Genomic DNA, 267,364 nt, shown 5'->3' with positions numbered 1-267,364 from the left:
AACTGACAAATAAGATAATATCAACATCTTTCGAGATTATTTGTTCCAAATTTTTAAGTAAAAATTTTAGATGTGTTGATATATTATTGACAATACATAGTTTGAAAAAGTGATTTTCTAGCACCCGCAATAAGTTTTTGGAGGGTCTCTCAATAATTAATTTACTCGTACTATGAAAGACTTGTTAAAGGGTCTCTCTATAACTATTCTATCCATCTGGTCTTGAGCTCATATTTTAAGTTTATTCTTTTTGGGTCCGGACCATTTCACTTGACACATTAACACTTTATATTAATATTTTTATTTTATATCATACTAATACGACATCAATATAAAATATCAAATATTTCTTCACGTTATGCTGGAGCCACTTGAATATTTAAATAACATTTTCAAAATATAAAATATTTCTTCACGTTATGCTGGAGCCACTTGACATGCCAGCACAAAGTGTTTAGCTAATAATATTTTATTGTACTATAAATATACGAAATGATAAAAGCGACTAGTCCCACCAAAAGTTATTTAGCTTTAGTTGAAAAGTACGAGAGAACTAATTTTGTTTAAACATGTTATTTCTTGAACTATTTTTTATGGAGTGGACTCTATTTAGTGGATCGGTTCAATCGCTTTTAAGTTCAGTAGACTCAAATCAAACTCGTAAGAGTAAGTTCACACATCGCTGAAACTTGAGCTTATATTAAGGAACCAAGCGAGTTTCTAGCAATGCTTCAAGCAAACTCTCATTGATATACTCAACGAGTTCCTAGCGATATTTCTAACTTGTTGACCTAACCATTCAGCTTGTATAACAACAAGATTGCAAAACAATCAAAGATAGAAACCGATCTACTTTATTTGAGACATCTCGAATATCTAATAATGCGGATCTCGCTCCCGATTTTATGGAAATAATAAAGACACATTGTCCCCCATAATATAATAGTTATATTTTTTTATTTTATGCAATTGTAAACACCGTTCATTATAAATAGAGGTCAAAAACACAATTGTAAGGGGAACAATAAAAATGACATATTGTTACTATGCTGAAATAACTAGAGAACAGTCGTGAAGTAGACATTGTTATGACCGAATCACGTAAAAATTTATTATGCTTGTTCTACTTCGTTTCCTCCTCTTTGTATTTGTACTCAATACCTCATTGCGGGTCTAAGAATCACGATCGACTAATTCTGAACGTCAACAAAACACAACTTAATTTGTGTTTTTTAACAAATAGTTAGTGTTTTAAAATCATAATATTACTATACTAAACGTTAGTTTTTAAAAAAATAAATAACACACTATTATATTTTAAAAACACAACAATACTAAACAGACTCTAAAATAAAGTAAGATCCGTCTCATTAACTCACACCAAAATTTATTCATTCACGATGCATTGGTTTATTGGGCCATTATTTATTTTATGCTCAACAAATCTACTACTTAAAAGTATATTGAAAAAATAGTAATAATAAGTTATTATCAATAATAACTAAGATAAAAAGTTAAAAATTATTCTTTTTTTTTTTCTAGATCGTGTCGACTAAAGAACAATTTGACAATTCTTAAATTGGAACGATCATTTTGTAGGTGTTTACCCCTAATCCAAGCGTTGGGATCAAATTGATTATAGAAACACACTTTAATTAGTTTATTAAAATATCATTGTTATTTTAATCTTTTATATAAAATTATATATAAACATTATGCTTTTTTTTGTTGTACAGTGTTCAAATATCTGACCGACTATTTTGACATTATCTCACAAAATAAAAATAAAAAAATGTTATTGGTATATCATTGTGTATATCTTAAGTTACACAATGATATATTAATGTTTAAAATGTCTCTCGCTCAAAGCAATGAGGTCAAAAGTCGTGAAGCAGTGAAAAATATGACTAAAATATCTCTAACTTAAAACGATAAGACATAAGAGATATTTACGTCATTTATATATACTAGTGCATCACCCGTGCGATGCACGGATATTGCAAGAAAAAAAATAATCTTTAAAACAAAAATTACATAATTTAGTAATTATAACAAATTAACATCATAATAAATAAGTATAAAATAAACAAAATAATCATATTACAATCATGAAAAATGAACAAACATACAACAAAATTAGTTATTCAATTATTGTTAAATATGTATGCCCTTTTTTGTTTGATTTTTTGACATTTTTTATGCTTTTATTATACTCTTTCTACTAACATATATGTGTGTCTTTAACAAAAGATTGTATCCTACGTCTATAGTATTCGTCACTTGTTAGAGTAAGATTAACGTCTATCATTTTTAACACATTATTTTCACTTTGATGCACGAAACACTAAAAATGTGGCATGTTTTATTCTGAACTCTCAGTAGCAAGGTAGTTGATTACTCAGTATAAATGGTGATTTCTTAATTTATTTTATTAATTATTTGATTGAAGATGTTTCTCGTTCGTTATGATTTCAATATTATGTATGTTAGTAAATTATAACTTAATTATGATAAATTCTTGTGCAATATGCTGGAAAAAATAATTTGTGTAGTGAAAAAAAAATAATAATAATGCAGGAAGAATGTAAGAACGTTAAACACCTACTATAAATTAGTGGACTAAAAAAAATATACAAATAAATAGAAATGAAATAATATAAAAAATGAGCAAATACATAAGTGTAAATCAGTAAAAAAAAAAGAAAAAATTAAATAATAAAAAAAAACAAAAAACATGTAAATTAAACAAATTGCCTAGATATAAATCCAACAACAATAAAAAATAAAAAAATAAAAAATTAGCAAACCAAGTTTACCTTGCATAAGAAATTATAACAAAAGCTAACAAATAAAATTTAGTAGCAATTAACAAAACAACTTGAAAAGTTTGATAGGAATAGGTAATAACCAAAAAAAATATATTTTAATTCGAAATCAATCAGATAAACTTTTTTCAATTATCCTCCTTCTTGATCATTGATTGAATCTTTTTAATTGCATTAGTCAACAAATCGTTAAGTATAACTCTTTTGGCAAAACACCCTTCGTAATTTTTCAATGTATGTATAACTCACAACCCGACTTTGACGACATAGTAACTTCATCATTAGATGAAGAAATATAGAGTATAATGTCATTAACTAGTACTTATGTCATACATATTAGGAACCCCCAAACTTATTTTATAAATATAAATATTAAATTCTAAAAATTGATGAAGTACATTTTCCTCCTCAATTTCGGTCTTTTCAATTTTTCAATAAAGAGTAGACTCTTGCTATTGAGAAATGCGGGTGTAACATGTTAGAACATGTTTTAGCACATAGTCATTCTTAACACACTGCAAACCTTAAAACCTTAAATACTATACTAACTTAACTTGCTTCTAGCATACACATGCATTTAGAGATCAAATTAGAGTTAATTACTAACTTCATCACACTAAAAACTTTACTATGTTTGCAAATAAAGTTAAAAAATAAAATTATAACATTTAAGCTATATATAAAATTATAACATTTAAAATTATAAAAAATAAATTTAAATTAATTAAGCTATATATAAAATAAAGATAATTTAAATAATCAATTAATTATATAAATGATAATAATCAAATTTTCAAAATTGATTATCCATATATGACTTCACATATTCTTCCTGTCAATCAATTATCACATTTAAGATAGGTCAAATTTGTAAGAAAGAAACAAAAAAAAAATAATGTTAAAAAATAAAATTATAACATTTAAAATTATAAAAAAAAAAATTAAATTAATTAAACTATATATAAAATAAAGATAATTTAAATAATTAATTAATTATATAAATGATAATAATCAAATTTTCAAAATTGATTTTCGATACACGACTTCACATATTCCTCCTAACAATCAATTATCACATTCAAAACTATCAATTTTTTTAAAAATCAACAAAAAAAAAGTTAAAAATAAAATTATAACATTTAAGTTATCTATAAAATTATAACATTTAAAATAAAAAAAAATAAATTTAAATTATATATAATAAATATAATTTAAATAATCAATTAATTATATAAATTATAATAATCAAAATTTCAAAATTAATTATCTATACATGATTTCACATCTTCCTGACAATTAATTACCACATTCAAGATAAGTCAAAACTTTTAGAAAGCAAAAAAAAAAAAAAACTATTAATTAAAAAACTTAACGTTATGATCACTTTTAAAAAATTAAGTTGTTACACAAAATCTGTTCACAGTAGCATAACTTTATATGTTCCTCCCTGCAATCAATCATCATATTCAAAATAAAAACTGAAAATGAGCGAGAAAAGAATTTGACGGCTGTTTTGTTATAATATATATATAAATATAGATTATGTAACTCAAAATATATATAAATAATATATAAATAATATGACCATAAAAATATGACTCGTTAACAAGTAATAACTGTCACAATTTGAATTTTTTAGGGCAATTTTCACTTGTCCAGGGAGTGATGATGTGATATCTGAACGGTGAAGACTTCTATATTTTAGATCATCTTTTTGTCTTCTACCATGTTCTAAATTATTTTTCCTCATTCTCATTTTATGCAAATTTAATTCCCATTAAAAAATTTAAGCTTTTATCTCTAAAATATAACTTTTTTTCTCTAACGTAGCTACTTTTGTGAACACAAGTGAGCATTCGATCGATTTAGTCTGAAGTGATCGAAATGCTGAAATTAAAATAATCGAACATGTGTTAAAAATAAAATTAAATTGACCAAATAAATACAAAAGCCAAATAAATGGAAAACTTAAAAAATTAAACAAATACAACAAAAAAATGAGTTCACAAAAAAAAAGAAAAAATGGGTCATCTTTTATATTTTGGTTGATTCGATTATTTTAATTTTTTTAATATTAAAATTGAATTCAATCGAAATGATCAAACTTGAAAATCAAACCAAACCAATTTGAACCGACAATTTTAATTGATTTTAGTTTGTTCATTAATTTGATTAAATCAAAATTTTGGTCACTATGTGGAAAACTTGGAGGGAAAGACTTGTTTAGCATAAAGGGGGAGTGCTAACTTAGGAGGAGAGTAATGGGAACAGGGCAGAGTCAGAGAACCGTTGAGCGCGGTGTGATAGAGAAGTTTCAGAGTCCCAAAGGGAATGCAAACCTGAGAAGCAAAGTAGCCAAGAAAGGATGGTTCGTTCGATGGCACACCGCCAAAAGATGCATCAAGTCAGTCAGCCGGAAGCCAGATGCCACTTTTGCCATAGTAAATGAATTGCTTTTAATTGTCTATTTTGTCCCCCACCGCACTTATAAATAATAATGTATTATTACAACCTCCAAGTTCCAATCTACTAATAAAATATAAATTAAAATATTATTTGTGTATTTAAATTTAATGTGTTAATTAATATTTTATTTATGTCTATTAATATGATACATTAATGTAAAGTATTAAGCAAATTTAAATATTTAAATAATATTTTTAAAATATAAAAAAATATATCTTTTTTTTTTTGCGAGCATCAATGATACATGGGAACATTTAGGGATGTCATTTCGATATTTTTAAAATATTTTTGTATCAAAATATTGAGAAATATTAAAAAATATTTTAAAATCTTTTTACAGATTTAAAAATATTTTAAGATCATTTTATAATATTAAAAAATATAAAAAATATATTTTTAATTTAAAAACTCGTTTCTGTCCATGAGGAGGTCAGAAAAGGAAAATTTGTAAGCCTAAATTGAATCTTTCCTTCTTCATTTTGTGTTATGCTTGATTTTTTTTAAAATTTATTATTTATTTTTAAAAAATAAGTCATGTTTATTTTTATATTGAGTAACTATTTCTTTATAAATTTTTATATTAAAAATTATATTTATAAAAAAAATCTTATATCTTTTATTTAAGCATTTTTCACATTTCTATTTTTTTACTTTTTAAAAAATATAATTTTCCTATGATATTCATTTTTATTTTCTTGTAGTTTAGACAAACATATAAGAACATATATTGTATAAATAAAAGAACTCTATATAGCTCTTAGGGCATGAAACAAGTGGTAAACCTCTTAAGTTTCTTTGGGAATGACAATGACTCAATTGTTGGTAGAGTAAAAAATATCTTATTTAGTAGATACTGATCACGTGTTTACTTGAAAATATATAAATTTGCTATCGTATTTGATTTATTCGGAGGCCGAATTAAAGGGAAGGCCAGTTTTCTCCAAAATTGGGTGGACGAAATACGGACACCTAAATCATTAAAAAAAAAATCTATATAATAAGGATACAAAATACATTTTTTATATATACAAAAGGCCTTATTTATTATAAATTACATTATCTTCTATACGTATATGAACAAACCCTCTTTTGACGGTTACGAAATGTTGTCAATAAACGCAATCGCATGTAAAACAATGGGGGGCTCTCTGCTATAAAAGAGAGACAGCAATCTCCATAACTGAGCATATTTGAAAAAGGGCATCTTCTCTGGTAAGCAGCCAAACTCGCTTTACAGTGCCATCATCATCTGGTATCAAAAGCCTCCAAATCCAAAGCATGGCAATCGTGCCCCCTCCTCCATGAATATTGCACCTTCCTTCCTCTTGCTTCTGTCTATCTCTGTATCAATGGCGGTATCTGAAGATTCATCGTCTTCGTCGCCGGAAACTTCTTCGTCTTCAACCTGCTGCCCGCCGGCGCCGCCAAACGTTCAAATGGTTTCGAAATCCTTGTCAGACAGGTTGCTGGGAAAGTACTTCGACGCTTCGGATTTCGACTTCGATTATGGGCAGAGTGGGCTGTGGTCGCCGCCGGTGCCCCGGCGGGTGTTCTTGGACTCGCCGGCCGGCAACCTATGCTCCGATGACGACATGCTGGCAAGGCTCAAGGATGTGAAGAGGGCTCACTGTCACTGGTTCAGAAGGCTGTTTTCATGTTTCAGTTTCTGAACTTACAATATATATATATATATATGTTGTTTAGGCGAATGGATATATGAAACTGAATTGATCTGTTATTGGGTTGTTTATTTGATACAGTTTCTTCCTCTTCTTCTGATGCTATTAATGAAAAAGATGGATCTTTCTTCTGTATCTATTCTATTCATCATCATGTTCTGGTAAGTTGTTTTCATTGTTTGAACAGTTGTACAGACATTCCTTGGCTTTGGATATGACAAAAAGGATTTCAGACTGTCTCGCTGCTAAAGCCAGAGACTTGCTTTTGATCTAAATATAGGGGGCGTTGCAGAACCATATATAAATATATATACACACACACACACACCCATAATACAGTAGAGGCCCAAGGAGTCAGCAACAGCTGCAAGACTTCGGTTTAAACTGAGATAATCGGATTGAGTCGATCGAGATTGACTGCTGGGGGTTAGGTTTTTAAGTTTAACAATTTTGATTATTTTGATTTAATTTAGTTTTTGTATTAAAAAAATAAAATAACTAAAACAAGTAAAATATCAAAAATAATTTGTGCACTTTTTTATTTCAGTTTTTTTATTTTGATGAATTTAATTTTTTTAACTTTTTTTGTTTTGATTTGTTCTTCTCGAGAATCTATAAGATCGATTCGGTTCTAATTTTAATACAAGTTCAATTTATTCAGTTTAAATAATTTCGAATCTATAAGATCGATTCGATTCTAATTTTAATACAAGTTCGATTTATTCAGTAATTTCAAACCATTCAAATGTAGTTCTCATTATCTTATTAACCTATAATAAAATTATTCATAAATTAGTTGTTATCTAGATATTATAAGTTTAAAATTTATTAATATAATTAATTTTATTTTAAAGCAAATAAAATAAAAAATATTAAAAATTTTTAATTAACATGAATTTCATAATAACAAAAGAAAATATTTGTTTTTAATTAATTGTTAATTTAATTATTTTTTAATTAGGTTATATTTTCAAAAAATATATACACTTAAAAGCTTATATTTTAATATTTTATGCTCATATTATTTAACGATATTACGGATTAATTCTCATTCTGTCTTAATTAACTTTATTTAAAACTAAAATAAGTACAAAATTGATATATATATATATATATATATAAGATTCAAACATTATTTTGAATTACTTGTAGCACAAAAAATAAGACAATTAACCCTTTGAGGTAGCACAGAGAACGATTTATGGTACATGTTTAAGAACTTGAAATACTATAAAATTATGAATTTGATTCTATTTTCGTACGATAATATATAATTAATTGTATCTATCTAAAAGGTCAAACTTTTAAGTTTTGACTTACGATAAATCTGTTCGTTTATTTAAGATTATAGAATATGCTGATTATAAATTTTAAAAATAATAAAATAAATTTAGGACAAAGACTCACTGTAATCAAGCATTCTTTAGTTCCCTATCTAACAATCATTCTTAATTTTATGCATTTTTCTTTTTGCCATAGCTATTAATGATAACCTGACCTAAATGTGACAAGGTGTACGTACCCAATAGCCATATTAATTAAGCCAGTCCAATTCTAGAAATGGCAATTTATAGGGTTTAAATTAAAGTAATTTTATTTTGTTACTCGCCTCAAGTAACTTTTATATTATTTAATGCGAACAAAAAAAAAAAAAAAGGTGTGAGACCCACATACCTAGTCCTCTACAAGCCATGTCAGGCAACATAAGAGTTGCGCGACACAGGCAGTAGAACATGGCCATAAACTAAAAATCTCTCGTCTTCTTTTCATATTTGTTAGAATTTTGATTAATTTTGTATTCTCGTTATACTTGTTATATACACTGTACTTGATAAATGTACTCAATGATAGATCGATTATATTAAATAATCATTTATACTCGTTGTACTTGATAGATATACACAAAAATATATAAAAAGTTTAAAATGGGTGATTACACGATAGACTTGTTATTTAAATACTTTTAACACTTATCCACTGCACCCTTGACTACCAACCATTTATTGTGGGCATGATAATTAGTACACCAAATGTACATTCCCTCGGTTTGTTTGTACTAGGAAAATGTCATCTCAATACTCTAATGCCTACGTTAAATGTGAACGAAAAATATCTTACAACATTCTAAACTTAGTTCATGTACCATTTAATGTGCGAACAACCCAACCCTTGAAACATATTACAGTCTTAGGTGACAAAAAGTCGACATTGAGGTGCCAAACCTTCTCGTATCGACAATCACTTTAAGTAGAATCTCAATTGTTTTCTTTTCAATATTGATGCAAAATAATTATAGATATTTATTTATATTTATGTTTTTTTTTTTAACTTTAACAAGGTTACTGTAACAATATAACAAGGTTAAAAAAAAAAAGTAAAACTTAAATTATGAATCCATTACAAATTCTAAATTCATCATTCATTTGAAACAATATTGTAAAATTCTAGGCATAAAACATAAAAGTGTCCATGAATTTTGTTATTTTAACTGTGTGGCACCTTCAAGTGAAACTTTGACCCATTCTATTATTTAATTATCTAATTTTACAATAATTAGGCATTATTTAAACTCGCTCGTACAATATGTGTAGTCAGTGGGACAGAGAGGTGTCTAATTGCCATAAAATTAGACAGTAAAAAGACACAATAGATCAAAGTCTGAATTAAAAATAATAAAATTTAGAGACATTTTTTTATACGTTAAGCCTAAAATTCTACATTGGACCATAGAACTTAGCTTTTGGTTTAGGCTGCTTGTCTTATTGCAAGTCAAGCTCTTGTAATCGGATACCCTTTCAAATTAACATTAGCCTCCGATATTTGTAACTTTACAGCGACGCCTCGGCGGCCCACCTGTGCAGGTTTCCAGCAAAAGGAATTTTGGTCTGCTTTTAGAGAGGCCCCCAAACCCAAACGAACTGCATTCTTATTCAAATTTCAAAAGCCTATCTCTGCCAACCAACTTGTCCTTTTGTCTCTTGTAGCTTCTTGGATTTAAGGACCTTAGCTTTTCTTTTTGTTTTTTCACCTTTCGGGATTGTCTAACTTGGTGGTATTTATCACGATTTTAAGGTTACTCAATATAATTTTAAATCTCGTTGTTAATATATAAAATGTATTTTTCAAATGAATTCTTAAAAGACCGCATTCACTACAGTACATGATAAAGTTTGTATGACTTTGTAGATCATATGTAGTTGATTATATTGCGTGATGGGTTTTGTATAGGCACTATGTGCCCTTTGTGGCTATTGTAGGACTTACTTTAGTGGATACTTGATAGGGCTCTACCTTATTCATGTGAATGTGACTATTTGTATAGATTCATGAATTAGTTAAATTAAATATTTGAATACTCTATATTACAAAAAAAAAAAAAAAAAAAAGCTTTGGATTCATTGACTATAAACGTTTTAAACTTTAATATTGTTTTGATTTAGGTTAAATTTCATTGAAATTTTCCACAGTTATTGTTTTTATTATTTTAGGGGACGTTTGTTAAAATGAGCAAGATAAGGTGATATCAAGATAAGATTGAGATATTTTCTGGACTAAGATATAGAATGATCAAGATAAGGCCGGGAAGCATTCCAAGATTTCTATCAGACTGTTTGTTAAATTTTTTAGAATTCATTGGTAACTGTATTTTTTCTTTCCACGTGTTTGTTAATACATATGATAAGCACCAAGATAAGGGTTTTTTTTTACCAAAATATCCCTATTACCAAATTTATGATTAAAATAGTATTTTATGATTAATATGAATTGTCAAAAAAATTAAGATTAAAATTAAAAATAATATTTTATTTTCTAAATTCAAGTTCAAAAATAAATTTAAAAAGAGTTGAAAAGTATAAATAATAATTGTTAGGATTACAATAATTCCACCTACATAATTAAAAATAGCCAAAACATATTTTCATAATAGATAATAAAATATAAAATTAAATAAAATAATTTAAAAATTGATGAAATGAATTATATTAGTTAATAAAATATATATAGAGAGAGAGAAATTTAAAATTTAAAAATTAATGAAATGAATAATGTCATTTAAATTTTAAAAATTGTCAAAACATATAATAATTTAAAAATATATTAAATAATATTAATTATAAGAGATAAATAAATAAACTTTTTTAATAAATTTAAATCTTTAAAATGCATTAAATAGCATTAACTATCTTACAAGGGGTAGATAAGTAATTGAGGCTTATCTTGAAAGAGCCAGATAAATTTATCCGATGGGGGAGGTCGGATAAATTTATCTTGAAAGGGAGAGATAAGAGGTCACGTGATGTCTTTTCCGAAAATGGCCAAATAAGCTTAACAAACACGTTGGAAAGACCAAACATTCGGAATACTTCCCATATCTGACATTTTCTCCCTCTTATCTTAGTTAACAAACACCCCCTTAAGAAATAAAAAATAAATCACTAGATATTTGTTTCTTGGGCCTTACGGGCTCATTGTAGTGAAGCCCAATTCTAAATTTAGTGGACTCTGTCTACAGGCCCAACCCAACAAAATCTCGGCCCAACATAGTGGCGGGGAGCCCATAACTGTTGGCATATTAACCATCGGTTTCCCACCTAAAATTTAAACCCCTCTTGGAAACGGTCGGAAATAGAGAATGGAGAAACTGAGGAAGCTGTCGCCTTTCAGACTCGACTCTCTTCTCCGTCTCCAAAAGGATCCCAAACTCGCCCTCCAAATCTTCCTAAACCCTAACGAGAGATCTGTTCCTAACCCTAAACCCTTCCGTTACTCTCTTCGCTCCTACGACATCATCATCACCAAGCTCGGCGGAGCCAAGATGTTCGACGAAATGGAACGAGTGGTCCAAAAGTTGAAGCAGGAGACCCGCTTTGTTCCCAAGGAAATCATCTTCTGTAACGTCATCACCTTTTACGGCCGTGCTCGCTTGCCCAACCTAGCTCTCCGGACGTTTGATCAAATGCCGTCTTTTGGGTGCCAGAGAACCGTGAAATCCGTGAATACCCTCTTGAATGCGCTCTTAGCTTGCCGGGAATTTGAGAAAATGGGAGAAGTTTTTGTGGGTATTGAGGAACATGCGGCCCCGGATGCTTGCACTTATAATATATTGATTAATGCTTGCTGCCGGTGTAATGATCTGGGCGGTGCTTGGAATGTGTTCGATGAAATGCTAAAGAAGAGAATTCGGCCAAATGTGGTGACATTTGGGACCTTGATTAATGGACTGTGTGTGAATTTCAAATTAAGTGAAGCTTTAAGGTTGAAAGAAGATATGGAGAGAGTTTTTAGAGTAAAGCCCAATGGTTTTGTTTATTCTTCATTGATTAAAGGGCTTTGTAAGGCGGATGAATTGAATTTGGCTTTTAAGGTTAAGGATGAAATGTTGAAACGTAGACTGGAGTTCGATTTGTCAGTTTATCCTTCCTTAATTAGTGCACTGTTTAAGGTTGGTCGCAAAGGAGATGTCAATGGACTTCTGGAGGAAATAAAACAAAATGGTTGCAAGCCTGATATCATGACTTATAATGCAATGATATATGGATTTTGCCAAGATGAAAATTTTGATGCTGCATTTGGTATTTTAAGCGAGATGGAAAACAAGGGATGTAAGCCTGATATTATTAGTTACAATGTCATTATTGGTGGGCTTTGCAGGGTGAGAAATTTGACAGAAGCAAATGATTTATTTGAAGATATGCCAAGGAGGAAATGTGCCCCTGATGTAGTAACGTATCGGATACTATTTGATGGGCTTCATGATGGGATGCAGCTCAAGGAAGCATCACTTATTTTGGATGAGATGATTTTCAAAGGTTATTCACCTCATGCTGCAAGTGTGATGCGTTTTGTTGATAGGGTTTGCCAGGGTGATAATTTAAAATTGATGCGGACAGTTCTGAACAGTTTGGGAAGTGGAAATTTAATTGATGCAGACACATGGAGAATGGTTGTTCCCGTGGTGTGCAAAATTGACAGGCTTTCAATTGCCTACAAGCTTGTAGATACCTTGGTGATTCAATAAAGTGATGCCTTGGTAATCAACTAATTTTAATTACTAACGTGTTTTTGCATTGTTTATTATTTCTTATGTGGCAACTGATTAGTTTAGATTTTGAATTTTTATAGCTATATATATTGCATTCTGCATACATGATAAATGGTGTTGATGTTGAAGGGAAAGACTTTCCAGCTTACCATACTTTTGAACTCGTAGGCAGTATGGCCCTCGTTCATGATATTGGGGGTGTTACAATGATTTCAACTATCAAATTCTTGCATGAAATTCTTTTGTGCAACACGACCATAAGTTATCCAAGAATTTGTGGAAACAAATCTATAGGAAAATTTACAAAATAATGTCTGACTACTACTAAAATCAGTATAGGTGATTCATTCAGTGCTTTGTGTTTTAACATTTTGTGCAAGACAGGCCTCTTCGTTCCAAGAGATTTAGACTGGGACCATCAAGCGATCCTGCTAGATTTGGATGGAACACACTCTTCCTGTGAGAAGTCAGATATTCATTTGTGTGGTGGAGATTGGACATTTAGGGGGAATAGACGTCTCCGACAGTCCAATTCAAATGTGTAGTATTTACAAGGTAGTTTTGCTAATTTGTTTACAATAGTCAAGCTAGAAGGAAAATCATTATGGCAGGCTCATCTCAATGCACATTCCAATTCCACTCATAATACAGCTTCATGTCAATCCTGGAATATTCTCCTAAATTGCAGTGTCAATGTTAAAATTTTCCCTTTCAGATTAATAAGCCAACTTTCATGTATGAATGGTACTGAAGGGGACTGCAATGTCTGTGGTTGATGAGTCAACTAGTGGCAGAATTTCTGTGAAGATGATTTAGTGCTTCAAGTTTGTCATTTTGGAAAACGGTTCTGAGCCAGAAGGATTGGGTCAGTCACTAGGTAACTGATCAACACAGTGAAGCTAAAGGCAGCAGAGAAATGAATTTTTTATCTACTTGAACATAATGAAGGTTGCCATGCCAGAAGAAAGAAGCTGTTGAGATACTAAGAATTACCATCTTATGTCTTCAGACAAATTTCTTGAGAAGGCTACCTGCATTAACGGAGGTAAGGGTATTTATTGATGATGGAGTTGGAACCCATCAATCCCCGTCGTTTCATGGTGTGTCCCACCCTGGTGAAGCCAATCCTTGTTTCGACTTGTGCTCTGAATAACTTTATGTAAGGTCCCAGATAATGGCATTAAGGCATATATGTATGGTGTATTTCTAATGCCTTTTGCCATTGAAGTTGTTGTGGGAGTGTTGAAGTGGACCTCTTTTGTGGTGGAGCCACAAAATTAGATTTGTTTATGCCTTGGGAATCATTTGCATATGTTTCAGATTTATATCTCAATTCTGTGAGCTGTGATAGGTTTTAATTGGATTGAAGTAATCTATTTAATCACTGCCCCAGAGTCTTCGGTGTGGATTTTGGTCATCCATGTTCTGAGCAGGATGATGAAAAATAATGTATGATGCAACTGGTTCATTACTAGAACATTCTGCTTCTTGCGTTTTGCTAACTTTTTGCATAATTGTGAAGAGAATACAGCATTCTGATAGGAAAATAGCTCCAGAAACTCATTGGTGTCTTGAATTAGTTGATGATGATTGAAAATTCTCCAGAAAACAGTGCACAGAAACAGCAGAGAAGAAAAACTTGTGGAAATTAAGACAAGGAGTTAGGTTCTAGCTGTTCTTTTCAAGTGCAACTGTAGAGCTTTTTAGTGTTTCAAGTGATAAGCAACAGGATACTAACTTAGGCCGAAAGTTTGGTAAGCCTTTTCTGTTTCATTTGTTAATTAAAACATTCAGCTATTTGTTGTTAAAAGCGGATAAATCCACTCGGGAATTTGTAATTTAATTTGTGATATGGTGGATGTCTACAGAGGGTCAATGGACGGCAACATATGCCGGCCGGCTGAACATAACTGGGTCAGCAGGTATGTTACTTTCTAACTCACTCAACTATCACTGTTGGAAGGAGCAATTCCCTATTTTAGATTTTGGATCAGTGGAACGAGAAGAAAAGAAATTGAAGAAGCTAGGGTATTTAAAGAAACTAAGTTGGATCAGCAGGTTTGTTATAGTTTTTGTATTTTTTTTTTCTTTAGATCCCCTGCTTGTTTCAAATAGAAAACCCAGGAAATTCAAAATTGAAAATTTAGGAAGCAGACTTTTACCTTTCTATTTTGGAACTCATTTGAACATGATTCTCTATTTTTGTTCTTTTCTTTTGAACTCATTTGCAACTCATTTGAACATGATTTTCTATTTTGAGTTCTTTTGTTCTCAAAAAGTCAAGACTTGTTCTTGTTTGGTTGTATCATGGAAGATGAGAAGAAAGTCTACAGGTATTTGTTGAAGAAAGTCAAAACATTTTGCTGGTTTCTCATAAAAGATTGAGTAGATGTAAGTAGTTTCATTTTTCTTTCTCTCCTTAATACATTATTAAATGGGATCCCAGTCTTCATCTACTAGTCCAATTTTTTCTATAGTTATAATGGGAAGATGCTCTTCCATAACCTATATCCAAAATTTTCACACACAAAGCCTCAGCTGCGACAAGCAGAATCTTTAGGTTTGCAATCCACATTAGGTTCTATTTCTTTTTTGAGTTAAACGGCAAAGACAATTATTGCAATAACTCTCTAAACATGATCATGAGGGTTTTTTTTCTATTAGAGAATGTCCAATTTGAGTTATAATTATTATCGGGAAAGCGACCAACATACACGGTGGCAGGCCCCACACCCTGCACCTCGATTAGGGTTTACTTATCGCAAACGGGTTTTGTGTTTAAGATTTTCGGTTCTATAACCCAGGAAAGCAAGAGAGACTTACTTGCTAACTAGGCTACCAATAGTATATCTTTTTGATGCACAACTAGGTTTGTTTTGCTGTTTTTATATTCAGTTTACTTGGTAATTTTACCAAATATAAAATGAAGATCCCTTACCTACTCTCCTATCAGTGTTACTTTCACTCTGCCATGCGTTTCTTTTTCTTGATAAATTTCCATTCTGCTACGGCTTATGTATTGGTTCATTGATTTCATCAACTCTTCTTTAATGGTTGACTTAATATATGCTGGTTTCTTCCCTTTTTCGTCTGTTTCTGTTGTCGTGTCTTCCTGGATCTTTTGAGCTTATAGAAGAGATTAATCTAATCTTAGATTACACTAAACTCATGTCAAATCTGAGATCTACTATTTTAGAACAATAACTTAATTACCAGTTTAAAATCATTTTAGTCAGTTTAAAGTCAATTTTAGTAATCTAATCTTAGATTACACTAAACCGTTCATATCCCCAAAACAAATAGCATAGCCACCAAGTGTGGGCCTGCAAGAAAAACTCTCTTCTTTAGTTGTCCTAAAAACTATTTCCTATTTTTTCAACTAGATAGAATTAAGAGAAAAAAGAAGAGCGTTTTCGATACACAATGTTCTATTTTGGAGGCTCATATTTGTATGCAACATTTCCCTTGTCTTTTTTTAAAAAGGGTCTGTTTGTGCAACTCAACTCTGACTTTTCTGTTCATCAAGTTGGAATTTGTAGAACTCATTTTGGGTTTTGAAAGTGGACAAATGACAGCCACAAAGGCATGGTTTCATGAATTGAAACCCTAAACCCTTACTAGTTAATATACATTTAATATGGTTATAAAGGACTATTTTTTAACTCTACAAGAATATTTTTAAGATAAAGCTATACAAACCCTGCTCATCTGTCTCTGATCAGAATGAATAATTAATATCTCACATGAGACGTATCTAAACTTTGATCTAATGAGCATTACCAAGTTATACCAACTAGCAAGGGTCCTTATCACAACCTTTTTCTCTAGTGGGTGGCTGGCATTGCCATGAACCTTTCTTCATGCCCTGGAATTTAGGCAACTTGGCATTAAGGAGAATGTATCTGTGGAGCATTTTGGCATGTGTTATGTACTGTGGCTGATAAAGGCCTCCTTCGTGCCATGAACATCTGAGTAGTCTAAGGCCAAGCCATGTTTGAGCCCCCATATGATTTGGGCTTCAACACAGTGTCATGAAAACCATAGGAGAGCTGCCAAGAAGCTCTGCCGGCGGCTAATTCTCTTGTACCTAACCAACTTCCCCCAAGGCTTGCCAAAATGTTCCTTCTCCAATTCAAACTCCTTGACTCAGCCAACTATTTAACTTCACCCTCACGCCTCTCTCTCTCTCCACTAATAGCTATATAAGAAGGTTTCAGCCCCACCTAAATACGGGCAAATTAAGTACAAAGCTTCATTCCTTCTATTGCTTGTCTTGTTGGGTCTTGCTTGCTTATTCTCTGCTTGAAACTAAACTTGACATGGCTGCACGCCTCAACACGCTCTCATTTGTCTTCATTCTGGTTTTAGTCTGGTCTGCGCCGTCGCTGGAAGCAAGGAAGCTCTTGGCAATGGAGAACTCGAAGAAGGTGCCCTCAATGGAGGACACTGCAGCTTTGATCTTCACTGCCCTTTCAACTGTCGAAGCTCAGAACTCAATGGCCGTTGATCCAGTTCAGAGGCTCTCTGCTCCGTCTACCGATCGCACCGACCGGGTTTTGCAGTCGGTTCCCAGCCCGGGAATCGGCCATTAGAGCCGCCGCCTTGCTCCTGGCGTTCGCTCATTCTCAGAGCGCTATATATTGGTCTATGTAGTTATATATAATATATATAATACTTGCTTAAAGCTGATGAATACGGAGTTGTATTGGTTAACTGAACAATATGAAGGCGCCTAGCCTTCATGCCACTTCAAACTTACGTTTGAGGTTCAGTTAAGTCATTCCTATAACACAAGTTGAAATTATATTGCAGTTATTCTATCAATATATTCATCAATGAAAACAATGAAAATGATCCATTTGTGGGCATTTTTTTATCGCAATGATTGATGAATCTTATCTTTATATTTTTCTTTTTTTAATAAGGTAAGATGTTCGGATTTTTTTACATGACTAATTTTTATAAGGTAATCTTATGTAAAATGACCTATACATGTAAGTTAAGTAAAACTCTATCACATGATAGTCGAGCTCAATAATAGCCATAAAAGGTATATAGTGTCTATACAAATCTACTTATAAATAAAGCACTACATCAATCACACATGACACGTAAAATCATACAGACTCTACCACACATCATGATTGGCGTGATACCTTAAGAATCTAAATAAAAAATGTCTTTTGTATGTTATTAACGAGACTTATTTTTATACTAGACAACCTTAAAATTGTGATAAAAATCAACTTGAACAACCCTAACAAGTTTAGTTACGTGTTTCTTAAGTTTTAGTTTGGGCTCCATGATCAATTGGGCTAAGTGAGAGGGGACACAACAACAAGCCTAGCCCAACTCTTACTTGCCAGTCCATAAAACTAAGTTTCATGACATTCATTTGATATTCTATAATTTTCATTGTATTAATCGGTCTAATTGTTAACAATAACTTTAATTGAAATATGAGTAATAATATTATTAATCTATTCAGTATTAAATTCATCTAAGCATAATGTACTTGCAATCTATGACGAATTGATCTTTTTGGAAGACCCACTAGATGGTGATATCTGCCCATTTGTACCAGCATGTGGTGATCTCTTCCAAACCCTAAAATAGTCTCAGCAACAATACTGTCAAATCTGTGGCCATGGGGTTAATTCAACTCCTCTATTTGGGAAATTTTTTATTTAAATATTCGATTATAACATCTTTAGTGACACTCATGCATTATTATGACATAAAGTATATATAATACATTAATATATAATATATGAATGTCAACCAAAATATCATAATTGAATGTTCAAATGAAATTTCTATTAAGTGTACTACGTGATAGGTCTTATGAAAAATTCTTTAAAAATATATTAAAAAATTTATAAAATAATTAAAAAAATACTTACATATAGTCAGTATGAGTTCACTTATATATCGAATGATTAAAATTATGATATATCAATAAATAATTCTAAATTTGATCAAATATAAAAATAAAATAAGAATTAGTCAAATTCAAAATTATTAGATGATGTGTTGCAATCCTAACCATTCAATATATGTATGGGATCATATGACTAGTGTATCTAATTATTTCCCCCACTCTTAGCTCGGTTGCATAGGATTCTACGTACGTATAGGATCATACGATCAATTTTTTTTTCTTTTTGCTCAGTTGTTACTTATTTTGTCACATTTTAGTAATTATTGCAATAAAATGACCCTTCTAACCTTTTTTTCTCCTCAAAATTTGTCTTGAAATATCCCGATTTCAATGATAACAAACCGTACTCATAGCCCAAAAGCATAGCTTATATTTTGAAGCATACTCCACATATGCTTCAATTTTTTTTTTTTTTTTATTTATACCCTAACAACTAGAGAGAGAGAGAGGTGTGTGGGCTTTTATGTGTGTTCACTTTTAGACACTTCTAATTCCCTTAACGTGAAATTTATATGTTAGAAGATAATATCTCCTACTAATTTATGTACCGAATAGGACATAAATAAAAAGAGAGATGGTTTATATATATAAAGAGTGAAATTGTTGAAAATTACAATTTATTTTTCATCCATCTCGATTAATTTAAGTTCCGAGAATGGTGGTATTAAATCATCCTATTGCAGTATGTTAGTCTATTTCTTAAATAATTCCTCATTTATTTTTATACTAAACGAGGTATTACGAATTCAAGTGGTATTATTATTAATTTATCTATTCACCAAGTACAGCGAAAAAGATTTAGTTACATTTCAAATATGTCACGATAGTATGTGCTCAATAAAAAAAAAGGGCTAATTACATAAATATACACTTAAGGTTTAAATCATCATAGAGAATAATTTTTCAAAAATAATCAATATAATTTTTAAAAATAAATAAAAGTGCTCGTAAATAAAGCTATATAAGTCCCAAAAAAATTATTTTGGGGTTTTCGATATCTAAAACTGCCAATCATAATTAATTTTTTGACATCTAAAAGCTTTTAAATATCGCATTTTCAATCTATATTCTTATCAATACTTTTACTAATCTTTAAAAAATATATCAACTATTCTCGTAAATAGAGAATTTATGTAGTCGATCCCACAAAATATATGTAGAGAGTTCGATTTCGAGTACTACCTGCTAATAGTCTTGCAGGAGAAGAATGTTTTTTTTGGGTTATTAGCAGAAGGAGAATTGGTACTAATGGATGAAGAAGGCATGCATGCAGCGTGCTTGATCAATTGCTCTAACCAGCAAAGCTCGGCCTGTGAAAGGTTAGAGGAGTGGCCTATTTAAAAAGGCCCAATCTGACCTATTTGACATCTCTCGAACAAACAAGTTTGACCAATTGCCCTAACCTGCAAACCTTGGGCTTGTGAAAGCTTCGGAGGAGGGATCATCTTTGCTTAGAGATGTAAAACGAGGTGGGTGGACTATTTAAAAGGCCCAATCTAACCCATTTGAGATCTCTGGAACAAGCAGATTTTGTGGGTTTTAAGTTCCATTTTTGAGATCTCTGGAACAAGCAGATTTTGTGGGTTTTAAGTTCCATTTGGGCTTACAAGAACAACCCTTCTATCACTATAAAAGCCTGCCCAAACCATGCAGACGTGCCCCTGCTGGGCCTGTAAATTGCCCATGGCTGGACTTGGGTTGAAAGCCTTTATTATAAGCGAATCAAAATAATATCTTTACATAATTGTATATAAAAAATGCCATTAAAATAATATTTTAGTTAAATTTTCATAAGTAAAGCCATTAATGTTTTGCTAATATGTGGTGATTAAAAAAGGTTGGGCCCTTTGTACCAAGAACTGGATGATGGCGCCAACAGCCATGAAGCAGATATAAGACCTTCCAGTCGTTGTAGACCCCAACACCTTTGCTAGAAAAGGAAAGGTGGTTGGAGCTTTAATACCCTAAACAGTTGGGTATATATATACCATCCTCCTCTTACTAATAAATGCTCAATTGCCAGATTAACAATCGGATGATGCAGACCCACCACACAATCGCATCCTCTTGCGTGTCCCTAACCATTTATTTCTGTCTTGCAATGTGCTTCACGCCACTTGGTTGTATAATTCATGGGCCCTGATCTCACATGACAACAACCCCCCCTCCCCCCCCCCCCCAAAAAAGGTTTTTTCCCCTCATATATATATATATATATGCACATCTTTTATCATATTTATTGCGACAGGGGAAGAATAGATATTATTATAAAGAATTTAGAGCAATGCTATAGTCATGTCTTGATGATAGCCATCCTCGTTGGAAGAGAGGTTATAGGTAGAAGAGACATCGATATATGATCACATCTCTTTCAATGAAGAGACATCACGTGTTATCAGTTATGACTTGTAACATTATTAAAAAAAAAAGTTAAAAATAAATACAAAATGACTTAAAAGCCATGACCAATGGTTGATAGAATGTTTAGAGAATAACTGCCACAGTCGGACCTTCATTACCCGAGTAACAGGCACCCAAGACTACTTGAGTGACGCGCACAAGCAGGCCTTTACTCGAGTAACCTGGGAGAATGGCATAACTGTCATTTATGCTTCTTTCCTTCCTCCTCATAGTCAGATACGTTCGTTTACTTGGTTGTTATGGTTTGTTATGGTTGTTAAAGTTAGCTATAGTTGTATAAATACCTGTAAGAGTTAATAGAGTTTAGTGAAGAGAATCATCTCTCAATACTTCTTCCTTTCTATACAATTACTTGAGTTTCATGGCAGTTTTCTGCTTCTTTGCAAAATGGCCCACAAGGACTTCCTAATACTCGATTGTGCGAAGGGAAAGATGATGACTCTCTGCGCCTTAATCATAGCATTTGTAAGTTCATGGTGTACAGGTTAGAAGAGAGGTAAGCCCAGATGGTGTCCACCCTTTTAGTAGCTGGCGATGCATTGAAACTAGCTATAGTAATTGTAATCCCTGCAGGGTGGGTAGGTGGCTACCAGGCAGGCAGGCAGGCAGTTGATCAGTCACCTATAAATTGTAATGGGACAGTGGGTGAAAGGAAATTCTTCTACAAACAATCTACAACCGAAATGGCACACAAACTTGAAAATATGGGGATTTTTGGTTGAAACAGCGACAGCGCTGACATTGAGCAAGTCCAGATTTTAGTTTTTCTATGGAAGCACTTCGAAATACAAGCATTTCTATAATATATATATATGGAGAGAGAGAGAGAGAGAGAGAGAGAGAGAGAGAGAGAGAGAGAGAGAGAGAGAGAGAGAGAGTAAAGCTAAGCGAAAAGAGTTTCCTCCCCCCACCACCAGCCTAATATTAACAAAATTAGGTGAGGCTTCGACAACTACAGGATAAAATCATCATCATCATCATCGTCGTCAACTTCCCACAGTAACAGTTCCAGGCGGTGGTGAAAATGGCCGCAAAACAAGAGAGACAAAAGGCCCAGTTGAACGTTGAAAACCCACAACACAAGCCGCAAAGCCATTTCTATGGATTCTCTGTGATTCTAAAGATAAATATAGTTTTTGACGATATTGATATTGATGTTGGTCTCCAGTTCAAACCATGGTGTTAAAGACACCCCCCCATATCGATGACAGTTCCTCCCTGATCGAATTGCAGATCATCGGTTCATCTGAGAGTTTCGAGATCAAGAGAGGTATACCTGACACTGGACAACGGTTCTGCCAATCTTGAAGCCTGGAATCACGGTGAACGCCACTGCTGGTTCCATGGTGCCGCCGGATGGCAAGAAGGGTTCCTCGCACACGCTTTCCATGTAGACTTCAGAGAAGCGACACTTGTTGGCCACTTGAAAGATTGAAGCTTGGGGCTCGAGTGAGAAGGCCAGGCAGTGCAGGAGCCAAACTCGCTTCGCCATTTCAGAAAATGTGGCGAAGAAGGTGGTCTCCGGGTGTTCACCAGACTTAACTACATTCCTCTGACTTAGGTTTCCAAACAGCGACGACTCCATCTTGGGATGAACAACGCTCAGATACTTGGAAGTGCAGAACTTTCCGAGTGATGATTTGGGCTTTCTAGCAAGATATTCCCTTGTTTTCATACACTTCAACTCTGTGAATCTGTTGAAGAAGAGCTGTTTCAGCTTCGGCTGCTCGGGCAAAGATCCCTTCCCAGGAGAGAAATATGGATAGTTGAAACCATCGAACATTTCACGGCAAACAAAGGACTCGAATGCGAAGCATCTATGGTTTGCATTCCAATACTTGACACCGGGCTCAATGGCGCTGGCTGCTGCATCCAAATCCCACCCTGCCAGTTCCATTTCATTGATCATCAACCTCACAAAAGTCCGAATATATTTGACCGTCTGACGAAGAACAGTAACGAAGTGGTTGGGACCCAAGCTTGACAGATGAAGAGTGTCGGGAACAGACAGCAACCCGCTTGAGTTCAGTCTCTTTTCGATGAGCTTATTTTCCCTGTTTGCGTCCGCCAATTTCTCCTGAAGAAATGTAATCTCAGAGTTCTTGAGCTTAAGCTGGGAATCCAGTTTCTTTCCCATAATCTCATAGGTTTTCAGAAGACTCTTCTGCTCCTGGAGTTCAGCCAACATCTGCGTTTTTCCAGGAGAAGAATCATCTAACTGATTCTTTAGGTAGCATTGCTTCAACTCGGATAAATTCTTCAACTCCGACACCACCATCTGATCAGCAGCTTGAATCCCATCAGCATCATAAGGAGACTGAGCAAACTGCAACTGGGCATATCCTGCTTTGACGGTCGACATGCTTGCAAACAATCTGGCCAAGAAAGCATCTGTAGCTGCCCTAAGCCGGAGCTTTTCATTGTCCTCATCAAATGACTCAGAATTGGTATAACTCACATCATCAACGACCTTGACCCTTTCATAAGACTTGGTTTTCTGATTTCCATCAACAGGGGCAACACCGGTCACAGCTCGAATGTGAAAAACCTTAGCAATTGTGCGTGCCAATCGGCTCTTGCTTGGCGTCACAGATGTCCGGTCAACGGAATCCATCTACCCAAAAAAGAGTTAAAACCAAAAAATGATTATCAAGAAGAAGATGGTAAAGAACGATTGACCAGGAGGTTTTGAGTGATTTTAGCTACCAAAAGAATATTTTTGAGCAATCTTAGCTACCAGAATAGACAACTAAAGAAGTAACAACGGGAATATTGTGGTTATAAGTAGTGATGACAATGATGAGTGTGCTCCAACAAAAGAGAAAAGCAGCTTGCTTTAACTCTTAGACCGAGGTCATGAAAAGCATATAGAATTTCTTTTTGTTTTGCCATTGATAGTTTCCAATTTGCTTTCCCCTTGCAGGTGTAAAGTGGATTTTAAATCCAAGGTAAAAGAAGGAACAGAAGATGATAAGAAGAGTTATAACTGTATGGAAACGCCATCAGCGCATTACTTTACAAGAACAATAACATACATATCAAGTCTTAATTCCACTAGATGGGGTTGCTACATAGATTCTACCTCACCAGTCCCTCCTAAAATTCCAATTTATTTCCTCGACTAATCTCACCAAAAAAATCAAACAGAACCCGTAATCAAAGTGACACTAGGATCCTGATTTTGAAACAAAATTTCCCCCAAAACTGAATTTTCCAAGCCTTCATGATATTATCATGAATGGTGTACTAGGCTCCCCGCTTTGCGAAGGCTGAATACAAGCAAGGTTTACCATTGCTATGGAAAGACGCATTTTCCACAACTTAAATCTATGACTTTTCAATAACAAACGATCCCAAAAAAGAAAAAAAAAACATTTAAGCAAGCGCCATACAAACAACAGTTACACCATTAAGTTTTTATAAACCCAATCTTAATATAAAAACATTAACTAAAAAACAATCTTATAAATGGCGAAAAACCAATGTTAAAACATACGTCCTTCCTAAGAAACTATATGCCAATGAAATTTAAATAGCCTTCAAGCCAATGGTTTAAAAGTACACATTATATGCTGTCACTAGCATCAATCCTCCACGAAACATTCAACTATTTAAACTTGGGGTGTTTAAATAGCATTTCCCAATCCCGAACCGCTACCTAAATATTCAACTGCCCGTGCCAAGATTTGACAGGACAATAATGAAAGCCCCAATTCACGTCCGTAATTACCAGACAAATTGCCCTAATTGACTCTATCCCAAAATGCCATTAATGCATGGACTATCTTCAGAAGTGGGAAAAAAACAAAAGCAGCAGCGAGGAGTCCAATTTGGTTTACAAATCAGCTGTTGGTAAAATATAAGGGGAGCCCAGGTGGGTTCACACATCATTGGATTCCATTTGGTCCATCCATTTACGCCGTCTAGAAAATCATACCGTGACCAACAATGACACGTGTCACCCAGTAAAAAGTAAGAACAGGGGCCCACTATTCCGTATAAAAAATATCATATAATAATAATAGTAATAATACCCCCCCGTACACATTTAACACGATTGTGTTTAAACGCGGCTAGCCAGTTCTTATCCGTTTGATTCTCCGGGGCAACGGCTCTGCCACAATCGGGCGGATATTAATCCTTAGGGGGGGGCCCCATGGACAATTTCACTTCGATTGCAGAGCCGATCACGTGCGGGACACGTGACTTGCCCAACGTAGCAAGGGATTCGTGGGGACTACCGCACCGAATCCCAGCTCGTCCTCTCGTGCTTACCAAACTGAAGCGAGTTACCATGACCGTCTCCTCTCTGCTCAATCAACGAGTCCGAAATCGGACGATCGCCGAGGCAGGAACGAGGCTGATAGGAGAATCAAACACCGGTAATTTCGATAACACGTGAGGAATTACCGTACCTCGAGGAATAATCCGATGTACTGTGACTCAGCTTCTCCTCATCATGCGTGAATCTCAATACAACAGAGTAAGCACGAACCACCTCTAATGGCGACTCCTCTGCGACCTAAAACAAGAACAAAGACGCTTCAAAAATCAGCGAAGCGGCTTAAAACAAAAGAACAATAACATATTTGTGGTCTGTTTGGGTTACCTCGCGAAGAGAGCGATTCTAACTCTGGACCGACGAACACGGCGGGAAAACCTGGAAAGCGAAAACGGCCAGGAAGTTGGAGCTTTAAGCTGAAGCTTCGGATCAGAATCTTCCCAGAAAAGAACGTCGAATCAGTCTCTGCTGGCAAGGAAAATCACTCGAAATGGGATCGGTTTTCGGTAAACGGAAAGAAAAATCTTAGGGTCTTATGAAGTTAGCAGAAATGGCTTTGACCTGGCTCGATCGAACTCTTCAATGGCCGTCCATATCGGGGAAAGCAAAAACACTTAGTTGCTGATTTTGAAGCGAATGAGATTGCGAGACTGAATGGTCTCCCAACTTGAAGCAGAGACTGAATGAGGCTGGCCGGCCGAGCTCGTAACGTACACAAGAGAGAGAGAGAGAGAGAGAGAGGGGCGAGAGCTGGAGAAGAAGACGAAACCAACCAGAATTGGGAAAATGTCCGAATGCAGAAGCATTGGGAATTAAAAAGCTCGCTCCAGGATTAGTCAATTTTCTTATTTGTAAATTCCTATTTTAGCCCCGTATGTGGGAGGTTTTACGGAAAGCGACGAGGACGGTGAGACCATGACGGATGGACTTTCGGGAGGGACAGTTGGGGGCAGTTTTGACTATTTGCGAATGAGAATTCGCAAATCCAACGCAGGTCTGAACGGGTGGATGTGTGCAGGACAAATGAGCGGTTCGCAATTCTCAATGTGGCGGTCTGCTAGCGTGTATGCCGTCACACCGTAGACGCTCCGTATCACCTGTCCGCGATTGACACGTAGCAACTCGACGCGCATTAAACTACCATTCTACGTCAAAGGGCTCACCTATCGCTTGTCGATTGGTTCGGATGATACCATTCCAGATGAGGATGAGATTGGCAGACTCGGAGCCGTTGGATTTTTATTTATTTTATTAATGTTTTTTTTTTTTTTTTTGGGGGAGGGGGGGGGGTGGCTACCACTCCTAATCTCTGAACGAAATGGTCCCGTTGGCTGTATCGTGTGACATAATATTTATCTGATATAGATAATACAAAAAGATACGAACCTCTCTACCCTTTCTTATATATTTACGTTAGATAAATTTGATGTGGACAAAAATTATTTTTGTCTCTTTAGATTAGCAATCCTTGGCTTTTATCTCATAACTTTGATGCATCCTTTCTTACTTTATTTAACAAAAGTTTTTAAAAAAAATTGTAAATATATAAAATGTCAAGAGTATTTATTAGAATTTAATTTAAATAATTCATCAATTTTAAAAAGATAAAAGCAATATATCACTTTTTCTACTCGTATAATAAACATATCGAATAATTTGTTCACGAAGAAACTCCTTAAATGAAGAAAAAGATCGATCCTATAAAATGGGGATCTCTTTGAACGGCTAGAAACTAAATTTTTAGAATTTCAAAAAAACGTTAATGATCATCACAATCATCTATACATAATCTACTTTTAGAAGTTCTAACGACTTTGATAACGTCAAGAGTATTTATTGTGATTTAATTTAAGTAATTCGTTCATTCTAAAAAGACAAAGGCGGTAGTTCACTTTGCTACTTGTATAACACACGTGTCGGATAATTTATGCAGGCAGAAACTCCATAAAATAAGGAAAATATTGATCCCGTAAAATCGTTATCGCATTAAAAGCTCATAAATAAAATTTTGATAATTTCAAAATCAATTTTACAATTTAACGAAATTCATAGTCAACTATACACAATCTCCTTTTAAAAATCCAAATGACTTTGATAACGGCAAGAGTATTTATTGTAATTTAATTTAAATCATTGATCTATTATAAAAAGACGAAAGCGGTTGATCACTTTTTTACTTGAATAACACACATGTCGGACAATTTATGCAGGAATAAACTCCATAAAAGAAGGAAATATCGATCCCAAAAAATCGAAATCGCATTAAAAGCACAAAAACAAAATTTCGAGAATTTCAAAACCAAATTTATACTTTAATGAAAATCACGGTCAACAACACAATCTCATTTTAGGTGTCCAAACGACTTTTAAAACGTCAAGAGTATTTATTGTGATTTGATTCAATTAATTTGTCCATTATAAAAAGACAAAAGCAGTACCATCACTTTTGTATAACACGCATGTTGGATAATTTATGCCAGAAAAAACTCCTTAAAAGAAAAAAAAAGTTCGATCTTATAAAATTAAAATCACCTTAAAAACTCAAAAATATAATTTCAAGAATTTCAAAACCAAGTTTACACTTTAAATGAAAACCACAGTTAATGATACACAATCCCCTTTTAGAAATCCAAATAACTTTAATAGTTAATAGTAAAATACTAAAATGGCGATAATAGATCCCCTAAAAGAGTAAAATTACTAAACTACCATTCAGAGTGACAAATCACATTTTGCCACATCATTCTCTCCCAACAAATACAATGTTGTCGGGTGCTCAACCCCGTAAATGCTCATATATATATCGTGACAAGTTTTGGTGATCGATCTTATCCATCATCAAATAGTTAGTTTGTATCTATAATTTATAGAATGATTAACCTAATATGTTATTTTCACAATTTATGTTAGTCAACATAGCATTGTTGACATGCCATAGTAATTGGATTACGTGGATCCTATGAGGAGAAGCTTCGTATGGTTCCTGAGATCCATCAATCAGTGATCCTTCTATTTTGACGCGGCATATTCTCATTTAAACAAACCACAAACAAACAAGCCCTATTAGTCTTGATTGCCCTTTTTTGAGTGAGACCTCTGATTTCTTGCCATATTTAAACCATGATAGTCACACTAAATAATTATTTGGTTAACCTTAACTTGGTTACCAAAATAGTAGAGAATACAGTGTTATTTTTGTTGTGATTAGAGTTTAGGGTTCTTTAAATATAATTTTTTAATATAAAAAATATGAAAAATTCTCGATTATACAATTTTGGTTAGTATTGTCTCACCCTTTCAAAAACATACGGATTGCCGCACCTTAGACTAGGTGAGTCTTAGGTCAGAACTTAAGCCTTGTCCCCACAGATATATGCAGATTATTGATAGTAACACATAAACAAATTCAATTCTATAACCTTGTGGTAACCCAAACTCCCAAACTAATGAGGTAGAATTCAATCCTACAACCTTGTGGTAACCCAAACTCCTAAACGTATGGGGTGGACTATCAGTGCAACCTCAAAAGGTTTATAAACTTATGTGTGTAATTATTTGATAGGTATGATTTGAGAATTATTTTTCATGATCGATAAATTTATTCAATTTCTAATTTATTTCGTATTAAACTCCTTTTGATACAAAGGAAATATACTTGTAAGTAGGGGTGAACAAATTGCTCAAATTGAATAGGTCAAACTTGTGTCAAAAAGTAAAGCGAATTGACTGAATAGATTCTCAAATCGAACAAATAAAAAAAAATTAAAAAAACTTAACTGACAAAAAAAAAGGGAAAAACCAAAAATAAAAAAAAAATTGAAGTAACAAAGTGCAAAAAATGACGTCATTTTTGACATTTCGATTGATTCGTTTATTTCATTTTTTTTTTTAATATAGAGATCGAACCGAACCGAACCAATCGATAAATTGATTCATTTATTTCAATCAACTCAGTTCAATATGTAAACATAGAGTAATCGCACAATCATGATAACCAAAAAGTCAATTTGTTCTTACATTGACTAAAAAAAAAATGCTCACAAGCCTATCGATAAATTATATTGATAGAGTAACTGAGAGACCAGAGATTAAGAGACTAGAGTGACAGTGACCTCAGACCGAGGGTCTGATTGACTTTACATTAAGAGACCTGAGTAACCTATTTTAGAAGTCTCTCTTGCTGTCATCAAGGGACCCTTTCAAGAGAGTTTCATAGGTTATTCAGTCATAAGAAATCCCTTGTTTATGAGACATTCGTGAGACACCCAAGTCTATAAGCCTTTCTCCAGACAATGCGAGAGACACTTATGGAAGATTTAAAAACCTTGAGAAACCTAATCTCTAGATATTATGAACACGAGACCGTGAAAAATGAGTCAAACTAACATCCCATGTGCTCGACTACAAATCCAAAAGGGCATTCGATACTCTTGTCGAAGAATGTGACTTTTCAAGTATCATTCTCTCTATAAATAAAAAAACTCTCATGTGATTGAAATATGCTCAAAACTCTGTACTGATTGCAATTTTACTTTCTCTACATTTTATAATCAAACCAAAATATTGACTTAAATATTAGAGGGGTCGTGCGGGAGGTCACCTGTGTCCTTCATCGATTTTCTTCTTTGTAGGTCATTTGTAGGCTCCGATCGAAATACTCTTCCACTAAAAATAAATTTATCATTATATTTTGACAATAACAAGTCATGATCAAAATAAATTGATAAAATATAAAAAAAAAGAGTGGTCCGCACAAACTAAATTCCAAAGATATGTATATTCGATCGCAATTGCGGTGAAGCAAAGACCATACGAAGGGGACGTGAGATGTGGCCGTGACATTATCTTTCACATCAATTGGGACCCTCTCCCTTGTATTTTAAGCCCAAAGATCCCACCACGTTTCTCCCTTTAACTTTCTGTCCGAAAAGTATTTAATGTAATTATATATGGCTTGGTAATGTGTGGTTATTAAGTCGGTTTGATAATCGATTGGGATCGCTCACAAAAGTCTATTTCAATGTAAATATTCATAAAAAATGATAGGATTAATTTTATAGTATAATATTTAACGTTTAAGTTAATATAAATCGAGTGATAGAGATATATATAATATTTATGAATCAAATAACTTACATGTAAGAGTTCCAGTTATAGCCAAAGGGAGTCAAAGTACTCAAAGTTATCTCTAAAATTCTCGAGCTAGCGACGAATTCTTCGGACCAAGAGTTAGTAGTGAATTTGTTGGGCCATATTGAGATAAACCTCAAGTTTTATCGACGGAAGTTAAATTTATCGATAATTGAATTTAGTTAACTTATCTTCTTAGATCTAAGTTGAATAAGAGAACATACATTATCTTTATATTAGTTGTGAATGAAAGAGACATTGCGATACGGGATTCGTCATTTTTTTAACAAATAACAAATATTCTTTCAAGACAAATCCTTTTGATGTTTTCAAAAATCCCCCGGAATTGACCTCCAGACCTACCAAAGAACAAGATGATACTTGTGGTTTTGTGTATATAATAAATAATATATATATATATATGCATTATATGCGTAGGCTATATATAGCTTTAAGGTTCCATGACCACACACAATGTTTGTGGGAAATCTTTCCACAATCGTCTTTTAAAGGGTTTTATCTTACCTAACATTCCACGTTTCCATTGACGACGACCAAATCTTCCATTCCATTTATTTATTCACATTTAATATTTAAGATTTAAAGTATGATAATAACATAATGGGGCAGAGTAAATAAGTAAGAAATGACTAAATATTTATCTGTCACTAAAGAATTGAGAACTTCTATATAGTTTGTATTTATGTTGCACGGAAATAGAAACGTGAAATCGGATATTTTTTTCTAAAAGAATAAGCATAAATATGGCTCAAAACGAGAATATGAAACGTTTTAGAAACATTTCGAAAACGGGAAAACGACTCCTATAAAGTGTTTGCGTGCAACGTAAGTTTATATAATGATAGGTCGAGTGTGATTTTCGCTGACAACCTCATTTGAGATGTGACCCTAGGCATGGTGCCGAATCCCCAAGTCATAGCAATTGAGTCTCATAACGATTGAGTCTTGTTTATTAATGATCGAGGCACCTGATCTTGTCATGTGGCAATTTTAGACACTTTGCAAGTGATTTTTAGATCAACTCATTAGGATTGAATCACGTGCCACTTCCTTACTAATTCACGAGTCGTATTTAGACTTTGTGTTTTGAGATTGATTAGTAGATGAATTAATTACCTTCATTAATTGTTAAAAGAACGGGTTGTATTGTGTGAGTAAAAAATAAAATAATTTAAATAAAGATTCACGTGATGGTAATTGATAGTTAGTTGAATTTTTAATTTTTAAATAAAATTTAGAGGAAGATATAATTTGGTGTAGACCTAAAATTGAGTTAATTCTACATTTGATTTGATGTTATGAACAATGTATTAATATCTTCTTAGCCTATTTGATAGTCCAAATAAATACCGTGTAGTTAACAAATAATATTATTGTATTTATTTTATAATTTTAATTTTAATTTTTAATTATAAAAAAATAATTTTATTATTTCTTTCTTGAGCGTTATGAACAAAAGCTCACTAAAAGGCAAAAAGTTCTAACAAAAAGTATGCTCAAATGCAATGCATAATTCGAGAGTAAAAGTTTAATTTACTTGAATTATTCGAACCAAACAGATCGAATTTGTCGGTTCAATTCTATCTTTTTCTTGTATCAATTTGGTTCGACTAATTTTTCTCAAAAGTTGAGTTTTTTAATTAAATGAAGTGAACTAATCAAACATGCTAAATTTTAAAATGATATTATTTTAATATTTATAAAATGATGTCATTTTTTTCGATTTTGTGTGTTTTTTATTGGTTACTTTTTCTTTTCTTTTTTTTTGCATTTCTTCAATTTGAATCAATTTTGAGGGTTAATTAGTCGGTTCATTTCGATTTTGCTCCTAACTTTGCTTCAATCGATTAGTGCATTTTGGTCAGCTTAATAATCGAGCCATTCATTTGCACACCCCCAATTTCTAGGAGATTAAAGTGTCTACCAAAAACATAGCTCACGTTTTTAATAAATAAATTTATTATTTTCTTTTAACGACAACACTAATAGTAGTTAAGAATTACAAAAATTTGAATTTTGGTTAATTATTCTCAATATATTTAGTCATTAGATCACATAAATTTGGTTTTCTTAAAAAATAAAACCATTAAAAAATATCGAGCCTATTTACAAATAAAATAATATTCATAACGCGATATCATTAGTAGCGAAAATTTTCATCCACTAATAAACTAATATTAATCTTTTGGTTGACATGAAATAATAATAATAATAATAAATAGTCATACCATATAATATAACAATTTTATAAAGAGAAGATGATATTTGCAGCACTACAAGTGAATTGAGTGACAATCCTTTCCTATTCCAAATGTCTAAGGGAGACCCTAAACAAGACTAATTACCTAAACCCTCTTAAGTCTAGCTTTTGTCTTATTTTTAGTTATAATAGTTTGAGGGGGTCCTATAATCTTCTTCTCCACATATTTTTTGTCCACTGGGACCCCAAAGGGTGGAAGGGCCCCATGGAATTGGAAATTTGAAATTTGGGTTCCCCCATGCTTTGGGCGGTAGGCACTCTCACAAAAATAGTCCACAAAAATAGTCCATGTTAACGTCTTAATAATTCAAAATGCCTTAAAGACTTTATTTGGTATCCTTTAGATAGTCTAAGTCCAATCCCAAGCATGAACATGGGATAATGGGTTTTTAGACTATTAAAAAATATGATTTTTTTTTTAATTTTTTAACTAAAATCTTTATATATTATTTCGTTCAATTTATCTAAATTTTTTTATTAATTAAAAGTTAATAGCTCGATTAATGGTGACAAGAAAGATTAAATCTTTTTAATAGGTCAAATTAATTTATGCATATCAGACTAAATTTTTATACATCATCCCTTATAATAACCACAAAAATACGAAAAACTAATTCCCCACATATTGGTGATTGCGATGGTGGTGGTGGTCAAAGTAGGATGGGCGGTGGTGGTGGTGGTCGTTGCACTGATTTTAGGGTTTGAATATTAAAGAGAGAGAAAGGAAAATGAGCTACTTGAAATTAAAAAAAAAAATTTATTGACTTCTTAATAATACTCAAAAGTTTTAGTCCTCGCGATGACGACAACTAAGAATAATTGATACCAACGAAAAAATCATGGAGGCCAGTGGAACAGAATCTGATAACAGACTTAAGGGGTGGAAAGCTAGCGGTGGGATAAACTCAAAAGTTTGAGAGTATAATTTTTTTGTTTTAATTTTCAACCGATATCGCCTTAATTTTCTTATGCATCTATCATTTTCACATGATTATAACTCGCATCTAATTCATACTTTAATACTAAGGAGTTAAAGGTAATGAAAAAAAATGACTGAATGAGGAAATAATTCAAAATTTTAGTTGATGGGTTAAAGAATATATTTTTTAATAATTTAAGAACCCCTAATTATATTAAGCTAAAGTTATAATTCTTTCTTTTAATTACTCAGGGTTAAAACTTTTTATTAAGAATTGTGGACTATTTCATCTGGCAAGTGAAGAGGAATGTGGGGACGAAAGGCAACAGTCTGCCATCTCAACTTTAGATGGTCTTTCACCTTTTCATGCGAACCCTACTCGCCAACTCTTTACTCAAGTTGGATGACAACACACACACACACACACAAAGACTGATGTGATAAGAGACCTACTTTTAGCAGAAGAACTCAGATCCTCTTGCCCTATGTTTGGCGTAGCTTAGACAGCTAAAAGTTCATCACGCGGTACTCGTCCAGCTAACCTCCACATCCATATACCCAGAGCCGGCCCATCGAAGTTGGGCTAGGCAAAAAAGATTTGTTGAGGCTTTAAGTATTATTTTTTTTATAAAAAAATAAATAATATATTTTTTTATACAAAATATTTCATCATTTTATTAAAAAAAATTAAAATTCAATAACTATAAAATATTTATAATGTTTTGTATTTAATTTTTAATAAAATATTTATTATTAAAAAATAAATAAATATTATAAATTTTAAAATTTTGAGACGATTTAATTTGAAAGGCCTTATGCCATGACATATATGACTTTATGGTTGGACCAATGCTACATATACCTTTGTATAGTTCTTTACAAGTTTTGAGAGGCATATCAACTATTGCTGCCATGCTAAATTCATAATTTAATTATTATATTTTTACTTTTTTATAAATTCGTTTAAATTTTTTATTATTTTAATTAATACTTTAATTTTTTTTATAATAAACTAAACTTCTCATTATCTTAATTACATATCTAAACCATGTATTTTCAAATCAATTACATACTTTATCAATACATGATCCAATTACATTTTTGTTATTTTAATTATATTTTTAAAATATATAATTAACTCAAAAATACATTATTCAAGGGTGAATCAAAACAACTAAAAATTCATATTATCGTGAAAAAAAGTTGAAAGTATTAAAATTAAATTATTCAAAAATATATTATCTAATAATATAACCAAAATAACCAAAAATCTAAATAACTACACAAAAAAATATATAAATTACATAAAAATATATAAATTACGACGTTTCTACCACGAGCAAGCATCAATATGCATGGTTTACCATTCCTTTCCGAATAGGATATAGACACAAGTAAAGATTACCCGAAGAGAAGATAAGAAACATACGTCTACAATTGGTTCAGAGTAGGAATTTAAAGTCAGCAATTCGTATTTCAACCAAAAATAAACATAAAAGAGAACAGAAAGCTCCTACGTTGTGGAGCACGTTTCACTTTCACTATCACACAGTATCATTCCTACGAGGCAGAGAGGTCAAGAAAGACTATCAGACACACTCGAATTTGAAAAATTAGTATTGAAGCGACAATCAATCTGAGGCTTCAGCAAATCTGAAGGGTAGGGTGGTCACGGAAGCTCGTCGAGGACACAGACTAAGCCGTTACTGGACAGCAGAACTATAGGAGCCTAGAAACCGAAGAAACCAAGTTCACTAGCTTTCTCCTTTTCAAATGTCTCAAAATACTGATATATGATTGTGACTGCAAGCAGAATCCCTGTTCCTGAACCAATGGCTCCCATGAAATCAGCCAAAACTGTCAGTGCTCCGATACACATTCCCCCGAAGGCTGCTGCCGTGGGTATGTAACGGTTCAGCTCCTTCTGTAGATTTGATTCCCGATGGCCCGGCATCACCATTTGTTGTTCCTGATAGTTTGATAGCGTCCGTATCAGAAAATGAAATGATAAAAATTCAAGCGTGACTACACATGAACATAGAGTAACACGATGTTTTCCTAGGAATCATATCTGAGAACTCAACATCAATACTTATTTACATGTATAATCATCTTTTCAGATAGGGTCTTATTCTATGTAATTAAATGCTAACAACTATAAAGAGTAGTTCAGATATGATGAAGCAAGAAAAAAAATTGTAGTTCAGATATCATACATGACTGCCACTGTACTGTAGCATATCATACAATACGCTACAGTGGAAATATCTGTAGGATATTGTAAATAGAACTTGAAAACCATTGTGGAGTTTCCTACTTATAACAGGGCATGCCCAATTGACTTGTACTTGTAACCGATCTCAAACATTGATGACTAACCAGAACATATGTGAGAGCTGTACAAAAAATTCTCAGGGGGAATAAACTATGATGGAACACAATGAAATGATGTGATAGGAAAACTGGTTATTATAATTTATCTTAAGGATAAGAGGATGCATTTGTGATTGGATTGCTCTATAATTTCTAGCATTTGTGGGCATGTTTGTTATTTTATGTTTGAACAAATATACGTGCGTACTTGAATGTGAAAGGCAGTTAATGTAATCAGTATTTCAGAAACTCCCTCTCTCTACTGCTCTCTTCTCTATCTTAATCTCCTCTCTGTTTTACACTTCTCTTCTCTCTTCTCTGTTTTCTCTTTTACTTGGGATTTCAGCCTATAAATAAGTTTATGATGAAATCAGAGACTAAATTTTGATGATTTGAATAAAGACTGATGGATGATTTGAATAAAGACTGATGAATCCCTACCGTCGAATTATTCTCTTCCTCTTCAATCTATCACAAAAGTCTGATTCAGCCACATCATGATGTGTGTCAGTGTGTGTGTGTATTGTGCTTTAATAAGCTAGATCAGTTTGTAATTGTATTAGTAACTGTTGAGGAGGAATTCACGATGGCAAGAGGAGAAGAAGATAGATTCCGATTACAGATAAAAATGACCAGTTTAAATAAGAGAAGATAAAGCCCCAGCTGTTCCTAAGAAATGGGAAGAGATGAAGCTCAAGTAGGAGAAAAATTCTCTCCTCATCTGTTGTTGTGTTTGATTTTTAATTCCCTAAAATTTAGATAGAAGATAAGTAGAATTAATGTATAGCATCTCGTAACCGAGAATTTAGTGAGGAGCAGTTGGTATTTTTTCAATCCTATTACTGAGGATATCAATCCCAAAGTTCTCTAAATTTGTTCAGTAACCACCCCAATATGGTTGCCGAAATATAGGAGAGGACCAAAGACCAAAATGGAAAGAACCCATCAAAATTTAGCATTTAGTTAGAAAATGTGTCCCTAGTGCACCAGATTATGCTTTGAAAGAGTCAGGGTCATCATTGTACGCAGACTTACCCCTTATTTTGCAAAAAGTTTGTTTCAACAACTCAAAGCATGACATCATATCAATTTAACTTAACACTGGAAAATTTGATATCTTTATGGCATCGCCTAAATTAATCTAATATTGATGTACTCACCTGAAGTGCAAAACTCTCAAGTATACCTAAAATAAATCTAAATTTCTATCACCTATGTGCCTAAGAAGTTGTAGAATTATAGCAGATATCATTTCTCACCTGCAGTGCAGAACTAAATATTCCAATGCGTATAAACTATCAGCAGCATATAGTTACAATGTTTACAGGTTTAATAGATCACGTATTTTTCAATCACAGCATAATCTCAATTCATAAAACTATACAATCTACTTCAGTCATTTGCTTCCTGCTCATGCCTTGGATCTTATTCCTTTTCTTTTATACGTTTATGTGTGAAATGCTATTTAAATAATTTGTCTATATGAGAAGACCACAAGGAAGCTGCGAATTACATGAAAGAATTATTCAGAACCCACTACAGTAAGATTTATCAAGTCACGTGCAATGATTCTGATAGGATCCCTGATAGAAATCCAAACAACAATCAAATATCAATAACTATCAAGCTTTCCAGCCAAGAACAAGAATACCCAGGGCATTCGAGAGGCCCTCTCTCTCCCAAATTCTCCCAGAAAACCAGCGTATCCCCTCTCTACCCCTCCCACCCCCCACCCCATACATATTCCTCACTCTACACCTTAACCGAATTCTGTTATGCAATAGCTGGGTTGTTACATAGCGATTCCCTACTCTACCCCTTATGCACATGACTGGCTGTTATGCCGGCCAGCTTATTACACTTCTGCCCCTAATCGCTGCCCCTTGGACCTTCTTTGATAAGTCAAGTGAACCGGGGGGGCCTAATATTACTCCCTCCCCCAACTTTCACCTTGTCCTCAAGGTGGAAAAAAAATGGAAATTGCTGCTGGATCAAAAGGTAAGGCTCCCAAGTAGCTTCCAATGGGGGTAGCCCCTTCCATTGCATGAGCACCTCTATTGCTTTCGAAGCAGTAGTTATAGCTGTAGTTTCGTCCATGAACCCAAACGTCTGGGAAAACCAGACATTATTTGAGTTGGGGTCTGCAAGCAGAAACCAGAAACTTTCTTCCTTGGGAATTGGATAGCAAGGGGCGTGAGGGAGGGCACCAATCAAGCCATTGGAACGTTTCAGCGTCACCCAAGCATGAATTGTGACAGTATCACCATCTTTTATGCCCTCCTCCCCTTCAATCTCGCAAGTAACTTCAAGTGTCAAGGCAGGCATCATTTCAAGAACCTTCTCCACAACCTGCACTTCAGCAACAGAGAAACCAGCTACTTGAATAAGCAGCTCAAACCATTCTTCAAGAGTCATCCTGTAGCTCTTGAAATGTCCACACCTTCTTACGGGCAAGCATTTTCATGATAGCCTCACTAAAATGAGGCGGCTGCAGAAAAGGTGCAATGTTCGCCAAATCCCCCAATTGTCTTCCTTGCACTGAGAGGAACAGCCTGGATAATAGCTTGCGAAAACTCAAGAACACCAATTGCAGGTCTTAGCCAACCATGCCCCTGAGCAGTGCGCGATATAATTGCCATCTTCAAGTTTCTTAGAGTAATAGCAGCCAATCCTTTGTAGACATCTTTCATGCCCAAATTCCCATCAATATTTAAGATCTTTGGGTCTATACCATTGGGCTCCACAAGAGAATGCAAATTGAGCCCTAGACTTCTAAAAACAAGCTGCCCTTCCACCATCATGACCTGCTTGGACGAGACACCCACCCCCTCATGATGGTGAGAATACATGGGGGGCCCTCCATTATCAACCAACCCCATGTAGAAATTTTGAGAAACCTGGCTAAGAGTCAAACCATCTTCCCAAACAACATGGTCTGTTGATGGCGCCCCATTCCTCGACAAGATGCTCTCCTTGGACGTTATCAGATCCGTCGTCCTTGACATTAGATTCCCGATCTTCTTCCTCGACTGCTTCAATGCCTTGGCTGCTTCCCGTCTCGTCTTGAACTGGACGAAGCTATAACCCTTGGTCTTGCCCATGACCCGGTCGAAGATGACGTTGCAATCCTCAATCTCGTTGTATGACTCGAAAGCAAAGACTAAGGTTTCTCGCGTCGTGTCCCATGTGAGGCCATAAACGACGAGCTTGCGACGAGATATGTCGCGATCCGTAGCATTGCGAAGGCGAGTGAAGAGGAATGAGGAAAGCGTCAGGCACGGCGGCGCCCACAAGGAAGTTAATCCGTTGGTACTTGGTGTAGGGCTTGAGAAGTTTCTGGATCTTCTCGGGCTTGGTCTCACCGGAGGAGGAATCATCGCCGGCGTCCGAATCGGACTGAATTGGCATCTCGGTGTCTTTGGTTGGGACTGGAGCTTGGTATTTCTGAAGCTTCTTCTTCTTCCTGCGTTTCTTCTTGACGCTTTTGCCGTCACCTTGTGGTTGTCTAGTCACCGGCTTTTTCTTCTTCGCCTTCCCTTTCTTCGCCATTGCTTGAGCAGAGACGCGATGGCGGCACCCTATGGCTTCGTCTTTCAGGTTTGCTTTCTTACCCACATGAATCTCTCTTTGTCTCCTTCGCTCCCACTGGGACCACAAAATGGCCTCTCCTTCGAAACCTAGAGTCGCAGACTCCCGTTTCTCAGCCTTTGTCAGCTGGGCCACAAGGAGGTATCGCTCAGCCTGAATAGCCCAACTATCCGAGTCATCTCCTTCAAACACGAGCATCTCCAGCCTCTGACTGCGGACCTCTTGTCGCCAGCTTCCACCCAATCCTCTATCAATTCCAGGCGTCACCCCTCGGCCCACTCCAACTCCAGGCGTCACCTCGGAATCCTGGGTGAATTTCATATGGCCAATCTCCGTCCTTCCCCTTGCTCTTGCTTGCCCGCTCCTGTTCTTCCCATCTCGCTCGCATCCTCACGAACTGCTCCAGCAGGTTCGTTAGGTGTCTCTCCATCGTTTGAAACGCACTCCTCATGGCATCATCTCCCAGTTGAATACCTTCCACCCTCATCTCCAAATCACCGACTGGATCAGTCAAGTTCACCATTAGGATCGAAATGCTCTGATACCAAATTGATAGGATCCCCGATGTAAATCCAAACAATCAAATATCAATGGCTATCAAACTTTCCAGCCAAGAACAAGAATACCGGGGGCATTCGAAAGGCCCTCTCTCTCCCAAATTCTCTCCCAGAAAACCAGCATATCCCCTCTCTACCCCCCACCCCATACATATTCCTCACTCTACACCTTAACCGAATTCTATTATGCAATAGCTGGGTTGTTACACAGCGATTCCCTACTCTACCCCTTATGCACATGACTGGCTATTATGCCGGCCAGCTTATTACACTTCTGCCCCTAATCACTGCCCCTTGGACCTTCTTTGATAAATCAAGTGAACCGGGGGGCCCTAACAAATTCTCATATTATCAGCAATTGAATAAACAATAAAACATAGATCACATATGAGCCATACCTTGAGCTGCTTGGCCACATCTCTAGCAGAGGACCCAGATACTTCGATCCAAGTCTTAGAAAACAAAGCACAAGCTGACAACATGAACACAATATAAAATAGCGCATGGAAAGGATTAGCTGCCACGTCTGCCAAGCTGCAAATTACGAATGAACATTAGTTTAGAGTAACAAAGGCGAGTGTAATTTCCCACTGACAGATAAGCAAGCCATGAGCAACAGAGATGTCACAAGGGGGAGGGGGGTATCAACCTTGATGGTGCAGTTATATAATATGCCAAACCGCCAACAGGAACTGACTGACCAGAATATTCAGATTCCTTCCACTTGCCCAACAAGTTCACAAGGAAATTCCCACTGTACTTCCTGTAAAGCAACTGCATGAAAACGAAGATCAAATCACATCAGGAAGTACTTCTTTGGCAGGAAAAATCATTCTGTATCCGAATTAGCAGACTAAGATTAAAGCTTGGAATTCCACAAATTAATACTGCACTAGACGATGGGTCTGATTCTTGCACTTGAAAACAATATCAATATCAGGGAAGAAAAAGACTCCCTACTTATGAAAACAATAGGGATAAAAAACAAAAGAAAATTTCACTACCTGGGAAATGAAGTAAAGATTGGAGACAAGGGCAGACTGCAGGATTATAGGCATATTAGAGGTGTAGAACAGCTTGATGGGATATGAACCCTGTTGTCCACGGGCATTCTTGGACCTCACAGGCAAAACCACACGGAACCCTTGGAAGTAGATGACAATGAGGAAGATCAAGACAGTAGCAAGTAAGTTTGTTACATTTGGAAGGTTCTGCCGGTAGAATGCCTCCCGGAGTGCACGAACCTTGTCTGTTCGAGTTATCAGTAGATGGAACAAAGCAATAACAGCACCTTCAAATTCAGCTCCACGCCCACTATTAATTGTGGTGGGACTGAATGCTTTCCAAATGATGTTCTCACTGCACCAGGAAAACAACATTCTTTAGCAATAAGTGTCTAATTATAGACCTGGAACAGAAATGGACCAAGGACCTCCATTCCCCATCCCCACCCCACATTCTTAAACACCATCGAAACTGCTATTCATAGTAAAAGGAAAAAGACATGGTACCCTACCAGATGTTGGTTGCTATAAATAGGGATATTCCTGAGCCTAGACCATATCCTTTCTGAAGAAGTTCGTCCAAACATATCACAATGATACCAGCAAAGCAAAGCTGGATAATGATAAGAATGGCGTTTCCAACTCCAAGTTGGCTAACACTACCGTACATTCCTGACAGAACATATGCAACTGCCTCCCCAACAGCAATGAGAATGCCCAATAACTTCTGTGCACCATTTCTGAGAGAAAAAAAGAATGCTTAGACAGAATAGAAATGATACAAGAAGCATAAATATGCTTCTCTTGCAGTTAAAAAAAAACATTAATTCACATTAAAACCCATAAGGCTTAGTGAACCATGACAATCAAACAACAATCGGCTTAATATTATTAAGTCAAGATCCAACCTGCCAAATAGAGTAATGTAGAATCCTTCTGAAAGGTACAGTGCTATGAATATCAAAAACAAGAGCAAAACCTAAAATAATCACCATTCTGATTTTAATTTTTATAGTCATTCAGAGGGAAATATATATTTTACTTAACAAGACGGGTAGAAGGAGAAGAATAGAGAAAAATAGAGCAAATTCACAATTTTAGTGCTTTCACCAAATCATTAATCATGCAAATAGATCAATCAAATCTAAAAATTATCTCACCATAGGTAAAATAAATACTAAGCATTCTTCTTAAATATCATTTATGGCTGTGTGTTTGCATTTCTTTCCTTTTTCCTTTTATTCTTTTTGATAAGTAAACATATTTCTTTTTTTTCTTTTTTCTTTTTTTTTTTTTTTTTTTGGGGGGGGGGGGGGGGGGGAGGGGGAACCCACAGCATGTTATCCATGCATATAAAATCTACATAATTTGTAGAATGTTCAAATTTAAGTCAAAGAGTCAGGATATGCGATGCAAAGATTGAATCAGAACATAAGAACCAAACCAATCGCAGACTACACACGAAGAAACTATAAGAAGAAATAGTCATTTCCAAGTAGGATAACAGAGAGAGATGAGGCAGATTATACTTACAAGAGGGCACGATCCTCACGTACATTGTTGTCCACTTCAATGATTTTGGATCCAGCCAAGAGTTGCATTACTAATCCAGATGTCACAATTGGGGTGATTCCAAGTTCCATGACAGTCCCACGATTAGATGCAAGAATGACACGCATCCAATAAAATGGATCTGCACCTGTCGTAGAGTGTATGCCATACAGAGGGAGTTGACTGCACACCAAAAAAATGAAGAGAGAAATTACGGTATATATGACCTTCTCTCTGAATGGAACTTTCCTGTCGGCACTCTGAACTTCAGGCAGAAATGAAAGAAATGGTCGAACAAGATGAAGCACCCTAAAACCACCTCCCATCTTGCTTTCCACGAACTAAACCAATCCAACCTACATCAAAAATTCAAAAACAACACTTGATATCAACATGTAAGTTGCATCAATTCATTTAAATCAATTCTTCAAATATTTGAAAAGACAAAATGTTAAACAATATCTTCTTTCAAAAATCGATGAGGAAAAAAACTGCATTTTTAAATTTTTCTAACAAGAGAAGTACAAAAGCATGCATCTCAATAGTCAAAAGTTATGACTGGATTCCAGATGAAGCAGCAAGAAACAAATGGTAAGGAATGATATTGCTCGAAAAGAATACAGTTATATGACCAGGAAGTTATAGCAATGGAATTTGACAATGTAATCAAAGAACAAAAAAGAGACAGTAAACCTTGCATTCATGTTCAAGATAATGTCTTTTTTGACTATTAAAGGAAACTTAAAATTCAGAGAGTATCAGCAGCAATAATGGTAGGAGCAAGGAATATTTCATCGTAAATGTAAGGTTCTACAGTCCGATATATGTCATTGTAAATCTTTTTAGTAGCAATAGCAATATCTTACTATCTGTCAACAAGCACAGTAAGTCATGCCATTCCTCCATCACCCACAACACGCCCCCAAAAAAACAAAAAACCTTGTACATATTATATTCTCTGACAGGCCAACCAGTAACCTATAAAATCTAGAAAAATAAATAATAAATAAAAAACTTAATTGATGTTAAAACTATTCACAAACGAGTAAAACTTATTCAACTCTTTGGGTTTAAGTTATCTGTTTTAAATCCTGACACTAAATGCCTGAAATCAAAATTCATCCAGGTTAATCTTGAAGTCAACCTTCAATCTCAGATAGGTGGCACCAAATTCCAAAGAATGTAGGAGGTTGCCAAAGAGGAGCCTAACAATGACTATGGCTGAAAAACACAATACAGTTAAATACCCTAACTTTTAACCAGTTAATACATCATATACACCTCCAAATACATGCGCAAACAAACGCACACTTTGATTTCCAATCGAACCAGACAATTCAGATTTCAAATTCATACCCTAGCTTCACGTACATATCTAAGTTTCCCAGGGTATAACGGCACAGGAACCAAGTTTGCGAAATCAAGTTCCTATGTTCAGAACTTGAGATTGTCGAATAAAAAAACTATGCTTCTATCAGATTAAACAAAAACCAATAAGTGAATTAATCAATAGATAAAACAACAGATTATCAACAATTTTACACACGGGTACAAAGTTACAGATCTGTACGGTTTCAATCGAATGTAAAGAGAGAATTTAATTAGGAACCAAACCTTTGATCAAACGAAGAGCGAGAAGATCCAAAACCCTAGAGAGCGTCCGACTTCTGAATAACTTCGACGGTTGCGTGTGAAACACCTTGAGATTGTCAAATCAAGTTCCTATCTTCAGAACTTAAGATTGTCGAATCAAAAAACTATGCTTCTATCAGATTAAACAAAAACCAATAAGTGAATTAATCAATAGATAAAACAACAGATTATCAACAATTTTACACACGCGTACAAAGTTACAGATCTGTACGGCTTCAATCGAATGTAAAGAGAGAATTTGGTTAGGAACCAAACCTTTGATTAAACGAAGAGCGAGAAGATCCAAAACCCTAGAGAGAGTCCGGCTTCTGAATAACTTCGATGGTTGCGCGTGAGGCTTTAAACTCTGAGAGCAACCTGATCCAATTAGGAATTGGAGATCCTATATGAAGATCTGAAACCCTAGAGGGAATCCGGTTTCTGAAGAATTGTGAGAATTGCGTGTATCCCCAAACACGGTTCGGAGGCTTTTAATCCGAGCGGAACCCGATCCAATTGGGAGTTGGCGATATTATCGAGAGCGACGACGTGGTTGCCAGATGACTATTTTCAGGCAATGGCTGCTTGACACGTCACATGAGTTGCCATATTCGACCAATATCTTGATTGGATTCTTTGAATGGAGGTCGCTATTGGGCCATGGCCCATGGCCCAGATTTTTGCAGCCTATTTTCTTTATTTTATTTAAGGCACTACAATTTGGTATTAAAAATAAGATTTTTTTTTTTTAAGGGTTTTGCTAGCAAGTGTCTTAAAGTGTATTTAATGTATTTATTCTTAAAATTTTATTATTTTTACTAATTAATAATAAAAATATCATATTTTAAAAATATTTTATTAATTAATAAAAATAGTCATAATAAATGTATCATATTTTACTAATTAACAAAAGTATATAAATGCTAAAAACTAAATACATTAGGGTAAAACTCTTTTAACATGGTAAAGAGACACCAAGAGTAAGGGAGATAGGTAGTGGAGATAATAAAAATGACGAAGTAGGATTATATGAACGATGAGAATGACAAAAAGGAAGTGTCGACGACAAGAGACGTGAATGGCGGAAGCAACGTTAACAACAAAGGGGATGGATGGTGGAGACAATTGAGATTCGACGGTGCGTTAGAATATGTTTCACAAATTGACAAATAAAAAATAAACAAAAAGATTTGAGATTAAACCCAAATTAAGCATATAGATAGAAAACTTTTGTTTCCAAATCCATCTCTAAGCATCTTTAATTAAAAAATAATGTTTTAAATAGAGATAAAAAAAATTATACATTTATTCAAAAGAATACTATTAAAATAAAAGTAAAAAAAATATTTTATTCCCTACTTATTCATGAACTTAATCATTAAACGCTGAACTATTCGCGAGCAATTTAACTCATTTACAATCTTAAGTTTTAATGTGCCAATATATTTTATTTGAACTAATATTGTTTATCTCTTTTAAATAGTTTTAAATTTAAAATAAAATCTTAAAACTAAGGATTAGTACTTTAGCATTTCAAATTTACACATGACATCCTAAATCTTAAACTCTAAAATATAATTCTAAGTGTTAATTATTACAAAAAAAAAAACTTTCTAAGGTTCGTAAATTAATTTTATTATTATGAATGAAGAGAAAAGTACAAAATCAAAGACACCATTTTGAAATGCGGAAACCCACTTTGATTTTCGACTTATACCCCATAACCCTTAAAATCCCAAATTTATGTGCTAACCCTAACTCAATCACTCGATTGATTGCTTAACAAGACCAAAATTATGATTTTACCATATTGTAAGATGGATCGTATCGGTCAGATCAGGCTTGACCTAGTTTAAAAGGCCCAAAAATCGCTCAACCCATGGCCTAATCTCAACCCAATTTCAGCCTGCAACGACCATCATCATCATTGTCACACTCTGACACTCTCGCGCCTACTACCAATCCTATCGGCATTTACTGTAGGTCATGTCAACACCACACCTCCGTCATGGAGTCTTGTTGGCGCCGGACTATTCAATCCCATCTCCCTACAACTCTAGAACAGGCATGCACACAAGTGGGTCTCCTTACTTCTCTATATATTCCAACCTGATCACATGTCGAAGTATGTTATTTTCTATCTTACTGATACTCTGCTATTTTAATCTCTTACTTGCTTGAGTATTGGAGAGCTTGCAAGTGTCAGCCACCTCCCGCCGTGCCGATCACCAAAGTCTATTCCCTATCGCTACAAGCTCATGTCCAACCATCCTTTTGGGCCAGAAGAAACATTTGGCACCTACCGTGGGTCCAATAAAACCTACCTACCCCATAAACCTCACCAAACCATCACATACCAATCTCAATTATTTTTCCATGGCCAAAACCAGAAGTGTCCTTAACCTAGAAAACCCAAACACTAACCACCTTTTAGAAAATCCAACCACCATGGAGGGTCTATTCCAGACCATCTCCAGCTTCAAAACCAAATTGCTAAGTTAACCCGAAATCAGCAACATGACCAACGTAGTGAACGGGTTGACAACGATGCAGAGGGTAGCCGCCACCAACACCATCAGGCTACCCATACCCCTATTCCCCCACCTTCTACATCATTGTATTATTCTGGCCATCATTTCTCATAATTCATTATTGGGTTACCTTTACCGGATGGTTTTTGCCTCCCTAGTACCTTAGAGCCATATGATGGCACTATCGACCCTCGGGAGCACCTCACCATGTTCAATGTTGCAATGTTACTAAACGGAGGCACGAACTCGATCATGTGTCGAGCCTTTCCCAGCACATTGAAGAAGTTGGTCATGTTGTGGTTCTCCTTTCTAGAGCCAAATTATATCCATGACTTCTCCAATCTCACTGCCCGTTTTCTTACCCACTTCTCCACCAGCGAGTTCATCATAAAACCTCGACCAGCCTAATTAACTTAAAACAGGGTAAAGGCGAGTCACTCCAGGTGTTCATGAATTGATTCAACTAAGAGGCCATCCAAATCAAGAACCTCAATCCGACAATCTCTCTACACACTATTATGGTTGGGCCTCAATCGAGGTCATTTGCCAACTCGCTAGCTCGGAAGCCTTCTGCTAGCCTAGACGACCTAAAGAGGCGAGCGACAAGTTACATCACCATAAAGAAGGCCGTTGCCAGGAACACCTACCCAACTAGAGAGTGAAGGAATAGTAAACTCCTAACAATCTGAGAAGAATAAGATTTCAGTATAAAAATAATTTCTACACCCACCTGACATTGAGATTTAAAGCGTATTTATTATATTATATATGATGTAATATTGCATTACTTAAATACTCAAACTGTATATGATTTGTGTAAGTTTTCGTAGCACATCTCTGATGTAAAAATTTTTAAATTTCATTAATTGCCATATGACTATTCCAACATTTAGATTATTAAAATATTACCTAACATAAAAGTTATATGATTGATGCTTTAAAAATTAAAACAAAAAATTATGGGCTAGCTTTCCAATTTTGAAACTTTAAAGCTAACAATAAAAATGTGACTTTGACCAAATTAAAAGATTATTTTACCCTCAAACAAATTAAAGATTTTTAACCACATCTCTAACCCTCGTATTCGTTTCTTCTCATCTCCATTTTCCTCCTTCACCTTATTCATCTTTGGGTCATTGTCATTTGGTATCAAGAGCACGATCGCTATATGAATAAGAAGAAGAAACATCAATGATAAAAGGAGAAAGATGAAGCACTAAGATTAGAAGGTGATGAAACCTATCGCCAACGAGTTGTGTTGAGCTCTCTTTCCATTTCCATTTCCCTTTTCCTTTTTCTTTCCCTCTAACTTTAGTATCGTTAGTGATGGGTAATAAATTTAGTTATACACACATATATATATTTTAAAATATAAAATTTTATGGAATATATTTAGATATAATATATTGATTAAACAAAAATTTAAATCATAATATACGAAATATGTTTTGTTACAAAATATAATTAATTATACATTTCATTATAAATGATATTTAATGAATTTATTTATAAAAAAATGATATGTCCTTTTTGATCATTTTATAATTTCTCATTAACTTATAGAATTCTCTTTTATCAAACAAATCAATTTTTAACTAATAGTTTAAATTAAGGGTGAGTATTTGGTCAATTCAATTAATAAATCGACTGAATTGCTCAAACTGAATAAATCGAACTTGTATAAAAAATTGAACTAAACCAACCAAATAGATGATCAAACCGAACAAATTGAAAAATTCAAACCGACCCAAAAAACTAAAAAAGAGAAAAAGTTAAAAAATTAATAAAAAACTTCGTTTTTGACATTTTAATTGATTTAGTTATTTCATTTTTTTTAATACGGAGACCGAATTGAATCGAAATAATCAAAATTGTCAAACTTAAAAACTAAATCAAACTGACAATTTTTATTAATTTTATTTGATTATTTTGATTTAACTAAAATATTACTTATCTTAATTTAAGTCTTATTTAATCTAAACACTCTATTAACTTAAAAGTTTTAATGAACTTGGAACTAAAGATAACTTAAAGTCTTCTTTAAGTAAAGTCTAGCCAAACAGCCTCTCATTTGAGTGGATCACACACAAACGGGGTCCTATTAGAATGTGGCATGACGTCTAGTTCAAAATTCACAGCTTGTGTTAATATAAAGAGCAGATGAAAATTTCATGCTATTCGAATCATAAGTTTTTATTAAATTTTTGCGATGTTCAATTAGTTCGTTTCAGACTAGACTGAAACCAAAATTGGTAAACATTTTGAATCGAAAACTAAACTATATATGGGCACGATCGAATCGGTTCGATTCGATCTATATGTACATGTAAATTGTTATATTATAACAATACATATGGTTATATTTATAACAATGTATTTGCAGTTGTATACAACGTTTCTTCCAACCCAAAAGGGTGGTTGGAGGTAAGCTTGCAACAATAAAGAATAAGCTCTAACGATCAATCCATCGAAGGGGGGTTGGTATTTGCAAACACTCAAACACTCAAATAAGTAAAAAAACAAGTTGACAGAGTATCAATAGGTTAGAGAAGAACATATTTTAGTTCTAGAGAGAGCTAGTTTATATAGAAAGAAGAGAAATCATTCTGTATGCATGCTTGCATCGAGCGTTGCAGGGCGATGGGACTGAATATCAGATGCAGACAAAGCTCCCTGACAATGGCATGGTGTCAACGGAACCCTCATTAATGAGGATGCGATCTGGCATTAATGAGGATGTGCGTAAGAACATCCAGCACATATTGGTGATGATGGTTGTCACAAACTAGCGCAAGGCCAAGATTGGGCTATGGGTCATGGGCCAAGATTAGGTCAAGATGGAGTCGAATTGGGCCATGGACCAAGACGGAGCTGGGTTGGGCCAGGCTTGATTGGGTTGGTACAGTCCACAACGCAACTAAATGTTGTTGTATACAACACAATTACTACAACAAGACAAAAATAGAACAACAATACTACATATATATATATACATAAACGGTCAAATTCATATTTTTATCATTATAGTTTTACTTATTTTTTGTGTGATTATTCAAAATTTTTTGTCATTTCGATTATATTATTGAACTTAATTTTCAAGTCAATTTAACTCTCGTAGTTTGACATTTATTTCATGTGATAATCTGAACTTTTTGTTTTTTCAATTACACTCATTGGCATGTATTTTGAGTCAATTTAATTCCTATCATTTCATATGTAAAAAAAAATAATAAAATAAGATGACAAAATATACGTTACATTCTATTCATGTTAAAGTACATAGGTTAAATTAGTTTGAAAATATAGTTTTAGAACTATAATCAAAACAATAAAAAGTTTATGTTATCACATAAAAAAAATTGAAGGTACCAAAATTAAACTAAATAAAAAATACAGGTCAATAGGTATAATCAAAATAATAAAAAATTAGAGTGATTACATGAAAAAAAAATTAAAATATAAAAATAAAATATACGATTAACCCCATATATATATATAATAATAATTTATTCAGTCTTTTGGTTCTAAAACCAGGGTCGAATTGAAGATCGATTTTTTAAATCGAACCAGATTTTTTAGTTCAATTTTACCCTATTTTTCAATTCAAACCAAAATTTAAATGCCCATACAAACTTAGAACCAATAATCACATTCCAGCTAAGAAATCAGAAGAATGCCGAGGCACGTGAGCGCGGGAGAGTCGGAGACGACTTTACTGTAGGACGAAGCACAGGAGATAGAAGCTCTGGCCGACGCCCGCTAGAATGATACCGTGACAGCCAACCACCACTAATAATAATAATAATAATAATAACCACACTATTAATACGACTCTTCTCTAGCCGCCTTCTCTTCTGTAGTGATTTACTATTACTCTCTCTCAGAGTGCAAATTGAATCGATCTTGGCCTCTCAACGATCCATTTCTTTCCCCCTAATTTTCCTGCTCTTTCCGGGAAAACTTTACCAGAAGATTTTCCGGAGCGCCAAACACTGAGCTCTCGCTATGATTTAGCCTTCCTTCGACTTCTCAGGACTGTGCGTTAAAGAGGAACGCCATGGGATGTGCTGGATCGTCGGAGAGCAGAGGAGATGGTGAGTTTGCCGCTATTCCGCGCCGCGGTTCTCTTAATTACTTTACTCGAATTTAGGCGTTTGTCTTTGATTATCAAAGTTTAGGCACATCATCCGGTAAAGTGTGTTCGGACATTGTCTCTGATTGTCAGATGTTTATGCGGTTAGTTATGTTTATATTTTAGCATAGCAGGAATTATCTTTGGATTTGCTATGTTTGCGTAGCTTAGATTGGATTACGGGAGCTTAGAATATTGGCATCTATACTATATGGATACATCTACTTAATTTGTATTGTTGTGATATCATCTAAAACTTGATGCTTCGGGTTAGTATGTTACTTCCAGATTATTGTTCAGAGAATCCATGCTCAATTAGGCTTTGGGCCTAGTCAGCTGAAATTATTTTGTGGAAAATCTGGGATAAAATTACTGAATTAGCCTGTTCAGTATTTCTATCAGTTCCTAAGATCTTCTCTCTTCTGACGAGGGCAGTAATTTAGAAATTCAACCAAAATTGGTTGAGTTTGGCGTAATGACTTAGGAAACTTGAACCAAGTTTGGCTGCTACTGTTAGGCATGGGCAGCAGTGAGAAGGACAGTTAAAATTAGGTTTGGAATGTGAATGTGGTAGGTCAATATTTCTGATAGAATCATGACACTGCGGTCAATTGCAATGGTGTCCTGTGGCTAATTTTTTCTAGCTCGACTACTTCCAGATTTTGCATCAGTTTGTACTACGAATGTTTATACTCAGGGGCTGGGGCAATGGATTGGTAAGGCTTTGCTTTCATGCTACTTTGGAGAATGACCCGCAAGCATGTATTCCCTTGGATCATTGACAATATCTTATTTGAATATTAAGGTTGCGTTGTTTTCAATTTTCAGTTTTGAATTTATTTTTATTTATGTTTTGAGATTTTTGAAGACGTGTATTTTTTATCATTCTTAAAAATTGTTTCTTAAAATAGAAAACTAAAAAACACGTTTACTTTATAATTTTTAAAAAAATATTTTATAATATTTTATTTAATAAATTTAATTATTAAATAATAAAATTAACTCTTTTTTAATGAAATTCTACTATTAAAATAAAATAATAATTATGATTAATGAATTACTCACATCAGTGTTCTAAAAGGCGCTAGGCGCTAGTCGGGCGCCAGGCTGGGGCCTAGCACCTAGGCGGGGCCTAGGAAAACTGTTATTCTTTTTTATTTTTTAATTTTGTGATGTAATTTGATGTTATTTTCAATTAAATCAAAGTTGAAAAACATTAATAATGCAACATAAATCAATAATAATACAACAATAATGGAATGACATTAAATTTTTAAAAACATTAATAATAATAATTAATAAATATTTAAATAAGTGAATAACAAATAATCAAATATTAACATAAATCCTAAATTAAATAACAAAAAGAAAACAAAAGAGGCAACACACAACAGCAAGCAGCACGAGAGAGAAGGGGAAATCGGAGGCGACTCTACAACTAGTGTGTGAACACAAGAGAGAAGGGGAAATCAGTGTTGCTGCTTGCTTACTGCTTACCGGAGGCGACTCTACAACCGGTGTGCGAACACGAGAGAGAAGGGGAAATCGATGGCAGTGCGCGAGCACAAGAGAGGCGACTCTGCAACTGCAAGAGACGGTGGCGGTGCGCGTGAGAGAGAAGGGGTAACGGGTAAGGGGAAACAAAAACTCTAATAAATTTATACTAAATCGATTCACGCGGCCCAGGCAGCCGATTAGGCCATAATCGACCAGGCGGTCACGCGGCTAGACGCCCGCCTTGGCCGCCTAGGCGCCGCCCGGTACCGATTAGCCGGGCCGGCGCCTAAGGTGGTCGATTTGGCCATAATCGCGGTGGCCAGCAGCCGCCTAGCACCTCGGCGCTGCCTAGGCCGCGTTTTAGTTCACTGACTCACATACATCTTACCGATAATTTATATTAAATATTATTATACATAATATGTATAATATACTTAATAATATAGTATATGTTATCCTATATTTTTAATTATAATATAGATATACTATATTTTTAAAATTTTAAATAAATATATAATTTTATTTTCAAAATTTAAGAATAATTTTTTTTTCTTTTTTTCTCTTTTCTTCTTCTATTCTCTTCGGCGCCCTGCATCTTCTCTATCACTGATGACCACCACCAACCAAAGATTCACACAATCAAAGCCTATCATTAGACACTCCAAGCCAATGGGATTAACATATACAAAAATGGACCAAATTTAACAGATGAATTTTCGTAAATCTAATTTTTAATTTTCGACCACAAGTGAAAAATACACTGCCAGTCGCCACTGGCCATCGCAGCCGATGATTTTTGGTGATTAGAGGCAACCACCTGACACCCAATGGCTCATTGACCAACATATCCAAATATCAGCAAGATCTAACAGATCTCCTTAGATCTAAGCTTAAACGTTCGACTAAACTACACTCGCCCATATACGCATTGTCAATCGCCACCGACCATCGTGGCCGGTGGTTTCCGGCTATCAAAGGCAACTACCTGACACCCAAGGGTCCATCAACCAACATATCCAAAAATCAACAAGAGAAGGAAAAGGAGAAAGGAGACAAAATCAGCAAGATCGAAGGGTAAGAAGCCGTCGACGGCGGCTCATGGCGGTGGCGGGCGCAATTGACGGCCGAGGGTTGAGAAGGAAGGGAATAAAGGAGAAAAGAGAGAAGAGAAGAGAGAGTGACGAGAGATGTGTGCGAGATTGGGTGAGGGGGTGTTTTTTGCGTTTTGGTGTTTTCAGCGTGTTTTGGCTGAAAACACCCAAAACTTGGATTTCCTTTACAAATATTTTTTTTGTTTCCAAAAATGCATTTTTGAAAATAGTAAAGTAAATGTGTTTTCAATATTTTGAAAAACTAAAAACTCAAAACGGGCAAAAAAACAATAAAGAGAATGCAACCTAAGTTTCTGCATTTGGTTTAGATAGTTGTGGCAAAACTTAACTCTTCTTTCTTATGAAAAAGCTTGTATTATGTATCATCATAATAATAATAAGCAAGTAAATAAAAAAAAAAAAGCATCAAGAAAGTGAGAATTCATCACATAGCTGGACCTATTTGGTCAGCCATTTAGAGTATCTATTTCAGCTGTTGGTTTTACCGTGACTGGGTTAAACGATTTAAATGTGAAACCTTTTGAAGTCACAATTCTTTTTCATGTGCTAAATCTATAAGAATAATTTGTCAACATATATGAATTGTTATGATCCTTTGTCTTTTCAAAGTTCCTTCATGTCTTTCCTCTTAACCTTGGCTTCTTAGCACACCCATCTCTCTCTGTCTCTCTCTCTCTATCACACACACACACACACAGGCGCTAATGCATAATGAAAAATTCAGTTTCATGAATAGAAAAGCAATTGGGAATATGGAAGTGGAGCAAATCATTCCCTCTTTTTTCAGTGTGTTTTGATTATCATCTTTTTTTTTTTTTTTTTTAAGAATATTGAACTTGTTTTTCAGAATTTATAGGTGAATAGGAAATTCATAATGCATTTCCTTGATTAGTTCTGTCTATTGTACTGATGGAGCTGGATTATGGCTGAACTGAATCTTGACTAAACTACTCTTGCTTTAGTGATCATGTGCTAATCCATGGGTGGGAATTAAATTATCATCACAGGCACAGTGAAGAAGATCCAAAAGCCAAAACCTTGGAAGCATTCACCACAGATAACAAAGACTCAACTTATGCAAATGCGTGAGGAATTTTGGGACACTGCACCTCACTATGGTGGAAGGAAAGGTATTGAATGTAAATTACCTAAACATTGTTTGGGAGTTCTTACAGAGACCGATGTGTTGAAATAACCTTCAAATTTTAAATTGATTGGGATTATTTTATCTCATCTAATAAGATTAATCTGATGAAGGAATGGTCTCTCAAATAATCCTTATCAAATGATGATTCTAATTAGGGAATTAGGATAAGTTGGGAAATATAGTCCTGCCAAATTGTGATTTGGTACCTATAAATAGGGCAACCTTGGTTCAATTGTTGATTGACCACTTATAATATGTGGAGAGATATATCCAGATTATTGTGGTTGTGTGTCATGTGTTCCATAGCTTAATAACCAAAGCCCCGGTGTGTGGCATGACCAATTATCTGAAATCATGAGGTTAGTTTGTTTTGACTAATGGAATATCCCCTTGTGATGGGATTGTGGACCTAAGTTGTTGAACTGAATCACATTAATTTTTTGTCATTATTTTCTCATTGATTTATGTGTTTATTTTCTTGATTTGCATTATTTGATCCCAACACAATGTTACTTCACTTTTCTAGAAAATGTAATCGAGTAATACATGCCAACACCTATATGTAATCCTTTCAGAGGAAGGACTATGGGAGGTGTGCAAAAACTTCAGCATGTTAAAATGTAGGAGAGACAAGATTAAGAATCCACAAGATTGTGTTGGGTGGTTAGACTAGTTTGAAATGATCTTGGAATTTCATTATCTGCTGGGGAAATACCATATCTGAACATAATATGTTAATAGCACATGGAAAATTGATTCCCCCAAGAAAAATGTTTCATTCAGCAGCATACGAACTCTCTCTTTGATTGCACATGGCACATCAACAAGTATAGAAAATCTGAAAATAATTACCATTCTTGTTTGCACTAGAAATATGGGATGCACTTCGTGCTGCTGCTGAAGCTGATCTAACACTTGCCCAAGCAATTGTGGACAGCGCAGGGGTCATCTTGCAAAGTGCTGATTTGACAGTATGTTATGATGAAAGAGGTATTTATGTGGTGCTTCGCGCTCTACTTATTTACCGTTCATATTCTTTTGTGGTGAATATTCTCCCAGTCTCCTAGCCAGCCAAAAGAATTTTCTGCTAAGAACTAATGTAGTCATGATTCTGCACTAAACTTTTGGAATCTTGTAATTGAAATTTTTGTATTTCGACTTCCTCACTTGTTCTACATTATTCGGTTGAATGCACACAAAATGGCTTAAACAAATCTTTTTGCAGGTGCAAAATATGAACTACCAAATTATGTTTTGAGTGAGCCAACGAACTTGGTTCGAGACACCTGATAACTGAATGCATATTGGTAGTTGCTTTTGTAAGCCCAAATGTATATCACGTGTATCATTCTACTCAAGCGGTTGATTGATAGGGATCTGGTTCTCCTTTTGATTTTGGAAACTTGCAGTAGTTTCTTATGCTACCTGGGAAGCATCGGCTTTTGCTATTTCTGCATTTTGTTCTTCAGCTTGCAGCTAATCTCGTCGATTGAGAGCATTCTTTTGGTTGATCAGAAAGTAGCATGACCTAGCACGAAGCTGGTAAAAATGGTTAATTCTCAAGAATTTCTCTATTTCTCTCAGTTTTGGGACAACCAATTTGGATTCCTCACAGGTTTGAAACTGAAATTCTGGTACGGATTGATTTGGCCATAGCCACTGTTGCAGCATATATTCCCAGATGGTATACATTAAAGCAAACGCAAATGTTTTTAAGAGATTATTCAAATTTGCTGCCATATGTATTTGTTGAGCGCAATCGCCCGTTCTAAACCTTGTGATCATGAAATATATTTGGCTAAATCTATATTTTTGTTTTATTTTTATTTTTATGTATTTTTATAATTATTTAAAATTTTTATTATTTTAATTACATCACTAAACTTATTTTTTAAATTAACTTTTATACTTTTAACTCTTTTTTATTATAATTTCTTTTTTTATTATTTTAATTACATTTGTGTATAAAATTTTAAATTAATTTAGCTCATTTTTATGTATAAAAAAATAATAAAATAATAAAATACACATTTTATGTTAAAATGTAAAAATTAAATAAATTTAAAAATATAATCAAAATAATAAAAAATTCAAGTTGTTACATAAAAAAATTATAATATAAGAATTAAATTGAATTAAAAATGCAAATTCAGTGATATAATTGAAATAATAAAAAAATTAAGTGATCATAAAAAAAAAAACATAAAAATTTAAGGACATTTATAAATTTAGCCAATATATATTTTCATAAAATTGGACAAGCAAGTAAAGCAGCTGCTCCAATCAATTTCAACAATAACCCAAAAAGTAACATATCCAGACAAAACCAACCAATAGAAGCAGCCTCATAATAACTAGGGAGACACAAAGAAAAAGGTCAAAAAGAAGGGGGGCGGATGGGGTGGGGGTATTTAAACCCTCCTGAAGAATGACATTATATTTCCTTGTTTGGGGTCCTTGGGGTTTCCTGCCTTCTTATTTCCTGCTTTAGATGGGGCCGTGGTCCCCACAGCTGGTGACTTCTTAGTTGCCTCTGGCCTGTATCATAAACCAACCGGTGCCAGTGTAAAATTTTGACAAGCAGAACAACTGTATCGACAAATAGGTTATGCAACATAAAGCACGATAAACTAACAAAGAATGAAATTAATAAAAATTATACCATTATGCTTCCTATTACTGCGCAGGCAATAAAATGGGCGATTAAATCCAATCTCCAATCTAGAAAGGACAAATTACCGAGGTATATTGGCTCTAATTTATGGTGTTTTTTTTTTTTTTTCCGCCAAGTAAATGACGGTGCTATTTTACTTAGTTGTTAAGGCCTCTTAACTCTTTTAGGGTCACCATATAAACAAGTATTGTCTTGTCTTTCAATTGGTTTTATTTACTGACTACAGTCATCTCTCTCGAAAATGTTCATCTTTCCCAATTTAACCCCCCAAAAGAACATTAGTCATCAAGGTTGATAAAAATGGTCCATGGGGCATGCATTTCTTAAGAAGTTCATAAAGCTATTTTCATGGCTCAAAGAACCCTCGGCTAACTGGCATTCCAAAAGCAGGAAGCAGTTCCTCATCCCTCCTCTCAGGAAATTTTTCAAGAGTGATGGATGGAGGATAAATACCCTGCCAAGGCAGCACGTGGCCCAGTCTTGAAGTGACACGTGTCCCTTCTGTCAAGTAGCCACATGTCACCATGCCCTTCTCTTTGGCTAGCACAGGCATGGGCTCAGGAATGAACCAAGAAGTAGGGGCCATACACTAAGTAAGGCCATATCCAACCCCGAGTCACATCACAAGAGATGGGTCAACAAAAATCATGCTTGAGCCATCCTAGATCAGGCTGTATAAGCTCGATAACTCTATAGGTAACAGGGGTTCTCAAGATCTTAACTTGCTTACAGTCTTTTCATGCTCATTCTCTAGAATCTGAACAATAGCTCGATCATTGGAGTTTTCCCTAAAGGATATAAGTCCCATGCTTACAGGAATTGACAGGTGGTGATTTGGGTCTCAATGCCCAACAACATCAAAGAGCACGATGAATGTCTTGGAGACGTGCGCACGCACGCACGCGCGTACATCCATAATATAAAGAAATAGAAACTCTAATCATTTTCTTAACCTAGGATTCCAAATTCTTCTGATCACAGATCTACAAGGAACAAGAAATTAAGAACCAAATATCATAGAACCGAAAATGATCCTTAGACCAATTAATTTTTTTGCATCAACTTTAAGGAGATAATGCCAGTTTAGGGTGTGAAAACGTATCCTGAGTAATATAAAGTAAAAATATATTTATCTCATATTCATTAAAAAAGTTAATTGCTAAAGCACTTACCTGTTTCCACTGATGTTATTTGAGGGCGGCTTATCTTCTTTCTTGACCGTGTTACCATCTGCTTTGGCCTCTGTCTCTTGGCCCTCCCAAACAACCTTCGTTACTGAGGCATAACGTGAAAAAATAAATTAACATAAAAAACAAAAAAAAGCAGATTCATAAAAAAGTTAGGTACTCAGTTAACAGAGCACCTTCCTCTGGAGAAGAAGGTTCATTCGGAGTTGCCAAGAGCATCTACGTAAAGATTGTCACAACCTAGATGAATTAGGAAGTTATTTTTATTTACAGTTATGAATTAGGAGTAGCTGAGTATTATTTACAGTTAATTGACACTTATGGAGCAGTGGGGAAGTAGTGGAGTAGTGATAACTGCTGTAAAATAACTGCCAGATAGCTTTATATATAATCTATGCCACTGTTCCGAGAATCATATCAGAATTATTAGAATATCATAACTGAGTTTCTTTCTTAATCTCAATTCTCTCCCTGTTTTCTATTTGTTTGCCCCTACAATTCTGTCAGTTTCTCCCTCATTTTTGTCTGTTTCTCCCTATTATTCTGCATGTTTCTTCCTCAATTCATTCTAGTTCTCCCTCACTCTCAATTCTATCTTCAAGGAAAACCTTAGTTAGGACTAGGATCCTGACAAAGATATGTTAATCTAAATAACAATATACTACAAATATGTTTTAGTCATTTAGCCAGTGCACCTGTAAACCATATAACATTTGTCAAGATCTCTAGGATAATAAAAACGTATTCAAGAGTGTAGCTCAGATAAAGGAGTTCATTTAATAGGAAGCATTATAATAAGGACCACTAATAGTATAACTCTCTTTCATCACTAGCATAACAAAAGAAATTATGCAGGGAATGAGACTTCTCACAATAGAAAAGTTCAATAAGCCAGGCCTCTTGCACGTACCTTCTCTCCCGCGCTCATCAATCTCAGTCTTCAATACTTTTCTCCTCTTAGGTGAAGTTGAAGGAGCATCATTCACTTTGTCCAGTGATTTTATATTATTTTCAGGATTGTGAACGTTGTCTGAAGGGGAAACCTCAGAAGTCTTGCCTTTGCTGACAATGGATGAATCTTCCCTTGATGGTTCTTTAGACTTCTGAGATACATTATCTTCCTTCACATTCAGTTTGTTATCTTTTTCTCTGCCAGTAGCCAAATTATTCTTCTCCGGACTTGAGGATTTAATACTCTCTTTATTCAGAAAAGATTGCCTTTTGGGGGGATCTGGCGATGCTAGATTTACAGCATCTTTATATTCAGCTTCTTCGTCTGAGAAATCCAACACAACCCTTCTCTTTCTACTGCCTTCACCATTGGATGCTCTCTTCAAGTTAACACGCAGGCCATCATCATCATCACTACTTATAGCCTCTGTTGCTTCTTGAGCATATATTTGAGCTTCTGCACTAGCTAATAACACATTGAAAAAGTTAAAATGTGAAGACAAAAATTACTTGATGGTAAGACTTGGTGGAAAAACACTTTCATTTAATTAAGCATCAAGTAAATCATCTCTTTAACCAAACAAGATGAGATGGAAACCAACCAGTGGCGTCTGAAACAGTATTATTAGCTTCTTTGGTGGTGCTGCCAGGCTTCAACTTTATGGATGCCCGATCCCACATATTTGCTAATGAGCCCCCATTTCCTGAAGTGTTCTTATCCTTATGGGCTTTCTTTTTGTTAGCAGGCAATTGAGGAACTTTTTCTTTTTCAGGAGGTCTCTCTTGACCTCCTGTAATATGACTCTCAGTTTTAACATCTTTTACCACATTGGGAGACACTACACTGACCTTGGGGCTTGATTGTTGGACTTTCTTCTGCTGAGAATGAGAGGTAGCCACATTTTGATTTGTTGAATTACTTCTGCTCAACCCTGTCAGCCCTGAAGTCTTGGGTTGTGGAGCTGCAGTGCTGAGAGCTGTTCCATCAACATTGCGCTTGACGAAAAAATTTGAAATTCCACAGAACCTGAAATAATGATGCTGCGAGCATCAGGAAAGGAGCAAGGTATGGTATATTTAAACTTCTTATAGAGATAAACAAAAGGATTTACATATGGTGTTTATAGATTTAGAAAAAAGCTTATGCATAGTCTCCACAGAGATCTTATGGAGTATTTTAGAGAGAAAAAGGAGTCTGAATTACTTTATAAAGGTTATTAAAGCCATGTACCATGGATTAAAAACACTTGTCAAAACATGTGGAGGAGATACTAAGACTTTTCCGATTACAATTGGATTATATCAAGGACCTACAATACCTCTTTTCCCTGCTAATACATGAACTCACTGAACATAACCAGACAGAGGTGCCTTAGCATATGCTAGTTGCAGATGACACTGAGTTGGTGGATGAGATCAAATAAGGCGTGAAGCTTGAAATATGAAGGAACACTTAAAGTGCATTTGGGTAGGGTCATTTGGATTTCCCTTTTTTAAGATAAACTGATCATTTGGGATTTGAAATTCCAAATCCATTGTTTAGATGCAAATATTGTTGGAAGCATTTGGATTTGGATCCAAATCTACCCTAAATTTGAACCCAAGAAATAGAAGGATTTCAAATGACACCTCCATGGGTGTTATTTCAATGATAGAATTTGAAATACAAGCATTTGCATTTCAAATTATAAATTTCAAATGACACCATTTGAAATCCCTCTATCCAAACACAAGATGGAATGAAACAAGTACTGAATAATTGAGAAATAGTAAAATCAAGAAAAACTTAATGCCTGAAAAAAAAAAAAGGCAGTTCCATGATGTCGATGTAATCATCAACATGCACATCACCTACCCAATGATAAATTGAACTTAAAGGTTCAACAAGTGGACCTGTTATCTCGCAAGCAATTGTCAATTGTGGGGGGCTGCCTACATAGTTCTTCTGCTTGCACAAATTCAGCATTCCAAAGTGCTGCCGGATCCTTTGGGATGCAAGCTTGCACACTATACACCTGAACCGAGCAATTGCCATCAAATTCTTTTTTGGCTTCTGTAAAAAAAGTCAAGATAAGACAATCCCAAATCAACAATTCTTCCTGTAGGCAACAGGATTATCAATTACTCTTGGACTCAAAAAACAAATATCACCAACTAGTGATACAGAGATTTTTCAGGAAAAAGTCATCATCCATATTTTCTTGAAGAGAAGTAATAATATATAGACTTCTACCAGGTATATGCTGGAGCATGAAAACTGGTAGGTTTCAGTATGGTAGCCTTGATTAAGACAAAGGACAACCTGGTAAAGCACAGAATCCCTATATATGTTTGAGTAAGAAATAACTAAACTTCACAAATCTATATGTTATGATTTTACAATATTTCGACCTTAAATAAAACATTCTCAAGCTGTATGCCATTTAGATTTCTTAAAGCTTGTGTTTTCACATATGAACAATATTTGAAAAATTATAGTACTGTCCATGCTCCATGAAGCAAAAACTGATAAGCTGGTTCTAATCAAAATCAGAAGATTAGCAGTCAGAAAGCTAAAGAATTAGGCTCAAAATAGTGAGAAGACATCAACTACGATGTTAGGCATTTGCCTCAGCATAATATTCCAGAAAATGGAAATGTGAACATAATGATAAATTACAATTGAAAGGCATGAACGTCATAACCATATAGAATTTCTGACCTTCAAGTTTTGGCCCACAAACAAGCCTTATATGGTAGACCGAAGGATTATTCTTCAACCAGCCAGACAACGTATAGACTATTTCCAACCCATTTCCATGTTTTTCAACAAATGCTTGAAGCATCCTATACACCAAAACCAGCAACATAATTAGTTGGGGAAGACAAACAGTCAAATTTACATAAGTATTTCTTATATGAGCTTTTACCTCTTTGAAGCATTCGATGACAGCAAAAAGTTACGACTCAGCCACTTGTAGGAAACCTAAAGAGAGCCATCAACCCAAGATTTATTAAATCAATAGATTCTAAGCACTAGTTATTCATGAAAAATGGCTTAAATTAAATTTCAGTTGAAAAAAAGGTATTGAGAATCTGAGAAATGATAAAGAAAAGGCAGAATGACAATCTGAAGTGGAAGACCCACCAAATAGGTAAACAAAATAAAGCCGGGAAATAAGAAATCAGTTAGGCCTAAAATAAAGTAAAATAAACATATAATCAGAAGAGTTCCTATCCACAAGACAAGAAGAGGAAATTAAAATTTTCAACCCAACTGAAAGTCATCATGAGTTTATCTCTGCATTGTCCAATTTACATGCTAGATAGTCCAATATCATTGTAATTACAACAAATACAAGGGGGGGAAAAAACATCATAACAGACAAGTACTGACCAAATAAGATAGAGGTTTGGCAGTGTAGGAGATGGAGGGCATGAACTAAAAAAACAATATTTTTCCTTGATACAAGAAGCAAATAAAAAATGTCCAGTGTGATCCTAGTTTTACATACTTAGGCTTCTTAAGTAGATGTTCAGAAAGAGTAGCCTTCCTATTACTATTCAGTGTCATACTCACCATCAAAACCAAGTATAGCAAAGAGGGGCAGAAAAAGGATACAATTCTTCTGGTTAAGCCTATCATGAGCCAACACTAAACCCAATATGATAAGATTCATCATGCAAGGGCAATCAGACAGCAACCTTACCTCCCCCTAGCGAGAAAAAGAAAAAAGGTTTATCAAAATGCAAATTGTTGGTCAATTAAAAATTACCACGTCTTAAAAAAAAAAATATTTGTGGCAAATATTATATTGCTACATCTTTTCAAAGTTAAGCAGCCTCCAAATGGCATAGCTTTAAACAATCAAATTGAGCCGCCTACTGGAAAGACCCACAAGATATTTCATCCAATCAAATATAGCCACATCTCTACAAGTGTTTTTTATTGACTATTGTCTCATATTAAATATATATATACTTATCAAATAAATATCTCTAATAATTATTATCTCTCAAATAAATTTAATTAATTAAGATGAACATTTTTTATTATCTCTTGAAAACGAATAGATGTAGTTATTCAAAAAAAAAAAACAATAAATATGATTCATTTCTTAAAATACTAGATAAAATCAAAACTTGTAATTATTCCTTAGAAATAACAAGATACCAACTTGTTATCCCATTATGTGGAGTTAGTTACATGAATTCTAGCTTTCCTTAGAAATAAGCTGAGGGATAATTATCATGAAGGCGGCTTAAACATCCATGGATTTCTTTATCCATCTCTATACATGGGGGTGACTTATATGGGAGAGGAAAAAATTCACACATGAAATTGAAGAGAGGTTCCACAAATCAAGTGGCTAAGGTCCTAAAGAACCAACTACACACATCAAGTTGACAGAGATTTCTAAATATCAATCTCAACAGCCCAAAGAACTACCATACAGATCAAGTTCAAAAGAGTTCTAAATATCAAGCTATTAAGATCTTAAAGAACAACTATGTACAACAAGCTGAGAAGAGTTATAGAGTTCAAGCTGCTAAAGACCTGAATAACTGCCTAGTTAATACAAACTATATAAATTTTGAAGATCAATTTACCGAAGCCCTGAATAACTGCATGAAATTAAAACCAGTAACCAACAGGCAACTAACTGAGGACACAATAAATTCAGGGCTTAGCCCCCCACAAAAATCAACAATGGTTCCTTTATCTCATTCATATCTGTAGAGGCAAGTAATAGTCTGGCATTAGGTCTAGTAAGACCCAGAACTCCATCTCAAGTATTATGGGGCCACTAAAATAGAAACTGAACGATGAACTCACAACTCACAGTGGTACATACAATGCCATCAACTCTACTTCTACAGCAGTCAACAGGTAGGCCACTTCTATGCCAATTTAATCTCCCGTTGTAAAAACCTACCATTAATTATATTTGATCATGACCTTCCCAAGTTAGATTTGCTTGGCTTCGTATATATTCTAGTATGGAGGCACGTGGCGTATAAAGGCATAGGTAAAACATCTATAGATAATCGTTTGGTGGCACATCTACATATTCCGTAGATTATTATCCATCGACAAATTGTCTTTAAGGTAAATGGACACGGAAAATTCTTATGAGTGTCTCCAGGCTTGGACTACAACCAGTCATCGGAATTAAACAGCGCGTGTACCAATCAAACTGCCAGTTCAGTGTTCAACAGTCAACAAGAATAACAAAATTATATAGCTATGGACCTTGCCACTTACATACTTCATCTTGCAGATAAGAAGACACAAAAACACACGGACTCGGAATTACTTGCTTGTAGTGACGCCTCAACAGCCCGTGATTAATGAATATCAAAACCAATTGCACACAATTGATAAACCAGATCAACAGTAGATAAGAGCTTGCGCAGGGAGTAATTTAGACGAATCCTGACCTAACGGACCACTTCAATACATGCAAATGGAGAGAGAGAGAGAGAGAGAAGGGGGTTACCACTTGAAGCTTGTCGGAGACAAGGGCTTGAATCTCTTCTAGGATGCCTAGGGTTTCGGTTTCGGAATCGCCCATCGTAGGAGACCAGAGCAGAGAGGGAGAGCGATGGATTGCTAGGGCAGAAAATGAATCGTAAAACTACGAACAGTCAGATTAGTTTCCCTCCGGAAAAGGGCCCGATTTTCCCGCCATTCGGGCTAATACACATGTGCTTACACCGAAGATATTATCTGGACCCGGGTGATATTCATGTTATATATTAGATTTTATATCTCATATTAATATATAAATGTATAAAATATATATATATATATTTTTTTTATAACGTAAAAAACTCAAAAGGTTGTTAATATACGATCAGAACTATCTTAATCACTTTAAACTCACGATCTGCTTGAATTTGAATTAAGCATATAGATAAATTTATAGTGACATAAAATTCAAAGTCTAATTTCTCAAATAAATATAGGCGATTGCAAGATTTGGCACAAAGACATAATCAAACTCATAAGATCGTGATATTTTAAATTTTTAAACACATCGCCTACACTACCCATATATATATATATATATATATGTATTTAATGTGTTTGTCCTTTCAATTCGCTTGAAGTTGTGAAAGTGAAATGGAATAAGTGGAAAAATAAAAATTCCTCTTTACATGTTTTAAAGAAATATATATCAATAAATAAACTTGACAAATAATAATTCTTATAAATTAAGGTGCTATGTGTAAATTTATAATAATTTTATTTAAAATTAATAATAACTTCTAGATTATTATGAAGTTTCAACAATATTATTTTGCAAGGGGCAGGATGGTCTTTTAGCAACTATCATTGGCCGTCCAAAACGACAGAGTTTTGGACCCTTGATTTGGAGGGCCAAAACAACAACCATTCCCTATCGTTTCATCAAGGCTTGTTTTATTTTTGTGTTGTTTAGCCTATTGCTGTCCCGATCGTCGATGTTGTATTTATACAATATAATCTTCGTCGTTGCTTCCCATTATTTATCCTCTACAGTGCCTCGAGATTGAGACCAATACAGCCTCCAATTTGAGTTGCCTTTTAGGGTTTGCTTTCTATTATCTACAATGATTTTGCTCTCTATATAGTTTGATTACTATGTTTTTCTCAATAGGATTTTATCACCTCTAAAATGTATATATATGGTTTTGAGACACTTTGATTAGAGAATCATTTGTTTGTACAATGAGTATCTGAAAGTGAGATTTGTACATTAAGACTGTAATAATCTATTTCGATAGTGCAATGAATTGTCATTGTCGAAGCTCAATGTGGACGTAACCTTCATTAATGGGTGAACCATGATAAAAATTATTTGTGTTGATTCTTGCATTGCTTTTCATTTCTATTTCATACAAGTCTTATAGTTTGTTCCGTGAAGCTTTATTTTATGGGTTCTATTTGTATGTTGGCCAAGTCTTGTCTCGTCGTAACAATAACTTATAATAATTAGTAAATGTATTGATAATTTTATGTAAAATTGTTATAAATTTATGTGTGACACATTATTTTATAAGAATTATTTATCAAATTTATTTATAATATCTACCATTTTCCTTTACGTGTCAGGGACATCAGAGAAAAGGAATGAAATAAGAGAGATTTTTATTTTATATTTTGTTTCTTTGAAAATATATAATAAATGTAAAAATACAAAAAAACCCTTGAATAGATACAAAATGCAAAGCTAAATGTCCCTATTAAAAATTAAGTCTAAATTTCACAAGACATCTCAATAAAAAATAAAAATTAAAAGGATATTACGATTTTAAAATGCTCTGTACAAATAATGATTAACAGAGGAAAAATTAATTTTGGCTGTGACAAGATTAATACATTAAAATTTGAGTATAAATTAATTAAAAGTTGGGTCCTTTTTTTATAATTTACTCATAAACATGTGCAAAATTTTAATTTAATCAAAATAATCGAACCGAATCGAACCAATTAAAATTGTCAGCTCCATTCGATTTCAACTAAGAGTCAGTTTGATTTAGTTATTAAATTAGACAATTTCAATTATTTCATTCCAATTTATTTTTTGTATTTAATTTTTGTTTTTTTGGATTTTTTCAGTTTTTTTATTTGTTTAATTTGTTTTTTTTTCAGTTTGGATTTTTTATTTTTTGGTTTAATTTTTTCATACGTATTCAATTTTTTCAGTTTTTTTATTTGTTCGATCACTTAAATTCAATTTTTTACACAACTCCATTCTATTTAATTTTTTCAATTTGTTTGGTTTGTTTTGGGTTTTTTTATTTTATTTTTTTGATTTATTTTATTTTTTCAGTTAGATTGATTTTTTCATATGTATTCGATTTTCAGTTTTTGATTTTTCAATCAGTTTGGTTTTCGATTTATTCAAGTTTAGCACTTTAAACAGTCACCCCTATTTACTTGTAGTATTTTGGGGTGTTTGGACAAAAAATACAAGTCATAGAGACTTAAGTAAACCACAAGAAATATCTCTAAAATGATCCAAACCGCAATGTCTGGGCAAAATTGATCCAAAACAACAAGAACTGGGCTACACTGTCTTGCATTGCTCATCCGGACAACTTTTTGGAGATCTAAGTTTCACACCCAAGGCATCAACAGTGGGATATTGTTGTATACATTAATATTTTATAAATAGTAGAATTGGAGCAGATCAGATCAGATCAGATTTGCCCATGGCATAGAGTCTCCAGCACAACCCATCCATACTATCTGTTCATGAACAAACTACATACTTTTGAGAGGGGCAACATTTATATATAGTCTTTGTTTCAAACAGTGGTACAATGAGAAGATAGATCATTGACACTTGGAGTCATATAATGCACACTTTAACACAAATAATCTTACGAATGGCTCGTAGTAGAAGGCTCCACGAAGATGTAAACCTCGTCGTATCCCTTCCTACAGTAGGAGGCAAGCGACAAATCAAGTCAGTTGATTGAGAGTATATACATACCATGGAGTTTTCAGGGCATTTTGGTTGCTTACCCGGCCTTTCCACCATAAGTGGGACTGTAATTGTAAATAAGATTGTCAAGCACCTTTCGAGCAGGTGCCCGGTTCAATGACTTCCTTGCCTCACTGCAAGAAAATGTACATCAACAAAAGAAAATATATACATGCTTATATCGGTCTTTATTGGCATTTGGTATTTCTCTATCTTAACTGGTAAAGGAAGAAAAACAGAACTATTTCATGAATCTGGCCAGATGAGAAGCCCTGGCCATTTTCAGCGTAGGAAACAATATGGCTTTCCACCAGAATCCCGACATAGAGGGCATAGCAAAAATCTAATGTAAAATCCAGGAAACGCGAGCAGTCACTGATGGAATTGCTTGCACAACATTTAGAATTAAAATATCAGATTGTGAGCTTGTAATGAATCCCAGCTCCCACTTGCTTTCCGCTCCAAGAGCAGAAGGCCAAATTTGAGAGAATCAACAAAAAACAAGGTGCATGGGCTTTTACGTAGTAGTCTACATTCCCTAATCAATTTATAACTTTCAAGTTAAACCAGTCGCTACCTAATAAAGAAGTTGGCAACATATTGAGTCACTTGAACTGCATCTTCTGAGTGAGGAATCATAGACAAGCCCCATTCGAAAGCATTTTTCTGCAGTTTACATAAAGAGGAGGCATCACATTTATAACAGAAACAGCAGTATTGTGAGTATTAACATGTTCACAATATGATAAGCTGGTAGTGAGAAAAAGATACAAAACCAAAGGGCCAAAGTTCTTGGGAACAATCTCTGCACATAAATATTTAACAAGGAGGAGTTATACAGTGCGTCATTTTAGCTAAGAATTAAAAAATATCACAAGTCAGGCAATAAAGACTTAGAACTCTAGAGCATAATGTATACACAACATCTTTTATGAAGTAGAAGAACATAAGCAAAACTTTGTTGAATGAAAATCAAGAGTAACAAAATTAGACTAATGATTTGGAAGGAAGAGAGTAAAATTTAAAAAAAGTTTCTACTCAAAGTGATTGTCATTTGACCATATTGAATCAGGGACTTGACAATTAGTTCCTGAATCAACAGTTATATAATCATCGGTGAATGCAAAAATGAAAACCAGAAAAAAAAAAAATCTGGAGAGGCTGTAGAAGCTCTACTTCGTTAGTACTCTGTTATTGCACGCATGTGTAATTGTGTTCTACTCTCCAATATGTCACCCTTATTTATGCTTGTAGATATAGAGAGCATGATAAGTTTAGCTTCTTTTTGATAATTATCCCTATTTATCTATTATTGCTGATTGAAAACTAATTTCAGATGCATTGCTTAATTGTATAAAGTGTCTCATTTTTTTAGCGGCTTTCATGGCATACACAATACCTGATTAGTCAGAATTATACATTTGCAAGATTTAAAAGGCATGTGATAAGAATCCATGCCAACAATACCCTTTATTTGACACATTGTACAATTCTATTTACTTAGTAAGTCAAAACTCAAGAGCAAGAATGCCACATGTGACAATTTTCCATTTGCCATTTCCAAAAGGTCTCTTGAGTAAAATTTTGCACTCCTGTCTCATAATTAAAATTTAGCCATTACCCCATCATGATTCAAATGTCACATGTTTAACTATTAGGGTTTTCAATGAGTTTTGTTTAGGTTCTCTCCAACAAAACAGAACAATTACAACTATGATTACTGGACTAGCTGTACTACATCACATGAACATAAAATATAAACACAATAGGTGCCCTAGAAGGACATGACTAAATTCTCCAGAATATGATAAAATCGTTAGGATGGTGGAAAAGAATCTACCTGAAATTCACTCGAAAATATACTTCCACTTAACTGAAAGTAAGTGAAGAATGGAAAGCTCCCCCAATTCACTAACGTTGCCACTCAAATAGTATGATGACATAAAACAAAAACTCATCCACTTGCATTTTGTATACATTCTATTTATATGTGCATATCATACTCAAGCCACATAACTGAAAATACTTTCATAAGATGGGTCCCTACTTGTATTAGAATTCTTAGAAGTGTGTCACCAACGCCTCCACTGTTCTAACCATAAAAGTTCTATCGCACAAATAATTACCAAAATAAAATTACAGTTTTGGCATCTTTTCTTTTCCTTCTTATTTACATTTTTCCATTTTCGTTTCTCTTCTTTCCTCTGTCCGTCAATTCCATCTTAGAGATGCATATAGATATTTATCTACCACCTTGCCCTTTTTTAATAAGGTTATACCCCTCTCTCTTTGAGGTTTCTTAGTCTTCCAATAGTCAACATGTCAGCATCATGTCAAGTCTTTGTTTTTGCATTTATGTTTTTCAGATGACAATGATAAACACAGGTGAAGAACGGCATACAAATACTTTGTTTACATACATTAGGAGAATATAGAAGTGGGGGATCTTGACAGGGGTGGGTAATGAGCTTCTGAAAATGATAAATTTAGTCTAATGAGAAAGGGGAATTAACAAGAAGTAAAAACCAGAGACGGTAACATGGGTACTGAGTGTCCTATTTTTTTTTTTATTTCAAGTACCAACTGAGGGACCTTCTTAAGAGAAAAATGTAGTTATTCACATAAAAGTCAGATCTTAAGAATATGAATCCCAAAGGATTAGTTAGCTAGCTCAGATATGCCCTAAAACACCCAAACAAGGGAGCAAAAATCATCTCCAGAACAAAAGCGGCAGCAAATCATGGAAAGTTCAAATGAATAAACCAAGCATGGTAGTAGATAATGATAACAGCAGGGGAAAAACAAAAATAACACTAAGAAAAGCAAAAATATCATAAATCTCATATTCACCATTATAAATATAATGACCAACAGTTCTGAAATGATACCTCTGGATGCCACTGGACAGCAGTAACAGGATAACTATATGCTTGAACTGTGGAGACATAAACCTGATACAAATAAACTTTAATTATATAGAACATTCAAGCCCATAGAAGACCTTGGAAACTAAAATCTAGCTAGATGTCACATGAATCAATAATCAATAAAACATAATAGATAGACAATGCTAGATACCTTATTATCTGAATCTGCACTGTTGGTTAAGATATTGAAGAAACCACATAGCTCCTTGTTCTCTTGAAACCTTTCTGGTGATATACCATACTGTTGCATAACAAATACAACCAGCTCAGATTAAAGTCATGACAAATCATAAGTTTGTGCATGAGTGGAATAGAAAGGATGATAAAACCAAATTCTGATGGTTTTTTTATATCAACAGGAAAAGGATTCAGAGAGTATTCAACAAGTGTTTAATTCATTGCTGGAAGAGGACCATTCCTGTTTCCCCGTTTGTGGGACTTAGAGATGACATCTTTTTGTTTTTGTTCCTTTGTGTGGTTTCAGCATGAGTTGTTCATGCCTGAAGATATAGGCATTTTTCTTTGGGGCTCAGCATGCAGAAAGTGCAGAATTTTATGCCCAGTATCATCTTCCTAGCAACCTCAATACCAACAAGGAACCATGCAAGGAGAACACATACCACTTTCAAGGTCAATGAAAAATTTCAATAGGCTGCGAAACAGCACATACTCTTAAAGCAACACATACAACAACCAGCTTCCCTTCAAAGTGTTTAACAGCGAAAAATGAAGAAAAGAAAGCACAGAAATAAAAGGAAGGCAAATTGTGAGAAAAAAAATACTGACTTCAAAACGGTGAACAAATTATAAAGTGCAAGGGCCCATTAATTTCAATATCACATAACACATTTCACATTCAGAGCTCTCATTATAACAAAACAGTAAGAAAATACTTACTTGAAACCACCAAAGAAATTATTAAGTGCAAAATCCATTAATTTCAATACCATGTAACACATTTAACTTTCAAAACTCTGATTATAACAAAAAAATGTATTCTCTAAAAGGAAAAATTGTATTTTCTAATTATTGAAGAGACTTGAGAGGATAAGATAGCAGATGTGAAGATGTTGGAAGATAGGATTATGTAGTTAAAGTTGTTCTAACGAAAAAGGACATTGAATATTGCAAGTACATATGCATCAGAACTTAAGTTGGGAGAAGAGATAAAAGCCAAATTTTGGGAGGATTTAGAGGGGCAGTTACAAGGAATAGCTAGAAGAGAATAGGTATAAAATTAACTGCATCTTATCCTAACCATGTTAGGGTTAGAGGCACAGCATTCATAACGTCAGTTGAATTCTAAAAATCACATTGACAATACAAATCCATACAAAAGAACAATGTGGCAAAATTTTACGCTAGATGCACCCCCTCTAGCAAGGGAATCTCAAGTCAGTTAGATACCACCATGTACAGAATATGAGCATAATTTATATGAAAATGTTATACCGGATACACCATACAAGAAAATACATAATTAAATGAGAATACCCATAATAAAATTAAAGTGGTGCCTATTATAGATAAGATACAATAGAGGGGATTAAAATAGTCTAGCTATGTGATAAAAGAAAAAGGCTAATATATGCACCTGTGAGGCAAATGGATAAAACAGGAGTTTGTAATAAAAGAGGTAGGGAAAAACCAAGAGAACATTTAGTCGGAAACCTTTCAACATGACATGAAACAGAACAACATTCCAAAACATACAGCAATGGGTAAAAATGATTGGGGAGCTAGAAATCATGTAGATGATCCCACTTCGTGAGATTAAACCTTGTAGTGATAATGACAATAATAACAATGACAACCTATTCAAGACCGTTAACATGCATTGGAAGGTACAATGATGCACCATTGCAGGTTCTGGAAAAGTTATGATTCAGTAAGGTACTTCATACTATCACTCAATTGCTTTTCCATGCAAGTCAGGTCATTGAGAAGATTGGCATAAAAGCAATCCTTCTAGAAAATGCATCCTGTAGGAGTGGGATATAAGAATAGATAATACAGTGTATCATGGAATGGAAAGCGATATAATGTTATGACTCACTTTATGGTTTTGCATGACAAGGCAATCAGTACTCAATTTTTTAAGTAAATCCGGAGGAAACCTGCAGAAGGATGCAAATATTTAACGTGAGAATAGCATGGGAGACATCATCCTAGTTCCAATAAAGCAGCACATGTCACTGTGCCCATCCACATTCTTCTCAATCTAATGCAATGAGGCTTGGCATCCTCTTTTGTACAAGTTTGCCTCTTGGCAGTGCTTTCTTCCTTCTATGGACTTTATTGCTTATAAGAAATTATTTTAAAAAAATCACAACCAATGAATGAGCAAAACTATAATAATGATTTAAATGACCAAACTAACACCTAATAATTTCAAATTGAAACTCTAATATAACATAAAAAGCCTGTCCAATACACTGATAGAGAACCTTTCAATAATACGTGGAAGTTTGAGTTCTCTTCAAACAAAGTAAAAATCAATTCAATCCTTGTGCAAATTAAAACATACATGAAATACAAAAGATGCTTTTTCAACCTTTTGCATTCATACAATTTTAGTTCACCATGTTATTCTGAATCATTCAAGTAAAATTCCACTAAAAGAAATGTTTTAATGGTGAATCAAAATAATTTCATGTGAGCAAAGTGGGACTATTATAAATTTAACATCAAAAGGCAATCATGAGAAACCATGTACCTCTGGAAGATTGTTCCTTCAATATTTACATCATTCACAAATTGAAGAGTAGATGCCTGATCCGTTGCTTTAAATGATTCAAGAATGTTATTGTCCTTGTAGCATTACCAATATGTCAATACTAAGAAATACGTATTAAAGTTTCAAAGGTAATATCAAGAAGTATTCTTTATAACTTACCAGAAACAGAATAACACAGTTAGATATTAGAGAAAGTGTAAAGGAGTCAAGCTACCTTGCTGATAATCATTGTTAGTAGTTCAAAGCCTAAACAGATGGCAAGCAGAGGAAAATGGTCTCCTGCATCATTCTTCTTTAAAACTTTCTGTGTGAAATAAGAAACACAAAACCCCATTATCAACTGCACCAATCCAGTAAATAGAAACAATACAAATCTTAGAGAGCTCTTTCTTAACCATCTTCTCTGAAATTAATGTTATGTTTTGCGTGCTTCTCCAACAGATTTTTAATCACATGTAAAACAGATAGAAAATGACCTTAAAGATTTCCTCAGCAACCTCAAAATAGCGACCACTTTTGGCCCACCCTCCTGTAAAGAGCACCCCATTGACCAGATTGAGTTTCTGCCAACAAATTATAGACATTAGCATGATCAAAGAGGAAAATCGGCTCCCAAAAAACAGCTAAAGAATATACACGAATCCTTCTCTAGCAAACTACAGATGTACTAATTTTGGAAGAAGCAATGAAAATCCTAGAATATTTTAAGGGACATAGAACACATGGCATGCTAGTAGAAATTGTCAAGCTGCTAAATAAAAGCAACCACTAGAATCTGAAATGCAGTTGCTATAAAGAAATAATGCATATCAAAAATGAAGAAGGATACACACGAATTTTCAGATTCTGATTTCGACAAAGTGGGCAATTGACATGGTTCTTCCGGTTACTCTCAATTCTTTTAAGCAAATCTGTCGACTAAACTCTTTTCTGCTCTGCGTTAATTTTCCTCAGAAAGGTTGCCTGGAGAAAATTGACTTAAACCTATTTATCCGATAAAAAAAAAACTGAACCGAGCTTTCATTTTCCGCAAAACCAAAACAAAAACTGATCTGAGCTTTCATTCATTTCCTCCTAATTTTCCTCCATGTTCCCGGTTATAATTGATCCGGTCGGACTGGACCGAACAACGGTTCAAACCACTGAAGCTCGTCTGAGTTTTTAGTGTTTCGTCCTCCCTTCTTAATTTTCATCCATCTCCATGTTCTCGGTTTTCATTAATACAGTCGTACTGGACCGAGCAACAGTTCGAGCCACGGAATCGTCACAGCTATTATTCCAAATTAACGTTTCATTTTTAAAAATTAAGGGGGAAAAGAGCAAAAGCAAAAGCAAAAGCAGAAGAGAGTCCGATTACGTTGTAGAGAATCTCAGGAGGCTCGTTATAAATAAGAGGAATGACCCTAGCTCCCGCCGCTTCGACGAACTTTACGTATGAGGCGGCGATGTACGAAGCACTGGTGGCATTGTTTAGACGTCCAGAAGCGCCGTCCCCGGGATGGCTGAGGATCCCAATCACTGGCCGGAAATTGAGGTTGGCGTCCGCCGCCGGACAGCTCGGCGACCGCGGAGCCTCGCTCGGCAAGAGGATCGCAGATTGAGCCTTGACCGAACTAAAATCCTTTGACAGAGAAATCAGAAACGGAATCCAGATGTAGTTCCACATGTCGGAGAGGCGAGCCGGCGAGGAGGAGGAAGATGCGGCGGAGGGAGACGGAGACGATCCGGTGGAAGAGTCGGCGAGGTTAGAGGGAGCACTCGAAAGAGAATGAGGCGACATCGGAATCGGAGAGAGCGGAGGCGATCGGAGATAGGGCGCCGGAATTTGGTTTTGGCATGGAAGCTTGAAACACGTGCTCTGCCGATGTCGGAGTCATACAATGAGTGTGAATGATGCGAAGCGAAGAACTTCATGGGTTGGTCTAGTCAGTGACTTTGTCGTCTTTTAAATCCAGACTAATAAAAATATCTAATCGATAAAGGCATTAATACTTTAATATAAATTTAACATTTTTATAAAATTGCCTTTCAAAATAAAAACAAATATTTTTGTCTGTGAAAATTAGTTTATACATTTTTGCCCCCTCTATTCTAAATTACTTAATAATTGAGAGTTGTTATTACAAATATCAATTTTTACATAAAATAATAATTTAAAATATAAAAGTATATTTTATATTTTAAATTATTATTTAAAGAATAATTAGGTATTTTTATTATTAATATTGATATTTACGTCAAAAGTTAAATAACACTTAAGAAAGTTATTAAATTGATGGTATCCGAAAGTTACATTATTCTCACTAAGTATCTTAAATGTGTAACTAGGTATTTTCATTACAAATATCGACATTTGCATCAAAAGTTAAATAATACTTAGCGATGTTACCGAATTGATATTATTCAAAATTTACATTGTTCTCACTAAGTATCTTAGGTGTGTAATCGGGCATTTTCATCACAAATATTGATATTCATATAAGAAAATTTATAATGTTTAAGTGGATGATATATGTAAAAATAATCGCAATCCTTTCTTAGTTTTATTTGATGACTAACTAGATGGTAACATCACAAATGTCAATACTCGCGTCAAAAACCTTGTAATGTTTAGATAGGAAAGACAAATGAAGACAAAAAGTTTAAATTTCAGATTAGAAGACATTTGAATTTTTTTTTTTTATATTTGTATCATTTGTATATAATTTTTTTATATATATAGTTGGATTTTTTATTTTTATAGTTTAGATTCATTTTTTGTCGTGTTGTTTAATGTATATCTTAGTACAAACTCTTGAAGTTTTATAATTTTTATTTTTTTATAAAAAAATAACTCTATTAACAAAATATAAACATCGTTAAATAGTGTTTAGATGGCATTTACGTAAGTGTTAATGTATCATACCTCGCGACGAATACATTTTTTACTTGAGTATTGTCCAGACTTGTTTATGTTTTCTAAATAAATAAATTTAAATAAAAACTTAGAGTTCATTTAATAAATGATCAATTCATTTATGTTTATCAACAAGTTTATCTATAATTCATTTAAAATTTGTTAAAATTTTGATTATTTGTTCATTTAATAAGAATATATATAAGCTATTTTATGATTTATTTTATTTATTTATTTGTTTCAAAATATATAATTTTGTTAAATAATATAATTATATGAACCATTCATTAAAAAACAGTTCATCTATAAATGATTGTATTTTTGTTTATAAACAAATTATTTGTTCATGAACAGAACCTATAATTTCTTATTATTGAATTAACTTAATAATTTATTATTCACAACAAGTTTAAATTCGACTCAATTTAAGTTAAATGAGTATAGTTTGAACTAAGTCTGAACATTAACAATTGTTCGTAACATTTATTATAGAGTTTAACTCATAAAATAGTTAAATACAAACATCTTTAAAAGTAAATGAAACAATATTAAAGAGGACGAAACTTTACTCATTTATCGAGTTTGAGATTGGGTTGAATTGAGTAAAGGTTATGGGCCAAATTCATATAATTGTATTTTTTTATTTTTTTTGGTCGTTATTTAAATTTTTTATTATTTTGATTATACCATTAAACTTAACTTTTAAGTCAATTTAATCTTCATATTTTGATATGAATAAAATATACGTCACACTTTATTTAAACAAAAATATGAAAATTAAATTAACTAAAAAATATAAGTTAAAAGGTAAAATTGAAATAATGAAAAATTTATATTATCATATAAAAAAAAATCAAAGTATAAGAATTAAATTAATTCAAAAATACAAGTCTAGAAATATAATTGAAACAACGAAATATTTGAGTAGTCACACAAAAAAAATATAAATTTAGCTAGTGATATAATTTTAATTATATTAAAATATTTAATAAATTAATGAGATTGAGTTAATTTTTAATTATAATTATTTAATAAAATATTTAATCATATACACGAAACCAAAACACACTATAACACGTAGTATGAATTGTGTTAAATTAAATTATAAGGTACCAAACAAGTCCTTTAATTCAGTTCTTTGTAAACTCGACTCCGCACAGCTCTAAATTCGAAGCGGGTTCGGATCGAAGCAGACCCGTTTATAAGCGTAGCTTAAAGCCTTAAACCCCCTACGATACGAGTCCCCAAATTCAGGTAAACCATCTCTACCGCCGCCCTTCAATGGCGTTCTCTTCAATCTCTCTGGTACCGTGATGATCTCCCATCCGAACAGTTCCAAACATGTCTCTCTTCAGAAGTCTTCTTTACCGGCATTTCCGAATAATCCTAAAACCTCTGCAGAGTCACCTTCATGGTTCTTCAGCTACAGCTTGTCACACCTCTTTAATGTTTACAAAGCCCGTATCGAATTCAGCGCTATTCGACGTTGAATGGGCTGGTTCGGACGGTACCAATGAAGAAAAGAAGAAGCCAAAGAAGCCCTTGCACGTTCTGTTCAAGGAAGCCGTCGGATTGATCGAGAAGCTTGAATACAGCGACGGTGAAAACCAAATCGACACCAATGAATTGAAGGGAAGATTGCGAAAACTGGAGGGAGCGGTGAAGGGGTTGAAAGAAAGAAAGAGTGAAAAGAAAGAAATTAGCAGTGATTTAAAGAAGAAACCTAGAAATGGTGATGCGTTTTTGAAGGGCAAATCTAAGCCCACGAGCTTATATGCGCTGTTTTCAGGTAAGGCTAGTAGTGGTAGTGGAAACATTGAGAATGTGGAGGCATTGACAATGGAGGATCCTGCGGTTTACAAGGAGCTTTCGCCGGATATGATGCTGTTTGTGACTCACTTGTACAAGGAAGGGTATTTTAACAATGCTAATTTCTTGCCGACAAACAAGTTCGATGTTAGCTGTTTTGAGAATAGCTATGCTCGTGACTTTATCAAGTTTGCGGCCGAGAAGTTTGGCCAGAATAACCAGGAAATTGGGAAGTAAGAACAGTTATTTACAACCATCGTTTATCTCCTATTACCTATGTACTTCTCTTTAATTCATGTTTGTTTGATGCAACCCTCATTCTTGATTCGAGCTTTGATTCGTGTTGTATGTGCTTGTCTTTGTGTGTGTGTTACATTTAGGCTAGTTTTTACCAGCTTATCTTCAAGTAGTTTTGCTTCAGAGTCTCCAATTATTGACCATATATTCAAGTAGTTTTTCTTTCTTTTACTTCTCTGTAGTTGTTGTAGGTAAATTACCATATCTTGAAGCTTGCAGTTTCCACTGACAACTCGATCTCATGCCAGTAGGTCTAGTATACTGTAACCCTCACATGACCAAGGAATCACTGATTTCATATTGTATCTCTGTGGCCTTATGCTAATTGTTGAATTATCTTGTTTTCCCATTCATTTTTCTCAAAATGGACCCATTAGTTAATTTTTATCCAGAAAAAAAACCACCCAGTGGTTACAATAGAAGATGAAAATTGAACATGTTGAACATAGGTTTAAAAGAATACACGGTAACACAAAGGTATAATTATATATTGTACATGAGATAGTTGAGGAAGTTCATTTTCCATCAATATTCTAATTTTAAGCAGAACATTTAGATAGTAAATTGACTTACACTTTTTTTATTACATGACAAGCATAAAAATCTCTTCACTTCTGTAACTGCCTTTTGGAATCTTTCATGCTGTCCCTGTCAGGGTCTATCAATAATTATGATGGATATTCAGGCAATGACTGCCCAATGTAGCGTCACTATCTTGTTTGTAACAGCTGCACTTCCTTCTCTTCAAAGTTTTCTTTTTGGGAGTCAGGTTCATAATTTGTGAATACTACAAGCAATCCTGGAAATACATTGTACTTGAGGCAGTCTGGTTTTTGGCTAATCAAGATAATGTTCAACCGTGTTCTAAGGATGTCAAAGGGTTGCATTTGGGATACAGTGTTCCGTATGTTCACATTTTTTGCACCTCCTGTTTCAAGTATTTGCCTATAAGATATATTCTGTCTGTCTGTCAATTTGACAAACTAAGAATTAAATCTGAAACAAGATGGGTTATTATGTAAAACTGCTGTTACATGTCTGGGGTTTATGGATAGGAAAAGCACGCTGTATGGACTTTTTTTCCTCTTTGTTTTGGGAACCTATGCAAGTGTGGACGCTATAAGTGGTTTATTTGGCTCCAAATCAGCCAAGGAAATTGGGATCTCTGACAATTTATTTGAATGTTAAAAACAACATGAACTTCCAACTCATGGTGTACTTCTTTTTTCCTTCTGCAGTTGGTTTTTTCTTACTAATATATTGTTAATTGCTGGCTGACACCGACATCTACAAGAGGAACATAATAGGATTATTTAATTTAATTCAACCCAGTTCAATAAATACAAACCAATATAGAGAACTCTAAAGATAAAGGTTATCTCTTATACTTAACTTTGCACATATACATATCATCTAAACTTAACCTCTCTCTCTTAATTTGACTTAAACTCTTAACTTCACCTTCAAGATGAGCATGGATTGAAATACTTATCTTATACAAGTGTTTTTTTTTTTTTTTTTTGGGGGGGGGGGGGGTTGTTAATTTTCTTGGTATAGATGTTTTACTTCCGCACGCATGTGCATGTGTGTACAAATTTGGCTCATAGAATTGAGATATTAACTTGAAACATGAAAACCTGCAATCAATCTTCAATGGTCATCTTGAATCTAAATCATGGAAATGACTTATCTTAGCATATGTGCAGTGCTGCTTGGTAGCTTATGAAAGGAGGTTTCAAAAGTTGCAATGTGATCCCGCATATGTGGTCTCAATTTACTGAACTCAGCACAAACAAGTTGTTGATGCAATCCAAGCTTATGGTTACAGATGATAAAACTCTTTGTGGAAGGCCATAATGAGCTTATTAGCACAAACAAATGTTAACAAAAAACAGCAACTAATCAAAACTGATTAACCAAACAAGGAAAAAATCAAATCTAGAATTATGGAGAGGAATGGTAGGGATTGGATCTATTCACCATGAGATCATGTTACCAATAGCAAAAATATAAATAAGTGGAGGAGAAATAAAAAAGCAAAAAGCATATACACGCTTTCATCTAACTCAACTTTGTTTGATTAACTAAATATAGAAAATTATAAAGATAGAGATGAAAGATATCCTTTATACTTGAATTATTGTTTATCTTTCTCATGAAGTTTAACAACCATCATACTACTTCCTTCTGAAAATTCTGTTATTCGGTTTGATTCTTTTGTTTCTGTCCTTATGCCATGTTTGAAGGTTTGTCCTCTTTTGTTGCTTCCTCTTTCTCAGAACATTTAGCAAGATAGAATACAAAAAAACTATATCTTAAGCAGAAGGGAAAAGTTATGCTCTATCATGTGTTGATGTCTATGAGTTGATTTTTGAATACTGAAGGTATAACATGTGGCTGGATCGGAGAAAAAAAAGATCAGATCCCTTATGGCTTAAATTGACTAACTTGCAACTCAAGCTCACTTAGGTGGGTTCAAAACACATTTTCCAAGAACTTGTGGTGGGAGTGGGTGTGGTTGGCCTCTCTGTGTGGTTCAAAAGAAAGAGTAGTAATTTCTGATATTTCTGATATTTTATTACTGTATTGATGCATCCTGCAGTTTGATTGGCCATGTGCAATTAATGAGATGGCTAATGGCAAACGAAGAGAATCAGTCAAATGGCACTGGCCATATAATATTGTCATTGACCTCTGAGGGTTATGATGAGGCCAAATTGGGACGGCATAGTTATGTACTTGGGGGATGATATGCAATAGTAATGGCAATAGGAAAATATGCACTGTTGGATAATGGTCTGTGAGGAAAATGAGGCGTAGGTGAGAGGATATGCTTATAACTGGAACTTTTGGTTTGTTGAATTGTTAACCACCGTCTCATCTAAAAGTCTAAGTCAGTAGGGAAAAAGGTTTACTTTATCTTGTATATCAATATCTTTATTCTATCTATGCTCCCTCACCTGTGCCCACACTTCATTGCATAATTAGGCCAAACACATGCGCCTAGTTAAATAATGGGGGTTGGCAATGAGATTTGAACTTAGGGCTTTTGCTTGCTCCAATACTATGTTAAATAGCTAATCAACCATCTCATTGAAAAGTCCAAGCTTGCAGAGATAAGAGTAACTATATCTTCTATATTATTGTTTTTACTTTCAACTTGGTGATCCACGTGCCTCGTCTAATTGTTGTATGGTTTATTTTTTAGGCCTTCCCTTTGTGATCTATTTCTCTCCCTTCCTTTTGAGTGCATGAACTTAAAGGATGGATTTGCAGATGGTTGTCTGCCAGTGACCTGAAGAAGGTGGCCCTGTTTGGATGCCCTTCTCTTGGCAAGAAAACTGTCTTTTCTGCTAAGAGGTTGCGTACTTTCTTTGGAATTCAGGAACAAATTGTAAGTATTCTTGTTCAGAGTTTCAACCTCTCCACTTGTCTCTTGTCTGATCTATATTTTCTTGTTGATTTCTTTTGGAATGACATCAACATTTAAGTTATTAACTTTTGTGGTTTTAACGCATCCACTTCCTTCTACACCATTGTATGCTCACCTTCAGGTATGCAGTAAATGTGCGTTGAGATCATCATGCAAGTTTGTGAATGAGAGTGTGTGGAAAGGCGACTACAAAAATTTGGATTTTGCTGTCGTTATGAGGGTTATCACTTTGTATGCCTTGGAATCTGTACCCCCACAGCTGGTAGTGCCTGATGAGATCAAGGATTGTGTTAGGCGAATGCTGAAGGAGATTGTGAGCATAAGTCAAAACACTTTAACATGAGGCTTCTGTAGGATTTCATATGCATAGTTGTCTAGTGGTTTCTTGGAAACTGGATTCTGTTGAGACGACTATGTTCTTGACCATTCTTCTAATTGTTGAGACTGCAAACCGATCCATCCTTTATGCTTACAGTCTTACTAATATCCTGATGCCTGAATCAGATAGCTGAAGTCTGATGGTCACATGCCTTCGCTTTTCTTTATTTCTCAACGAGAATTATGCCAGAGATTAGAGTTACATTCGCGAACGATATTTGGGCTGTTGGTCAGCTTGCCTGCTGAGATTCCAGAAAAAGGCTTCTCTGCTTCTCTGTTGGATATGTGGGAGCATGCTGCATGTCGTGGAGATTCAACATTTTAGTTGAGATTATTCCAGAAAATATGCTAAAATTGTTATCTTCATTGCCCACAACCCACCTTTGCCCTTCATAAACTAGAATTTGCATGTATTGGAGATCCAAAAAGTGTCTTCATACTCTTTTCTGATCATGTTTTGGATGAAATTATACTTCTACAGTTGGTTGCTGTTTGCTTGTACAAGATTTTTGGTCCCCTAATAGAGGACTTCATCAACGCAAGACTCGTAACTTTACAAGCTATATTAGGACAAAAGCGATAAAGGGTTGTTGCTGCTCATAATGCCGACCCCAAGTGGCTGGGGCCAGGCTCTGTTTAGCCCTAAATCCATGGACAATCTCATTATGTTACTTGAGGTTGAGTCCTTCATTAAGCATTTGGTTTTGAATTCTAGAAAGCCACTGGTCTAATAGCTTGGGCAAGGGATGATGCTACTCACAACCTTATTACAAAGTGCAGAGCGCTTGAGCCTCTTGTGTCACCCACCCTGGCTTATTCAAGCTAGCCTTCTGGTCACAAACTGAATTTGTGATTTTTTTCATTCAGTCACAAATGAATAAGCACTGTTGTTATTGACGCTTAGTTTTAGATTTTTTATAGACAATTTTTAATATTGTGGGCATTTTTCTGGGTTTAATAAAAAGGGAAATTCAAATGACCCAAGATGTAAGACGGGTCTGATGGTCGAATGGTGTTAGTGTTAGTGCCCTGGTTACAAAGACATTTAACGAAACCCTTATTATGATGAACTATTTGAGATATTGATATCAATTTTTTATTTTTAAATTGATTAAATTTATATTTTTGTTTTTGTATTTTTTTAAAATATGACTATTTAAATTTTTTATTATTTTGATTACGCTCATATATTTATATTTTTGAGTTAATTTAATTCATGTATTTTGATATATAAATATCATTTTATTTTTTTTTACATATTAAAATATAAAAATTAAATTAATTTAAAAAAACAGATATATAGTAGTGTAATTGAAACAATAAATTTTTTGTGTTGCATACGAAAAAAAATTAAAGTATAATAGTTAAATTAATTTGAAAATGCATATCTAATAGTATAATTAAAATAATAAATTTTTAATAATTATAAAAAAAATAAAAATATATAGACAAAAATATAAATTTAACCTCCTTAAATTTGTGAACTATACAATAAATAATTATTAAATATCAAACTCAAGACTTAAATTTTTTGTTTTCAGGAATATCATTAATCAATACTTTAGTGATTAGGTAAATTGATAATAATTCATAATAATGAGTAGTTTTATTAAAAAATTTAAATAAAATTATGATAGATTTTATTAAAATTATATTAATTTATATGTGAACATAACACATTCTGATGCATACAATGCATGGATATTTTGGGTCTATGATGTTGACATGGGACCATCCAGCCAATTTGTTCTCCACCTTTATAGTGTGTCGATGGATCCCAATAGCCTAACCATGATTAAAACAGAGGACTCTCCTTGATTAGGGAATATTTTAAAATTAATTATATATATATATTATTATCACGTAATACCAATTCATTTTCAAATTATCACAAACACATGTTAATTTGAATAATAATAATAGTTTGATCGGAGGGTACTTTTGTCATTTCAAACTCCCCACTTGGTCGCTCTCGCTCTCACTCTCACTCGCTGCCTCTGCCTCACCCTCTATGATTCCACCTGGTGTGTGTGGGGGCACCCATATAGACTTATATAGACGTCTAAAAGACAAAGACACCCTCGTGGTGCTGCGAAAAGGGCAGTGAGTATAGGGGCAGTTTAGTCAAATGAGCTGGGGGATTATAATTAAGGTGGTGGCATGATTGGTTTGGTATTAGCCAATAACCACAGGGCATTAGAGGGGCGATGGGGGTGCCGTGTGGTGTGGGTGGCGGGCATATCGGCCTGCACGTGACCCCACTCTTAATAGGAAGAAAAGACTCTGAGCCACAGAGAGCGGACCCCAATCCAAATCCCAAATGAGTTTAAAACTTAAAAAGCTTGACCGGTCATGCATCGCACGTGATGGGATTGGGCTGCTGCTCGCTCCTCTCTCTGTTTCTTGATTCCCCTTTTCTTCTCTTCAAAAAAAAAAAAAAAAAAAAGATTTACCCCCCAATTTGACAAAGCAAACTATGCATTCGTGTCACCAATGGATTATTATGCACGAAAATATTTTAAAAGTGTTGTTTTGATATTTTTAAAAAATATAAAAATATATATAAATTATTTTTATTTTTTTTAAACACCCGATACCGTTTTGTAATTTTAAAAAAAATTTAAAAATATATTTTTTATTTAAAGACGCATTTTAACTCACAAAAAGTTTGAAGAGGAAATTTTTTCATGTAATATAAAACTAATATATTATATATTAATTCTTAATATATTCTTTTTTATATTAAAAATTATATTTATATTTTTTTTTTATTTACGTGTTTCTCTTGAGTTTTCATTTTTTATTTTTTTTAAAGAATGTCGTGCTTTTATTTTCGTTTCATAGTGTATTTGTTTTCCGTTTTTGTACAACTTAACTTAAATGTTGTATCTTATTTAAAAAATTAAAATAAATTTTATTGATCACGTTTGACAATAATTATTTAATTTTTTAAATAAATTTTAATATAATGATTGAATCATTTTTTAAATTAATCACTAGTTTAAAGTTAATGATTATTTTTTTTAAATAATATATATAAAGGATATTTAAAAAATATTTTATTAGTGTTTGTTTATATAATAGTATATATAAAATAATAACATAAATAATTTTGTATATAATAAATTACAAAAAAAAAATTACTCTACGTTAAAAGACAATGAAATAACAAATTCATCTCTAGAGCTTTGTCTTGATTTAAACACATGTAAGAAAATATAGGATTAGATTTCTTGATATAATATTTGACGTTTAAGTTAGTATAATAAATTATCAATAAATATATATAAACGCTGAGTCTTATGATTTATGTGCGAGGGTTTAATGTTTTTATATAAGTAAAGTGTACAGAGATACTTGAATTTATCATTTATGAGATTTTTAGACTTGATTATCTTGAGTTGAGGGAGAATTTCGCGTACAAAATAGAGATAGGTGAGTCAGAATATTTGGAATTATCTCCAATATTCTCGTGCTCAGTTATCTCGGGTTGACAAAGAGTTTATCAAACTAAATGGAGAATATTGATACCTAATTCTTTAGAGATTAGGTAAGTGGAGATATTTAAAATTATCTCTAATTACTCTTATACTCAATTAGTTTTTGACTTGAATTAAAATAAATATTTAGTTCGAACTCTTAAAAATTAGGGTTTAAGAGTTAGTTGCTTGCATTTATCTTTTAAAATTGAGATAGACTAGAAGACACATGCCATCTCCTCATTATTTATTGATCGGGACACGTGACCAAATGAGACTAGTTATTTTTAAAAGTATCTTAGTAATTTCATCTTTTCGAATATCCATCATCAATTTGGAATTTCAAACATATTGTTTGCATACATAAATGTCAAAAGCAATCCTTGTCCAAATTTAATTTAAATTTATATTTACCTGACAAATAAAAAATGTTTTAAGATAACACTTAACATAGTGTTATATCAAATAACACATGCTTTAAAGTGGAAATATTTCAAATAACGCAATTTGATAATGACATTGTCTAAGTATAAACATTAGAGAAATCTTTGTAATGACTTCATTTTAATATTGGAACTCTAAATCTTCATATTTCTTATGTTCCTAAATATTATAAGGTTTTTGACGTGAATATTAATATTTATGATATCAACGTCATGTTATTCACTAAACAAAATTTAGAGAAAATCACGATTACCTGTTCATATCACCAATTTCTAAGTATTTATACACTTTTGATACGAATGTCAACATTTGTGATAAAGATATCACATTACTCACATAAAATACTTAGAGTGAACAACAACCACTTTCTACGACAGTCAATTCATTAACATCACTAAACATTATTTTGACTTTTTACGCCAATATACTTTTTTTGTGTAAATAAATTTTATTAACATAAAAAACAACACAAACGATCACAAGAGCAAATCAAGGCATACTTTGCTAAGGGAGCGTTTGTTAATCAAGATATGGGATGAAAAATCCAAGATATGAAATGCATATCGAATTTCTATTATTTCCAATATATTTGTTAAATTTATCTGATAATTCTTATAAAAGTCAATAATGACCTTTTAATATCTATATATAGTTGTATATAATTTTTTATTTTATTTAAAATATATTTTTTATTTGATAACTTAATTTTATTTATTTTTATTGCGATGCTCGAATCATTACTTCCCTAGAGGATATTATCCACTGTCGGTTTCAAGCCCGAATAAAGGAGGAGGGTTGCATTAGGTAGTCGACAGTCAACGTAAAACCTAGTCGAATCCAAATATGAATTCTAGACAAACTATCTGTTGGGATGTAAGCCACATAGAAGTTTAGAGTTCATGTAGCCAACCCCACATAGTGGGATAACGGCTGGATATGTTGTTGTTATTGTTTATTGTAATGCTCGAAATATGTCATATTATAGATCATAGATCTATTGATGCTTTTTCTATAAAATTATTATTTATAAGAAGTAAATATTTGTAGTATTATAAATTTGTCTATAATTAGCATAAAACACCGTGAAATCATATTGTTTCAAGACATGGTCACTTCATTAACAGACTCTGAGAACTCTCATTGCCCTTTTGGGCCACTGCTGCCCTGGCAGTGGCAGTAGGGTTGAGGATAGAGGAAGAAGACCAGCTCCAGTTGTGGTCCTCTAACACGTGCGCCGAACTTCCGGCACGTGCTTATGTTTATGCCTTCAGCCTCCTGATTAGTTTTCTATCTTTATTCTTTTATTTTTGTTTTCTGCTCCCATCAATATCATTATTTTTTAGGGAACAAAAAATGGTTGAATTTGATTAAAAAAAATAAAATTTTAAAAGTCGATTGAACCTACAATTGAACTACCAACACTCGAAGATTTATTTTGTTATCGTGTCAAACAACGCGGACATGCAAAGGGTGTGAAGGGAGGGGTCAAGCCCTCTTTGATTTTGCCCGCATTAAATAAATTTAATATAACAATTTCGTCAACACTTAAATTTATATTTTTATTTTTATAATTTTACGTCTCTTTCGTTTATTTATTTAAATTTTTCGTTATTTCGATTATTTCATTGTACTGATATTTTTGAGTCAATTTAATACGTGTATTTTATTATTTCACTTTATTTTTTTACACATAAATGTATATAAATTAAATTAATTAAAAAATATAAATCTAATGATGTGATCGAAATAAAAAAAAATTTGAATTATCACATGAGAAAATGTTAAAGTATAAATATTAAATTAACTTAAAAATTAAGTTTAAAAGTGTAATCGAAGTAACAAAAAATTTCAATGATCACATAAAAAAATATAAAAATATATAGGTAAAAATATGAATTTTTAATTAATTAAAACTTTACAAATAATGACATTTTAGATAATTTAAATTTAAAATTATAATTTTTATTTATATTAATTCATACAAACCGAACGACGAATCTAATTTTGGGATTCAGTGAATCACTTTTTTTAATTTAATATTCAATCGGATGCTGAAAATATTACACAATATATTATGATATGAAGCGGTTACCAGGCACTTCCAAAGCTCAGGTCTCTCTGACTGTGGCCATGTGGCTAAACGACGTCACTCGCACTCAGGCGGTCACGCGTCCCTTCCCCCGCCACTGGTCCCCACCGGGCCCACCCTCCACACTTTTCTCCTTTGCCTTTTTATGTTAACTTCCTAAAATACCCTCGTAAAATCTTCTTTTTTTTTTTTAAATTTCTTCTATTCAAATTGGTTTTTGTAAAGATTTATCTACAGACCCTACGCGGGGTAAGAATCAATATATTTTTTTAAAAAAATAAAAGTGTTTCTATGGATTTTTGTGATATTTAGAAATTTATTTAATAAATATTGAGATATAATAAATTTTAATTAGTATTTGGTTCACTATTTTTTTTTGCGGGGAAGAGGGTATTTTCGTCATTGAAGAGGATGAAGTCTGACAAAATGGCTTCTGTTAGTGGCAAATATGTAAATTAACGTGACCTGCATGGATAATTATTAGGCCTCACTGTATTTAGAGCTCGGCAGCTCCGTCTCCCTTACACGCCTCCTTTTTATGTCAAAAATCCTGCTTTAGCTGCCTCTTTCTCTTTCCCGGTTTTCCCAACCCCACCACCCGGTTTCTCGACCTGTTTTCCGTTCTCCTCCCTGTCGTCTTCTTTCACTCGTTCCTTCTTAAGCGGTTCTCAGTTCAACTTTGTCTCAGTTTTCTTTTGGCCGGATTACCAGCTCTTACTCTTCAATTTCTTCTTCTGGTTGCCTCGAAGCGTGTTTATGGCTCCGAAGGCGGACATGATCGAGTGTTATTGACCAATCTTAGTTCAATTTCGCACGATTTCTTTTTCAGCGATCACGGTTCGAGAATCGGTTTCTTGTTGTGAGAGATGACTTCGGGAACGAGGCAGCCGACGTGGAAGGAGAGGGAGAATAATAAGAGGAGAGAGAGGCGGCGGAGGGCGATCGCGGCGAACATATTCGCCGGACTGAGGATGTACGGAAATTACAAGCTGCCCAAGCACTGCGACAACAATGAAGTCCTCAAAGCCCTCTGCAACGAGGCCGGCTGGACCGTCGAGCCCGATGGCACCACCTATCGTAAGGTAACTATCTGTTCGTCTTATTTACCTGATCGATTTTTTCTTTTATGTTCTTTTCTACGGTTTCATTTGAGCATTTTAGCACGGAATGGCCATTTGGTGCCTGTTAGCTGTAGAGATCCATTCTTCTAACATGCGCCGAGAAGGTGTGAGCTCGGCGTGCATTGTTGAATCATGGAGCGGTTGAATCAACTCGTTTGCCTCCAATTTTGAACACGAGCCAATACTTTGGCGCCTTTGGTAAATTGTTATTGAGTGAAAACGATTCATGATCGTGAAACTGAAGAAGAGACAAATAACGGCCGGTCGAGTCACTTCGTTTGTGGCCGAATTTTCTATATACGCGGTTCTAGTGACGCATTTTGGCCTTTGTATCAGTGGCTTGCCCGACGCGGTGGGGACGCGCAACGCCATCCACAATCCGCGTTGTTTTTGCTAGTGTGCACTGGTTCCGGCTTGACCATTATTTAATTGATATAACAACGGAAGGATCGTGTATCGCTTCAACTAGTAATCTTCATCTATATTAGAAAATATCCGCTGGTTCTCGTCCTAGCGTCAGCCTGTTGCTCTTGGCGCATCCTAATGTCGTAATCTGTTTCTGTGAAATAACAATTGTTTCTTGAGATTACTTTTTACTGGTCAGAGGGGGTTTAGATTCTCAGTCGAGGCTGCTTTTTTATCCTCGCCGGCGTACGTTAGATCTGGGTGGGACTGTAAAACTCATTTTCTTTTATTTCGTTTTCCTTTGCTCGCTTCTTAGACGCGTGAAGATCAAGATTCCCTGCCCCGTCAAACGCTTTCGATGACTGTTAGCCTGTTCCTGAGAACTAAAGTTGAAACACCATTGATGTGGATAAGACGATAATACCCTTGTTGGTTTGTCCAAACTGCCATTTTAGATTTCCACTTTAGATCCAAAAGACTGAGAAAGTACGATGGATGCTTTTGGCATCATTCCACTAAGACGCTCTTTTTCACTCTCTTTCCTGGATTTGGTGCAACGTCTTTCTGGTGTTCTTTCACTTTGCTTACCCCCAGGATACCTTTTAATTACCCAAGAAAACAACATGACCCCTTTTTGGTCTAATTTACCGGCTTGCTGGGTCGACATCTCTTTTTTGCTGTTCTGGTGAAAGTATGTCTTGACCAATTCCATCACTGCTGGTCAATAGTAATAGCACCCTAATCAATCAATCTTTTGCTGTTAATAAATTTCTGCCTTTTATTTTTGGTTTCACGGTGTATATTCACGAACCATGTGCTCTAGCTATGCACATAAAAATTTGTGTGTAGACTCACTTCTAGAGATATTTGAATCTTGGGCGCAAAGGTGGCCAGTATAGCCTTCGTTTACTTGTCTTTTTTCTCCATTTAGTATATTTTTACATGCAAATACCCCCGTTTTCCAACTTAATATTGGGTAAGCTATCTAGTAGTGTTGAAATGTTCGCCCAGCATCTGAGCTAATAGATCTGGCCTCTTTTCACAATCATGGTTGTGTTTTGTGTAATTGTATTCTAATTCTAATGGAAGGAAGAGTCAATTAGTACAAAGTTGTATTTAGGATTTTATACTTCACTTTTATGGCACTATTGTAAAGAAACTTCCCTGAAAATTTGACCTTAGATATTTCTATTTCTGACTAAGGGAATGTAGTGCATTGGATAAGTTGGTAGTGAAGACTCGAAATTAGGAAAGGAAGATTTAGTTATTACAAGCGTTCAGATAGAAATTTCTGGATGACTGGAAGAACATTGTAACAGTGTCAATATATTTTAAAGTTCCCAATTCAATTACATTGCTAAGAAGAAATTGGGTATGATTGGGCAGATAAACTTGTTTTTTGGTAGTCTAATATGATTGATGTTGTGGTGTACTTTTATGATTAGAGAACCATCATTTGCTTGTATGTCCAAAAAGAGGGATATAGTTCACAACGGGAAGTCTTGGCTGGTGAACTGAAATCTCAGGGCCTCCCATGGGACCATGATCTAGATTCTGTAATCTCAATTATGATACATTTTGGGCACTAGATTGTGACAAAACTGATCCAAATTTATAATAAATATAACTAAGGAAATTAAAAATTGGAATGGAAGAAGTTTTTTATCAGAAGAGATAGATGAAGACCAAGAAAAGGTTGGCAATAAGCTTTTAGGCATGATATGTGTTATAGGTGTACTGAAAATATAGCAACCGATAAAGATGATTCGGGTGCTAGAATCCATGTAGCCACCTAATGGGATTAAAGTTTGATATTTTACTATTATAAAGAAACTAAAAAAATCTAGGGTGCTAAAATTGATGCAGGGCAAAATGAAAAACTAGTTCGGTCGCAATTTAATTAACTAAATCATCTTTAAAATATAAATATATTTATATATATCTAAACAGATGGCTTCAAATCCATGAATAGCCTTTCAATTAAGTCTACGGTCTCAGCATCTTCTAGTTTCTCCTCTAATTGATAGGTACGCATAGTTTTAGCATGGTATTTTAAAGTACTGCTGATATATATTGAAAGGTACCTATCCTTCGATGTGGAATATCTAAATGGTGGAGCTACTTGTGAATTACTTTCTTTCCCCAACTCCTGCACATGTTCTACCAAGAAATTGGGCTTTGCAAAACAAAACAAAACAAAAAAGAAGAAAGAAATTGGGCTTTGCAGGTATATTGTGTATTTTATTGTTCATCTTATATGCATGCAATGTAGTTCCATCTTTCTCATCTAAAATATTGAACCTTCACTTCTGAAACAAGAAATATCCCCAATCATGGACGTAACTTGGAAGCACACTTACAGAGAACCATCAAATCTGTTTGATGTCTTTTTATTATTTGACATTATCACTTCCATTTTTGCAGGGTTGCAAGCCTGTGGAGAGGATGGAGATTGTGGGTGGATCTGCATCAGTGAGCCCTTGTTCATCTTACCACCCTAGCCCTTGCACTTCATACAACCCAAGTCCAGCCTCATCTTCTTTTCCCAGCCCTGCATCCTCCTCTTATGCTACTAATGCTAATGTAGATGGCAGTTCCCTTATACCATGGCTCAAGAACCTCACATCTGCTTCCTCATCAGCATCCTCCAAGCTTTCCCATCTCTTCGTTCATAACGGTTCCATTAGTGCACCTGTCACCCCTCCGTTGAGCTCTCCAACTGCCCGAACCCCTCGAATCAAAGCCAACTGGGAGGCTGCAGGCTGGGAGGGCGCCCACTTCTCTTTGCTGCCATCTTCTACCCCTCCAAGCCCTGGCCGGCAGATCCTTCCTGATTCAGAATGGTTTGCAGGGATCCGGATTCCACAAAGTGGACCAACATCTCCAACATTTACCCTCGTATCTTCAAACCCATTCGGCTTCAAGGATGAAATTATGGCAGGTGGTGGGCCTCGCATGTGGACACCTGGGCAAAGTGGGACCTGCTCTCCTGCTGTTGCTGCTGGCTCTGACCATACTGCTGATGTCCCAATGTCTGAAGCAATTGCAGATGAGTTTGCTTTCGGAAGCAACACAACAGGATTGGTTAAGCCTTGGGAAGGAGAGAGGATTCATGAGGACTCTGGTTCAGATGATCTTGAGCTTACTCTTGGGAGCTCAAGGACTAGGTTTGTTGCACATCTATTTAACTGGATGAATCAAATTAGGCATTCATTTTCCTCATCACCTAATTATATTTGTGTTGCAGGTAAGGAAATTAATGCTTCGGCTAAAAGAGGGAAGCTTTCTTGGTGTGAACTGTTGAGTCTGTATCCTGTTGTTTGTCTGGGGGAAAGGAAAGGATGTGGATTGAGGTAAGCCTTTAAAATCGCTCTTTTTCTTGTCCCTTTTATTTCGGTAATGTCTAGCTCTGTTTTTTAACTTGTGGGGTGGTTTTCCGACCCTCTTATTTGATTTTCTCAAAACCTCTAAGAAATGGCTGCTTCATGATCTGATTTGCCATTGGAGCAATTGTAATGACAATGTGAATTGGACTGCATCTCAATGGTTGAACATCATGTTGAGTTTGGGGGTTAGGATGATGAACTTGTTTGTACATTCTTTTAAAATTATGAAGTCCTATTCTATCTTATGATATTACCTCTCTGCTTGGGGCCATTATTTCAATCTTCATTTCTTCCTTCAATTCTCATCCTAAACTTTGCCCCCATGGAATTCATATTTTTTATATTGTTGTCTCTTTCGAATGGGAAGAAGAGGCTACAGTACGTACGCCACTAAGGCAAAATTTTATTTGCTCCTCATCACTTAACAAAAATTAGACTTGTCGTGTACGTATATACCCGGTACTAATTTTGAAGTCACCAAATAGTAGTGTTAACCAGATGAATCAAGTCGAATTTATCTTTTTAAGTTGGTTCATTTGTTTATTAAGATGTTATAACTCAATTTATGAATAAATTTTCAAGTTCGGGTTTAAACGAGCTGATTTTAACCTTGTGAAATAATTTTTTTAATTATTTTAAATATATATACTCTTGTTAATAAAATAATTAATTAATTATAAATGAATTAAATAGATTTTTGTCGAAACTGGGCTCTATTGTTAAACGAATTTTAAACTGGCACCCTCGCGGTATTGTCCATACAATTGATGCCAATTTTGACTTAGGGGTACGAAACGAAAAATGTGTGCTTTTTCAGAGGAGACGGAAAGGCCATATGATTAGATTGTCAAAAGTTAAAAAAAAAAAAAAGAAAGAAAGAAAAAGGAACGTCATAAGTCGCCTCAGCTGAGCTGGCAATGAGTACTTCCAATGATCTCCACTTGATGATATGATACTGCAGTGGCCAACATGGGTTGGTCCACGACCCCACAAAGCTCCATCAAATGAAAGCAAGAATTAGGAATGATAATATATCTTTTTCTTTTCTTATCTGTATTCTTTTAAATATTTATCCTTATTAGATAATATTCAACTTTTTATATTTTTGTCTTTTAATTTTTTATTTTAAATTCTCAATTAAAAATTCAAAGTTATTATAATATTATTACTTCATATTAATTTTTTATTTGATTAGAACTATTTAAGTAAATTGATTGAATCTAATTTTATATACATATTCCACTAATATTATGCTAAAAACTATATAAATATATATATAGAATTTTGATTTCTTAAACGTTATTTAATTTATATCAAATAACTTTGATATATATCAACTCAAATAATAATTATATTGAGTTGAGCTTCACATAATAAAATAAATTTTATATAATAATTATATTTAAGTTACCAGATCAAAATTGTATGTATAATGTAAATCTTGTACTCATGACTCACTCACTTAGGTAAGGAGGAATTCTTGTGTAGACTAACTCTATCTAGGACCGTGGGGAGGTCGCTGATGGCACTTCTGGGCCTCGTGCCAATCTAGCCTAAACCCTGGTTAGTCCCACGTGCTCTACCTTACCACATGTCTTGCTCTTATTTGTAGGACCCTAGTCCTAGGTGTGGACCCAATCCACACAATAATTGCTCGCCTAAACAAGTCTATGTGGGCATTTTTTAGTTCAATTTGGGTAAAAATTGTCACCCCAGCAACAGAAGCCTTTTGCTACTACCAAGCAATGAATATGAATTTTTTCAGGGCATTTGACTTTATTATATACACCGTTTAAAAGTGTCAATCACTTACAAATTGAAATGGATAATAAGAGATTTTGTGCTGTACAAACCACTTGGGCATTGATGAATTTGCTTTCGTGAGGAGTCTATGGACAAAGAATATTTGGGACCCAATGGAAAAGTTGGGCAATGAATCTGCCCTTTGCGAAATGGTTCAAACCTCCTTTTGGGAACATAAGGCCAAATCACCTTTCAAGTTTCTGATACAAATCTGATAGTGCATGGTAGAGAAGGGCAGCTGCAGGAGGCCGAGGTATGCTTCCCAGAATAATATCATGTGCCTTGATGGATGGATTGCCATAGAATCTGCAGTTTTCTTGGCTCCGACTGGTAACAATGCTACCCTCAAGTGAGCACCCCACAAATGCACCTGCATGCAGGAGTAAGAGTTCCATCATTTCATCGATCCATGGCTACGGATCTTGCCATCCAAACAAAATAAGTTCAGAACGAAATTTAGCCTCCACGACAACATATCAAGCCTCAATCCCACTATATGGAGACAGATATGTGAATCTTAACTCTATCAGTCATTTCAAAGAATGTGCCAGACAAACACAAAAGTATTGCAGCGTGCTTGATTTAGGCTTAAAACACTATTCTACTCTTTGTATTGATCGAAAAGCCAACTGCTGTAGAAACAAAAGCTTTGAAATGCAAGCATGTTGCAGATTGTAGATTGTTTAGCGCGTAAGCACATCTATCATTACAGAAGGTAGTATCAATCTAGTAGGCCATATTAGGTGGTTAATGCAATACATGAATCAAACCCCACACAACGGGATTTTAGGGCTTTGACATGTTGCTGAAGAAGACTGATAGAGACCCCTACAAGGAGAGTTGATAGACTGGAAGAAATTTTTAGCAAAAGAGGCAGAAAAATGCCAAAAAGAGACTTAGTGGGAAGCTCTAACACAGGATATGAGTTATAAAAAAATTTCTTTTTTAATTAGGTGCAAGTATGCAATGTAGCAGCCATTTTCTAATGTAATGTAGGAGAAACCCACGAAAAGTTTCTCAAGATATTCAAAAATTCAAGGTCTATTTAGGTAAAAATTTCTACCTTTACTGCAACTGTATGTGTAGCAAGCAGCATAACCACCATCACCGGCGCGAACATCTGCTTCAGCAGCTCTTCCGACAATGCCAAGAGCAGCACTTAAACCTGCTCCAACTGAACAATGCATATTTCCACTAAATGTCTGGACAGCTTTACTTGTCCTTAACACAATAATGAAGTCTGTCAGCTCTCCTCCAGCCTGTTTTTCAAAGATAAAATGGTAAGCAAAGAAATAGTAAAAAATGAAGACCAGGTAACAACCTTCAAATTGATAATGAAACAAATCCACTGCTGATTACCACACCTGGCATCTTAAAAATTCACCAGAACATGGCATGTAAACAAAATCAAGGAATTGAAAATTGTATAAGGGGTGTTAGGATATGCAACCATAAAAAGAAACTCCAACTCACCAAAAAAGTGGATTCAGCACTCAGAAAGAACTGAAATATGTTGAGAAAACATGCTAGTTGCCTAAATTTATCCAACTCGTTTCTCAACATATTTGGTTTTTGCCGCCAGTAGTGGTATCATGATTTCAGTTCTTAATTATGGATGTGGAAACATTATTGCTTGTTAGCCCCTTTAGTGATAAACACTTCTAATACTTGAGAGAAAAGGGTAAAAAATTATTCATGTAACAAGGGAGAATAATAAAATTTTCAGCAAAATAGGAATTTGATCCCCTTTTTGTCACAACTGATAAGGCAAAAAGTAGATCATATCCATATTTCCATGCCCTGCATCCAGAAGGCTAGTTCAAAGTTCAGACAACTAAAATAGAAGACAAATTTCTCCTTGTCAAGTTTTCAGCAATATTTTCCATTTTACTAAGTTATGCAAGGTAAGTGTTGAGAATAAAAATAATAATATAAAAAATAAAGATAACCCTGTATCTATAACTTAACCTTTTAGATGGGATGGTGGTTAACAATTTAACATGGTATCGGAGCTGGAGAAGATCCTAAGTTCAAACCTCACCACTAACCCAATATTTAAATAGTTGCACATGTTTAGACTAATTATGCAATAAAGCTTGGCCACACGTGAGGGGGGTGTTGAGAGTAAAAATAATAATATAAAAATATAAAGTTAACCCTTTATCAAATAACTTAAACTTTTAGACAAGATTGTGGTTAACAATTCAACAGAAAGAAAGCAATATAAAGGATTATGACATACAACTACAAAGAAAAAGGGGTATATGAGAAAAATAAATGTAACTCACATATAAAACAAATTCTAATAACAACATTGCAACTTTGAGTGGCCGATACACTAGGATGCAAGGATGCACAGCACTATTTTGTAGTTAAGTAGTTCATGATTAGAGATAATTTATGGATTTTGAAGTCATGTAGAAGACAAATAGGAAGCAATTCTGCTTATCTCCATGTTATTAGGAGACCAGCCTAAAGGAAGATTGAATAGCAAAAAGAATCATTCTCCTTTATTGTCCTTGAGGTAACTGGTTTTACTTGAATCATAGATATAATTCACCTGAGCACCCCAACCAATGCCAAAGGAAGAGATTGCAGATGGTGGGGACCAAGATCCATCTTCTCTACGAGCAACAACCAGCCCTGTTCCAATGTTGTAAGTCACCACTACACCAACCTTTGCAACAGTAAGAATTGCAAGGCCTTTCGCTTGTTTTAAGATAGCATCTGGTATGGACTTTTCAGGTGTCAGAGACCCAACCTGAGCAATGATATTCCAATATGTCATGAAATGCAATAAACATCTAATTTTGAATCTCTTACTGGAATTGTTTACATATAAAACTTGATGATGAATAATCATCATTAGTCTTCTTCATTCAATTGAGGTTCATCAAAAGAACAAAGTTAAACCAATTAAAGAATCTGTGCAAAATGTTATGGCATCCAGTCCTTCAAATTAACTTGTAAAACCTAATATAGGTAAAACCCATGCAGTAATTATACAGAACAGATATTATGAGTTGAATTAGGTGAATACAATTCCACATTTCTGAAAGCTGAAAGGATTCTTTAATCTAAAGTTACTCAAACAAAACACTTACAGGCTTACGGCTTTAAATCAAAATGAGTACTTAATAAAAAAAAACTCAATAAGTTGTATTATTTCATGCTTTGAATTTGAATCTGTAATATTCCTGATTAGAAAGATATCTGACATCAGTAACATAAACATAAAATGTACCAAGGAACAAAAAGTTACCTTATTATAACCCCGAATGGTGTTTGCAGCCTTATAAATTTCATATTCCATTGATTGACCCCATGGAAAATTAAGCCATGATCTCAATGTACTGAGGTCAGTCAGATCATGAGTTGGCAACTGTGCAGCACGACTTACTTGGTCCATCAAGTATGACTGAACAGACTCAAGTCGGACACAACACACATCACAAACTCGTTGTGGGTTCCCAATGCGGAACTTAGCAGGCAACAAGCTTCTTCCCTTGGAGCACTGATTGCAAAAAATCCCTCCACAGAACCGGCAGTGGTGCCTAGAGCAGATGATTGGATGGAAACGCACATTACAAAGCATGCAAGCAGAGGCAGCACTATCAGGCAACCATTTTGGTGGCTCTGCTTCGAGGATTTCCTTCATGTTACCAAAATTAGCATCTGTGAGAGTTTGAGCCATCTCTTTCCAAGCTTGCTCAATAAGATGACCAGATATCCAGGAAACTGCACGTTCGTGTATATCACTTGAAGTAAGAGCAGTCACTTTCCCACGGGCAACAAGTAGCATATCAAGGACCACATCCCACATAGTCATCTCTCTGTCTTCTTCAACAAATTGATTCCAGTCCATGTCACTCTCGGGAAAGTAGTTGACACCCAAGCAGAAACCCCTGTTCCATTCTTCACGTGTGCTTTCTGACATTGGTGGAATAGAAACAGGTATCCAAACCCCAGTTTCTTCAGTAACTGGTAAGTCATAAGAAAAATACTTACCAATGCCATGGTGGTCAGCTCTTAAATCATTTTGCACATCATCAGTCGCTGCAGTGTCTTTATGTGTTTGGGTTTCGTCATCACTCAGTTGTGCCTCTTCTTGGTTTATGAAATTTTCGGAGGCCACTAACTTATTCTCTTGCTTGCATTCATCAATACCTCCAGAAACCTGAGACTAACAACCAGGAAATAGAATGCAACTTCAAATGTAATGTAAAAACAGATGGACAGCAAAAACGCTAGTCCCAAATTCTTTATCTCCTTCATCCCCTTATCTGAGGGTCCAACAAACATTGTTAGCTTTTGAAAAGTTTCCTGGACCATATTTCTCAATAAGAATTTCTCAAAATTGCCTCCCAGTTTAAGAATTATCCTTCTATGGATGCTCTACTTCTGAATGTATCTACAGATGCTAAACATTGGCATATTAAATGCTTGCCTCCTTAGGGATTCAGAATTCCTAACACGGAGTTAGCTGATGAAGATGGAGACCAAAAATTTCAAGGAATATATATAGCAATGTGATCCAAGTTTCATACTCTATGGTCATTCGTGACATGGGCCAGAAAATTTCAAGGAATATATGGTCATTCAAGACATCCATTATCTCAGCGTCATTTATTTGAAATCCCAAACTTAATTTCCCAATAGGTTACTGAATCGCAATCTTAGTTTTATGACTATCAACTCTACCATTTTATTCATCTATAGAACACATTCAGGGTACATAAATTTGTCAACATCCCAACTTTGAGACTACAAATTGTAACTTGAAAGAGTAATCTCGTGGCAAAGAAAGATCGGCAGAATTATGAACAAGAGTGTAACGACCAATTTAATTAAAAAGGATAGAAACCATGAAAAATAAGAAAATATATATATATATATAAATTCCTCATAGTTTTTAGCCATGATATACCAAAAGAAGACAAAAATTGGCTCAAATACTCTAAATCACTCGCGCCTCTAAACAACGATAAATTGATTTAGTTATCCATATTTTCGTCTTCCTTTTCCTATGCTAAGTGCTGCCAGTGAAGAATCATCGGTACATGAAATGAAAAACAATCATCAATAACCCCTTTTGCATAAAAGGATTGTTCGTTTTTCCGTCCTTTTCTCGGCAAACAAACAGACGATCAATCGAAACAGCGAAGACATAGAAGAAGGTTCCGTTTACCGTCCGAGAGAAAATCCTGGGCTCGTAATCGTCGAGTTCAATCTTAGGGTACTGAAGTTTAGCTTCCATTGACGAGCTTTGATCACACGACGACGATAATCGACATGAGAGATCGACGGAGAGGAGAGCGAATATGGTTGATATGAAGCAATTGGGGTTACGCTTTCCTGTGGTTAAAGCTAGATGAATATTGGTTCAGAAAGGAAACCTTTCAACGGCTGTGATTGGGCGAGTCTCCGTCGTCGTGCCTTGGTGTTTCAATCCCGTGGTCTCCGGTGCACAGTAGTGAAGCCTGGGCCTCTCTAATGTTTGATGTTATCTTACTACGTCGTTTTTAAAAAAATATTAAGAGTGTTCAATATCAATATCTATAGCGTGCAATATCTATCTATATACATAAAAGCTCATTAAAATATTAAAAAAATAAAAATAAAATATTTTTTAAATTAAAAATGTATATTTTTTTCTTAATTGGGTCTCACCTAATTCACAAACTGAATAAGTTAGATAATTAAAAATTCCTCTGATAATTATATAAAAATGATAAATATTATTTATAAATAATTTTAATTTTAATAAAAATTTAAAATATCAACATAAATATTATTCATAAAAATCCTAATCTTAATTAATTTTATAATGTTAAGCTATATATTATTTGTAAAAATCATAATTTTATAAGATTTAAAAAAACTCTATACTTCTTTATAAATAAACAGCTCCTTGTAATGTACGTCTTTAATTTTATTATTTTTAGTGTTTAACTGAAATATTAAAGTATTTTTACAGAGACTTCCTTCATTTAACTATTCTCTTTCTTATAGATCTAAGTGACTTGACAATGATGTTTTTATTTGATAAATTTATTGTTGTATTTAATCGATAATCGTTATATTTATTTGATCTTTAATATAAAATATGATCGAATTGAACTCGTTCAGTATTAAATCAAATCAGATTTTACGATTCAATCTGGTTTAATTATTCAGTCTAAACCAAAATTTAAACACCCTTCAAATAAAAAAAAAAATTGAGAAAGGTTCCAAAACTCAAACCTATTAGTGATCTTATTATTTGTCACTAAGTATATAATTTTGATGATAATATTTATCCTAATCTCCCTTTAGCATTTTAAAATGGCACATGCATTACCAATCACAAAGTCACAGATAAACACTAAATTAAGATTGTTAAAACCATTATTAAGATGGGGAGATGAATCGAATTTAAATTTAAAAATATATTTTATTTTCAAATAAGATACATTTATTATGTATTTTTTAAAAAATATTTTTATTGAATGATAATAAATATATACACTGATGTTTCAAAATATTTTATCAATTAATAAGAGTCTTTAAATACTACAAATATAATTTAATAAAGGCAAAATAAAATACATTTTTATCTTATAAACATTACCTAACTTATATATAGGGCTAAGTGTCAATTTTAATATTAAATTTTTAAATGAATCAAATAAGTCACAAAATCTTTAAAAATAGAATCATGTTACTTAACTATCAATTTTTGTTTTAATGTCACTAAAGGATGGCAACACCGTCAACAATTTATAATTTGCTAACTTGGTTTTATTCGTGAACTTTTTCGACTTATTTGACTCATTTTAAAGTTTAATATTTAATATATTAATTTTTTATTTAAAATGAAAATTATTTATAAAATGACAAAATGTCAAATTGATCGTTATTTTGAATTAAGTGCTACATTGACCACTAAACTTCCAAATGAGTCAACTAATCCATTGAATTTGTGTAAATAGAGCTTACAAAGACAAGGGTTTTTTCTTTTTAATTCGATAACTATGTAATTTTTTGTAAAGTCATAAATTATTCGTACTTGACAAGAAAAACAAAAAAGTTAGTAGAGAATTTATGGGTAATGCACACTTGAAAAATGAAGTTAGTAGAGAATTTATGGGTAATGCACACTTGAAAAATGTAAAGATAGTAACTTTATATGTCTATTAGCCACTAGGTACTAAAATACATGATTTAATTGATTATTGTAGTTATTATTATTATTTTTTTGTGTGTGTAATATAGGAAACTCAAGAAATCCCTTGATCATAGATGGTTTGTAGTCTCGATCTATCTAACTCTTTTAAAAATTTGCAATCCACTTATTTTACAATTATAGGTAAATGGATATGTTTATCGTAAGCTGAATCTTGAGGGCCAAACCTTTCGAATAGATATACGCGATTACGCAATTTTATGAGATATATTCGAACTCATGACTTCGTAATATTGTATCTCAAGCTCTCAAATGCGTGCAGTAGACCATCAACATTATTCTAAGAGATTCATTCAAGTTAAAATTACTTGAAACTTTTACCAAATTGTTGTTAAGTGAATTTAGAAATTTCTTTTAAGTTGGAGTGAAAAGATGTATAAATTTACACATTAATTTATTCAATAGACTAATGGATAGAAGTGAATCTCTTTGTATATTTATTTATTAGTCTCATCATGGCATGGATTAACTAATTTAACACTTAACTCTTATATATATACTAGGAATAATCCGTGCCTGAAGGCACGGTGCAACTAAAAAAAATCGAACATTGAATTTGAACGCAAAATAATCAAGTACTAAACTTAGACACGTACTAAATTGAAAGCCTAAACTCACCTTATATCACTGTTTGAAGATAATGTATATAGTTCTTAAATATGAAATGATCAAATAATAAATATAAACATGCATTAAGTTGAAAATTATTTGATCATTTTTAATGTCATGACTTTAGTGAAATAAAAATGGTCAAAATGTAGAAACTCTGTAAAAAATTTGACAGGGTATTCTCTGAAAATATGATGCAACAAATATATCAACATATTTACAAAACTTATATATTTCATAATCATAATCAAATCATGTCATATGCACACTAAAATCCAACTATATACTAATTACCATAACACTATTCTTCCTACACAAATAACTATATCAATACAATGAATATAAACATGTCATTGTATCAATCCAAATTCATAGGTGGAGAATGTACAACAATAAAATGAAAAACGATAAAATGCATACGACTTTCATATGCTTTTTAGTACAATCTCTCTCTCTCTCTATATATACCTGTACTTAAAAGTACGGTATAAATAATATTGAAATTAAAATACAGTTATAATTTATATATATTATATTGTAATAATTTTACTTGTATAAAAAGCAAATAAGAAATAAACATATAATATTACAAATTAAAATATAAAAGTAAAAAAAAAAATTGTAAACACCGAACAAAAAATAGAAATTAAAATTATTGTATACTTGTTAGTAAAAATTTGATAATTATTGTATACTTGTTAGTAACAGTTATTGTATACTTCTTAGTAAAAGTTTGTATACTTGTTAGTAAAAAAAGAAATTAATGTTATTTATATCATTATTTGAATAAAGTTTGATAGTAAAAATCGCCTTTGATCATCATCAAAGAAAGAGGTTTTTATTTTTATTTTTTGAAATTAAATCATTCATATTTGAAAAAATTAAATTCTAAATGTCAATTTCTTAAATTATACATATTTAAAAAAATTAAAACTTACACTATTGGTGTTTTTTATTTAAAAAATTTCAAATGTTGTAGTTTGATCATTTTTAAAAAAATTAAGTATTGATATTTAGAATATTTAATTGATATTTAAAATTAAGTATTAATTTTTTAAAAAAATAAAAAATTAAAAAAATTGGAGAGTCCCGGTCATCGCTAGTCGAGGGCTCTAAGGGCTCGACCAATGGCAATCGGGGACTCTTGGAGCCCCTGATCGTTGCTGGTTTGGGGCTCCAAAGGCCTCTGAAAGCGACCGATCGGGGGCTCGAGGAACCTCTGACCCTGTCGAGGGTTCGACGAACCCCCGATAAGCTACAGTTGGGGGTTCCTCGAACCCCCCATCGGGGTTGGGCTGGGAAGAGGTGCAGTAAATAGTGGAAAAAAGGGCGACAACGACCAGTGGGGCAATGGGGGGGTCGGCAATGGCGTGGGTGAGTGTGAGAGAGGGAGAGACAATGAGTAAAGGAATGGGAGAGGGGAAAATAAGGTACGACATTTTTTGAACCCTTCTCATTGCGTTTGCAGAGCTATTTCCTAAACTTTCTTTTTACTTCCATCAATCTCAACCATTGAAATAGATTTAAAATTCATCTCAGTCATACAAATGAAATATATCTCTAATACATTTTATATATTTTTAAAAATCCTTCTCCTTTATTATATAGATATTGTTATGAAGTGATTGTGTATGTTTTTCTTTTTATGGTTAATTAGCTTGTTCAATTTCCTTGTTTGACATAAATTTTTATTTGGTAATAAATTCAAAATGTCTTCAGAATGGAGCAATTTGTTAAATCAAGCAGCAGTGCAACAAAGCCATACCCAATTGATCCTTGTCTTTTTGAATCCCGCCCATTTCTCTCCCTCTGGGTGCATGATTAATTTTTTCAAAAGTCTAAACATAACCCATACTTGCATCAACGTAAACAATACCTATTGATAGCAAAAAATCAAGCAGCAGTGACAAAAAAAAAAAAAAAAATCTAGCCACGTAAAAAGGGAAATCCCATTTGACACCGTTCTAATTATAGAAAAATTCTAAAGTTAATATAAATGAAACAGATTGGAAGCCAAAAATGCAAAAACAGAAAGAAAATAACTTTCAACGCATTCAGAAGAACTCATATCTCTCCTATAAATCGCATCATCTATGAAGTTAATTAGCACCTAAAACATATCCCTTACCATTAAATAAGGCTAGTTATTTTCTTTTAAATTTCTAGAATGCCCTCCCTCCCATTTCTTCATTTTCTCTTTATTTATAAATTTAAAAACCCAACTGAATCTTAACCAACGCCAACGGATTTCAAATCAAAAACCCACGTGGGTTCCCATTGAGGAACCCACGACATCTAGGTTTCATGAAAAAGCCCAAGTCCCATGGAATCCAGACACATTTTGGGTTCAGTGAAAGGAGAAGCCATGAAAGAAGATGAGTTCACTGAAAGAAGAGGCCATGAAAGGAGCAAATTGGGAAGAGTCTTTGTGTTGGAGAGGGGAGGGGGAGAGGGGGCCTACATTCAGGATTTAAGGCCATTCGTATCACCGCATAAGAATTCCAAGCAAGCAAAATCAGAGCATATTGCATTAATAACTCAAATATTGAGTCGAAGTGCCCAAGATAACTAACTACATGTTGATAGAAAACAGTTAAAACACTACATCTCTTTCACTTCCACTTCGAAACTTGATCTACTCGAGTCAAAAGGAAAAATAGCTTCGAAATATGAAAATCCAAACATTTCATGCGTCCATAAATCATGCAAAAATCACATATTCTTAAGTTCACTTCCTACCTCGGGTGGTCTTAACAGCCTGCCTGTCTGTTCTTCTTCTTCATGCCTGATTTGGCAACCTTAAGGCTCCTATGCACAACACTCAACCTTGCAAGTGATGCATTCTTCAAATCAGACATGCAATAGTTATCAGCCATCTGTAATAAATTATATGGTAAAAAAGTGAGGATCCTTCTCGAAGTTAATATAACTAAAATTCCCCAAATGCAAAATTAGAAGAAAAAAAAATGATGAAAACAGAAAGTGAAATGGTAAGTCTTTGTAAAGAAAGTTAAATCCCAAGTTGCAGTGTAATCCACGGGTGAAAAAAAGAAGGGGGGCGAGGGGTCAAACACCAAACATTAACTACACTTCAGCTTAGCACTATAATTCTATTCTATTTTATTTTTGATGAGATATTAGAACTAAAAATGCAATTGGATAATTTATCATATTTACATAGTAGATTAAATGCTACTAACATTAGAGCTACTCATAAATAAAGCACTGAAAGATCCATTGGAGACCAGACATGATTCTTCTTAAAAGTAGAAGCAAATTGCTGTAGAGAATTCTGAGGGATTGTTCAAATTGTCTCTTTTAATAGCAAAATAAATTGACAGTACATTAGAACAACATTATTCTGTCTCAAAACAGAATAAAGCAATATCGCAAAAGCGTTATTCTCTCGAATTGTTGCATGAAAATTGCACAATTTTAGTTTGGCAACTTAGCAAAAGCGAGAAACGACCCAAAAGCAGAGGTTTGAGACCATTTCATCTTCAAACGCCTGATTTCACCAAAGAAAACCCTAACCAACTAAACCCAAAACCTTGTTAAGCATTAAAAACAATAACCCAGAAGCTCAAGAAGCTATATGCTTGCCATCAGAGCTAGAAAACAAAGCAAAATTAGGAATAATTGAAATAGACCCACCAAAGCCGCAGCTCGCGATCATGTATTTACAGCTCGTTTCTGCCCCTATCTTCAACAAACAGATCATGGACCGATCAAGAGGGTCCAAATAAATGATAATCAAAGCGGTGAAATGAATCAACCAATCTACAAAACTTATATATTTCATAATCATAATCAAATCATGTCATATGCACACTAAAATCCAACTATGTACTAATTACCACAACACCATTCTTCCTACACAAACAACTATATTAATACAATGAATATAAACATGTCATTGTATCAATCCAAATCCGTAGTTGGAGAATGTATAACAATAAAATGCATACGACTTTCATATGCCTTTAGGTATGGGTCAAATGATACTTTTCCTTCAGGTAGAAAAGCCTGTGTAGTAGCTTTTAGATCCCTTTTCACAAAGTAATCATGGATATACACATCTAGCCTGTAGTCCAATAAGAACATGTTGCACCAAATATCAGGGGAAAAAGTGAATATTCGTATAAACAAAATCTGACAATGAAAACTGGTGTTCAAGAAATTCAAACTCAAAGCTGACTTAAATTTCCATGACTTAAAATATTAAGAACTTCTGGAATTAAGGGAAAGAAAAACAATAAAAGGTAATGAAGATTAAAAATAACACTCACATTTTGTCAGCTTCCCAGTCATTTTGCGACATTTTGTTCAATCCAATGGTTTCTTCCACTTTTACTCCATCAACCTAATACAACCTAATATTTGCATCTTTAAGTATCAGTGGGAAAGAATATAGAGATTGGGCGAGAAACAGTGGGAAAGATCGACAATTTGACAGTCACGCTCTGACCCATCGATTTGTTTTCTGATTTCAAACGAAAAGCAACGGAGATTTGACAGAATGTAAAGCAACGATCAATTTGTTTTTTGATTCGGAAACCAGTTCTTACGAACAGAAACCGTAATCAAACAAAATAGATCAGTTGGACCGCTTATAAGATATCTTACCAAAAGGGGCTGTTGAGTTTGAGAACTAAAACATCGACTCTCAGACGAAGCCGATCGATTTGAGAAGACAGATCAGCATCTACGAAGAGGGGCAACAGCCTATGCAAATCCCTAGCTCTCTGAATCTGATCGCCATTTTGGAACCCTAGAACGTTGAGGATATTTTGGATTTTACACACACAGAATACACACACACAACGCAGCCGTCGCACACACCCATATACGCATAGAACACACACATACATATACACAACAAAAATCACAAATAGATCGGTTGGACTGCTTATAAGATATCTTATCGAAATAGGTTGTTGAGTTTGAGAACTGAAACATCAACGGCGGGCGATGAGGGGTTGGTAATGGTCAGCAAGGGGAGGGATGGGCGTTGGCGGCCGCCGCCCATAACGACTGATGGGTTCGGGGAACGTTGATGGTTGAGGGGGGGTTGGTGGCGGCCGGCCGGTAGGGGGGCGTTGGCGACTGCCCATGGCGGACGTTGGGTTTGGGGAACCTGGGTTTGTGAGAGAGAAAAAAAGGGAGAGAGAGAGAGACAGTGACTGAGGGAGTGGGTGGATGGATGGATGGATGGGTTGTAAGAAAGAGAAAGATGTCTCTCATATTGGGCAAGAAGTGAAATTAATCCTAATCATTCACTAACACTCAAAACTCATCTCATTTGAACCATTGGAAAAATATCTCCCTCACATTTGTCTAGGTAGAATTCAAAAACCATCGTCTCTTATTATATAGATATATATATATATATACCTAGACTTATTTTATTAAAAAAATAATTTCTTATATATTTTGTTTAAAAAATAACTATGTTAACATGATTATAACTTATGACTTTTTAAATAACAACTGATTGGTAAATAATTTTGAAAATACATCAAAACTTATTTTATTTAAATTTTTATCTAAAATAAATAAAACCTAAACTATAACAATCAAATGTCACCTAATAAAATTTTATTTATTTATTTTAATTTACACAAGTATTGTGATATTTAAATAAATGGGCAAAATACGTTGTTAGTTTATGAATGCTTTATTTCATAACAAACTGCTATTATTTAATTTTTGTCACGATAACTAGTAAACATTGATTTTTGTCATAATTTAGTTAATATTTTGAATTTTTGTCATATTCTATGAATATGATAGAAACTAATACGATATGGGTTAATATAAACCTAAAATCATTTGATTGTATGTTTATGGTAATTTTAATATGAACTGGATTTTAAATTTATATTAATATACATTGCATCAAATTTTGTTAATAGAAGTTGATAAAAAATTAAATCAGGAATTAAATAATAATAATGTCAAATATTAAATAAAATGACTAATCTATTATGAGATGTAAAATTTTATTTTACTATTAAATAAATTTTGTTGTTCTCTAAATACAATAATTAAAATTTAAATATGGAATAACGTCTTGATGAGATAACATGTGACCTGTTTGCAATCGACTTGATTACAAGTGACCTACCTTCAGGGAACTTGGGAGGAAGAAATCTATCAGGGGTATGGAGAAGTGTTTTTCGTAAACTATTTTATATCTAAGTTAGTTTTTAGATGAGTAGATAAAAGCCAAAAGGCAAATATAATTGTAGTAGTATTGGAATTATGAGCATACCTGAATAAGGATGGTGACTTTTTTTATTTATAGATAGGGGAATAATAAAAATACTACGTCTCACAGTCGACATCTCAAAACTCATCCAAATTTTTTGATTGACATTTTGGAGGTCAGACACTCATCCAAATTTTTTGATTGACATTTTGGAGGTAAGTTTGACCACTTTGTTGTGTTTTCATACCCAGATATTAAGTATCTTTTGGGTATTAGGTATCTTGGGAGGCTTTATTGCATGGGTTTGAGAGATACTTTCGAGTTTAGATAGCTCACGAGATTCTCCCGTATATCTTTTAGAGGATAAGTGACACATGAGATATCATGGAAAGGTCTCTTGACCATGTCTCAATAAAAGGTTTCAAAGGGATTAGTTGACCATATTTTTATGTTCATGGAAGGGTCTCTTGATCATGTCTCCATAAAGGCTTCCAAAGGGATTAGTTAACTATATCTTTATGTTCACTCAATGATGCTCATTCGTTTAACAATTTATACAGTTTTTTGATTATCTCACTCGATTAGGAGCTTTTTCATTGCCATATGTAGCCTCTTACATGACCTTAATCATGATTTTTCAGTCGTTCGATTGTTGAAAGATCCTTACTCAGTTATATATTCTCCGTAGCCATTTGACCTATTTTAATTTATTTCATAATTGATCTACTTATCTAATATATTGTAAATTCATTTTATCATACTTAATCTCATTATTAAACATATAAAATTAAATACACTTTTAAAATATTTAAATTGACACATATAATCAAACTTTATATTTAAATTTAAGCGAGTATTAAACTTAAATATCATCATTAATATTCAACTTGGGTTTTTAAATAAATAACATTTTCATAAATAAATCGAGGCGGGTGATCTCTATCTCCTAGTTGGTGAACAGGAGAAGGACAAGTAAACCCTTGATGTAAATCGCCGGGGCCGTACGATACCGTCGCTTTCCCCGAGACGGAATCTATCTTCTTCTTCCTCTCGAGCCATATCCATATCCATCGACGTGGCGGCACCGGAATGCGTGTTCCTGTTACGCAGTCTCCAAATCCTCAAGCTGCGCCGACGAACGCTTCCTGATCAACTGCCTCTCTCATCTTTACTTTCCATCTGAGCAAAAATCTGGATCCGCGGACTCTTGTTTTGGTTCCATTGTAAACCCTAAGCGATTCCGTGGTTTTATTTTTCTCTCGCTGTTTCGTTTTACTTATTGGTTTCGGATCTGAATCCGGATCTTGTTCGAGCATCGGAGCCCTAATTTATTGCGTCCTCTCAGTTGTAAGAGACCCGTGTTGGTTTCAGAGGTAACAGGTTCGTAGTTCGCGTTATCTGTTTGGCAGGATGCGCTTCGGGAAGGTATTAAAAGCGTTGGATTGATTTGAAGGCTTCGAATCGTCTGGCGCGTTTGTTTACGTGTATTGTGATGTGTATGTTGTGGAGTGTCTTTAAATTCAAGTGTGAGTAAGGTTAAATAACCGAGAGATGTCAGTTGAGAGATCGTTTGAGGCATGGGAAGAGGTGCAACGGCATGGGCAAGATTTGGCGGACAGGCTTGCGCAGGGTTTTTCGGGCTTGATTCAGTCCCACATTACTCCTCCATCGTTCCCTTGGCCTAATACTCAAAAACCAAATCTGTTCGATGTTGATTTCCCAACCCAGGGTTTTGGTAAAAGGGATTTTGGTCTTGCAACGGATACTTCTGGAATCAGTGGGGTTTCAGCTATTTTTGATATCGGGAACAGGTTAGGGCAGGCTGGGGCGGACTTTGGGGCATGCTTGAATGGTGTGGTTCAGCAGTTCTTCAGGAGGTTGCCAGTGCCATTTCGGCAAGATGAGAATGTGGTAGCATCGCTGAGGACGGAGCTGAATAGTCAAAGGACTGACGCGGGTCTAGCTATGCAGGAAAATCTAGGTTCCCTGGCAGATCAGTTTCGAGGCTCTGGCTGTGCTGAGAATGAAATAACTTCTGATGATGCGTCAATGGACGATGAAATGTCTAGCTTTAATTTGAAGTTGGCTGGCCTTTTTGGTAGATCACAGGTAATTTATGGTGCCTAGTATGTAAAAAAAAATTTATCAGCAAAAAAATTAATGGTTCCTAGTATCTAATTTATCAGCAAAAATATTTGGAATTTAAGGATGGTTAAAATAGATGTAAATTGGCAAATCATGACATGATGTTGTTCCTTAAAATGGAAATGGAAACTTAGCTAATTAAGAACTAAAGACGGGTGAACTTTTTGGTAGACAATAGGAAAATTTACCTGGCTTGTATGTAGTTTTTGGTTAACCGCATCCACACACAATTTGGCTGCTACACTGGAACAGGAAGTGTAGGCAAAATAATTTGTAACTCTGGAAATGATTGCACAATGATATTCCCATAAATAGGAATGAAAACTTAGTGAGAGAATGAACATGTTAGTTTGTTTTTTGTTTCCCGACCCAACCTTCAAGCTGTAATTTTTTGTCTCTCTTTCTTTCTGTTTTTATTTTTCATTTCTATCTACTTGCTGGAGGTGTTTTTCTAATCTCATTATTTCTGCATGAAGTGAAGGGAGGATGAATTAACTGAGATAGAGACTGGTGAAGATTTTGAATGAAGTAAATTAAAGTTGAAATCTAAATACTAGAGCATGAGAGAAGAAAGTGAGAAAATATTCCTTTGGATAGGTAAGGCGAAGATAATAACCTTTATTTAGTATAATATATTAAATAGAATGAGATTGTTAAAGATAAATTCAGTTGGATTATTGTGAATGGTAGGAATATAGATCAAATTCAATAAATTGTAGAAAAGAACAATCCAAAAAAAAAAAATAAAAAAAAATGAAGGAAAACATATAGATCCAAGGGTGAAATTTTGCAGGACTAGGGTAACGGTGACAAGGTAGTGGAAAATATTATAATATTAAAAGTGTTTCCAATCATTTAAATTTTAGGTGAAAAACAAAGTTTAGTAGTTTGGAACATCTATTTTGTATAGCATTGATGTTACCATACATGTATATGTATTAACATAATTAATTGATAGTTGTGCTTTAGGACTTTATGTACATAAACATAAAAAATACAACAACAATTCAACAACCCCAAGCCTTATTTTCGCTAGAAAGGGTCAACTATATGAACTCTAAACCTCCAACCATCTCTATCTATGGCCACATCTTGTATAAGGCCATTATATCAATTGTCATATTTAAGAGTTTTCTTTGGTCGGACAAGTTTTGCATTAGTTATTGGCTACCTAATGTAACATTCCTCTTTTATTTGGGCTTAGGATTGATTGTTAGTAGGAGAAACATCCGCAACACTAGAAACTTTCAGAGATTCCTCAATCCAAAGTTAGAGTTTCTATGTACATGAGAACAAGAGTTTTTCTTTGAGGTATTTTGAAACTTTATATTAGATACTGATAAGTAAATAACCTGGGTTTGCCCCTACAATTTAACATTTTAAAATTATAGGAACAGACAAAGCGTCTCACAAATGCCACATAAACAAGGGTGTTTCCAGTGTATGAGGCTCCCTGATTTTTGAGGATTGTTATATGTAACCTTTCCCTTTTTTTTTTTTGAGGGGGGGGGGGGGGGGGAATAGACTACTTCCACAATTCAAATTTGTCACCTTCTGGTCACAAAGGAGCAATCTGACCATTGCTATAAAGGCACACCCTCTCACATATGTCATATACAAGAGAGAAAAAAGCTCAGGTGTAAACTCTACCTATATGTGTATGCTTGATTTGAATGGAGTTGGAGGAAACTTGATATTGAATGGATATATCCAATTTGATGAACTTACATAACTTGGGCTCTTTCTGCAAGTTTTTTGTTTTTTCCCCCAAAGGCAATAGCATTCACTGTTAAGAGTATTAACTCGGCAAACCCATAATAGCAAAGGGTTTACCCAATTTAATAGGTTGCAGACCCTTCTGTCCTCCTCTTCTCCTATCTTGCAACAAGCATGCACAATTCCAACAAATTTGAATTAAAATGAAGATGCAGATTATCTATACTATTATATAAGTAAATAGGGTGTTTTGGTGTTATGAGGCCTTTTTAATAAAGTGAATTCCCAAAATACCCTCTATATATATTCTGTTTGAAAAAACAAAAATAAAATCTATTAATAAGATGTGAACTTATAACCTTCAAGTTGTAAGATATTCAATTTTACCACCACACTAAAGCTAATTTTCATTTAAATTTTCCCAAAAAATATAGAACTAAATTATAACTGCCAATTGTTATCCAGTGAACCTTCATTTAAAATCTTTTATTTTTTAACTTGCACATGCATGGCATGGGCACCTGTAGTTATGTATTATAGGGGCTCAGAAAATGCTACTGAAATCTAGTCTTTTATTCAAGGCTAATTAATTCTAGATAGTTGATAAAGATTCGGGAATGTTTCCATGAAAGGACTGGAGCAACACCAAAAATCTCGCTAGAATCAAGTTTTTGCCCCTTTCCTACCTGAAAAAGATAAAACTGAAGATCATTCTGGCCTCTCATCATTCTTTCCGTAATCCCATTCTATGAGATTATTGGACCTGTGGACCAATCTCCCCATTCCCCAATGAAACCTCTCTTTCACTTAAATAACTCTTTTCTACAAAAGATTGTGCTCGTTAGCTAACCTTCAAACCCATTTTCTTAAATGAGGCTTGTTAAATATCTTCTGATTTCTTTTGCCTGAACCTCCTCCTAATTTAGGGAGACAAATCTTGTTCCAATTAATCAAATAAAACTTGAAAATCCTTTGCCTAAACTTTTCCCAAGAAAAAGCTGGAATCATAAATAAAGACATAAGTAGCTTTATTCAAAAAGTGCTCTTAGTAGATGCCAACCTCTATCATACTTTTCAATTCCCAGGCCCCAAACTTTTTCTGATTTAAAAGAAGAGCCAAGTGGTAAAGCTAAATACTTTTTTGTTGGCAACGATCCTGATTTTGTTGGCGATAATATTTGCTAAATGATGAATGGCAACTGCATCTCCCAAGAGAAGATGGCTCTCGATGGTTCTATATTCATTTTGATTTTGGCCCATAAGCCTGAGTTACACAAGAATAGGCTATGATAGGTGTAAAACCAAAGCAATAGCAATTGCATCAACAGTGGTAGTATTTTCCCTGTCACTTAACTTTTTTGCTTGTGGTTCATATGCATTAATGGAAAGGGATTGATGCTGGTTGGCATGGGTAATTCTAAATCATTTTACTAAATTAAATTTGGCAACTAACTGGTATTTATTGTGTTTTTCCCAACCTAGTTCCAAATCATTTTACTTATTGAAATGGATCCTTCCTGGTGCTTGTAATTTCAAGATTCTCTTTCTGGGTTTATTTTGAAGTTTAAGTGAGGAAAGATTTTGTATATCTAATGGTAGTATTTAGAAGTTTGACCGTTTAGATTGTTAAAATTAATGGGTGACTGATGCATTAATCTCCTTTGATGGCTATTTTTCATGGAGTAATTTTTTTTCTGCCTTCCCGTTGAGTTTTTATTTTTATACTTTTTATATGCTATTCTAGTGCATATTATTCAGTAAGCAGTCCACCTTTTTTGCTCCATGCTTAAACAGTGTATACTCAGCTGAAGATTTTTGTTGAGATAAACTTGGTAATAACACATGCACATGCTCCATGATGTATACTTGGCTAATGCTTTTTATTGGAGATAAACTTGGTATTTCCAGGTGCAAACTGATTCAAGTGTATAACTCATTGTCTTATTTTGCTTTTACTTTACAGATTGCTTTTGAGTTTGACATTATGCAATAGTTTTGAAAGAGAATTATTGATTAAACCTTTGGTTGGAACCCCATTGATCATTCAACGGGACAATCATAGTATAATTGATTATTATGTTTTTCTTCATCATTATTACATGCGGGAATTATTCATCTGTATTTCTTTTCAACTTTTTCCTTGCCCTTTAAGTTTGGAGGGAAGCGTCCTTAGACAAAACCTTTCCATCTTCAGATGATTTTGGAAATATCAGTTTAATTCAAGTTAATTATTTTTATTGCAATTTATCTTAATGCAGGGGACGTTTAATGTTACATCCACTTATGACAGTAGAACACATGATGTGGAAGGTTCTTTGGTTGCAAGAGGAGACTTGTGGAGGGTGGAGGCATCACAAGGTAGTTCGACATCAGGGAATCAGAATTCGTCCATGTTCCTCGTGCAACTTGGACCAGTTCTCTTTGTTCGTGATTCAACACTTCTTCTGCCAATTCACCTGTCAAAGCAACACTTGCTTTGGTATGGTTATGATAGAAAGGTATGGACAAATTACACTTTAATTTTGTTAAAAGGACAATAGAATATGATTTTCCTGAAGCAGGTTAAAGGCCGATGCTCAGTAAATTTACATAGCATATAGTTAATTGTTCTTCATTCAAGAGGTAATCTTGAGTAAGAGATTAATAGTGGACAATCTAGGATTGGTGTTTCTAGTTATTGACTACTACTGTACTATGACAAAATAACTATAACACCTTATTATATAATTTAAGTATACAAAGAGAAAATTAAAGTTTTGTAATTGGTGTTTATGTTACTCTTAGAATTAGGTCTGATGGGCTTAGTGAATGAGTGCTTCAGTTGTGTTTGCGATTGATATGTTTGAGATAGAAAGTCAAATGTTAAGAAAGAGGTATAAAGCAAATAATGCTTTGTGGAAGTGTTGGGCTGAAGGGACACATTGTTAGTAAAATCACAATATCTAAGAAGGAATTATAAGGTGAATGCATGATCAATCTATAAGGTGTTGGGTCTGGAATCTAAGAAAATTATATAGCAGACATCTATTCAAAACAAAACAAGAAAAGTCATCAAGATGACACACAAGAAAGACCATGAAGTGCACCTGTCAGGAAAAGTGATACAATCACATTAAGGTTTTGTTCGTTTGGCTGATTAGGTTGCTAGTCCTGTGGTCCCTCAATCTCTATGTTTGGCTTGGAAAATTCTCATGGGATTATGAATCCCAAATCCTTTCCCCCCTTTTTTTTCAACTTGGGGTGGCATGGTATTTCCAATTCCCCGAAGGAAAAAAATGACCATTTTCCCTTAATCCCGTGGCTTAGTATATTTTACCACATTATTAATAGGGTTTTGTTAACGAGTACCCTTAGGGCACTGGTTAAGGTGCATTTAATGCAATTTGTTTTTAGTACCCAAATGCTCCTATTGGCTTGTAATAAATACATTGTATTTTGAAACATTTTACCAACCATTAAGAGTGTTTAGATGCTGAAAACAATCTGCAGTTATTGCACTTTGTCCGAAAATGAAATGCATTAAATGTGCCTTTTAAGACAACCCTTATTAATATAATGCATTAATAATTATATTAAGTTAATATATTACAATATTATTTTATTATGAAATAGAGGAAGTTTGTAGCATAAGAGGGAGAAAATGACTTGAGGAAACTTAGTGGGAAACCCTTAAACTTGAGTGTAATGACATTATAGAGGATATGATCATTGATAGTGATACTTGAAGGTCTAAAATTGTCTAACATTCATGTAACTGATGATTAAGGTTGTAATTTTCTTGTAGGTGGTTTATTAATATTGAAACTATAAAATATGATTTAAAATATGCAATATTTTATTATATAGTATTACATTATAATTTATGTTTTTAAAAAATATATAGTTTATTTGATTATATAAATGGTAAATTATATTGTTAGTTCTTGAGCTTTATACTTAGTAACAAAGTAGTCCTTGTACTTTAATTTTTAACTTTACAATCATTGAACTTTTGATTTCTTTACAATTTAGTCCTTCCGTTAATTTTCCACTCAAATCCATTAATGTTTCTAATGTGGCAAACCCAGAAACAAAAAAATGAAAAGCAAAAAATAAGGAATCATGTGACTTAAAAAAATAACCAAATCCTAATTACCATTGCCCAAATTTTATGGTTGGGTTTGTTTCACCACAAGGTATGGTATGGTTTGGTTTCTACATTCTTCCAAACTGGACCATGCACACCCCTACATGTTACCTATGAGAAAAAAAGACATAATTTTAACATTCAATCCCGGCTTTATCCCATTTTCTATTTTGTGCTAATAAATAAACATTTAAAATGTCATCTAATCTTATCTTAATAAGGGTCTTACAGAAGATATGGCAGTAGATAAAATAATTGGTGATCTATAATTCATGTAGTTGACCTCATCTAATAGGATAAGGTGTGATATATTGTTGTTATGTCATTTAATCCTATATCTTCTAATCCCATCTAATCTCAATTCTTATCCATGTTACTTCCAATCTTTACAAGATCTAATCCCTGAATCAAATGTATTCCAATCCCTAGGGTAATGGTGGGATAATATCCCCCCTGCCATGCCTCAATTTTAATCTCATAGACTTTTTCAATCACTCAATTGTCTCTAAATGAGATAATACCCCCCTGCCATGCCTCTGGCAGGAAGGGAGATCCCCTAAAAAAAATTGAGCCTAACAAAACATTCTTCTAAGTTGGTCTTCTGTTCACACACTAAATTTGCTTTGCAAGATCACAAAAGAGACTTAACCACTAGTCTTTTATTAGGGTCATTGAGACCTCTCACATACATTTTACGAAACTATCCCCTTCGTACTACATTATTTTGGACATTAGCAGAGCAATCTTCATCCTTGTCAACTTTTAGGATAAAGTAATTTCTCTCTCCTTTCTTCTATATCTAAAAATCTAACATCTTCTTGGCAAGCCATGGAACTTGACTTGTTTCCCTATTAGAACCTCCATGAAAGATATATTTTAATATTATGGTAGGATAACTCAGTCTTAGCTATTGCACCAAGATAATCCTCCTTTATTTTCCTTATGTAAAGGTGCATGATAGACTGTATACATATCCTAATATTAGTGATATACTTCTGTTCATGAGGCTCCCCACTTTATGAGGTTTGGGGGAGGGTGCTTGTTATATGCAACCTTACCCTTTCTTTGTAAGGAGGTTATTTCCATGACTCTTAACCCTTGACCTTTTAGACACCAAAGATAAACCTTACCATTGTTACCTAGGCTTGCCTTCATTTTTGTTCACTTCTGCATTAAATTCTCATTTGGAGGAAAGGCTGAAGCAGTGTTAGGGAGTTGCTCAATAAAAGAAGTGGAAGCTGGGGGGTGTGTCTTTAATTCTTAAGTATGGCCAAATGGGGCATTATGTGACAAAAATCCTTCTTGTTAAGGATTGATCAATAGAAGAGAGGGGTGGAAAGAGCTCACATGGTTTGAGGAAATGGAGACAAAGCCTACAGTGTGGCGTTTTGACTTGGGTACACACTATTGCACATTCTTTTCCAAGGTTGAGTCTCAGTTTCTGTCACAGTTGCGCTGTGACAACTGTGAACTTCCCTTTCTGGAATGGATTAGAGTTGGCAAGGGAATTGTAGTAGAAGAGAAAGGTTTATAGAGAAGAAGATTGAGGGAGAGAATAGTTGGGAGATAGAGAGGATGCAGAGAGTAAATCTGGAATTTGTTAATTGATACTCGATATCCTTACAGGAGCCGTTTGGGGCTTATATAGTTGTCCTAGGGTGCTGCCACAGCAGATTGCAGCCCCCATAACCAACTCTTTTGTCTTATCCCAAACACCTTTACAGCTGGACATTCTCTCTAACTAACTAACAGCTGGAACAAAGGGAAATTACTAGGGAATAATAAAGAGCCTAGCTGGTAAATAAAAGAACATAACAGGAAAATAAATCTGCAGCAAAATTCGGCATAGATGCCGTGACAGTTTCTTCACAGGGTTAGTATGCTCCTAGATCAATGGATTAACATGAGATTGCCAGGAATAAAACTTACAGTGCTCTTGATGCCTCTTGTTCTACTCAACCTTCTTGGACTTCTGTTCTTAAAGTAGAATTCTCCTTAGAAGAGATTCAGGAGAAGACAATTCCTTCTCAATGCTGCAAACCTCTCCCTCAACATCTTGTAGTTATTTTCATTCCAGTGATAGGATGGGTCCATTGCTCTTCCTGCCTTTTCTGGCAAATGCTATGCTCAACTATGCCCATCCACCTTGACAAGCCCAAAACTCTAGTCAATAACCTAACTCTAGTGAGGAATGGAGGAAGGATTTGACATTTCATATGCTTACTTCCTCTGAGGGGGAAAGAGAAGAAAAAAAAGGGGTGGGGGGTGGGGGGGGGTGCCCTTCTTAGTTGGAGTTTGAAACTGTGTTCTTGGAAGTAGGAAGAGAAAGGATTATTAATCAATTCCTACATGTCTGAGGTTAGCTTTCTCTAATATTTGCCTATGAGTTCCTTTAACTACTTTTGCCAAGGTTTGTTTATGGTGAATTTAGTAATCTGAAAGTATTTTGGTATGTGTTTCCTATAAATTTCTTAGGAAGGAAAAAGTTAAAGATATAATCAAAATCTTGGGAGAGTGGACGTTGGTTTGAGATATACTTTATAATATTTGTATTATATATCTAGAAATATAGTTTTGCACTGTCAAACTGTATTTTAAAGAAAGATTGGATTCTAAAATTCATGTAGCTGGCTCCATCTAGTGGGATTAAGGCTTGTGATTGTTATTGTTAACCGTATCTTATCATAAAGAAAGTCTCTTTTCAATGCTTTAGTAGTAACTATCTCTATTGTGCCATATTTTAGAACATCTGGCTATTACATTTCCATTCCAGTTCCATGGGAAAAAAAAAGAGAAAATAAAAATAATCCAATATGAATAGGATACTTTTCTGACCTGCTTATTTTTTGCCAAGCGATGTTTCTATGCAGATAAAATCTTGCATAAATAAGATAAATTAGTTCTATTTAATTGTTAGAACTAGAGGGCAAGCCTTGTTAGCAATGGGGAGTTTTTTCTTTTGTGACTAGGTCACAGGTTTGAGTTGTGGAAACAGCTTTTCTGTAAAGCAGGGGTACGCTGCATACAAAAATTGACTCTCTTCTGGCCTTCACAAGGTGGCAAATCTTGTTCATTAGGAACACCCTTTTTAATTATTAGGAATAACTTATCTATTCCATATGCTCTCTAATATAGAAGAAATGTAACTGTTACTGTATGGAGGCCTTTGTCTAGTGTTCGATAAATATAAGGGGCTGAGATTAGGAGTGTGTGTAGACTGAACTTTTGGCATTATACATAAACTGGGTTGTTTTAGAGTTTATAGCTACCATGTTATAGGGTAAGAACTACTTGAACCTGATTGATACTGTCAGAACATACAGTATGTGGTGAACACTTGAGACTTCCTAGGATCAAACATGAAATATCATTTTTCTTTTGGGTACTTGTTTTAGCCTGTCTCTTGCTTTTACACTTCAGTTTGATGTTTTAACATTTTTATCCTTATGTAACTTGCACGATCTGGATTAATCAATCTTTTGTGCTCCGCTAGCTTCCACAGACATATGCCTGATGGTTGTTTGGTTCTAATTGGCAGAATGGAATGCATTCTCTTTGTCCAGCTGTATGGTCAAAGCATAGAAGGTGGCTATTGATGTCAATGCTATGTCTCAATCCATTGGCATGTGTAAGTTTAAAACATGAACATTACACTGGTATAATCATTTAATTGTTCTCCTTGCCCCCTTGTTTTGTTTCTGATTAAGCTGTTTTTAATTTTGTTCACTTATAAAAATGAATATTTACATGTATCCTTGAAATATTTATTTGAAAATAGATGTGTGAATATCATTGAAAGTTTAATAATCATTTGGAGATAATGCAAACAGTACTAAGTGGAGCTCTTTGTGTATGCATTCCTTTTTAACATATGCCATATTTTTCTTCTCTGATCTGAATGATGGTGAAGAAATGCTTGGTTAGATTCGTGGAGTGGGGAGGGAGGGATTACTGTATCAGTAATGACCTACCAACTTTACCCCAGCTTTGGTGCTTGTAATTTGGTTCATATGCCACTTTCCTTGTTGAAGTTCACATATTGGTTATGGTAAGTCTCAAGGAAATAGCGTTTGATGGTTCCTTTTTATTGTCTCTATTTCCTCTCTCTAACTGCCTTTCCTCCATCAGTGTCCAGTTTCAAGTTGGGTACACACCTGCTTGTGCTTTGAGAAAACATTATATTTGGCTTTCTGGTTTTTATCTTCTGGAACCTAAGCATGATGACTTAAGATCTTTTGTCCAAAAATGAGAAGAAAGAAATACTCTTGAACTACTAAGTTCTGTGTTTTAAGAGTTGCTAGCTTGTGATCAAGTGTTGTGTGTGGATTAAAAGATGGTAATAAAAAAACACTCATGCGAGTTTCCTCTTTTTTTTTTTTTTTGTATATGATGAATACTTCAGGGTTCTTGGGTCATCCTTGTGCTCTTATATTGCTGAAAAACAAATCCTCTTTGATTTTGCCTCTCTTGATCTCTATGTTAACTTCATGGCTAAAATAGTCTTTTGTTCTAATTGAAAACATTATTGGGCAGAGTTAAATTTTCATATTATAACAAACTTGTTGATGCAGATTGTATGACTTTTACTTTCCTTTTCAGTCGTTCATGGATTTGCAGTTTCCAAATGGTCAGTTCACGTATGTTTCTGGTGAGGGATTATCCACCAGTGCTTTCCTACCTTTTTGTGGGGGCCTGCTTCAAGCTCAAGGACAATATCCAGGAGAAATGAGGTTCAGTTTCTCTTGCAAGGTAAATCATGAGGGTTACTAGTGTCAAAAGACGAACAACATAGATTCAGCTTTATTGTAACTTCTTGAAATTGTTTTGCAGAATAAATGGGGAACGCGCATCACACCCGCAATACAATGGCCTGACAAATCGTTTACCCTGGGTCTTGCACAGGCTTTAGCTTGGAAGCAATCTGGTCTCATGGTTAGGCCAACCGTCCAATTCAGGTATTATTATTATTATTACTTTTTGTCATCTGTTATCTCACAAAAATTGTTGTTAAAGTGGTCATTTACTTCAGTGTGAATGATCTGGAATATATAAGGACTGAGTTATTTGATATTCTGGGTTTTCTTACTTAATCTGCTGATGCTTATTTTGTTCTTTACCTGACCCAAAGTCAGGCCTACTATCTGCTTGTTTGAAAAATGGATTACATTATCTATTTTGCGCCCACTATATAAAATTCCTGGATTCACCCCTGTAACTGTGTGAGTGTAGAAAGTCTAGAAGTTTGACCACAGGATAAATAGATGCCTACAGGGTTTTACTGAGGATGTCTAGGCGATGAGTAGTTGACTACTGGGTCAAGTAGGAACTTCTGGAGAACTGGGGAGATCTTCTGTTGAAGAAAGGTAATTGACTATTCCAAAAGGGAATAATCTAGACATTGGCTATTGGTATGAGGCAGTCAAGTATGAATTAGACTATCCGAGACATTGTAAGAGTGAGATTGACTACAAAGTTATGGTTGACCATGGGATTGACTATAAGAAACGCGAAGGCCAAATCAAGGTTGAACAAAGGGAATTAATGCATCAAGGCCTGAGGAACTTGAATTCCCACCTATGGGGCAAGAAGTAACCCCCTATCCTACCTAAGTGAACAACATGTGTCCTTACAATATCTTCCTTTGTGCCATCATCCATGGAGGATGACATCTGGCTGGGTCATGAGAATGAGACATGGGGTTTGGAAGTTAATTGGTATTAGAACTCAGAAGGAAAAGGGAGTAAAATATAGGAAATTTCACCCTATACTTGGAAGTTAATTGCTGTGCTTTTAAAGCATAATTGCTCTTTTTTAGAAGCTTTTGAAAGCAATATTTGATAAAACACAACTTTGTTTTTCAACTACAACTTCTTCTCTAAAAACCACGCAGGTTAAGCTGTTTTTAAGCAAAAGCAAGGGATTCCCTGTTTTTTGTAAAAAGCAAAGAAACTTGTAGTGGGACCCACATTTCTTACCCTTTACCTTAATAAGCACAACACCACTGTCAGTTCCTAAACACTACATTTTTAAAGCTGCTTTCACTGCGCAGCACAGCAAATACCAAACTGGTCCATAAATAATAAGTCATGGAACCTTGTGGTGGTCCTGGTAGAATTAGGGCTTGATTATGTAATGGTATTTCAGGCGAGTTCCTGACATCCTTCATATATAACGGTTTTTCTGGCAAGGTCTTGACATCCTTGGTCCAAAGCTGTCAATTCTTATCTTTTCTTTTCCTTTTGTTCTCTTAAATGTTCAGATGTTATATTGCATATTGTCTCTGGACTTGCCTATTACCTTATACTTGTATATCTATCTAACCAAAAATTGAACAATTTCCCCTCTCTTGTGCATTTGAAACTTATTGGTGGGTCCTACACTCATACATTCTGTTTCACTCATTTTCATGTATATTTTGAAGTTTTTAAGGACTTGATTTGACAGTTATCCTGCTCTTCTTTTTATCTTCATGTCGCCAGTGTGTGCCCAACATTTGGTGGAAGCTATCCTGGGTTGCGTGCAGAACTAGTACATTCTGTTAACGAGGAGCTGAGTCTGATGTGTGGTTGTGCTTTCATGACACATCCGTCTGCATTTGCATCATTATCTGTAAGTTACTTCTACACCTGGAATGTGAATTTTTCAGCTGTGTTCCATAATGGTATGGATTCTGTATGGAAAACCAATTTCCAGATATGAGGTTTTGCCTGATAACTCCCTTTGCCTCCTTTCCGGCTTTCAACATTGGAATTTTTTATTGCTGGATTATGTTAAAACTCTACCCTATTTCCGTGTATCTCTCAGCTTGGCAGGTCCAAGTGGAATGGAAATATTGGGAACTCGGGGATAGTTGTGAGAGTTGAAACTCCTCTCAGCAGCGTTGGCAGGCCGTTCTTTTCTGTTCAGTTAAATAGCGGTATTGAGTTTTGATAGCAACCTACCTGTCCTGGGGATCGGTTAAAAAAGTGTAAATAAAAACCAGCCTTTACCTCATTCCTGTTCGATAGTTAAAAAATGTGAATGTATGTGCATTGTGAATATCTTTGTGATCTGTGAACCTCTGAAAGTGATGCAGCTTCTTGATGCCCCGTGCAACTTTGTTAATTTGAAATTTATATATACCGCTCGGTGGGGTTGCATATTAAGATTTAAATCAGACTTTGCTTGTGGGGTTGCATTGTTCGGTGTGTCCCTGATCGGGCTAGAATGTGTTAATATGGGCCGGATTAAGGGCTACTAGGGGCTGGGGGATGTTCATTTGGGCCTGAAAGTGGGCAAAAATGGGTCGGGCATGAGCTGTGTAGTTGGGAGTTACCTGTGTTAAAATGGGCTTGACCTGACAGCATGGTATGTTAATTGGGAACATGTTAAGTGGGATTTAGTGTATTAATTTGGGCTGGGAAAACCTCCGAATTGTTCATATGGCTATACATATGCATTTGGGAGGGATTTGTGCCTAGTCCAGGCCACAACATTATTTAAAATTAAATGGTCCATAGCAAAGTCAAATTGGGCTGAGACTTGGTAACTTGGGCTGAAATTGAAATGGGGTCGCTCCGTGTTCTACGGGGGTGTAGCCGCCATGCAATAAGCCGATAACAATAGCACACCTGTTGTCATCTTTTAGGCTATAATGGACCACCCATTTTGCGCAATCATTTTAGCCTTCTGGTCATCGAATTCCAGATCTCATTGTTTTTCTACTAATCCAATCGCCAAAATATATAAGCTAATATGAATACGGCAACCTAAAAGGAAGCACAAATTGAGAAGACGACAAAACTGTTCTTTAAGAGAGATGTCAAAGTATGAATACGGCCTTCTTCTATAAACACAACAAGATATAATCTATCTGCTAATAAATGAATTGTAGCCCGTTGACAGCTCAAACTGAGCTGATACCACCATAGAAATGGTAGAAGGGTTACCTGCAGGGAACAAAATCGTTAGCAAATCATGAGAAGAAAAAAACCCAATTTTCACCGTGTAAAGGAGCTGAGGATATTATATTTTACCTTAAGAGCAAAGTACCCCTACAACATAATTAAAACAACAGTTCAACAATTTTGATATCGTTATAAACGAACATTCATGACTCTTCTACTGCTCTGCAATGGTGCTATTTTTATTTCAACCAACCAAAGCAGCTGGACAAGAAAATCCCGAAGGATATAAATAACTTGGAACCACAGCAGAAGTTTCAGACAGAATTCCTGGACATGTATGCTAAAATGCAAATGCAGGTCAACCATGTAGACTGGATCCAGCACATAACCTGATCATTAGCAATAATAATTGTTGTCACAATTACACTCGGCATTTCTGTAACATAAAGAAGCATCTCTAAAATTTTTTAGCGGTCTCAGCTCATTGCAGGAACAGAGAACACCCCCCCCCCCCCCCCCCCCCCCGGGCCAGTCTGCGGTCCTAAAGTACTTTTCGCAATCCTTCTTAACTAATAAAAATTATATGCTCAATGTACAATAACAACTAATGAAAATTCGTCAGATGTCACTAACCCAAATCCTCATAAACCCTTTTCCCTTCCCCCATCTCTCTCTCTCTCTCTCTCTTCTTCTCGTTGGCGACTGCTATCTCATTCTAGTTATTGTTTGTTGTCGTTCGTCTCTGACGCAACCGCCGACGCCTCCATCTCCTTTTCTCTTTGGGTCTTCTTGGTCTCGCCCGCCACTTCTTGTCTTTTGTCTCCGTTTGCTGTTCCCATTCCCCTCCCTTCGCAACCATTGCAGCAGCCGTCGACTCCTCAATCGTTGTTCACCTCCACCGCTTCAGTCGCCGTTATCAATAAAATTATAATTTATATATATATATATATATTACATAGAGAGAGAGATGAAGACATTGGCGGTTGGATTGGAGGTGAACGGCGACGAGTGCGATGGTGACGAACGGTCACCAGAAGGAGGTACAGTCGCCGTTGAGAAGAAGAAGAGAGAGAGAGGGGGAAAGGGAAAGGGTTTATGAGGATTTGGGTTAGTGACACATGACAGATTTTCATCGATTGTTATTGTACAATCAATATGTGATTTTTGAGTCATGCTACTTATACATCATTCTTGTACATCTTGAGCTACATAAAGGGGTATTATGACCAAAATACGTTTAGCCTTCATGTGCCTCATGAGGGACTTTTTTGTCATTAGTATATCTTTGTATAGCCCAAGGTGTACACAAAGGTGTATCAATAGCATTTTTTGTGATTTTTATTGTTTACCACATCAGTGCTACGTAACCAATGGACTTGCTAGAAAATCAATTTAGTGATTACATTGTAAAACATTCCAAATACCTGTGATCATTTTACAAATAATTGAAGTATAGTGACCACTTCGCAAAGAATACCAAAATTTGGTAACTTTGGATATGATTTACCCCATTCATCCCCATTATATAAGAAAAGTTGTCAGCATCTTAAATACCCTTTACACTAATCAACACAAGAGAAAGAAACGGAAAAGGAAAGAAAATTTCAGAGGTTAGTAGTTGGGAAAGCATCAGAATTCAAAACTACATTCATTCTAAACACATGCCATCATTGGGAGGTAGAAGCCGCTTGCTTGGTGATGGATGATCCTCGGGGCCATCCTTACTTGGGAAAGAAGATGAGGAGGTGGACCACTGTGCGTCAATTGACATACTCCTCGGCACCTGACCGTCTTGTGAGAATGTAGAGATTTCGGGCTGGCTGTCCTGTGATAGCCTCTCGAAAGATTTAAATCTCAAGTCTTCGTTAACTGATTGTCGCTTAATCAGTGGTGCCTGGATCCGGCTTTTCCCTTCAAGCATGCTCACCACCGAAGACATGGAGGGTCTGAGGGTGGGAGATGGATTGGTGCACAAGAGAGCAATGTTTAACATGTTCATTACCTCCGTTTCAGTGTAGTTTGAACCAAGACTTGGATCCACAAGTTCTAAAAGGCTTCCCTGCTCTTGTAGGACATAAGCCTTTGGCAAAATGCAGAAAGTGGAGCCGTTTCAGTTATCTCATGCAACTCTACATAATCTTAAAGACACTTACAATTGAAAAATTACATTAATACTGCATCTTTCCTTTTCCCTAGTACTTGTTAACTCTCTCTTTTTTTTTTGGATGCTACATGAATACATAGTAAAGATTTGGATACATAACCTCTGGTTTCACTGTGCCTTTGAAGAGAGGTTACAGAAAAAAACAATCTCACTTTATAATGAGCCTATTATTTGGGCTTGCATTGATTGTAAATTTTATTTTATATATTAAATCAGGTTGAGATATATTGATCTTATTGTGGGACGTCAAGAAACCCATAAATAACTAATGTAGATTATTAGGTTAACACTCAAAGTTAAATTATTGCGGGTCAAATTAGTGTAAACCCACGATTTTGTGATGGGGTAATTTGGGGGCCTTCTATATGTTGGTGGGCTAAGTCTCCTCTTCCCTCTCATACAAGTTAAAACCCTAGTTGCGAGTGTATAGATAGATACCTCTTAAGGGTGGCTACACCCTCTTACCCTATTAGAGAAAGCACTAAAGACTTGAGAGAGAAAGGGAAGCCCCTAGTGCAACTTCTTGGACAAATCCACTGCAAAGACTATCATAGATTCTAAATCAGGTTTGTCTATAAATTCTTATGTTGTGAAATGGTGTTCTAAGCAATCATGCTATAGATCCGGATGAATGTTGATTTCTGATAACATACAAGACATAGCTTCATTGTTTCAGCTAAATTATTTTTTAATATTGAATTTATTTCTTGAAAAGGTAACATTGATATTTTACTTTTTTTTTCTTTTTTAAGCTTTTCCTGAATGCTCTTCATCACATATAGGTAAGACAATAACAAGTAACTTATTACTATGTATGTGTAAGCCAAAATATACTCAAGAAACGACAAACTGAAAAGTAAAACTTACCCAGTCAAGAAGGTAAACAAACTCCTCCTTTGGCCTGAAATTTGTATTGCTCTTCCCACTTACAAGCTCTAGTGCAACCACCCCAAAGCTGTAAACATCTGCTTTGTCTGTCAAATAACCCCTCATTGCATATTCAGGAGCCATATATCCTCTGAGAAAAGAAAAACAACAGAAATCAGGAAGTACTTAACAGGCATAAGTTAAGGCCCTGAAGCTCAACGCACAATTGACCAAGGTCTTAACGGCAAAGATAAACACTGTGTTTCAATATTAGATGTATCAATGCACAGAGATAAACCATACACATTCTTATATCGACTTATCAATACTAACGGTGTTTGAAAAATACAATAACTGGCACATGGTACATGCAAATTATCCCTAGCAACTTTCAACTTGCCTTCGTAATATATTTGGGCTATGTTTGGAACAAGGATTTTTGATGGAGAGGAAAATAGGAAATAAAAATGATAAGTTACCCACATGTATTTTTACATGCTCACAAGAACATACATTTTCCTTTCTTTTTTTTCCCTTCCTCAAATCCTAGTTCCAAAGCAGAATTAATGTTTAAACAAGGTTTCCAGGGTGACAAGCAGATTATAATTTGTCACATCCTAAGTTCACAAAGAAACACGGCCCACAAAGCAAGATGGATCCCAATGCTAGAGCAGTTAGCAAGGAAGAGAAAAAGAAGAAATCAGAACCCTGAATTTTAAATGCAATAATTTTCCAATCCTTTTAATGAGCTAATAAGAAGTTTGTAAAAAATATCATGTTTTTCTTTGAAGTCAACACCCCCCCACCAAAAAAAAAAAAAAAAAAAAAAAAAAAAAAAAAAAAAAAAAAGAGATTATGTGCCATGTTGCTCATAGGAAAAAGTGAATCTTCATATCCTTTAGAACCACACATCCTCTAGTGGTGCATTTAGATATGAAATGATTTTTAAGAAAACCACATTGCTCCAAAGAGATGAAAGAAAAACATACATGTTTGGGCCCTTTATTTCATATACCAATATGGTTTACTAAAGCAATAACCCCGCCCTGGGGCTCAGAGGACAACTCTTGCATATTTGGGAAACAGGATGGCGATGGCTAGTTATAAGCTTGTTTATGTCAACTAACATCCACATGCCTACCAATCTGACTTATACGTTTCAAGTGAAAAATTAGCTACAGTTGTGCTTGATGCCAATTAACACTTCAAATTCCGGACCGGAAAATCTTGAAAAGGCACATGGGTGAAATGGAGGAGAAATACTCACATTGTTCCAGCAATTCGAGTGCTGATATGGGTGTTCTCCTCTTCATCAAGCTTGGCCAAACCAAAATCTGATATCTTTGCATTCAGATCCTCATCCAGCAGCACATTAGTGGCCTTAATGTCTCTATGAACAATTTTTAATCTGGATTCCTCGTGAAGATAAGCTAACCCTCTTGCTATTCCCAGGCATATCCTTTTTCTTGTTGGCCAGTCCAGTTTTATTCGGCCTTCCTCTCGACCTTGGGGGGGGGGGGGGGGGGGGGGGGAGGGGGACTTTAGTATAATTAACCATAACCACAATAGAATGGTGTAGATAAAATGAAACATTTACCGAAGAGTGCACGGGCAAGACTATTGTTTTCCATGTATTCATATATTAGGAGCAACTGGTTTCCTTCAATACAACAGCCATAAAGCTTAACAAGATTTGGATGCTGTAATGCAGATATCATGCCTATTTCATTGACAAATTCCCGATTTCCTTGCCTCGATTTGGAGGAGAGCTGCTTAACAGCAATTACAGCACCATCTGATAGTATTCCCTGAGATCAAGCAGCACAAATGACAGGATTGTCATTTAAATATAAAAAATAAACGAAATCTTTTTCCACTTTAGTGCAGCCTTTAGCATGTATGCTCGAAGGAAATATGCCATAAATGTTTCATGACAATGTTGTCAGGTTGGTTGGCACCGGGGTGAAAATTAATAACTTGAATGAATATAACCTTGTAAACAGGCCCAAATCCTCCTTCACCAATTTTGTTGGCAGGATCAAAGTTACTGGTTGCAGTCTTGATCTGTCTCAAGGTGAAATATCCTGTTTGCAGTTTGAGAGCCTGAAGATCTACAACAAGGATAGGTAATAAATAACCCCAAGACGATGAAAATCATTAGAAAATGACTATAAAGTAGAAATACAGCTATGTAAGAGTGTTCAACTTTGTCCATTGATCATGAAGTCAATACTATATGTGGTATCACATGACTAGTATTAGGCTGGTAGAGGAAGGTGACATTTTAGTAGGAAAATTAACGCACTTGGATTATGAAAGAATCATCCTATGCTCCAAATGTAGATTATTACAACCCATATTGGGACTTCAAGTATCTACTTTTGAAGGGAACTTGCCTAAAACTACCTACTGGCAGTAGGGGTCTGAATTATTGATATGAGATGGACCTAGAAAAGAGGTAGTTCTAGTTATAATCAAGAAAAATTCATGCCAAGAGTAAGCCATAAAGTAACTGGAATACATGGAAATGAAGTCATCATTTAAAAAATTTGCTTAAGAGTAGATATGCGCTATTCCAGTGTTTCATTTCGTCAGAAGATGCTTCACAAAAATTCATTTATAGAAAATTAGTTTTTCCCTTTTTCCTATTGCATTCTACAAGATCAAATTGTATGCAGTGATGAACTTTTATGACCAGCATTTATCTTATTGCTAATAACCAGGAACTATCCACATGCCAACTTATATGCATGTACCAGTTTGTATCCTGTAATTTTTGACATTTATAGAAGATACTCCAGAAGAAGAACTACAGCAAGGAGAGAGATGGTTAATGTTCAAATTTTCCAATTTGCATTATTGTATGTGAAGTAGCCAAAAACAGAGGACAAATTTGAGCTATTTCTCTCATTAGTTTGAACTCTATTTTATGTGTTACAAAGGAAGAAAAGCTTCTGATTTTGCAAAAACTCTTGTCAGTGTGAATTCTGAAAGTAAGTTCAAATCTCTAACCAAAGTCATCAACCAAGCTCCCACTAGAAATGACATAGCTACAAGAGAAGAGTTGGATATGCAGGGATTCTGGATTCAGATGTCACCTTTATCTTTAGGGTCCTTTCCACCAAGGTAACCTTTCATGCGGAGTACATACAGGATGAAAGCGAGGACCAAACATGAAGCAGCCACAATGCCAAAAATTGTTCCAACGGATAATCCACCAGTATGAGGGTCAAAATCTACAAAGATGACAATTATTAGTCTCTTTACAAGCTAATAAAAGAAAAGAGCAATCCAGAATAGAAGATATACTTGGTGTCACTGAAATTGCAGATATAAGAGGTCCATATACACCTCTGTCAGGTATTGCAGTAGTCCCTTTCCCTAACCAATAGAGGTGGATCTCCAGAGTGCTACCATTAACATAAACATCATTAATGTCCTTAGTGATGCCCCTGCCGACGCCTTTAGCTTCCTCCATGATGTTGAACTCTTTGAGAACCACATTTCCCTAAGGAAGAAGAGAAATTAAAGCTCGTAATAATAGCTAACATGATTTTCAGACAGTCACAACCAATATTTTTGAAAGGGAAATAGTCCAAAAGGGAACTCATCTCATGTCCATATAGAATAGATAGGTACAAAATCATGCATGCATGTGATTTTGACATGCTGGCATCTTACTTGGATTGATACATCAAAAATGCGTTTCCCAATACTGCTAAATGTCTGATCATTGGAGTACATTATTTCAGCAAAATGGAGGCGCACTTTATAACTGCCCTTACGCAAGCAAAGCCCATAATACTTCAGTGAATTAGGGGCAAGGCGAGCTGTATTATAGAAGTCTGCACCAGTTATATTCAAAGCAAATGAGTTATCGGCTCTATAACTTGCTTTATCATTGTCCATGTAAAGTCCTGAGCTACTGTAAGCCCAATTTGCTGAAGAGAAGAAGTAAGATGGACCCTCCTTGGATAAATCCTCTTCATATTCATTCCCTTCAAAATTCATGTTGCTGCCTCCGCAGTTGATAAACAAGGAATATTCTGTGCACAAAACCAAAATCATGACAGATATTTTTGCCAAAATTATAGAAGCAAACAGTTAGATGTTTGCACCATGTCATCAGGCAAGAGCTTGTCGAACTTAATACTTACGTCCGGGTGTCCTTGGGCAAGGAAGATCCTTCTTGAAGCACCAAGAAATCCTATAAATAAATTTAGGTTCAATAGCCATTAAAATTCTATCTAATGGCGTTTAAATAAATAAAATAGCAATACTTTGTAGGGTGTAACAAACTTACGAGTTGCTTTCTGCATATGAATGGCTGGAAACCAAATTCCTGTCGGGCAATTAAAGAACGGAGTTAACTTATGGCTTATTGGAAAGAATATAAGACAAATAACAGAAAAACACTTACAGCATTGATGGCTGGCAACCAGACACCGACGACTCTGAAAAGTTGTTATAAGATAGATCGCTGCAACAGAAATTGGCATGACATTTGATATAAATTTCCTACTGATCAATGTGAACCTTACTACGCTTTGAGATGCATGTTTGAATTGATGGGAAAGAAAATAGAAAAAGTTGGAAAAGTACTAACATATATCTTTGGCCATGAATGGCCCAATTGGGTACTGGTCCACTTAGTGAGTTGTTGGTCAGAAGCCTACATCCACAGTCAATATTATGTCTCAAATTCACCATAAATCAATTATCGACAAGCTGCTAGAGAAAGTAGCAAAAGTGTTGCAGACTATGAGAAGTTAGACATTTAACTATTCCAAAAGTAGTTACTGACATCTGGTTCAGATTCAAACTCTCAAATGTTCCTGGGATTTGACCGGTCAACTTATTAAAGCTCAGGTCTCTGCAAGTAAGAATCATTAGTTACCCATTTGAAATGGAGTTACCTTCCAGAAAGGGGAAAAAATAGAACGCATATCCAAACCAAACAAGCCTACCATAGATGGAAACTCATGGAATAGTAAAGGTGAGAGGAAAAAACTTACTGTCTGAGAAAAACTTATGTTTCTCAAAATTGTAAAAGATGTTGTACATGCAGTTGAGGAATGAAGTTTAGATTAGTAACACCATACACGCACTTCAAAAAATCTTAAGATGTTTGATTCAGCTCAATAATTGATAAACATTAGCTGGTGTATTTGTGCTAAATTGTTCACCACTATCTCATCTAAAAGCTTAAGTTGTTAGATAAAGCTCATCTTATACGTTAATTTACTCTCAACAATTTGCATATCCAGTTTGCTATAGCCTATAGAGGTTTAAGTGCCTAAAAGTTGATTTTCTTTTCTTTTTTAAATCATAATAAAATTACTCTACAGTTAATTATCTGTAGAGTTTCTCTCTTGTGACAATTAATTTTCCTAGACTAGATACAGATAATGTGACATGCAACTGAATTGACTTGCTAAACTGTACTTCCATGTTACAAGCATAAATTTGGTTTTATATGTCAAGAGATATCAAATTAGTAATCGAGTACCTAAAACTTTTAATAAATAATGTATCTCAGCACGAGTACCAGTTAGAATAGACTTACAAAGTTTTAAGTGCGGGAAGTTCACCAATGTAATATGGGATTGGACCAGTAATTTGGCAATTTCTAAGTATCCTGTGGACCAAAAGTCAAAGCAGCTACATAAGGTCATTGAGACACAAATTTATGAGCATAGAATTGAGTTCTTTCCATAAATTACATCCATATTCAACTCACAGATACACCAGTTTCTTCATCTGCTGAAGATCAGGGAACTGCATATCTGGTCCCTTTAAATCTGAGATTCTCCTGAAAATCGAAATGCACCATATCAGATTGCTTTATTTTTCTCCATTCTACATCCATAAAGCATTAGAGACCCCAGAACTAGTTATGGCTGAAACAAATTACAAAATGCAATATAGAATGTAAATTTCCTCACAACTGTTCGACGTTTTTCAGCTGAGATATGGTAGGAGGGATGGGGCCATCCATAGATGTACCTTGCATGTCCCTGAAAGATTGAATTCGACGTTATCTGAAATGTTCTTAATTAAAATAATTTCCACAAAAAAACAAAACAGTATTAGCAAACGACAAATAATACTTACAGTCTACGAATTTTTGTCCACTTTCCAATCAGATCGGGTATCTTCCCAGATAGACTACTCCCATCTATCCCACTGAGATCAATCAATGCGGTTTTAGAATCACTCAAATTAAAACTAATAAATGCCCAAACAATTACAGCTTACAACGCTTCCAAGTTCGTGAGGTTGCTGAATGTGTCTGGAATTGTTCCCGTAAAGTTGTTTGCAGAAAGGAAACTGCAGGAAACCATCTGTTATGGATTCATTTGATACAACAAGAGAAAGACAGCATCACAAGTGACAATAATGATTGTGACTTATATTTATTTTTTCACAACATCACAAAGCAATGTTGAATACATGTAAGAGATTTTTGACAATATATCCTCAAATAAATAATGCCTACATATACACAAGTCAAGAAATGCAACAAAAGAAACACTGCTGTTATATGTCACATTCATATAGAAATAGAGAACATAAATACAACCATACAACAACAATAATCACAAGCCTTAATCCCAATAGCTGGGGTTGGCTACTTGAATTCTAAACCTCCAACCATGGTCATATCCTGTATAATGCTATTATAGTGTCATGTTTAAAATTTCTCAAGTAGTTGTAAGTACCATACCAAACAAGGCATTGAATTTGTCATTGGAAAGGTACAATATGGTACTAGTACCAGACAATACTGGGACTCAATCATGGGCTTTTTCCAAGTACCAAACTACCAAATGGAAATCCTCTTTTGTTATTTTATCTTGACATCTTAATAGGTAGATAACTTCCATTGTCAACCTACTAGCATAAAACCAAATCCTTTTTCAGAGATCTTGGGTTCTCCTTAACCGTTGCTCAACCATCCTCCAAAATTTTCTTAGTATGTCTCATTAACTTGGTCCATCTATAAGTTTGACAACTTTGAATATCTCCTTTATTCTTATATATAGACACTAAAATGCTATTTCCCCATTCATTCAACGTCCTTTTGTATTTAAGGATTACATTGAATTGAATAATTTCATCAACAGCATAAATGCAACCATAACAATTAACTTTCCATAAATAAAGACAAATAAAAAAAAAATCAGTAGAGAAGGTTCATAGGGCTAGCAGCAAATAGTATGAATTCCTAAGTGGCACAAGATAACGAAGAGACTCAAATAAGGGGCATAACATCTTATAATGACACTGATAATGGGATATTAAATTTCAAATTTATCTGGCTGTTTTACTTTCCCATACATTCTCTAGAGATTTCTAAGTTGGAGATAATTTATGATCCTTATATTTAATATTCAAAATAATCTTGCTTTCCCTTGCTGATTCTTGACAATAAGAACATAAGAGGAAAAGAGAAATTACAACTAGATGGTATTCTTGCAACTAGACTGCAGGTGTACCTCAAAGAGATCACAATACTTTAATATCAACTGCGGCATTTACATAAGGTAGTTACATCAAGTTCTTAAGATTTTATCGAGAAAAATGAAAGCATAATTTTCCCAGTTCAAATTTAATTTCTTAATGATTTTTCACCTAGGACTCTGATTCAATGTTTGACAACTGGAGCCAGACTAGATCATGTTTACAAGCTGTTCCTTGACACATCAATACTTTTAAGTCCATCAGGAAAACCTTTTCAGATAAGAAACTTTGGTAACATGATATGTTTTGAGGTACACTTTCAAGGAACTGTAAGTGCAGAATCATTAGAAAAAAGGGATTGGAAGTCTTACAGCCTCTTTAAACTGCTCAAATTTCCAAGGTTTGGTGGAAGGGTTCCTCCAAGCTGGTTATCATCCAGGATCCTGGATGATAAATTACAAGTTAAAACAAGGCCAAGCTTTATGCATTACTCAAGCAGACCAGATAGTTTTTTAGGACTTACAGCTCTACAAGAGTAGCAATATCTCCAATTTCCTTAGGAATTGGACCACTAATGCGGTTACCCAAAAGGGACCTGTAGTGCAGTGCAACCAGTTTAACTAACTGCTAAATGAATAAGCTAATGGAAAACCAGTTTTTAAAAAACTGTTAAATATACAGATAAAGGAAAAAAAGCTCTTATAAATCAAAAGCATAAAGTAGTAAATAGAAACTTACAAAATTGTAAGTGGGAGCTGAGAGAAAAATGTTGGAATTGACCCATTTAAATAGTTGCTAGTGAGATCTCTGAGTTAAAAAATAAACCCTTCTTAGATTCAAACAATACCGAAAGACTCCAATTTATCGCATGATTTCCTCTTCCATGTTACAAGGACTGCATAAATTGCATTTGTATGTGAATTGTATGCAGAACTGTAAGATGAACCAATGAGGTTACCTCATACCTATGCCAATTGACTTCTAAATGTACCTAAAATGTTCCACTTACATTTCTTGAAGATATCTGAGATTCACAAATTCTGGTGGCAGAGTTCCTGTTAAATTTTGGCCCTTCAATTGACTGTCAAGCAAGCCAATTAGAGAAAGTAGAGAGAGATCAGCAAAAGGAAAACTCTTGAGATCATCTAATTCAAAAATAGTATTAGAAGATATTTTCTTCTGTTACAATTGTAGGGTTAGTTATTTTAACAAAACCTGTTAGAGGTTAGTTTACGTATATAGTAGGAAATTATTTCTTTCCTTAGATTGTATATAAGCAAGTTTCACTTCAATGAAATGCAAGTCAGTTTTCGTTCTCATATCAGAAACTTAATAAGGTATCAGAGCAATAAACTGCTCCTACTCTGTTCTCAGTCATTTTCTTTTTTCTCTGTCATTTTCTTTTCAACTGTTGGAATACCGATAATAAAGAATAAATTGATAGTGTTGGAAAAATTAAAATTAAATCATGATTATTTCTCTCATGGTTGAGAACTAAGTGATAAGGTTGTTGGGAGATAAAAGAGTTACAAAGATTAAAATGATGAGGTGATAAAGGATCCGAGATTAAAGGATGAGGCAGTTTCCAAGAGATAATTCCAACAAAATTAAAGTTTAGTTAATGAACTTTATCTTCTAAGCCTAATTCAAATTTGTTCCTGTTTTTTAAGAGATTTTGTAGAAGATTTCTTATTTATATATATTTCATACGCAAATACAATAAGAGATTGAATAAGCTTTCCATTTAATCGAGACGATAGGGCATGCTCTTGCAGCCATTGGAGAGCCTTTACATGATAAGGATTTGTTGCTTGCTATTCTAAATGGATTGGATCATGAATATGACACAGTTGTTAGTCTCATAACCTATCAAATGGATGAAATTGATTTAGAGAAGGTGCAATATCTTTTATTGATGCATGAACAAAGGTTAGCAGCCAAGAATTTGCCTCAAATTTCTGCCAATTTTGATTCTGTTATGTCTTCATCCATGAATGTTAATGTGGCCTCATACTTGTCAAGAAATGGTAGTGGATCTGTGAATAATCATAGAGGTGGTTATATTTCACAAGGTGGTAGTTATGTCAATAGAGGAGGCAGAGGTAGGGGTAGAACACCCGGAAGAAGAGTTTACTGTCAACTTTGTGGGAAACCAGGGCATTTTGTAGACAAATGTTATCACAGATTTGATAGAAATTTTCAATGAATCCCTAGTCAAGGGTTTGGAAGATCTAATTCTGCTGATCCACGAGCATATATGGCCTCTCTTAGTGATTCTAACAGAGCCTACATGAGTGAAATAGGGTTAATGGGACTCACTATGGCACTCCCGAGAACCTGCCTCAAACCCCTCAATCAGATCTGTCATGGTTTGTTGATTCAGGTGCCACAAACCACATCACTTCCAATCTCAACAACCTGTCCTTGCATTCTCCATACAATGGTGGTGACAAAGTGACAATTGGAAATGGTAAGACTCTTCCTATATCTAATATAGGTTTAGGTCAATTGTACACTCAATCCAAACCTCCATCTATTATTTCATTACCTCATGTTTTTCATGTTCCTAGTATGAAGAAAAACCTGATTAGTGTTTCACAACTTACTCATGATAATAATATTATGGCTGAAGTTAACTCTAATTCTTGTGTGATCAACAACAAGGATTCCAGATTGGTGCTACTTCAAGGACACCTTAAGGATGGACTTTATTGGCTAGTTCCATCACTTGATCCTGTTGCTCACAGCCACTCGGTCCAATCTGTCAAGCCTGTTTTGTTTTCTAATCCTGATGTTTCTTTGCATACATGTAATAGACAGTTGAATACATGTAGCCCAAAATACTGCTAGTGTGTGTCAGCAATGACATGCACGATTGGGGCATCCATCTTTTTTGTGTATTGCAATCTATATTGAATAAAATTCGTGTTCCTTGCTCTCATTTAGCTCTTCCATTTTTTGATTCATGTAAACTTGGTAAAATGCATTGGCTTTCATTTGCTAATTGTGAAATTAAATCAACCAAACCATTAGAATTGGTATATTTAGATCTATGGGGTCTATCTCCTGTTCTATCTACTGAGGGGTATAGATATTACATTATTTTTGTGAATGCATACACTAGATATACTTGGCTATATCCTTTGAAACTCAAGTCTGATGCCTTGTCTACCTTTATAATGTTTCCTAAGTTTGCTGAACTTCAATATCAAACCAAACTTAGAGCTTTACAAACTGACAATGGGGGGGTGGAGAATTTAAAGCCTCTTTACCCTACCTTCACAATAATGGTATCCAACCTCGATTTACTTGCCTCTATACTCACCAACAGAATGGTATAGCAGAAAGGAAACATAGACATGTTGAAATGAGCCTAACTCTATTGGCTCATGCTCATATGCCTCTAAAATTTTGGATATAAGCCTTTCAAACTACAGTTCATAGAATAAATTTGTTACTAGCTTCTCCCATCCAATTTATACCCCCCCATTTGAATTACTCTACAGAAAACCACCAAATTATTTCTTGCTTCAACCTTTTAGTTGTGCTTGTTTTCCTTTCCCTAGACCCTATGACAAGCACAAATTTGATTTTCATTCCATTAAATGTGTGTTTCTTGGATATAATCAATCTCACGCCGGCTACAATTGTTTGCATCCATCGGGAAAGGTTTATGTCTCTAGGCATGTGCAGTTCAATCCTAATGAATTTCGTTTTCCTTCTTTGTTTTCATCTCCTATTATCTCTCAGTCACCCTCTAATGGGTTTTCTACTAGTTTCTTTCAATCTCTTCCTTCTTTTTCTTCCAATTCTTCATCTCCTCGAGTAGCACAACCCTTAACTCCTTCCTTGTCACCCTCTATTCTTACTGACCTTCTTGTTTCATCTCTTGCTTCTTTGTCTTCTACTCATGAGCCACAACCTCTTCCTTCTCAACCACCTACTGCTCCCATTTCTTTTCGTAAATCAAAACTTGTTCCAATTCCATCTATTCATCCCATGCTCACTCTATCTAAGGCTAAACAACTTGTGACCTCTTTGCCACATGCTTTAGTGAGTACTCTTGAACCCAGTTCAGTTCATGAGACTCTTTCAGACTCACGATGGGCTTAGGCTATGGAGGAGGAATTTTCAGCCTTGCAGCATAATAACACTTGGGATCTTGTTCCGTTTTATAAGGACATGAACCTTATTGGCTACAAATGGGTATTTGGGGCCAAGTATAACTTTGATGGCTCTATTCTTAAACACAAGGCTTGGTTAGTAGCCAAGGGTTTTCTCCAAACACTAGGGATAGACTATGCAGAAACTTTCAGCTTGTTTTAAAGGCACCAACAATTAGGGTGTTGTTCTCTTTAGCTGTCATGCTTGGTTGGGATATCCAAAAATGGATGTGAATAATGCATTTTTTAATGGTGACTTGACAGAAGCTATTTTTATGTCTCAACCTAAGGGGTTTGTGAACTCTCAATTTCCCTCCCATGTGTACAGATTGAGGAAGTCTCTTTATGGCCTTAAGCAAGCCCCTCGAGCTTGGTATATGAAGTTAAGGGCTGCCTTACAGAGTTGGGTTTTTCTAGAGCTACATCTGATGCCTCTTTGTTCATTAAAAGGACTGCTGACTATGTACTGTCTGTCTTGGTTTATGTTGATGATATGCTCATTACAAGGTCAGATTCTATTGCACTAAAGTTGTGTATTCTAGATCTGGATGCTCACTTCGCTCTTAAAACCTTAGGATCAACCAATTACTTCCTACTGTTTGAGGCATATCGAGATGATAGTGGTATTTACTTGACCCAAGCTAAGTATACTTTGGATTTGCTAAGAAGGCAACTATGCAAGACTGTAAATCCTGTGTCACTCCTATGACCTTGGGTATTTCCTTAAATGATAAGGGTGATTCCTTCTCCAATCTATTATTGTATAGGACTCTAATTCATTCTCTACAATATTTGATGTATACACCACCTAACATTGCCTTTGTAGTAAACAAATTAAGTTAGTTCTTATCAGCACCTAAAATGCAGCATTGGTTAGCTTGCAAACGTTTGCTTAGATACCTTAAAGGGACTGTTGGCTTGGGTTTATTATTCTCTCCATCTCCAAATGATCTATCCTTGTCGGTGTATACAAATGCTGATCATGTAGGATGTAAGGTCACAAGGAGATCTACAAGTGGGCTTTGTGTGTATTTTGACTGCAATCTAGTTGTATGGGGTTCCAAGAAACAAACGGTGGTAGCTAGATCAGTTGGGGAGGCTGAGCACTGAGCAATTGCATAGGGTATGATTGAATTATTATGGCTGAAGTCATTGTTTTCAAAGTTGGGATATCCCTGTAGTACTACTACTAAACCAATTGTGTGGAGTAATAATTTGGCTGCTAAGAGCATTGCTGAAAACCTTGTATTTCATGCTCGTATTAAGCACATCGAGATTAATGTGCATTTTGTTCGAGAAAAGGTTGAAAATGGTGAAATAGAGATAAGACATGTCCCTACAACTCATCAAGTAGTTGATATTCTTACAAAAGGGTTGCCAAGAAATCGATTTCAGTTTCTGTGCGGAAAGCTTGGGCTCAAATTTTCTCCAGTGCATAATAGCTCTATTGACTCTACAGACATTACAATGATTAAAGATTTATCCTCTAATGTGGAGTCTGATATGAGGGGGAATGTGAAAGCATGCCATGTTTAAGCAACACCTAGCAGCTTATGTTTATATTGTGTAATGTTTATTGTGTTGCTGTTGTATTAAGTACAAGTTGTTATATTGTTAGTTAGGCAGTCAAGTAAAGAGGCGTGCTGTACACATATATATTCAGCTACGCTTTCAGTTTCTGTGTCTTGACTTCATTTATCAGATTTCGGAAATATAGTGCAAGATTTTTCTCTTCAATTTCTTTCTTACACTTTTCTTTTCATGCCTTAGGGTTTCGTTTCACCATCTACCATTTATGGTCTAGATCCATGAAGAATGGCACTGCTTTCTAAGAATTACAATTTGTTGATGGTTCTACACTTAGTCCTCCCATTACTGATCCAACCTATCCAGCTGTTATGACCCCTATGGCAATTTTGAAATTTTTGTGTATGATTTCTTGTAATAACCGTAGCCCACATGGGCCACTTGTAATGAACAGCTAGAATGTTCCCCAAGGTTATGTTATGAAACCGTGGGAAGGGCTATATAAGACCAGATGTAGGAGGAGGGGACTTCTATGTTGAATGAGAAGATATTTCCCTCTTGAATTCTCTCTTTCCCTCTCAAATTCTCTCTCTTTCCCTCCCAATTCTCTCTCTCTCTCTCTCTCTCTCTCTCTCTCTCTCTCTCGATCTTTCTAATTCTCTGCACTTCAAGTCTCACACAAAAGACTTGACATTTTGGTATCAGAGCCAGTTATCCTCGATTGTGATTTCGGCGTCCGGCGGTGGAGTTGATTGGTGTAATTGAGGCGGATAGGCGGTGTTTAGGATGGCGGAAGGCACTTGATTGAAATAGTTGGAGAATCGCATGGAGGCTATGGAATTTAGGACGACTCAGACGCAAGAAGCCGTTACTCAAGAGTAGAGAGGAGATAAGGGCGATTTGAGATGAGCTACGCGAAGATATGGTAGCCTCTCGTGAAGGTGTCCAACGGGAATTATCGAGGCACAGAGACACCATGGAGCAATTCGGACAAAGAATCAACAGCATGTTTAGCATGCTATCTTCTTTGCCGCAATTTTGGTTGCCGCCGGAATTTCCTCCCATATCGGTTCTCGAGCAAGGGTTGGCAGGACCAGATATCTTTCTCGAACCACAAGGAATTACTAAAGCGGGAAATTCATCCTATGAGGAGATTGGAAATCAGGTAAGGGAAGTTAATTCTCCTAGATCCAAACCATAGTGGTGGATCTGAAGGTGCGAGAGGTTCTTCCAGTTTTATGGTATAGTTGAGAATCAAAGGATTAACCTAGTGACAGCCTATCTAAATGATACGATCAATGCTTAGTTCCAAGGGTGGTACAGATCGAGGGGAATGAACGCTAGGTGGATAGATTTTGCTGAAGAATTATACATACGGTTTGGAGAGAGGAACATAGTGGATGTAATAGAAGAGTGTAACAAGTTTAAGTAGGAAGGATTCATGACTGAATATCAAAAGAAGTTTGAGGAATTAGGGGTACTGATGTGGAATGCACAACCCACCTTAATTGACCAATACTTTGTGTCTAGCTTTATTAGCGGTAGAGAAGGCTAGATTGCAGAAGTTAACATTAGAGGCAATTTACAAGAAGAACAGGATAATGGTCAGGCCCTTACCACCTAGCAATCACCCCCCAGGAGGGAATACCTGAGCCTTAGTGGCTGGCGGGGCAACGGGTCAACCCCAGCCCCCTCAAATCTACGACTATGGAGCAAATGAGGCTCATGAGGCTGTGTTATAAATGTGGGGAGAAGTATGGGTTGGGGTATATATGCAGGAGACAATTGTTAAATATGGAAGGAGAGGAGGAAGATAGAGGTGAAGAATTGGTGGGTGGTATAGAAGGGGAGTAGAGGCAAGAAGTGACAACAATCAATACAGCTGAAGAAACAGAGCAAAAAGGGGTAGAAAGTTCATTTCATGCCCTCAGAAGGGGTACCATTGGGAAGATCATCAAAGTGCAAGGACAAGTGGGAGAAAGGACATTGTTAGACAGTGGCAGTATGCATAGCTTCTTAAATGAAGCTATTGCCATGGAATTGAGGTGCAAGATGATTGCCACAACCCTATTATTCGTGATTGTGGCAAACGGGAGCAAAATGTATAGCCACAACAAGTGTGAAGGGTTCAGGCGGTTTATGCAAGGACAAGAGTTCCAAGTTGATCTGAGGATCCTTGAATTGGGAGGCTGTGACATAGTCTTGGGTGTTGATTGGATGAGGAAAGTAAGCCCTCTCACCTTTGACTTCAACAAAATGGAAGTCACAATGGATATGGGAAGCACCAAATTAACTTTTAGGGGCATTATGAAACAGGGGGAGTGTAAGATGATAAAAGGGAGTAAATTACAGAGGCTGATACAAAGCAAAGGGGGGAAAATTGCCGAATTATACTCTATTCACGCGCTAGAATGGGATGGGCAAGGAGGAAAGGAAGGTGAGGATGAGCAACAGAAGGAGGGCAGCTTGGCCGTGCTCCAATCATCCACTAAGGTACATGTAATACCCCAAAAGCCCAAAGAAGAGCAATATATATCGAGGATAAGTAAAGGAAGGAAACAACACCAACTGGATATCTTTTGGACTGAATGTAAGCAAAGAACTTCCATATTAAGTGTGCTTGAGCTGGGGAAGCTTAAGGATGGGTAACCCCTGGGAAGTTCGCATAGGCTCATCAGGATAAGTTGATTCGATCATTCCTATCGCTCGGTGCGGGATGTTACATGTACAACTTCCTAATAGTTTAAATTTACTCTTGCGAGAATTTCAAGACTTATTCGTTGAGCCCCACTCTCTGCCACCCCAAAGAGCCCTAGACCACTCTATATACCTTAAGCCAAACTCACTCCTAGTTGACTTACGTGCATATAGATACTCACCCATCCAAAAAGCCGAGATAGAGAAGCAAGTCACTAGCATGCTCTCTATACCTCAATCGTCAAATCCTCTCAAAGCCCATTTGCATCCCCCATTTTACTTGTAAAAAAGAAAGATGGATCCTGGAGGTTTTGTATTGACTATTGTCAAGTCAATTCCAACACCATCAAAAACAAGTTTCCCATACCCCTCATTGATGATCTCTTAGATGAATTGAATGGGGCGCAAATTTTTTCCAAATTAGACCTGAGATCCAACTATCACCAAATCCAAATGACCCCTAATGATATGCCCAAGATTGCATTCCGTACACACCAAGGGTTGTATGAGTTTGTGGTGATGCTCTTTGGGCTCACCAACGCCCCAACCACTTTCCAGGCTTTAATGAACCAAGTTTTTTAGCCCTACTTAAGGAAGTTCATCATAGTTTTCTTTGATGACATCCTCATATACAACCCAAACTATGAGCAACACCTGGCCCACCTTCATACCACCTTTGAGGTCTTGACTTCTACCAAAGTGCACTTTTTCTATCAAAGTGTACTTTTGTTGAAAAAGAAGTAAGAGTGTCTAGGCCACATTATCTCTGGGGAAGGGGTAAAGATTGATCCCAATAAGGTCACAACCCATGGTGGAGTGGCTTAGGCCGTAGACAATAAAAGAGCTAAGGGGCTTTCTCGGATTGACAAGATACTACCAAAAGTTCATACAAAATTATGGCCCCATCAGTAAACCCCTAATTGAGCTCCTTAAGAAAGACAACTTCCAATGGAACTCGAGGGTTGAGGCAGCCTTCTTGATGCTCAAGAAGGCCATGACAGAAGCATTGGTGTTAGCCCTTCCAGATTTCTCCAAAACGTTTCTGGTGGAAATGGATGCATACGATAATCGGATAAGTGCAGTGTTAATGCATGAGGGAAGGCCCCTGTCCTATATCAATTAAGCCCTAGCTCAAAGAAACTTAGGTCTAAGTGTTTATGACAAGGAGCTCTTGGCTGTGTTAGGGGCTATTGAGAAGTGGAGACACTGTCTAGAAACATGGCCTTTCATCATCCAGACTAATCATGAGTGTAATTTTTGTCTTAATAGAGTCTGCACACCCAGTTGCAGAGGAAGGGAGAGTAAAAGTTAATGGGGTTAGACTATACTATTGTGTACCGTAAGGGGAAGGAAAATGTAGTAGCAGATACCCTCTTAAGAAGGGAGAAAAAAGGGAAATGTCAGTCTATAACAGTTGTGGTGCCCGAGTGGGTTAAGGAAGTGGCATAAAGTTATGATCAAACCCCATGGGTTCAAGACATAATAGCTTAGCTTGCAGTTCACTCATCAGAAAATTTAGGGTACATATTTTCTAATGGGCTAGTAAGGTTTAATGGTAGGTTGGTAATTGGAGATGACGAGGCACTCAAAAGGAGGATCATAGCCTCTTTACATGCTTCTCCAGTAGGTGACCACTCGGGGGTACGAGCTACCTATCAGAAAATGAGGCAACTGTTCTTCTGGTCGGGACAAAAGAAGGTAGTGGTGAGCTTTGTGTTGTCTTGTGAGGTGTGTCAGAGCTGCAAGTATGAGAATGTGGCTTACCTCGGCTTGCTACAACCCTTGGCAGTGCCAAAACAAACTTGGGAAGGAGTCTATGGATTTCATAGAACCACAAGGAACAAGAGTTAGGGGCGGGGAATTGGGTTTTTCAAAAATTAATAATTTTAACTCTTTTGAAAACTCTTAAATTTGTGATCTTAATATGTGGTGATTGTAGTAGGATTAATAACAATAAAATCACACAACCACAAGGAACAAGAGAAATTTATAGAGGTCCGGCTCTAAAGAGTCTAATCCTCTCTCTCAAGACTTAGCTTGAGGTTCCACTAGGGAGAATCAACACTATCTTTTAATTGGAGTTAGAACCAACATACAATCCCTTGCTTAAGCAAATACAATCCCCTCACACAATAAAGTAAAAATAACAAACTTACAACCAGAGACAATTACAAACAAGTCACCAACGGTTGAGAATTCCACCAGCTAGCACACTTCTAACACTTCGAATCTTCTCACTCTTGTTTGAATGCTCTATCAAGTTTGTTTTTTTTTTTTGTGAACCTTCATACTTACCCTATATATATACATCTTCCAAACAAACTAGCCATTAAAGAAAAGGTTAATATGAAGTTTGAAATTCAAAAATTGTTTATGCTTTCTCAAACGACAAGGAACAAAACAAGGAAACATGTCTAAAGATTAGTCACCTTTAATTTAAAATAAATTTATTTTTTGCATGAGAAATCAAGATTTGAAAATTCAAATATAAACTTTTGAGATATAAATGATTAAAACAAGAAATAAATTTATTTTTTGCATGAGAAATCAAGATTTGAAAATTCAAATATAAACTTTTGAGATATAAATGATTAAAACAAGAAAACATGTTTAAAAACAATTCTCCTCTAATTCAAAATAAATTTATTTTTTGCTTGAGAAAAAAATATGTATACCAAGATATGAAAATATAAATTAATTTTGAAACATAAATGATTAAAACAAGAAAACACGTCTAAAAGCAATTCACCTTTAATTCAAAATAAATTTACTTTTTACATGAGAGATAATACATTTATCAAGATATAAAAATTCAAATATCAGTTTTTGAGACATAAATGATTAAAACAAGAAAACATATTTAAAGACAATCCACCTTTAATTCAAAATAAATTTACTCTTTGCACCCATTTTTAATTCAAAATAAATTTATTTTTTGCATAAGTAAAAAATACATTTATATTATAAAAATATTTTCGTTATCATCAAAATCGTTTTTACTTACCCTTGAGCTTAACACAAGGAAATGGCAATATGCAATCTATGATGTCTTTCACTCGAGCAATGCCAGCCGTTACTGTCTCTCGTTCAGCCAAAACAGCTTCCTGGTATTAACAATGCACATGCCAACTCACTTTCACCTTCATTCACTTTCAGCTTCATTTGCATCTCACTCAGCTAGGGCATGCTAGGAATAAGTAACTTGTAAGTCATGAAGGAGAGAAAGGATCCATTGAATTTCACAAGTTGCAGCTACAATGGCGCGATATTCAAAACTCTTTAAGAATATCCACACCTATGCTTCCTTCATCTAAACTCTTTAAGAATGATAGTGTGATCCATTGGCAGACATCACCTCCTATCGCAGATTGATTGGCAAACTACTTTACCTAACCATCACTAGGCCTGATATATCATTTGCTTTACAACAGCTTTAAGCCTTTCACAATTTCTAGATCATCCCACTGAGGCACACCTAACTGCAGCACAGAGAGTGATGAAATACATCAAATCCTCTCCAGCCAAGGTATCTTCTGTCCTGCCAAGAATCAGCTAGAACTATAAAGGGTTCTCAGACTCAGACTGGGCCGCTTGCACTGATACTAGAGATCAGTCACAGGTTTTTGTATTTTTTTTGGAAATTCTCTAATTAGCTGGAAGTCCAAGAAGCAGCAAACTGTATCCCGATCCTCCCCAGAGGCTGAATATCGCGCCACTGCAGCTGCAACTTGTGAAATTCAAGGGATCCTTTATCTCCTTCGTGACTTACAAGTTACTCACTCCCAGCCTGCCCTACTGTTCGCAGACAACCAATCAGCTGCGCATATGGCTCACACCCCAGTGTTTCATGAGAGAACTAAGCATATTGAGCTTGATTGCCATTTAGTGAGGGAGAAAGTCCAATCTAACGTGCTTCGTTTACCAGTGTCATCCCCCAATCAGCTGGCAGATTGCTTTACTAAACCTCTATCAGTTACTGCATTTCAACAATCTCCAAGCTGGGCATCCACAATGTGTATGCTCCAGCTTGAGGGGGGCTATTAGAAATATTTTTCTCTGTAACAGTTGTAGGGTTGGTTATTTTGTTAAGTTTGTTAGAGGTTGGTTTCCGTATATAGTAGGCAGTTATTTCTTCTCTTAGATTGTATGTAAGCAAGTTTCACTTCAATGTAATGCAAGTCAGTTTTTATTCTCAAATCAGAAACTTAATACATAGGCTCAAGAATTTAATATGGTCAGACATCATCCTCACAGCATTAGGCCTTTTCCCAGTAGTAGAACTACTCTTTGAAACTTCTAGTAGAAATTTAAACCAAAGTCATTAACTTGCAAACTTTGATCCATCAATTTCCATGGGATCAAGCACTACGTATTAATATTGGTTTCTAATGAATATGACGAGTAAACTTTGATCGGAAAGCAAGGCCATACACGTTCGTCACATGGCAAAGAGTGCTGCTGCAGTTGCAAGTAACATTGACCACAATCTTTCTAGGGATCGTCTCATTCAGAAATCCACCGCTGCTGCAGAAACTCTCATGGATGTTCAAATGTTTGATCTGCAGCTTTTCTGATATCGCTTCAAGAGCTTGCACTGTTAACACAAGAAGGTACAAAATTTTCATAAGCAACAATAGTAACATTAGTTGAGAAAATAAGGCTATCTGATTAATTATATGAGTTTTATATAAAAAAAGAAGAAGATTATAAATAAAAAATTAAAATTCATGTAATCTATTTCACATATATAATAAAATAATAACTTAATATGTTATTATTATCATTATTAATTATTGTCAGTTCCATTCACAATAACTAAAATGTGTGTTGGTGATGAAGCACACAACGACACCGTTTCTCAAGGACCCGGGTAGGAGGGTCAGTTGCAACCATTGCCACGTGGTAGTGGAGGGCAGCTTGGCAACCGCCCAGGTGTCCTTCATCTCGATCGTGCTCCTTGTCTCGTCCTTGTGCAATTTGGACCGTCGATGCTGCCTTTTATCTGATGCAATCTGAGCCTTTCAAATGCATCGTGCGACCCCTATTTATTTACTGTGCATCGGGATGTGTAATTGACAAATACGAGAGAGAGAGAGAGTGTGTAAATGCTAGGGCTTGAGGGGTTTTTCTCATTCTTGATTCAGACTCTCTTCGGCTCCTTTTGGTCTTCTCTTTGGTTCGAATAGGGTAAGCCTTTGATCTATTTCTTGTTATGATTTTGAGGCGTTTTTGATAGACAACCAGTCTCTGTAAAAAAAAGTGATTGTGAGGCTTGTATTCAGTGTGTTTGTAAACCCTATTTTTAACTCCGATAGTGCAATGAGCTCTCATTTACCAGAGCTCAACGTGGACGTAGCCTTTTCGGGTGAACCACAGTAAATCTCTCGTGTTGGTTCTGCTTTCCATTTTGTTTGTATTTGTTTGCGGTGTATGTTGGTTTTCGATTTCGACTCTATTGAATGTTAGGATAGGTATTTTTCAATGATTCAAAGTGTGTGTATGTGTTTGGGTTGCTCTTTGTTTGCGCAACAAGTGGTATCAGAGCCATTTCTTTGATACACCCTATGTGAGTCCTTGATTATTTTCTAATCCACTTAGAGTCGGTTTAGGGTTGTTAGTCGCCTGGTTAATCTATTTTTTGAGCCTCTAGGGTTTTTTGAAAAGTCACGATCAGTGGGTGTTTACTGGGCGTCTTTGTCAGTGTCTAGGGTTTCATTAGAATACCTTCGTGCAAGGTGAAGATGACAACAACCCGATTTGAAATCGGAACATTTGATGGAAAGGGGGATTTCGGAAGTTGGAAAAAGAAGATGAGAGTATTACTCTCTCATCACAAAGTGCTTATTACACTTGAGTCGGATGACAGAAAATGGTCCACTGAGCAATCAGCCAGGACCGATGAGATAAGGGAGGAGGTATTCAACCTGATATTTCTCCATTTGGGGGATACTGTTATCAGAAAGGTAGACGGTATGACTTACCCCCTTGATTTATGGAATAGGCTTGAATCGTTGTATGCTGTTGTTTCTGCTCCTAACTTTGTTTATTTGAAAGGTATGCTATTCAATTTTAAAATGAATGCATTGAAATCTATAGATGATAATATAGATGAATTTACTAAACTTACAGTAATGTTAAGAGGGACTGACCAAGCCTTAGGTGATACTAGCGAGGCAATGATATTACTAAACTCATTACCTGATGATTACAACGTAGTTAAACATGCTTTACAGTACACTAGTATTGTGCCTACATTAGAACTTATAATTTCTGGTATCAAGGCTAGAGAATTAGAACTTCACACTTCTAAAAAACCTGGTAACAACTTATTTGTAAAGGGAAAATTTGAAAAGGGTCAGAGTAATCCTAACAACAATCAGAATGGGGGTATAGGGCATAAGGGAAAACAAAATGGAAAGAAGGGAAAACAAAAACAATCTAAATAGAAATGCTACCATTGTGGAAAAGAGGGTCATATAAAAAAATACTGTTATGATTTCATTAAGAAACAGAAACAGGGTGGAAATGTGACAGTAGCTGCCAGTAACTCAAATTCCTTGGCTGAAGTTTTAAATATCTCCTATATATCTACTGTAAATGAATGGATTATGGATTCTGGATGCTCTTTTCACATGTGTCCAAATATAGATTGGTTTCAAAACTTTAGCACTAAAGAAACTGGCATTGTTTTTATGGGAAATAATCATTCGTGCAAAATTAAAGGTATAGGTGACATATCTCTGAAACTACATAATAACAAAATTAGAATGTTAACTGATGTGAGATATGTACCTAGACTAAAACGAAACTTGATTTCTCTTGGCACCTTAGATGAATTAGGTTTTTCATATAAAGCTGAAAATGGTTTTTTGCATGTGTTTAAGAATGATGACATTGTTCTCTCTGGAACAAAGAAACATGGTTTATATGTGTTGAATGGCTACTGTAATATTCCATCTGCATGCATGGTTAAATATGATAAAACAGATTTGTGGTACTTGAGACTTGGCCATATGAGCCAGAAAGGACTACAGGCACTGTCCAACCAAGGGTACCTTAGTCCAATGTCTGCAGATGCCTTAGGCTTCTGTGAGCCATGTATCCTAGGCAAGCAACACAGGCTGAGCTTCCCAAAGGGAACTCACCTGGTGAAGGTATGCCTAGAGTATCTGCACGTAGACCTTTGGGGTCCCTCCTAAGTTCCTTCACACGGCGGTAATAGGTACTTCTTGTCCATAATTGATGATTTTTCTAGGAAGGTATGGATATTTTTAATGAAATCTAAAGATCAAACTCTAGAAAAATTTAGATCATGGAAAACTTTGATTGAAAACCAAATTGATAGAAAGATCAAAACTCTAAGAACTGATAATAGATTGAAATTTTGTAATAGAGATTTTGATGAATTTTGTAAAACCCAGGTATCCTTAGGCATAGAACAATAAGAAACACCCCTCAGCAAAATGGGGTTGCTGAGAGGATGAATAGAACCCTCTTAGAGAAGGTAAAATGCCTTTTGTTTACTGCTGGAATGCTTAAAACTTTTTGGGGAGAAGCCCTGTCTACAGCTACTCACCTAGTGAATAGGAGCCCCTCTACTGTTATAAATTTTAAGTGTCCTGAAGAGCAACGGATTGGGAGAAAACTGAACTTAGACTACCTAAGAGTGTTTGGTTGTGAGGCCTATGCCCATCAATCAATTGGAAAGTTGGACCCCAAGGCTATTAAATGTGTTTTTGTGGGATATCAAGAGGGAACCAAGGGTTATAGGTTATGGGATAGAACTTCAGGTGGAGTTAAAATCATTATTAGCCGAGATGTAAAATTTAATGAATCAAATTTCCCATGCAAATCATATAATAATGAAGATAACTCAACACCTAGCGACCCTAGTGAGATTGTATTAGGTGGCAGCACCCAAATTGAGGTGGAGCAACAGGACTCTCCTGCTACTCCACCCCCCAATGACCCTCACACTTTTGATGAGCCCTTAGACCAAGAAGAAACCTCTGATCAAGAAAGTGATCATGAGGCTCAACCAGATGACCTGGAAGTTGAGGAGTATGACTCTCCTCAACAAGACCTAAGTAATTATCAACTCACCAGAGACCGAGTGAGGAGGTCAATTAGGCCTCCTATTAGATATGCATATTCAGACCTAGTATTCTGTGCTTTGGTTGCCAGAATGGAAATGAGGAGTAGTGAGCCTACCTGCTATTAGGAGGCTGTTAGCTCCCATGACAGCATTAAGTGGAAACAGGCTATGGATGATGAAATGATCTCTTTAAAGGTCAATGAGACTTGGAAACTAGTTCCAAGACCTGATAAGCAGAAGTTAATTAAATGTAAATGGTTGTTTAAGCTTAAAGAAGGGATGTCTCCATCTGATCCTTAAGGCAAGACTTGTAGCTAAAGGTTTTTCTCAAAGAAAAGGAATAAACTACATTGAAATCTTTTCACCAGTAGTTAAATTCAAAACCATACGTATGATGCTTGCTGTTGTAGTGCAATTTGACTTAGAACTTGAACAAATGGATGTCAAAACTGCATTTTTACATGGAGGCATAGATGAGATAATTTACATGGAACAACCTACTAGGTACATTGATAAAAATCATCCTAATCGTGTCTGCTTACTCAAAGAATCATTGTATGGATTAAAACAATCTCCTAGGCAATGGTATAAAAAGTTTGGTAATTTTGCTACTGAGATTGGTTTTAATCGAAGTAAATATGATAGTTGCTTTTACTACATACCATCAGATGTCCTTGTTTATCTCTTACTGTATGATGATGATATCTTGATTATTAGCAAGTCCAAGTCAAAGATCTGTGAGTTAAAATCAACGTTAAGCACTAACTTTGACATGAAAGATTTAGGACCAGCTAAGAAAATCCTAGGGATGATAGTAGAAAGAGATAGAAGCAAAAGAAAACTGAAAATACACCAGCATGATTACCTGCTTAAAACGGTTCAAAAATTTGGTATGGTTGAGTGCAAAACTGTCAGTGTTCCCTTAGCTGGACATTTTATATTGTTTAAAACTCAGTGTCCATCATCTAAATCAGAATCAGAATCTCTCAAAATGAAAAATATACCATATGCAAATGTAATAGGGACCATAATGTATTCCATGATAAGCACTAGGCCAGACCTAGCATATTCAATATCTCTACTAAGTAGGTTTATGTCCAATCCTGGAAAAATTCACTGGGAAGCTTTAAAATATGTATTAAAATACATTAATGGTTCATTACATGTTGGCTTAAACTTTGAGAAAAGAAATGACACTCTTGACCTAGTAAGATATGTAGATTCAGATTTTGTAGGAGATAGGGACTCCTGTAAGTCCACCACAACATATTTCTTCACATTGGGTGGCAACTGCTTTAGTTGGGAGTCTCAGCTGCAGCCTTTGGTTGCTCTGTCTTTCACTGAAGCTGAGTATATGGCGGTCACTAATGCATTCAACGAAGCTATCTGGCTTCAAGGTCTCTTGAGGGAAATCGACCTTCTACAAGGTAAGGTCAAGGTATTTTTTGATAGCCAAAGTGCAATTCATTTATGTAAGAATCCTGTTAATCATGAAAGAACTAAACATGTTGATGTGAAGTTTCATTTTGTGAGGAATTTGGTAAGTAATAGAACTGTTGTAATCCTCAAAGTACCTACAGAGGATAATCTAGCTAATATTGGGACAAAGGTAGTAACTGTAGCTAAGTTCAAGCACTGCTTGGGCTTACTGCATGTTGAAGTTGGTTAATCCAAACCAACTAGAGCAATGAAGGTAAGGATAGGAGTTTCTTGCACTCATTGGAGTTTGGTCCCTTGTATCGTTGATGCTTCAAGGTGGAGATTGTTGGCGATGAAGCACACAATGACACCATTTCTCCCTTAAGGACCCGAGCAGGAGGGTCAGCTGCAACCATTGCCACATGGCAGTGGAGGGAAGCTTGGCAACTGCCCAGGCATCCTTCATCTCGATCGTGCTCCTTGTCTCATCCTTGTGCAATCTGGACCGTCGATGCTACCTTTTATCTGGTGCAATCCGAGTCTTTCAAATGCATCGTGCGACCTCTATTTATTTACTGTGCATCGGGATGTGTAATTGACAGATACGAGAGAGAGAGAGTGTGTGTAGACGCTAGGGCTTGAGGGGTCTTTCTCATTCTTGATTCAGACTCTCTTCGGCTTCTTCTGGTCTTCTCTCTGGTTCGAATAGGGTAAGCCTCTGATCTATTTCTTGTTATGATTTTAAGGCGTTTTTGATAGAGAACCAGTCTCTGTAAAAAAGAGTGATTGTGAGGCTTGTATTCAGTGTGTTTGTAAACCCTATTTTTAACTCCGACAGTGCAGTGAGCTCTCATTTATAGGAGCTCAACGTGGATATAGCTCTTTCGGGTGAACCACGGTATATCTCTCGTGTTGGTTCTGCTTTCCATTTTGTTCGTATTTGTTTGCGGTGTATGTTGGTTTTCGATTTCGACTCTGTTGAATGTTATTGAATGTTAGGAAATGTATTTTTCAGTGATTCAAAGTGTGTGTATGTGTTTGGGTTGCTCTCTGTTTGCGCAACAATGTGTCTACATGAATAACAAGCCAAACAGTCACACAGAACCCAGTTAGTTTGTCATTGACTTTGTTTGGTTCCCTCATACACTTCACTATTGGTGTAGCCTGTGTACGTATGAACACAGAATTGAGTAAAACCAGCGGACAACTCCATAAAACTCTTACCTTTTGACATGTTAAAGATGCAGACATGAAGTCAACGGGCAGTCTACCACAACATTAATGTTCACAGTGTAAATGCAGATCGAAGTCCAACTCTCTCAGGGAAGAAACGGTAATTTATGCTCCAAATTAATTAAGATTTCCGGTGCCAGCACATTCCCTTTAACTAAATCAAAGATTGACTCTTTTTTTTTCTCTCTTAGTAAAAGAAAGACTCAAGCAAGAGCCTCCTTGCTAATAAATATTTACATGTACGAGGACAAGGTCGGAACCTTGCTAATCTGACGAAATTTGCTCTTTGATGAAATTAATGCACCTCTATCCCCACAAACAAAGATACGGAAATAAAAAAATAAACAGAACAAAAAAAAAAAAAAAAAAAACACAAAGTAGAGAGTTTTATAATCCAGATAGGATAGATACCATGGGTAAGGTTTGAATAGATTTTTGGTGTTTTTTTTGGTTAGGTGAATAATTCAAATAAATTATTTACAAAAAAAAAGAACAATTCAAATAAATTGTCTAATATTGGATTGATTATGAAAGTAACTCCTAGGAGTTCAAAATACTAAAATTAAAATGATCTATTCAGAACTCTTTAACTTAAAAAAAATACTATACTATAAATAGGTTTGAGAAATAACCTTCATAAATTGATCTTAGGTACATAAATTCATAATAATTTTATATAAATTTTTAATAATTGTATTCACATTTATAATATCAAAAATTAAAAATAAATATACTCCCTACTTTAAATTATTATTAATTTTAAATAAAACTATTATAAATTTATGGCTACCATAATATACCTAAAAATAACTCATATACAAATGCCCCCATCAAATTCCCAAGTGCCGGGCCCCCTGGTTTAGGACTTTGTGGCCATAGACCAAAAACTGTCCATTTCTCCCCATTAGGCCGCCATAGACCAAAAACTGTTCATTTCTCCCCAATAGGCAAACATCAGAATAGACTGATTGAAAATATCATGAGAAAAGACAAAATGGATATAAAATACTAAAATGATACTCGCATATTTAATTTTGATATTTTATATTAATATATAATATAATATAATGTATTAATTCATAAATATCATAAAAAATATTTATTAAGCATACAAAATTCAAGATAAACATAAAATTCAAATCAATTCACTTTGTCAGAATCTTTTTCAATGCATGCAGAAAGCTGATGAAAAGAACCTGTCAAGGCAAAGTCGCTCTTTTCCACTTCGCAAAAATAATAAAATACCATAAAGGACCTGTCACGGTAAAGTCGCTCATTTCCACTTCGCAAAAATAATAAAATACCCATCGACAACATAACAAGGACTTGGAATTGAACATGATATTAATTACTGCTCTCTCTCTCTCTCTCTCTCTCTCTCTATCTATCTTTTTTTTTTTTTGGGGGGGGGGGGGGGGGGGGGGGGGGTTAAGAAAGTGGAATTAAGTGTTCCTTTTCAGATTTAGACTGTGTTTCGACTTAGAATTTTATGGGAAGACACAATTATATGAAAAATTATAAGAAAATGCGGAAGTAATTCTCTTTGTTACGTTTTATGAAATGAAAAGAAGAAAAAGAAAAAGAAAAATAGCCTTTCCTTGCCTTACATTCAGACAATGGAGGAAAAAACAAAAGAAAAAATAAAACAAATAGAGTTGTTAATTAGGAAAAGATAAGAGGAAAAGAAATCCTTTACATCCTTGAATTATATTGAAATTTGGAATTGTGGAAGGGGGAAAAGGAAAGGAATCAAAGAAGGGATACGAAAACGATGGAATTGAATAAACTACAAGTTCAAGAAGAGTACTCTGACGGCGGTAATGGCAGATGCGGAAGATGGGAGAAGAGATAGCAGGGACAAGGGGTGTAAATATTGAAAATATTGGAGGGCAAAATAAGCTGGTAACGTTTTTGTAAAAGTTAGCAGAAGCTTTTAAGCTATTTAGTGTTGTTCAGAAAAAACGCTGGATAGCTTATAAGTTACATAACTAACTTATAATCGGTCAAACCGCGTTGCGAAGCCTAAATTGAGAAGAAGAAATAAGATAATATATATATATATATATAGATATATATATATATTACGATTCTCTCTCTCCTATCCTCAAAATCTTCTTTCGATCCAAATAAACACAGATAAAGCCATAAACAGTTGTTCATGTCAAGCAAATTTCGGCCACAGCAGCATGCATGAACTTCGAGACATCAAAATTCGAAAAGCAAAACAGAAAAAATAACTGTTTAATCACAAAAAGAGAGTTACCGGCCATCAAATTCGATCCTACCTTCTTGTTGGGGCAGAACTTTAGCGTCCGATCGGAATTCACCGAAGCAGTTCAAAAGCAGAGACAGGAATAGAAGGCAAGAGAACGCTTTGGACATCTCCGTCACTTTCGCGCAGAGACAGTCCATCGAACTGATCTTCTGCTTCGATTCCGACACCTTATCAGTTGCGTTCTTCGATTACGCACTATATTCGGAAAAGGCGGGAAAGAAAATGGTTAATGGAAAGGGTTTGATGGGAATCGATCCAGAAAACGAGTCTCCGTTTGGAATTTAAAGGAAATCTCGTCGTCTTATTTATTTTTAAAATTTTATAAATTAAAATTAAAAGAAAAGGCTTTAAATTTAATTGCATTTATTCATTCCAAATACTCTTGTTAAGGGCATTTATTAATTAAAATATAAGATGATATAATTAAGATATGAGATGTATCCAAAATTTTTATCATTTTCAACACGTTTATTAAATTTATCTGATTATTTTTTAAAAAATTATTAATAACCTCTTATCTTGATCTTTTTAAAATATGTTTATTTCTTTATGTTCTTAAGATAAATATATATTGATTTTTATAAATAAGAAAAAAATAACATTTGTATCCTTTAGTACATTTTAAAAATTTTAACAAACAGTTTAATAAAAATTTTGAAATGCTTTCCAACTTTATCTTAATTATTCCATATCTTGATTCAAAAATTATTCCAAATTTATCTTGATACTCATTTATTTTGCTCATTTTAACAAACACTCCATGAGGAGTGAAAGGATAGTTCGAGAAACTCATTTACTTTCAAATACAAATCAAATAGTTGGGTTACGATAAGTTAGAATTTACACTAATAAGTCGTAGATTTGATTATTTATCTTATACAATGAGATAAAAGTCTTCATCTATGATTTACCTCTTCTACCGTTATTGATGACACAAGAAATAGAAATCCACGTGAGGATGATAATCTCAAAAGTAAAAGAATAGGTTACATGGAGAAAATGAACACAATATCAAATGAAAAAGAAAAAATAAAGAATAAAAATATAAAAGAAATATGTAAATAAAAATATATAAAAAATTTTAAATATAAAAATAATTATTCAATTAAATACAAATATAAATTTTATCCAAGATAGAATAAACATAATTGCTTTCATTTCTAACATAAAATTATTTTTTTAATATTGTGAAAAAACTTTAAAAATATTTTTAAAATTATAAAAATAGTCTATAAATTATTTTATATATATATATATTTTTTGAAAATATTAAAACGACATTAGAGATGAAGGGCAGAGAAAGGGAAAAAAAAGTAAAAATAAAATTAAAAAGAAAATATGAATCTGAAAGTGGTGAGGATTTCAATCTTGATACACTTGATGTGGATAAATTTAAAAGTGATGAGAGTTACTTTGAGGAGTGTCGGTGTGGGGCAGATGATGAGTATGTAGACAAAACAAGTGTACTTTTAAATCTATTTTGTTAAAATGGTCAAATGCTAGCTGTAGATGTTTCAATAAATAATAGTGTTGTGGAAAATAGTTTAGATTCTAAATTAAAAAATGATGATGGACATATCAGTTTGATAAGGATGGTTTTCAGACTCTAGTGATGAAAATGATGGATTGGGTACAAACAATGTATACTCAGCTGGACCAGTTCGGCGTTCAACTTGGACCAGTTCTCTTTGTTCGTGATTCAACGCTTCTTCTGCCAATTCACCTGCCAAAGCAACGCTTGCTTTGGTAAGGAAAAGAGAATTGAAACAAAAGATTGTAGCTCAAGACATACACTTAGAGCTTCTGCATTTTCTAAACGTAAAATGATGAGCAAACACAGATCTAAAGTTGGAGTTTACATCAAACCAGCATTATAAGGAGCCAATACCAATGAATCAGTTTAATCTGACGCAACAAACACAGATCTGAAGTTGCAGTTTACACATCGAACCAAATTAAAGAGGAATTAAAACCCTAACCAACTAAAATCAGATGCAGCAGATCAGGATTCGTTTTACCCTCATATCGAACCAGATCAGAAAGGACTTTTTCATTCTCCAAGAACAAGAAGATTCTGCGTCGACCGCCGTCGGTCGTCAAGAAACATGTCCTCCGGAACGCTAAACGCGGTGTAAGCGCAAACTATCGCCGATCTGACCAAGAGAACGGAGATCAGATGGATCCGAGGCTGGTGACGCAAACCACAGCCGAAGGATGTAAGAACAAAGGTGAGAGAGGGCTGATCGGACGGCCGGAAAAGGTTGAGGAAGAACCGGCGACGGGGAGCGCGGCGTGCCGAAGGGCCAGAGGGTGAAAGAGGAGGGATCTTAATATGGCCCAAATTTGGGCCCAAATTAGCATATAACTAAGTCGGTGAGTCCAATCAAAGCCAAGGCCCGGCCTTGGCCCAGTACAGGAGTGCAGTTCAAACTTGAACGGCAAAATTAGGGGTGTCTAAAATTTTTATTTTTTGGGTTCTCGGTTTGTTTGATTGGTTCTATTCGATTTTTAGAAATTGAATAATTTTTTTAATAAGTATTTTTTCTTTTTAAAAATTGAAGAAATTTATTATGTAATAACCCTTAGAGTTGTCACAATTCATAAGATTTATGAGATTAAATAAAGATATTAATAATGTTACAAAAAATCATTTATATTAAGATATTGAGGATAATAACACTAACAAATGAATGTGTGTAGTATATGACTGAAATAGAAAGAGTTTGTAACAAAAAAAAAAAAAATAGAAGATACCTTTTTTTTTTTTGCAAAACTCATATATATATATATAGATATGATGATATGACATGAATAATCTTATAAAAAAATCATAGATAAAAATTATTACAGAATTAGAATTTATGTAGTTGGGACAATAATTTATAACTTTGTTGTAAAAATGAATATACCATAGATATGAAAGGTGATATGTTTTTGATTTTATAAAGTAAAGAAGAATATATTTTATCGATATATAAAATTATGCTACTCGATACTTAATAGAAAAACAATTAAAACTCACAAAATTCAAATTTAAGATTTTAGGTTCATCAACACTACTACCAATCACTAAATTATAACCCAATAATTATAAAAAACACACACACACTAAGCTAACAGTTTCATAATAATAATGCAACCATCAAGCCATCCATTAGTCTAGTGAATTGAGAAAATTCATCATTTTAATGTCCAGTTTTTGATTTATTTGCTAGATAAATTTAGTTTTTCCATTGAATGATATCTATTCTTTATTCATAAAATTTTGTACCATGTAAAAGCATAGTTGGTGCTATATGACGAGGGGTCTTATATTTATATATTATATTATTTTTATAAAAATAATTAAAAATTATTATGTGACTACTCAGTTAATGGGTGTTGCATATCACGTTCTTCCCCATCTTATAAGAAAAGTTGTCTACATCTTAAGCACTCTTTAATTTAATCTAAGAATTTCAGATCGGACATCGATGAGACCTCACTTGAGATTCATGAAAAATACTTTTGTTGATGATCTCACTTATTATCAAAGGGGTTTAACTATATAGATAATACAATTCTTATAAAATAAATACAGACACTTTTTATTCATTCAATAATTTGATACTCACTCCTTTAATACTGAGTATTAATTTAATCATCAAAGTCTACCTTGAATGACAAAAGTCCTGGTCTCGTAAGAGTAACACTTGATGTTTTAGATTTTAGTTCCTAACAACATTATTATGAATTAATATACCATTATTTGTGCTCCCACAAGCATAGCCTAGCGGTTGGGATCATACACGCATTAGTAACAAAGAGTCATGGATTTAGCCACTATATAGCTGGTGCAAATCTCGTGTTTGAATCCCGTTGTTGGATTTCGTGATTTAAACCCCATTGCAAAAATCTTGAGACTGAGTTACGGGGGTTTCTGGGGCGAGAGATTTCACCTTTTGATTCCAAAATATACCATTATTTGGCTATAAAATAAAAATATTATTTTTACAGTAATTGAAGAGCATAAATGCGAGAAGCAACTCTTCTACACAAAGAGTTAATCAAAACTTCAAACCAATTTCCTTATATCTTATCATTTATTCTCTCTAAGTTGTAACACAAATACCCCATACATTAATCAACACAAGAGAAAGAAATGGAAAATGAAAGAAAATTTCAGAGGTTTGTAGTTGGGAAAGCATCAGAATTCAGAAGTACATTCATTCTAAACATTGCCATCATTGAAGCAGCCTGCTTGATGGTGAATGATCCCCAGGGCCATCCTTACTTGGGAAAGAAGATGGGGAAGCAGACCACGGTGCATCCATTGACATGCTCCTCGGCACCTGACGGTCCTGTGAGAATGTAGAGCTTTCTGGCTAGCTGTCCTGCAATAGCCTCTCAAAAGATTTAAACCTCAAGTCTTCGTTAATTGATTGTCGCTTGATCAGTGGTGCCTGGATCCGGCTTTTCCCTTCAAGCATGCTCACCACCGAAGACATGGAGGGTCTGAGGGTGGGAGATGGATTGGTGCACAAGAGAGCAATGTTTAACATGTTCATTACCTCCGTTTCAGTGTAGGTTGAACCAGGACTTGGATCCACAAGTTCTAAAAGGCTTCCCTGCTCTTGGAGGACAAAAGCCTTTGGCAAAATGCAGAACGAATAGTCGTTTTAGTTATCTCATGCAATTCTACATAATCTTAAAGGCACTTACAATTGGAAAATTACATTAATACTGCATTTTTCCTTTTCCTTAGTACTTGTTAACTCTCTCTCTTTTTTTTTTTTTGGATGCTACATGAATAAATAGGAAAGATTTGAATGCATAATCTTAGGTTTCACTGAGCCTTTGAAGAGAGGTTACAGAGAAAACAATCTCACTTTATAATGAGCCTATTATGTGGGCTTGCATTAATTATAAATTTTATTTTATATATTAAATCAGGTTGAGATATATTGATCTTATTGTGAGACATCAAAAAACCCATAAATAACTAATGTAGATTATTAGGTTAACACTCAAAAGTTAAATCAATGCGGGTCAAATTAGTGTAAACCCACGAGTTAATGAAGGGGTAATTTGTGGGCCTTCTTCTATATGTTGGTGGGCTGTCTCCTTTTCCTTCTCATACAAGTTAAAACCCTAGTTGTAAGTGTATAGATGCCTCTTAAGGGTGGCTACGCCCTCTTACCCCATTAGAGAGTGCACTTGAGACTTGAGAGAGAAAGGGAAGCTCCTAGGGCAACTTCTTGCACAAATCCACTACAAAGACTAACTCTTATATTGTGAAATGGTGTTCTAAGCAATCATGTTGTAGATCCAAATGAATGTTGATTTCTGATTACATACAAGACACAGCTTCATTGTTTCACCTAAACTATTTCTTAATATTGAATTTATTTCTTGAAAATGTGACATTGATATTTTACTTTTTTTTTAAAGCTTTTCCTGAATGCTCTTCATCACATGTAGGTAAGACAATAACAAGTGACTTATTATCATGTATGTAACTTATTACCATGTATGTAGCTTCATTGTTATAGATACTCAAGAAAGGACAAACTAAAAAGTAAAACTTACCCAATCAAGAAGGTAAACGAAGTCCTCTTTTGGCCTATAATTTGTATTGCTCTTTCCACTTACAAGCTCTAGTGCAACCACTCCAAAGCTGTAAACGTCTGCTTTGTTTGTCAAATAACCTCTCATTGCATATTCAGGAGCCATATATCCTCTAAGAAAAGGAAAAAAATAGAAATCAGGAAGTACTTAACAAGCATAAGTTAAGGCCCTGAAGCTCAACACACAACTAACCAAGGCCTTAGCAGCAAAGATAAATACTGTGTTTCAATATTAGATGTATCAAATACAACAAAGAAAGTAATTCCCACATCTTTTTTAGCTTTAGGACATATGAAGTACAAACAATGCACAGAGATACTAACGGTAATTGAAAAATACAATAACAGATACATGGTACATGCAAATTATCCTTACAACTTTCAACTTGCCTCCATGATATATTTGGGCTATGCTTGGAACAAGGACTTTTGATGGAGAGGAAAACAGGAAATAAAAATGATAAGTTACCCACATGTATTTTTACATACTCATAAGAACATACATTTTCCTTTCCTTTTTTTCCCTTCCTCAAATCCTAATTCCAAAGCAGAATTAATGTTTAAACAAGGTTTCCATGGCGACAAGCAGGTTATAATTTGTCACATCTGAAGTCCACAAAGAAGCACGGCCCACAAAGGAAGATGGATCCCTATACTAGGGCAGTTAGAAAGGGAGAGAAAAAGAAGAAATCAGAACCCTGAATTTTAAATGTAATAATTTTTCAATCATTTTAATGAGCTGAGATTTATTAGTAATTTTGCTTCCAAGAAGTTCCTAAAAAATATCATGTTTTACTTTGAAATCAACAACCCCCCCCCCCCCCCTCCCCCCAAAAAGAAAAATAAATAAGTAAATAAAAGAGATTATCTGCCATGTTGGTCCAAGAGGTGAAATCGCTCATCCCGAGCGCCCCCCACACCCGGCCCAACAGAACGTGAGAGGAGGTTAATCAGGAGATTATCTACCATGTTGCTCATAGGAAAAAGTGAATCTTCATATCCTTTAGAACCACACATCCTCTAGTGGTGCATTTAGATATGAAATGATTTTTAAAAAAATCACATTGCTCCAAAGAGATGAAAGAAAAACATAAATGTTTTGGCCCTTTATTTCATATGCCAATATGGTTTACTAAAGCAATAACCCCGCCCTGGGGTTCAGAGGACAAGTCTTGCATATTTGGGAAAGAGGATAGCGATGGCAAGTTATAAGCTAGTTTATGTCAACTAACATCCACATGCCTACCAATCTGACTTATACCTTTCAAGTGAAAAATTAACTACAGCTGTGCTTGATGCCAATTAACACTTCAAATTCCAGACTGGAAAATCTTGAAAAGTCACATAGAAGGGGTGAAATGGAGGAGAAACACTCACATTGTTCCAGCAATTCGAGTGCTGATATGGGTGTTCTCCTCTTCATCAAGCTTGGCCAAACCAAAATCTGATATCTTTGCATTCAGATCCTCATCCAGCAGCACATTAGTGGCCTTAATGTCTCTATGAACAATTTTCAATCTGGATTCCTCGTGAAGATAAGCTAACCCTCTTGCTATTCCCAGGCATATCCTTTTTCTTGTTGTCCAGTCCAGTTTTATCCGGCCTTCCTCTCGACCTGGGGGGGGGACTTACTTTAGTATAATTAGCCATAACCACAATAGAATGGTGTAGATAAAATGAAACATTTACCAAATAGTGCACGGGCAAGACTATTGTTTTCCATGTATTCATATATTAGCAGCAACTGGTTTCCTTCAATACAACAGCCATAAAGCTTAACAAGATTTGGATGCTGTAATGCAGATATCATGCCTATTTCATTGACAAATTCCCGATTTCCTTGCCTCGATTTGGAGGAGAGCTGCTTAACAGCAATTACAGCACCATCTGATAGTATTCCCTGAGATCAAGCAGCACAAATGACAGGATTGTCATTTAAATATAACAAATAAAAGAAATCTTTTTACACTTTAGTGCAGCCTTTAGGATGTATGCTTGAAGGAAATATGCCATAAATGTTACATGACAATGTTGTCAGGTTGGCACCAGGGTGAAAATTAATAACTTGAAAGAATATAACCTTGTAAACAGGCCCAAATCCTCCTTCACCAATTTTGTTTGCAGGATCAAAGTTACCGGTTGCAGCCTTGATCTGTCTCAAGGTGAAATATCCTGTTTGCAGTTTGAGAGCTTGAAGATCTACAAGAAGGATAGGTAATAAATTGTTAGAATTATAGCATAGAAAGGAAGGTGCACACTTTCCTGTTTTTTAGAACTTAATAATGCCTCATTGATACTTGCTGATATATATACACAAAAGACATAATCCCATGATTTAAGGAGGGGCCATACCTATTACAACTTTCCCTTTAGCAGCCCTTACAAAAAACTTTCCATAAAACAAGGACATCCATTCCTTTTTACTAACCCTCCACAGCCAAATATCATTACAAATATTCTAATCTAACTTAGGAGTATTTAGAAAAACCTGACTTCAACACTCCTCCTCATGATTTTTCTTGGAGACTCCCAGTTTGACCCTTAAATCTTCAAACCTTCAGCTGCAAGTGACTTAGTCATAATGTCTGCAAGTTGGTTTTCTGAGCTGCAATGAATCAGCTGCACTTCACCTTCTTTTTCAGCTTGCCTGATGGCATGAAACTTGACATTTATGTGCTTTGTACGCCCATGTTGCACTGGATTTTTAGTCATTGAAATGGCTAATTTATTGTCAACTTGAATGACAGTAGCTTCCTGTTGAGTTTGAAACAAATCTGCCAAAACCTTCCTTAACCAAATGGCTTGGTTAGCAGCAGCAGCAGCAGCAGCAGCTATGTACTCTGCTTCTGCAGTTGACTGAGCAATAACATCTTGCTTCCTTGAAACCCATGAAAAAACTCCTGAACCCATAGAAAATACATAACCAGTGGTGCTTTTCATGTCATCAAGGCATCCTGCCTAGTCACTATCAGAAAACCCTTGCAGCTTTCCATTTTCTGCTGTTGTATACCAAATTCCAGAATCATAAGTACCTTTGACATACCTTAGGACTCTTTTAGCTGCCCCTAAATGAACCTGACCAGGTGATTGCATATACCTGGACAACACACTTGCTGCAAACATGATATCTGGTCTTGAAGCAGTTAAATACAAGAGGCTTCCCACCAAACTTCTATAATGGCTAGGATCCACATCTTCACCCTTTTCTGCTTTTGACAGCTTTCCATTTTGAGCCAGAGGTGTAGCAACAGATTTACACCTTTCCATATTAAACTTCTTCAACAAATCAAGTGCATACTTTCTTTGGGAAATGAAGATGCCAGCCGATGATTGGCTAATCTCCATCCCTAGAAAGTAGGTCATAAGCCCCAAGTCTGACATTTCGAATACAGCTTCCATTTCCTTCTTGAATTCAGCAATTAGCCTTGAATTACTTCCAGTTACTAACATATCATCAACATAGATAGATAAGATTAACAATTCTCCAGTTTCAAACCTTTTAACATAGAGTGTAGCTTCATTTTCACTTCTTGTGAAACCACAATGCAGCAGGTGTGAGTCTACTTTGCTGTACCAGGCTCTAGGAGCTTGTTTCAGGCCATACAAAGCCTTTTGTAACTTGTAAACCTTGTTCTCCATCCCTGAAACCTGAAACCCTTCTGGTTGCTCAACAAATAACTCCTCCTGCAGCTCACCATTCAAGAATGCTGACTTTACATCCAAGTGATACACTTCCCATTTCAAGTTAGCAACCAAAGCTAATAGCAACCTTATAGTTTCATGCCTTGCAACTGGTGCAAACGTGTCACCATAATCTACACCAGCTTGCTGTGAATATCCCTTGACAACAAGTCTAGCCTTGTGCTTGTGAATAGAGCCATCAGGATTCAACTTTGTCCTGAAAATCCACTTCACCCCCATCACATTTCTTACTTCAGGTCTGTCCACAAGCTGCCAAGTATTATTTTTCTCTATCATATCAATCTCCTCCTGCATTGCCAATCTCCATTCTTCATACTTTACTGCTTCAGCAAAGGAGGAAGGCTCCAAGGCTGCATAATTGCATTTCTCATATACCTCAGACAATGATTTTGTCTTGAGAATAGGAGAATCAGGAGGGGAATCAGCAGCCTTGTCAGAATTCATTCTAGAAGTCAAAACAGAAAGTTGTGGTGAATCAGATTTCCCTTCAGTTTTCTGCAAGAAAACTTTGTCTTTTTCAGCAAGACCTTTGTCCCAATTCCAGTGTAGAGACTCATCAATCACCACATCCCTGCTCACATAAACTTTTTGACTTTGCATATTATAAATCCTGTAGCCTTTTGACATGGATGAATAGCCCAAGAAAATTCCCACTTCAGCCTTCTGATCTAGCTTGCTTCTCTTTGCAGAGGGCACATGGACATAGCAAATTGAACCAAATGTCTTCAAGTGTTTGGCTGTTGGTTTTAACCCTGACCAAGTTTCCACTGGAGTCTTCCCATCCACTGATCTAGTAGGCAGCCTGTGGAGTAAATACACTGTTGTATGAATAGCCTCTGCCCAGAAATTCAAAGGCAAATTCTTTTCCACCATCATGCACCTTGCCATTTCCACAACAATTCTGTTCTTCCTCTCTGAAACTCCATTTTGCTGTGGTGAGTAGCTCACTGTTAGTTGATGACTAACACCCAAATCTGCACAAAACCTCTCAAATTCATGAGAAGTATACTCCTTCCCATTATCAGATCTCAAAGCCTTCAACTTGCATCCACTTTGAGTCTCAACCATAGTCTTAAACTTCTTAAACACAGAAAAGACATCTCCTTTGCTTCTCAAGAAATATACCCAAGTCATTCTAGTGAAATCATCAATAAAGAGCACAAAATACTTGTTTTGACTTAATGATTCTGTGCTCATTGGTCCACAAACATCTGTGTGCACTAATTCTAATTTCTTCTTAGCTCTCCATGTTGCACTAGCAGGAAATGTTTGTCTATGCATTTTTCCAAATTGACAAGAACCACACACATCACTAATCACTTGGATTTCAGGTAGGTCCCTTGTTAAATCATTTGCTTGCATATATTTCAAAGCAGCCAAATTAAAGTGCCCATACCTTCTGTGCCATACCACAGATTCATCTATCTTTGCAAAATTAGCACTATCACCAACAACATTCCAGTTTAAAGGAAAGGCCTTGTCAACCATAACCATTTTAGCAATCAAGCAATCATGAGGATCATAAATATAGCAGAATTTCCCTTTAAATGATAATGAGTACCCATTTGCAAGCATTTGAGCTACACTTAATAAATTCTGAGCTAAACAAGGTATAAATAGCACATCATGAATGTATTTAGTACCTTGCTTAGTGTTTACTGCCACTGAACCCTTTCCTTCTCCTTGAACCACCTGTCCATTTCCAAGCTTTACTCTTGTCTTCACAGACCTATCTAAATTGGAAAAAATCTGCTCATCTTTGGACATGTGACTAGTGCAGCCACTATCAATAAACCAAGTATGCTTATAGGAGTTTTGTGTTTCCTGGAAAGCCATAAACAGACTAGCAGATTCATTCTCCTGCTCATCTATAAAATTTGCTTGTTGTGTGGACTGACCTTGAGATTGACTTTGCTTGGCCCTACAATTTCTTTCTATGTGATCGGGCTTTTTGCAAAACCTGCATTCTATTTGAGGTTTTCCTTTGTACCAACAATCCTTTTCCAGATGATTGGTCCTTTGACAAGTGTTGCACGGTGGAAACTTGCCATTTTTTCCAAATTCCTTGGACCCCATAATACCTTTTCCCTTACCTCCTTTGTTTGATGTAGGCTGTTTTGAGTCTTTAGCAGGCTGTTTCCCTTTATGCCTGGCTTGAAATGCCCCTTCAGATACTTCTTCCTCACTTATACTTGTTCTCTGCTCTCGTGCTTGCAGTTTACTAATCAACTCAGCAATTGTTAAAGTCTTGAGATCACAAGATTCCTCAATGGCTGAAATCTTGGACTCAAATCTTGCTGGCAAACTGATTAGAATTTTTTCTACCACCTTACTATCTTCATAAGTCTCTCCAAACAGCCTTATCTTATTTACAAGCTCCATGAGCTTAGCAGAATAATCTTTCACCGTTTCACCTTCTTTCATCCTTAGCATTTCAAATTCACGTTTTAAAGTTAGGAGTTTAACAGCCCTTACCCTGTCACTTCCTTCAAATTCTGATCTTAGCTTTTCCCATGCTTCCTTAGGACTTTCACATGTCATTATTCTGGTGAAGATAACATCTGACAGTGCTGAATGAATGCATGTGAGAGCCTTTGGTTGTTTAGCTTTCTGTTCTTCATGATTCTTAATCTGAGCCATTGTTGGATTAGGCAGCAAAGGCGGAGGATCTGCTCCTACTTCCACTGCATCCCACAAATTTAAAGCCTTGAGGTATGTCTTCATCTTTATCACCCATATGTGATAATTTTCTCCTGTAAACATTGGAGGACCCGTCCCTAGGAAATTGCTGGAAGCCATCTCACTCTCTCAAGTGTTTGATCTCTCACCTCACAAACACTCTCAGAATTTTCCTCACAGATCCCTCAAGAAGACAGCTCTGATACCATTTGTTAGAATTATAGCATAGAAAGGAAGGTGCACACTTTCCTGTTTTTTAGAACTTAATAATGCCTCATTGATACTTGCTGATATATATACACAAAAGACAATCCCATGATTTAAGGAGGGGCCATACCTATTACAACTTTCCCTTTAGCAGCCCTTACAAAAAACTTTCCATAAAACAAGGACATCCATTCCTTTTTACTAACCCTCCACAGCCAAATATCATTACAAATATTCTAATCTAACTTAGGAGTATCTAGAAAAACCTGACTTCAACATAAATAACCCCGAGACATGAAAATCATTAGAACCTAGAAAAGAGATGAACCTAGAAAAGAGGTAGTTCTAGTTATAATCAAGAACAATTCATGCCAAGAGTAAGCCATAAAGTAGCGGGAAGACATGGAAATGAAGTCATCATTTCAAAAATTTGCTTAGAGTAGATATGGGCTAGTCCACTGTTCCATTTCATCATCAGCAGATGCTTCACAGAAATTCATTTAAAAAAATTAGTTTTTCCCTTTTTCCTATTGCATTCTACAAGATCAAATTGTACGCAGTGATTAACTTTTATGACCAGCATTTATCTTATTGCTACTAACCAGGAACTATGCCAACTTATATGCATTTACTAGTTTGTATCTTGTAATTTTTGGCATTTATAGAAGATACTCCAGAAGAAGAACTACTGCAAGGAGAGAGATGGTTAATGTTCAAATTTTTCAATTTGCATTATTGTATGTGAAGTAGCCAAAAACAGACAAATTTGAGCTATTCCTCTCATTAGTGTGAACTCTATTTTATGTGTTACAAAGGAAGAAAAGCTTCTGATTTTGCAAAAACTCTTGTCAATGTGAATTCTCAAAGTAAGTTCAAATCTCTAACCAAAGTCATCAACCAAACTCCCATTAGAAATGACATAGCTACAAGAGAAGAGTTGGATATGCAAGGATTCTGGATTCAGATATCACCTTTATCTTCAGGGTCCTTTCCACCAAGGTAACCTTTCATGCGGAGTACAAACAGGACGAAAGCGAGTGCCTTTCCACCAAGGTAACCTTTCATGCGGAGTACAAACAGGACGAAAGCGAGTGCCTTTCCACCAAGGTAACCTTTCATGCGGAGTACAAACAGGACGAAAGCGAGGACCACACATGAAGCAGCCACGATGCCAACAATTGCTCCAACTGATAATCCACCAGTATGAGGGTCAAAATCTACAAAAATGACAATTATTAGCCTTTTTACAAGCTAATAAAAGAAAAGAGCAATCCAGAATAGAAGATATACTTGGTGTCACTGAAATTGCAGATATAAGAGGTCCATATACACCTCTGTCAGGTATTGCAGTAGTCCCTTTCCCTAACCAGTAGAGGTGGATCTCAAGAGTGCTACCACTAACATAAACATCATTAAAGTCCCTGGTGATGCCAATGCCGACACCTTTAGCTTCCTCCATGATATTGAACTCTTTGAGAACCACAATTCCCTAAGGAAGAAGAGAAATTAAAGCTCGTAATAATAGCTAACATGATTTTCAGACAGTCCAAAAGGGAACTCATGTCTATATAGAGTAGATATATAGATACAAAATCATGCATGCATGTGCTATTGACATGCTGGCATCTTACTTGGATTGATACATCAAAAATGCGTTTCCCAGTACTGCTAAATGTCTGATCATTGGAATACATTATTTCAGCAAAATGGAGGCGCACTTTATAACTGCCCTTACGCAAGCAAAGCCCATAATACTTCAGTGAATTAGGGGTAAGGCGAGCTGTTCTATAGAAGTCTGCACCAGTTATATTCAAAGCAAATGAGTTATCGGCTCTATAACTTGCTTTTTCGGCTCCATAATTTTCTTTTTCCTTCTCTATGTAAAGTCCTGTGCTACTGTAAGCCCAGTTTGCTGAACAGAAGAAGTAAGATGGACCCCCCTTGGTTAAATCCTCTTCATAGTCATTCCCATCAAAATTCATTTTGCTGCCTCCGCAGTTGACAAACAAGGAATATTCTGTGCACAAAACGAAAATCATGACAGATATTTTTGCAAAAAATATAGAAGCAAACAGTTAGATGTTTGCACCATGTCATCATGGAAGAGCTTCTTAATACTTACGTCGGGGTGTCGTTGGGCAAGGAAGATCCTTCTTGAAGCACCAAGAAATCCTATAAATAAATTTAGGTTCAGTAGACATGAAAATTCTATCTAATGGTGTTTAAATAAATAAAATAGCAATACTTCGTAGAGTGTAACAAACTTACGAGTTGCTTTCTGCATATGAATGGCTGGAAACCAAATTCCTGTCAGCAATTAAAGAACGGAGTTAAATTATGGCTGATTTGAAAGAATATAAGACAAATAACAGAAAAACACTTACAGCGTCATTGATGTCTCGCAACTAGACACCGGCGACCCTGACAAGTTGTTGTAAGATAGATCGCTGCAACAGAAATTGGCATGACATTTGATATAAATTTCCTACTGATCAATGTGAACCTTACTACGCTTTGAGATGCATGTTTGGATTGAGGGAAAAGAAAATAGAAAAAGTTGGAAAAGTACTAACATATATCTTTGGCCGTTCATGGTCCAATTGGGTATTGCTTCACTTAGTGAGTTGTTGGTCAGAAGCCTACATTCACAGTCAATATTATATCTCAAATTCACCATAAATCAATTATCGACAAGCAGCTACAGAAAGTAGCAAAGGAGTTGCAGACTATGAGAAGTTAGACATTAAACTATTCCAAAAGTAATTACTGACAAATGCTTCAGTTTCAGATTGTCAAGTGTTCCTGGGATTCGACCGGTCAACTTATTAAAGCTCAGGTCTCTGCAAGTAAGAATCACCAGTTACCCAATTGAAATGGAGTTACCTTCCAGAAAGGGGAAAAAATAGAACGCATATCCAAACCAAACAAACCTACCATAGATGGAAACTCATGGAATAGTAAAGATGCGAGGAAAAAACATACTGTCTGAGCAAAACTTTTGTTTCTCAAAATTGTAAAAGGTTGTACATGCAGATGGGGAAAGAAGTTTAGATTTGTAACACCATACATGCACTTCAAAAATCTTAAGATGTCTGATTCAACTCAATAATTGGTAAACATTAGCTGATGTCTTTGTCCTAAATTGTTAACTACTATCTCATTTAAAAATTTAAATTGTTAAATAGAACTCATCTTCTATGTTATTTTACTCTCAACAATTTACATATCCAGCTGGTTGTAGTCTATAGGGATTTAATTGCTTAAAAGTTAATTTTCTTTTCTTTTTTAAATCATAAGAAAATTACTCTACAGTTAATTATCTATAGAGTTTCTCTCTTGTGACAATTAATTTTCATAGACTAGATAATACAGATAACGTGACATGCAACTGAATTGATTTGCTAAACTATACTTTAATGGTACATGCATAAATTTGGTTTTATATTGTTGAATTTTGACTAAGTAGCTGCTGATATGGTTTGAAGAAGTCAAAATAAATTAGAATTATCCATAACCAATAAATAAGCAAATATCCGATATTGTTTGTTAGTTGTTTTGACTAGATATTATGCCATATTATTCTCCTCTTTATGCTCATTTCAATTTACATTTTAATTGTATAAATTGGAGTTACGATTGAATAAAATATACGACTTTCGCTTTGATATTTTTTTTCTTTCCATTTTCTTCTTTCTTCATAAAATGCCAACAAGTGGTATCAGAACTTTTTTCTTGAGGGACCTGTGAGTTGAGAGAAACAAGAAAAAAAAAAATCATATTCACAAACACTCAAATTCAAGCCAACAATTTTCAAAGATGGACGTAGAATCAAGTCACGGAATGACGGCAACACCGATATTTGGTGGCGACAACTATCAAGTATGGGTTATTAAAATGAAAGTCCATCTCAAGGCACTAAATCTTTGGGAAGCAGTTGAGGAAGATTACGTAGTCGTTGATTTACTGGCCAATCCAACTGTGAACCAAATAAAGATTCACAAGGAGAGGAAGACAAGGAAGGCTAAAGCCATGGCCTACTTGTATGCTGCAGTTTCTCCTAATATTTTCACAAAAATCATGAACCCGTCTTCAGCAAAAACCATTTGGGATCATCTCAAAGAAGAATACCAAGGCAATGAACGAGTAAAGAATATGCAAGTGTTAAACTTGATCAGAGAGTTTGAAATGCAAAGAATGAAGGAGTCAGAAACTATGAAGGAGTACACTGACATGTTGCTTAGCCTTGCTAACAAAGTGAGGTTGTTAGGTAAGGATTTTCCTGATCAAAGAATCGTTGAAAAAATACTTGTCACACTTCTAGAGAGGTATGAAGTCATTATCTCTTCTCTAGAAAATGCAAAAGATCTGTCAAGCATTTCCTTGGCAGAGTTACTTAATGCTTTACAGGCTCAAGAACAAATAAGGCTTGTGAGAATAGGAGGAGCCGTCGAAGGAGCTTTCTAGGCACAAACAAGGCCCACTAGTGAAAAAAAGGTTTGGAATCACAACAAGAAGCTTGCAAATGTTGGAAACAACAATAGTGGAAATTATCCACCTTGCCCTTACTGCAAAAAAACCAATCATCCACAACACAAGTGTTGGTGGAGGCCTGATGTAAAGTGCAACAAATGTGGTCAATTAGGTCATATCACAATTGTGTGCAGATCACAACAACAAGAAGGAGAAGCTAGAGCTACTACTGACCAACATGAAGAGGAGAAGTTATTTTAACTCTACTAAAAAAAAACCATATCCAAAAAAAAAATGTCTATACCAAAAAAAAAAAAAAAAATGCCTATGCCCCAAAACCCATAACCATACCTATGCCTCACAACTATAAAATCATAAAATGCTCATATGCTATATTCAAGTCATGCCAAAATTAAAATACTTTGCATTTGCAGCCTCAAAGTCAAGGAGGAGTGTTGAATTTTGACTTAATAACTGCTGATATGGTTTGAAGAAGTCAAAATAAATTAGAATTATTCATAATCAATAAATTAGCAAATATCCGATATTATTTTTTAATTGTTTTGACTAGATATTATGTCATATTATTTTTCTCTTTATGCACATTTCAATTTATATTTTAATTATATAAATTAAAATTTATAATTAAATAAAATATACAACTTTCACTTTAATATTTTTTTTTTCTTTCTATTTTCTTCTTTCTTCATGAAATGCCAACATATATTGTCGAGGCAATCTCTTAGCTGTTGCTGCGTGGCCAATTTGTAGGTGCACTAAAGTCAAATTCCTAGCCGTTATCATTTTTTATTTGAGCTTTTAAGTTAACTTTTAATATAAAAATTATTTAATATTAAAATTAATAACGTATTTAGATAAATATATTTTTAAGTTATTAATTAATAATTATATGTTTGATATAAGTTGTCAGAACTTAACAAAAAAAATTAAAATAAACATAATGTTGAATAACATAAATAAAATTCATAAAAATATTATTTTTTATAAAAAAAGATTATAAATTAATTTTTAATTTATAAAATACTTACAATTATAAGTTGATAAATTATACATAATTATTAAAAAAATATATTAATATAATATTTTATGTTTATAAATTTAGGTTTAATTCATAAAAATATTAAATATATATGTTGAGACATTATATAAAATTTTTTATTTTTATATTTTATCAATACATTTAAAGCATTAATATTGAAATAAATTATTTCTAAAATATTTATTTGTTTGGTCTATATTACTAAATTATAAAATCCAATAAGACTATTTAATTAATAATTAAATAAAATTAATAATTACAAAATCCAAATTCATGATCTGGAAGCAGAGGCAATGGAGGAGGGTCGACGGTGTTGGGCAGCTTGTGGCGACAGATCTGGAAGCAAATGTGATGATGGCGCGACCCACTAACTCGATGGCGATTTGCGACGACCCAACTAGATGACGACGACGACGACAATTATGGAAGAGAGGCGATGGTGGCAGTCACGGTAATAGCAAAAGCGAAAGGAAGATGGGAGAAGAGGAAGAGGTAACGTTAATAATAAAGGGACAAGGGTGTAAATATTAAAAATAATTAAGGCTAAAATAGTAAATGAGTCAATCAACGCAATAAGCTAGTGACAGCATTTTTTCAAAAATTGGGGACACAAGAAAAAGAAAAAGATGCTACATAACTTATAAGCTATTTATAGCGGTCAAACCGCTTTAGCCAAACACTCTCATGGAAGAAAAGTGTGAGAAGTAATTTTTGTACGTTTCACACCAATAATACAAGATCGGTGTTCTTTGGGAACGATTCTTATCTGGGTTTCTAGAAGAACTGCTATTTACTCCAGCTTTTTCCTCTTAAACTTCGCTTCTGCTCTGCAGCAGAAGATCCTTGTGATATCCTAGGGTGCTCTCATCTCTTTGCCATACCCAAGAAACTCCCCACCACATACGATCGCAATGGCTCCTCCTTTCACATCGAACAGCCACCACCTCCTTTGGTTCTCTGGCGCTGATGGGATGACGATCCATCAGATTCGCTGCCCCAGGTCGCCGTCACCGACACCTCCAGATCTGCAGCTCCATCGCCGATAACGGTCTTCGCAGACAACCAACAGGTCTTTTCTTTGACCTCTCCATTACCTTTGGTCGCCGTCGTCCTCCATTCTTCGACATGCCTGGATCTGACTTATCGCCTCGCCAAACCAGCCGCTGCCATCAAATTTGACCTTTCTTGTCAGATTTAGCCATTGTCGACCTTAGGTCGTACTTCTCAATGCTCACTGACACCACCATTGCCCCTTTTATCAGGCAATTGTCGTTAGATTTGGACCCTAGGATATCAACTCAGGAACACAGATAACACTAAAGCTTTTTGCCTCCAACTATCAAGCATGGCGTCGACAAGTGCGTTACCTCTTATCTAGCATGAAACTTTTTGGTTATATGGATGGGTTATTTTCTGGATCTGGAATGGTGGCACCATCCGAGATCACTTAGGATGGTGCCACTATTCCAAATCCAGAATATAAGTTGTGGTCCTGTCAAGACCAGCTCATCCTCTATGAATGAAGGAGTTAGTATAGCTATTTCGACTTGCGAGACCTCTCGTCAACTGTGGATGGCTCTTGAAGCCAAATAAGCGAATCCATCACATTCTCATCTTATGTCTCTCAAAAACCAACTCCAACGAAACCGCAAAGGCTCTCGGTCTATCACAAAATACCTATTCTTTGTCAAGCGAATTATTAATGAATTATCTATCATTGATCATATAATCTCAGATGATGACATAACTCTTTATGTGTTAAATGGTTTAGGTGCTAAATACAGAGACATTGCTGCCTCCATCCGCACCAGAGACTGTCCATTCTTATTTGAAGAACTACATAGTCATTTAATTACGCACGAGGAATACTTGAAACGTGATGATTCCCCATCTGAAATCTCCATTCTCAATGCCAACAGTTATCAAAAACCTATCACTACCAGCAAGCAGTTTCCGTTCAATACCTCAAACTAGCATAGCAATGGTGGGATCTATTCTCGCAATCCAAATGGTAATGGCTCATTCTCGCAAAGTCACGGCTATAATCATAGCCAAGGTGCCCAACAACGCATACATCTTTCTTGTCTAGAAAGTCGCAGCAACAAGCCACCTCCCAAATGCCAATTTTGTAACCTCCAGGGACATATAGCCAAATACTGCTTGTGGCTAATTCAAAGCTCTCCCGGGCCATCTGCCAATTTTGCGGCCTCTCACACCCCATCTTCAACCAATTAGGTGCTTGACATAGGAGCAAGTCACCATATCACAAGTGATCTCTATAATCTTAGTCTCCACTCTCATTATGATGGCCCTGATGAAGTAACAATAGGAGATGGTATAGGTTTGCCAATTACTCATGTTGGTTTTGCAAAAATTTTGATTCCTACTTTTGCCTTTAACTTGCATGATGTTCTATGTGTTCCAAAAAGCTCGTCACAATCTTATCTCTATTTCTAAATTTTGTCAAACCAACAACGTTTTTGTTGAATTTCACCCTTTTTCTTTTTGTGTAAAGGATCGTACAACAGGGGCGACATTGCTGCACAATCAAAGTGGTGGCGATCTCTACACTCTCAACCTACACTAAAGCATTCACCACCTTCGAGATTGTTGTTTTTTGTTTCCCAAAGAGGCCCAAGGCTATGATGAATATTCGGGTTTATCTTCATAGGTTTCGGCCCGGGATTGAAGTATCTTCTAATATACCACTCATTGGCAGCTCATTAAAAAGTCGGGCCATAAGCCCTTAATTAAGCTTTTAGAGGAGAAATGGGCTGAGCCCATTTGCTCAAGACTTAAGGAAGATCAAGCCCAAGCCAAATGGCCCATTAGCCTTGCCCTAGCACCGTTATATTTAAGGCCTTTTTTCTGCCTTATTTCCCCTCATTTGGCGGCCGAACACTCTCTCTCATTCTCTCTTTCCTCTCTCAATATTCTCCCTCTTGATGGCCGATCTTCGTGAGTTGATTCTTCCCTTTTCTGCCAGATCTACTTCTCATGGCAGTGAATCTTCCTTTCCTTTGGAAAGCCCTGGTCGATCGGTGAGTAGCCTATATTTATTTGGTTCGGCAGATCTCTTTTGGGGTAAGCTTTTCTGGACTGTTCTTCACCTTATATCTGTGTGATCGTTCTTTCTCCTTGGTGGATCTGGTGGTGAGCGTAACCTGTGTGGTTTTGGGGAGAAGCCTTGGTGTTTTGGCCGAGAGGGTTTTGGGCTCCTATTTGGGGGTTTCAGTGGCTTGTTCCTTGTGTGCTTCTGTGAGGCTTGGTGTCCCTATTTTCTGGAGTTACGTGGGTGGTACACACTTGGACAGACCCAGATCTGAGCCTTGACGAGTTATTTTACAGGGAGTTTCTTTTACTATTACTCTTTGTGTTCTTGACTGGTTTTTTCGATACCTCTTTGGTTTTGCTTATATTTGTACTAAACCTTTGTTTTGGTAAGTGATCTTCCGTAACAGAGACCAATTGCTCTCTCAACCGCTCACTCCACTCCAATCCTCTAGTGTGTTCGCCTTGGCTACCCATCCCTAAAAATCCTACATGTTCTCAAGGACAATGACTCCATCAAGTCCAAAACTCATTTTCACTATTCTGCTTGTCAATTGAATAAGAGCCATAAATTACCATTTATTGAATCCTCTATCACATAGACCTCACCATTAGAACTTCTTTATTCTAATGTATGGGGACCTTCCCCAATTACTTTAATCAATGAATTCCATCATTTCACTCGATATGTCTGGTTATTTCTGATGAAATTCAAAAATGAAGTGTTTTACATTTTTTAAAAATTTCATACTCAAGTGAAATCTTTCTTTCCTCACAAAATCCGCTCTATTTATACTGATGGGGGCACTGAATACACAAAACTCAAATCTTTCTTTCAAACCCATGGCATTTTACATTATATTCCCCACCATACACTTCTGATCATATCGATCTTTCCAAACACAAACATTGCCACATTGTTGAAACAACACAGTTGCACTCCTCACTTATGCCTCAATGCCTCCAAAATTTTGGTGTTATGCTTTCCAAACAGTTGTGTACCTCATCAATTGCATGCCCACCCCAACTCTATAAAATAACAGCTTTTTTTTCTGAACTCTCTCACAAGCCACCACCATACACTACCCTAAAGGTATTTGGATGTCTTTGTTATCCTTGGCTTTGTCCTTTTCAAATCATAAACTTGATCGCTGTAGCACTCCTTGTATCTTTCTTAACTATTCTCCCCAGCACCATGCCTACAAATGCCTTGACCAAGTCCACCACAAAATTTACCTTCCCCGACATGTGGTATTCTTTGAAACTAAATTTCCATTCCCTTTTTGTTCAAAATCCACACCATTACCCTATGGGCCCACGCCTGCTTTTACTCTGCCAATGTCCTTATCCTCCACGACACATCAAGATTCCAATCCCACTCAAACTCTTGGATCTCATCCCTTATTTCAACGTCACTTATCCCTCAATTCTCTACCCTCATGCCCATCCCTTCCTTATTCAACCAATCACCTTCAAACAACATCCATTCCAAGCTAACTAACCTCCAACCATGCTTGTTGATACCATCTCCTTGCCTGCCAATGACTTATCATCATCCTATGCTTTGCCACTACTTGTTCGTGCATCACTGATAGTTCCCTCAAGGCCCGTTACTCGATCCATGCACAATATTCACAAGCCTAATAAAAAATTCCTAATAACCACCAAATATCCTTTTCCACCCCATGTTGAACCAACATGTGTTTTTGAGGCAATGAAGTCTCCTGAATGGTGTGAGGCTATGAGAAATGAATTAAATGCCCTGCTTGCACAAGGTACTTAGGATCTAGTTCAGCGAAATTAATCTCAATATATTATTGGTTGCAAATGGGTTTTTCGTATCAAAAGAAACCCATATGGCTCAATTTTCTAGTATAAAGCGAGACTAATGGCCAAGGGATTCCATCAATTACCAAGCCTTAACTACATACAAACCTTCAGTTCAGTTAATAAACCTACCACAGTTCGCTTAGTACTCTCTATTATTCTCTAATCCCGTTGGGTCATTAGACAATTGGATGTGAATAATGTGTTCCTTCATGGTCATTTGAATGAAGAAGTGTACATGGCTCAACCACCTGGATTCATCACTCTTAAAATTGCTACCCATGTTTATCGTTTAAAGAAATCAATTTATGGGCTCAAGCAAGCCCCCCGAGCCTGGTTCACTGCTCTACACTTATTTTTATGCTCAGATGGCTTTCATGCCTCCAAATTTGACTCATCACTTTTCATTATCAATAAGGTAACTAGTTTCTTTATGCTCTTGTATACGTGGATTACATTCTAATTACTAACTCTTCCATTTTTGCCATTGATCATTGCATATCTTATTTGGCCACGCAATTTCACATCAAAGATTTGGGCTTTTTTTATTTTTTTCTAGGCATCGAGGCCATTCCTACCAAGACTGGTATTTTTCTCAATCAACATAAATACATTTGTGATCTTCTTGAACGGACAAAAATGGTATAAGAAAAAGAGGTTCAAACTCCACTTTCAACCAACACTTCTCTCAACTTGCATGATGGTACTACAGTTGTCACAACCCAGAATCCGGGCCGTGACTGGCACCATCCCCTAGAAGCCACAAACTCCAATAGCGAATAGTAAGCTTTACAATACATATAATCCTTCAAACGTTTAACAATCTCATTAATTTTATTTAAGGGTTTTACTAATTACACTTTCGACCCTCTAACGACATAATTATTTATCATCAAGTCACTCAAAACATCAATTTCTCGAAATTAATAACCGATAATTACTTAATAAAGACTGATTTCGCCCCAGTGTCTTCACTAGGCCCTTGTTTCATCCTGAAACCATTTCAGAGTTGATTTTTATGAAAAACCAAAGCCCCCCTAGGGTTTCGTTGATTTTTCAAGAGTCCCCTATGATAATTCAATTTTTTAGCCTAAATCATAGCTACATTTTAACTGTACCGAAAATTATTTTGATTCCGATTTCTTTTAATACCATAAATTCTATCTCAGGATGCTCGTCAATGCCGTATCATTTTCTTTACACAATTACACTTCGGGGCATTCTCTACAGTCGATTCGGTCAATTTTTCGGACTATTTAGATACCAATCTTCCCTGAAATTTTATTTTTTTCTAATAAAATACTTATTCTTAAATAACCCAAATTTCTTGGGTATTACATTCACCATTCCTTAAAGAAATTTCGTCCTCAAAATTTTCATCTGACTGATCAAGTAATTAAGACAAAACTCACCTTATTACTTGAACACGTCGATCACATATCGATTCGATCGTTAACAACCATCCTGAGTTTGTATTCATTACACATCCCATGCCTACGAGCATGCCGTGTTTATTCACAAAAATTACTGTTGTGGTCCTTTACAAGTGACCACACATTCCCTAACATTTTAGGCACACATATCCTACCCTGACACTTGAGAGTGCCAACTCACATCTAAGTAATCAAAACCCTTGGGCTGGCCATAATCATCAATCCATAGACAAATACATTTGTCAATCACACATGCCTTCCGTATCTTGTTCACCAGATCCAGCTAAACCGTCAGGCCAGTGATAAAAACAAATGATCCATTCGGCATTACACTTACAGTTAGCAGGCTAAAAGTCTTCAACAATTGCCACTCACAGCTATCCACCCAATCACAGTAGACATACTCCTACTCAAAGCGTCGGGCATCTCTCTGCCACGCCCCAGGTGATATAAAGTAGTGCAGTCGTAGCCCTCAAGGAACTCCATCCATCATTGTTGTTTCATATTCAGCTCCTTTTGTGAGAACACATACCTTAGGCTTCTTCATGGTTTGTGAGCACGTCAAATGTCTCACCATACCGGTAATGCCCCCATAACCTCAAGAGCACTACCCTAGCTGCCACTCCAAGTCATATATTGGGTGGTTCTCGTTGTGCCTTGGTGTGATCCATACCTAATCATTTGCTCATGTTTCACTAACATGTAACCCGATCCTTTGAGCTATCACAAGCTCTCACTGCATCTGACAGATTATTCTCATTAGACTTATCTCATGAGTCATATTATAGGCACAACTATTCCAAAGTGTCCCATCACGAACCTCTAACAACAGCTTGTTAAAACATCTTATTTCGAAACATCCTAACATCCTATTTCGAAACCTGATTCCTAGAATTTTATTTCGAACCTTATGTTGCTCCATGTTTTGAAACATAGGGTCAGGACTATAAATACCCGAAAAGTCCCGAACTCAACTTTCGCGTGTCCGGATAATTTTTTTCTTCTTGCCAAAATCTCCAGAATAATAAAACACGTTTTTTCAAAAAAAAAAAAAAAATTCTTCCCTTCTTCTTCCTTTTTCCTCTATTCTTCTTCTCGCCCACCGACTGCACATAGCTCGACCATCTCCGGCCTCCGCTGCAGCTGCTATGTTCGCTGCCAGCCAGCTCCATCGACCCTTCGATCGCACCACCGGCTGACGCCTTTGCTGCCTCGATCTCTTACGCGCACATCATCCCTAGTCGTTGCAATCAGCTGCCATCGCCTCCGACTGCTGCCTTCCACCAGCCAGATCTGGCCACGCCGCCGCCTGCTCCTTCACAACCATTGACCATCGCCCCGCTTTCCCTAGACATCACTGCGACGATCGCCGCCTCTGTCAACCATCAACGTTACTGCCCGCTGTTGTTAGATCGGAACCAGATCTGGGTCGATCTGACCCTACCCGACCCTATTTAGGTCCGACCCATCCAATTATATCTGATCCATATCTAATTTGACCCATCCAATTAGATCTGACCCATATCTAATTTGTCTAGATCTGAGCCAGAACCTAGATCCAATATGCCAAGGCACAACATACCAAGACCCTAGTCTTGATGTGGTGTCTGCATGGTCTTATATGCCCAATGCCCCCTATGGTGCTTCTTTGCCCCTTACTTCATCCATGAGGAATGAGCTATTGACTTTTCTGCCATCCACAGAGTTTTTGGTGTCAACAATGCCTTCTTCCTTTTGTTCCAATTTCTAACAAGGGATCGATCAGAGGCAACCGTTTCACTTACTATTAAAGTTTTAACTCGGCTTTAAGATCCCATCTATGGTTGTGTATCTTACATTCTTGCTCTTCAACAACAGGTCAATGATTTGCAATCTTATTGAGCTCATTTGCAGGATTTACTTTTTGCGACCTATCTTGCACATCCCAACATGTCCCAGATTGGTCTCTTTTATAACCTGATCAAAACCCAAACTGGAGCTCCGATCTTCCCATCATCCCAGATGACGTCTCTCATCCTAGTTTCCCAGATGCTACTCTTCTAGCTTATCCTGGTGAAACTAGGAGTAGCCAGATGCCACCTCGAGATGACATCGATGAGCTAGGATCAGTTGTGTTTGGAAATCATCGTCGTCATTGAGCATCAGCAACTTTATCAATTCTATAGTTTGCCTTTTTCTTTTGAATAATTGTATGGCTTGATCTCTTGTAATCGTATTGAACATATGGAATGAATATTATATTTTTGGTATTTTAGTGTCTCATTCCCTTGTCTTACCCTCGATTGCATATTGATCATAAAATATCTCAGCCTCTTGCAGCTGTTTAATAATTTATTAAATTGAGGTAAAAATATTGGCTCTTAATTATCACCGATAGTTCACGTCTTCAATCAAGTCACAGATAGCTAAGCATTCAATAACCTCAAGCTATCATTGGCAATTTCATCATTAAGAAATAATCGTGTTAATTCTTCCGTGAATATATCCTAGTATTTTCCATTTTTCTTACGGCTTTTCACTGACCGTAAGTGCCTATACCTTATATCAATAGGCTCTTTATTTTCATAACTTGCTAACATCAATTTAATGATTGCTTAGCTACACATCTCCCAATTTGCCCACCAGGGCTATCTAGACTAATCGTCTAGCCATACGAGAGTTACATTCACCAAAGTCAAAAATCTCGAATCTTTAATCAATTTAGGTTTGCAGCTTCTCCTACTGTGACCCATCATCCTAGCACATTGCTCGATCACGTCAAAGATTTCACACAATTTTCAAGACGATAATCCATAACTTTTCTTCTAGCTAGAGTAAGTAGGTACTCCAATCCTTGCTGGATTTGTTTTGAAAATTCTAAAGTTTCATCATAGATCCTCAATAGCCCTTAAAATCACCTTTAGGAAATTCCTCTGGAATCCTAACCCGATTTATCTCCAAAGATCCCGAATCAGATCACGATATTTGGTTCTAATCATCTTCTAGAAACTCGTGAATAATTGAACCTCAAAAACTCCCAAGGACTCTTTGCCTAAGGATGCCTCAATCCTCAAATAATAATTCAGGTCCCCATACAGTTGCACAAGACACAACCCATTCACGTATCCCTTCTCACAGACTTTTGAATCCTCAAGCCCACTCGGCATATTAAATCGTAGTCACAACCTTTGTTGACTAGGTTTCCCATCATTCATTTTTACGTTGCTATGACCTATCAAGCAACTCTTTGCATTTTCGATACCTGAACCTTACTTTTAACCGAGATTGTCTTCTCACAACTTGCTGTCAAGGTTTTTAACTAGCCATGTTCTACTACTCGAAATCTTATTTATCAAAAATCCACCGACTCTCTCATTTTGTTCTTTGGATCCAGCTGATTATCGGCACACGACCATTAGTTCCTCATAAGTACTACACTTACCTTCAGTCAACACCCAAATTGTCATCATCACTTCAATCGCATAGTAGGCTTACTCCTACATCAAGCGTCTCGACCCTCACGCGGGTACGCCTCGAGTGATACTGCACAGTCTTGTCGTAGTCCTCCAAGAACTATCATTCGTTGTTGCTTCCACGAGTCTAACTCCTTCCTTAAGAACATTCATTCTAGGCACTCATTGCGGCCAGTGATTTCATCACCTCATAGGTAGCGCCTATATACATCAATTATACCATGTTCATTTCACACATTAGGTATCTCTTCCTAAACAACCTAACTCTTTCCTTGAGGCAAATGCAAACACGACCATCTCATGATCTCACTTAACAATGCCATACTAGACATCAAGGTTAATCTTCCCCTCGAGCCTCATGATGTTCACCTCATTACCCATTTCACAAAATGACCACGAACCTAAATACAATTCTTTAAATAAGACACATAGTTCGCATTCAAGACATTACATGCTTTTTCTTCCTTAGATCGTGTCTCTTCCATACAATCCATCTTAAGTTGGGTTGATTCCCTAGGCTCTCAGCCTTGATTGATAAGTTAGTGGTACGCCTTGCATCCTAGACCATTGGAACTCGGACCCTACTGTGTTGCCCCAAATCTTCAGCATATGATCATTCCCCAGGTAGTCTGCTATGATGCTTCGATCGACGGGTCTCCTGTAACTTATCGTAAGCCATCCCTTAGCCCTCTGCACGTGTGTCCTAGATCCAAATCTGTCACTGCGAACACCGAACCAGTAGTGACGTCATGCTACTAGGGTTCCTTACTTAGTCTCTACAAGTCACATCGGTTGCACCATTATCATCTCATCAATTTACGCAACTCACGTGGCATTACTTGGCCATCCTTGGCCTCTCGTTTGACCCAATCCGTTGGATCCCTATCTATACATCTTATTTTCGAGACCTTAATTGATCCTAAAAAATACTTATCATTTGATTCTAACTCATTAGCTAGGCCATGTGACATCAGACCAATCATAACCATATGAATTGTAACTGTATACTAGAATAGTATTTGTATGTGAATAGTACACCAGGTAAGTTCCTAGAAAAGAGAGGTGGGTCACAAACTGATACACTTAAATACCAAGTCTTTTCTTAGCTAGAACTTTCCTAGACATGCACTTCCACTACACCACACTAAAATTCATAACTTTTAAGACTTCAACCGACAATCCCCAAATCTCTAAGTAGGAATTTCGTTTTACGGACCATTAGTCTCTTTTCCCCTAAGCCTCCACTTGGGATTTCTACTAATTAGTTTTAACTGTATCTGATACCCTTAAGTCTCCAATTAAACGTTTGCCTTGAGTCCACAACCCCTAAATTGTTAAGTAGGGTTTTTGACTCCAATTAAGCTCTGATACCAACTTTGTTATGACCCAAAATCCGGGGTTGTGACCTGCACCATCCCCCTAAAAGCCACAAACTCCAACAAGAAATAGTAAGCCTTACAATACACATAATCCTTCAAACATTTAACAATCTCATTAATTTTATTTGAGGGTTTTATTAATTGCACTTTCGACCCTCTAACGACATAATTATTCATCATCAAGCCACTCAAAACATCAATTTCCTCGAAATTAATAATCGATAATTACTTGATAAAGACTAATTTTGCCCCAGTATTCTCACCAGGCTCTTGTTTCATCCCGAAACTACCTCAGGGTTGATCTTTACGCAAAATTGGAGCCTCCCTAGGGTTCCGTTGATTTTTCAAGAGTCCATTATGATAATTCAATTTTTCAACCTAAATCATAGCTGAATTTTAACTATACCAAAAATCATCTCGATTTTGATTTCTTTTAATACCATAAATCCTATCTCGGAATACTCGTCAATGTCGTATCATTTTCTTTAGATAATTACACTTTGGGGCATTCCCTGCAGTCGATTCGGTCAAATTTTCAGACTATTTAGATACCAATCTTCTCCAAAATTTTATTTTTTCTAATAAAATACTTATTCTTAAATAACCCAAATTTATTGGGTATTATAGCAGTTGTGAATTACTCTGAATATCAAAGTATTATTGGTGCTCTCTAGTATTTATCCATGACAAAGCCAGACATTGCCTTCTCAATAAATCACCTAGCCTAGTTCATGCACAAACCCACTACTATGCACATGGAAGCCCTTGAACGCCTTCTACACTACCTCAAACCTACAATATTTCATGGCATTCACCTTCATACAAGCCGTCCCTCTTCTCTCTATGCCTTTAGCAATGCAAATTGGGCCAGCAACAAGGATGATTACACTTCAACATCTGCTTATCTTGTTTTCTATGGTGGGAATCTCAACTCTTGGAAATCTTCCAAACAACATGCAGTGGCTCGTTCATCTATCGAGGCTGAATATCGATCCTTAGTAACAACCTCCACTAAACTCACATGGATTCACTTTTTAGAATCTTTACTCTCTGAACTCTACATCCAAGTTCCACATGTCCCAATCATCTACTGTGACAATCTCAGTGCCACATATCTTTCCCTTAATCCGGTAGGGCATAGTTGGATGAGACACATAGCAATTGATGTGTACTTTGTTCGTGATCTTGTCCAACAAGGTCTTCTCCGAGTGTAACATGTCTCCACCACAAATCAACTTGCTGACTGCCTCACAAAGCCCTTATCCAAGCAATGTCATCACTATCTCAAAAACAAGATTGGTGTCCTGGAGGGCACACCACTCTTGCGGAGTGTGCCAGGGCAATCTCTTAGCCGTTGTTATAGCCAACTTGTAGGTGCACTAAAGTTAAATTCCTAGCCATTGTTGTAGCCAAACTGTAGGCGCTTCTCAACTCGTCCAAAGTCAAATTTGTACTGTTCAAATGTCTATATATATCTTTGTAAATCTTGTATTATTAGTGTGAACTATTCAAAAATTACTTCTCACACTTTTCTTTTATATATATGTTAAGAGATATCAAATCAGTAATTGAGTACCTAAAACTTTTAAGAAACAATGTATCTCAGTACGAGTACCAATTAGAATAAACTTACAAAGTTTTAAGTGCAGGAAGTTCACCAATGTAATTTGGGATTGGACCAGTAATTAGGCAATTTCTAAGTATCCTGCGGACCAAAAGTTAAAGCAGCTAGATAAGGTCATTGAGACACAAATTTATGAGTATAGAATTGAGTTCTTGCCATAAATTACATCCATATTTAACTCACAGATACTCTAGCTTCTTCATCTGCTGAAGATTAGGGAACTGCATATCTGGTCCCTTTAAATATGAGATTCTCCTGAAAATCAAAATGCACTATATCAGATTGCTTTATAACCATTCTACGTCCATAAAGCATTATAGACCCCTGAACTAGTTATGGCTAAAACAAATTACAAAATGCTATGTCGAATGTAAATTTCCTCACAACTCTTCAACGTTTGTCAGCTGAGATATGGTAGAAGGAATGGGGCCATCCATAGATGTTCCTTGCATGTCCCTGAAAGATTGAATTTGACATTATCTAAAACGTTCTTAATTAAAAATAATTTCCACGAAAAAACAAAACAATAATAGCAAACTAAAAAAATAATACTTACAATCTACGAATTTTTATCCAGTTTCCAATCAGATCTGGTATCTTCCCAGATAGACTACTCCCATCTATCCTACTGAGATCAATCAATGTGGTTTTAGAATTACTCAAATTAAAACTAATAAATGTCCAAGCGATTATAACTTACAAATCTTTCAAGTTCGTAAGGTTGCCGAGTGTGGCTGGAATTGTTCCCGTAAAGTTGTTTGCAGAAAGAACACTGCAGGAAACCATCTGTTATGGATTCATTTGATACAACAAGAGAAAGACAGCATCACAAGTGACAATAATGATTGTGACTTGATATGTCATTTTTTCACAATATCACAAAACAATGTTGAATACATGTAAGAGGTTTTTGACACTATATCTTCAAATAAATAATGCCTATATATACACAAGTCAAGAAATGCAACAAAAGAAACATTGTTGTCACATTCATAAAGAAAGAGAGTGTTGATCCAAATTGCTCTAATCAACCTATTGTGTATTTTGATATTTAACAAAACATAATTTTAGTAAAATTATTTTTGATATATTTAAATCCCTTAATGGATTTTTAGATATGTCTTATGGTGGATAACATATTTTAAGTATTATAGTATTTTGTGTATCAAAATAACCCAAGAAATTCTATTTTTCTAAGTCTGGAAGATTAACGCATTATAAGAAGACATATAAGAAAATGTTTTCATTTTGAAAATCTATCTCCCGATGTTTTGATAGCTAATATTTATTGTTGCTAAAATGATTTTTAATGAATTTTTTAAGAAATAGAAAGTATGTATTTGGGGAGTGGTAAAATCGCAAAATCCCGAATTTGTTCTAAAATTAAAATTCTACTTTCTTGTTGTTATTGATTTTGATTTTTTTATATATTTTTATTGAATCCAAATGAGAGGTACTTTCTTATTTATATTTATGTATTAAAGTAAATGAAAGGTAAAATATAAATTAAGAAAATATGGACATATATTGTAATGTATACATGCTATATGGATTATATTTTCAAACAATTGCAATTTGTATGAGATCTATTTTTTGTAAAATTGGCCTCAGAAGTCGACCCTTGTTTCAATGGAGTCGACTCCCTTTAAGCTGAAGTCGACTATTTCAAAGCTAGAGTCGACCTAGTCGAGAGCATGTTATGCAGAGTCGACCTGGAAAAATTAGTGTATTTCGAATAGTCGATTCTAGCATTAAAGAAGTCGACTCTTTTATAACTAGAGTCGACTCCCATTTAAAATGGAAGTCGACTCCTATTTTAGAAAAGTCAACTCCCAGATTCCAACTGTCAGATTTTCTAGTTGTTAAAAGAGTTGTTGAAAGCCAAATCTATAAAAGTAAAGGGAGAAATCTGGAGATGGCTAATGCACAACCAAGATCAATCTTTCTAAAGGCACTCTCAAGATCTTAAGCACTCAAGAAAAGCAATCTAGGCCCAAGCATTAAAAATAAATCTTTGGAGCCCAAGGCAAATAAGAAATTCTCTCCAAGTGTGGTAAAAGTTATATCATTATATTTGTTCATTTGTCTTGTACATTTTCATTGTATTCATACCTATATTAGTTCAAGTTTGTTGGACATAGGATTGTTCATTTGTATTAATTGTGGATTGTGAGTGGCCTCCTAGAGCCTAAGAAATCTAGGTGAATTGTTGTTTTAGTTTTCGGGCTGAACTAAGGGGAAAACCTTGGTGTGGTGTAAAAGTTTCCTAGGTGAACTTGTTGGAAAACCTAGGTGTGGTTATAATGAAACCTGAAGTGTCAGGTTGACCTTGAGAGAGTGAAGTAGGTGTTGGAGACATCGAACCACTATATATTCTTGTGTTGTTATTGTTGTTTGCATATTTATATTGCTATCACTCCCAAACAACATATATATTTACAACAAGTACTTTCTTTGTATAAGAAAAGCTCAAGATTTTTTAAAAGGAAAGAATTCGGTTTAATAAGTTTTAATCACTCAATTTACCCCCCTCTTGAGTGGCCATTGTGTGTCAAGGGACCAATAATTGGTATCAGAGCGGGTCCTAAAATATTTGTGTTTCAAGTCTCAAATCTTAGGAAAAGATCATAAAATAGCCTCATATGTATCTCTTAGTATAGTTGAGGGAACTTCTCCCTCCTGTCCCCCATTCTTTGATGGAACCAATTATAGGTATTGGAAAATGAGGATGGAATCCTACATCTTTTCAATTAGCTATATCTTGTGGAAACTTGTTAGGGATGGTTTTACCTTATCTAGGGAAGAAAAAAAGATTGGAGTGAAGAAGATATAAATAATCTTGAAATGGATCATAGGGTCAAATATATCTTATTTTGTTCTATATTGCCTAGTGAGTATGAACAAATCTCTTCATGCTCCACATCTCATGAAATATGAAAAAAATTAGAAGTTATATATGAAGGGACTGATCAAGTTAAGGATACTAGGATAAATCTTTTAATGTCCCAATATGAAGCGTTAAAATTGTTAGGCAATGAGACCATTAGTGATATGAATGCTAGGTTTCAAAAATTGGTTAACTCTCTAAAGATGCTTGGCATGGTTATCCCCGAAAGTGATCAAGTAAAGAAAATACTTAGGTCACTTAGCATAGATTGACAACCTATGGTTACCGCTATCACTCAAGCCAAAGATCTTGGAATCTTGAAAATGGAAGAGCTCATTAGGAATCTCTTAACCCATGAGTTAGTTCTTAATCAAATGAAATAACCCATAAAGAAGATGAAGAATATAGGTTTAAAAGCTAAATTTTCAACTAAGAGTGAAAGTGAGTCTTCTAGTGAAAATGATGAAGATGTAATTCTCCTAGAAAAGACTTTAAAGAATTTAATGAAAAAGCAAGATAAGGATAGCAAGAAATCACTTTCTACTTGCTACAATTGTCAAGAAGTTGGGCATTATAAAAAAAAGTGTCCAAAGGAAGAGGAAGAAAAGAAATATAAGAAGATGAAGAAGAAGCATTTAAAATATCCAAAAAGGCATACTTTCTATGCATGGGATGGAAGTGAATATTCTCAATCCGAAAAAGAAGAGGCAAGAGTATGCTTCATGGCCTTTGAGGATGAAGAAGAAGAGAATGTAGGAGTAGATGAACTCTAAGAGGCATTTAAGGAGTTATTTGTTAAATTTAAGTCTCTTAAGAAAGAGTTTAAGAATGCAAATAATTTTTTTGCTAAGGAAAAAGAAGATCTTGAAATGGAGAATGATTTTTTAAAAAATGAAGTAGAGATCTTAAAGGAAAAGATTCTAGAATTCAAAGAAGAAAATGAAATATTATAAGGAAAGATTAAAAAGAAAAATGAAGCAAAAATAGATGATAAAATGGTTAAAAAAATCCCCATCTTGGAGAAAGAAGTATTGGTTCTAAAAGCTCAAAATTCCAATCTCACATTAGAAAATGGAGCAACAGAGAAGTCTTTAACAACCTTAATTGTGAAGAAGAATTCTAATCCCCCACAGCCAAAGCCAAAATATCAAAAGAAATATTGAAAACCATATAGATGGACTCCCCATCCCCCTAAGAGAAATGAAATCAAAATTTGGGTGCCAAAAGGGGTAGTTCAACAAATGAAAAGGGTCCAACACTAAGGCAAAGGGCATTCAAGACCCAAAAGCCAAAGGTCCCATCTATAGATGGGTGCCCAAGGTTAAAACTTAGCCTTATGTGTGCTAATGTGCATGAGATCCACATGCAGAACATGTTATATTTGTTTAAGTGGAGACTCATGGCACAAGAGAGGTGAGAAGTTCTATGGTCCAGACCTCACTCTCAAAAATAAGATGGAAAGTCAATGGGATAAATGAGAATATGAGAGGTTCGGTTTTTGGGTAATCACATCATTCCTAAATTTTAAAATTATTATGGCTTGAAATCTAAGCTTGCCAAATGTTTAAAATGTGAAAAATCATCTTATGGCATATAAAAGATTGGGCTTAATGAAAATTTTTATATTTGTGTCTAGGTTTATCCCATGGTGTTTAAATGCTTGAAATTCTTTGGGATTTTGTTAGAAAACTCTCATTTCCATTGTTGATCCAACTTGCATGACCTATTGATAGATATATTTTTGGAGTCATATAATGCAAGCAAAATTGGTTCATTTGGAAGATAAATGAGGTTTTGGACATTTTAGTCCCTATTTTCTAGAAGAATTATTTTTGAAAGGGTCTAAATATGTTGTGTGTTTTATGTGCTTAAATATTTCATTTATGTGTGTATTAGGCCTCGTAGAATATATTGGTACATATTTTGTTAATTATTTTTAGCCTATGTTTCAAAAGGAGAAAATGAGATTAATCGATTAAATTTTCACCTCCTATTTTTTTTAAATATAAGTATGCCTAAATATGTTTCTTAAAATCAATTGGTATCCTAGTGCTTCATTGTTTTATCAATTGATATCATTTTGTTTCATTGCTCTTCAACAAGAGGTATCAAAAGGATTTTTTTTTTTTTTTTTACAGCAATTGGTTTCAAAAACTTTATATTATTTTAGCAATTGGTATCAATCTTTTTATTGGCAATATGATTTCAAACAATTGGCTTTAATTTTTCAATTGGTATCAACTTTAAATTGGTATCAATTTTTTTTTATTTGTTTCAAATCAAACGCATACAAAAAATTTTTTAATCATTTGTTTTAATTGATATCTTTTTTTTTTTTTTTTGGCTAGTGTATATGATTGGATTGGATTACTTGGCTACTATTGTAATGACCCTAAATTGGGTCTAGGTGTTTTTCATATTTAATTTTAACTCAAGGGCATTCTAAATGTGAGTCTAAGTATTTTAATATTTAATGGTAAATTTCTTTGAGGGCGTAGAAATAGTTTTAGATTGTACAATCTTATTTTATGGTTCTTGTGATCATGAATTTAAGTGTATGGGTCTAATTTTTTTAAGAATTTAGGAAACTAATGTTTTGGACTCAATTTAGTTAGTGGAGGAATTATGGGCTTTTAGATGGGCCAATAAATTGTTGAGTTGGGCTGAGTCCAATGGTAAAGGAAATTTAGGTTTTATATAATAATAATAATAATAATAATAATAATAATAATAATAATAATAATAAAAGCATCTATGCTTGAAATACCCCAGAAAATGCTGTCCACTAGAAGGGCAGATCTGCTTATTTCTAAAAATAGGCGCAACTTGCAGCCTTTTCTCTCACTTTATCCTTCTTCTTTTCTATGCACCTAATACTGTACCATTGCTGTCTCCTATTTTATTTGGCCGTCATTTTCTTTTCTCTTCCTTGCCTTCTTCTCCCATTTTCTGTTGGCAACTGGAGCTGCGAAGGAAAGTCACAGCTGCTTCTCTTCCGTTGGATCGATTCAGGCAAGCTCCTTCCCACATTCTCTTTAATGTTCATCAAATTCTTGGGCAAGCTCTGTCTCCTGGACGTTTACAAATATATCCATATATATATAAGTATATACATGTTTCTCTCTCTGCAAGTAATTTAATCTTCTTCTTCCTCTTGTTATAACATTTCTTTCTTTCTTTGGAAATTTCTCCTAAGCATCTTGTTGTCCTTTGATGTATCGAAATGGGGTTTGATTTACTCCTAAATTTATTTCTGGAATGGCCACTTATATTTCTTTCAAGAGTCTATTCTTCCGTAAGGTAAGTAAGTGTTATATATATATTTATATATATATATACATGCTCCGGCTCCCTCTTGTTCTGTTCTAAGCTAAACCCACCTATATACATATAGATATATATATGCGAACAGCCTCTATGGTTGCCCAGCCGAGTGACCCACTTGTATATCTCTATATATTCGTGTATAACCCTGTTCGGTGAGTCCTTATATTAGCCAAAATCAGAGACCCACTTATATGTATATATGTATACATGCTCTGTTAGAATGCCTTGTTCCAGCCAAGCAACCAGTTACTATATATATATACATACACATATATACTCTGTTCGATGTATTGTGCCTATGTGAACTGTGACCCATATTTATATACACATTCATGCTATCCAAAAACCTCCTATGCATTGTTTGAATCAATTACATATATATATTTAGTACCATGTGTTGCCCCTGTTTTAGCTTATTGGTGACCCACTTATGTATATTTATATATATACTCATATCCAGTTCGTCTATTTCCTCATCCCAGCTGGCCCATTTATATATATATATCCATATATACTTATATATATAAATGAGAAAGGGTGGCCGGATGGAAGTTTCTTCCCCTCACTATTACATTTGACTATCCCCCCAAGTCATATTCAATCCACCCATTTATGGGTTCATAACCCGGCAGGTTGGCTCCATATTGAATGGGAGTTTTTATTCTCTTGATGCACTTTGGCATATGTTGTTTAATGGCTTACGAGCCTACGAGATTTAATTCTGATACTTAATTTCATATGCACATTTGCATAGTAATATATGGTGATGTGATGCATTTAAGTTGAAATTTATAAAGTCATAAATTACGAAGCTTGTATAAAATTGTGGAGTTCTTGATTCCTCTTTTGGTGTCACCGTATGAAGGATCATGAACGAGGATCAAAAGCATGCAACGGAAGCGTTTTAAAATAAAAACGATCCTCGTATTGGTTAGAGTCTAGGAGACTTACTTTTACGGCGGATTACCGGACGGAATGGAGCGATGGGAGCTTCTTCGCGTGGAGGAGACGACGGCTGTCCTGCTAGCCTTCGGCTCCGTCGCATCAGAACTCAAACGCCCCCTTTCGATCTTCCGGAGTATGACTCGAACTCGTGGCCTCTCTTCGGTGAAGAAGAATGAAAAACGACTTAGATAAAAAAACAACTAAAGAGAGATATATATAGGGAGAACCCTAGGGTTAAAAACCCTAGTGGGCCAAACCCTAATGGGCCAAGATCTTTTAATTAATTTTCTAATTGGGTTAGCCCAATTAATTAATTAAGACCCTAAAGAACTATTATTTTATTTTAGCCCAATGGACCATTCTAAATAAAATAATTCTCTCTTAATGTAATTCATCCAACAAGCCAAATGTATTAAAAAATACATGAGTTACATCGAGCTACCCCGGGGACCAAAAGACAAATTATTCACGGCTGCTAAAATGACCAAAATATCCCTGCTACCTAGTAGCTATATTTTGTCATTCTAAGTGTTCCAACTATCACCATATGGTAACACTGACCCCACGAATAATTTTGCATATGCCATGTCTTTGACCTACTAGTGTAATGACGAAAATACCCCTCTGCGTAACACCCATCATTTAGAAAGGAATAATGTACTAACACCTTTCTAAATGACTTCTACCATCCTTAGATCACTAGTCCAATAATCCGTGACTACTCGAATGTACTTGCTTATCACTGGGAGCTACCCAGAAGCACACACTCTTAAGTCACGTTCCCAGGGCCCTGGATTATTCGATTATTCTTGGACAATCACAAGGGGGTGAATCACAGAAACTATCTTGTATTAGTCTGTCTTAGCTAATTAGAAACCATACTCCCAACTCAAAAAGATATTGATCTTTGATAGACCTCACTTACAATGAATCCAAGAATATAGATCTAGGTTCACTAGACCACCAACTAATACTCAAGTATTAGAGTACTCGTCCACGTAGTAGCAGTGATAGACTAGCTCCATGATAATTAGTACTTTGTCATTAGCTTCTATCACAGGTCCACTCTACGCATTCCAAATGCGCTTGTACAATTAGAGTAAACGGACTGTTTACTGGCTAAGGCAAGCCATCCTCCATTAGGATCTATTGCACAATGATCTTATCATGATAGAATGTCCAGTTCTATCAAAAGATCAAGAGTTATATTTTCTTGCTTATTAAGTACCCATGATTCATGCCTAACTGTGAAGAACGACCCATCACATGAATCACTTACTTAATAGCATGGACACCTTTCCAACAATTAAATGCAAATAATATATGTGCCATAAACTGAATAAAAGAAACATCATTACCATAAATTAAACAAAACGTGTCTTTAGGGCATACATTTCCAACACCGTATTCTTGATTCTTGTTCGCTATTCATTGCTTCTCGAACTTGCTGAGCCTTGTGGCTCACTTGATCTTCCTTGCCATTCCAGGTAAAGGGAAGGCCGTTTTCGGGGGCGAGTCCAGTGGGACTAAGGCCCAGGGATAGGGGTGTACGGAGACGCGTCCTGACTTGAAGATCCTATTTAGCATTTTGGTGAGGCTTGATGAAATGATTTTTATTTTGTTAGTTAACATTAGAGCCTCTTAATTATTTTGTATGGCCTTCGAGCCCTAAACTTATGAGATATTGGAAGTGTAACTGAACCTTAATTTAGTTTCCGCTGCTAGTAATGAATTGAGTTGTTGTTTTATTTATGGTTTGTTCTATATCATCTCTGTGATGACCTCCTTTCGAATATCCTATGCTAGCGGGAATATTCGAGAGTGGGCCTTTACAAATATTTCCTGCTTAATTGTCATTCTCTACATGCTCTGATCTCTTGTGCTTCATTGCTTTATTATTTTCCATATATTTCACTATGTGCTTACTCTTTTCTCTTTTTGATGATTTCAAAAAGGAGAAAAATATGTAGTAAGGGGGAGGCATGCAAAAGGGGGAGGTAAGTTGTAAGGGGGAGAGGTCTCGAAAGTAGTTCTTCATTGAAAAACCTTGGTTCATGTTTTTTAAAATCGTTTTTCAAAAATCTTTGTGTTTTTTGTTTTATTGGTATCTTTTATATAAAATTGTTTTCTTCCCTAATGCACTTAGTGTTTTAGTTAGGGAAAGCAATTAGTACAAAACTTAGAGGGAGTTGTTCTGTAAAAATATTTTCATAAGATTATAGTGTTTTTGTCATTATCAAAAATGGGGAGATCGTTGAGCCAAATTGCTCTAATCAACCTATTGTATTTTTTATGTTTAATAAAACATAAGTTTAGTAAAACTATTTTTGTTATATTTAAATCCCCTAATGGATTTTTAGATATGTCTTATGGTGGATAACATATTTTAAGTATTATAGTATTTTGTGTATCAAAATGAACCAAGAAATTCTATTTTTCTAAATCTGGAAGATTAATGTATTATAAGAAGACATATAAAAAAACATTTTCATTTTGAAAATCTATCTCCTAGTATTTTAATAGATAATATTTATTGTTGCTAAAATGATTTTTAATGAATTTTTCAAGAAATAGAAGGTATGTATTTTGGGGGTGGTAAAATTGCCAAATCCCGAGTTTATTCTAAAACCAAAATTTTACTTTCTTGTTGTTATTGATTTTGATTTTTTAGATATTTTTATTGAATCCAAATGGGGGGTACTTTCTTATTTACATTTATGTATTAAAATAAATGGAAGGTAAAATATAAATTAAGAAAAATGTGAACATATCTTGTAATGTATACATGTTATATGGATTATATCTTCAAACAATTACTATTTGTACAAACTCTATTTTCTATAAAATTGGCCTCAGAAGTCGACCCTTGTTTCAATGGAGTCGACTCTCCTTAAACTGAAGTCGACCCTTTCAAAGCTAGAGTCGACCCAGCTGAGAGCATGTTATGCAGAGTCAATCTAATAGAGTTGGTGTATTTTGAAGAGTCGACTCTAGCATTAGAGAAGTTGACTCTTGTATAACTAGAGTTGACTCTCATTTAAAATGAAATTCAACTCCTATTTTAGAGAAGTCGACTCCCAAACTCCAACGGTCGAATTTTTTAACCGTTAAAAGAGCCGTTGGAAGCCAAATCTATAAAAGGGAAGGGAGAAATCTGGAGATGGCTAAAGCACAACCAAGATCAATCTTTCTAAGGGCACTCTCAAGCACTTAAGAAAAACAATCCCAGACCCAAGCATTAAATATAAATCTTTGGAGCCCAAGGCAAATGATATATTCTCTCCAAGTGTGGTAAAAGTTGTATCATTATATTTGTTCATTTGCCTTGTATATTTTCATTGTATTCATATCCATATTAGTTCAAGTTTGTTGGACATAGGATTGTTCATTTTTATTAATTGTGGATTGTGAGTGGCCTTCTAGAGCTCAAGTAATCTAGGTGTATTGTTGTTTTAGTTTTCGATGTGAGTTAAGGGGAAAACCTCGGTGTGGTGTAAAAGTTTCCTAGGTGAACTTGTTGGAAAACTTAGGTGTGGTTATAGTGAAACCTCAAGTGTCAGGTTGACCTTGAGAGAGTGAAGCAGGTGTTGGAGACATCGAACCACTATATTTTCTTGTGTTGTTATTGTTGTTTGCATATTAATATTGCTATTACTCCCAAACAACATATATATTTATAACAAATATTTTCTTTATATAAGAAAAGTTCAAGAGTTTTTAAAAGAAAAGAATTCGGTTTAATAAATTTTAATCACTCAATTCACCCCCTCTTGAGTGGTAATTGTGTGTCAAGCTACCAACAGAGAAAACATAAATACGACCATACAACAAAATAATCACAAGCCTTAATCCCACTAACTGGGGTTCGCTACATAAATTCTAAACTTCCAGCCATGATCATATCCTCTATAATGCTATAACAGGGTCATGTTTAAAATTTCCCAAGTAGTTTTAAGTACTACACCAAACAAGGCATTGAATTTGTCATTAGAATGGTACAATATGAGAATAGTACTGGACAATATCGAAAACTTAATCATAGGTTTTTTTCAAGTACCTAACTACCAAATGGAAACCTTCTTTTATTTTTTAAAATTTTTTATCTTGACGTCTTAATAGTTTGATAACTTCCATTACTATCATAAAACCAAATCTTTTTTCAGAGATCTTGGGTTCTCCTTAACCTTTGCTCAACCATCCTCTCCAAAAGTTTCTTAGTATGTCTCATTTATTCTTATAAGTTTGACAACTTTGAATATCTCATTTATTCTTATATATAGATACTAAAATGTTATTTCTCCATTCATTTAACATCCTCTTTTATTTAAGGATTACATTGAATTGAATAATTTCATGAAGAACATCAATGGAACCGCCATAACAATTAAATTTCCATAAATAAAGACAGATAAAGAAAATCAGTAGAGAAGGTTTATATGGTTAGCATCAAATAATATGAATTCCTAACTGGCACAAGATAATGAAGAGACTCAAATTAGGGGAATAACATCTTACAATGACACTGATAATGGGATATTAAATTTCAAATTTATCTGGCTATTTTACTTTCCCATACATTCTCTAGAGATTTCTAAGTTGGAGATAATTTATGATCCTTATATTTAATATTCAAAATAAGAGGGTGTTTGACTTACGACTTTTTAAGATGGCTTTCAAGTCTTTGTACTTAAAAGTTGTGTAAAAGTTTAAAACTAAAAAAATGTGTTTTAAGTTGTTATTTATATAATTATATCTTTTGTTTGAAAATATTGGTAAATTATCAAAACTTAACAAAAAGACTAAAATGGACATGTTGCTGAATAATATAAATAAAATTCATAAAAATACTAATTTTTAATAAAAATAAATTATAAATTGATATCCAACTAATAAAATTTTTACCATTAGATATTGATAAATTATATATAATTTTAAAAAAATATTTTAATACATTGCTTTATGTTTAAATTTAGGTTTAATTTATAAAAATGTTAAATATTATATACAATAAGCATTAATATATATATATATATATATACAAAGAGAAGGGCGACAGATGAATATGGAGGAGGCAGCGATGGCGAATATGATGGGCTGGAGGCGGCGATGAAGGAGGAGATGGAGGTGACGACGACTACGATGGGCTAGAGTTTGTAATGTTTAAGGGCAGAAAATACTTGAAAATATTAGAGTTTTTGGAGGGTAAAATTGTAAAACACTTGGTCAACCTGAGGGTGTTTGGCTTACCCTTTTTTTAAGATGACTTTTAAGCCCACATACTTAAAAACTATGTAAACCTTTAAAGTTGATTAGTGTTTAAATTGATAGCGTGTTTAAATAAATATTATTTAAACTGACATTTATATAGTTGTGTTTAGTTTGAAAAAATTGATAAACTATTAGAATTTAATAAAAAGACTAAAATGGGCATGTTGTTGAATAATATAAATAAAATTTATAAAAATACTAATTTTTAATAAAAATAAATTATAAATTAATGTCTAACTGATAAAATTTTTACCATTAAATGTTAATAAATTATATACAATTATAAAAATATATTAAAACAATATTTTATATTAAAATTTAGGTTTAATTCATAAAAAAGTTAAATATATACGTTAAATATATATATACACACAAAGAAAGAGAGATGAAGGAGGCGACGGACGAAAATGGAAGCGATGAGGATGGATAGAGATGGAGGAGGCGGTGGTGGAGACTATGGACGAAGATGGTGCTAAAGGCAGTTGCTGCCATGGAGGAGATGGATGTGGCATCCACGACAATGACGGAGGAGTTGGAGAGAGATAGTGATAGAGAGAAGGCAAGGGATAAGTTTAGAAATATGATAATTGTTGGAGGACAAAATTGTAAAATACTTGATCAACAAATAAGATATGGACAACGTTTTAAGAAAAGTTGTGGGGGCTTTTCTAAAGCATCTAAAGCATGGAAGCAGCTCAAAGACGTCGTTTCGGCATTTCTAAATCGTTTCTCGTTTTAGAAAAGGGCAAGATGGCCCGAAATATTTTTTGGGTCATTTCTATAATTTGTGAAACGTCCCGGGGGCATTTCCAGCGACCGATAACATGCCGCCTAATGCATATATATGCATAATCGAACGACAGCAAAACAGAGGAAGAAGGACAAGCTACATAAGCACTCCATCTTGTTCCACTATCTTTCTTAATTTATATATATTATATATAAATATATATACATGTTTGTAAGAGAGAGAGTCGAGAAAGAAAGAAAGATTAATCAGGAATGAAAGGCTGCTGTGTGTTTTGGACAGACAAAACAAATGAGGAAGAAAATGGAAGGCACTGGAAATCGCAAAGAAGAGAGGTTGCTACTTCTGCCTTTTTTCATATTAATTATTATAATATATCATAATATTGTATATATATATAATGCATCAGTAACAGCAACATATCCAACCTTTATCCCATTATGTGAGGTTGGCTATATGAATTCTAGACTTTTATGTATTTCTGTCTTGTAGCATATCTTCATTTAGGACCATACACTTCATATCAAACTTTAATGTCTCTCCCAAAATCTTATTGGGTCTGCCTCTACCTCTTTTTTTGACTAATTGTTCTATTTCATCAACTCTTCTTACAGGAGTGTTTCTAGATCTTCTTCTTATATGACCAAACCATCTTAATCTAATTTCTCTCATCTTTTCCTCGATTGGCACTACTCTTACCTTATTACGAATAATCTCATTTCTAATTTTATCTTTTCTTGTATGGCCGCACATCCATCTTAGTATCCTCATCTCCGCTACGCTCGTCTTTTGCTCATGCTGGTATTTGACTACTCAACATTCTAAGCCATACAACAAAACTGGTCTTATAGCTATCCTATAGAATTTTTTTTTTCAGTTTTAATGGGATTTTACCATCACATAACACCCCCGATGCATTTCTCCATTTTAGCCAACCTACCTTAATTCTACGTGTGACATCCACGTGAATTTCTCCATCTTTTTGAATCACTGATCCCAAATATCGAAAATGGTCTTTTCTTTGTATGATTTGGTCTTTCAATATTATTATAACATTCTTCACTCTTGCATTCTTACTAAATTTACATTCCATATATTTTGTTTTTCTTCTACTTAATTTAAATTTCTTAGATTCTAAATTGTTTCTTCACAACTCAAGTTTAGTGTTTACTCCCTCTTTTGTTTCATCCACCAACACTATGTCATCTGCAAATAGCATACACCATGGTATCTCTATTTGAATATATTTAGTGAGTTCATCCATTATTAAAGCAAATAAGTATAGACTTAATGCAAAACCTTGACGTAGTCCCATTGTAATTTTAAACGGTTCAGTATCCCTTCCGCATGTACTAACCATTATCTCTGCACCTTGATACATGTCTTTAAGGGCTTGTATATAGGTTATTCGGACTCATTTTTTCTCTAAAACTCTCCATAATACTTCTCTAGGGATCCTATCATAGGTATTTTCTAAATCTATAAATATCATATGCAGGTCCTTCTGATGATCCCGATACCTTTTCATTAGGCGCCTCAGTAGGATATAGATTCAATTGTTGACCTACTAGACATGAAACCAAACTGATTTTTTGAGATGTCTATTTCTTTTCTGAGCCTTTGCTTTATCACTCTCTCCCAAAATTTCATTGTATAGCTCATTAACTTAATTCCTCTGTAATTTTCACAGAGTTTCATGGTATGACTCATTAACTTAATTTTTCTGTAATTTTCACAATTTTGAACATCTCCTTTATTCTTGTATATATGAACCAAAATACTCTTCCTCCACTCATCTGATATATTTTTTGATTTAAGGATCACGTTAAATAATTTTGCTAACCAGAAGATGTCCTCTTCTCCCATGCATTTCCATGCTTCTATTGGTATATTATCCGGTTCCACCACCTTATGATTTTTCATCTTTTTTAATACTTGTCTTATTTCTTTTGAACTTATGCGTCGATAAAATGTATAGTTTACATTCCCTTCAGAGTTACTAAGATGTCCCAACCTAACTCTTGTGTCCCCACCATCATTGAATAATTTTGTGAAATATTCATTCCATATCTTCTTAATTGCTCCCTCATTCGCTAATACATTTTTATTTTCATCTTTTATGCATTTAACTTGGTTTAAATTTATTTTTTTTCCTCTTATTTTAACTAATTTATATATATCTATTTCTTCATCTTTTGTATCAAGTCATATAATGCATCGGCACCAAGAGGTAATTTCAATTTCACTTTGCAACGTAGTGATGCCCTGCCCATCTACTCAATTGCCTTTTCTCCTTTTAATCAAATAATAATTATTTTTAATAATTAATTAATTCTTTAATAATATATATAATAATTATACATAAAATATTATATAAAAAATAATTGCACAAGAAAAATATTTTTCATAATATTAGTTATACATGTATTACCAAAATAAAATTATACATTAATTTTAACATGTTGTATTTTTACTTAAAATCTCTTAAATAATTATTTTTTATAATATTTATATTAAAAATTATATTTACAAAAAAGACTCCTATACTTTTTTTTAATTTATACTTTACTTTTCATTTTTATTTTTTATTTTTTTTTGGAAAATGTTTCTCCATTTCTATTTCGTATCAGAAATGTTTTCCGTTTTCGTGTAATTAATCTAAAACGTTGTCAAATAGCGTTTAAGATCAGTTACATTTAAACTCTGTAGTTTTTAATAAATGCGTAACTATATAAGTTATTCAACGTTTAAATTGAACTGACAACTTATAAGTGGTCAAACTAGAACGCCAAACACCCTCTATAAGCTGATAACAGCGTTTTGAGAAAATCTTGGGGGAGAGCTTTTCCAAAACACTATTAAAATAACATTTAAATTCTTTAATTTTTAACAAACGTGTAACTAAATAAGTTATACAGTGTTTAAGCTTCATTGATAATTTAATTATAAACGATTAAACCACTAAGCCAAACACCCCCTAAGCTTGCTTTCCCTTGCTGATTCTTGACAATAAAACATAAAGAGGACAAGAGAAATTACAGCTAGATGGTATATTTGCAACTAGACTGTAGGTGTACCTCAAAAGAGATCACAATACTTTAATATCAACTGCGGCATTTACATAAGGTAGTTACATCAAGTTCTTAAGATTTTATCGAGAAAAATGAAAGCATAATTCTCCCAGTTCAAATTTAATTTCTTAACGATTTTTCACCTAGGACTCTGATTCATTAATGTTTGACAATCGGAGCCAGACTAGATCATGTTTACAAGCTGTTCCTTGACACAGTAATACTTTTTAAGTCCATTAGGAAAACCTTTTCAGATAAGAAACTTTGGTAGCGATAGCATCACATATATAACATGATATGTTCTGAGATACACTTTCAAGGAACTTTAAGTGCAGAATCATTAGAAAAAAGGGATTGGAAGTCTTACAGCCTCTCTAAGCTCCTCAAATTTCCAAGGTTTGGTGGAAGGGGTCCTCCAAGCTGGTTATCCTCCAGGACCCTGGATGATAAATTACAAGTTAAAACAAGGCCAAGCTTTATGCATTACTCAGGCAGACCAGATAGTTTTTTAGGACTTACAGCTCCACAAGAGTAGCAATATCCCCAATTTCATTAGGAATTGAACCACTAATGCGGTTGCCCAAAAGGGACCTGTAGTGCAGTGCAACCAGTTTAACTAACTGCTAAATGAATAAGCTAATGGAAAACCAGTTTTTAAAAAACTGTTAAATATACAGATAAAGGAAAAAAAAGGCTCTTATAAATCAAAAGCATAAAGTAGAAAAGAGAAACTTACAAAATTGTGAGCGGGAGCTTAGAAAAAATTTTCGGAATTGTCCCATTGATATAGTTGAGAGTGAGATCTCTGAGTTAAAGAATAAACCTTTCTTAGATTCAAACAATACCAAGACTCCAATTTATCATATGATTTCCTCTTCCATGTTATAGGGACGACATAAATTGCATTTGTATGTGAATAGTATGCAGAACTGTAAGATGAACCAATGAGGTTACCTCATACTTATGCCAATTGACTTCTAAATGTGCCTAAAATGTTCCACTTACATTTCTTGAAGATAACTGAGATTCACAAATTCTGGTGGCAGAGTTCCTGTTAAATTTTGGCGCTTCAATTGACTGTCAAGCAAGCCAATTAGAGAAAGTAGAGAGAAATCAGCAAAAGGAAAACTCTTGAGATCATATAATTCATACATAGTATTAGAAGATATTTTCTTCTGTTACAGTTGTAGGGTTAGTTATTTTGTTAAGTGTGTTAGAGGTTAGTTATTTCTAAGAGAAGAAATAACTATTTCTTCTCTTAGATTGTATATAAGCAAGTTTCACTTCAATGAAATGCAAGTCAGTTTTCGTTTTCATATAAAAAACTTAATATGGTATCAGAGCAATAAATTGCTCCTTCTCTGTGCTTCGTTACTTTCTTTTTTCTCTGTCATTTTTTTTTTCAATTGTTGGAATACGAGAATAAAAAATAAATTGGTAGTATTAGAAAAATTAAAATTAAATCATAGTTATTTCTCTCATGGCTGAGAAGTAAGTGACAATGTTGTTTGGAGATAAAAAAAGATTATAAAGATTAAAATGATAAGGTGATGAGGTTTTGAAATTAAAGGATGAGGCGATTTACAAGAGATAATTCTAGCAAATTTAAATTTGAGTTGATAAACTTTATTTTTTAAGCCTAATTCAAATTTGTTCATGTTTTTTTTAAGAGATTTTGTAGAAGATTTCTTATATATATATATATATATATTTCATACATAATTACAATAAGAGATTGAATAAACTTTTCATTTAATCGAATAAGCTTTCTCCTAATGGAGTAATTTTTTTTTAATTACTCAAATAAGCTTTCAAATCACTTTGAAAAAGGTTTTTGAGTTACTCGACTAAGTTTTTTCAATTATTCAGTTTCTTTCATTCTTGTTCATCAACAATTGTGAATCCTTCCTCCTCGAATCCAGAGAGGCCGGAGGATCAGCCTTCTAGCCCTTATTTCCTTCATCCAAACGAGAATCCCTCTCTTTGGTGCTCGTAACTCCTGTTCTCCTTGGACCAATCTACCATTCATAATCTAGATCCATGAGGAATGGCACTGCTTTCTAAGAATTGCGATTTGTTGATGGTTCTACACTTAGTCCTCCGATTACTGATCCTCTCTATCCAGCGTGGGAGAGGTGCAACACCATGGTACTTTCATGGCTGATGCTGCTAGAAAGAAACCTATTTCAGAGTTTCAAGGAATGGCAATATGCAATCTATGATGTCTTTCACTCAAGAGCAATACCAGCCGTTGTTGTCTCTCATTCCACAGGCCAACTCACTTTCAGCTTCATTTGCATCTCACTCAGCTAGGGCAGGCTAGGAGTGAGTAACTTGTAAGTCACGAAGGAGAGAAAGAATCCATTAAATTTCACAGGTTGCAGCTGCAATGGCACAATATTCAAAACTCTTTAAGAATATCCACACCTATGCTTCCTTCATCTAAACTCTTTAAGAATGGTAGTGATCCATTGGCGGACATCACCTCCTATCCCAGATTGATTGGCTAACTACTTTACCTAAGCACCACTAGGCCTGATATAATCTTTTGCTTTACAACAGCTTTCAGCCTTTCACAATTTCTAGATCATCCCACAGAGGCACACCTAAGTGCAGCACACAGAGTGATGAAATACATCAAATCCTCCCCAGGCCAAGGTATCTTCTTTCCTGCCAAGAATCAGCTAGAACTAAAAGGTTTCTCAGACTCAGATTGGGCCGCTTGCATTGATACTAGAAGATCAGTCACAGGTTTTTCTATTTTTCTTGGCAATTCTCTAATTAGCTGGAAGTCCAAGAAGCAGCAAATTGTATCCCGATCCTCCCCAGAGGCTGACTATCGCGCCATTGTAGCTGCAACCTGTGAAAATCAAGGGATCCTTTGTCTCCTCCGTGACTTATAAGTTACTCACTCCCAGCCTGCCCTACTGTTCGCAGACAACCAATCAGCTGCGTATATAGCTCACAACCCAGTGTTTCATGAGAGAACTAAGCATATTGAGCTCGATTACCATTTAGTGCCGGAGAAAGTCCAATCTAACATGCTTTGTTTGTTACCAGTGTCATCCCCCAATCAGCTGGCAGATTGCTTTACTAAACCTCTATGATCAGTTACTGTATTTCAACAGTCTATCTCCAAGCTGGGCATCCACAATGTGTATGCTCGAGCTTGAGGGGGGCTATTGGAAGATATTTTTCTCTGTAACAGTTGTAGGGTTAGTTATTTTGTCAAGTCTGTTAAGAGGTTGGTTTACTTATATAGTAGACAGTAATTTTTTTCTTTTAGATTGTATATAAGCAAGTTTCACTTCAATGTAATGCAAGTTAGTTTTCATTCTCATATCAGAAATTCAATACGTAGGCTCAAGAATTTAATATGGTCAGACATCAGTCATCAGAGTATTAGGCCTTTTCCCCGTAGTAGAACTACTCTTTGAAACTTCTGGTAGAAATTTAAACCAAAGTCATTAACTTGCAAACTTTGTTCCATCAATTTCCATGGGATCAAGCACTACTTATTGATATAGGTTTTTAATGAATATGACGAGTAAACTTTGATAGGAAAGCAAGGCCATACATGTTCGTCACATGGCAAAGAGTGCTGCTGCAGTTGCAAGTAACATTGACCTTAGGGGTCGTCACATTCAGAAATCTAACACTGCTGCAAAAACTCTCATCGATGTTCAAATGTTTGATCTGCAGCGTTTTTGATATCGCTTTAAGAGCTTGCACTGTTAACACAAGAAGGTACAAAAATTTTATAAGCAACAATGATAACGCTAGTTAAGTAAATAAGGTTATCTGATTAATTATATGAGTTTTATAAAAAAAAAATATTATAAATAAAAAATTAAAATTCATGTAATCTATTTCACATATATAATAAAATAATAACTTAATATGTTATTATTATCATTATCAACTAAAATGTGTCCATATCACTTCTTATCATGAATTTTTAAGATAAATTGATTTATTATTATTTTAAATTTTATAAATAAATTATTTTAATAAAATTATACCTTATTTATTTTAATAAAAGCAAAACGTTCTTGCTAATAAATATTTACATGTACCAGACAAGATTGAAACCTTACTGATTTGACAAAACTTGCTCTTTGGCAAAATCAATGCACCTCTATCCCCACAAACAAAGATAAGGAAATATAAAAATAAACGCAAAAAAAAAAAAAAAAACAAAGTAAAGAGTTCATAATCTACCCGTTTCCCATAGGGTAGATACCATGGATAAGGTTTGAGTAAATTTTTGGGTTTTTTTTTTTTTTGGTTAGGTCAACAATTTAAATAAATTATTTAAAAAAAGAATATTTCAAACAAATTGTTTAATATTGGATTGATTATGAAAGTAACTCCAGGAGTTCAAAATACTAAAATTAAAATGATCTATTGAGAACTTTTTAACTTAAGAAAATGTCATACCATAAATACTTTTGACAAATAATTTTTATAAATTAATTTTTTGTGTACAAATTCATAGTAATTTTATATAAATTTTTAATAGTTCCATCCAAATTTATAATATTAAAAATTAATAATAAATATACTCCCTATTTTAATTATTATTAATTTCAAATAAAATTATTATAAATTTATGCCTGCCATAATGTACCAAAAAATAACTCATATACAAATACACCCATCAAATTACCATGTGTCGAGCCCCTAGTTTCGAACTCTTGTTAGCAATTTGGCATACAAAAAAAATTCGGGACGATAAAAATACGAGTATTATTTGGCTTGACACATTTCAAATACGATCAAAAAATCGATCAAACATTCGTCATATGAAAAATATTCAAGATATAATTAATTCATATTTAATACGTTTTAACTTAATTAAAAAAATTAACATATTATATATAGATAATGTGTCAAATATTTCTCTCTCTCTCTCCTTTCTTTGTTGCGCATGCCTTTACTCTTCTTCTCCAGTTCAACAACTATTCCTCTCTCTCCCCTTCCTTTGTAGCATCTGCCTTTTACTATTCAAGAATTATATGCTAATTATTTGACTAACAAGGTTTCAGACTTCTCGACCATAGATCAAAAACTATCCATTTCTAAACAGGCAGCCATGGACCAAAAACTATTCATTTCTCCCCAATAGGCGACCATTGACCAAAAACTATCCATTTCTCCCCAATAGTGACTGTGATTTTGTTCACCCCTTTAACGGGGGTTAACATCACCCCCATCAAAAAACTAACGGGGCATTTTTTCTCTCCTTTCTTCTTTCTCCTTCTCTCTTCTTCTTCAACAAGCTTCTCATTGCCTTTCTTTCGTCTCCATCGCAACTGTGTCGTTGCTTCTTGCATGCCAATCGCAGAGGATATAGCAGCGAGGCAAGGCGACGATAGAGGGAAGATGCAATGACAAGAGGAAGGCAACAAAAGCAAGGCAAGAAAAGAGAAATGAGATAAAAAATAAGGTGAGTCATGAGAAAAGACTCTTAAAATAATTTTTTTACCCTTAAACTAACGGACTATGTTACCCATTAAAAGGGGTGAATAAGGTCGCACTCCCTTATAGACAGACATCAAAATAAAATGATTGAAAATACTATGAGAAAAGATAAAATAGATATAAAATACTAAAAAGATACTTGAAAATTTAATTTTGATATTTTATATTAATATAATATATTAATTCATAAATATCATAAAAAAATTTATTAAGCATACAAAATTCAGGATAAACATAAAATTCAAATCAATTCACTTTGTCAGAATCTTTCTCCAATCGCTTAACACAATTTAAAATTACAAGAAAGGAGAAACAAGACGCCATGGCTAATTAATGCATGCAGGCAGCTGATACAAAGGACCAAGTACTAGTGGGCCCACTTTAATTATGCATGCAAGTTGCCAGGATCAAGTCGCTCTCATCCACTTGGCAAAAATAATAAAACACCAACCAATAACATGACAAGGACGAGGAATATTTGAACATGATGTTTATTATTGATTGGATCATGTTATTGGTATTTTTTTTATAATATTTTATATTATATAATACATTATAAATAATTCTCACCATCTCATAGAGTCAAAATCTATTGTTCTATTTTGCTGTTCCTTTCTCAGTCCAACTAATGAGAAATAGTCACATCGTTCAATTTTAAATAATAATTTTTATAAAAAAATTATAAAATCAAACAAAAAATTATAAAAATATAATTTTTATAAAATCTTATTTGATTTTATAACTTTTTTACAAAAATTATTATTTAAAAATAGATGATGTGGCTGCTTCTCGTTGGTTGGACAGGGAAGGAGACAGCAAAATGAGACAATAGATCTTGGCTCGATCTCGCATCGTCTCGTTTCATTATCTTGAATAAGAAATATTTTAGACATTTTAACTATATTATATAATTTTAGATGTAAACTATAACGTGATAATAGCATTTTTCTTATTAATTACTGCTCTCCCTCTCTAAACTCTAACTGGTAAAAATATCTCGGGTGTCTCGCCCTCTCTCTCTTCTATCCTCAAAATCTGCTTTCGATCCAAATAAACACAGATAAAGCCATAAACAGTTGTTCATGTGAAGCAAATTTCGGCCACAACAACATGCATGAACTTGGAGACAACAAAATTCGAAAAGAAAAACAGAAAAAATAACTGTTCAATCACAAAAAAGAGAGTGTTCATGTCAATCAAATTCGATCCTACCCTCTTCTTGAGGCAGAACTTTAGCGTCTGATCGAATTTCACCATAGCAGTAGTTCAGAAGTAGAGAGAGGAAGAGAAGGCAAAAGAACGCTTTGGACATCTTCGTCACTTTCGCGGAGAGACAGTCCATCGAACTGATCTTCTTCTGCTTCGATTCCGGCAACTTATCAGGTGCGTTCTTCGATTACGCACTGTATTCGGAAAAGGCGGGAAAGAAAATGGTGAATGGAAATGGTCTGATATGATAAAGCGAACCAAAAGACGAGGCTTGTTTGGAACTTAAAGGGGAAATCTCGTGGTTGTATTTTTTTTAAAATTTTAGAAATTAAAATTAAGAAAAAAAAATTGTAGAAGTAATAAGGACAATGCTAGACAGGCCCTAGTAAGCCGCCAGACTGGGCCTATTCAAAAGACTTTAGATGTTGTAATCGGTGTTTTAAATGCCCCCATAGTGCTTTACTTTTCTTTTAACTCTCTTAAAAGAACTATTCACAACTTTATTATTACTCTTCATAGTCGTTTTCTTATCAAAATTTTTTATTATTTTTCAAAAATTCTGTTTTACCCTTCAATCACCAGCACCGTATCATCTTACTTCTCTTTTTACTCCGCATAATCACTCCATCTCTCTTTCTCTCTCATTACACCAATTTCTTTATCTCTCTCTCCCAATGCATATACACAAATATATATATATACAAATATACGTACAGAGATAATTTATTATAATAAAATAAAATTAAAAAATATATAAATAAATAAATTATTTTTAAATATATGTATTTTAAATAATTATAAATTAACTAATTTTAAATTTTAAATTATTGTGAGTTAAATTTTTTATACTCAAAAAATTTTAAAATTAATTAATTTATCTTATTAAATTACTTAAAGGTACATATACTTAAAATTAGTTATTCATTTAACTAATTTAATAAGATATATATCTTTAAAAATTAGTTGAATTTATTTAAAGATATATGTATCTTTTTAAAAATAATTTATTAAATAAATTCAACTAATTTATTTTTAAAAAGAATTAACTAATTTAATTTATTTAAAGATATATGTATCTTTTTAAAAGAATTAACTAATTTATTTATTAAATAAATTCAACTAATAAGATATATGTATCTTTTTAAAAAGAATTTATTTATTTATATTTTTTTTATTTTTTTATTATAATAAATAAATTAATTAAAAAAAAAAAACTTCCCCGACCTTTGGAGGTGGGGGAAAGCTGGGTTCCCCGAAAGCTCGAGATCGGGGAACCCAGCATTCCCCGACCGCTGAGGGTCGGGGAAGTGCTCCATGGCCGCGACCATGCGTATGTATATATATATATAGAGAGAGAGAGAGAGAAAGAGAGAGAGGTGTGTGTGAGTGTGTGTGTGTATATATATATATCGTGTGTGTGTGTATATATACATCGTGTGTGTGTGTGTGTGTTTATATATCTAGGGTTCGGGGGCGGCCTTCATGCCCTTTGACCCTACTCGGGGGTTCCCCGGCCACAATGGCGACATCACGGCCGTTGTCAATCGCGAAAAATGGCTGCGACCATGGTCGGCTGCAACAACTATGGTCGCGGTTTGTGTGTGTATATATATATATATACACAGAGATGTGTTCGTGTGTATATATTAGTGTATATATGTGTGTGTATATTTAGAGAGATGGGTGTCAGAGAAATGTGTTTGTGTGTGTATATATATGTGTATATTTGTGTATATATGTGTGTGTATATTCAGGGAGATGGGTGTGAGAGAGAGAAATAGGTGTGGTGTGAGAGAGTGAGAGAGAGAAATGGGTGTAGTGTGAGGTTGTTGAGAGTTAATTAGGAAATTTATAAAATGTTAGTGAATTTTGTCAAGGGCCGACCGTGGAAAGCAATTTTAAGGCTATGAATAGAATTTCCTTAGCTCTTTTTCTCAGGAAATTTCTTCCAATTTCCCTGGAGTTGCTCTATTCAATATGTGCTTTTTGATCAATACTTCGTTTTATTTTTTTGACTTTTAAATAAAAAAAATTTTGAACATAATTAATATTTTAAAATGCATTAGACTCTAGTCAGCCGCCAGACAAGAGCCTAGTGCCTAAGGCACCCATGATGCTTTACTTTTCTTAACTTTTTTTCTCAAATTTTTTTTTCTAAGTTTTCTACCAGTTACCCATTTAATATGTGGTTTTTGACCAATGCTATGCTTTGTTTTGCTTTGCGCTCTCTCTCTCCCCCCCCCCCCCCTAAATTTCTCGTCTTTTAGACAAGTTCCACTTCCATCTACTTCAAAAATTTCTCTCCCCTAAATTTTTTTAATAAATCCATTCGTCTTTACTCTTTTTGTTCAATGACTACTACTAGAAGAGACAAAAAGCCTGTCTCCTCCTCTTTTGCTTCTCGGAGCAACGATAATTATGACGTGTTCTTGAGCTTTGAAGGCAAGGACACTCGCTGGACCTTTGTCGACCATCTCTACACGACTCTGACGAACGCCAACTTTTGCACTAATCAGGGACGATGATAAAATCCAAAGAGGAGAGAGCATCAAGAATGAGCTACAGATGGCCTGGCGCCTAGGATGCCTATTGGCATGAAATCACCGCGGTCAAGTTGTGCACAGCCTAGGCGGGTAAGAGGCCTAGGCCACGCCCGGCCCAGGCAGCGACCAGGCGCCGTTTGGGCCACCTAGGCATCAATCGAGCCTGATTAATTGGGTCTGATGCCTAAGAGTGCCGATCAAGCCCGATTAGGGCTTAATCGCAGCGACCGCCTTGGTCGCGCTTTGGAACACTGGACTTAATTACATTTGTTAAGAATGAAAGAATAGTTTGTATGGAGAAAAATATGCGACATGAAATGAAAATAAAAAATTAATATTTTAAAAAAATATGAGAAATATAAATAAAAATATAGATTTTTTTATAAATATAAAAATAAATATTTAATTAAATATAAATATAAATTCTCTCGTTCAAACATAAATATAAATTATTTTTATTTCTAATGTAATTGCTAAGACAATAGAAGCATAATTGTTTTTGTCTCTAATGTAATCGTGAAATATAAATAATTTTTTAATATTATGTAAAAGCTCTGAAAATATTTTTAAAATTACAGAAATAATTCAAAAATATTTTTTTTTTTATGTTTCTTAGCATTTTGAGGTGAGAAACGTTTCAAAAATATTGAAACGACATCATTTTAATGTTTTCATGTATTAGAGGTGGAGGGCAGAGAAAGGGAAAAAGGTAAATCAATTAAAGATAAAACTAAAATAAGTAAAATTAGAGATGTACAAAAAATTTAAATCGCCCAAATCAAATTCACCTAAATTGTCAAATGCGGTTTTATGAGCAGTCGGTGGCTATGGTAGTTGATTTTATTTTCATAATTTAATAAATTGACCACCCATACCTTTTTAATTAAAACTCAAAAAACCCCTACAACCCACTAGTCTTACACTATATTTAATAATAAAAAAAATTAATTTAAAAGGTTATTAGACAATAAGGGATTTAACTATATAGATAATCCAATCCCTATAAAATAAAGGTAGACATACTTTTTATTCACTCATTACTTTATACTCCCTGGCTTAATACTGAGTATTAAATATTAGGAATTTAATGATAGTTAAAATAAATTTAAATTCACAAATCTGACATGATGTTATTCCTTAAAATGAAAATAGAAACTTAGCTAATTAAGAATTAAAGACGGATGAATTTTTTGGTAGACAATAAGAAAATTTACATGGCTTGATTATATAATGATATTTCAAGTAAGGTCTTGGCATACTTCATATATAATAAATGCGATTTTGTTCACTCCTTTTAACAGGGTTAATTTAGGGGATAAAAAAGTTAATTTTTTAGGAGGTCCTATTTCCAAAAAATTCACCATATTTCTCTCATTTCCATTCGCTCTCGCTGCCTTCCTCCAGTAGCAACAATCGACAAGAATGTAGCAACGATCGACGTGTAAAAGGTGAGATGGCGAGACAATAAAAGGTGAAGCGACGACAACAAAAGACATGTTTGAGAGAGTTAAGAAAAAGATACTCGAACAAAGTAAGAAAAAAAGAGAGAAATAAAGAGAAATATGATGGATAAATTTCTTAAGGAGAGAGTCTCTTGTTAGTGAAAACTAATCTCGAGGTCACATTTATCCCCGATAAGATAGGGGTGAACAAACTCATATATAATGATTTTTCAAGCAAGGTCTTGACATCCTTGGTCTAAAGCCATCAATTTTTATCTTTTCTTTTCCTTTTGTTATCTCAAATGCTCAGATGTTAAATTACATGTTGTCTCTGAACTTACCTATAACCTTATACTTATATATCTATCTCATCAAAAATCGAACAATTTCCCCTCCCTTGTGCATTTGAAACTTACTGGTGGGTCCTACACTCCTACATTCTGTGTCACTCATTTTCTTGTAGGTTTCCAAGTTTGTAAGGACTTGACATGACAGCTATCCTGCCCTTCTTTTGTCTTCATATATTGCCAGTGGGTGGGGTCGCATTGTTCAGTGTGTCCCTGATTGGGCTGATACTAGGGGTTGGGGGATGTTCATTTGGGCCTGAAAGTGCGTCGGACATGGGCCTCAAAGAGGGCCGGGTGAAAATTGGGCCCAAGGTGGACCATGTTAAAAGTTGGACCGCAACTTGTTACATATGGATGATTAATAATTCAACGAATTGATATGCTCAAGCTTTCCCAAAGGAATGTATGTATCATACCTGCGACGCAGCACCCAGGCAAGCATACCTACCCTCCTGATCTCACCTCACCCTAAAAGCAAGCACAAATTGAGAAGAAGACAAAACTGTTCTTTAAGAGAGAGATGTCAAAATATGAATGTGGCCTTCTTCTATAAACACAACAAGATATAATCTATCTGCTAATAAATGAATTGTAGCCCATTGACAGCTCAAACTGAGCTGATACCACCATAGAAATGGTAGAAGAGTTACCTGCAAGGAACAAAATCGTTAGCAAATCAAGAGAAGAAAAGAACCCAATTTTCACCGTGTAAAGGAGCTGAGGATATTATATTTTACCTCAAGAGCAAAGTTCCCCTACAACATAAATATAAAACAATAGTTCAACAATTTTGATATCGTTATAAATGAACATTCAAGACTCTTCTACTGCAATGGTGCTATTTTTCTTTCAACCAACCAAAGCAGCTGGACAAGAAAATCCCAAGGATATAAATAACTTGGAACCACAGCAGAAGATTCAGACAGAATTCCTGGACGTGTATGCTAAAATGCAAATGCTGGTTCACCATGTAGACTGGATCTAGCACATAACCTGATCACTAGCAATAATGATTGTTATGTCACAATTACACTTGGCATTTCTTTCACATAAAGAAGCATCTCTAAAAGTTTTTAGCGGTCTCAACTCGTTTTGCAGGAACAGAGAGACTGAATCAAAACTTCAAACCAATTTCCTTATATCTTATCATTTATTCTCTCTAAATTGTAACGCAAATACCCTTTACACAAATCAACACAAGAGAAAGAAATGGAAAAGGAAAGAAAATTTGTAGTTGGGAAAGCATCAGAATTCTAAGTACATTCATTCTAAACATTGCCATCATTGGGAGGTAGACGCAGCTTGCTTGATGATGAATGATCCCCGGGGCCATCCTTACTTGGGAAAGAAGATGAGGAAGTAGACCACGGTGCGTCCATTGACATGCTCCTCGGCACCTGACTGTCCTGTGAGAATGTAGAGATTTCGGGCTGGCTGTCCTGCGATAGCCTCTCGAAAGATTTAAACCTCAAGTCCTCGTTAACTGATTGTCGCTTAATCAGTGGTGCCTGTATCCGGCTCTTCCCTTCAAGCATGCTCGCCACCAAAGACATGGAGGGTCTGAGGGTGGGAGATGGATTGGTGCACAAGAGAGCAATGTTTAACATGTTCATTACCTCCGTTTCAGTGTAGTTTGAACCAAGACTTGGATCCACAAGTTCTAAAAGGCTTCCCTGCTCTTGTAGGACATAAGCCTTTGGCAAAATGCAGAACGAGGAGCCATTTTAGTTATCTCATGCAACTCTACATAATCTTAAAGGAACTTACAATTGGAAAATTACACTAATACTGCATCTTTCCTTTTCCCCAGTACTTGTTAACTCTGTTTTTTTTTTTTTTTTGGATGCCACATTAATACATAGGAAAGATTTGAATGCATAACCTCTGGTTTCACTGTGCCTTTGAAGAGAGGTTACAGAGAAAACAATCTCACTTTATAATGAGCCTACTATGTGGGCTTGCATTAATTGTAAATTTTACTTTATATATCAAATCAGGTTGAGATATATTAATCTTATTGTGAGACATCAAGAAACCCATAAATAACTAATGTAGATTATTAGGTTAACACTCAAAAGTTAAATTAATGTAGGTCAAATTACTGTAAACCCACGAGTTAGTGATGGGGTAATTGGGGGCCTTCTATATGTTGGTGGGCTAAGCCTCTTCTTCCCTCTCATAAAAGTTAAAACCCTAGTTGTCAGTGTACTTAAGGGTGCCTACACCCTCTTACCCCATTAGAGAGAGCACTCGAGACTTGAGAGAGAAAGGGAAGCCGCTAGTGCAACTTCTTGCACAAATCCACTGCGAAGACTATCATAGATTCTAAATCAGGTTTGTCTATAAACTCTTCTGTTGTGAAATGGTGTTCTAAGCAATCATGTTATAGATCCAAATGAATGTTGATTTCGAATAACATACAAGACCCAGCTTCATTGTTTCAGCTAAATTATTTTTTAATATTGAATTTATTTCTTGAAAATGTGACATTGATATTTTACTTCTTTTTTTTTTTAAGCTTTTCCTGAATGCTCTTCATCACATGTGGTAAGACAATAACAAGTAACTTATTACCATGTATGTGTAAGCCAAAAGATACTCAAGAAAGGACAAACTGAAAAGCAAAACTTACCCAATCAAGAAGGTAAACGAACTCCTCCTTTGGCCTGTAATTTGTATTGCTCTTCCCACTTACAAGCTCTAGTGCAACCACCCCAAAGCTGTAAACATCTGCTTTGTCTGTCAAATAACCCCTCATTGCATATTCAGGAGCCATATATCCTCTGAGAAAAGGAAAATAACAGAAATCAGAAAGTACATAACAGGCAAAAGTTAAGGCCCTGAAGCTCAGCACACAACTGACCAAGGTCTTAACGACAAAGATAAACACTGTATTTCAATATCAGGAGTATCAAACACAACGAAGAAAGTAATTCCCACCTCCTTTTTAGCTTTAGGACATATATAGTGCAAACAATGCACAGAGATAAGCTGTACACATTCTTATACCGACTTATCAATACTAACGGTGTCTGAAAAATACAATTACCAGTACATGGTACATGCAAATTATCCTTAGCAACTTTCAACTTGCCTCCATAATATATTTGGGCTATGTTTGGAACAAGGATTTTTGATGGACAAGAAAACAGGAAATAAAAATAATAAGTTACGCACATGTATTTTTTACATGCTCATAAGAACATACATTTTCCTTTTCTTTTTTTCCCTTCCCCAAATCCTATTTCCAAAGCAGAATTAATGTTTAAACAAGGTTTCCAGGCGACAAGCAGGTTATAATTTGTCAAATACGAAGTCCACAAAGAAACACGGCCCACAAAGCAAAATGGATCCCTATACTAGAACAGTTAGCAAGGGAGAGAAAAAGAAGAAATCAGAACCCTCAATTTTAAATGCAATAATTTTCCAATCATTTTAATGAGCTGGATTTATTAGTAATTTTGCTTCCCAAGAAGTTTGTAAAAAATGTCATGTTTTGATTTGAAGTCAACACCCCCCCCCCCCCCCAAAAAAAAAAAATAAATAAATAAATAAAAAAATAAAAGAGATTATCTACCATGTTGCTCGTAGGAAAAAGTGAATCTTCATATCCTTTAGAACCACGCATCCTCTAGTGGTGCATTTAGATATGAAATGATTTTTAAGTGTTATATGTTTGCATCAAGTAAGCCCAAAGGCGCATTCAAAATCAGTCAAGCTTTAGTTAGATAGTTAGACAAACTGGTAACAATAACTATACCAGTGTTTCTAATATTGTAATGTCCGCCCCTATGTTCTATAAATAGAGGGTTAGATTGCGCGATTATTAGATAGAAACTAATGAGTGAATCATGAGAGGAAAGCCTAGAAAGCGATAGTCTTTGTAATCTCTGATGTATGTACTCATGTGAAGCTCTTGTGTATTGTTCGTTCAAGAATAGTGAAAGATTGGCTCTCAGTTGAAGGTTGGACGTAGGGTCATCATTCTTATGGTGATCTGAACCAAGATAATTGCTTGTGTCTTGAGAGTTATTGTTTTGTTCTTAATTCCCTTATTGTTCTATTTTCTGTATTCTGTAACAATCGTGTGAGAGGGTGTGTGTTTTGTAAGTGTTATTTGAGTGTTTAATTCAACATTAAGAAAACCACATTGCTCCGAAGAGATGAAAGAAAAACATAAATATTTTGGCCCTTTATTTCATATACCAATATGGTTTACTAAAGCAATAACCCCGCCCTAGGGTTCAAAGGACAAGTCTTGCATATTTGGGAAAGAGGATGGCGATGGCTAGCTATAAGCTAGTTTATGTCAACTAACATCCACACGGCTACCAATCTGACTTATTCCTTTCAAATGAAAAATTAACTACAGCTGTGCTTGATGCCAATTAACACTTCAAATTCCAGACTAGAAAATCTTGAAAAGGCACCTAGAAGGGGTGAAATGGAGGAGAAATACTCACATTGTTCCAGCAATTCGAGTGCTGATATGGGTGTTCTCCTCTTCATCAAGCTTGGCCAAACCAAAATCTGATATCTTTGCATTCAGATCCTTATCTAGCAGCACATTAGTGGCCTTAATGTCTCTATGAACAATTTTCAATCTGGATTCCTCGTGAAGATAAGCTAACCCTCTCGCTATTCCCAGGCATATCCTTTTTCTTGTTGGCCAGTCCAGTTTTATCCGGCCTTCCTCTCGACCTTGAGAAAGGGGGGGTGGGGGGTGGGGTTTGGGACTTACTTTAGTATAATTAGCCATAACCACAATAGAATGGTGTAGATAAAATGAAACATTTACCAAAGAGTGCACGGCCAAGACAATTGTTTTCCATGTATTCATATATTAGCAGCAACTGGTTTCCTTCAATACAACATCCATAAAGCTTAACAAGATTTGGATGCTGTAATGCAGATATCATGCCTATTTCATTGACAAATTCACGATTTCCTTGCCTCGATTTGGAGGAGAGCTGCTTAACAGCAATTACAGCACCATCTGATAGTATTCCCTGAGATCAAGCAGCACAAATGACAGGATTGTAATTTAAATATAACGAATAAAAGAAATCTTTTTCCACTTTAGTGCAGCCTTTAGCAAGTATGCTTGAACGAAATATGACATAAATGTTACATGCCAAGGTTGTCAAGTTGGCACCGGGGTGAAAATAATAACTTGAAAGATTATAACCTTGTAAACAGGCCCAAATCCTCCTTCACCAATTTTGTTTGCAGGATCAAAGTTACCGGTTGCAGCCTTCATCTGTCTCAAGGTGAAATATCCCGTTTGCAATTTGAGAGCCTGAAGATCTACAAGAAGGATAGGTAATATATAACTCCGAGACGCTGAAAGTCATTAGAAAATGACTATAAAGTAGAAATACAACTATGTAAGAGTGTTCAACTTTGTCCATTAATCATGAAGTCAATGCTATATGAGGCATGACATGACTAGTTTTAGGCTGGTAGAGGAAGGTGACATTTTAGTAGGTAAATTAACACACTTGGATTATGAAAAAATCATCGTATGCTCCAAATGTAGATTATTACAACCCATATTGGGCCTTCAAGTATCTACTTTTGAAGGAAACTTGCCTAAAACTACCTACTGGCAGTAGGGGTCTGAATTACTGATATGAGATGGACCTAAAAAAGAGGTAGTTCTAGTTATAATCAAGAACAATTCATGCCAAGAGTAAGCCATAAAGTACCTGGAAGACATAGAAATGAAGTCATCATTTCAAAAATTTGCTTAGAGTAGATATGCGTTATTCCACTGTTACATTTCATCAGCAGATGCTTCACAAAAATTCATTTATAGAAAATTAGTTTTCCCCATTTTCCTATGGCATTCTACAAGATCAAATTGTATGCAGTTGTTAGAAATGTGTCTAAATAGCTGCAACTTGGAATAGATGACTTAGTCTTTAGAAGTTTGTTATGACCAAGTCTTTAGGATGCTGTTGCATCTGTTTTTTAAAATTAGGATGATATTAGTCATGCCTAAGAATAAGGAATGTATCTGATTTTCTGTTAGACTCTAGCTCTATTTATGGAGCCGTGCAATGAAAATTCAAAGTATCCTCCGCATAACACTTCCGATCTCCTTTTCTATAGCCTTCTGCTGTTAAAAATAACAACAGATTGGTATCAGAGCATTTTTTTCTTGAGGGATCTGTGAGTTGAGTGAACCCATAATGGAAGCTGACACATCATCCACAACAATTGCACCACCAGTTTTTGATGGTGATAACTATGGAGCCTGGGCTATCAGGATGACTGTTCATCTTGAAGCACTGGATCTTTGGGAGGCTGTAGAAGAAGACTATGAAGTTGTTCAACTACCTGCAAACCCTACGATGGCTCAACTGAGGATTCACAAAGAGAGGAAGACCAAGAAGTCTAAGGCAAAAGCTTGTCTTTTTTCTGCTGTGTCAAGTGTAATATTTACAAGAATTATGAATCTACAGTCTGCTAAGAACATTTGGGATTATCTCAAATCGGAATATCAAGGCAGTGAAAGAACAAAAGGCATGCAAGTGCTCAACTTGATCAGAGAATTCAAGATGCAGAACATGAAGGAGACAGAAACTATCAAAGGCTATGCTGGCAGGCTATTAAGCATTGTAAACAAGATACGACTTCTTGGTAAGGATTTTCCAGATGAAAGAATAGTGCAAAAAATACTAGTCACTATACCTGAAAAATATGAATCCCAGATATCATCATTAGAGGAGTCAAAAGACCTGTCAAGTATCTCGTTGGGAGAATTAGTAAATGCTTTACAGGCACAGGAGCAGAGAAGAATGATGAGACAAGAGGAGGCAGTACAAGGTGCTTTTCACATAAAAGCACAAAACTCAGGAGGAGGCAAAGATAAGAAGAACAACAAAAGAAGGCAGTACAAGAAAAATGAAGGCTTCAACAAGCAGCAGGATGAGATTTTTTCACCCTGTCCACACTGCAAAAAAACAAATCACCCCCAAAGAAAATGTTGGTGGAGGCCTGATATCAAGTGCAGGAAGTGTGGCAACATGGGGCATATGGAGCGGATATGCAAATCTCAACAACCTGAAGATGCAAAGGTGTCCACAGAGCAACATCAAGAGGAGCAACTCTTTGTTGCAACATGCTTTGGTACAAGCAACAGCTGCAGTGATTCTTGGCTGATAGATAGCGGCTGCACAAACCACATGACCAATGACCAAAAGCTCTTCAAAGAGCTTGACAAGACCATCGTTTCCAAAGTAAAAATTGGAAATGGTGATTTCATACCAGTAAAGGGAAAAGGAACAGTGGCTATAGAAAGTTTGACAGGTTTGAAGCATATCACAGATGTTTTATATGTACCTGATATTGACCAAAATCTGCTTAGTGTTGCGCAGCTGGTTGAAAAAGGTTTTAAAGTCATATTTGAAGACAAATGGTGCTCGATCAAAGATACGAAAGGCAAAGATGCATTTAAGGTAAAAATGAGAGCTAAAAGCTATGCTCTAAATCTAATGGAGGAGGAGCAAATGGTTTTTTCAAGCACTGTAAGTAATGTTGAAGTATGGCACAAAAGGCTTGGCCACTTCCATCATAGTGGGCTTCTATACATGCAAAAACATGCTTTGGTAAGAGGTGTGCCGTTGTTGGAAGACAAGCTAACTGATTGTGTGGCTTGTCAATATGGCAAGCAAGTTAGAAAACCATTCCCTCAAACAGCATGGCGAGCAACACACAACCTGCAGCTTGTACACACGGATGTTGGAGGACCTCAGAAAACATCATCTTTAAATGGTAATAAATACTATATTACATTTATTGATGATTGTACCAGGTTTTGCTGGATTTATTTCTTCAAATCCAAATCTGAGGTTGCTAAAATATTTTGGAAATATAAAGCATTTGTGGAGAATCAAAGTGGTTGCAGGTTGCGTACAATAAGATCAGATAATGGGAAAGAATACAGAAATGACACTTTTGACAGATTTTGTGAAGAAGCTGGCATTGAGCATCAACTCACTACACCTTATACCCCACAACAGAATGGAGTAAGTGAGAGAAAAAATCGAAGTGTTATGGAAATGACAAGGTGTATTCTTCATGAAAAAGAGCTGCCAAAGAAGCTGTGGGCAGAGGCTGCAAACACTGCAGTATTTTTGCTAAATAGGCTGCCAACCAGAGCTCTGTAGAAAAAAACTCCATTTGAAGCTTGGTTTGGTTACAAACCAGATTTACAAAATCTAAAGGTTTTTGGTTGTGTTTGTTTTTCTTATGTGCCACAGGTTAAGAGAGACAAACTTGATAAAAAGGCAGAACCAGGAGTTTTCATTGGATATAGCAGCACTTCCAAAGCTTACAGAATTTTCCAACCACAAAATGGAAAAATTATTGTAAGCAGAGATATCAAGTTCATGGAGGACAAACAATGGAGCTGGGAGGAGTCAATAAAGAAGCAGTTGCTTGAGATTCCACAACACTCTGGTGATGACATAGATTATGTTCTAGTCAGAGGTACAAGATCTTTGTCTGAAATTTATGAAAGAAGCAATGTAGCTATCTTAGAACCTGCTGAATTTATAGAAGCTAAGAAGGATGACAAGTGGATTGAAGCAATGGAAGAAGAACTCAAAATGATAAAAAAAAATGACATGTGGGAGTTGGTGGACAGACCGCAACAAAAACGACCCATAGGAGTCAAATGGGTTTATAGAACCAAACTTAATGCAGATGGTTCTGTAAACAAATACAAAGCCAGATTGGTGGTGAAGGGATATGCTCAGGTGTTTGGAGTAGATTTCTCAGAAACGTTTGCTCCAGTTGCATGTCTTGATACAATTAGAATGTTGCTTGCATTATCTGCGCATAAGGGATGGAAAGTTTACCATTTAGATGTAAAGTCTGCTTTCTTAAATGGTTATTTGCAGGAGGAGATATTTGTAGAGCAGCCTGAGGGGTTTCAAGTCAAGGGACAGGAGGAGAAGGTTTACAAGTTAAAAAAGGCCTTGTATGGTCTTAAGCAGGCCCCTAGGGCCTGGTACAGCAGGATTGATGATCATTTTCAAAGCCTTGGATTCAGCAAAGTCCAAGTGAAGCTACATTATATGTGAAGCTAACAGATGCTAAATTAATCATAGTTTCTGTCTATGTTGATGATTTGCTTGTAACAGGAAATGATGAAAAATTTGTAAAGGAGTTTAAAGCTGAAATGCTCCAAGTATTTGAGATGACAGACCTCGGCTTGATGACCTTTTTTCTGGGAATGGAAGTGAAGCAAGATCTTGATGGAGTCTTCATATGCCAAAAGAAGTATGCAAGGGAAATACTCAAAAAATTTCATATGGAGGATTGCAAAAGCACTACTACTCCAATGAACCAGAAGGAGAAATTTAGCAAAGATGATGGAGCCGATAAAGTTGATGAACATCATTATAGAAGCCTAATTGGTTGCTTAATGTATCTTACTGCAACCAGACCTGATATTATGTTTGCAGTAAGCATGCTTTCAAGATTCATGCACTGTGCCAGTGAAGTGCATCTTCAAGCTGCCAAACGGATTGTGAGATATATTAAGGGCACTGTAGATTATGGTATCAAGTACTCTCACTCTCAGATTTTTAAGCTTCATGGATATTCTGATAGTGATTGGGGAGGTTCAGTTGATGATATGAGAAGCACAACAGGTTATTGTTTCAGCTTTGGATCAGGAGTGTTTTCCTGGTGTTCAAAGAAACAAGATGTTGTGGCTCAAAGCACTGCTGAGGCTGAATATGTGGCAGCCACTGCTGCTGTGAATCAAGCAATTTGGCTCAGAAACATACTTGCAGATTTACATATGGAGCAAAATGAGCCAACACAGATTTTTGTTGACAATCAAGCTGCAATTTCAATCTCAAATAATCCTGTTTTTCATGGCAGAACTAAGCATTTTAAGATCAAATTGTTTTTCTTAAGGGAAGTACAGAGAGAAGGTGAAGTCAGTCTACTCTATTGCAAGACTGAAGTTCAAAGTGCTGATGTTTTAACAAAGGCCCTTCCAAAAGCCAGATTTGAAGTCTTGAGAATCCAATTGGGTGTTAGCAGCTATTAAGACAAGGAGGAGTGTTAGAAATGTGTCTAAATAGCTGCAACTTGGAATAGATGACTTAGTCTTTAGAAGTTTGTTATGACCAAGTCTTTAGGATGCTGTTGCATCTGTTTTTTAAAATTAGGATGATATTAGTCATGCCTAAGAATAAGGAATGTATCTGATTTTCTGTTAGACTCTAGCTCTATTTATGGAGCCGTGCAATGAAAATTCAAAGTATCCTCCGCATAACACTTCCGATCTCCTTTTCTCTAGCCTTCTGCTGTTAAAAATAACAGCAGCAGTGATGAACTTTTACAACCAGCATTTATCTTATTGCTAATAACCAGGAACTATCCACATGCCAATTTATATGCATGTATCAGTTTGTATCCTGTAATTTTTGACATTTATAGATGATACTCCAGAAGAAGAACTACTGCAAGGAGAGAGACGGTTGATGTTCAAATTTTCCAATTTGCATTATTATATGTGAAGTAGCCAAAAACAGAGGACAAATTTCAGCTATTCCTCTCATTAGTGTGAACTCTATTTTATGTGTTACAAAGGAAGAAAAGCTTATGATTTTGTATAAACTCTTGTCAGTGTGAATTCTCAAAGTAAGTTCAAATCTCTAACCAAAGTCATCAACCAAACTCCCATTAGAAATGATATAGCTACAAGAGAGGAGTTGGATATGCAGGGATTCTGGATTCAGATGTCACCTTTATCTTCAGGGTCCTTTCCACCAAGGTAACCTTTCATGCGGAGTACAAACAGGACGAAAGCGAGGAGCACACATGAAGCAGCCACGATGCCAACAATTGCTCCAACTGATAACCCACCAGTATGAGGGTCAAAATCTACAAAAATGACAATTATTAGTCTCTTTACAAGCTAATAAAAGAAAAGAACAATCCAGAATAGAAGATATACTTGGTGTCACTGAAATTGCAGATATAAGAGGTCCATATACACCTCTGTCAGGTATTGCAGTAGTCCCTTTCCCTAACCAGTAGAGGTGGATCTCCAGAGTGCTACCATTAACATAAACATCGTTAAAGTCCATAGTGATGCCCCTGCCGACACCTTTAGCTTCCTCCATGATATTGAAATCTTTGAGAACCACATTTCCCTAAGGAAGAAGAGAAATTAAAGCTCGTAATAATAGCTAACATGATTTTCAGACAGTCACTCCCAATGTTTCTGAAAGGGAAATAGTCCAAAAGGGAACTCATGTCTATATAGAGTAGATAGATACAAAATCATGCATGCATGTGATATTGACATGCTGGCATCTTACTTGGATTGATACATCAAAAATGCGTTTCCCAATACTGCTAAATGTCTGATCATTGGAATACATTATTTCAGCAAAATGGAGGCGCACTTTATAACTGCCCTTACGCAAGCAAAGCCCATAATACTTCAGTGAATTAGGGGCAAGGCGAGCTGTTCTATAGAAGTCTGCACCAGTTATATTCAAAGCAAATGAGTTATCGGCTCTATAACTTGCTTTATCATTGCCCATGTAAAGTCCTGTGCTACTGTAAGCCCAGTTTGCTGAAGAGAAGAAGTAAGATGGACCCCCTTGGGTTGAATCCTCTTCATATTCATTCCCATCAATATTCATTTTGCTGCCTCCGCAGTTGACAAACAAGGAATATTCTGTGCACAAAACCAAAATCAAGACCGATATTTTTGCAAAAAATATAGAAGCAAACAGTTAGATGTTTGCACCATGTCATCGTGGTAGAGCTTGTCGCACTTGATACTTACGTCGGGGTGTCGTTGGGCAAGGAAGATCCTTCTTGAAGCACCAAGAAATCCTATAAATAAATTTAGGTTCAATAGACATGAAAATTCTATCTAATGGTGTTTAAATAAATAAAATAGTAATGCTTCGTAGGGTGTAACAAATTTACGAGTTGCTTTCTGCATATGACTGGCTGGAAACCAAATTCCTGTCAGGCAATTAAAGAACGGAGTTAACTTATGGCTGATTGGAAAGAATAGAAGACAAATAACAGAAAAGCACTTACAGCATTGATGACTGGCAACCTGACACGGGCGACTCTGAAAAGTTGTTGTAAGATAGATCGCTGCAACAGAAATTGGCAAGACATTTTATACAAATTTCCTACTGATCAATGTGAACCCTACTACGCTTTGAGATGCATGTTTGGATTGAGGGAAAAGAAAATAGAAAAAGTTTGAAAAGTACTAACATATATCTTTGGCCATTCATGGCCCAATTGGGTACTGCTCCACTTAGTGAGTTGTTGCTCAGAAGCCTACATCCACAGTCAATATTATGTCTCAAATTCACCATAAATCAATTATCGACAAGCAGCTAGAGAAAGTAGCAAAAGAGTTGCAGACTATGAGAAGTTAGACATTAAACTATTCCAAAAGTAGTTACTGACATCTGGTTCAGATTCAAACTCTCAAATGTTCCTGGGATTTGACCGGTCAACTTATTAAAGCTCAGGTCTCTGCAAGTAAGAAACACCAGTTACCCATTTGAAATGGAGTTACCTTCCAGAGAAGGGAAAAAATAGAACGCATATCCAAACCAAACAGACCTACTATAGGTGGAAACTCATGGAACAGTAAAGGTGCGAGAAAAAATCATACTGTCTGAGCAAAACTTATGTTTCTCAAAACTGTAAAAGATGTTGTACATGCAGCTGAGGAAAGAGGTTTAGATTAGTAACACCATACACGAACTTCAAAAAATCTTAAAGATGTCTGATTCAGCTCAATAATTGGTAAACATTAGCTGATGTATTTGGGCTAAATTGTTTACTATTATTTCATCTAAAACATTAGCTGATGTATTTGGGCTAAATTGTTTACTACTATTTCATCTAAAAGCTTAAGTTGTTAGATAGAACTCATCTTCTATGTTAAGTTACTCTCAACAATTTGCATATCCAGTTCGCTATAACCTATAGAGGTTTAAGGGCCTAAAAGTTAATTTCCTTTTTTTTTTTATTTAGAATTATGAAAAAATTACTCTACAGTTAATTATCTGTAGGGTTTCTCTCTTGTGGAAATTAGTTTTCCTGAACTAGATGATACAGATAACGTGACATGCAACTGAAATGACTTGCTAAACTGTACTTCCATGTTACAAGCATAAATTTGGTTTTATATGTCAAGAGATATCAAATCTGTAATTGAGTACCTAAAACTTTTAAGAAACAATATATCTCAGTACGAGTACCAGTTAGAATGAACTTACAAAGTTTTAAGTGCAGGAAGTTCACCAATGTTATCTGGGATTGGGCCAGTAATTAGGCAATTTCTAAGTATCCTGTGGACCAAAAGTCAAAGCAGCTAGATAAGGTCATTGAGACACAAATTTATGAGCATAGAATTGAGTTATTGCCATAAATTACATCCATATTTAACTTACAGATACACCAGCTTCTTCATCTGCTGAAGATCAGGAAACTGCATATCTGGTCCCTTTAAATCTGAGACTCTCCTGAAAATCAAAATGCACCATATCAGATTGCTTTATCTTTCTCCATTCTACATCCATAAAGCATTATAGACCCCTGAACTAGTTATGGCTGAAACAAATTACAAAATGCTCACAACTCTTCGACATTTTTCAGCTGAGATATGGCAGAAGGAATGGGGCCATCCATAGATGTACCTTGCATGTTCCTGAAAGATTGAATTCGACATTATCTGAAATGTTCTTAATTAAAAATAAATTTCCACGAAAAAACAAAACAATATTAGCAAACTAACAAATAATACTTACAGTATACGAATTTTTGTCCACTTTCCAATCAGATCTGGTATCTTCCCAGATAGACTACTCCCATCTATCCTACTGAGATCAATCAATGTGGTTTTAGAATTAGTCAAATTAAAACTAATAAATGTCCTAACGATTACAACTTACAAATCTTCCAAGTTCGTAAGGTTGCCAACTGTGGCTGGAATTGTTCCCGTAAAGTTGTTTGCAGAAAGGAGACTGCAGGAAACCATCTGTTATGAATTCATTTGACACAACAAGAGAAAGACAGCATCACAAGTGACAATAATGATTGTGACATGATATGTCATTTTTTCACAATATCACAAACCAATGTTGAATACATGTAAGAGGTTTTTGACACTATATCCTCAAATAAATAATGCCTATATATACATAAGTCAAGATATGCAACAAAAGGAACGCTGCTGTTATATGTCACATTCATATAGAAATAGAGAACATAAATACAACCATACAACAACAATAATCACAAGCCTTAATCCCACTAGCTGGGGTTGGCTACATGAATTCTAAACCTCCAACCATGGTCATATCCTCTATAATGCTATTACAGGGTCATGTTTAAAATTTCCCAAGTAGTTGAAAGTACCATACCAAACAAGGCATTGAATTTGTCATTGGAATGGTACAATATGGTACTAGTACTGGACAATACCGGGAACTCAATCATAGGCTTTTTCCAAATACCTAACTACCAAATGGAGATCTTCTTTTTTTTTTTTTTTTATCTTGACATCTTAATAGGTAGGTTACTTCCATTGTCAACCTACTACCGTAAGACCAAATCCTTTTTCAGAGATCTTGGGTTCTCCTTAACCTTTGCTCAACCATCCTCTCCAAAAGTTTCTTAGTATGTCTCATTAACTTGGTCCCTCTACAAGTTTGACAACTTTGAATATCTCCTTTATTCTTACATCTAGACACTATTTCTCCATTCATTTAACATCCTTTTTTATTTAAGGATTACATTGAATTGAATAATTCCATTAACAGCATAAATGCAACCATAACAATTAAATTTCCATAAATAAAGACAAATAAAGAAAATCAGTAGAGAAGGTTCATATGGTTAGCAGCAAATAATATGAATTCCTAAGTGGCACAAGATAATGAAGAGACTCAAATTAGGGGCATAACATCTTATAATGACACTGATAATGGGATATTAAATTTCAAATTTATCTGGCTGTTTTACTTTCCCATACATTCTCTAGAGATTTCTAAGTTGGAGATAATTTATGATTCTTATATTTAATATTCAAAATAATCTTGCTTTCCCTCGCTGATTCTTGAAAATAAAACAGAAGAGGACAAGAGAAATTACAACTAGATGGTATACTTGCAACTAGACTGCAGGTGTACCTCAAAAGAGATCACAATACTTTAATATCAACTGCGGCATTTACATAAGGTAGTTACATCAAGTTGTTAAGATTTTATCGAGAAAAATGAAAGCATAATTTTCCCAGTTCAAATTTAATTTCTTAACGATTTTTCACCTAGGACTCTGATTCAATGTTTGGCGAACGGAGCCAGACTAGATCTTGTTTACAAGCTGTTTCTTGACACAGTAATATTTTAAGTCCATTAGGAAAACCTTTTCAGATAAGAAACTTTGGTAGTATAGCATCACATATATAACATGATATGTTTTGAGGTACACTTCCAAGGAACTGTAAGTGCAGAATCAGTAGAAAAAAGGGATTGGAAGTCTTACAGCCTCCTTAAGCTGCTCAAATTTCCAAGGTTTGGTGGAAGGGTTCCTCCAAGCTGGTTATCCTCCAGGATCCTGGATGATAAATTACAAGTTAAAACAAGGCCAAGCTTTATGCATTACTCAGGCAGACCAGATAGTTTTTTAGGACTTACAGCTCCTCAAGAGTAGCAATATCCCCAATTTCCTTAGGAATTGGACCACTAATGCGGTTACCCAAAAGGGACCTGTAGTGTAGTGCAACCAGTTTAACTAACTGCTAAATGAATAAGCTAATGGAAAACCAGTTTTTTAGAAACTGTTAAATATACAGATAAAGGAAAAAAGGCTCTTATAAATCAAAAGCATAAAGTAGTAAATAGAAACTTACAAAATTGTGAGCGGGAGCTGAGGAAAAAATGTCGGAATTGACCCATTGATATAGTTGCGAGAGAGATCTCTGAGTTAAAAAAAAAACCCTTCTTAGATTCAAACAATACCAAAAGACTCCAATTTATCATATGATTTCCTCTTCCATGTTACAGGGAACACATAAATTGCATTTGTATGTGAATAGCATGCAGAACTATAAGATGAACCAATGAGGTTACCTCGTACTTATGCCAATTGACTTCTAAATGTACCTAAAATGTTCCACTTACATTTCTTGAAGAAAACTGAGATTCACAAATTCTGGTGGCAGAGTTCCTGTTAAATTTTGGCCCTTCAATTGACTGTCAAGCAAGCCAATTAGAGAAAGTAGAAAGAAATCAGCAAAAGGAAAACTCTTGAGATCATATATAATTCATACATAGTATTAGAAGATATTTTCTTCTGTTACAGTTGTAGGCTGTTATTTCTGCTCTTAGATTGTATATAAGCAAGTTTCACTTCAATGAAATGCAAGTCAGTTTTCGTTCTCATATCAGAAACTTAATACATAGGCTCTAGAATTTAATATGGTCAGACATCAGTCATCAGAGCATTAGGCCTTTTCCCAGTAGGAGAACTACGCTTTGAAACTTTTGGTAGAAATTTAAACCAAAGTCATTAATTTGCAAACTTTGTTCCATCAATTTCCATGGGATCAAGCACTACGTATTAATATAGGTTTTTAATGAATATGACGAGTAAACTTTGATAGGAAAGCAAGGCCAGACATGTTCGTCACATGGCAAAGAGTGCTGCTGCAGTTGCAAGTAACATTGACCACAATCTTGCTAGGGATCGTCTCATTCAGAAATCTACCGCTGCTGCAGAAACTCTCATTGATATTCAAATGTTTGATCTGCAGCTTTTCTGATATCGCATCAAGAGCTTGCACTGTACACAAGAAGGTACAAAATTTTTATAAGCAACAACGATAGCTCTAGTTGGGTAAATAAGGTTACCTGATTAATTATATGAGTTTTATAAAAAAATAAGATTATAAATAACAAATTAAAATTCATGTAATCTATTTCACATATAATAAAATAATAACTTAATATGTTATTATTATCATTATTATTATGAGTTCCATTCACAATAACTAAAATGTCTCTACATGACCAACAAGCCAAACAGTCACACAGAACCCAGTTAGTTTGTCATTGACTTTGTTTCCTTCCCTCATACTTCACTATTTGTGTAGCCTGTGTATGAACACAGAATTAAGTAAAACCAGCGGACAACTCCATAAAACTCTACCTTTGACATGTTAAAAATGTAGACATGAAGTCAACGGGTAGCCCATTAATGTTCACAGTGTAAATGCTGATCAAAGTCCGACTCTCTCGGGGAAGAAACGGTCACTTATGCTCCAAATTAATTAAGATTTACGGTGCCAGCACATTCGCTTGGACTAAATCAAAGATCGACTCTTTTTTTTTGTTCTCTTAGAAAAAGAGAGACTCAAGCAAGAGTGTCCTTATTAACAAATATTTACATGTACCAGCACAAGATCGGAACCTTGTCAATCTGACGAAACTTGCTCTTTGACGAAATCAATGCACCTCTATCCCCACAAACAAAGATATGGAAACAGAAAAATAAACAGGACAAAAAAAAAACACAAAGTAGAGAGTTTTATAATCTACCCGGTTACCAATAGGATAAATACCATAGATAAGGTTTGAATAGATTTTTGGTGTTTTTTTTTTTTTTTTTTGGTTAGTTGAATAATTCAAATAAATTATTTACAAAAAAGAATAATTTAAATAAATTATCTAATATTGGATTGATTATGAAAGTAACTCCTAGGAGTTCAAAATACTAAAATAAAATTACCAAGTGCCGCTAATTGCCCCTGCCCCCTAGTTTAGGACTTTGTGGCCACAGACCAAAAACTGTCCATTTCTCCCCAATAGGCAAACATGAATACACTGATTGAAAATATCAGGAGAAAAGACAAAATGGATATAAAATACTAAAATGATACTTGCATATTTAATTTTGATATTTTATATTAATATAATATATAATATAATATCTTAATTCATAAATATCATCAAAAATATTTATTAGGCATACAAAATTCAGGTTAAACATAAAATTCAAATCAATTCACTGTGTCAGAATCTTTTTTCCATCGCTAACACAATTTAAAATTACAAGAAAGAGCAACAAGATGGACAGCGATGGCTAATTGCATGCAGGCAGCTGATAAAAAGGACCAAGTACTAGTGGGCCCACTTCAATTATGCATGCAAGTTGCCAAGATCAAGTCGTTCTCCTCCACTTCGCAAAAAATAATAAAATACCAACCGATAACATAACCAGGACTTGGAATTGAACATGGAATTAATTACGGCTCTCTCTCTCTGTCCCTCTCTCTCTCTCTCTCTCCATCTTTTTTTATTTTTTTTGTAAAAAAAATGGAATTAAGTTTTCCTTTACAGATTAGACTGTGTTTCGACTTGGGATTTTATGGGAAGAAACAATTATATGAAAAATTATAAGAAAATGCGGAAGTAATTCTCTTCATTACGTTTTGAGAAATGAAAAGAAGAAAAAGAAAAATAGCGTTTCCTTGCCGTACATTCAGACAATGGAGGAAAAAACAAAACAAAAAATAAAACAAAAAGAGTAGTTAATTAGGAAAAGATAGAGGAAGGGAAATCCTTTACATCCTTGAATTATATTGTAATTTGGATTTGTGGAAGGGGGAAGAGGAAAGGAATCAAAGAAGGGATAAGAAAACGAAGGAATTGAACAAACTACAAGTTCAAGAAGAGTACTCTGGCGGTTTTAATTTGCTCTTAAACTCTAACTACCCAATGGAGAAGAAGAAATAAGATAATATATATATATATAAATATTTTACGATTCTCTCTCTCCTATCCTCAAAATCTTCTTTCTATCCAAATAAACACAGATAAAGCCATAAACAGTTGTTCATGTCAAGCAAATTTCGGCCACAGCAGCATGCATGAACTTCGAGACATCAAAATTCGAAAAGAAAAAGAGAAAAAATAACTGTTTAATCACAAAAAGAGAGTTACCGGCCATCAAATTCGATCCTACCTTCTTGTTGGGGCAGAACTTTAGCGTCCGATCGGAATTCACCGAAGCAGTTCAGAAGCAGAGACAGGAATAGAAGGCAAGAGAACGCTTTGGACATCTCCGTCAGTTTCGCGCAGAGACAGTCCATCGAACTGGTCTTCTGCTTCGATTCCGACACCTTATCAGTTGCGTTCTTCGATTACGCACTATATTCGGAAAAGGCGGGAAAGAAAATCCTGAATGGAAATGGTTTGATGGCAAAGCGACCAGAAAACGAGGCTCTGTTTGGAACTTAAAGGGAAATCTCGGGGTTTTATTTAGAAATTAAAATTAAAAAAAAGGCTTATTTAATTGCATTTATTCACTTTCAAGCCGGCGAGTTCCAACCATAAGTGCAACTTATTTTTATTAATATAAAAATAATTATTCTATTAAACATAAATATAAATTTTCTCATTCAAACATAAATACAATTTATTTTTATTTCTAATGTAGTTGTCGGGACAATAGAAACACAATTATTTTTGTTTCTAATGTAGTAGTGAAACATAAACATATTTTTAATATTTTTCAATATTATAAAAATATCCTAAAAATGTTTCTAAAATTATAAAAATGGTCCAAAATTTTATTTTATTTTTTTTATTTCTTAGCATTTCGGGATAAGAAGTATTTCAAAAATGCTAAAACAACATAATTTCAATATTCCCATACTAGGTTATATGAAAACATGAAAATAGACATTCTTTTAAAAAATTAAACATAAATAAGGTACAAAACGAGAACGAAAAATATTTCGAAAACAGGAAAATAACTCCTCTAAATTGTTTCCATGCAACCTTGTTCCCATGCAAAGGGGCAGAGAGGTCAGTTGTCCCCTTGATCAAACAATTTTTTTTAAAATATTATTATATTTATTTTAAGTTTATATTTTATAATCTTTTGGTTCAAAAAATTTCGAAGGCTTAGATTATTATGGTAATTTTACTTATTGTAATTCATCCTAAATATCATCTCTCATTTTTCTCACATTCTCTAACCCTTCGTCCATTTTTATTTCTTTCGGTTTGCATTCTGCATTCTTTTTATCGCTCAAATTTTGTTAATAGGCTACAGAGTATTAAATATGGGCTTTCAATTTTCTTAAGTATACTACTTGGGCCGTTCGATTTTTAACCAAACTAAGAAATTTTCAAACCGCGAATCACATAGTTTGAGGATTTCTTTAAATTGTGCTAAACTGCTCCCCCAAAAAACCTCGTAATGTTGTGTAGTACGATCAGTTTTTGCAATTTGTCAATTTTTTTGAACACCACTAACTACATACAAAATCTCCTTATTAGTTTATTTATTTTTTGACATTTTGATGTCTTTAAAGTTGATTAAAAGTGATTTAATTTATTTTCCTAATTTTGATTTGTTAATGAATGATGTGAATTGTGAATTAAAAGTGTTTTTTTTATTTCTATTTGTTTAGATCTCATTACTCATAGTTTGTCTCTATAATTTCTGTATTTGGGTAGATAAAATTTAAATCAAAAATATTTTTGAATGATTACAGGGTCATAATAATCTTACACAAAAATTAGTAGTGACGAACAAAAATAATGTAACACTAGGATTAATTTTTTCTATTGCTACTGTTATGGTAGAAAGAGTATTTTATGCTATGAAACTTGTCAAGACCCGACTATACAATTGAATTAGAGATTAATAATTGAATGACAGTTTAGTTGTGTATATTGAAAATGATATATTTAATAAAATTAATAATAATATCATTATACGATATTATCAAAATATAAAAACCGGTCGAGAGCAATTATTGTAATTTATTAATATATTTTTTAAATATTATATTATTTTAAATTTTATTTTATTATTTAATTTTTGTCCATCCAGATAAATTTTTTTGTCTCCGCCCTTGCCATGCATCAAAGATGAGGGGTCAAGACAGAGAAAAAAAAAATAAAACTTAAATAAATAAAATTAGAGATGTGCACAAAATTTAAATCGCCCAAATCAAATTCACCTAAACTGTCAATTGCGGGTTTTTGATATGAGCGGTCAATGGCTATGGCAGTTGATTTTAGTTTCGTAATTCATAAATCTACCACCCATATCTTTTTAATTTGGATTCTTAAAATGAAGTGTCTTCATAATTTTAAATTACAAATATATATATACACATAAATGTTAAGGAAGATCTCCATCATTGTTACTAGAGACTTTAGGAATTTAGATAGAGGTGGACTAAAAAAGATTGGGCGAGTTGGATTGAAGATGGGGTGTGCTGAATTGAAGTTGAGTTGAAAAATTATCTTTAAAATTTAAATTTTATTATAGGCTATTCAGGATAATTTATACGTAAATTTGCCTCTAATCCTTACTATCTGAATCCATCCAATATAACATTTTTCTAAACATTTATAAGTGTTAATAGTTGTACTACTAATAACTCCCAATTACTCACCAAAATAAATATTTAGAGTGCAAAGTATACTCATAACTTAACAATTATTTGACGTAAAAGTTGGCATTAATAATGTTAACTCTCAATTACTAAGTAATTTAAAATAAAGAAATATACATCGTATATAATATAAAAATTATCAATTCATATTCGTCTTTAAGGATTATATAGAATTTTGAGACGAATGTTAATATTTGATTATTAAAAATATATGATGATTTTAGTCTAAACTTCAATGATTTAGACATTTATAAAATTGCTAAACTATGATTTAGAGGATTTAAAATACAAGGTAATTTAGTTATAGTTTAAGAAGTAATCAAACTATCCAAAGTGACAAAGTAATCAAACTATCCGAAGTGACAGTTACCCACCTCTAAATAAAGTAATTATTTAGTTTATTAAATAATATTTAATATATTATATTTTATATCATCATAACTAAATATCATTATCAATCCAAAAGCCAGCACAGTGAGAAAGAGGATCGTATTTCATTTTGCTGACTACTGCGTGGTCCAACCCACCCTCCCATTCAATATTCCAAGCCCCCAAAGGAGCCGCCCAATGATAGCCTATTAAGTAATGTTTTGAAACTTTGATTTGACTCAAAGGATGAGGTACGGAAGAGGCCAAAGTGTTCATATCGGAGGGTCATTTCACATTTCATGTGTTTTACTACACGTCTCCTGTTATTGTCAATCATGATAACATGAGAACATCTCGCTCAATCGTTTGAGATTCTACTTATATGAAGGGTAAAAGAGACAATTTTCTCTTATATTTTAAGTAGGGTAAAACACACAATTCTCCTCATATTTGAGAAATTCTGTCTGTAACCATAATTTTTGTTGTTTGTAATAAACGAAAGTAAAATTTTAATTTTTGTTATTTGTAATTAGGGTAATTATTTTTTACAATCATTTATATTTCAAACATATTCTCCAAACACCATGTGCAACAAACCCTCTTCACACCACTCCTCACATCAAATCTTCTTCGAATCATTACTATCTCATCGTTGCTTGCCTCGCCTGCCCTCTTTTCTGGAGTCTTTTGCTTTCTCGTCAGAATCACATAAACCAAGCAAAAAAGATTTAGGACAATTCTATTGCCAGCCAAGTATTTTGCTCATCATTGCACTTGAACTCAAAGGTTTGGGGGGTTTGAAAACACCCGAATCCATGACTTTGAGAAAATATAATTCTCCCGAACTCATGGATTCGAAAAAAATATTTTTCCTGAATCAATGGATTCGAGAAAAACACAACATATATATATGTAATATATATGTATGGCATATATGTATGTAATATGAAGTCATTCTCATACAATATTACTGGATTTGATTGGGTTTGACCATTTGCAATCCTCACATAACAAGACTCTTTCATTTGGAATAATTTATATACAAAATCACGTCTGTATTATATATATATGTATATAGTTATAATATGTAATGTATATAATAGTTTCTAAACCTGTGGATTCAAGAGAATGCTATATGTATATAGTAACTATATACATATAGCATTCTCTCGGGAGAATTGATTTTTCTCGAATCCATAGATTCGAGGTGCTTTCAAAGTTCCTGAACCCTCAGGTTTGCGTTCGATCACCAGCGTTTGGAGGCATCAAATGACTCTGACAACAACTAGCGGGAATGCCTCTAAATTCGGTTAGCCTTCCCGAATCTTGGGGTTCATGGAGGCTAACTACCACGAAACCTTGGGGTTTAGGATTTCCCGAACACCCAGACGCTAGGGTTCGGGGCTTCAAGGCAAGGGTATTTTTTATTTTTTAATTAATCTTATTTTTTTAATTCAATGTATGTAAATTATGTGATTGAATTAGTGATCGATGTTATAAATTGTGTTGTTTCTCACCAGAACATGAATACTCGTTATCTTCTTTGTTCAACTCAAGCGTAAACATTTATGAATAATAATCTTCTGTCGTTGACAGTAACTGGTAATTGACTATGGCGAGGAGAACTGGGTTGAGCAATGTTTAGTGTTTAATAATAGTGACTGTGTAATGCTCGGTGTTGAATAATAATGGTTGCGTAATGCTTGGTGTTGAATAATAGTGGTTGCGCGATATTCAGTTGTAAGTGAATAAAATGGCTATGGCGATAATAGATGAGAAAGTGAGTGCACGCGCTTGAGGAGTAATGGTGAGCGTCAATGATTTAAATGAAAGGCAAATATGAGTTTTCATCTCAAGATATTTTAGGAATATTAAAAATGGGTTGCAGAAAACAAAAAATATTATTGTAAATTGAATTTCCCCTCATATTTTTAAGTACATAAACTTTTTAATTTTTTTTTAACTCATTATCTAATACTATTTTTTTTTTTTTTAGGTAATGCCCCATACTGAGTGCACTCATCTACTAACGCCCTCACTTAATTTTTGGTCAAAAAATATATTAAAAATAAAAATCTAATTATCGTGTTTGGTGTGCTTGGTGATTCTCCTCAATAAGACCAATTGAGCCCACCATGGAACTTTATAAAATGAATAGATGCTTTATTAAAGATAATCATAATAAGATCATTCATGTGACACAATTATAATTGTTAAATAAGTAATTTATCACACATTACTACATATATTGATTGCCTGACTTCACTTTAGTTATCTAAATTAACTTGATCGTTCAAAGTTACGTAGATAGATTGAGTCCTTGTAGGGCGAACAGGCTTTGGACACGCTTAGGACCACTCAACTTAAAATAGATTTGGCAGAGATCAACTAAAAATCATTATTGTTGTATGTATTTCTTATACCACTCCTTACGAGCTAAACTCAATTTAGTGGACTACCCCAATTGCCTGGAGCCTAGAAGGTTCAAGCGATCTCGTCAAAAAAAGCTCATACATCACTGAAATCTGAGCTTATATCACGGAATCGAGCGAGCTCCTAGTGAGCCCCAGGCAATGCTTCTAGTGAGCTTCCAAGGATCTATTTAACGAGCTCTCGATAAAGTTCATAGTTCGTTGACCCAATCGATCAGCTCGCTAGCCTAAATCCTTTAGCTTGCATAGATAACAAATTTGCTGAATAGTCAGAGATAGGGCCCACTCACTTTATCTAAAGCAAATCATACTCCTCATAACGAGGATCTCACTCCCGATTTTATGTAGAAGATAATGACTGTTTATCCCCATCATATCATCTTTTTATTTTTATATCTTATACAAATTATAAACGTCCCTCATTATAAATAGGGGTTAGAAATATCATTAAGGGGATGATAAGAAGAATAAGGATGTACTATTACTCTGAAAGAATAATCAGGGTACAGTCGTGGAGTAGGCATCGTTTTAGTCGAACCACGTAAAAATTCTGTGTTCTTTCCATTTTGTTCTTCCTTCTTGTATCTTGAACTTACTCATTCACTGCGGCCCTAATGAATCACGGTCAGATAAAATTGAACGTCGACAATTATCAATTATTTTAATATTTATAATTAAAATTCAACGGCAAATATAATTCATTTGAGCTATAGATTTAAACCATTTAATAAAGCATGGTGAATTGGTAATGACCCAATTCGCGAAAGTTTTTGATGAATTTATCCATTTTAATTAACATTAATATAAGTATTATCGATTCAAATCATTCAATCTTCAAAGGTTCAACACCACAAATCAACTTTTACCCTCGCCTTAATCATACGGCACGTGTTAATTTTTTTTATTGCACGTGTTTTAATTGTCAAGAAAACAAAATTAAACTGCAACTGATTCACACTGGCTGATTAAGTTTTTCTTAATTATTGTGTGAGTAATTAAAATTGAAATAGTTCAAATAAGAGTTCACTCTTGATTAGTTTATTTAGAATATATCTATAAATTAATATAGCTATACTATTAAATAAGTAAATATTCGATTTTAGTGTTATGAAATTATGTTAAAAAAATATCTTTCTAAAGTACCTTTTATGCATCTTGCTTAAAAAATAAAAATTAATCAGATTTGAATGCATCGCTTCTAAATAATAATTAACTTTTAAAATAATTTTACTATATGCCAAAATGCATTTTATTCAAAATTTCATCTAAAAAAATTAAAATTTAAACAGTTGTTGTCAAATGTCGCCTAATAAACTTTTCACTTAATTTTTTTTTTGTTTGCACTTGCATAGGACAAATTATATATCACTCTGATTAGGGAGCGTTTGTTAATCAAGATATGAGATGCATTTTAGACTTTTATTCTTTCCAACGTGTTTGTTAACCTTATCTGAAAAATCATTAATGACCATTTTATCTTAATTTTTCAAGATATGCTTATTTTTTCCCCCTTCGAGATAAACATATCTTGGTCTTTATAGATAAAAAAAAAAGAAAAAAAAAGACATTTGTGTCTTCTACTGCATTTTAAAAAATTTAACAAACAGTTTGATAAAAATCTTAGAATGTTTTCCAGCCTTATATTGATCATTACATATCTTGATCTGGAATGTATTCTAACCTTATCTTGATGCCTTTAATCTTTCTCATTTTAACAAACGCCCCCTAAGCCAATAACTTAGTAGTAAATAGGTTTTTCGTGTTTTCTTAAGTCAAAAGGATCGAATCTTAAACAAAAAATTTGTTTATAAGAAGTAGATCATGATCACGGTGTCAGATATGTGACCCATAGTTGTGCGTAGTGAGAAAGTGAACCCAATCTTAAGAGGAAGAAGCCTAAATAGGGAGGACTTGGAGATTTTCTTTACAAAATGATTCTCGGGAGACTTTCCTGATAGTCTCTCTTGAGGTCCGTGATAACTTTTATACAAATTATTTGAACATTTTTTTTTTCGACTAAAAATAACTTAAGCATCGGATAGCTCTCATAGGAGACACATTGTCCCTGACCATCTTCTATTTTATATATATCTCAGAGATTAGAGGTTAAAGATGAATACTTTCTCGTAGTTATACATTTATTATTGTACTTTGACAATAAAAATACTAATTATTGAGTTTTTGATAAAAAAAAATCAAACATTTTCTATTATATGCATTTTATATATTTAATTTCTTAAATGAATGTAATTCATATCATTGGTCTTTGTGCGACTATGATGAAAATAAATAAGAAAGCTATGTAAAATATAAATAAAAATTAGATTTAGTGTGATGATAAATTTGAGTATTTTATTATTCGAACGTTGCAAATTCAAATCTTATTAGTAAAAATTATTTTTTTTAATAAAATATATATATATAATATTTTAAAAATTCACTTTATTAGTAAGGTTTCGCAATATTAAGATACCTTATTTTCCTATCCAATAATATAAGCAAAATGCTAACGGATGAAAGAAGAGCAATAAATTTTATTAAGCTAAAAGAAAGTTTACAACAAAATAGTGAAATAAAAATCTCATGATCATAATACTATGTATAGAGATAGCTTATATTAAAAGCTACTTAAGCGGATAGTCCAACTTGCCATTAATATGTTTACACCAAGGCCTAAAGTCTCTAGTTTGAATTTTATGCTTATTTATTGATTATTGTGTGGTCCTTAATTAGACTATTCACGAAGTTAAGGCAAAGAGCTAATAAGACAACTTTAAATGGTTTTATTTGATTATTTAAGAGTGATATTTGATATGATATTTTTATATTAATATTATATATCTATATTCTTTAAATAAAAATTTCATTAAACGAAAGATCATAAAAGAGTCTGCAACCATCTACAAGGGCATATCTCGAGAATTATAACGAAAGGCAAATTTTATAAAAAAAATAACAAAAAAAAAGTTCTCTATAAACAAAATAAAGAAACAAACTATATATAATGATATAAAAGAGTTGAGGGCGTCTTTTATATAATAAGCTCTCATTTATTCTATATTTATATTAATTAAATACATAATATAATATATTAATATAAAAATATCATAAGATGTCACTCTTAAGTATTCAAATAACATTTCAATTTAGACAATTCTTTTTTTTTTTTTTAAATGCCATTGGACCACAGAAATAGGTGACTAGGTCTAAAATCAAAAGGCATTAAAAGAAGTTGAAAAAAAAGACTTTTTGCCCTTTCCAAATCCTAATCCATGTGTAAGTTCAACGTATTGTGTTGTTTAATAATGAATTAATTTTGTAAGCACTTTCCATATTTAGTGAATATGTTAAAGATGATATAAATTACGAGAGAATATAAGAAAATATAATTAAAAAATAAAAAAACCCATAAATTTATTTTTAATAATTAACCAAATATTCATAATACTCTTATTATTGCTTGAATACAATAACTAAAATTTATTTATTTCATGAAAGCTCAATAAGAAATCAATATAACTTTATGGAAAAGCAAGACTTGTTTAGGAGAAACCAACGACAGTTGTAAGCACGATCGATTTGCTATTCGAGAAATATAGAGTTTGTACAAGAAAGGTTGCTTAGGAGAAACTTGATTGTCTAGGATAGTTGATACGTTTTCGAGAGAACGTGAGCCTTATAATCTATTTCTGTCTTGCAGATCATCTTTATTTTTATAACTAACTTCTTCAAACGGTTCTCTCAAATAGTAGATCAAGACCCCTTTAGAGTCTTATCGACTTTTTTTGGACAATTCTTGTTTTCTCGCCAATTTCTATCGATTTTTAAAACTCTTTTCTCGAAATAAATAAATTTTAATTATTATATTATTATAATAAAATATATTTATTATTACTTAATCTTACCTTAAGAACAATAATTACCGTACTCGATAAAAAATTAGATGGACTTGTACTTTATAATTTGTATTATTTAATAAATATTAAATTTTGTTAAAAATAATTAATAGGGAAGGAAGGGTGGGTGGGAGGAGGTCAGACAAACCCAATCCAGAGGACATTTGACTTCATGATCAGTCAATGTCGGCAACATACCTAATATTATAATTATTAATAATTTATTATTGTCCTCCCGTTATTGAAAATGACTTTTCAGAAATTGGAATAAAAATGGGCCCGGGGAGACGTCACATGAGCCTGGCCTCATAAAAGAACTGTAATCATATATTTTTATGTAAAATATTTTAAATTGAAAATGACGTCATATATATATGTATACTTCCATAAACACGAATTATTGGATAAATCATTCATATTTATGGTTTAATGGAACGACAAGTATTTTTTTAATATTTTAAGAATAACAAAAATATTTTTTGTTTTTATTATTTTGTATAAATTAATTATTTTATCTTTAAATTTATATTTTCTTCTCATTTTCTTTGTCACACATTGAGCCTTCTTTGGTGACCATCTTTTCTCATCTTTTTTGCCAACCCTTTCTTTCTCTTATTTTTTGTTGCTATTTTTCAAAATCAAATTGATTGCGTTGTGTTTTGCAAATCATAGGAATCGTTTTTTTAATTTACAAAGCCCATTCAATTTTTATAGAAGCATTTTTTGTACAACTCAAACCCAAAATATTATGGTTTGATCTACTAGTTATCTACAAGAAATGATATAAAGAGAAGCACACAATGATATTAGCGATTTTTCATGATAATAACGTAAGGGTACGTTTCCCTTTCTTGTTATATTTGAAAGGGGATAAGGGCTGAAGCCAAAAAGCTAATTCTTGATGAATTCATGTAAGGGTTTACCAATTTTAAAACATGTTCAAAATCAAAACAAATACAAAACGAAAATAAAAACTAACTTTTGCACAATTATTAATTTTGTACAACCAAAGTCAACATAATCTTTAAAGAAGTTGGATAAATTCAGAATGTGACATTGATGAAGATTTCTCTTGATATTTATATATGTTTTTTTCTTCATGTTAGGAGGATTGTATATTCTTATTAGGTGTTTCGTTATTCTAATTTAATCTTTTATTGTGAGACTAAATATGCTCAACTTAAAGCAGTAGATTTATTTTTTAATTTTTTATAAAATATTTATTTACAAAAAAAATATCATAATTAAGTGCTAAAATAGCATTTCCGATATATATTTATATCAAACAAACCTTTAAAAAGGTAACAATAACAAACCATTTAAGTTAAAAGTGACGCTTCACCAATCCACCATCCTTTCTATTATATTTTATTTCTCAATTATCTACCGGAGGGGAAAAAAATATTGAAGGTAGAGCAAGTGGGCATCTAGGAATAGTCAACAAATAAAATATTATGAATTGTAAAGTAAAAATGAAGAAATATATATTATTATTTTTTTATATATTTATAGATGAGAATTGAATTTATAAATAGATATCTAATACTTTGTAATTATTATAGTAATATCATGGTAATGATATTTTATTTTTTCTACTTATAATTTAATTTTTCTAAATTAGATTTTTCATGTAAAATTTTTACATTGGTTTGTGTATTTTGATAATTTAATCGTGATTGTTTTTGATTCTAAATTCTTAAAAGTTCTTTTGTTTTTTATCTTAAATTCTTAAAAGTTTTTAAAGATGACGTGATAAAAGACTCAATAGTATATCAAATTATGATAAAAGACTCAATCCAAATAATTGGATCCACCTCAATTTATAACCAGATTTCCATTTGTATTGATTGCGATTTGATCATCTATGTGGCATAATCATTACCTTTCCCACGCTCATAATATGCTTATATAAATATGTGAATTTTAAGAGATAAATACATCATTTATTGCATGCCATACTCTGCTTTACCTTGGTATTGAGATTGATTTGATCGTCAAAGATTATATCAAAAGATTGAGTCTCGTTCTTGTAGGTCGAAATCAAGAAATGTTACTTGACATACTTGATCTTGGACAAATCTAGTAGTGATCGAGTTTAATTATTATCATAATTAATAGAGTAAAATATGGCTATGATAAAGAAATTTTAGTAATTCCATAATTATATTTTGTGAAAATTTTATTTAGGGTTATTACACTTCATATCTTTAAATTTTTATTTAGGGTTATTATATTTACAACACATTTTTCTTGAGTAATAACTCTTATATCAAATATGGTCTCATATTATTTAATTTCATCACTAATTTATCTTATACTCAATTTAATTTCATTATAGAAGAACTTACACGGAATCGAACCGAATCAAATATTAGGGGTGTGCATTTGGTCTAATTTGGATTAAATTAACCCTAGACCAAATTGAACTGGGATTAAAATTCTTAAAATTCTCAAATTGAGGACCATATTGGTTTGGTCCGTTTCTAACCGATTTTGAATATTTTTTATTTTTAAATAGAATTTTTAAAAATGCTCATATGTTAGGTGTTTTTAAAATTTAAATATGTATGTAATATATATTTAAAATTTTAATATATTATTAATAAATAATAATTTCTATATAATTACAACCGACTTTTAACCTTAAATCGGTCTCGAATTAAATTAGACTAAAAAATTGATTCAACGATATAGGTGGATCGAGGTCCGATCAATCTAAACTAATTTTTTGATATGAACTAAAGCCTAAACAGCCCTTCGTAATACTCATTTGCTCTATAAAAAGATCCCAAATAAATGCATGAAACTAAAGTGACCGCGTTGTCACTCCTCAGCCGCCAACTTAGAAGAGTTGTTGATTTGTTTTCCTTCGAAGTACAACTGTTGAACCCATTATTTTATAAGCGTGATATAGTATTCGAAAAAGGTTGATGCATAAATTTATCAAAAACTTATCGGGCGGACTTCAATATTGTTGAAGTTTGCCCAGTTCACCTTGCCGTTCGAATTTTATTTAAATGTGCGTGCGGTGTTTTTGAGGTAAGAATATTTTTAATATTTAATATTTTTAATTATTCGATACGTCAATTAATTCGGATAAAGTAGAATAATCCTTATTATATTGTCTCAATCAATTTCACTCACTCTCTCTCTGGGATATGGCAAATCGATTAAATCAATTGGGGAGTCGGTGTCCCATTGTGGCCTTCACATCTTTCAAAGTCAACACAATTAGCTGGCCCTCGCTGTGCCTCAGGGTTTCAGCAAACCTGCATTTCATCGTCGTCGTCGTCTTCAGCTCTCTTTCTCTCTGCCTCTGCCCGCAGCCCTTCAGCTCGCACAGTCACTTGCTCTTCGTCCAATTAAGCTCATCAATCGAGCTCTTCTGATGAACATGATGATCTTCTTCTCAAGATCACTTCTATCTCTAGTACTTCTCATTTGCGCAATATCCAATTTCTTCCCAGTTTCTGTATCTGCAGCCAGCCTCGCAGCCGATGAAGGTATATATTTACACACCCACACACACACGTACACACACGTATGTATGAAAGAAAGTAAACCCCATGTGATGATTGTTTCTTTTAATAACGATAAGAACCCGTAATCACAATTGATCGGGTGTATACTGGGTAAATTCGCAAATAGACGTATATAATAGCCTAGAAACGGAGAGTATGGAACTGGAGTTTCTTACCACCGAACAAACTTTAGGATGCGATTTCTTCATTACTTTGGGGTCTTTTGTTTGTCGATTTTGATTGCAGTTGCAGCGAATTTACTTGTTTGAGTTTAATTGTGGTGTTTACAGTGGAAGTTCTGAAGCAAATTGGCAAGACTTTGGGGAAGAATTGGGATTTCAGTGTGGATCCATGCAGTGGAGAGAAGGGCTGGGCCACCCAAAATCCAGTTAAAGGGTTTGAGAATGCAGTCACCTGTAATTGCTCCTCCAACAACACTTGCCATGTCATTAGCATGTATGTTTCTTATTTTCTCGGAAAAATCTTCTCTCTCCTCTTGGAAAAAATGGGAATCATCTGTTCCTGGTCTGAATCTTCCACCCCCCCCCCCCCCCCCCGCTCCCCTCTCAATTGTAGTTAATTTACTTACTAAAAATTTGGATAAATTACACTAGACGCCCTAGGATTTTGTATAAATACAGAAGTGTCACTCACTTTTTCATAAATTACATTAACTAACTTTAAGCTATTGTAATCTCGTTTCTCCACAATAAACATCTCTACTTTCTGAATAATTTATTTTTAATTATTTTTTCTTATATAGCCATATACCAATGTCTTTATTATAATTACATTCATATTTTGTACACATTGTAACATCTTCAATGATATTTTTTTTAAAAAAAAATTGGTCTAAAATATTTGAATTGTTATTTTTTGAAATAATTGGAGCTTCAAGTCTTAGCATAACATCATCTTCACTTTAATTTTTATTAAAATTATAATTTATATATTCAATTTGTAACCTACTTAACTTTAATTATTTGTATTTCTCATAAAAGAATTGAGATAACTCAAGTGAAACTATTACAATAAATAAAACTTGAGGGGTAAAAGAATAAAAATTAAAATTTCACGCTATTTTTTTTTACAAGTAAAAAAAAAAAATAAAAGGATAAATTAGATCTAACTCTTATAATTTGAGTTATTTTTATGTAAATTTAAAAAAAATTATTGTTACTATTTAAGATTATTTTGGTATATTATTATTTTTATAAATACCTTCTTATGTTAATTTAGGAGTTCTTATTGGATCGCTATATGGTGTTAGTGATGGTATTTTGGGATCTATTAAAGTTACTTTAACAAAGGGGATATTTGAAAAGCAAAAATAAATTATAGGGACTTTAAATACTAAATTAAACTATGGGGTTTAAATAACAATTATCAGATTTCTGGATACATTTACTCTATAAGAATATTATAAATCAATTTCTCTGTCAATCCCTGAATTCTTCAAATGCAGCCTGAATTCTTCTTCTTCTTTTTCTTTATTGAATTGTAGAGTTCTCAAAGCCCAGAATCTTAACGGGACTCTCCCAACAGAATTGGTCAATCTCCCTTACCTTCAAGAAATGTAAGTAAAAACCACTTCCCCCTCAATTCAACACTTCATTGCCCTCTTTTTTAAATTTTCCTGATTACCCATTTCACTGTATTGTATGTTATTGGTTTTATTGGGCAGTGATCTTAGCCGCAACTACCTTAACGGTACTATCCCTCCAGAATGGGGCACCACGCAACTAATAAACATGTATGTGTGCTTATCAATTGCTGTTCCTTTATGTTGTAACGGTGTTCAATCTCTTTCTTGTTCTGTTTCTAATGATAGTGGGGTCATGTCATTTGCAGCTCTCTCATTGTAAACCGGCTAACCGGTTCAATCCCAAAGGAACTTGGAAACATCAGCGCGCTTGCCAATCTGTAAAATCCTGAATACCCATTTTCTTATCTGCATGAATTCGGAAAAAAGAAATGCATCTTGTTGTTTCTAAGAATGTGATTTTCATGTTTGCAGAACTGTGGAGTTCAATCAGTTGTCAGGACTCATTCCTCCAGAGATTGGGAATCTTTCTCGCTTAGAGAAATTGTAAGATCTTGGTTTTGGTAGAATCATTTACAATTTCCAAGCCTTTTTGGCATTCTTTATAATTTGGTTGAGGTTTTCAATACTTTGATAGGCTGTTCATTAGATGCCTCACATGAGAAATAGTGCAGAAATGATATATTGCCATCTGTATCTTTCTCTCTATCAACTTAAGTTTTCGGAGTAAATGTTCTTAAGTTGAAGGACAACTGATTTAATGGTTGACACCATTTTGTTGATGAAGGCATTTGAGTTCAAACAATTTCACGGGAGAGCTGCCCGAAACACTCTCAAAGCTGACCAACTTGAATGACATGTAAGTTTATTTTTCTTTCGCGGGTCTTTTGAATTTCTTTCTCTAGTTATCCGCCTATCCATTTTCAGCAGGCTATTTAATAATTATTTGAAATGATGCAGTCGGCTTAGCGACAACCACTTCACTGGAAAGATACCCAATTTCATCCAGAGCTGGACAAATCTTCAAAAAATGTAAGAGCTTGACCTGTCTTTTGCTTTGGTTAGCCATTGTTCAATTCTATAGTTTTCTCTCAGCTACTTTTTCATTTAAAACCGTGTCATGCAGAGTGATGCATGCTAGTGGCTTGGAAGGTCCAATTCCTCTTGGCATTGCTCTTTTGACAAAAATGTCGGACTTGTCAGTAAAGCCTTCTACTCCCATGACTTCTGACTTTTGCCCGTTTAGTATTTTTTGATGATTAATGCTGTTCTAAGTTGGACTAAAATATGCAGGAGAATCAGTGACTTAAATGGAACCCAAGCCCCTTTCCCCCCCCTTAATAATATGACAAGCCTGAAGTATCTGTAAGTTGATTGTTTATGTAATATAGCATCACTAAAGAATATATTATCATCTTCTGCTAACTTTATATGGTACACATTTCATTTTGTTGCAGTATATTGCGGAATTGCAATCTTAATGGATCTTTACCTGAATATCTTGGGGGAGTGACAAGTTTGAAGACTTTGTTAGTATTTCTCTTTGCATCTAATTTATTAACATCTCTTGGAGGGTTTTTTTACTGCATGCGGTGTGATACCTTGTCTTATGTCATTACACATCTCACAAATTCAGTACCATGTGACGGTACATAATTTTCCATGCCGTTTGTAGACAACTTTCTTATGTATAATTAAGTGGAAGAATATGACTGATAAGTTGCGAACATTTGAAGGTGGCAGCTGAAACTTCTCATTTGGAAGAGTTTAAACCAATCACAGCTTTTTTCCACAATTTGTGTTTGCTTTAGATATGTTATGCTACAAAAATGTTACTTATGTTCCAAGCATTATAGTTTATAATGCTTAATATCTGGTTCTGAATTTTGCATTTTGCTAAATAAAGCTGTTAATAAGAAAAATATTATTTTGAAACTTGTTTGTGATTTCTCTTGCAGAGACCTGAGCTTCAACAAGTTGAGTGGAGAAATTCCAAACAGCTTTAGTAGTCTGGCAAAAACAGATAACATGTATGGACACCAATATTTTCTATGTTTTGGTTGCTAGATTTCACAGGTCCAGTTGTACCACTTGAATCAGCAGGATGGGTGCATGTGTCAAGTGGGATACAGTGTTTTTGAATTGTTGTCGGTGTAATATTTGTGTGAGAATGTTGGATGAGTTTGTTATTGCAATATTGTATTGTGAGGAACTGATAACCAGACTAATTTTTGTGATATTTCTTTTCCTTAGCTTCTTAACTGGGAACTTACTAAGTGGACCCGTGCCTGATTGGATCCTGAAAAAATCAGAGAATGTGTAAGTTATCTTCTACACCCTAGTTTCCTACTGTCTAGGCTACTTAATGTTCATTTGCAAATGAGGTACTTTCTGTCATTTAGTATCATGAATCTTTAATTATCATGCAAGTCTGTGGAATTGGATTGGATCATCAAAAGCTGTCAAGAATTTAATTTTCTTACCGTAACGCGTGTCCCATGATTATTTCTATGGCCATCTCAATACTTTTAGATTAAATTTTGTGCACTGATGATGCTACCTTTGTGTGTCCTTGAGAAAAAAAAAAATAGATAAGAATATTATTGCTGTATCTTGATTTTCAATTAGTGTGAATAAGGTATTAAGTTGATACTGTCCAACATCTGTGAAAAGTATTTTTGTTGCCTAATAACCTAAAACAAAATTTCAATGGCCAGAGTTAGGGCCTCTCAATCTTGACCTGGTCTCAGGGGTTCAAATTGCAGAAACAGTTTTCTTGTTTTGTGGGGGGGGTAAGCTGCACATGTCTAATCCCCGGGATCCTACAGTGGCAAGCAACTTGTACGCTAACCTGTCTCTTTTGCATAATTACCTAGAACAATATTCGAACTTACCACATAAAGATGGCATTTCTAGATATATAGCCTTACCCCAGATTAAACTGATAGGTATCTCACTTATAATGTTTATTACCATTGATTTGTTAATAACAAATCTAGTGGTCATGGATTAGCAACCGAGTGTAAAATTTCTAGAGTTGATGAAATTGTGGTGTGAATTTTATTGCAGTGATCTTTCATTTAACAACTTTACCCCGGGCTCCCAAGGTTGTCAGGAGAGTGAAGTGTAAGAATACATACAACTTGGAATTGTTATAATTTCTTCAAGATCTTACTGTAACCATGTTATTGTACTTTTATACAGGAACTTGTTTGGCAGCTCTTTGAATGGCAGCACGTAAGTTTTAAACCTTTGAAGAATTACATTAAGCTTGATAAGAAATTTCTTCAGTTTGTTCCCTTCTCACGTTAGTATAATGATAGGATGCTGACTACTTCATGATCTCAAATTGTTTTGTCAGTTCAATTTCATCCTGCTTGACAAGCAATCATTGCAGTAAAAGTAAGTTTTGTTCTCTCCTTTTGATTTACCATATTGATGTGAGAGTTATGTGAAAAGTGACAAGTATGAAAGAAATTGACACAGTAAATGCGTAGGGCCTTGAATGAATAGATAGAGATAATAGATCCAAAAATTTATGAAGGCCCTATAAACTTATATGTAATATTCCTACACATTACATGTGTTGTGTTACTTATTTCTGAAGAACTGGTCAGTCATTAAAAAGTGACTGTCCTCAGGCATATTTGTTTGACATCGAATAATTAGATGTGTCTATATGAAATGGTTAGAGCCCTTGGTAGGGTCTATGCCCTTAAGTCCAATACCTGAATAAGTTTGTTGTTTGAAATCTGAATTGTTCAATTTTTTGTTAAAATTCTTTGGGTAATTGTAACTTAGTAATTGATGTGATTTTGGCATAAAATTTTAACATGCCTTGGTTGATAAACCTAGATTTGTTGAATATAATGTGTACAGTTGAAATGTTGGGACTTACAATAGCAATGTGAGGTGTTTGACTTGTTCAAAATTCTGTTTGGCCTTTCCCTTTGTGATCTTTACTGTGGAGCACAAAGTTTGCATTGGGGGAGAGGTCAGTCTTTTAATTTATTTATTTGCTAAGAAACACTTGATAGTCTTTACTCAAAACATAAATATTATGGCTCTGTTTTCTTTTAGAAGTTACATATTGTCCGGTTTTGAATGACAAAAAATATGGAAAACATTTTTTTTTTAACTAAACTATTTTACATCCAAACCAAACACTGGAAATTAAGATGAACAATATTTTTTTTGCCTAAAGCATTTTCACATGTAAATTGTTTTCCAATGTAAAATATTTTATGTTAAAACAAGCCAAGCCTATATCTCAGATATAAATTGCAACTATAGATAAATGTGGACTTGATTTTGAAATTGAGGGGGATGGTTGTTAGTCTGCTTGTTTCTTCATCTCTTAATCTGGTTATGCTTTATATCAGCTTGGTATTCCTTCCGCATAAACTGTGGTGGTGAAGAAGTAAATGTTGGCAGTGGCCCCAAATATGAAGCTGATACTACAACCCCGGCTACGAGTTTGAAGTTCGTTGAAAGTAATAGTAACTGGGCATTTAGTAGCACAGGTTACTTCATGGATGATGATCGCAATTCAAAGTCCTTTATTCAGAAAAATACTTCAGTCCTTTCTGTGAAGGATCCAGAATTGTACATGGATGCACGACTTTCCCCCCTGTCTCTGGTCTATTACGGGTTCTGCCTGAAGAATGAAAACTACACAGTGAACCTTCATTTTGCAGAAATCATGTTTACTGATGACAAGACATACAGCAGCCTTGGAAGGCGTGTATTCGATATTTACATTCAGGTAGATTTTTGCAGTGTACTGCCACCAATAGAGCTGATGTATGAAAAATTTCCCCTTTTTTATTTGTTTGTCTTTCAGTTCTTTTTTAAGAATGGATACTGCTGGTATATTCTATTTTATGTGTGATTCTTATTGGGAGATATTGCTTCCATGTAATTCATCATTTGGCACTGATGTTGTTCAAAATTTAAGAAAGCTAACCCAAGCAAGAGACCAAGTAAGAGCATGACCATAAGGAATTGTTGCAGGGAAAGTTGGTGGAAAAAGATTTCAACATTGTGGATAAAGTGGGTGGGGCTGGTAGGAGTATCACAATGCCATACCATGCAACTGTGACCAATGGCACACTGGAAATCCGCTTTTATTGGGCTGGACGAGGGACAACTGCTGTCCCTGTTAGAGGCGTATATGGTCCTCTCATTTCAGCTATATCTGTGGATCCTGGTAAGCCGTATGCCTCTAGATTTTGTTCCTTCACTTCATGGCAGAGAAAAAAAAAATTATTCTCATAGTTCCCTTTATTCTTTTTGAGCTACAGTTTGATTATTGTTCAGGGAATTGATTCAGGGTATTTAATCCTGTTTTATCAGGGATGAATAGAGACCTTGAAAATAGAATCATCTCATTCTGTCTACATATGCTAAATCTGTTTTCATAGGTTGTTATGTGACATAATAGGTCTTCTATACTTCTTTTGTCTTAATCTTTGTTTATTTTTTCTTTTCCAAATTTTGAAAGAGGAACAATTCCATTCTGTTTTAAAAAATCGTGAGATGCAAGTTATCATGAGGCACATAGTGGAGCATGCTCATGCACGTTGTTTCTGGAGTGTTAACTTACAATGGTTCCAAAATCATAATGCAAACTAAACTCATTTGAGTTCTGATGAAGTAATCTCTTCCTTGCAAGTCACTTGGCATCCCCATGTTGAAGGGCTTAATATAATCTCTTATCATTTTCATTTTTTTTTTCTCATGCAGATTACAGCCCGCCATCAGTAGGTGGAAATGGCATGTCCGCTGGTGCAGTGGTTGGGATTGTGGCTGCTGTAGCTTTTGTTCTTATCTTGCTTCTAGGTATCCTTTGGTGGAGAGGCTGCCTAAGACGGAAAGATAGAATGGATGAAGGTACTTTATAGCTTATAATTGTAAATAAATAATTGTTCTTTATTGCCATTTATATGCTTTCTAAGCTTACGGAGATCCAGGGATCTCTGTTTGCTAGACTCTCTTGGCAAATTAAGCCCGTGCAATTTTAAAATTTCTCTTTATCAACCTCAGCTATATAAGTTTGTTTTTTTTTTCTTGCACAATATTATTTAAATGTTAAATTATTTAGCACTTCATCTTGTGAAAAATAGCTTGATGCTATTTTACTGGAATTTCAGGTGTAAATATACTTTGTGGAAATCAAATATTCATAAGGTTTAAGAATATTATGATTATGTTTGCTTATTATATCTAAAACTGCTTCTTATCTCACTTGTCATCTTTTGTAGACCTGAAGGGTCTAGACTTGCAGACAGGTTCATTCACCTTGAGGCAAATTAAAGCTGCCACAAACAACTTTGATGCTGCTAATAAGATTGGAGAAGGTGGATTTGGATCCGTTTATAAGGTATCTTCAAAATGGATAATGGATCCGTAATCACATTTGAACTTTCATAATCACACGTTTCAACAAAATTATTCTGATGCAAAAATTCCCCATGTTCGCATCTTAAAATTCCAGGGACTTCTAGTAGATGGCACCATAATTGCTGTAAAACAGCTATCTTCCAAATCGAAGCAAGGGAACCGCGAATTTGTTAATGAAATAGGGATGGTTTCTGCTTTAGAACACCCTCATCTTGTGAAGTTGTATGGATGTTGCATTGCAGGCAGTCAATTGTTGCTAGTATATGAGTACATGGAAAATAATAGTCTTGCTCGTGCTTTGTTTGGTAAACTTCAAACCATAATTTTTTTTTTTATCTTTATATCAGAAAATATGTGTTTATTTGAGCATACACCATTTAACTAATAATTCTGCATTTGCGTTCCTTTTAAATTTGAAGGCCCAGAAGAATTTCAGTTGAAATTGGACTGGCACACAAGGTACAAGATATGTATTGGTATAGCTCGAGGTTTGGCTTTTCTCCATGAAGAATCAAGACTTAAGATAGTTCACAGAGACATTAAGGCCACCAATGTGCTGCTTGACAAGAATCTTAACCCTAAGATATCTGATTTTGGTTTGGCAAAACTTGACGAAGAGGATAATACCCATATAAGCACCAGAATTGCAGGAACTTAGTAAGTATATGCTTTAAATCACAGTTGATGAATTAATTGTTGTTTCTTAAAATCATTTTCATATCTTTTCTAGTGGTAACAAAGTGTTCTTCCCCTTCCATGTATAACTGTTCATAGTAACACTAACAACTAAAGCATGGGACAGGACTATTTTCATAGAATGATAATGTAATAACTTGGATATGCAGTGGATATATGGCACCAGAATATGCAATGCATGGTTACTTAACTGACAAAGCAGATGTATATAGCTTTGGAATTGTTGCACTGGAAATAGTCAGTGGGAGAAGTAACACTAGTTTCAGGACGAAGGAGTCCTGTTCTAATCTTCTTGATAGGGTAAGTTGAATATCTTTCTTTCTTTCATTAGTTGGTACTCAGTATCTCCTTTTCTTCAATCGACCTCAACTTGATATCAAAGTCAAATAAAAAATGCTATTAATTGTGTGACTATATAAGGGGCAGAGTGACACTTTTGTGAAGTAAAAGAACACAATTATCTTAGCCTTCAGAAGAAATTTGTTTACTGAAATAGTGTGAAAATTTCTCAAACGAGTTGGCTTGCAAATTTACAGATTACCACTATGTTTTTCTTTTAGGTAGCAAAGCACTTCTTGTGTTTCCAATCTATGTTGAGGAAACAGATCTTAGGGCCCTTACTTGCAGTTACAGCATCTGTATGCATATATCTAAGTTCTAAAATTGCTTTATGTCTCTCCCTTAGACACTTGAACTGAAGGCAGAGGGGAGACTGATGGAGCTAGTAGATCCAAAGTTGGGATCAGCCTTCAACAGAGACGAGGCGATGGTAATGATTAATGTAGCTCTTCTGTGCACTAATGCCACTGCATCAGTTAGGCCTGCCATGTCTTCAGTTGTAAGCATGCTCGAAGGCAGGACAGTTGTTAAGGAACCCCTTTCAGATGGAACCGAATCCCATGACCAAGTGAAGTTCAAGGGAAAGATGGATGAATGGAAACACATCCAGGAAACAAAGATGACAGAAGATAGCCAAATCCAAAGTATGTCAATTGATGGGCCATGGACTGGTTCTTCTGCATCTGCTGGCGATCTCTACCCCATCAGTTTGAATTCTGATTACTGGAAGAACAGAGATTAGTAACAAGAATCCCGTTCGTCGTCTTGGTAGGCTTTCATTTTGATCTTCTTTCATGCAATATCCCCTCTTACTTGAACTGATTGCATGAAGTTGGAAAAAAGAATTTGCAGCAGAATGACAACGATTTTGTTTCCTTCTGGTTTGCTTTCCCTGTATGTTTGGATGGTAAATGTCAGCCTTTTCATGTTCATATAGGTCCTTAGGGTGGTTTCTTCCACTAATTCTTTAATGGGAACTTGAGTTATCTTGAAGATGGTTTCTTGTTTCTTCTTGCCTGTACATTTTTTATTTGGCCAAATTTATATATTTTTTTATAATTTTATATATTTTTTTGTGTGATCACGCTAATTTTTTGTTATTTCAATTATATTCATAAACTTAATTTTTAAGTTAATTTAATTTTTATATTTTGATTTTTTTATTGTAAGTTGAATTTTTTATTATTTCGATCGTGAACTTATATTTTTTAGTTAATTCAATGCCTATACTTTTATATATATAAAAAATAAAATAATAAAATATATGTTACACTATTTATGTCAAGATATATGTCAAGATACATGGATTAAATTAATTTAAAAATATAAATTTAAAAGTGTAATTAAAATAATAAAAAGTTTGAGTTATATGAAAAAAATGTTAAAAGTATATGTTGACACACATTTTTGTAACACCCCGCATCAAGCGATAGGAAGGTCTGAGACAATTTACTCTGATGGGCCTACACGAACTTCCCAGGGGGTCACCTATCCTTGGATTACCCCAAGTCAAGCACGCTTAACTTGAGAGTTTTTTCGCTTACATTCAGTCCAAAAGGTATCCAGCTGGTGTTATTTATTTCCTTACTTATTCTCGATATATATTACTATTCTCTGGGCTTTTAGGGTGTTACACACATCGTGTCATCATCGTGGGGCTCACAGTTGCGGGTTAGCTCTCAGCTATCGCCATTCGACGACCAGGAGACCCACCGTACTTATGAGCCCCTCAGTGGTTGCCCTTTGGGCAATCGATGTGGGACATACCCGGTGCATTCACACCATCTCCCCTGGCAGGTGTGGTGGGGCTCTAACGGCCCCTCTCTTATTCGGGGTTGTAGGGACCATTATGGGGTTTCTCACAGATGGCGTCAAATGTTGACACACATTTTTGTAACACCCTACATCGAGCGATAGGAAGGTCCGGGACAACTTACCTTGATGGGCCTACGCAAACTTCCCCAGGGGGTCACCCATCCTTGGATTACCCCAAGTCAAGCACGCTTAACTTGAGAGTTCTTTGCCTACATTCAGCCCAAAAGGTATCCATCTGGTATTGTTTCCTTTCTTACTTATTCTCGATATATACTATCATTTTCTAGGCTCTTAGGGTGTTACACACATCGTGTCATCATCGTGGGGCCCACAGCTGCGGGTTAGCTCTCAACTATCGCCATTCGACGACCAAGAGGCCCACCGTACTTATGAGACCCTCAGTGGTTGCCCTCTGGGCAACCGATGTGGGACATACCCGATGCATTCACACCATCCCCCCAGCAGGTGTGGTGGGGCTCTAACGGCACTTCCCTTATCCGGGGTTGTAGGGACCATTATGGGGTTTCCCAGAGATGACGTCAAAGGTTGACACACATTTTTGTAACACCCCGTATCGAGCGATAGGAAGGTCCGGGACAACTTACCTTGATGGGCCTACGCGAACTTCCTCGGGGGGTCACCCATCCTTGGATTACCCCAAGTCAAGTACGCTTAACTTGGGAGTTCTTTGCCTACATTCAGCCCAAAAGGTATCCAGCTGGTGTTGTTTCATTCCTTACTTATTCTCGATATATACTACCATTCTCTAGGCTCTTAGGGTGTTACACACATCGTGTCATCATCGTAGGGCCCACAGCTGTGGGTTAGCTCTCAGCTATCGCCGTTCGATGACCAAGAGGCGAGGCCCACCGCACTTATGAGCCCCTCGGTGGTTGCCCTCTGGGCAACCGATGTGGGACATACCCGGTGCATCCACATGAATGGCGATAACTGAGAGCTAACCCACAGCTGTGGGCCCCACGATGATGACACGATGTGTGTAACACCCTAAGAGTCTAGAGAATGGTAGTATATATCGAGAATAAGTATATCGAGAATAAGTAAGGAAGGAAACAACACCAGCTGGATACCTTTTGGGCTGAATGTAGGCAAAGAACTCCTAAGTTAAGCGTACTTGACTTGGGGTAATCCAATGATGGATGACCCTCCTAGGAAGTTCGCGTAGGCCAATCAGGGTAAGTTGTCCCGGACCTTTCTATTGCTCGATGTGGGAAGTTACAAAAATATGTGTTAACATTTGACGTCGTTTGCAGGAAACCCCATAATGGTCCCTACAACCATGGATAAGGGAGGGGCTGATAGAGCCCCACCACACCTGCTGGGGGGGATGGTGTGGATGCACCGGGTATGTCCCACATTGGTTGCCCAGAGGGCAACCATCGAGGGGCTCATAAGTGCGGTGGGCCTCCTGGTCGTCGAATGGTGATAACTGAGAGCTAACCCGCAATTGTGGGCCCTACGATGTGTGTAATACCCTGAGAGCCTAGAGAATGGTAGTATATATTGAGAATAAATAAGGAAGGAAACAACACCAACTAGATACCTTTTGGACTGAATGTAGGCAAAGAACTCCCAAGTTAAACGTGCTTGACTTGGGGTAATCCAAGGATGAGTGACCCTCCTTTGAAAGTTCGCGTAGGCTCATCAGGGTAAGTTGTCCCGGACTTTTCTATCGCTCGATGCGGGGTGTTACAAAAATGTGTGTCAATAGTATATAAGTTAAATTAATTTAAAAATATAAATTTGTTGTAATTAAAATAATAAAAAATTTAAATAATTATAAAAAATATAAAAATACATGAGCAGGTGGAGAAGCAATAAAAGAAACTAGAACATGGTAAGCGGGCCAGTTGCTCAGGCCCGTAGGTAAATGGGCTTTCCAAGCCCATTTAATGAGGGCCCAGTCTTGCCCTCCAATCTCTTGTGATTAATATTGTATATGACACGGACAACTTGGGCCGGGTGGACCCGCCCACCTTTGACGTCCACAAATCAAACTGTATGGTCAAGAGGTAAATTCAGTTATAGTAATAACTTTTTTTTTATTTAGTTAATGTCTAAGGTGTATTTGGCTCACTTATGATTAGATATTTTATTATTTTTTAATTATAATTAGACGTGAAAAGGAAAAACTCATCTAAGTTCTTCAAATAAAAGTTATTAAATTATTAATCAATCAAGTTTTAGTGTTTGTTGTTTACTTTGTTGGTTTGGGTTGCTTAGTAACTAAGAGTTGACATTATAAATATCAATATTTACGTAAAATGATGACTTAAACTATGAGTATGCTTATACACTTTAAATAGTTATTTTAATAAGTATCTTGGTGTTTCGCAAGACATCTGTTAATTTTGGATAACTAAAGCTAATATTATTTTTAGGAAAGTTGAATGGATTTAAAAAGTGATATTGATGAAAATCTCCCCCGACATTTGTGTATATATATATATTTAATATTATGATAATTATATTTTTTTTATTAGTTAGTTAGATATTTTAGTGTGATTTTTAATTGTGAGACTTGAGATATACTCTAATTTAAAGTTGTAGACGATTTTTTGATTGTTTTCAATAAAAATTTTATTTACAAAAGAGAGCTTGAATCGTTAAGGTGCATGTAATTAATTTTTAATATTTAAATTCTTTTATTGTTCAATAAAATATTTTAAAATATAATATATTTATTATTAATTCATTAAAATATTAAAAATAAATATATTTAATATATTTTAACAAGTATCTTAATTAGCACTCGATAATAAAACCCTTTTTAAAAAGATGTTTTATTTTCGTAACAAGTATCTTAACAAGTAACTATCACTAGTTACTTGTTATTTTGAAGATAAGTAAGAAAATTAAATGCTTCTTTACATCAGACGTGCATTGGCTAGATTGGACTTCTGTCCTTGTCTCTTCCAATTTCTAAGAAATAGATATAGAATTTTTTAACTTTCAGATAATTAGATAACAAATGATATTTATTTGTTATCGTTCAAATATAATAATAAATTTATTAACAAAAAATATTGTGGTCAAGCCACTTAGAGTGTAACACCCCAAGTTTAGAAGTCCTAAACCTAAATGTGTTAATGTTCACTTCACTTTAAATGCAAAAATAAAATAAATTCATTTTTCATCTACCATCAAATAATTTAAGTTTCAATTCTCAATTCCATAATAATAGAGACATTAACCAATTGAGTAACTAACTCAGTCCAAATAGAAGGTTTGGGTCTAACCAAATCCCCAACCAAATCAAAACTAACTTATTCAAAATTTAAGGATTAAACAATTAAAAGGATGTGTAAATAAATGAATACGAACAAGTGTCTCAAAACTATTAGTTCAAAACCAAAATCTTATGCCACGGGTTACTGGATGAGTCCGCCTCCAAGCGAACTCCTCAATCCATTTATCTCTCATCACTTGGAATATGAGAAAAATAAAAAGGGTGAGTTAAAGCTCAACAAGTAAACTCTATGCACGTGATGCATGCTTGTGACATATAAAGTTTGAATAAATTTCAAAAAATGTATCCCCATTTACTTTAACTTCTCAAAACATTCCATTATTATCATGAGTTCACATGGTGTGTCATCTAGTCAATCAGAATGCAATGAGTAATTCTTATTTATAATCAGGTTCATTCAACCTGTAAGCACCCCCACCCGGATGTCCCCAACCACCCGGACTACCTGAACGGGAACGCCTATGGAAGGAGAAAGAATGAAACACAAGACAAAAGCTACCCTGACATACATAAACAAAAATAAGAACAGCGAAAATGAAGCTAAACATATGCATGCACTACGGGTACCTCGCTATCACAGCGGTCACATGATAAATAAATAAACACAGACTCCTGTGCCAATATACACGAGACTTGAGAAACGACTTGGCACAGTAAAAATAATAGAGTAAATCCTACTCAACCATCAGAGTTGACAGGGATTGACGGGACTGCCTGTACACTATATCGACTTTGCCACTAGAAGCTGACTCCCTTGCCCATGGCCCACGCTGCCACTACTTGGAATGATGGAAAGCAAAGTGAGTCGAGAGACTCAACAAGTATGAAGAAAGAAAGGATGAAGGCTGCACAAAACCAATAAACTTCTCCCAGAACACCCACCCCCAAATACACACAAGTCATGAGACGCTACAACACGATAGAATAGCATAATAAAAACACATATCGGTCCTTGGGGCCCACATAAGACACCTGGCACCCAAGTTCCATACTAACCTGTCGCTGCCCTGGACGGTAACAAATACCTCCAGTAAACCTGTGTGCGCCATCCCATGTCGGTACTCCCATCACCCGTCCATGTCGGTACTCCCGACACCCGAGCCATAGGCTCCCTCGGAACGGTACTCCCGTCCGAGAACTAATATCTACCGGTAACCATGCAATGCACATAAAAATGCAATGGCGTAGTGAGCATCAACGTGATACACCGGCGCCCATACATCTAGGCATCAGTCCATGCTCCGCCCACATAGTAAACCACACGCGATGCATATGCCCGTGCCGAATGCAACCTGACCAAGCTAGAATGTCCGTGTCCGAGCATACTCAATAAATGAATATCCCAACATGCAACCCGTACCCATGTGCATATCAAATCATGAACAATAATATAACAAATCTAAACGTGCAGTGAATCACATACTAGTAGAGCTAGTCAGCAGTGCCCGATACCAATCAACGGCCAGTGACTAGGAGTGTCCACCTGACGGTCCACTTTAGGGCTGTACAATAGTCTACCCCAACGTCACCAACAACCGACCCCTACTCTACTGCTCGATAGCTCTAACTGAACCATAAATAAATCCGAGAAAAACTGTAAATAAACCCGATAAAATCGTAAATAAACCCGTACGTCTAGAAACCTAGTTCCTAGGCTGGTTCAGCATCATTTCCAAAAGGAGTGGGAGCGGTACAAACCCCCGTAAGCTCACAACAAATAAAACTCTAGATGTCTCGAATTTAATTTAAATTAAAACAAATGAATAATAACTCAATAAATAAGGCTAGGTGCCGAATTAAAGTAAGGGATGTGATAAAATACGAGAAATCACGAGGTCTTCCACGGGAATTAAAGAACACGAGGAGAGAGTTAGGAGCTTGCCTTTACACGGCTGTTCCTTGCCTTTTTTGCATTCCCGCTGCGAAGTAAAATATTTAATAGCGATTAATAAAACAGTGGCTCACATTAATTAAATCTAACCGTGTATTATAAATAATTTAACCGTCTAAAATCCTACGTAAACGCACCACAAATAAAACCCCAATGAGTCTCATATTTAATTTAACTTAATAAAATTCTTATTAAATTTGGATAATAATTAACTAAAACGTACACAATTAATTTCTATAATCAAATCAGGTTGAGGGAGAACATAGAATTCATAAATCGAATGAGAATCACGAAGGGAGTAAAGAGCTTGCCTTAAATTAACTGTTCCCGGTGTTTATACGCTTACTTGCTGCTAAATTAATACACGCTGCGTAACAACAGTATAATCAACCAAAATTAATAAAATTACATCCTAAATTGAATTTCAAACCGCACAAATTAATTCACGTGATTTGTTTAATTTACCTGCATACTTAAACTTTAATTAAACTGGGTTTCTCTCCAATTTCTTCATGATTTTCTCCTCCATTTTAGCTTCTGCGCGCGCGCGCCATTTTTCCTCCGTAACTTCTCCCCTTGCTTGCTGTTAAAATCCCCTTAATTTACAACCCGTTCTCGGCCTTTAAAGGAAAGGAAATTGAGGCACCAGACGCTGCCGCGTGGCAGCCAGCACAGCCCACCACCTTCCATTTCTTTTCTGCTATTCCCTTATAGTAATTTTATATTCTATCTTATTCTTCATGGGCAGCACATGGGTGCATGGCTAAGGCTTCATGAAGGAAGAGATGCTCTTGGGCGTCTATGCTGGATACTTCCACTAGCTTCTTTCTTTATTTATTTTTTATTTTTCATGAGCATTAATACAATAAACTCCAATATTAAACTACATCCCAAATTTTATATATATATACATATATATATTTATTCCAGGCACCACCGCAGCCTCCTCACTTAAATTTTAATTTCTCCTAGCTATTACATTCATTTGCATAGAATAACATATACTATTATTATATTTCCAAATTTTGGGATATTACACAACCAGTAATACCGTAAAGCGGTTAAATTTTTTTTTTTTCACTTTCAACTTTCACATTCACATTATTTCATAGGTCGGGTGTGCCGGTCCCCCACGCCTTTTTTACCATTCACATCATTCATAACATAGGCATTCACCAATTTCCTTTAAAAACTTTGAGTTACATAGTTTTGAAAGAAAATTTGAATCTTTACACACCTTTCATTTGAAAATATTTAACTTTCTCAAATCGATGTCTATACATGCTCATTGATGCAATGACATGATATATATACATGCTTAATCATTTTCATTATATGTAAAGAAATGACACAAAATAACGAAAAGATTTAGAATTAATTATCTGCAAGCCAACCACAAAGCACAATGTTTTCAAATTAACCGTTCAACATGGGGTGGAAATTAGAGAGAGTTTACTTACTTGAAGTTTTTAAAGTTCAATTCTTGGATTTGCAAGTGGAATAGTCTTAGTTGCTCTCGACATCAATGTGCCCCAAAAATCCTAATTCATTATTATTCATTTCAAAAATTTCAATAATCCTTACCTTCTAAATATGACTCTAGCTCACGATTATATTTTCTTAAGTAAATTTATCATAATACTATATGTATAAATAGCAACAAATGTAAAGATATAAAGAAAACATTTACTGTAACGACCCATTAGTGGGTCTAGGAGTTATTAATATTTATTTACGTGCATTGAAAATTTTATCCTATTAAATTAATGTGAAAAATATTTTTATGTGACAAAATAGATGTAAGTAAATTATGTGTTAAATTAATGGGTTTGAATTGCTCATTTGGGCCTAAGCCATGTAGTAATGTGTTGTGTATTTAGTTGATGGGTTGGGATTGACATAAATTAAAATGACATAAATAGAATGACATAAATGAGCTTTGCTCATATGTGATTTGTTTTGATTAATGAATTGGGCTTTGGAAACTTGGGTTGAGCCCAAGAGGAGATTTTGTACATTTTAATTGTTGTAATGTTGTGAAGCCCATTGGGCTTAAGGATATGTTGACGCCTTTTGAGTTGGGCTAATGAAATGGGCCTTGGGCCCATGTATATAAAGTTGTGTATTTAGTTAATAAAAGTTGAAATGGTTTATGAAATGTCTAAAGTGGGCTTATGTATTGTATGTTGTGTAAGAAAAAGAAAATGGTAAAATGGTAATTGGTATAAGGGGGTTGAATAAAGAAAAGAGAAAAGAAATGAAAATGTTGCAAAATGCCCAAATGGGCCTTGATATTTTGTGTGTGTGTTGTGTGGAGGGGAAAAATTGGAAGATGAGGTGGGGGTATATGGAGTTGGCCTGAAGGCCATTCCTCTCCCATTCCTCTTCCATTCTTTTTTTTTTTTTTTTCTTCTTCTCCTCCATTTCTCTTTTTTTGGTTCTCTCGGTAGATTCTTCATCATCTTCTTCTATTTTTGTCCCATTAAGTGTGGTGGAATCAAGCTTAAGGTGGGGAGATTTAAGGCTCTTAGAGTGCTTTTCTTACCTTAGTTTTTAATCAAAAAGACAAGCATCCCTCTTCTCTCTTTCTATCTTTTAATGTAAGACTATGTCCTCTTGTGTAAACTGGTTGTATTTTCGTATCTCTAAATGGTGTTTAAAAATTTGAATTAAATGAGTTATTTTTCATGTTTTCCTAAAGTTGTAGGTCTCTCCTTGAGTCATTGTGGTGTCCCGTTGATGGTTTCGTTGGGGCTTGATTATCCCATATTTTTCTTTCATGGAATGACATTGTGGGTTAGGAAGCTAGAATGAGTGTTTTTGGATAATCGGTGTCCATTTTGTGGGTTTTCGGTGGGTTTCTGGCGAGTTTTCTTCATTCTCGATCAAGTCGACTTGTTTGGGAGGTCAAGTCGTCTCGGATTTGCCTCAAGTCGACTCGGTCGCGACTTGACTACACTGCGCATACTTTGCTATTTCGGCCATAACTTTTGATATAGAACTCGGAATTGCGATCCGTTTGAACCGTCATAAATTAGATTTCGAGGGCTTCAATATGATATATGATATTATATATTTTGATTATGATTTGAGTTGGTTAAGACTTTTATTAATCCAAATCAAGTAAGATAGTTAAAGTGTGTTTTTAAATACTTCATTTGATATCCCTCAATTCTCTAAAATGACAAGATGTGGTTGAAGACATATATATATATATATATATGTATATATGTGGGGTTCATGAGATAAAATGTAATTGAGTTGCATAAGGAAGCATGATGATAATCATTTGGGAAGTTATTAAATAATGATTTTGGTTGGCATGTCCATGGTAACTCGTGCGTGTTGCATGACTAATATTATATGAATAATTGCCCTTAATTGATGTGATGAAATTTAATCAATGTGAATTGTGTGGAAGAGCCAAGGGCTTTAATGGCCAATAATTGATGATGTAATATCCTAGTATTTTGAGAATAATAATAATAATTAATTTTTTATATTTAATTTTTTTTTGACATCCATTAAAATTTATAATTGAGAAAACTAATGGGTTTAGAATTAGTGGGATAAGTTGTAAAAGGAAAGGTTAAGTAAATGGGCTTAGAGTTAGTAGGCTAAAAAAGTGGGCTTAAAATTAATAAATTAAATAAAAGAATAATTAATTCAAAAGAATATTTAATGGAAAATAATTAAGGTGACAAAATAGTTAAAGATAGTGGGTGAAATAATTGAGAAATGTGAGAGACAAAGTATGGTGTGGACAAATAATTAAAGATTATGGGTAAGATTTAATGAAAAATAATTAAGAAATGTGACAAAATAATTAAAGATAATGGGTGAAATAATTGAGAAATGTGGGAGACAAAGTAGGGTGTGGAACAAATAATCAAAGATAATGGGTGAAATAATTGAAAAATATGGGAGACAAAATAGGGTGTGAACAAATAATTAAAGATTATTGGTGAGATTTAGTGAAAAATAATTAATAAAGGTGACAAAATAATTAAAGATAACGGGTGAAATAATTGAGAAATGTGAGAGACAAAGTAGGGTATGAACAAATAATCAAAGATAATGGATGAAATAATTGAAAAATATGGGAGACAAAGTAGGGTATGGACAAATAATTAAAGATTATGGGTGAGATTTAGTGAAAAATAATTAAAAAATGTGACAAAATAATTAAAGATAGTGGGTTACTACAATTATACTAAGCTTAATTTAACCTTCTATAAATAGAGAGAACTTGAAAGATTGGAGGACTTGAATTAGAAAGAGAAATATTGTAAGAAAGAAAGATTTAAGAGTAAGAGAGAGATTTGAAAAAGAGAAATAAAGAAAATAGAAAATATATATATATATATAGAGAGAGAGAAAAAAAAATCAAAAATTCTTAGAAAAAATCTTATTGGCTAGTTTGTGTGAAAATTTATGGCAGAAGGAGTTGTTAGACACACAAATTAAGGCTTCATCGTAGTATAGAAGAATACCGAATTGCTCCGCGAGAAGGTGAGTTTGATATTT

The 267,364-nt window shown here is 34.8% G+C and overlaps 14 protein-coding genes and 1 pseudogene across 27 annotated transcripts; 6 read left to right on the top strand and 9 right to left on the bottom strand.

Annotated features, from left to right (window-relative positions):
• The first annotated feature begins 11,588 nt into the window (after positions 1 to 11,588).
• On the top strand, positions 11,589 to 17,895 carry LOC127791339 (putative pentatricopeptide repeat-containing protein At1g53330). Of its 4 annotated transcripts, none has more exons than XR_008020931.1 (4): positions 11,589 to 13,001; positions 13,398 to 13,568; positions 13,729 to 14,935; positions 17,382 to 17,895. XR_008020931.1 is itself a non-coding variant. In XM_052321141.1 (2 exons), exon 1 carries the CDS (start codon positions 11,604 to 11,606, stop codon positions 12,987 to 12,989), a length of 1,386 nt encoding a protein of 461 aa, XP_052177101.1. In that variant the 5' UTR covers positions 11,589 to 11,603; the 3' UTR covers positions 12,990 to 13,001; positions 17,382 to 17,895. The 4 variants fall into 4 exon arrangements, 1 of the variants encoding a protein (XP_052177101.1); XR_008020930.1 differs by having other exon boundaries at positions 13,398 to 14,767; positions 14,882 to 14,935; XR_008020929.1 differs by having other exon boundaries at positions 13,398 to 14,935.
• Positions 17,896 to 22,116: 4,221 nt separating this feature from the next.
• Positions 22,117 to 26,395, bottom strand: LOC127792231 (protein GRAVITROPIC IN THE LIGHT 1). Of its 2 annotated transcripts, XM_052322675.1 has the most exons (4): positions 26,219 to 26,395; positions 25,985 to 26,122; positions 25,791 to 25,897; positions 22,117 to 23,989 (listed from the first exon to the last, which is right to left on the bottom strand). In XM_052322675.1, exon 4 carries the CDS (start codon positions 23,987 to 23,989, stop codon positions 22,637 to 22,639), a length of 1,353 nt encoding a protein of 450 aa, XP_052178635.1. In that variant the 5' UTR covers positions 25,791 to 25,897; positions 25,985 to 26,122; positions 26,219 to 26,395; the 3' UTR covers positions 22,117 to 22,636. The 2 variants fall into 2 exon arrangements, with proteins under 2 accessions (XP_052178635.1, XP_052178634.1); XM_052322674.1 differs by having other exon boundaries at positions 25,985 to 26,395.
• Positions 26,396 to 35,404: 9,009 nt separating this feature from the next.
• LOC127792025 (uncharacterized) lies at positions 35,405 to 45,177 on the bottom strand. 3 transcript variants are annotated; one of them, XM_052322307.1, is made up of 8 exons: positions 44,969 to 45,177; positions 44,675 to 44,825; positions 43,043 to 43,416; positions 42,022 to 42,249; positions 41,510 to 41,864; positions 41,155 to 41,279; positions 40,904 to 41,039; positions 35,405 to 35,956 (listed from the first exon to the last, which is right to left on the bottom strand). In XM_052322307.1, exons 3-8 carry the CDS (start codon positions 43,384 to 43,386, stop codon positions 35,717 to 35,719), a joined length of 1,428 nt encoding a protein of 475 aa, XP_052178267.1. In that variant the 5' UTR covers positions 43,387 to 43,416; positions 44,675 to 44,825; positions 44,969 to 45,177; the 3' UTR covers positions 35,405 to 35,716. The 3 variants fall into 3 exon arrangements, with proteins under 3 accessions (XP_052178267.1, XP_052178268.1, XP_052178269.1); XM_052322308.1 differs by having other exon boundaries at positions 44,675 to 44,786; XM_052322309.1 differs by having other exon boundaries at positions 44,675 to 44,759.
• On the bottom strand, positions 35,963 to 40,896 carry LOC127792024 (uncharacterized; annotated as a pseudogene).
• A 5,889-nt stretch (positions 45,178 to 51,066) lies between the features above and the next one.
• Positions 51,067 to 56,567, top strand: LOC127791372 (uncharacterized). Of its 2 annotated transcripts, XM_052321203.1 has the most exons (5): positions 51,067 to 51,317; positions 54,972 to 55,094; positions 55,982 to 56,101; positions 56,337 to 56,418; positions 56,521 to 56,567. In XM_052321203.1, the coding sequence occupies exons 1-4, from the start codon at positions 51,281 to 51,283 to the stop codon at positions 56,399 to 56,401; spliced, it is 345 nt and encodes a 114-aa protein (XP_052177163.1). In that variant the 5' UTR covers positions 51,067 to 51,280; the 3' UTR covers positions 56,402 to 56,418; positions 56,521 to 56,567. The 2 variants fall into 2 exon arrangements, with proteins under 2 accessions (XP_052177163.1, XP_052177162.1); XM_052321202.1 differs by having other exon boundaries at positions 56,337 to 56,567.
• A 763-nt stretch (positions 56,568 to 57,330) lies between these two features.
• LOC127792615 (uncharacterized) lies at positions 57,331 to 65,616 on the bottom strand. The gene is made up of 8 exons (XM_052323197.1): positions 65,404 to 65,616; positions 62,833 to 62,888; positions 62,625 to 62,749; positions 61,817 to 61,976; positions 60,526 to 60,950; positions 59,883 to 60,389; positions 58,958 to 59,060; positions 57,331 to 57,649 (listed from the first exon to the last, which is right to left on the bottom strand). Exons 1-8 carry the CDS (start codon positions 65,476 to 65,478, stop codon positions 57,523 to 57,525), a joined length of 1,578 nt encoding a protein of 525 aa, XP_052179157.1. The 5' UTR covers positions 65,479 to 65,616; the 3' UTR covers positions 57,331 to 57,522.
• Positions 65,617 to 68,020: 2,404 nt separating this feature from the next.
• On the bottom strand, positions 68,021 to 75,972 carry LOC127792430 (gamma-glutamyl hydrolase 2-like). Its single transcript, XM_052322918.1, has 10 exons — positions 75,401 to 75,972; positions 74,520 to 74,606; positions 74,258 to 74,347; positions 74,023 to 74,117; positions 73,363 to 73,423; positions 71,458 to 71,547; positions 71,268 to 71,330; positions 68,957 to 69,045; positions 68,421 to 68,513; positions 68,021 to 68,333 (listed from the first exon to the last, which is right to left on the bottom strand). Exons 1-10 carry the CDS (start codon positions 75,821 to 75,823, stop codon positions 68,276 to 68,278), a joined length of 1,149 nt encoding a protein of 382 aa, XP_052178878.1. The 5' UTR covers positions 75,824 to 75,972; the 3' UTR covers positions 68,021 to 68,275.
• A 2,162-nt stretch (positions 75,973 to 78,134) lies between these two features.
• On the top strand, positions 78,135 to 83,336 carry LOC127792651 (uncharacterized). 2 transcript variants are annotated; one of them, XM_052323250.1, is made up of 3 exons: positions 78,135 to 78,981; positions 82,322 to 82,439; positions 82,983 to 83,336. In XM_052323250.1, exons 1-3 carry the CDS (start codon positions 78,281 to 78,283, stop codon positions 82,995 to 82,997), a joined length of 834 nt encoding a protein of 277 aa, XP_052179210.1. In that variant the 5' UTR covers positions 78,135 to 78,280; the 3' UTR covers positions 82,998 to 83,336. The 2 variants fall into 2 exon arrangements, with proteins under 2 accessions (XP_052179210.1, XP_052179209.1); XM_052323249.1 differs by having other exon boundaries at positions 78,148 to 78,981; positions 82,600 to 83,336.
• Positions 83,337 to 89,387: 6,051 nt separating this feature from the next.
• LOC127792470 (BES1/BZR1 homolog protein 4) lies at positions 89,388 to 94,028 on the top strand. The gene is made up of 3 exons (XM_052322968.1): positions 89,388 to 89,950; positions 92,819 to 93,561; positions 93,642 to 94,028. Exons 1-3 carry the CDS (start codon positions 89,735 to 89,737, stop codon positions 93,643 to 93,645), a joined length of 963 nt encoding a protein of 320 aa, XP_052178928.1. The 5' UTR covers positions 89,388 to 89,734; the 3' UTR covers positions 93,646 to 94,028.
• Positions 94,029 to 95,526: 1,498 nt separating this feature from the next.
• LOC127792603 (uncharacterized) lies at positions 95,527 to 100,944 on the bottom strand. The gene is made up of 5 exons (XM_052323168.1): positions 100,772 to 100,944; positions 98,846 to 99,760; positions 98,144 to 98,344; positions 96,647 to 96,842; positions 95,527 to 95,953 (listed from the first exon to the last, which is right to left on the bottom strand). The coding sequence occupies exons 1-5, from the start codon at positions 100,838 to 100,840 to the stop codon at positions 95,769 to 95,771; spliced, it is 1,566 nt and encodes a 521-aa protein (XP_052179128.1). The 5' UTR covers positions 100,841 to 100,944; the 3' UTR covers positions 95,527 to 95,768.
• A 9,632-nt stretch (positions 100,945 to 110,576) lies between these two features.
• Positions 110,577 to 124,716, top strand: LOC127791538 (uncharacterized). Its single transcript, XM_052321463.1, has 7 exons — positions 110,577 to 111,737; positions 115,748 to 115,987; positions 121,154 to 121,243; positions 122,215 to 122,364; positions 122,446 to 122,570; positions 124,095 to 124,224; positions 124,420 to 124,716. The coding sequence occupies exons 1-7, from the start codon at positions 111,180 to 111,182 to the stop codon at positions 124,543 to 124,545; spliced, it is 1,419 nt and encodes a 472-aa protein (XP_052177423.1). The 5' UTR covers positions 110,577 to 111,179; the 3' UTR covers positions 124,546 to 124,716.
• A 2,368-nt stretch (positions 124,717 to 127,084) lies between these two features.
• LOC127791535 (probable LRR receptor-like serine/threonine-protein kinase At1g53440) lies at positions 127,085 to 157,684 on the bottom strand. Of its 6 annotated transcripts, none has more exons than XM_052321454.1 (24): positions 157,416 to 157,684; positions 148,815 to 148,977; positions 137,006 to 137,077; positions 136,735 to 136,803; positions 136,520 to 136,591; positions 136,368 to 136,439; positions 134,791 to 134,862; positions 134,647 to 134,718; positions 134,478 to 134,549; positions 134,273 to 134,344; positions 134,099 to 134,170; positions 133,337 to 133,405; positions 133,139 to 133,204; positions 132,953 to 133,012; positions 132,836 to 132,874; positions 132,690 to 132,739; positions 132,214 to 132,578; positions 131,842 to 132,040; positions 131,631 to 131,768; positions 130,525 to 130,643; positions 130,130 to 130,340; positions 129,800 to 130,037; positions 128,533 to 128,683; positions 127,085 to 127,581 (listed from the first exon to the last, which is right to left on the bottom strand). In XM_052321454.1, the coding sequence occupies exons 1-24, from the start codon at positions 157,540 to 157,542 to the stop codon at positions 127,150 to 127,152; spliced, it is 3,072 nt and encodes a 1,023-aa protein (XP_052177414.1). In that variant the 5' UTR covers positions 157,543 to 157,684; the 3' UTR covers positions 127,085 to 127,149. The 6 variants fall into 6 exon arrangements, with proteins under 6 accessions (XP_052177414.1, XP_052177415.1, XP_052177416.1 ...); XM_052321455.1 differs by having other exon boundaries at positions 134,794 to 134,862; XM_052321456.1 differs by having other exon boundaries at positions 157,394 to 157,512.
• Positions 148,366 to 256,821, top strand: LOC127791537 (probable leucine-rich repeat receptor-like serine/threonine-protein kinase At3g14840). The gene is made up of 25 exons (XM_052321462.1): positions 148,366 to 148,369; positions 246,645 to 246,862; positions 247,171 to 247,336; positions 248,385 to 248,456; positions 248,565 to 248,633; positions 248,732 to 248,803; positions 248,898 to 248,969; positions 249,211 to 249,282; positions 249,384 to 249,455; positions 249,550 to 249,621; positions 249,717 to 249,788; positions 249,881 to 249,952; positions 250,382 to 250,453; positions 250,677 to 250,742; positions 251,493 to 251,549; positions 251,628 to 251,660; positions 251,785 to 251,825; positions 252,806 to 253,188; positions 253,437 to 253,632; positions 254,169 to 254,315; positions 254,687 to 254,805; positions 254,920 to 255,130; positions 255,245 to 255,482; positions 255,671 to 255,821; positions 256,207 to 256,821. The coding sequence occupies exons 2-25, from the start codon at positions 246,748 to 246,750 to the stop codon at positions 256,600 to 256,602; spliced, it is 3,036 nt and encodes a 1,011-aa protein (XP_052177422.1). The 5' UTR covers positions 148,366 to 148,369; positions 246,645 to 246,747; the 3' UTR covers positions 256,603 to 256,821.
• On the bottom strand, positions 161,448 to 211,079 carry LOC127791539 (probable LRR receptor-like serine/threonine-protein kinase At1g53430). Its single transcript, XM_052321464.1, has 25 exons — positions 210,838 to 211,079; positions 207,719 to 207,872; positions 205,147 to 205,218; positions 204,878 to 204,946; positions 204,661 to 204,732; positions 204,509 to 204,580; positions 188,596 to 188,667; positions 188,452 to 188,523; positions 188,280 to 188,351; positions 188,079 to 188,150; positions 187,905 to 187,976; positions 172,371 to 172,439; positions 172,173 to 172,238; positions 171,984 to 172,046; positions 171,868 to 171,906; positions 171,722 to 171,771; positions 171,231 to 171,616; positions 170,890 to 171,088; positions 170,712 to 170,816; positions 170,571 to 170,603; positions 165,092 to 165,210; positions 164,701 to 164,911; positions 164,389 to 164,626; positions 162,974 to 163,124; positions 161,448 to 162,033 (listed from the first exon to the last, which is right to left on the bottom strand). Exons 1-25 carry the CDS (start codon positions 210,965 to 210,967, stop codon positions 161,770 to 161,772), a joined length of 2,922 nt encoding a protein of 973 aa, XP_052177424.1. The 5' UTR covers positions 210,968 to 211,079; the 3' UTR covers positions 161,448 to 161,769.
• LOC127791536 (probable LRR receptor-like serine/threonine-protein kinase At1g53440) lies at positions 216,277 to 234,471 on the bottom strand. Its single transcript, XM_052321460.1, has 24 exons — positions 234,211 to 234,471; positions 231,867 to 232,029; positions 231,369 to 231,440; positions 231,098 to 231,166; positions 230,883 to 230,954; positions 230,731 to 230,802; positions 229,137 to 229,208; positions 228,993 to 229,064; positions 228,821 to 228,892; positions 228,636 to 228,707; positions 228,462 to 228,533; positions 227,641 to 227,709; positions 227,443 to 227,508; positions 227,257 to 227,316; positions 227,140 to 227,178; positions 226,994 to 227,043; positions 226,518 to 226,882; positions 226,151 to 226,349; positions 225,940 to 226,077; positions 220,355 to 220,473; positions 219,965 to 220,175; positions 219,630 to 219,867; positions 217,799 to 217,949; positions 216,277 to 216,860 (listed from the first exon to the last, which is right to left on the bottom strand). Exons 1-24 carry the CDS (start codon positions 234,335 to 234,337, stop codon positions 216,435 to 216,437), a joined length of 3,066 nt encoding a protein of 1,021 aa, XP_052177420.1. The 5' UTR covers positions 234,338 to 234,471; the 3' UTR covers positions 216,277 to 216,434.
• Positions 256,822 to 267,364: the final 10,543 nt, after the last annotated feature.

Source organism: Diospyros lotus, chromosome 15 (assembly GCF_014633365.1).
Source record: "Diospyros lotus cultivar Yz01 chromosome 15, ASM1463336v1, whole genome shotgun sequence".
In the NCBI taxonomy this organism is placed as follows: Eukaryota; Viridiplantae; Streptophyta; class Magnoliopsida; order Ericales; family Ebenaceae; genus Diospyros; species Diospyros lotus.
Note: the sequence above shows the minus strand (reverse complement) of the source record. Positions and strands in the feature narration are given on the sequence as shown.

Bases quoted from the DNA above. Each gene is read 5' to 3' on its own strand.
- LOC127791339 (XM_052321141.1), top strand. From the start codon at position 11,604: ATGGAGAAACTGAGGAAGCTGTCGCCTTTCAGACTCGACTCTCTTCTC.
- LOC127792231 (XM_052322674.1), bottom strand. From the start codon at position 23,989: ATGGATTCCGTTGACCGGACATCTGTGACGCCAAGCAAGAGCCGATTG.
- LOC127792025 (XM_052322307.1), bottom strand. From the start codon at position 43,386: ATGGGAGGTGGTTTTAGGGTGCTTCATCTTGTTCGACCATTTCTTTCA. The intron at 41,280-41,509 runs GTAGTGAAATTT...GTTTTCATGCAG, and splicing joins ATCTTTACTTCATTTCCCAG to TTGCTTTACAGGAAGTACAG. The intron at 35,957-40,903 runs GTATGGCTCATA...TCAAACTATCAG, and splicing joins ATGTGGCCAAGCAGCTCAAG to GAACAACAAATGGTGATGCC.
- LOC127791372 (XM_052321203.1), top strand. From the start codon at position 51,281: ATGGGATGTGCTGGATCGTCGGAGAGCAGAGGAGATG. The intron at 55,095-55,981 runs GTATTGAATGTA...TGTTTGCACTAG, and splicing joins TCACTATGGTGGAAGGAAAG to AAATATGGGATGCACTTCGT. The intron at 56,102-56,336 runs GTATTTATGTGG...ATCTTTTTGCAG, and splicing joins AGTATGTTATGATGAAAGAG to GTGCAAAATATGAACTACCA.
- LOC127792615 (XM_052323197.1), bottom strand. From the start codon at position 65,478: ATGGGCGATTCCGAAACCGAAACCCTAGGCATCCTAGAAGAGATTCAA. The intron at 62,750-62,832 runs GTAAAAGCTCAT...TTTGGTGTATAG, and splicing joins TCATCGAATGCTTCAAAGAG to GATGCTTCAAGCATTTGTTG. The intron at 57,650-58,957 runs GTAAGTGCTTTA...TTTATGATACAG, and splicing joins AATAACATCAGTGGAAACAG to GCCAGAGGCAACTAAGAAGT.
- LOC127792430 (XM_052322918.1), bottom strand. From the start codon at position 75,823: ATGTCGCCTCATTCTCTTTCGAGTGCTCCCTCTAACCTCGCCGACTCT. The intron at 74,607-75,400 runs GTAATCGGACTC...ATTTGTTGGCAG, and splicing joins CTCCTGAGATTCTCTACAAC to AAACTCAATCTGGTCAATGG. The intron at 74,118-74,257 runs GTAGCTTGACTC...TAATGCTACAAG, and splicing joins TAACAATGATTATCAGCAAG to GACAATAACATTCTTGAATC.
- LOC127792651 (XM_052323249.1), top strand. From the start codon at position 78,281: ATGTCTCTCTTCAGAAGTCTTCTTTACCGGCATTTCCGAATAATCCTA. The intron at 78,982-82,321 runs GTAAGAACAGTT...ATGGATTTGCAG, and splicing joins AATAACCAGGAAATTGGGAA to ATGGTTGTCTGCCAGTGACC. The intron at 82,440-82,599 runs GTAAGTATTCTT...GCTCACCTTCAG, and splicing joins TTGGAATTCAGGAACAAATT to GTATGCAGTAAATGTGCGTT.
- LOC127792470 (XM_052322968.1), top strand. From the start codon at position 89,735: ATGACTTCGGGAACGAGGCAGCCGACGTGGAAGGAGAGGGAGAATAAT. The intron at 89,951-92,818 runs GTAACTATCTGT...CCATTTTTGCAG, and splicing joins ATGGCACCACCTATCGTAAG to GGTTGCAAGCCTGTGGAGAG.
- LOC127792603 (XM_052323168.1), bottom strand. From the start codon at position 100,840: ATGGAAGCTAAACTTCAGTACCCTAAGATTGAACTCGACGATTACGAG. The intron at 99,761-100,771 runs GTAAACGGAACC...TGTTAGTCTCAG, and splicing joins CCAGGATTTTCTCTCGGACG to GTTTCTGGAGGTATTGATGA. The intron at 98,345-98,845 runs GTAACTTTTTGT...ATCATTGCTCAG, and splicing joins CCATTCGGGGTTATAATAAG to GTTGGGTCTCTGACACCTGA.
- LOC127791538 (XM_052321463.1), top strand. From the start codon at position 111,180: ATGTCAGTTGAGAGATCGTTTGAGGCATGGGAAGAGGTGCAACGGCAT. The intron at 115,988-121,153 runs GTATGGACAAAT...TCTAATTGGCAG, and splicing joins GGTATGGTTATGATAGAAAG to AATGGAATGCATTCTCTTTG. The intron at 121,244-122,214 runs GTAAGTTTAAAA...TTTCCTTTTCAG, and splicing joins GTCTCAATCCATTGGCATGT to TCGTTCATGGATTTGCAGTT.
- LOC127791535 (XM_052321454.1), bottom strand. From the start codon at position 157,542: ATGGACTGTCTCTGCGCGAAAGTGACGGAGATGTCCAAAGCGTTCTCT. The intron at 136,804-137,005 runs GTAAGTGGAACA...TTTTTAACTCAG, and splicing joins CTCAGATATCTTCAAGAAAT to AGATCTCACTAGCAACTATT. The intron at 134,171-134,272 runs GTGAGTTGAATA...TTTGGTCCACAG, and splicing joins ATGAAGAAACTGGTGTATCT to GATACTTAGAAATTGCCAAA.
- LOC127791539 (XM_052321464.1), bottom strand. From the start codon at position 210,967: ATGGACTGTCTCTCCGCGAAAGTGACGAAGATGTCCAAAGCGTTCTTT. The intron at 204,947-205,146 runs GTAAGTGGAACA...TCTTTAACTCAG, and splicing joins CTCAGTTATCTTCAAGAAAT to AGATCTCACTCTCAACTATA. The intron at 171,089-171,230 runs GTAAGATGCCAG...CTTCTTCCTTAG, and splicing joins TTTTTGATGTATCAATCCAA to GGAATTGTGGTTCTCAAAGA.
- LOC127791536 (XM_052321460.1), bottom strand. From the start codon at position 234,337: ATGGACTGTCTCTGCGCGAAACTGACGGAGATGTCCAAAGCGTTCTCT. The intron at 229,209-230,730 runs GTAAGACTTCCA...GGTTTCCTGCAG, and splicing joins TTGAGCAGCTTAAGGAGGCT to TCTCCTTTCTGCAAACAACT. The intron at 220,474-225,939 runs GTGACATCTGAA...TCCTTCTTGTAG, and splicing joins AAAGGACCCTGAAGATAAAG to ATCTTCAGGCTCTCAAATTG.
- LOC127791537 (XM_052321462.1), top strand. From the start codon at position 246,748: ATGAACATGATGATCTTCTTCTCAAGATCACTTCTATCTCTAGTACTT. The intron at 248,457-248,564 runs GTAAGTAAAAAC...TTTATTGGGCAG, and splicing joins CTCCCTTACCTTCAAGAAAT to TGATCTTAGCCGCAACTACC. The intron at 249,953-250,381 runs GTTAGTATTTCT...TTTCTCTTGCAG, and splicing joins GTGACAAGTTTGAAGACTTT to AGACCTGAGCTTCAACAAGT.